The 272,042-nt window shown below is 32.9% G+C and overlaps 6 protein-coding genes across 11 annotated transcripts; 2 read left to right on the top strand and 4 right to left on the bottom strand.

The window, feature by feature from the left end:
* Positions 1-15,500: 15,500 nt before the first annotated feature.
* LOC139497872 (uncharacterized) lies at positions 15,501-34,810 on the bottom strand. The gene is made up of 5 exons (XM_071286112.1): positions 34,807-34,810; positions 22,582-22,911; positions 21,104-21,220; positions 19,599-19,715; positions 15,501-16,640 (listed from the first exon to the last, which is right to left on the bottom strand). The coding sequence occupies exons 1-5, from the start codon at positions 34,808-34,810 to the stop codon at positions 16,021-16,023; spliced, it is 1,188 nt and encodes a 395-aa protein (XP_071142213.1). The 3' UTR covers positions 15,501-16,020.
* A 5,391-nt stretch (positions 34,811-40,201) lies between these two features.
* LOC139499198 (uncharacterized) lies at positions 40,202-50,523 on the top strand. 2 transcript variants are annotated; one of them, XM_071287876.1, is made up of 2 exons: positions 40,202-40,557; positions 48,756-50,523. In XM_071287876.1, the coding sequence occupies exon 2, from the start codon at positions 48,809-48,811 to the stop codon at positions 50,192-50,194; it is 1,386 nt and encodes a 461-aa protein (XP_071143977.1). In that variant the 5' UTR covers positions 40,202-40,557; positions 48,756-48,808; the 3' UTR covers positions 50,195-50,523. The 2 variants fall into 2 exon arrangements, with proteins under 2 accessions (XP_071143977.1, XP_071143976.1); XM_071287875.1 differs by lacking the exon at positions 40,202-40,557 and adding an exon at positions 44,058-44,273.
* Positions 50,524-62,200: 11,677 nt separating this feature from the next.
* LOC139497239 (uncharacterized) lies at positions 62,201-229,397 on the bottom strand. Of its 4 annotated transcripts, XM_071285370.1 has the most exons (16): positions 223,917-224,018; positions 220,368-220,456; positions 212,269-212,367; positions 211,610-211,722; positions 209,958-210,065; positions 208,226-208,297; positions 200,540-200,591; positions 173,243-173,500; positions 128,720-129,169; positions 113,098-113,255; positions 109,184-110,407; positions 91,680-91,764; positions 81,053-81,246; positions 79,139-79,223; positions 69,072-69,362; positions 62,201-63,281 (listed from the first exon to the last, which is right to left on the bottom strand). In XM_071285370.1, the coding sequence occupies exons 4-16, from the start codon at positions 211,685-211,687 to the stop codon at positions 63,058-63,060; spliced, it is 3,279 nt and encodes a 1,092-aa protein (XP_071141471.1). In that variant the 5' UTR covers positions 211,688-211,722; positions 212,269-212,367; positions 220,368-220,456; positions 223,917-224,018; the 3' UTR covers positions 62,201-63,057. The 4 variants fall into 4 exon arrangements, with proteins under 4 accessions (XP_071141471.1, XP_071141469.1, XP_071141472.1 ...); XM_071285368.1 differs by lacking the exons at positions 212,269-212,367; positions 220,368-220,456; positions 223,917-224,018 and adding exons at positions 220,034-220,163; positions 229,324-229,397 and having other exon boundaries at positions 211,610-211,708; XM_071285371.1 differs by lacking the exons at positions 211,610-211,722; positions 212,269-212,367; positions 220,368-220,456; positions 223,917-224,018 and adding an exon at positions 211,122-211,211.
* Positions 104,264-105,253, top strand: LOC139499293 (uncharacterized). The gene has a single exon (XM_071287961.1). It carries the CDS (start codon positions 104,264-104,266, stop codon positions 105,251-105,253), a length of 990 nt encoding a protein of 329 aa, XP_071144062.1.
* Positions 229,398-242,903: 13,506 nt separating the features above from the next.
* Positions 242,904-243,368, bottom strand: LOC139497871 (glycine and tyrosine-rich protein-like). Its single transcript, XM_071286111.1, has one exon. It carries the CDS (start codon positions 243,366-243,368, stop codon positions 242,904-242,906), a length of 465 nt encoding a protein of 154 aa, XP_071142212.1.
* A 20,123-nt stretch (positions 243,369-263,491) lies between these two features.
* Positions 263,492-269,142, bottom strand: LOC139499197 (uncharacterized). Of its 2 annotated transcripts, XM_071287874.1 has the most exons (3): positions 269,016-269,136; positions 267,575-268,478; positions 263,492-266,911 (listed from the first exon to the last, which is right to left on the bottom strand). In XM_071287874.1, the coding sequence occupies exons 2-3, from the start codon at positions 268,368-268,370 to the stop codon at positions 264,405-264,407; spliced, it is 3,303 nt and encodes a 1,100-aa protein (XP_071143975.1). In that variant the 5' UTR covers positions 268,371-268,478; positions 269,016-269,136; the 3' UTR covers positions 263,492-264,404. The 2 variants fall into 2 exon arrangements, with proteins under 2 accessions (XP_071143975.1, XP_071143974.1); XM_071287873.1 differs by having other exon boundaries at positions 267,575-269,142.
* Between the last annotated feature and the right edge of the window lie 2,900 nt (positions 269,143-272,042).

The raw sequence follows: 272,042 nt of genomic DNA, 5'->3' as shown, positions 1-272,042 counted from the left end.
TGATCAGTATTGAGTGTTTGTGGTTTATTTGGTTTCTCAGATACTGTAGCAATATGATCACTATATTTTGTGTATGGAATGCTAATGAGGTGTACAATCGTAATACAAATGCAAATGATTTTATTAACTAATCACAGTACCTGTACTAGATAAAGAGTAACAATCAAAACTCGCATGGGAACTAGCTTTGTAATTCTTTATGTAGACCTGCTACTTTAATCATAAATGTAGACTTTATACAAGAGCTAATGACGAAGAATGAAAAGAAGCTGGCATTATCCTTTAATTTCAGGTTCGGGTGTATAAAGATTTTGCCCTCTCACTCAATTATTTAAAATTTGGTAACAAATCTTAACACAACTATCCAATCAAACATAAAATCAAGACTACAACAGATACAGTTAATTAAGTCCGCCTCATATCTTGACTTACTTTGTGTCTTATTTGGCATTCCAGTTGTTTACATTTTAGCATCACTAATAAGTCTTTTGTAGACGAAATGTGTGTCTGGCATGCCAAATTATGCCCTGGTATCTTTGATGAGTTTAAACAATTACTGAGTCGATGTATCTGCCATTGAACATTTCAGTAGACGTTTTTTCAACCGTCTGAAGAAATTGGCTTTGCTGCTTTTATATAATTGTTTTGAGTTTTCGGTTCAAATGTGGTTTAAATTTTGAGCGAGATACTTATGAGTCTTTTATAGACATAAACGAAACCTGGTATTTTTACAAGTTTTCTCAATCATCACTGCTTTTTACCTTTTGTCTTCGAGTAAATCACCAGCCCATTAATTCAGTAGGTTATATTTTGTTGATATGAACTTGACAGCTGATTGCTCGTTGTTAAAGGCCGTAAGGTGACCTATAGTTTTTAATTTCTGTGGCATTTTGTCTCTTCTGGAGGGTTGTCTCATTGGCATTCGCACCACATCCTCTTTTTTATATGACAGCAAAAATTTAAAATTTTTTGGTCGTATATATTGGTATCACGTTGGCGTCGGCATCGTTGTCGTCGGCGTTGTCGTGTCGTCTTCGTAGTCCGAATACTTTTGGTTTTCACACTATAACTTTAGTTTAAGTAAATAGAAATGTATGAATTTTAAACACAAGGTTTATAACCATAAAAGGAAGGTTTGGGCTGATTTTGGAAGTTTTGGTCCGAATAGTTTAGGATTAGGGGCCAAAAAGGGCCCAAATAAGCATTTTCTTGGTTTTCGCACTATAACTTTAGTATAAGTAAATAGAAATCTATGAAATTTTGACACAAGGTTTATGACCACAAAAGGAAGGTTGGGATTGATTTTGGGAGTTTTGGTTCCAACAGTTTTAGAATTAGGGGCCAAAAAAGGGCCCAAATAAGCATTATTATTGGTTTTCGCACAATAACTTTAGTATAAGTAAATAGAAATCAATGAAATTTAAACACAAGGTATATGACCACAAAAGGAAGGTTGGGATTGATTTTGGGAATTGAGGTCCTAACAGTTTAGGAATTAGGGACCAAAAAGGGGCCCAAATAAGCATAACTTTAGTATAAGTAAATAGCAATCTATGAAATTTAAACACAAGGTTTTTGACCATAAAAGGAAGGTTGGGAGTTTTGGTCCCAACAGTTTAGGAATAAGGGGCTCAAAGGGTTCAAAATTAAACTTTGTTTGATTTCATCAAAAATTGAATAATTGGGTTCTTTGATATGCTGAATCTAACTGTGTATGTAGAGTCTTAATTTTTGGTCCTGTTTTCAAATTGGTCTACATTAAGGTCCAAAGGGTCCAAAATTAAACTAAGTTTGATTTTTAACAAAAATTGAATTCTTGGGCTTCTTTGATATGCTGAATGTAAACATGTACTTAGATTTTTTATTATGGGCCCAGTTTTCAAGTTGGTCCAAATCAGGATCAAAAGTTATTATATTAAGTATTGTGGAATAGCATGAAATTTTCAATTGCACAGTATTTAGCAATAGCAAGAAATCTTCAATTGCACAGTATTGTGCAATAGCAAGAAATTTTCACTTGCACAGTATTGCGCAATAGCAAGAAATCTTCAACTGCACTGTAATGTGCAATAGCAAGTATTTTCAATTGCACAGTATTGTGCAATAGCAAGAAATATCTAATTGCACAATCAATAGCAAGAAATTTTCAATTGGAGTTATCTTTCTTTGTCCAGAATTGTAGTTGAGTCAACTTAAATCATTGTTTTATACAATATACAAAAATTGGGTGGGGGGTGTTCAATTTTTCTCATTTCAGATTATATAAATAAGAAGAAAATTTCTTCAAACATTTTTTTGAGAGGATTAATATTCAACAGCATAGTGAATTGCTCAAAGGCAAACAAATAATTTTATAAGTTCATTAGACCACATTCATTCTGTGTCAGAAACCTATGCTGTGTCAACTATTTTTAAAATCACAATCCAAATTTAGAGCTGAATCCAGCTTGAATGTTGTGTCCATACTTGCCCCTACTGTTCATGGTTCAACCTCTGCGATCGTATAAAGCTGCGACCACCGGAGAATCTGGTTAACCTTTAAACAAACTTATAAGTAAGGGTTGTCGTACCAATATTGTAATAAGATCTCTGAATATAGTTCACATTGGCAATAATATTGATATTGTCATTAGCAAATTAAAACATAACTAAATATCATTATCTTTTGAGGCGAGATGTATAGAGACACAGACACGTTAACTTTTATTTCTATAGAAGTCGCTCTTCACTATACTACTACCTGTCGATACATTTATTTTTGGCATTGCACAAGTCATGTCTTCTTTGACTATTAATGACGTTAAAATACTAAATCCCTGTGATGTGTTTTAGTCGATTTTAGTCTCTGATGCATGATTTTTTATTATTAATTGGTTTTGGCTTTTAACTAGCTGTCAGTAACTGCGAGTACTCTCAAATCGTATTTTCTTGTTAATTCGACCTGTTGATACTGTTTATAATGCTTTTTTGTTATTTTTTATTTATATAGATCTTGTCTGTACACCAGCTTTGATTATTTGTAATATCTTCAATTTTTCACTTATTCTTACAACATTTGTATAAACTTCAAGATTATAAAAAAACCGGTTTTTTTCTAAAGTGAACATTGATTGGTTAAATATTTCTCAGTCATGTCCTGTGTTTGAATTTGTTTGTTAGCTTTTTGGTCATTAATGTTTGTCTCTAATATTTAATTAACTGTGCATTTGTATTCAGATATCGCAGATCAAATTTATTCGTTCATTGTTTAATCATAGGTTTTTTGATTGAGTTAAGTTTGCCAATTGATATTTTATCGTATGTTTTTCTTTGTTGTGATGTTATGCTATTGTTTCAGAAAAAGGGAGAAGGTTTGGATCCATTAAAACGTTTAATCCCGCTGCAAATGTTTGCACCTGTCCTAAGTCAGGAATCTGATGTACAGTAGTTGTCGTTTGTTTATGTAATATATATACGTGTTTCTCGTTTCTCGTTTTGTTTATATAGATTAGACCGTTGGTTTTCCCGTTTGAATGGTTTTACACTAGTAATTTTGGGGCCCTTTATAGCTTGTTGTTCGGTGTGAGCCAAGGCTCCGTGTTGAAGGCCGTACTTTAACCTATAATGGTTTACTTTTTAAATTGTTATTTGTATGGAGAGTTGTCTCATTGGCACTCACACCACATCTTCCTATATCTATATCAGAAATGTTCATTTTCTGTAAATTTACTGTTTAGAAAATTATTGAGTTAATCAAAACACTCTACTCTAAGCAACCAGTTGCCTTAACCTTATAGAGGACAACGTTTAAACTTTTTTGATTCTACATGTTATTTGTATGGAGAGTTGTCTCATTGGCACTCACACCACATCTTCCTATATCTATATCAGAAATGTTCATTTTCTGTAAATTTACTGTTTAGAAAATTATTGAGTTAATCAAAACACTCTACTCTAAGCAACCAGTTGCCTTAACCGTATAGAGGACAACGTTTAAACTTTTTTGATTCTACATGTTTCAACTTGGTATTTAATTCAGAAGTTTTGCGCCTAGTGCCGCTGGTAAGTTTTATGAAGGCGGTGTTACATACTTAAATTACAAGTCTGGTACCTTTGATGAGTTTTCATATATAGAGAATAACTATAAAGATCTGTAAAGAAAACCTTTTACTGCAAACGATATTATTTCAGCTTACAAATTGTAAACTTTCATTTCTATGGAGCAGCATTCCAGTAATGCCTACATATGGAGTAAATATATCGCATTTGATACGATATTACACAGTTACAATTTTCTATAATGCTTTCTTTGATAGAGGGTTGCAGCTTAGAAGTAAGCAATTAAACCAAGTTTCCAAGTGTCGTAGTCTTCTCTTGAACATTTTAACGACGCTATCATATTAGTTTGTTGATCGTTATAAAAAAAACTGTTTCACAGATGTCCAATTTCATGTTTTGACAATCATTCCGTTCTCTTTTCATCAAATGTTACTTCACTGAATACGATTGTCGAATTTGTAAAACACATCGTTGCCACGTGTGGCTTTGGAAATGTTTTACAAAATGACTACATGATACCACCCCGATTGTTTGGTGGGGTTATTGCGTTTTGTGTACATGTTTGTCTTTCGTCGTTTTTTTGTTTTTATACGACCGCAAAAATTGAAAATTGGTTTTGCATGGCATTGTCTGTGGGTTTTTTTTACCATTTTTAAGCTTGGATATCCTTTGGCATTTATAGTGTCCCTTTAATGAGTTGACGATTTTTGTCTTTTTGTCGTTTTCTTTTGTGTTGTCACTTTGCACATCCCGTTTGTATCTCCCAACCCTCTTCTTTTTTTCTTTTTTTTTTTATTAAAGCAGAGAATTGTTTTAGAAAATCGTCAGTACCTGTCAAAACCTGCTTAGCACATCACTTTTTTCTTCCGAAAATGCTTTTATGAGCCCCGTGTCATATTTACGTATTCAAAAGATTTGAAAAAGAACCAATTTCTAGTACACTGTTATTAAATCATTGAATATTGTCTTTATTGGAACTTTCAGTGATTTTGAAAAATAGATAACTTTCATCCGCCTTGAATGACTAAAAGCTACTACAAAGACAGTCAAACTCATAGATAGAAAATAAACTGACAACGCCATGGCTAAAAGATAAAAAGACACAAGACACAAGACATAACACATAAAACTAAAGACTAAGCAACACGAACCCCACCAAAAACTGTGCGTGATCTCAGATACTTTAGTTACTTTAAAACCCCACACCTAATCCATTATTTTTTTCTTTGGGAGGAAATACGGGAACCATTCAGGTATGCACAAGTTGTTCCATTGGTTGATACAGTCGAACGTTTGTCAGTTATAATGAACTTCCCATTTTATTTGACTTGCATTTGAGTTCCGTATTTTTTGTTATAACACTTAATTAAAGATGTTTATTTTACCCTTATGGTCCTACATCCTGTCAATTCTTTGATATTTTGTAATCACATATGGTAATGATTTCCTCATATAGATATAGGAAGATGTGGTGTGAGTGCCAATGAGACAACTCTCCATCCAAATAACAATTTATAAAAGTAAACCATTATATAAGTCAAATATACGGCCTTCAAGACGGAGCCTTGGCTCACACCGAACAACAAGCTTTATCGCACCGCGGTAAATAAAGGCAACAGTAGTATACCGCTGTTCAAAACTCATAAATCTATGGACAAAAAACAAAATCGAGGTAACAAACTAAAACTGAGAGAAACGCATTAAATATTAGAGGGGAACAACGACACAACATTAGAATGTAACACACACAGCAACGGACTAAGCATTAGACAAAATCCGATGAGAATAACCAATATAACATCAAAACCAAATACATGAATTTGGGATAGAAAAGTAACGTGACACGTCTTATAGTACACTCAAATATAGGAGAAAACAAACGACACAACGGAAACACAACGTAAAAATGTTACACACACAGAAACGAACTATGATATAACAATGACCATTTTCCTGACTTGGTACAGGACATTTTTAAAGAAGTAATTATAAATTATCACATTGTGATTGGTTTAACACCGTCACGTGGTGACCCCCTATGAGACCGTAGGGGTTCATGACGCGTTAAAAAAAAGGGGAACGAAAGATACCAAAGGGACAGTCAAACTCATAATGGTGACGTCATCTATTAATATTGTTGTGTTTCATTGTTTATTTTTCAACATAACGATGCAGAAATTAACACACTATGAACGAATAAATTTGACCTAAATCCGTTAGACATGTGCTTACTGATACTCTGGACTGGAAATATGACTTTTTCAATTAGTTATAAATGTCTTTTAAATATCGTTCCATTCTCTGTTTCAGAAGCTGCGAGTACATTTCGTTCTGAACTGTGTGTCGTTCATAATTTTGTGATTTGCTTTTTGTGAATCATGCCGGTCTGTGAAGACAAGTCATTTTCATTTGACTTTTATTGTATTGCTTGAACTTGTGTCTTGTGGACTATTACTTGTCTGTTTGTCTTTTTCTTTTATAGCCATAGCGTTGTCAGTTTATTTTCGATCAATGAGTTTGACTTTCCCTATGGTATCTTTCGCCCACTCTTTTATAATTATTTTAGTATTAACCTATGCCACAGGATAGTAATCATGTTTAACTCAAACATTTTGTGTTTCCCTGAGAATATGTTGTTGTCAATGGGTGATGTCTATCATATTATATTTACGTTTATGGTTTTTGATAATATAAATTAGGCGGTAAGAGTAAGACTTTTATGGCTTACTAAACGTAATGGGTTTATATCCCTGCGGAAGGCCACGTGGTGACGAATAGTAGCTTTCATATACATGTCATATTTGTTCAAGATAAAGGATGTTATATTGAAATTGTTCCACATTTAGTTCATGCTATATTGTTCCCCACTAATATTTTAAAGAACTATTATTGACTAAAAATAAGTGTTCTTTTGTGTTATTTTTCAGACTTTAAGAGATTTTGTTTTATTGTAATTCTTGACCTGTATATCACATACTTTGTTAGTAAAATGACTTACTAGTGTTGAGAAATTTAAATAGGAAACGACATGCATATATAAAGCCATTGCTAAAAATGAACCCTGCCATTTTATGGATCTTGATATCATTTCCTTTTGTAAATGATCCATTTGCACAGGGTGACGTTCCCTTGTCACCATCTTATGGTGTTTAAATATCTCAAATTGTTCGATTTGCTCGTGTATGGTACAACGAATTTCATTTAATGAACGAAATCCCTGAATTTCTGAAACATACACCAGTGTTTTTGATATCTCAAACAACATTAACTAAATTTTTATCATCGGTACACGACATCTTTCGTAAATATAAATCAACATGCAGGCATTTTATACGTTCAGGTATTTCGATCACATCCAATCTTTTATGGTATTATTGTTAACAAAACACAAAACTGTTGGCATTCACCTCAAAAGCTAACCAAAAATTTAAACATACTTATTATTTTTGTAATATATATTTTATTATTTTCATTTCATTTTCAAATCTCATCTACAAATAAAGATGCACAAACAGATTATTCTGCTATAACTCCTAAACATAAAGTTAACCATATTTGTTACAAATTATAAAATACAAAGTCAATAACAGAATAATACAGAATACATCTGCATTGAGCTCTATTTCTTAATAATATTATCAATGTTTGACCATTTTTCTTTTATTCTTATTGCTTTATTGGATGAGCACAAACTCATAGAGACCATGTCAACCCTAAAATAGTAGTTAAGCCATTCAATTGCTTCAGCAACAGATGGGACTGTAAATCTAACTCTCTTCAATATCAGAATACATGTATTAAGAATATCTTTAAATAAATGATATTTAACACCCAAGATTATACTTGATAAGGTTGGGAGAAAGCTTATATTACATACATCTTCTAACTTTTGAAAAAAATTAAGCCAGAATGTTCGAATATATCTACATTCAAAAAAGAGATGTATGTATGTTTCTTTAGTTTCTGTACAAAAAGTGCACAGTTCTGTTTCACTATATTTACATTTCATAAGTAAAATATTTGTTCCTAGAATTCGATGGAGTAGTCTGTATTGAAATGCCCTTAATGTGGGATCTTCAGTTATAAGTAAGGGAAGGCTAAAAAAATAATTCCATTCTTCGGCCACAATATCTATTCCCAATTTTATTTTCCATTTCTCTTGTATGCGTGATGGGGTTTCCTTTATTTTATCTAGAAAAATTTTATACAAATGTTTTGATACTTTATCAACTGTTTTTATGGCGGTAACAATTTTGTGACCGACAGTATTTAGTTTGAGAAATACTTGAGAATGAATAACATTCTTTAATTCCTTTGGAAGTGCCAAGATTAGTCCATAGAACTCTAGGAAAGTTGTTTTTATATTATAATTTCTAATAAATTCATCATAATTGTAAAATTCTCCATTTTCTTTAATGAGATCTTTATGAAAAATACATTATTCTGTATCCAACTTTTATAAAAAGCTGTTTTTCCATCAATCATAATATTTTCATTTAAAAACAATGGTTGAGACAAGATGTCACTTGGGGCTGTGGTCAGAGGTTCACACAGTGAGGCCCATGACGAGATTACATTTGGCCAAAAAGGGTTAAATTCTTCTTTAATTTTATTGAGTGCTGATTTTGATAAATGCCAAATATTTTCTCCACCATTCATTTCAAGGTGATCTGCCAAAAGAACCTTCCATGATGAATAGTTTGTGGGGTCTAAAAATTTTTTAACCCAGGATAAATGATTTTATAAATGATTCAATATGTGGCATTTTTACACCACCATCCTCGTAATTTGAGATAAGTATATTTCTTTTAATTTTGTCCCCTTTACCATCCCACACAACTCTGTATAGCATAGCTTGTATCTGCTTTAATATATCTGGGGATGGATCTGGTAAAACAGTAAAACATTGAATTAGAATTGGTAGGGCAAGAGTTTTCACAACTACAATTTTCCCATATATAGTAATATTTCTGATTGACTAATCACTTAAAAGATTTTTTACTTTTTTAATTTTTTCTAAATAAATATCAACACATATATCAACTTTTGACAAACAATATTGAATGCCTAGGAGTTTGAAATTTCCTGAATGGTTCCATACTATTTTTTTATTTGTGTTTAGCTCCTCACCACAGCCCCTTTTTGCCCCAATCCATATAACTTGGTTTTTTTCAAAATTAGCCTTCAAACCAGAGCATGAGTAAAACAAGTCTTTCTTATTTAGAGCACTATTGAGAGATTCTTCACTATCACCCAGGATCAAAGTCGAATCATCAGCATACTGGCTAAGTAAAAATTCAGAATTTTTAATTTTTATACCATTAATGTTGTTGTCATATTTTATTGATGCACTAAGCAGTTCCAAACATAAAATAAAAAGATAGGGAGACAATGGATTCCCTTGTCGAACCCCCCTCTCTATTACAAAAAAATCAGATAGATAGCCATTATTTTGAATGCAGCTTTTGGAATTGTAGTAAAGGGTTGTGAACCATTTCACTATTGTGTCACCAAAACCTAGAAATTTCAAGGTTTCGCATATAAAGTTCCACTCAAGAGAGTCGAAAGCTTTTTCAAAGTCCAACAAGACAAGCAAGCCAGGAATATCTTCGTCATGTACTTTTTTCAAGAGGTCATATATAAGCCGTGTACACTCACCAATATATCTGCCTTTCATAAAACCAGTTTGAGTTTCACTAATTAGGTGATCAAGGACTTTTTTAATTCTATTTGCAATACATGTTGATACTATTTTATAATCTACATTAAGTAGTGAAATAGGTCGCCAATTTTTTAGAAAATGTTTTGGTTTACCATCTTTGGGAAGACAGGTGATAACACCTTGTGTTTGTGAAATTGATAATTTACCTTCTTGAAATGCTTCTTTGAAAGAACGCAGTAGGAAAGGATTAATGTCGTGCCAAAAGAATTTACAAAACTCAGTTGTAAACCCATCCAGACCAGGAGATTTACCATTTTTCATATTTTTTAATGCATTATGAATTTCTGAGCTTTTTAGTTCCCCTTCTAAATTAATATTTTGTTCATCAGAGAGAGTTTTGATAAATGGGTTTTCCAGAGAAAAGAAATTAGCTCTGTGTGTATTATTTATAAGTGTTTTCTTAGATGAATATAGATTCTCATAATATAACTTTTGTTCTGCACGAATTTTTGCTTGATCAGTGATAGTTTCCCCATTATCTAGAGTTAATTTTTGTATTACTTTTTCAATATAATTTCTTTTCTCTAGATTACAGAAATATTTTGTACTTCTCTCTCCTTCAATTTGCCATTTTGCTTTTTCTCTCATTATTGCCCCTTTTATTCTAGATTCTCTTAACGACCTTAACTGAAGTTCAATACGTGTAATTTCTTCCCTTTTATCATTGATGTTTTCATTATTGTTCAAATTGTTCAATTGACTTTCTAGTTCTGCCTCTTCCCTACTGCGTTGTTTCTTTTTAAAAGATGAATAAGATACTGTTTTTCCTCTTATCATCAGTTTTAATGTTTTCCAAAACAGTTGGTCTGAAATGGAAAATTCTATTTCTTCCTTATTTTCAGAACCAACTATTTTATATTGATGAATACAATCAGCAATACAAGTTTTAGTATTAGCAATAAATTCTTTGTCGTATAATAAAGCATTGTTAAATTTCCACGTCCCTTTGCCTTTTTCATTTGTTTTAAATTGAATGGACAGAGATACGGGTGAGTGATCAGACCTATATGCAACACCAATATCACACGAGGTTATCATTGGTTGAAAATCAGATGAGACAAGAAAGTAGTCCAGTCTTGCCTGCTTCTTGTTAGGTCCTCTCCAGGAAAACCTCTTTTTCTCTGGGTATAATTCCCTATAAACATCAACCAGATCTATTTCTGACATCATTTCATTAACCTTTTTTTGAGCTTTAGGATTATTTTTATGCAAATAATTTAAAGTATCCATATCATAATTTTGTGGTAAATTCCAATCACCCCCCACTATTACTGAAGTATTACCAAAATTTTCAATATCTCTTTGGAGTATTTCATAAAAAACTGGTTTGTCCTCATTGGGTCCATATACCACTGCTATTGTCATTCTATGATTGAAAATTGTTATGTCTAGAACTGCATAGTTCCCGTCTTGATCCACTTTCTGTCCAAAAATTTCAAAAGAAAAAGTGCTTCTAAACATGATAGCCACACCCCTACTGCTCGTGGTATGCGACCCAAATATTATTTTATACACCCATTCTAAACATACTTATTAAGTAGGGATGAAGTTACGATACTGTTGTCAGGTCATGAAGGGTGGCATATTTTTGTAATAAAATCGATTCGCTCATAGTGTCTCTGCATCGAAAATAAAAACACTAATTGTGAAACCAGTTGTTGGCATAATACGGGTCATGTTCTTCTCCTATATTTTTTGATGGTAAGCTACTAATTCCCGAATGAGAGTGATTGTGCTTGATTTTCATATGATGAAGCATTATCTTTTTTCAAAGGACTAAGGATTTTCTTATCCCAGGAATATATTATCATAGCTGTATTTGGCACAACTTTTTTGAATTTCGGGTCCTCAATGCTCTTCAACTTTGTACTTGTTAGACTTTATAACACTTTTGATCTGAGCATCACTGATTAGTCTTAGGTAGACGAAACGCGCGTCTGGCGCATTAAAAGAGGGACGAAAGATACCAAAGGGACAGTCAAACTTATAAATCTAAAACAAACTGACAACGCCATGGTTAAAAATGAAAAAAGACAAACAGAAAAAACAATAGTACACATGACACAACATAGAAAACTAAAGAATAAACAACACGAACCCCACCAAAAACTAGGTGTGATCTCAGGTGCTCCGGAAGGGTAAGCAGATCCTGCTCCATATGTGGCACCCGTCGTGTTGCTTATGTGATTACAAATCCGGTAAATAGTCTAATTCGGTAGGTCACATACATGAAAGGGAAGGGGATTGTAGTTACGACGTAAGGAACATATCCGATATCATTTGTGAAACGGTTATTCCATAACGGTCAACCAACTCGTGATGGCGTCCGTAAAATTTACGAAGGGATGATTTCAACTTCACCATTTGGAACTCTTGGTTTAATAGCTTCCTTGTGAGCAGCAACCCTCTATCAAGAAAATCATGATAGGAAATGCAAGCACGGGAATATCGTATCAATTGGGAGATATATACCCCGTATGCAGGTGCTGCTGGAATGTTGCTACTTAGAAATGGAAAGTTCACAATTGGAAAGCTGAAATCATCTCTTTTGTAGTAAAGTTTTGTTTTCAACCGACCCCCATTGTCAATTTCTAGATGTAAGTCAAGATATGAAGCCGACTTAACTGTATCTGCAGTATCCTTTATCTCTAGTTCGATGGGATAGATGCGTTCCACATAGTCACCAAATTTTGAATTGTTTAGTGAAAGAACATCATCTATATAGCGGAAAGTAGAGTTAAAGGATATTGCTAACTTCTTATCTTTCTTCCTAAGAAGTTCCTGCATGAAGTCAGCCTCATAATAATAAAGAAACAAGTCGGCAAGTAGAGGGGCACAGTTTGTTCCCATTGGGATGCCGACAGTCTGTTGAAAAACACGTCCTCCGAACGTAACAAATATGTTGTCAATCAAGAAATCAAGCATCTTGATAATATCAGTTTCAGAGAATTTTTTGTTTGAATCAGAGTGATTCTTTACAAAGTATGATTTATCCCTCCCTAAGACAAGATACTTGTATCTACGTTAGCCATTCTTTTTTATGAAGCAAAGTAATACCAACTCTTTTAATTTGTCTTTTAGTTTGGAATGTGGAATACTTGTGTAAAGAGTAGAAAAGTCAAATGTTTTAATACTATTACAAGATGAAAGAGAGTTAGATTGTATGTACTCTAAAACATCTTTGGAATTTTTAAGTATCCACATCTGATTCACGCCACCTCTAGAATAGGCAGTTTCACAATAACTTTAAAGCCCGTCTTTGATTGCTGATAAAATAGATGTTAATAATTTAAAAAGAGGTTTCGTGGAGCACTTGGAATTAAATTATAATCCTAGTACCTTTGATAACTATATTCAATCAGGTTAATTTATGTCTGGAGCTGTCATGTCAGTAACTGCTAGTAGTCCATTTTTTTAATTTATGTATCATTATCATTTTACTAAGTTTCTTTTCTTTACTTATTGCGACATCAGACTCGGACTTTTATTCAACTGACTTTTACTGTGCGCATTGCTGTGTGTTTCTTTACAAAACATAAAACATGTATAACATCGCTTTTTTTGCGCCTGTCCCAAGTCAGGAGCCTCTGACTTTTGATAGTCTTGTTTGTTTCTTTTTATTTCAGTTCATTCATATGCTTTTTATTTTAGTATGATGTCCATTTTTACTGAATTAGTACACATCTTTATCTTAGAACCAGCTGAAACCTGTCTCCGGGTGCTGGACTTTCTCTCTGCGTTGAAGACCCATTAGTGGTTTGAGGCTGTTATCTACCCTTTGGTCGACATATCTCAATTTCCATTCTCAATTTTATTGCATATTCATGTAAAAGATCACAATGGTCACCAACAGTTTATACCGCATGGAGTGCTTAATTTCTATAACAGGAGCTAATAACTTCCTCATTAAACGGTGGATATTTGTGTTTTGATATTTTTTTTAAGAAGAAAAGCATCCTTTTAATTTGTTAAAGTTTTCGTTGTCAGAAAGCAGCAAGGGAGTAAATTCGGTAAGGCCTGTATTTGGCCCCAATTATAACGTCCATTGTTACAAGGTAAACACTGTTTTAATTTGTCGAAAAGACATGTGAGAAACTATTAAGTATCCAAGCTTTATTCTGATGGGTTGATTTTTACCTCATAAATAGGTCAAGATAAGAGATTTTAGCGAAATCTGACAAAATTGGCCTGATTTCAACCAAAATTAGGACCAGGATACATAGAGCGCATGCGTCAACAAACTAAATATTCAAGTTAGACATGATAAATGTTTTTACAAACAATATTTCAAAAGGTCTTAACTGTCGCCGTATGCGTTCTATGTTTCCTGTCAAATAATGGAAATTAAACCATTTTGATTGTTTTTTTTTTCTTGTCATGAATAAGTCGCAAATTCTCTTTCATCTTGTAACAGTATTAAAACATTTGACTTTTCTACTCTGTACACAAGTATTCCACATTCCAAACTAAAAGACAAATTGAAAGAGTTGGTATTACATTGCTTCATAAAAAAGAATGGCCAACGTAGATACAAGTATCTTGTCTTAGGGAGGGATAAATCATACTTTGTAAAGAATCACTCTGATTCAAACAAAAAATTCTCTGAAAGCGATATTATCAAGATGTTTGATTTCTTGATTGACAACATATTTGTAACGTTCGGAGGACGTGTTTTTCAACAGACTGTCGGCATCCCAATGGGAACAAACGGTGCCCCTCTACTTGCCGACTTGTTTCTTTATTTTTATGAGGCTGACTTCATGCAGGAACTTCTTAGGAAGAAAGATAAGAAGTTAGCAATATCCTTTAACTCTACTTTCCGCTATATAGATGACGTACTTTCACTAAACAATTCAAAATTTGGTGACTATGTGGAACGCATCTATCCCATCGAATTGGAGATAAAGGATACTACAGATACAGTTAAGTCGGCTTCATATCTTGACTTACATCTAGAAATTGACAATGAGGGTCGGTTGAAAACAAAACTTTACGACAAAAGAGATGATTTCAGCTTTCCAATTGTGACTTTCCATTTCTAAGTAGCAACATTCCAGCAGCACCTGCATACGGGGTATATATCTCCCAATTGATACGATATTCCCGTGCTTGCATTTCCTATCATGATTTTCTTGATAGAGGGTTACTGCTCACAAGGAAGCTATTAAACCAAGAGTTCCAAATGGTGAAGTTGAAATCATCCCTTCGTAAATTTTACGGACGCCATCACGAGTTGGTTGACCGTTATGGAATAACCGTTTCACAAATGATATCGGATATGTTCCTTACGTCGTAACTGCAATCACCTTCCCTTTCATGAATGTGACCTACCGAATTAGACTATTTACCGGATTTGTAATCACATAAGCAACACGACGGGTGCCACATGTGGAGCAGGATCTGCTTACCCTTCCGGAGCACCTGAGATCACCCCTAGTTTTTGGTGGGGTTCGTGTTGTTTATTCTTTAGTTTTCTATGTTGTGTCATGTTTACTATCGTTTTTCTGTTTGTCTTTTTCATTTTTAGCCATGGCGTTGTCAGTTTGTTTTAGATTTATGAGTTTGACTGTCCCTTTGGTATCTTTCGTCCCTCTTTTATCATCAAAAAGAGGTATTTTTTATCTAGTAACTATATAAGCTATAATTCATTGTTATAGTGTTCAATTAATTATAGTTTGAAAATTAAGCTAATTAAAGTCATATAAAACCTCAAATTAAAAAACATTATGCATATATTTTTTTTTATTAAAATGGCCAGTTTTCATCATTAAACTTATCTACATAGACTTTTTTTCTGAAGAAAATTCTTTAATTTGTCCACAATTAAAAAAAGTTTACTGTTTTTAATTGCTTGCGTCCATGCTTTTTTGTTGATTGTTAACTATAGGATAACAATCGGTAAACTACGGCTTCAGAACTCGACAATAAATGAGCAGCCATATTTTCATCTCATAACAGACAAAGAGAATAACAAAATTTACTATTATACAACATGTTTGCATTACAAATGATAAATTCGTTCACAAAAGACTATGTTTATGATCTATACATGCATTGGTTCAAGAATTGGACAAACTTTTTTTCACCAGTCAATCGTTTCATATGACTTCAAATTTAAAGTGGCCGTTTCAGAGCCTTATCGAACATACCCATTTGCACGATTTATTTTCTATGCGTAAATAAACAGTGATATTCTTCTTATTCACGGTAATTTTAAACATTTCTCATCAATAATTCTTAAACTTCATCTGTAAACAATGTTACAAAGACCATCTGCCTTTATGATTGAAACTGCGTAATTGGTCAAATTTGTTATCCGACTGAGTTATAGTTCTTTGATCAGTTTGTAATATTGATATTATTTGATTTCGTTCTTTTGTAAAATATTTGCTTGATATATTACTGAGACCTTTTAAAGAAGCTGGTAAAGAATTGCTGCTTCTCTTAATGTTGGAAATATTTGTGCATTTTGCATATGTGTGAACGTCGATATATGCTATAATGGACTGATAAGGATGAAGATAGCCACTACCAGAAATATCTTCTTCATTGCTTGAACTAGTTTCATTGCTTGAACTAGTTTCATTGCTTGACGTCTGTATTCTATCGACCATTCCTCTCATTGTCATAGCAGTCATAGCAGTTTCATCAATTTCATCATAGGCATTAATTTGCCCCAAGTGTTCGTTTTCCAAAACTCGACTAATGTTCTGATTAGAACTATCTGTAAGATTTTGACTTCTCCCATTTCCATGGATTTGGCACATTTCTTTATGTGGTAAATATCGAAAACAAACATTCAACATTGTCGTCACAATGATCGTACACACTATACATATAACATAGATGGCTATATTGTTGTGAGATGATGCGTCTGCACCTGAAGAGAAACCACATATTTTGAATGAGTAATTATATTTGTTTTCAGAATCAAATAATAAATATATTTTATTGTTATTTCATTTTTATTACAAAAATCATTATAATCTTTGTATGAAATTTAAAACCCGCAAGGGTCCATAAATGGATAATTAAAGAATTCTTATTCGTATTTTTATACTACAGAACATGATGGGTATAGAATAAAAGAAGTATATGAATAATATATATTAAATTAATGCACCTTTGTTTTTTTTGTGTGGTTCGTGTTTCGAAGTCTTAAAATTTTCTATATTATGCTTTTTGTTGCAAGATCCTACACTAAAAATGCAAAATCCATTTAGCGCTTGAGATGTTCTGTTGATCTTAAGTCCATCTATGTACATCTCAAGTCCAGTGCTGTAGACAAATATCAAGTTCAGCACTTTCGATGTAGTCAAGCACAATATTTACAGCCCAATGCTTGAAATGCAAAGTCCAGCGCTGTATTTACAGCCCACTGCTTCAAATGCAAAGTCCAGCGCTGGAGAGCTTAAGTCTAGCACTGTAGATGTAAAGTCCAGCATAGAAGATATATAGTCCAGCGCTACAGATCTTAAGCCAAGCACCACAATGTCAAGTCCAGATTTATAGGTGGAAAGTTTAGCGCTACATATAATTAGTCCAGCGCTGTAGCCTATAGGTATAAAATACAACGCTGGAGAGGTTAAGTCACGCGATCGGGGCGTCAAGTATATCACAGTAGACATAGAGTCCAGTGATGTAGATGTCAAATTCATCACTTATGGAGCCTACTAATTTTATTCATGTTTACGTACAACTTTATTCAAGGAAATTATGTCAATCTTTAATGCAAAAACAATTCAAACTGAAATATATATTTCTTGCATTGAAATTTTTATAAACCCGTATCATACAGGATTTATTTTGATAAACAGTAGTCAGTCCTTCTGTCAACACTTCGTACTATAACTGACATTTACTTTAACAAATTGCCATGGAATATTGACATAGTATCAAAATTACCGGAGGAAGATCTGAAAACTTTGCACTTTTGTTGGAAAAGGCATCAAAGAAAGGTGCCTTTCGATTTTGAAATTTTTCTGTTTTGTAATGTCAGAGAAATGAGACTTTAGCTGTAAGGTTTATAAAAAGGCATTTTTTTACATGACATGCACTAGCTCTAGAATGCCGGAAGAGTACAAACGCTGAAATGTCTCGACACTTTCATACTAACCATTAATTTTATGCTAATAGTCCTGAATCTAGAACTTCATTCTAACAATAATTCCATACACCAAATACAATAGACATTTTGCTGTAATCCGGATGTGTTTCTCTCAATAAATTTTTGACGTTTGTACATAGGTATACTACTGTTACCTTTATTAATATATCTGAGATATGGATTTAAACACGAAAACTTAACCTTGTTCACTGATCATAGAAATAAGGTTGAATTTAAAACTGTCTGACAGGCATGAGGGGCTTGCAAGGTACGCACATACCAAATATTTGTATCATAAAACGAGAAAAATTAAGAATACTTAAACTCTTAACTTTTTCCAGTAGTCACTGAGCCATGAAATATGGTCAAGGAAAATGGACATATGACAGACGCAATCTTCGTAACATAAGGCGCATCTGTATATAAAGTATAAAGTATACAGAAATTCTGCCTTCTGAAATATTAAGCTTTTAAGAAGTAAGCTAACGCAGCCGCCACCGAGTCACTATCCTTATATCGACAGAAGTCGCGGGCTCGACAAAAACTTTATATACTTCACTGTATCTGGTATTATTAATTGGATATAGATTGTATTTTCATTTAGAATTTGTTTTCTCCATACAGTTATTTTAATATCACTTAATTGACGATTACGAGAGGGTAAATATGAGAAGGGACATTTAAACTCAGAAGTTGCTATTTAAATTACAACGTCATGGCTAAAAACGAAAAAGAACAAAATCTGATAGAAAATTAAAGAATGAAGAACATGAACCCCCTTTAAACTGAGGATGGGGTGGGGTCATCTCACGTGCTCCGTCAGAGAAAGCATGTTTAACATTTGCCGTCCGTTCTGCTGATCATATACGTACATACCATTAATACAAAGGGGAATTTAAGTAACATCAATTTAAATGAGTTGACACTAACTTGAATTTCACCACACTTGAGCTTAAACGTGAAACGTACGTTTATAATTTAAAAGTACAAAGTTGGAGAGCATTGAGATCCAAAAATTCCAAATTTGAAGAGCATTGATAACCCAAAATTCAAAAGGTTGTGCCATTCTTAAGGTAAGCTATACCTGTGATAAGCAAATCCTTAGTATTTCGAATAAACACTAATAGAAACGAGACATCATCATACACTATGAATTTTCATGCAATTTTTATGACAATGTATTCAACTGCTTCAGTTACAACAAATATACGGCTGCAGGTATTATTAAAATTATTCTGATTTAGTTTTGAATTATTTATTAATCTGGATTGTTCTTGCCATAATCACAAGATTCAGTATATGATATGAATCATTTTGTTCATAATGAAAAGTAGTGCTCTTTTAAATTACTTTTGACGAAACAATCAAATTCGATGACATCACGATGTCATGCGTATAAATACATCAAACCATTTTTAAGTATATACTTAATCTAATGTTTGATCATGTTATGCATTTATGTTTAGATACCAGAGACAGGTGTGAACGTTTGATGTCAGACAATGAAATGTGCAATACTATCTTATTGAACATAAATATTTCATATTTCCACTTTTCATCAATTGAAATGGAATAGCTTTCAACTTCATGTATTTTACGTTAAAAACATTCATTAGGTTTTTCGTTTAACATTTTTCAAAACACCCCTTTAGAGTTATTTATAGTGTGTTTTAAAGTTTAAGAGAAATATATGTTATATCCTTTAATATGATAATGCATCATTGTAGTTACCACCATGATTATCCACAAGATTAATTGTTGTTTTAGAACCGTTACTCATTTCATCAGTGGACCAATGTTGTGTTGCTTTTTTAAAATTCGTATCACCAGTTGTCCATAATGGCTTTGCTGAAATTGATTGTTTTTAATATAAAATTTCATATATACCTATATGCATTTTGTTTAAATCACATATAAATTAGTAATCTAAGTTTAGGTCAAATATTTTAGATATCAGTCGTTGGTGCGTCTAAATGGATACGGACAAAAGTAGTTAACCTATGTTCAAATCTTATTAATAGATTAAAGAGACAAATCCCGAAGGTATCAAATGACACCATCGTTGTTTCTGACTTGATACTCAACAAACGATTTAAAATTGTTTGTTCATAAATCAAGAAATTATAATGAACTTACGGTTTCAACTCCTTATGAAAAAAGACTAAAATTACAAATACTCTATGTATTAAGAGGTATAATTTACAATCTAAAGACAAAAATCTAAATAGAATATTATAAAATGTTATTTTCATTTTTTATAGTTCCTGTCACCTTTGATGTGCATGTCTAAATTAAATATTTAGTACTGTATTTGATGAACCGTGACAAAAGTGACCTTATCAACGGAAATAGTCACCAAAGGTACCAGGCTTGTAATTTAATTCGCCAGACGCGCGTTTCGTCTACATAAGACTCATCAGTGACGCTCAAATCAAAATCGTTAGAAATAGTTATCAAAAGTACCAGGATTATAATTTAGTACGCCAGACGCGCGTTTCGTCTACATAATACTCATCAGTGACGCTCATATCAAAATATTCATAAAGCCAAACAAGTACAAAGTTGAAGAGCATTATGGTCCAACATTCCAAAAAGTTGTGCCAAATACGGCTAAGGTAATCTATGCCTGGGATAAGAAAATCCTTAGTTTTTCGAAAAATAATTGATATAAGCTTACCGCTGAGAGAGAGACTTCATGTACACAGAAAAATACGATTTTCAATAGTTAAAAGTCCATTAATTAACAACATTGTTTATATTGAGTGTTAAACTATGTTTTGTAATACTATGCTTTTCCATTCTGTATATATTTATTAGGTACGTGTGAGTTGGATGTCTTTTTAATATTTTTCGACCTATTTTTCACAACTTCGGAAAGAGGGACGAAAGATACCAAAGGGAGAGTCAAACTCATAAATCTAAAATAAACTGACAACGCCATGGCTAAAAATGAAAAAGACAAACAGACAAACAATAGTAAACATGACACAACATAGAAAACTGAAGAATAAACAACACGAACCCCACCAAAAACTAGGGGTGATCTTAGGTGCTCCGGAACGTTAAGCAGGTCCTGCTCCACATGTAGCTGAAGTTTGATGCATTTCTCTTAGTTTTTGATTTGTTGCATTGATTTTGTTGTTTTATAAATTGAATTCAAGATGTCTGTGAACTGGCAAGAAACACTATTATTCTAGACTTTATCCTTTCATATGTTAATGCATCATTATAATTACCACCATGAGAATCCACTAGATCAATTGTTGTTTTAGAATCGTTGATAATTTCTTCAGTGGTCCGTTGATTTGTTGCCTTTTGAGAATTCATATCACCAGTAGTCCAATATGACTTTGCTGAAATTTAATAGTATTTAGAAAAAATCATATAGATATAAGATATTTCGATGTTTTAGTTTATCAGTGCGTCAGAGGCGCATTTCGTCTTGCTCGATTCGGAGAAAAGTAGTCTACCTTTGTTTAAATCTCATTGTGACAAATCAACGTAAAAACCAAAACGCGAGAGTATCACATGAAACCGTAAAGCTCAGTTGTTATTACTTCGTTACTGACATAATACTTGATAAACTTTTTTAATTTGTTCGTTCATATATTAAGAAATCATAACGAAACTAAGGTTTCAAATTCCTCAGGCAAAATGGATCTTTAATGGATTTTTCATTGTTGTTATGTCCATTTTGGTGAAATAGGTTTTCAATTGTTTCAGTTCTTATACGTCTTTGCCTTTCAGACATTCGGCTTTGAGTATTTCTGGTGAAGGTAAGTCAAGAAGAAAGCATTGAATGATTGAAATCTATAATGTTTTGTTTTCAGTGTTTACATTACTGCATCGATACTGATATGGTAGATAGTCAGGCCACGAGAGTATCATCATCTCAGTAGTCAGTGCTTTCGGATATTCGGCTTTGAGCGTCAATGATGAAGGAAAATCAATAAAAGCTAATAAAGTTAATAAAGATAGGTAAAATGTCATAACAAATTTTGTATTTTTCACGACTCAAGCACTCTCTGTTTTTTGTCCGAAACGTCCATGACAAATTACCGGTTTCCTATCAATTGTGGTGGAAAATTAGAATAAGTGATATTATATACTTTTTACGTGTAGGTGGTAGGTATTGCTGTACACATTTTTAGTAAAGAATTGCCATCCTTTTTTATATAATAAATTACTGGCTTTTACCGCCACTTGAATTTTTCAACACTAATTGACGAATGGAAATGAAGTGCATTAAAACAAAGTAAACCAATTTGGTAATTTCTTTTTCATAGTTCCTTACATGTATATAAGGTGTACATTTGTATGTGTATTCAGGTAAGATCTTGAAATATATTTACGTGTTTTATAAAAGGATTTTGTAAGATATTCGGCTCACTGCTCCACGTTCCCTCCTTTTTAAGATCATGCATGCAGAAGTCGTTGATAGATCCCCTTTTTTTGCAAAACACCATTATCGGAAATATTGAAAGTTTGTGTTTGATTGTTTTGAACAGGTTCCAACAGATTAAAAAAATTGAAGCACAACGTATGATAGTCTTAATCTTAAGATCACATACTTTTTTTTATATATCTGCAGATGCGTATATGTCAACGTATATGATACGGTTGATACGTTTTTAAATGACCGACCTCTAACAAGAATAAACCTAATGTGAATGTCTTGTCTAAAACAAAATCTTTAAACGTGCTTTTTGCATACCAATAACTTGTAGGTACACAGTTCCTACTACACCAGTTCCATTAACTTTTGTCAAACAAGTATATTTGCCTTCATCTTTCTTACTAACATTCCTTATTTGCAAATTAAACTGCCCGTACAAATGGTTTCCTTCAATATTCAATCTAGTTCTGATCACAGCATCTAGTTTAGGATTAATATGTTCATCTTCGCTGTATGTTACTGCGTGTCTTTCCCATTGAATTGGGTCTGTTTGTTTTCGAAATGGGCATTTTAATAACACAGTTTGTCCGCTTATGGCAACTTGTTTACTTGTAACAAAACCTAGTGTAACTTGCTTTGAAAATACACCTACAATGTAAATGTTACACGAATTACTTCAAATGCTTAAGGAATAAGGCCATATTTCCTGAAAATCATTAATAGCATGATCATTGTGTGTTACCTTGCAGCTTTCAATAGGTTTATATAAATGTTTGATATTCATATGATGAATTTTTCAATCAGTTTAATTGAAGTCTGGAGCTGGCATGTCAGTTAACTGCTAGTAGTCTGATGTTATATATTTATCATAGTCATTTTGTTTATTTTCTTTGGTTACATGTTCTGACATCAGACTCGGACTTCCTTAAACTGAATTTTAATGTGCGTATTGTTATGCGTTTACTTTTCTGCATTGGCTAGATGTATAGGGGGAGGGTTGAGATCTCACAAACATGTTCAACCCCGCGTTTTTGCGCCTGTCCCAACTCAGGAGCCTCTGGCCTTTGTTAGATTTGTATCATTTTAACTTTTAGTTTCTTGTGTACAATTCGGAGTTTAGTATGGCGTTCATTAACATTAAACTAGTATATGTATTGTTTAGGGGCCAGCTGAAGGACGCCTCCGGGTGCAGGAATTCCTCGCTGCATTGACCTTCTGCTGTTGTCTTATCTATGGTCGGGTTGTTGTCTCTTTGACACATTCCCCATTTCCATTCTCAATTTTATTGATTTTTTAAATCGTTTATTGAGAGTTATGTCCTTTGCCTAGGTACTGCTCTTTTATATTTACATGAAATTAAAAAAAAAAAAAAACATCTTTAATGCATCACTAAAAAAAGGTAAACTAAAAGCAACATTTATCTCAACAAAAACACAAGGATGAACACATGTGCTCCGGAATGACAACCGTCGAGTTGTTCATACACATACGAATTCAGTGATAAGTTGCACTCGGTAATTATATAATGGAAGATAAGGGGACTGTGGTTACAACAACTGGAACATGACCATTGTCATATGTGACAGAGGTATTCCCTTTAGGTTAATCTTAATATTTGAAAGCGAATATACGCGAATAAATAACGTTACGAGCTATATGACCAAAAAGGACCTAAACAGAATAGTTATTTAAAGTAAAATATTTCTGGTTTATTCATTTAAAAACACACTGTTGTAAATAATACTCACATATACAGTACAAAATGCAATGGATCAAACAATTCATTATAATTATGAATAATTTCCTTATATAACAATTGTTAAAAACATATGATATTAAACGATTTCCTGGAAATAATGAACCTATATATAGAAATAAGAAAAGCGCGTAACTTTTAGACTGTCTGCTTGCAAAAAATGAACTTTTAAAATGCTTTAGTATGATATGATAATTATTATATAAATGTACAAGAGAGGTTGAAGATACTCAAAAACAAAACTGAAAGCGCCATGACAAACTAGAGTCTCCAAGGAGCCTGTGTCGCTCATTTATTTACAATTGATGTATGAAATAATGCAACCATGATTCACTGATGAGTCTTTTGTAGACGAAACGCGCGTCTGGCGTAAATACAAACTTTACTCCTGGTATCTATGATGAGTTTATTTACAAGTCAACCACTGGGTCCATGCCACTGATGGTGTAGTTTTAATTCCCCGAGGGTATCAACAGCCTAGAAGTCAACACTTCTGTGGTGACGTGAATTATAATTGATATGGTCATATTTATAAATTATTTGTTTACAAAACTTTTGAATTTTCGAAATACTAACTAAAGGCTTTACTATCTCAGGAATAGATTACCAGCTGTAGTTGGCAAAACCTTTGGAAATTTTGGTCCTCAATGCTCTTCATATTTTATTTGGCCTTTTTATTTATTTTTTATTCGAGCGTCACTGGTGAGACTTTTGTAGACGAAACGCACGTCTGGCGTAAATACAAACTTTAATCCTGGTATCTATGATGAGTTTATTTACATCCACTAGGTCGATGCCACTGCTGTTGGAGTTTTATTCCCCGAGGGTATCACCAGCCCAGTAGTCAGCACTTCTGTGCTGACATTAATTATCATTGATAATTATGGTCATATTTATAAATTAACTGTTTACAAAACTTTTGAATTTTCGAAAAACTAAGGCTTTTCTACCTCAGGAACAGATTACCTTAGCTGTATTTGGCAACACTTTTAGGAATTTTGGTCCTCAAAGCTCTTCAACTTCGTACTTTATTTGGTCTGGCTTTGCTCATTGTTGAAGGCCGTACGGTGACCTATAGTTGTTAATGTCTGTGTCATTTTGGTCTTTTGTGGATAGTTGTCTCATTGGCAATCATACCACATCTTTTTTTTTATATTTTAACTTTTTTGGATTCAAGCGTCACTTATGAGTCTTTTGTAGACGAAACGCGCGTCTGACGTTAATACAAACTTTGATTGGTATCTATGGTGAGTTTATTTGCTTAATTAAGTTTAAGAGATATAAGCCAAAAACTGCATTTTACCTCGATGTTCTATTTTTATCCATGTCTGCCATGTTGGTTGGCAGGCAGTGTCATCGCATACATTGTTTATTAAACTAGATGTCCGAATGATGATTATGACCAAGTTTGAATAAATTTGTCTCAGTTGTTTTTAGAGGAGAAGCTTTTTGTAAAGTTACGAAAAATTGATAAAAATTGACTTTTAAGTGCAATAAATCCTTATGGGATCAAACGACTATTTGGTCGAGTTGATTTATTTGTAGATCTTACTTTGCTGAACATTATTGCTGTTTACAGTTTATCTCTATATTTAGTAACATTTAAGATAATTACCAAAAGCTGCAAAATTTCCTTAAAATTACCAATTTAGGAGCAGCAACCCAACAACGAGTTAATCGACTTGTCTAAATATTTCATGGCAGATAAATCTCGACATGATAAACAAATTAACTCTTCGTCATATTTGCTCTAAATGCTTTGGTTTTAGAGATATAAGCGAAAATCTACGTTTCACCCCGTTGTTTTTTCAAGCTATTGTGGCAATCTTGGTTGTGTTTCTCAGTTCATCTCATTTTAGGACTCGGTAACCTCGTACTTAAATAATGAAGAAAGGCATTATCATTCTCTTTCATATATATATTATAACACTGAACAGTCATTGAGTGTTAAGGGAAAGACTCGATTGCCCCGTCCACACTATGCCTTTTTAAATCGAGTTCGACACGAATTAGTTTATCCGGGTTAAATTTAGGTAGTGTGAACGTCTAAACGTTGGGGTATTATGAAAGTTTATTTGGGTCATTATATGCTATATATAGAAAAAAAATAAGCCGTGATCTCGTGGTTACGAGCTACTAATTCGTGGCCACGATTTACCAACATATACATTTCTACATACAAATATCTTAGAATATCGTGGCCACAAATTAGTAAATCGTGGCCACATATAAGAAAGTCGTGGCCACGAATTAGTTGATTGTGGCCACGGATAAGTAAGTCCACGACTTACATTTTTTTTTCTTCTAGATCACAGAATGACCCAAATAAGCTTTCATAAAATATACATTATTTGACAACACTCCTGCAAAGCGGCCAGGAGTGTGGTAAAAAAAACCTTCAAAATAATGCATATATGTGATGAAAGATGAATGTAAATATGTAGTGGACAGATTCAGGTTACAATTTTGGCGCTAAATATTCTATTTTCGTTGACAGGGAAAATCCCAAACCGAGTTAATTTCTTATCAAGTGTGAACTGGGGTAATTAATTCGGGTTAATTAACCCGGGTTCGACCATGTGCAAATTTTATAGTGTGAACACGCTATATGGATCATACTGTTTGACAAAAAGACTAATTTGTGTTTGCGAGTCGTAATACATGAAAACATCTAACAAGTCAGTTAATGGTTGTGTATTGACGAAAATTGATTTGTTACGCTATGTGTACATGGTGTATCAGGGTACATTCCTAGATTGGACCTTTGCCAAGAAGTTAGTGAACGTTTAGCGTATACATAGAATATGTAGTTGAAAGAAATTTACATAATTCAATAATCTGAAAGTTATTACATACATACGTTCCTGTTGGTGACATGCACAATGTTGATGCATCATTACAACTTTGAAGTGTATTTGTAAAATTTTGAATTGTTCACATCACAGATTTTGACCTCATTCATGATGATGCAATTGTCAAGATTCAATTTACACGCTTATGACAATTTTATAGTTCTAATGTTCATTCGTCTTTTGTAAAAAAGGAGGGACAGGAGTCTTTTTTCTTTAGACTAACAATTTTCCCGTCTTCTTTCAAACAGAAGCTATTCAAAAAATTTGTTGAAAGTCAATGAGGTATTTATATGCCCCCCCTTAATTGTTGATAGAAAACATTGTTTTATTCATTTTCCTACATAATCAAATCTTGATTTTCTAGAAATTTGGAACAAAAAATGTTAAGTCACAAAAAAATCGAACTCCGAAAAAAATTATAAACAGAGAGTATCTGACTATATGTTTTTTTAAAAACCATCTATTTAGATCCAATGCATATTGAAATACAGACAAGCATTACCAAGTGATACAGATATGAACAACTAAAGGTCAACGAACAGAGTTCAACAGTGAACTGTCGGAATTCATACAACGATAAGTTTTAAGCTTCTTCAAAACCCAATACAATAATGGGTGTCATAAAACGTATTTAACAAATAAACGTGCTCAATTGTCTCATTCGGATGGAAATACAGACAAGAAAACACGATGCTCTCTTTCTATCATTTGTGGGAAAACAATTAGTAACAATAAATACCATTGTCGTGTGTTAAAATGTTTATAAATGAAGGTGTGCAATATACTCCAATAAAACGGCTACCCAAACAATAATAGGCGTCTTAAGGTTTGGCTTATAGTTGTTAACATCCATGTCATTTTATCTCTCGTGGATAGAATTTGAAATTAAAGCTTTGAATTAAGTCAGGAAATTTCGAAACAGAAAGGCTATTTATTAATAAGAATTTTCATTTAAAAATGAGAGAACAAAATTGTACGGTGTGAATATATCTTAATATTATTTAATTTATTTAACATGTAACTGTAAATATGTTCGTTTTTGGTCTTGCAACAACTCATTGTGTGCGAGTGTGCACGTACGTTTCGGGTGGAGGTGAGGGTCGTAGGTGACCTGTTGCAATGCTAAATTTCTGTCGCTATCTAATATACCCTCATTTCCCGTGACAGTCCAAATTTCCTGAGGACAGCCTCTTCAACAGAACCTACCTGTTGTATTTTTTGTTAATATTTTCTCGTCCTGAACATGCATGCAATATTTGCAACTGGAAGTTAAGCAATCCAGTGGCGGATCCAAGGGGGGGGGGGGGGGGGCGGGAAATGCAACCCCCTTTTTTTGGCCAATCAATGCATTTGAATGGGAACATATAGTTGGAACACCCCCTTTTTTGTCCTGGGTAGGGACCCCCCCCCCCCTTTTTTTAAATGGCTGGATCCACCACTGCAATCAATCAAACTTACAATGCATGCAATATTGAATTTAAGACACTTTATGTCGATATAGCGATACACTGTATTGAAATAAGACAGTGTATGTCACATGTGTCAAATCAACATCATACTATGCTGAAATGCAATCTCATTAAATTCATTGGAAATGTCAACTTACTTTTTTCATTGATATTTAGTCTGGCAAACGGGAGATAATCCAATTTGAATCATATAGAATCGCCTATCAAATGCATGTAGGCGAGTGTAATATTTGAAAAAGACGTCTAGTTAAGGACTTTAATGCACCCACCTAACACACGGCTAATTTCTTTTTTAAATGAAAGAATAATGATTTAACTTTGATTTTTGCCCGGTCGTCACAAAATCGTACGGTGCAGTTTTTGTAAAATTGACGTTTATTTCAGAAATTAGTTGAAAATTATAAAATTACGACATGTTTTTCAAGCAAAGGAAATTAGTCGTATCTCTTCTTTTAGATAGAATAATTGAGTGAATTAGATTCTTAAAATAATGAAAAACATTATTTTTAACTGTAAGTCCGCATGCTTTTGCATTCCTTTTAAATATTTGACATTTTGTACGAAAATTTTCTTAATCCTGACCTTTTCGGATCTACTATTATTTTTTTATTAAATGCTTTTGCACTCTATCCTTTTTAGAACACACCAAATAACTCATCAGTTATCGTTTTTTCATTCAAGATCAAGACTTTATCTCAACATTTCTTAAAATCACGAATTTCTGTAATTTTATGTTGTTGGGTAAAATCACTATTGTTTCCGGAATCCCATTTCTATTTCGTTATCGTTTTTTACTGAATATATTAGTCGATTTCCGTGTACTTAATAGTGATATTAGAGTACGATAAATCATATTTAAACGGTTCTATTTCTATCTTTAACTTCAGTGTAGCTTAAACAGATATAAAATCGTCCGAAATTAAGATCAAATCAAAGTAAAACATAGTTTTTGAGTTCTGTAGAATTCACCCCTTTCTAAATAAGGAATCGTATCGGAAAATTGTAGAAATTTTCCGAGTCGTGTCAATTTTTCACAGTCCAGTTCACAATGAAACCATTCCTATGCTAAAAAGCAAAAACTATCCATTGATTGACACAGATATGCATAGTCTGTCATGTATTTACTACATAGAAACTATGTAGTTAAACACTTAAATGAAGATACGGTTGTATTGACGCCGTGGGAAAACGAAAAGATGAAGTTTACAGAAGACTGGTCGATGAATATGAAAAAAATTAAAACATCCCATTTGAAAATACAAAATATCATAAGAGTTGCTATAAATATTTCAAAAGTAAGCACAACCTATCATCTTCTGTTTTGTCTGTACAAAGATTGTGTACTACATGTACCAATTCTACCGACCAGTCTCTTCTCATATATCAACGAAGGCAGTAGATCTACAACTCATTCTGATTTGTCTGTTTGTATATTTTGCAAATGTATAAAGCCTATAAGCAAGTTACACAACTTCAATAGGTATCCTCTGAGGAGCAAACTCAAGCTCTATTGAGTGTTACTACATATACAATGTATCTCCTACAATGATCTGATTTACAAAATAACTCATGATAATTTCACTATGAAATCTTTATAGTTTACTTTCGAGCTTGCATCGCTAAATATTTGCTATACAAAATTTGAAATCAGAAAATAAAGAGCTATTTAATTCTGAACATAAAACAGCTTTTACTAACATTTTGACGATTACAGATGGCGTGCCTGTACACAAGGAAGTGTTCTGCTTAACAACTTTAATTATTTGATCAGTTAACCGGGCTTAATTTCTGCCCGAGGATCGCCGCCGTGAAAACTACACAACATATTATCAGCTTCAACAAAAACTAAAAATATATGGTAAATTTATAATTACATGTAGTACAGCATCAACAAGGCCAAGGTACATCCATTATTGTATACAGTAGCTCTATAATTTGGCTTATGCCGTAATGACGGAAAATTACTCGTTTAAAATGACTTTGATATAAAGTCTGTAAAACTTAAAGATCTGAGCAATGACTGCGAAACTGGTTGCAAGCACTTTATGCAGCTACTAGTATTTTACGGAAGCAGATAAAGGGTAAAGTTGTAATCCAATCAGATGAATATCCATTATCTAAAAACATTTCACTAGATTATTCAATTGAAATTATTCCACCTGCTTTAAAAACATTTCTGTATTGTCTTTTGGATGTTGGCGCATTAAAGTTTTGACCCCAATTTCACGGTCCACTGAACATTGAAAATGATAGTGAGAAGTCAGGTTAAAGTTTTGGTTAAAGTTTTTGTTCAAGGTAGTTTTTTTTATGAAGTTGAAGTCGCATCCACTTGAAACTTAGTACTCATGTTCCCTATGATATGATCTTTCTCATTTAAATTTGAAATTAAAGTTTTGACCCCAATTTCACGGTCCACTAAACATGGAAAATGATAGTGCGAGTGGGGCAACCCTGTACTATGGACACATTCTTGTTTTTTACTCTTTTTCATTTAGGTTTATTATTACAAATGCACCGTATTTATGGACACACCTTTGGTTAACTATTCACAAGTTTGACTACTCAGGAGAAAAATTGAAAATGGGGCACACATTCTACATGGCATTATTTTTCTTCTTGGGGTCAAAATTTTATCCAAGACAATGTCGACCTAACTACAGAAACAATAAAAGTTCTCCGTATGAAATTTGGTTGGCTAAAAGGCAACATCGGTCCGGTATGATGTCATCCAACTTTCTACAAGATTTGGTCTGTTCACGCATTGGTATAGGTATAGGGGGAGGGTTGAGATTTCCAAAAACATGTTTAACCCCGTCGCAATTTTGCGCCTGTCCCAAATCAGGAGCCTATGGCCTTTCTTAGTTTTGTATGATTTTATATTTTATTTCTTGAGTATATTTCGAAGCTTAGTATAATGACGTCCATTATCATTTCAAACTAGTATATTTCTGTTTAGGGGCCAGCTGAAGAACGCCTCCGGGTTTGGGAGTTTCTTGCTGCATTGATGACCCATTGGTGGTCTTCAGCCGTGGCCTGCTTTTTAAACGGGTTGATGTCTCTTTGACAAATCCCTCATGTCCATTCCCAATTTTTTATTCAATCTGTATATAGTAGATCGTGTGTCCGCTTTGAGCAAAACCTCTGCTGTACTGATATAGCCCATGCCAAGGAAGTTGTAAGAATGATGAAATTACAAGTTAAAATGAACCTTTAATATTCCGATATCGCAATATTCCGAAACCTAAATGGTCCAACATCCCATTGGTCCGACGTTTCGATCATTTAGGTTATACGCTAACGGGACATTTTTAAACATAAGAAAGCCAAATAAAAGGTTCAATATTAGGATAACATTGTCCTCCATTTGAAGCGGTAAAACAAGATATAAAAAAGTAATACTTAGTGCCAAAGTAGCCGAATGTCATCACTAGCGTAATTTAAAAAAAAAGACAAACTACTTTGTCAAGTGTTGTTTGATTAATTAGATATCTCAAGAAACACGGCGGCCGACTAAAGTAAAATCAAACACAGTTTGACGTACAATGAGTGATCATATTTTCCTTGTGATTTTTTATATTAAAATTGTCACAATTTTGTTGATAAAAAATATACTAATAGCACTATACTCATTTTACTTATGTTAGTTACAAAGTAGTACTCTTATCATATCTGATTTTTTTTATGTAAATGAAATTGCGGTATGATCCTGCAAACTTAACATTTAAAAAAATCGCCCTATGGTTTTCTGATCTTGAAGCGGTTGGCAGGCTTTCAAACTAACAGGAGACCATACGCTTCCTCAATTTTCATGTACAGCTCATCATGGAACTTTCTTAAACAATCAAAAATACGTCATATGTTATATTTCCCCCTTGCTTCAAATATTTTGTTTCGGATTATTTATATCAAATTTGCATATATATGTTTGTAAATACGTGCAATCAAATGATATGGAGGTATTATAAGATTTAGATAATGCAAGGGCGACTACAGATACATTTGTGTGACTTAATAGTTAATTTTCAAAGTCTCCGAGAGAAAACGTTACGTAACATGCGTTACCGTTAAAATCAACCAAAATTAATTAATAATATGATAGAAATATATTTTTCCAACAGTAATACAGCATTTCTGTATAATTGTTTCGTTTTTGCATTTGTTTTGACTCGATTTTTCTACTAGAAGTATCCGTGAATTGAAATTGCACCCATGACCTTTGACCTCGATTTAAAAAAAAATGCACCATAATTTCTTTTGACGACCGGGATATTTAGAAAGTACACATTCTTAGCTTTCCAATGATATATAATTTAGCCGTGTGTTAGGTAGGTGCATTAAAAATGTAAATTTGGCTCTCATATCACTCGCCTAATGTATCCTATCTGATACTGAAATATCAATTAGCTTGTATATAAGTTAAATCACTCGTGTGGTATTCTCTATGATGTGCATTTATCGTCTGTATTAACTTTGATTTTATTCTTCAATTGATTGACGCTAACATGTATCCGTCCTGATTCTGTCCTGAATCTCTTCAGTGGATATCTATCATTGATTTACATAACATCTCTCATTTTGCTTTTACTTACACAGCTACTTTTGCATAGGTACTATTTCTGTACCAAAAAATCTGTAGTACTGGAAATTTACTTTAAATAGTCAGTACTATTTTGTTTCTTTAAAATTATTGTAATTTTTAGGTACCTGTATTTTACAGTATTGTGAAAAGTTAATATAGTGAATAGTGAACGTACTTCAGCCCGGTTAATGTGCCCCTAAATACCCGAAGATGAGACAAAAACAACACATCTAAGATTGACGTAAAATATGACCCAAAAACAAAAAGAAATAAAACATCAGTGCGATTTTCCCCCCAACCCCTTACTTGTTTATTGATAATGACAATCAGCTTGTCTTAAATCTCTTTAGTAGATACTATGGTCTTTGTCTACACAGCTACTTTTGCATAGTTACTTTTTCTGTTCTTAAAATATATACTAGTTCTGGAAATTTACTTTTAATATTTAGTATTATTTCTTTACTCTAAAATTACTGTAATATTTAGGTACTTGTATTTTCCAGTACTTGATTTGTACTTATAATATTGGTACAAAAATGATACCAACAATGATCAACCGGGCTTTTACGTCAATCTTAGATGTGTTGCTTTTGTCTCATCTTCGGGTATTTAGGGGCACAATATTCATATTAAACTTAAAATTATTTAATATTGGCGAAATTTTACATAGAATACTTATTAACTCTTGAAATCAATTTACTTATTAACAGTTGGAGTTATCTTTTAAAATGATAGTTCCAAAATTTCATTATTGTTGTGTTTTCGCTTTGTCGCCATTGGTGGCCTTCGGTTGTCTTTTGCTCTTAAGTCGAGTAGTTGTCTCTTTGACAAATTCCACATTTCAAATCTCAATTTTTATTAAAAAGTGACCAATTAACATTTCCAGTAAGCAGTTTTCTCTCAATGTTTCTACTTACAAACAAAACCGCCAATCGGTGTGAACCAAGACTCCGTGTCGAAGACCGTACTTTGACCTATAACGGTTTACTTTTAAACTTGTGACTTGGACGGAGAGGCAAATGAAAATGGTATATGTATGCTTATAGACCCTCGTGGTATGTAAGATTGTATAGTTTCAATAATATATGCATAGAAGTGTATAATATATGTATATAAATATATATAATTATCTTACCTCCTATACATTTCCAGGAATATGATTGGTTAAAAGCGTCCGCGTGCAAACCGTGTATATTTGATATTAGGTTAGTAGGGAGGCGGGGCTTATCTCATACACGGTTAGTAGTGGAGTTACGTCCCTTTATATTCCTTATTAGGTAAGAAGGGGGCGGGGCTTATTCCATACACGGTTGGTAATGGTGTTATGTCCCTTTATAAAAAACAAAACGGGACTGAGAAAAATCTTAAAAGTTCCAACAGACGAAGAAATTGATGATTAAGATTGAAACAAATTCATAAAACACATTTAAACCTTACAAGTCGTTATTGTTGGCATCTGTTTTTGTAGGATCAATGGAAGTATTTTCTTAGTGCTAACAGTATTGAAGACTTGCTCATTTTGAGAATCACTAGTCTTAACTTCACATGTTAAGATAGTCGGTAAGATAAATTCGTTACATAGTGTGCTAGTGACTTAATACGATATATATGGGGTCAGTAAATTCCATATGGGGATTCGAGCTTCGCTCTCACCCCATATGGAATTTACTGACCCCATATATACCGTATTAGGTCACTAGCACACTATGTAACTAATAATGCATAACTACTGTAGATATCAGCACAACAATATTTCTCCGCAAATTTTTGTTCTTCCTTATAAAAGTATACTGTGCCGTATGAAAGAATATGCTAATATGTGAATATTCATGTAGAAAAAAAATCTTATGAAAGAAATACGGTAAAATGATAAATCTATGTACCTACCCATTTTTATGTCCAACTTCTGATAGTAGAGGGGCATTATATTTTCTGGTCAGTGCGTCTGCTCGTTCGTTCGTCAATCCGCCTGTTTCTTCGTTCGTCCGTCGTACCCTTCATCCGTCCGTCTGCCCCGCTTCAGGTGAAAGTTGATGGTCAATGTAGATTTTGATAAAGTTGAAGTCCAATCAACGTGAAACCTATTACACATGTTCCGTATGATATGATCTTTCTAATTTTAATAAATGCCAAATTATATTTTTACCAAAATTTCACAGTCCACTGAACACAGAAAATGAAAGTGCGAGTGGGGCATCCGTGTACTGTGGACACATTCCTGTTTCTATTTATACATGTATATAAAAAAAGGAAACTAATGGTGTGGGCGGAGTTTACAGAATAGAAATTAATGGACCAATGCTACAGAACAATGGGCAAAAAAATATTTGAAAAAAAATATTTGAAAAAAAAGAATCGAGAATGTTATTTAAAAAAATCTTGATAAGAATAGATATGGATTTTGTGCTACAATATAATGAATAGAAAATAATGGGCAAAATCTATAATGAATAAATAAAATCTCCCCTAAAATTTAAAGAATACTAAAACGAAGAATCTGATTCCTTTGTCGACACGAATTGTTTTGTTATGCCTTGATTTATATAGCATCATACTATCATTATCTGAAAAAAAAATCACATCATATTCTTGTCGTTGTTCGAATCCGATCTTTTACAATTTTCTGATTGTACATGTCATAACAGATAATATCGATATATTTCTATCTTATTCTGACAATAATGGAAAACAAATCATAAACCATCGTCTGAAACAATCCCCTGAACATTTACAATAATTTGATAACGCTTTTTTACATTTTCATTTTGTTGTATCAAATCACACTTTACGATCATTATTGGTCAATCTTGGTCGTCAAGCAGACGGCTCTTTGAACCGCGCCATATTTCCACATGCAACAATTTGCATTAAGGATATTCTCACGGGAATTGAGATTCGGCTATCGGACTACGCGAGAATTGACAGTCTCTCGTGAGATTAAAACCATGACTCACTCATTCCAGTCAATCATCTAATAGGCTTACCATATATAACTGACAAATTGATGTTACTTCCATATTGGATTTTCTTAGCTAACTTCTTTAATTGTTTGTAGTGTAAAATCAATTCCTGTAAACAAATTTGCTCCGGAAAATAAAAGATTAGTAATGTCAAAAGACGACAGTCAATTTTTAAATATTCACAAAAAAGAAAGAAATTCCGTTGAGTCATTGAAAAAAGGGCATTTTTTCACGTATTATCCATCAATTATTTCACTTTTTAATGGAAGATAATAGTTTTATGGCGGGAAATTTATTCCGAAGGTAGCAACAGATAGAAGGATGAAATGTAACCACCTCTTCCGTAATGATAACTACAAAATAAGCATCAGTGTTTTTCATAAGGCCATGTCTAGATTCTCCCTTTTATTGAATCAACTCAGCTCTTCACAGTCGGTAATAAAAAAAAACATTTTTTCCCGATTTGGAATCAAATAATATAGAAATTTAATCAAATAATATTTGAAAATGTCCCTTTAAAAATATATTTCTTGAATATTTTTGTGTATGTGTTTTACACCTACCAGAAAGCGAACGCAAAAGTAAGAAATATATCACTTTGGCCTAATTAATTATCTTCTGGTTTTCTTTAACGAATCTAACGTGTGGCATGTATGAAAATGTTGCATAATTTTCTACAAGAAAAATGAATTAGAAAAGCTCGTTAGTTAGTCAATGGAAAATGAAGTTTGCCCTTGGAAGTTATATTTATATTTAAAATCAAATGTAAAACTTTTTTTTTATAAGTGTCGCCTGTGTATTTGTCTGTATTCTGTTAGAAAGAATGACATTTTTTTCATTTATCAGTTATAATTCAGTGTAGGAATGGAACTTTGAAACCGTTAGATTACAATGATTCTTTTTTAATCTTCAATTCTATCATATCGCACGCGCGTTTAGGATTGATGGCGTAGAATTATTTACAAGTCATTACAAGTTGCTTTAACCACAACTATACCAAACAAATCCACTGAATGTTCTGGTACCAAATCTAACGTAACGGGAACAATTTAGATTTTCTGAAGTTGTTCGTGTCCTTTGACCGTTGGTTCATAGATATTTCACATCTCCTTACTCCTGTTTGCAAGTGCACACGTGTAGTTCTTACTCACACGTGACATATACACCATTAATGCTTTAAAAGGTATAACACAATTCAATGAATTATATTCTGTACAGGTTTACACAAAAAACAAGTGCAGACCCCCTCCCCCTTTCCAGCACCCCATACTTCCCTCTTACAGCAACGACATATCTAAACTCAGCTTCCAGTTTGCCGCCTGGCTAATGGAATTTCTGAGGAAACCTACCTTAAACTGTGTTTCGCTACTTAATCTTTTAAAGTACTTGAACAAGAAAATAAGACTGCATTGCAAATGGATTTACATTTTATACTTTTGCCCCAAGTGACCTGTAACGAAAGACAATTTTTAGAAGTGACTATGTGAAATAAAGGAGGATACGATATCCTTTATACTAAACTATACAAGAATAAAGTCAAGACTAATTAGAGAATGAAACCCGTTCGGCGTGAATAACGGACGGCCGCCGTATTGAGATGATATATAACATATCTATATGTAATTGAATTTGCAGTATGCATCTAGATCTATCTAAGGAATATGGTAATCGTGCCATGAACATGAACAGCATGGAGCCAGGATCCCAGTCTACGAACGAATTGGACGTTAAAAGGAATATGACAATCACGCCACGAACAGAACAACAAGCTTGTAATTCTGGCTTAACATCCTTTTCGAGGCGGTAGGGAGAAGTGAGCCAGGATCCCAGGCTACGAACGAACCGTAATTATAAGGAATATATCATGCCACAAACAAAACGGACACAATACCGGTATTATAATACTAACTAAAATCTATCACTTATTCATTCCAGCTGACTAATACTGATTCAATCAACGTTAAGTCAAACAAAGACATGATTTTCCTCATAAATGTACGTTAATTAGATCAGAACAAATTAAGCCACAAACTCATTTTGTAAACTATCTAAATAATGCGTTTTTCCAATACGCCTGACAAATATTGATAAATTCAAGAAAGATTGTTCCGTGTAGGATCTACATCAGGAAATGTTTTACATTATCAGTTAATGTTTTGCTTACACAATCGACATGATAGCCTAATTTATAACTTCCAGAGAGACGTTAAAGCCATACGGGAATATCAAAATTAGAACTGTGTTACTGTATATTTTACATTGAAAACCAACAAGCTTCTGAGCTCCATGGAAAACTCTAAATGATTGTAAACAAACGATAATGTATATGCCTTTGGACATTGTATGACCATAAACTTAAAAAGACGGGTATGTTAAAAAAAAAAATATTCTGATCCTCAAAATTAAATGAAAAAATATTCTGAATCAAGATTTCCCCTATACCTTAATATAGTGATACATATTGATTTTCTTTAACCGAATTGATAGCGTTGGAAAACTAAAAAAAAAATCTGACTCAGTAAAAAAATACCCCCCCCCCCCCTTTTTTCCTCCTTTTGAAGTTAAATGGTTGCTCCTTTATTTCACAATTGAAAGCAACAAGCTTACGTGAACAAATTGATAACGATCATTTATATGCCTTTGCGTGACTTAGGATTATATATGAGGGTATTGATTGGGTTTACAGAATAGCGCATAATGGACAAATACTATTTGAAAATTGTCCAAAAATAAAGATAGGGTACCAATTTTATTATCAATAATTAAAGAGGACAAAAATCAAGGACTCCGCATCCAGACCCTCATATTCTATCAAATACAGTGAAACCTGAGTAAACCGAACCCTGAATAAAGCGGAAACCTGTGTAATCCAGACTTGTTCTTTAAAGACCAATCATATAAAATTTTATGCATTGTGAACCTGATGAAACCGAATACCTGTCGAAACCGAACAAAATATCAAGTCCCGAAAGGGTTCAGTTTAGTCAGGTTTTACTGTACAAATTTTAAAAAGGATAAAAAGGCCAAGCAAAATCAATGTTGTATCGATATAACATCATAGGTATTAATTAGATATAGGAAGATGTGGTATGAGTGCCAATGAGACAACTCTCCATTAAAATAACAATTCATTAAAGTAAAACATTATAGGTCAAGGTGCGGCCTTCAACATGGAGCCTTGGCTCACATCGAGCAGCAAGCTATAAAGGGCCCTAAAAATAGTAATGTAAAACCATTCAAACGTGAAAACCAACGGTTTAATTTATATAAAAACGAGAAACGAGAAACATGTTTGAACTACATAAACAAACGACAACTACTGTGTATCCGATTTCTGAATTAGGACAGGTGCAAACATTTGCAGCGGGATTAAACGTTTAAATGGTACCAAACCTTCTCCCTTTTCTGAAACAATAGTATAACATCGCAGCATAGAAAAACACACTATAAAATATCAATTGGAAGGCTTAACTTAATCATAAAAAGCAAATTAACACACAATGAACGCATAATTAAACACGTTCTAATAAAACATCTTGAGATGTCTTAATTTTACGAATACCTTTATTGCATATATCTTAATTTTGCAAAGTTCCAAAAACATTACGATATGTTCTTCAACAAGTCGCAAATTTATTTAATTGCGCCACAGCTCCAGTGTGTCAATATTAATGCTTCGATCGTGCACCATACCTTCTTTGTGCTAATGATGCATATATGTTTGCGCCACTGGCACAACTCATAGAAATTTGCAAAGAAAGATCGCAGCCTCGCTTTAACTCATCGAGAGATAGGAACACCAGATGCTCATGGAAATCACATGACACTGAAACAAACAATTCACACCTGGTGTCGAATAAAATTGTCAAAAATTTACACCTTCAGTGATTCCAAATCATTGCAAACTTTGTCATTTTTACACCTTTTTATCAAATATTTACACAATAGTGATTACCTGTGTCGAAAATCGTCATTTATTTATTGCACGTCAATAAAGTTAGCATATGTTCCATTGACCAAATATGTAAAACAAACACTAATTAATTGCTCAATTCAATTTAAACCGATTCACACCTGTCATAATTCACAATTATGAAAATTTACACGTTAAGATTTATTTTTAACAACTTTTATGAATGCCATCTTTTTAAAATGTCCTGAAGGTCGTTTAAAACAATGATTGACCTCCAGAAGTCGGATGTAAAACATTATCGAATTTGTGTAAAAGATTTGTAGTAATTTTATCGGAAATAGATAATAACATAATTACATATAATTGGGCATAAACATAGATAAATATGTTACATTGTTTTATAATTGTCATAAATTGAATATATTGCTTCAGCTATATATAAGTAGGAATTGTATTACTAAAATTAATATTTCAAAAACAATACAACAGGACACATATATCACACTGTTGACTTTCGATTATCTCCTATTGGAAAATAGTTTGGAACAATTTTCTCATGAAATATACATCATATAAAATATTCCATAACTTGAGATAGTGTTACAATATCTCGTTCATTAGTTCCAGTGGAGATAAATCGATTCTCCTACTTCTATAGAGTTATTTGAAGTCTATGATTCTGTGTATTGGGTTAAAAGCTCCGGATATAAGTTACTAAGCTTAATATTGATGTGGATAAATCAATAGTGACAAACACTGAAAAAGGTTAGTAGAAACTTTATTATTTACTTCTTTCTGGCCATTTTCTGGCATCATTTATTATTTTTGCAATATTTGCATCTTGAAGATTATGTTTGCAATTAGCAAATAGCACTTGTTGCGCGTTGCAACTTTTCTTCGATTTGAAGAACGTCGACGATAAATAAGTTTATATAGGCCAATACAAATTGACTTGTGACTCAGAAATGCTCTGGTATTTTGCTTTCTGTCAGATTTCAACAGTGATTCTATGAAATTTCAATTAACAAATTTAACCGGATTATTTAAAAGTAAGTTTTCTCATTTCTTAAAAAGTATAACTGCAGAGACTGAGTTTACAATACAACCCTGGTATAGTTAATTGTAAAACAACTACAAATGAATTTAATGAATCAGATTTTTTAAACCAACCGTGCAGTTGTCTGCTCATTGTTGAAGGCCGTACAGTGGCCGATAGTTGTTAATGTTTGTGTCATTTGATCTCTTGTGGAGAGTTGTCTCATTGGCAAACCATAACACATCTTCTTTTTACATTTGCTTGTTTCTGAATCATAACATTTTTAGATATGGTTTCACTCAAATAAAACAAGGAGTCACAAACTTTATTAATAACATGTCTTTTTTCTGTTTTTGAAATATTGTTGCGACCTGTGCGTTATTGCCTGTTTTCAATAATGATAAGTCTAGAAATTCATCTATCGGCAATGTCCGGTGTACGGGGATACGCGGTGTTAATATCAATCAAATTTCTCTTGTATATCAGAGAATTGACACTTTGATTGGAATTCTATAGTTTGCCGGACAGTATATAGATATAGGAAGATGTGGTGTGAGTGCCAATGAGACAACTCTCCATCCAAATAACAATTTAAAAAAGTAAACCATTATAGGTCAATGTACGGCCTTCAACACGGATCACACCGAACAACAAGCTATAAAGGGCCCCAAAATTACTAGTGTAAAACCATTCAAACGGAAAAACCAACGGTCTAATCTATATAAAAAAAACGAGAAACGAGAAACACGTATAAATTACATAAACAAACGACAACTACTGTACATCAGATTCCTGACTTAGGACAGGTTATTTACACTGTCGTGGGAGGCGTGTGTTCTTGCTCCCCTCACATTAAAGTGCAAATCTAGATGTTGTAGTGTATAAATATAGATCTGCGAGTTTTTTTTTCTCATTTTTTCGTAACTTTACTTGTTTTACTAGTGGCATTTCCACTTGTTGAGGGGATGCATTACAATGTTAAAATGTATCTTTCATTATTAGTTTACGATATTGTTTCTGAATGCATTTACTTTATTGAGAAAGTGACAACTTGTCGATTATAGAAATTAGATTCTTAAATAAGACAGCCGTTAATGGGCGGGAATGAGTAATTCATTGTTCCGGTATAATGGGTTTTATGAGAATTACATAATTCAATGTAGTTTAACACGACAGAAACTGTATGGGAAAGTTTTATAGTAAGCATTCACAAGTCTGAAGAAGTTAATTTGACATTTAAATGTGTTTTACTTTTGTAATGGAAGTTGTAAAATCTATTGAATTATAATTATTGGGTGTCAGTTCGACTTTCAAGTGGGTATTGCTTCTGAAGTTCTGTATAAAATTATGACTGGTAATATAAAAAAGGGGGGTCAATTCTACACATCATGAAGGAAGTTTTGGTGCTTGCCGGAAAAATGGGATGCATGTTTAATTCAGATAATGGCATAAAATATTTTATTTCTCGAAAGGTTGATTACCTAGAATACAATTTCTTTTAGGGCAAGCTATATATGCGGTATGGATTTTACACTCATTGTTGAAGTTCGTTTGGTGTCCTATACGTGTTTATTTCATTGGCAATCATATCACATATTCTTGTTTTATAATAATTACGTTCTTTTTCTTTATGTGCCCAAGGAAAATGCAGCTTCATTTATTTTTTGTTGCTTATGACTTCAATATGAAATTTTCACTAAATTCATGACTTTATCAAACATATTTTTACTGAATTTGTAAACTGTAATTGTGTGTATGTGTACTTGAAATAAGTACACGATATGCAATTTATTAAGCCGGTGTGGACCCAAATTACAGATAATGGCATCCCATTTGACATTTGATGTTCAGTATTGGTTAGTCATACTATAGTGTAAAATCTATTGAATATTTGTATGTAGGCTATAAATCTATCTGGCTGCAGGAATGACGAGTTTTTATATAGAAATTGATACTATGTCGTTCAATATCCAATTAATTGTCTCGCTATAAGAAAGGAAAACTCTCCCAGTAGGTTTCTGCTCGTAATTTTATTATTATGAAAATTAACGTCAGTTTTATAATGGCACATTATTAATGGTCATCAATTATGTATTTCATGGTCAGAGTAATGGGTCTACTACAGTATATATTAGCAAACTCACATTGTTATTAATGTTATAAATAATAAATTATACCAGTGGCGGATCCAGCCATTTTAAAAATGGGGGGGGGGGGGGGGGGGGTCCTAACCCAGGACAAATGCTGTACATATAGTCATGGAGTACAATGCACCACAAAGGAGCACATACACTACAATGGACCACAATACAGGGGGTTCCAACTGCATGTCACCATTTAAATCCATTGATCGTCCAAAAAAAGGGGGTCCAACTCCCGGACCCCCCCCCCCCCCCCCCTGTATCTGCCACTGTTATACTGAAAGGTCTATGTTTAAGTCACATCGATTACATTCTTGCGACAATGTTGCTTGATATTATTTGACTTTCTTCAATTTGGTTTCGCGTGTAAACTAAAATCCAAGGCTTATAATGTTATTAATCAAATTTCCAAGATGTTCGTTTCTTTTAAGTTTTAGTTTTAAATATGGTTTACCATTTCGGCCTTAAAGGGAATATACGAAGGCATTTTTTTTCCTTATTTCTCAAGTTTGCGATAATTTTCGTATCTTAATCCTCGTTCAGTTTCGAATTAAGGGGATGTTGAGAGTATACACCACCCCACTTTTATCGATTTTGTGGATATTTTTTTAATTTGCATAAAATCGTCAAAAAATGGCAGCAATATACCATATATATCGCATTTTTGGAAACTATTATTCCTTTACAATTTCTGGAACCTTCCGTTGTTTTTTCTCTCGCTTGAAATATAAATGCGTCTGAATAAGAACTGACATGACAATAAATACTAATTTCTAATTAGACATCTTTACAAATATAACACAATAACTATCATAATACTCCTGTAGTTTTGACATAAAACCAATAGAGGTCTGCTCGATTTACCCGGATTTTAGCCAATATAAATTCTATTATCATTTAAATCTTGTTGCTGACCACCGAGCTGACCACAACACTCGCAAAGAATGGAACCAATTACGTTCTATTAACAGAAAGCAACACGTTCCGATAATCGATCGATATTCCTTACCATGGTAATCATTAAAGCTCCGCAGCAAATGGAAAACTATCGTCTGCTTGTTTGAAAAATTATCATAATTTGACAAAACAGTGTTAGACAATTCTTTGATTGATTTCACGTAACGAAGAGAAGTACAGATATTTATATCCGGTGTAAAAATAAGCAGAGAAATCTGGTTCACTAAATTCTGTGCATTGTGCAGCTGTATACACTTTAGAACAAACAATTTCGGGATGTGTATTGCAGAAGGCAATTAAGAAATATAAAATTAATTATAGAGGAATTAATGAGCATGGCGTTCAAGGTAGGAAAAGAAAAATCAATAAAAATATAGAAGATAATTTTCAACAAGCTTCACTTTTCAAATTATTTTTTAAAATATAAAATAAAATTTAAGAAATGGAGTGTGAAAAGAGAATACAACTTAATGTTGGTATAAATTAATAATATTTTGTCAAATTCCAGGTGAAGATTTTCAGTAAATCTAATTGTTTAATTATCTGTGTCGGCATTTTGTAAAACAAACACACACACTTACCGACTTTGTCTAGTTCTAATCCTATTTTCAAACTCTTTGCTCAACAAAATGGATGAATAGCAATGTACATAATACCCATCACCTTCGGTTCGTTTTAAGTCGGATTAACAGATAACCTCGTGTGAGATAATACATCAAAAAAGGTTAATTGTGTAAATGTTTTTGTTCGATGATATTAAGAAAGAATACTTCTAAATTATAACTCTGTTGTAAGTCACATGTTAATTTTAGCCCCCTAACGTTCCATATGCTATAACGTATGCGGGTGAGATGAGATGTTGGATGTGAAATTTAGATGAAGTTAACTTTGAAATAAGGATATAATTCAACAAATTTAAGGTAACAATTGTATTTAAAATTTTAGAGTAAAACAGATAAATAGAGAAGTCTTTGGGTAAATATTCAAAAATTTAATTTTGAATGACGACTTTTTCCGTATAAACAGATTGACTTACAAAATATCTTACGTATGGTCAACCAGAGACATCTAAACACACATATATTATATATATTTATGTCTCTGGTTCAACTATTTTTCGCGTGGAAATTGATGTTGCACAAACTAATTCCATTCGCATGATCAAAGATAATTAACATCGGTTCTTGAATCATATTTCTCAGTGTATCTTCGCTCCTCTCAATTAAAACTGTGTAATTGAGTTTACTTGTTTTCCTTACAATTTGTAATAATTTTCTGAGCGAGACCGTATAACTTTCTGAGCGAGACCGCTTCATTAAAAACTAAATATACTGAGAAACATCTCACTGCTAATTTTACCTGCAAATTTCATTTAAGAAATTGACATTTTAATTTAATTAGTAGCTATGACATGATTGGTCTGTTTGTACGCCAATTAACGATGAGTTAATATGTGACAATTGGCTTGTAAATCGTTTAGTCGGCTTCTATAAGACAATAGAGGTCATAATGAGATACTCAGTGGGGAGGTGAAATTGAGCTCATCTCTAATATTGCCATTTTGTATATAAAAACCGTAACGTCCTCTGTTCTTCATCAAAACTTTCATATTACGAAAAACAAAATCATCTAAATAGCAACAGAAGACTTTAGTGTATACATAGTTAGATAGTTACTTTTAGAAATTCTTCAAGGTATGTAAAAGTTTAAGAGTATTTGTATTTTAATTCATATTTCGCCACAAATAAAGTTAAGCGAGGGGAGGTAGGGGGTCAGTGAAAATTAATGAATTAAGTTTTTATATCCTACATTGAACTTTTGATGTCGTCCGTAACTGATAGTATCGAAACGTGTTAATTAATTTGCTTAAAACGCCGTAAGTTAAGCTATCCAATCGTAGTACTTATTTATCGTAGGAAATATAGGAAAAAGTCCGTCCGTTCGGAACAAATCTTTAACAAAGCAGCTTTATGTGCGTACAGGCCCAGATCTAAATGAATGGATGGCTAATGCTTATTTATTGTCCAGTGGCAAATAGTTCATGCATATTCTGGGATAACTATGCATGTGACTGAAAATAGATGTACGGTGGACAATTACCCATTATCGGTAAAATTCTCTGCAATAGGACAGATTATTTAATATTCGTTAGGATTTTTAAAAAAATGTAGGAAAAACAACTTTTTTTTAATTCTTTTACTGTAAATCTTATCATTTTGAAATTTTACGATTACTGTGTTTTAGTTTACTAACGTAAAAGAATATTTTTAAAGATCCCTTAAGGTGGTACCCAACACTTTCACTAAAATTAATTTGGCTCGTTTAATTTTCATAAAATTTTGTCAAAATATTTACTTTGACACTTTAACAAAAATATAAAAATTTAAAACAATTTTGAACCAACCGTTTTGCCAGAAAAATTACACTGGTTATATAACAATTTGACAAACACCAATTTTGATCATTGAGAAGCTTAATATTTCTTTTACAACACAACGTAATTAAAACGTTTAGTTGACTTTACAGAGTTATCTCCCTGTAGTGTTAGGTACCACCTTAAGTTGTATATGTTCATCAATATGACGGGGCTTTAAAACTTTGATTGTTTTTAATAATAAATAAAATTATACATTTTAATTATGATAAGTGATTCGTAGAACATTATAATTATCCGTAAAGGGAACAGTGGGTTAAACCACCGTTATCAAATATTTCTTTCAGTATCAACCATATATTTGAATATAACACAGCACGATTCCCCTCTTTAATAGAAATGTGTATTTTATATGTCTAGCTTGACCTATTAATCATTGCTTTATGAGTTAGTCTGAATAATGGCTTCGTTTGGTCTTCAATTACAGAAATCCTGGCTTGGCCACTTCTATATATAACGTCTTAAATTTTATAATGACTTGTCATTTTATCAATGCGGCCCAACCTAATGTTTAAGTCTCGATTAATTTTTATTTCATTCCTAAATTCCATCCATCTTTTGAATAACATCTCTCCTAAAAGCTTATAATGATAATATAATACTCGCTGTAATTCCACATTATTCTCGAAAAAGCCCCCCCCCCCCCAAAAAAAAAAAAAAAAATCAAACAAAAAACCAAACAAACAAAAACCCATAAAAATGTTTACAATGATCGAATACATCTGAAACTCTGACAAATTCGTTTAATGTGAGTAGTATGTCTACTGACTGTGTGATTTATATCAAGAATTTTACTCAACCAGTATTTAGTTTTAACTCTGCTTTTATTTTTATGACCTTTTAAACATAAGATGTTAATAATAATTCATATTAATATAAAAATAAAAAATAACACAAGAATAACAGATCTTAACATGTAGAAAAGAACTTTGTGATCAAACAAATATTTCGGTAGGGGAGATAAGTCACCAAACAAATATTAAGGTAGGGGAGACAATTTATTTTGTGTAGGTGTGAAACGAGTAAAAACCTAAAGTAATCCTCTTAAACGTCAATGATACTTACTTTGTTACTTATTACGCAGAGAAACAACAGGGAAATATATTATAACGCTATTAAGTAATACACTATAACACTTTACTGAAGTAACACAGAGATTTATTATAACGCCTATTAAATAAGTTAATAACCTATACAGAAGTGCTAAGTTGTATGACACTAATAAAACACGAACATGTATAGTGTGTCTTTTGAGCTAAAATATAAAGTTAAATCAGGACTTCAGTTTTCACGTTTGTTTTACGTTTTCTATTTCGGTGCCTTTTAAACCTTACCATGCGGTATGGGTTTTGCTCATTGTTGAAGGTCGTTATGATAACCTATAGTTGCTAACTTCTTCATTATGTGGTATCTGGTGTATAGTTGTCTCATTTGCAATAATACCATAATTATGCTATCACCATATCTTCTTTTATTCAATTACGACTATTATCTTGAGTAAATTTCACGTCGATATTAAGGCTACGAAAAATCTAAGCATACGAGAAATCTGTGTGCGTTCGTTAATGAAAATCAGTTAACACTGAGAGCTGTAAGGTCATTTGAATGTAAGAACTGATCAGAGCTGATTTTTATGCGCTTTTGTGCGAATTCATATTTACTGGGATATTCTGTAATATCTTATAATTTATTAGTTTTTACCTACAAGGACATGCGCAATTAGGTAATGCAATGATATATTTGTCGTCATCAATCACAAGTATATTGGTTTGTAGTTTAACTGTATGGCTTAAAATAACCCAACTTTTCTTGTGCATTACTTTGATTGATCGTTGTTGGTTAACTGATGTAGTTTCGTTGATTAGGTTGTTCGCTACAAGACGTGAAACAAGAGGGGTATGCACAATATGATTGCGAAAGTGATAGAAAGCAAATGATAGCGAAAGTGATATCAAGCAAATTAGGGACAAATCACAGCGACACTTACCTGTGACAAATCATACATTACTATTCACAGCGCAGTGGCGGATGCAGGAATTTTCGAAAGGGGGGGTGCTAGCCCAGGGCAAAGGGGGGTGCAGGGGGGGTGCAAACATATGTCCCGATTCAAATGCATTGATCGGCCAAAATAAAGGGGGGGTGCGGACCCCCGGAACCCCCCCTCTGGATCCGCCACTGCAGCGACACCTATCTAACCGTTTGTGTTGACGGCACTTTAATACAATGATGTTTAAGTGATTTGTTTTTGCAGCAGTAGATAAATGACATCCATATTGTCTAAATGCGACACATTTGCAGGATTTTATGTTTCGCCTGTTTAAAAAAAATGATTTTCTGTATGCATTCAATGTTTACTATATATATATTTATAACAAATATAATTTTATAATTTCAGGATTTCGAATTGATAGATTCTTCTAAACGTGAGGCAGCTTTTCGCTCATCAGGATGAAGTTTCGTCAAATAAGTTTCAAGTCGTTCCAGAAGTCTAAAAGTAAAAAGAAAAAGACAAAGGAAGCTTCAATTGAGCAACAACCAACACCTATCGACGCCAATGACAACCTCGTAATAGCCGCCGACAGCTGCAAGTATTTCGACGTCGCCCAGGACGTATCTCTTCGCTGCTCTCTTCGTAGATACAAAACATCTGTTACTCCACGTAACAAATACATTATCACAAACCGGCGAACAGCCATTTCAGACGACGAGGAAGAAACCGACAATGGTGTGCTATATGAACTCGACGATATAGACAAAGTTTTGAATTCAGTCCGTAAGGAGCGCACACGCATCAAAACAAATCCTTGGATCCCTCCGCGTAAATCTGTGCACGAAGAAGACTTGATTGATCTTGTACCAGAAGGTGCCAACGCTCAGGATTATTTAAACGTTTGTATCCTAGCTGAAGAGGCGGGAAAATCTTATAATTCTACAGAATCCTACCTGACATCAGCCGACAATCCAAGGATACCAACGCGTGTAAAAAGACAACTAAGTTTAACTGATCTGAACATTAATCGATGGTCCATTATCTCTGAAGGTGATGTTGATATAGAACTCAATTCTCCTACAATTGAAGAACTGAATGAACGATTTGCAAACATAGATTACGCCATTGATTTCAAATACGAGGAAAATATTGACAATATTCTAGACGACGAAATGGCGGTAAAACTTGCTAAAAGACTTTCTGTCAATGATTTATTGGAGGACTATAGTGAGGCATCATCCGATACATCTAACAGTAGCATGGAAATCTCAGACAATACCAACTCTACTGGCTCATACAGCAGTGAAGGTTCCATAGAAAACCAACTTCCGGTTTACTCGACAAAGTTTTCAGAACGACCTGACCGAATGGAAGAATCAATCGATGCTGGTTATTCAAGTCTTAGCCGCGACTCACGGTTCCCTTCGACATCCGATTCCGATAATGCTGAACATTCCGATAGTGACATTGAAGAAGAATCAAATATGACTCTTGTTGATAGCGCATGTGCAGAATGTGATTCCGCTAGAACGATTCCAGACATCAGAAATAGTCTACAAGACAAAGTGAGTCAACTTAGAGCTGAAAAAATTATCGTTGAGGAAAAAATCCGCGAAGCACAAGAAGACGATATAATTCGTTTTAAAGAAACTCAGCGATTGCGACGCCATCTACCTGGTTACAAGAAACAAATGTTGTTGAAAACATTGACCAGTCTGAAGGAAAGACTTGAAAATCAAAGCCAAAGATTACAGAAAAGTTATTCAACAGTATTATCAATGCAAAGAAGATTTGCTCAGAGACATAATCCGTTTTTCATTGTCCCAAACACAAACTTTAGTTGAGAAAAGTAGTACTATCGCGGATGAATAATTAGTGCTATATGTATAATTGTATGTAAATATGAAGAATATTTATTTATTTCTATTGCTCTATAAATGAGGAATTCAAAATACAGAACAAAATGATCATGTGACTAGAAAAACAACTCGTTGTAAACTTTTCATTTTCTGGACTATTTTCGATATAAATCATGTGTCGTCTGCAAAGACTGACTGTTGTTAATTTGTTGTTACATTTGAACTTAAAAACAGTTCAAACATTGTTAATGTTGTGTGGTGCTTGTACAAAATTAATTATTTATTGAATCTATATATATAAAATTTAAATGATACTGTACTTTTTGTTTAATATAGCCTCGCCATGATTAATGCCATTACAACTAAATTTTCAAAATTTGACATTCTCCCGGAATTTGCATAAACCTCTCTATTCTACACCCCGCTCAAATACACACAAAAAACCCGCTCAAATACAAAAAAAAACGTTATACTATACCCCGCTCAAATACACACAAAACCGTTATACTACATCCCGCTCAAATACACACAAAACCGTTATACTATACCCCGTTCAAATACACACAAAATCGTTATACTATACCCGGCTCCGATACACAAAACCGCTATACTATACACCTTTACAATACAATACGCACAAAGCAAATATAGAATACTCCGCTCAATAACACACAAAACCGTTATACTATACCCGGCTCAAATACACACAAAATCGTTATACTATACCCCGCTCAAATACACACAAAACCGTTATACTATACCCTGGCTCCGCTACACAAAACCGCTATACTATACGCCTTTACAATACAATACAAAGCAAATACAGTATACCCCGCTCAAATACACACAAAATCGTTATATTTTTCCGGCTCCGATACACAAAACCGTTATACTATACCCGGCTCCGATACACAAAATCGTTATACTATACACCGCTCAAATACACACAAAACCGTTATACTACACCAGGCTCCGATACACAAAATCGTTATGCTATACACCGTTACAGTGCAATACACACAAAGCAAATATAGAATACTCCACTCAAATACACACAAAACCGTCATACTATACCCGGCTCAAATACATAAAACCGCTATATTATATCCCGCTCCAAAACACAAAACTGCTATAAAATACCCCGCTCCAATATACAAAACCGGCTATACTTTACCCCGCTCAAATAAAAAACCTACTATACTATACCCCGGCCGTTATAATACACAGAACTGCTATACCCCGCTCCAATACACACATAACTGCTATACTATACACCGCCCTAAAACACAAAAATGTTATACCAGCTCCAATACACAAAATCGATAAAGCCTATACTGAACTTCGCTCAAATACACACATACGTACAACACAAAAATAAAAAGCTAGCCAACAGAAAACAACCGATACATATATGAATACCGATGCACGAGTCAAAGAATACGAGTAACAAATGTACTCCGAAAATCAATGTAAGTACACGAGAGGTTTTCTTCAATCAATTTCTTCAAAGATAAAATGGTCGGTTAATCGAATTAAGCCAATGTTGTCACTCCTCAAATCAAGAACACTAGCCACGTGCACAGACTGTCTTTACAAAAATTAAGAGATATCTGTATTGTATTTTAAACTCCGACGGCATTAATTGATGATTTGATGGTTGCAAATTAAGTTTACTGGCGACGCGTTAGCACATGAAAGACAAGAATGTGTCCATAGTAGACGAATGCTCCACTCGCACTATCATTTTCTATGTTCAGTGGACCGTGAAATTTTGGTAAAAACTGTCATTTGACATTAAGATCAGAAAGATCATATCATAGGGAACATGTGTACAAAGTTTTAAGTTGATTTGACTTCATCTTCATTGACCAAAATAAAATAAAAACTTTAACCTGAAGCGGGACAGACGTACGAACGGACGGACGGACGGATGATGAACGAACGAACGAACGAACGGACACACAGAGCAAAAAACATAATGACCTTAAATGGGGCATTAAAAATAATACAAAATATCTGACATGATCTACTTTGAAGGCGTGACATGAATTATCTAAAATTTGAGTTAGACCTATAAGTGACTCTTTAAGACGAGAACTATCTGCTGCAGTATTAGAATGCATACATCCTGTCTGCATATATCATTTGTATTGTTTAAACGATGGCTTATTTCATCTGATTGACGAGACACATTCTGCTTTAGCTGGTGTTTAGATAACAAATCCACGAAATCGGTCATGCCCAGTATTGTGTTATCACTAAGACACGCATTCGTCAATAAGTCGAAACAATGTCAGCAGATAAAATGTCAAGGATTTATTAGATGGCGTCTAGACTAAAATAAACACGAAATGTTGATATATATTATCGAGCCCATGCATTATAAATAGTTTATTTTAGACTTTTTATAATTTGGATATACGTTTTAGTATGTTATGAATCAAATATGAGAATTTGAGTAAAACCAGTGAAATGAATCTGACAGCAAATGACCCTTTAACTAAAATGTACATATCATATAGAAATGGTCAGTGGTCAATCCAAGTTGCATGCTTTTGAAACGTTCACATGGTTTACAGTTATGGCTTTTATCATTACCCCTCCTTCAAAAACTGATTTGAGCAGTTTCTATTCATATGTATGTCATATTTTATATCGTTCATATAATTTGTCTTTTTTTAATAACTATATAAAAAAGAAGATGTGGTATGATTGTCAATGAGACAACTGTCCATAAGAGACCAAAATGACACAGACATTAACAACTATAGGTCACCGTATGGCCTTCAACAATGAGCAAAGCCCATACCACATAGTCAGGTATAAAAGGCCTAGATAAGACAATGTAAAACAGTTCAAACGAGAAAACTAACAGCCTTATTTATATAAATAAATGAACGAATAACAAATATGTAACACATAAACAAACGACAACCACTCTGAATTACAGGCTCCTGACTTGAGTCAGGCACATACTTAAATAATGCGGCGGGGTTAAACATGTTAGCGGGATCCAAACCCTCCCCCTAACCTGGGACAGTGGTATAACAGAACAACATAAGAACGAACTATCAAAATCAGTTAAAAAAGGCTTAACTCACCAGAGAGACAAAAATATAAGTGGACGTGGTCGGGTATGTTTGTTTGAAGAAAAGAATGATAAAAATATATGAATGTCCACATTATTCAGCTCATAGATTGGTCTAAAACACAGAACAAGATCAAATTTACGCTTTTATAATCTAAAACAATACTCGTTTTCAATTGTAAGCAGATACCAGAAACTTGTTAACTTCCTCTATTTTAACAAACATCTTTTTTTTTATCCTTTCCTATTTAACAAAAAATTAGGTGAACAATTAAAACCGTTAAAATTCTTCCAGGGAGAATAAGATCGACTAAATAAAAGATAACACTTTTATGCTAACTCTGTAGGTGGCAAGTTTATGAACTAAACAACTCGGTGATTTTCATGTGCATTTCGCCATAATATAAAATCATTTTTGTTGTTCTGCTACGTCTCATCATGCAGATCTTAACAGATCATATTTTTGTCGTTACCACCTTCAACGTCAGTTAATCCAGTACAATATTTAACATTATTTAATATGATATAAAAGATAAAAGATAAAGCTCCAGTTCTGTACGTAATGGCGTTACCAACTTCAATGTCAGTTAATCCAGTACATTATTTAACATTATTTAATATGATATAAAACATAAAGGATAAAGCTCCAGTTCTGTACGTAATTTCGTTACCAACTTCAATGTCAGTTAATCCAGTACAATATTTAAACATTATTTAATATGATATAAAAGATAAAAGATAAAGCTCCAGTTCTGTACGTAATGTCGGTACCAACTTCAATGTCAGTTAATCCAGTACAATATTTCACATTATTTAATATGATATAAAATATAAAGGATAAAGCTCCAGTTCTGTACGTAATTTCGTTACCAACTTCAATGTCAGTTAATCCAGTACAATATTTAACATTATTTAATATGATATAAAATATAAAAGATAAAGCTCCAGTTCTGTACGTAATGTCGTAACCAACTTCAATGTCAGTTAATCCAGTACAACATTTAACATGATTTAATATGATATAAAAGATAAAAGATAAAGCTCCAGTTCTGTACGTAATGTCGTAACCAATTTCAATGTCAGTTAATCCAGTACACTATTTAACATTATTTAATATGATATAAAACATAAAGGATAAAGCTCCAGTTCTGTACGTAATGTCGGTACCAACTTCAATGTCAGTTAATCCATTACATTATTTAACATTATTTAATATGATATAAAATATAAAGGATAAAGCTCCAGTTCTGTACGTAATGTCGTAAACAACTTCAATGTCAGTTAATCCAGTACATTATTTAACATTATTTAATATGATATAAAACATAAAGGATAAAGCAACAGTTCTGTACGTAATGTCGGTACCAACTTCAATGTCAGTAAATCCAGTACAATATTTAATCATTATTTAATATGATATAAAATATAAAGATAAAGCACCAGTTCTGTACGTAATGTCGGTACCAACTTCAATTTCAGTAAATCCAGTACATTATTTAATATGATATAAAATATAAAGATAAAGCTCCAGTTCTGTACGTAATTTCGTTACCAACTTCAATGTCAGTTAATCCAGTACATTATTTAGTATGATATAAAATATAAAGGATAAAGCTCAAATTCTGTACGTAATGACGGTACCAACTTTAATGTCAGTAAATACAGTACATTATTTAACATTATTCAATATGATATAAAATATAAAGATAAAGCTCCAGTTCTGTACGTAATTTCGTTACCAACTTCAATGTCAGTTAATCCAGTACATTATTTAACATTATTTAATATGATATAAAATATAAAGATAAAGCACCAGTTCTGTACGTAATGTCGGTACCAACTTCAATGTCAGTAAATCCAGTACATTATTTAATACGATATAAAATATAAAGATAAAGCTCCAGTTCTGTACGTAATTTCGTTACCAACTTCAATGTCAGTTAATCCAGTACATTATTTAGTATGATATAAAATATAAAGGATAAAGCTCAAATTCTGTACGTAATGACGGTACCAACTTTAATGTCAGTAAATACAGTACATTATTTAACATTATTCAATATGATATAAAATATAAAGATAAAGCTCCAGTTCTGTACGTAATTTCGTTACGAACTTCAATGTCAGTTAATCCAGTACAATATTTAACATTATTTAATATGATATAAAATATAAAGGATAAAGCTCCAGTTCTGTACGTAATGCAAGATTTGAAGCCTTTCCATGGACACTAAGGATATTTTATATTATACTCATTTAGTTTATTAAGCATTGAATTTGTATTGCTTTTTCTCTCTTTTTTTTTAATCGTATGACAAATTAACTAACTCAGCAGAACCTGCAGAAAGTACAGTTTAACATCTTTACGGTCATACGATTAAACATTCGTGAAAAAATTAAACGAAAATCGCATCAGGTAATTTTAGTAATTAAAAAAAAAAAATCCGTTTATCTTAATAACTAAATCATAGACTTAAAACTAAGCTTCATATTTAAGTAATACCAAGTATCCGTAGAAATTAAACTAAGCTACATGTTCAAGTAATACCAATTATTCGGAGACTTTAAACTAAGCTACATATTTAATACCAATTATTCGAAGCAACCCGAATTTTCCTTTTTATGTCTACCGAAATTGATAATTTGCAAAAACACTAAACAATAGACAACTTTCGAGTTCGATGCATTTCCTTCAAAAACTTTGGTTTTAGTGAACATCATTCGTGCATTTAGGGGCGTCGTCACTTCCGTTTCAATGTTAAACGAGTGGTTGGAAAACTATAAAACTATATTGCACGAATTATTCGGCAAATTGAATTCTCATAATTGTCTTTCAACACTGCTGTCATTAGGGAATTGTGATTAAGTACCTACAGAACAAATATTACTTCTAGTTTATCCTGCACAATGACGATCACTAAGACGCCTGATGAACGTTTATAGTGCAGGGATACAGGCGATCCCCTCTATCTGGTAAATGACGTCATAAAGTGGTCTATTCGTTTTTGTCCCTACACAACTTTAAATAAATTATCTATTAGGCGTAAAATAACATTTTGGCTTCAATTGAGAAAAGTTAATTTCTATATCTTTTATAATTAATTATAATTAGTGTCGGTATATCTTCCATGTTTCATTAAAACTAGCATAAAGAGAAGCGAACAATATCAGAGGAACATTCAAACTCGTAAGTCGAAAATAAACTGACATCATGGACATGGCTAAAAAAGAAAAAGAGCAACTGACAACCAATAGTACACATGACACAACATAGGAAACAAAAGACTGAGCAATACGAACCCCACCAAAAACTATAATATATTCATATGCTACCTAACAAACAAAATCATTATGAGAGAGAGAGAGAGAGAGAGAGAGAGAGAGAGAGAGAGAGAGAGAGAGAGAGAGAGAGAGAGAGAGAGAGAGAGAGAGGGATAAATAAGAATTTGTTAAATGATAGTCATTAATTATTTTTTCACAAACCGGGGATACTCTATATAGGCAGGTTTAACATGATAACATAAAAATGAATACCTCGTGATCATGACTATTCCAAGTAGATACCAAAATAAACCAATCAAATATAAGATAAAGAAAGAAAGAAAACAACAAAAGAGCAAAGAAAAGTTAAACCTTAACATAGAAATGTTGCATTGTTTCTCTCTGGAAATAATAAAAAGGAGACAGGAATTTCAACTTATGATTGACAAAGATTGTTCAGAAAAGTGTGGTTGTTTAATTTGTGTTTTGCGCTAAATTGCTCTACGATGTATTTTCAATTCTTCCTGAATAACAGTAAAACGTTAGAACTATTGAGATCTATTATCGATAACTATCCAGTTCTAACAAAACAATATATTAACAGGTGCGCAGGATCACGGTATCTTTTCAGTAAAGGTAACGATGGAAAATATGAACATCCAATTTAAAAGACTCATAATAAGTTGATGATAAAAGAAGGAGTACCAAAAACTTAAGCTATCAAGGAAACATGAAGTAATTAAAACAAATGATGTTTAAATTGATAGTGTTTTTGATATATTTAACAATAATTATTAGGTACATGTATATTTCACATGAAAGGTAACTAAGGTTTTAATTGTCGTATTTTCTATTTTGTTGGTAGAATTAATGCATCTGTCATAAGTTAAATCAAAGTTATCTTTCGTACAAGATGTGTACTGGTCATTTGTAAAGTGTATTTTTGATAATCTAACAAGTATTTCTGAGTGTTGAAATTCAAACTTTTATAACACAGACACACTATTAGAAAGGTCAACCGTTGTATGTAAACGTGTTTTAGAAAACACTTCGAAAGCATGTTATTTTTTCATAAATTTGCTGATAAAATGAACTTATTTTACCATATTTGTTACACTAAAATGGTAATGTGGGTCAGAACACAATGTAATCTTACTGTAAATTACATTTTCCCTCTCTACTATAATTTCATTTTACTAAAACAAATTATATAAGAAATCAGATAAAAATGTTAAAAAGTGCGACGTAACGGATGACTAACGATGTCAAGAGCTCGCTATTCGAGTGAGAATAACAAACAATGACTGAATCGCATGAACTCACCATGCACGGTTGCGTTGACAGGGTAAGATATTTCCGCCATCATCAATTGCAGTGTATCTTAACACCAAGCCAAGTCATAAACTTTGCAAAAACGTCTATTGGATGAGATACCACGATAACGCCCAAGTTCTAATTCCAATGAAAGAGTTCCACAACGCATTCTGGCTAAAGTCGATCTCTGTTGTCGCGTCATATTAGTCGTTATGTACTGCAGTTTTTCAAAGTTTGTTTAAAAAAGTTCGCAATTCTTACATTTTTATTACGTCTAGTTTCCATTTTTCGTGATGCTTTTGACGGAGCAGAAGTTCTGAATAGTTGGCAATAAACTTTACGCTAAGTCCATTTGTTAAATTATTGTTCAACAAATCCAAAAGTTCACATTTGTCATCAGTGATTGTAGCTCGTTATACCATGTTTTTCTATGATATTATATAAACGAAACCAGGGGTCTGTTTATCGAAGCTCTCTTAGGATAAGGACGTGTCCTAAGACCAACTTATGACATATCTTAGCCCTAAGTGGGTTTATCAAACATGTCGCAACTTAGGAAAATCCTAGGAATTGTCCTGACTTAAGGATACCAATTTAGGTGTCTTAAGATGGTTTTAGGATGATCCTATCTGTAGGATATATTAAAGATGGTTATTTCATAAACAAATATGGTTGGTATAAGTTCCATTACATTTTTATGGTGCGGCGAAAGGGGGAGGTGGGGGGTCTAGAAGAAAAATATTGCCATGCTTTCGTTTGGTTGTTATCTCTGTCCTTCATTTTCATTTTTTAGCATACTGTCAGTGTGATTTTTATTTACATAAACTGTTATCCGCCTTTTGTTTTTTGCAAAGTTGTCCATCCTGTTTTATTTTATTCCAAACTACTGTCCAGTCCTTTTTCAAATTTCTTCGTGAATTAAGCATGCTGAAAATATTTCAGTATCTCTTGACCTTACGAAATCAACAGCCCATCGATTAATCGACTTTTATTATAATGTTAAGGAAAGAATTTATAAAAGAATACCTTCACAGTAAGTTTTAAAACACTGAAAACAAATTTGAAGAAAGAAAAAAATGATACGTCATTTTGTTTTTTATTTAATTTTCTGTATTATTAGCTTGACATTGTCTAGAAGGAGGAACTAATTTGAAAATATGTGTTATTGTTCCCTGGTTATATTGGGACATGTTGGGTATATTTGGGTAAAAAGTTGCACCCTAATTTGTTAACAAACAAATATTCCCTTTCATGAATATGACCTACCGAATTAGACTATTTACCGGATTTGTAATCACATAAGCAACACGACGGGTGCCACATGTGGAGCAGGATCTGCTTACCCTTCCGGAGCACCTGAGATTACCCCTAGTTTTTGGTGGGGTTCGTGTTGTTTATTCTTTAGTTTTCTATGTTGTGTCGTGTGTACTATTGTTTTTCTGTTTGTCTTTTTCATTTTTAGCCATGGAGTTGTCAGTTTGTTTTAGATTTATGAGTTTGACTGTCCCTTTGGTATCTTTCGTCCCTCTTTTATAGTGAACATCTTCGTACTTTGGTCACTGGAGCATTGTATCATTGGCAATCATACTTGATCTCCATATCACTGGAGCATTGTATCATTGGCATTCACACATGATCTCCTTATTTTTATATCGATTTCTGTAATGCACTATAAAAGTATGTTGGATAAGAATGGTTCTCTCAGTATTTTCATTTCGATATTGTAATAACTTGACAGTTTGATTTACGGTGTCTCTGAAAATCATGCATCGATAACCTGGTTACCTTCTTGTGTCACCATGACTATTATGACAGCTCTTAACTTTTGATAGGCTCTGGTACGTAGGAAGAAGCGACAAAATTTGTAATTACAGTAAATATGCTGGAAAGTTCTCGGAACATCGTTTAAAAGGAAGGCCGAGTTTGCAAAGGTGCTAGAGGGTTCACCGGATGTCTTCCAGAATGAAGGCATAATTAGCAAGGTGGTACCGTGTTCATTGAACATCGTTCAGAAGGAAGGCCGAGTTTGTAAAGGTGCTGCAGAGTTCATTGAATGTCGTTCAGAAGGAAAGCATGATATGCAAAGGTGCTACAGGGTTAATTGGATATCGAGTTTGCAAAGGTGATATGGGGTTCACAGGACACCGTTCAGAAGGATGACAGAGTTAGCAAATGTACTAGTCCACTGGACATTGTTCAGAAGAACGGCAGAGCTTGCAAGGTGCTACAGGGTTCACTGGACATTGTTCAGAAGGGCGACATAGTATGCAAAGAGCTACAGGTTTCACTGGACATCGTTTAGAAGGGAGGCAGAGTTTGCAAAGGTGCTACAGGGTTCATTGGATATCGTTCAGAAGGAATACAGAGTTTGCAAAGGTGCTACAGGGTTCTCAGAACATCGTCCAGAAGAAAGGCAGAGTTTGCAAAGGTACTACAGGGTTCACTGGATATTGTTCAGAAGAACGGCAGAGTTTGCAAGGTGCTACAGGGTTCACTGGACATCGTTTAAAAGGACGGCAGAGTTTGCAAAGGTACTACAGGGTTCTCAGAACATCGTTCATAAGGAAGGCAGAGTTTGCAAAGGTACTACAGGGTTCACTGGATATTGTTCAGAGGGATGACAGAGTTTACAGAGGTACTACAGGGTTCACTGGATATTGGTCAGAGGGATGACAGAGTTTACAGAGGTACTACAGGTTTCACTGGATATTGTTCAGAGGGATGACAGAGTTTACAGAGGTACTACAGGGTTCACTGGATATTGTTCAGAGGGATAACAGAGTTTACAGAGGTACTACAGGATTCACTGGATATTGTTCAGAGGGATGACAGAGTTTACAGAGGTACTACAGGGTTCACTGGATATTGTTCAGAGGGATAACAGAGTTTACAGAGGTGCAGCAGGATTCACTTGACATTGTCTAGAAGGATGAACTAGTTTGAAAATATGTTTTATGGTTAACTTGATATATTCAAGAAGGAAGTGATAGTTTCAAAGGTCTGACATGGTTCACTGAACATTCGATTCACAAGGAGGGTAGTGTTTTTTGTTTTGCTTCACTGAACATTGGTCAAAAAGGGAAAAAGGGGTATAATTAACAAATGTGCTGGATGATTAGACCCAGTTGACGATTATAATGTACAGGACTTAACCAAACTACCGGTCAATTAGTTTTTACAAGCAGGATAAATTTCGACAGCATTATATATATATGTTCAGATGCTACATAATCCTGTTAAGTACATCAAGCCCACATGTAGCAAGTAACATCTTGAGCTGTTGGTTAAATTTCCTGAAAACAAAGGTTCCTATGTTTTAATAACAGACCACTGTTGCTTCTCATTTTCTTCCGGGTTCATTATTGTCGTAGATTTTGTTTTAAAATGTTTTGAATTTATCCCAATTTTGATAATTACATGTAAGAAAAGTTAAACAAAAATCACGTTGGATCGTCAAGAAAATATAATCAGGAATTTTTAATGCGAGACTATTAGGAAATATTCTGACTGTGGTTTAGTTGTATTAACAGAAGTATAACAACCAATGTATTACTGATTGCGTATCTACATAAAATAAGAATATTATTTTTCTATACATTTATTTCTCAAGAAAGACTGCTAATGAACTTAAACAAAATTAATGATAACAAATGATAGTTAAACCAATCACATAAGTCATTATACATATCATATAAAGTAAAAAAAACATTACACAATATATTTTAAAGATATATAAATTGAAAACAGAAGCCTGAATGATTTTAAAATATTGATTGTCTCAATAATGTCAGTGCTAAAATATGTCAATTATATGTACAATGATAGTGATAAAATCATTATATGTACAATAAAACAAAATGGTAAATTCTGTCAGTTATATTTACAATGATAGTGATAAAATATGTCAGTTTACAATGATCACAGTGATAAAATATGTCAGTTATCTGTACAATCATAGTGATAAAATCTGTCAGTTATCTGTACAATCACAGTGATAAAATATGTCAGTTATCTGTTCAATGATAGTGCTTTAACATCTCAGTTATATGTAAAATGACAGTGCTATATTCTGACAATTTTCTATACAATGATAGTCCTAAAATCTGTCAATCGACCATTTTCGAGTTCATGCATTTCCGTAAAAAATTAGGTTTTAATTGACATCATTCGTATCGTTACTTCCTTCCCATGCGATTGAACAAATATGATCTTATATATATTGCACAAATTTTCGGCAAATTAAATCTTATAATTGGTTATCAGCACTGCTGTCATTATGGAATTGTGATTAAAAACCTTTGGAACAAACATTATTTTTAATTTATCCTGCATAAAGACAATCCCAAAGATGCTTGGAGAACTTGATAGTGCAGGGATACAGGCGGTTTCCTCTATCTGGTAAATGACATTATAAAGGCAAGCATAATTGAAGAACGTTTGAAGTGAAGGACATAACTCGAAAGTAGTCTATTATCTATACAATGATAAAAATGAGTGTGCTATGATCTGAACGTCTCATTCATTTGTTAATGAAAAATTCAATACAAAGCAAAAACATGTATCAACAATAATGATTAATTCTTTAATTCTTTAATGATGAAAATACTGTATATAAAAAAGATTTCAAAACAAGAATGTGTCCATAGTACACGGATCCCCAACTCGCACTATCATTTCCATGTTCACTGGACTGTGAAATTGGGGTCTAAACTCTTACTTGGCATTAAAATTAGAGAGATCATATAATAGGGAACATGTGTACTAAGTTTCAAGTTGATTGGACTTCAACTTCATCAATAACTACCTTGATTAAAAGCTTTAACCTGAAGCGGGACAGATGGACGAACGGACAGACGGACTAACAAAAGAACATTTAATGCAAAACAAAACAAATAAATGAACTATCGCTCACAAAAGTTTGTTTTTTCATAATAACACCACTAATGGCGAAAGGAAATAAAATAAAACTAGACCTTATGAATAAATTTGAGACGATATTTTCAATGTTTGATGAATAAACAAAAAGGTTTTATTTATTCATAAAAAAATGAGGACTTTAAATCAGTTGCATAAATCCTTGAACTTGGAAAATATATACTTAATTCATCATACTGGTCATAAATGGTTGATAACAATTCCCCCCCCCCCCCCCCCCCCCCCCCAAATAAGTTTTATTGAACTGTTATTACAAGAAAAATTTCTTCGTAGATGTAGTCTCTACTTGTCCCATCTGACATTTTCCTGCAAGTTTTCCATATTGTGGTGCATATTCTGGATTCGTAGCTAATTCATTTCTCACATTTCTTAATATCTCCTCGATATGTTCTTCATTGTATTTACTCTTGGCAACAGACAAGAAAGCTCTTATGAAAAATGCTCCTTTATATTCATTTCGAATTGATACATATCCTGTAATTTAAAAGAAAAACTGTAACTTTTATAATTAACTAGTTGTTCCAATATTTTGTTAGATGATGGAATTTTAATTTGTTATAGTGAAAATAGATCATTCATACTGACTTAGAAGACTGCATCAAACAAATACTATGGAAGTGAACATGTATCACCTTACATAAATGAAGTATTTCCCACCGGAATAGAAATAAATGATGCATGCAAAATCTGCTTATTGAGTCAGTAATATCTACCGAAACAATTTGCAAAATTGTAACTCAGACAAGAGTGAACATGTTGAAATGTCTTGCCTTCTTTACTTACCATTGCTTATAATTATGTTTATAGTCCTTAGTATCAAGCTCAACTAAAACTATCACATAAAATTAACATGATCCAAGAAAATGAGGTCAAGGTCAGATAAATCAAACGAGAAATACAGGTACACCTTAAAATCATTCACTACACTATATATTTGGGATGTCAACGAGTACTCCATTATCGCTTGGTAGTACCAAGTATCGAATACCATAATGATACTCGACTAATCAGTTTCTGTTAGAATGTTGTTGCCGGATTAATGAAGATATTTTCTATCAAGAGTGCCTCCTGTGAAATTAAATATTATTCAATATTAAAATTCGAAAGTTTGCGTTTAATTGTCATTTAAAATTCCCTCGAACAGAGGTAGCTAGCTATGAAGAAGAGGACATTTCCAATGCTTACACTTTTAGCTAATCGTGTCTTAGGAATTCCACCACCTCTGTATCATCAGAACAAATATTTTTTTATCAGCAATACTGTTAGTTACGTTACAAAGTCGAGAAATCGACTCGTCCCAGAAAAGTTGAAAAGATAATATTTCTAAATAAAAACGTAAATAAAAAATAATTCTTTCAACACTGTGTCGACCCCCAGAGAATGGTTAAAGCCTTTAGTAAGTCATTATTATAACACCTTTGTTGATCACTTAATGTGTTTTTGTACAATTCACAAATACTGTTGTTTGAGTTTACAATTTTGTATAGATGTTTATTAATTAATTGATCAGATAACTGTCAGTTTATATAATTAGTGCATGTAGTAAATGAGCTAATTATGATATACAATTTCTGGGGCTGTTTAATCTGGTCCTTCGTTTATGTATCTAATAATGATATAGAGTTTTACGTCCATTAGACAACGAACAACCAACAATAGGTAACATGGGTATAGTTTTGTGTTTCCATTTTGTAAATATTTTACCGAGCGAATACTTGAGTATCACTCAGTAAATCAAACAAGTACTCGATTAATAAAACTTCACCGAGTTGACATCCCTACTATATCTAGTTGACCTATTGCTTATAGTTTCTAAGAAACAGAATTAACCAAGTAAACTTAACATTCATGATTGACCAATAAACCATGATAAAAGTTCAAAGTCAGATGAACCATGGAAGGCAGAAATGTACACCTTACAATTCTATACATGCATTAAATATAGTTGACCTATTGCGTATAGTATATACAAGAAACAAACGTAACCATGAAAACTTAACATTGAACAATGAACCCCACCAAAATAAGGTCAAGGTCAGATGATACCTGCCAGACAGATATTAACAGCTTACAATCCTTCCCTACACCAAATATACTAGACCTATTGCTTATAGTTTATTATTATTTATATTATTATATAGTTTAAGAAACCAGACCAAAACACAAAAGCTCAACAGTAAGTTGGGAAACGTGAAAATGAGGACAAGGTCGAATAAAACCTGTCAGACTGACATGTACATAATAAATAATGTCCATACACCAAATATAGTTGCCTCATGCATTGCATATAGTATTAGAAAAAAAGAACAAAACTCAACAAAAACTTAACTTTGAAAATTGAACCATGAAAATGAGGTCAAAGTCATATGACACCTGGTAGTTGGATATATATACTTTACAATCAATTCATACACCAAATACATTCTATAGTACACCTATTGCATACAGTATTAGAAAAACCTGACCAAAACCCCAAAACATAACTATAACCACTGAACCATGAAAATGGAGTCAAGGTCAGATGACACTTGCAGTTGGACATTTACACCTTACAACCCTTCCATACACCAACTATACTAGATCTACTGCATATAGTATCTGAGATACGGACTTGACCACTAAAACTTAACCTTGTTCACTGATCCATGAAATGAGGTCAAGGTCAAATGAAAACTGTCTGACGGAAGATGATGACCTTGTAATGTACGAACATACCAAATATAGTTATCCTATTACTCATAATAAAAGAGAAATTAACATTATAAGAAATCTTTTTTCCAAGTAGTCACTGAACTATGAAAATGTGGTCAAGGACAATATACATGTGACAGACGGTAACTTTGTAACATAAAAGAGGAACGAAAGATACCAAAGGGACAGTCAAACTCGTAAATCTAAAACAAACTGACAACGCCATGGCTAAAAATGAAAAAGACAAACAGAAAAACAATAGTACACATGACACAACATAGAAAACTAAAGAATAAACAACACGAACCCCACCAAAAACTAGGGGTGATCTCAGGTGCTCCGGAAGGGTAAGCAAATCCTGCTCCACATGCGGCACCCGTCGTGTTGCTTATGTGATTACAAATCCGGTAAATAGTCTAATTCGGTAGGTCAAATTCATGAAAGGGAAGGGGATTGTAGTTACGACGTAAGGAACATATCCGATATCATTTGTGAAACGGTTATTCCATAACGGTCAACCAACTCGTGATGGCGTCCGTAAAATTTAAGAAGGGATGATTTCAACTTCACCATTTGGAACATAAGGCATTTATATACAAAGTATGCAGTATCCAGGTCTTCCACCTTCTAAAATATAAAGCTTTTAGAAGCTATTTAATGCCCTCGCCGCCGGATCACTATCCCTATTTCGAGCTTTCCGCGACAAAAGTCGCAGGGTCGACAAAAATCACATTAACTTTCAAAATATTTTGTATTTGTGTATTTAATTATTCAATTACACCTTTTAATGTCCTCTGTAAAATTTATAGTATATTTCACAAAACAAATATTTCCAATGTGGGTATTATATCCCAGATCTGATATAATTCCATTTGAGCGTTTGGCAATAACCTAAGGAATGTTTTGACATTATCATGATTATCCTAAAGCATGCACTGATCAACAAATATCTTGAAGAATAACAAAGACAAAGATCAGCATTGAAACACTGCACTTTTGAAAAAAAAAATGTTTTTTTACTAAGTCTTACCTTCAATATTGCAAAATATGATAAAAAAAGTCCACATATCAATGAAAACATCATTTATGTTCATACCGTCCAGTAGTTAAAAAGAGTCTATACCCAGCTAACGGGTAGAATGAACAAAAAATTACAAATTAGTTTTTACCCAGAATGCCCTAGACAACGATCATTTGCAAACTGTTTTTTTTAAATTTTTTATGAAATGATAAGACAAATTGTTAACTCCGCTAGAGCATCTTACATAATGTTAAAATTAAACACCATAAGTCTTATAGTCTAGAGGTTATCAGAGAGCATATCACTGAATTAACAGAGTGTAGTCTAGAAGCTAATATTGGCAGATCACTGTAACAACAGATGGTAGCCTTGAAGCTAAAAGTGAGCAGACCACTCTATCAACAGATGGTAATCTTGAAGTTAAAAGTGGGCAGACCATTCTATCAACAGATGGTAACCTTGAAGCTAAAACTGGGCAGATCACTACATCAACAGATGGTAACATTGAAGTTAAAGTGGGCAGACCATTCTATTAACAGATGTTAGCCTTGAAGTTAAAAGTGAGCAGACAACTTTATAAACAGATGGTAACATCGAAGTTAAAAGCGAGCAGACAACTTTATCAACAGATGGTAGCCTGGAAGTAAAAACTGGGCAGATAACTCTATCAACAGATGGTAGCCTAGAAGTTAAAAGTAAGCAGATCACTCTTTCAACAGATGGTAGCCTAGAAGTGAAAAGTGGGCAGACCACTTTATCAACAGAGTGTAGCCTTGGAGCAAAAAGAGGGCATCACTGTATCAATAGATGGTAGCCTAGAAGTTAAAAATGAGCAGATCACTCTATCAACAGATGATAGCATTGAAGTTAAAATTTGGTAGATCACTCTATCAACAGAGGATTGCATTGAAGTTAAAATTTGGTAGATCACTCTATCAACAGAGGGTAGCCTTGAAGTTAAAGTGAGTAGATCACTCTATCAACAGATGGTAGCCTAGAAGTTAAAGTGGGCAGACCCCTCTATCAACAGATGGTAGCCTTGAAGCTAAAACTGGGCAGATCACTCTTTCAACAGATGGAAGCCTAGAAGTTAAAACTGGGCAGATCACTCTGTCAACAAGTGGTAGCATAGAAGTTAAATGTGAGCAGACCACTCTACCAACAGATGGGAAGTTTGAAGTTGAAAGTGAGCAGATCACTTTATCAACAGATAGTAGCCTTGAAGTTAAAAGTGAACAGGCTACTTTATCAACAAATGTACAGCTTATAGCCATGAGGTTAAAAGTAAGTAGACCACTTTATAAACAGATGGTTGCCTCGAATTTAGAATTAGGCATATCACTCTATCAACAGACGTAACCTTGGAGTTAAAAATTAGCACTTGTGTTAATATGTCTTTTGATTGAGTTAAGCCATTTCAAATGACATTTTATAGTGTGTATTTCTATGATGTGATGTTACACTATTGTTTCAGATAAGGGAGATAATTTGGTACCATTAAAACGTTTAAACCTGCTGCAATTGTTTGCACCTGTCCCAAGTCAGGAATCTGATGTTCAATAGTTGTCGTTTGTTGATGTGGTAGATAAATGTATTTCGTTTTTTATATAGATTAGACCGTTGCTTTTCCCGTTTGAATGGTTTTACACTAGTAATTTTTGGGGCCCTTTATAGCTTGCTGTTCAGTGTGAGCCAAGGATCCGTGTTGAAGACCGTACTTTGAACTATAATGGTTTTCTTTTATAAATTGTGACTGATGGAGAGTTGTCTCATTGGCACTCATAACACATTTTCTTATATCTACATCTCTGTTTACAGATGTTAGCCTGGAAGTTAAAAGTGAGCATGCCTCTTTATCACTAGATGAACAGATGATAGCCTTGAGGATAACAGTGAGCAGACCACTATATAAACAGATGGTTGCATTGAATTTAAAATTGGTCAGATCACTCTATCAACGGATAGTAGCCTAGAAGTTAAAGTGGGCAGACCACTCTATCAACGGATGTTAACATTGAAGCTGAAACTGGGCAGATCACTGTGTTAATAGATGGTAACTTTGAAGTTAAAACTGGGCAGATCACTGTATCAACAGATGGTAGCCTTGAAGATAAAGTGGACATACCACTTTATCAACAGATGGTAACCTTGAAACTAAAAGTGAGCAGATCACTGTATCAAGAGATAGTAGCCTGGAAGTTAAAAGTGGGCAGATCACTGTATCAACAGATGCTAGCCTTGAAGATAAAGTGGACAGACCACTTTATGAACAGATGGTAACCTTGAAACTAAAAGTGAGCAGATCACTGTATCAAGAGATAGTAGCCTGGAAGTTAAAAGTGGGCAGATCACTGTATCAACAGATGGTAGCCTTGAAGATAAAGTGGACAGACCACTTTATGAACAGATGGTAACCTTGAAACTAAAAGTGAGCAGATCACTGTATCAAGAGATAGTAGCCTTGAAGCTAAAACTGGGCAGATAACTCTAGATCAAAATATAGAAGATTTTAAGTCAACTTAAAAATAAACAAAATATTAAAGATAGTTTACCTGGTGTTGATGCATATGCTACTATAATGTCAGCATCTGTTGGAACATTTTTTGAAGAAAAACTATGAGCATCAGTATAGAAAACTTCTGATGAGGCAGATGGCTGATCTAGAATTCCTGGTTTAATAACAGAGGTCTCAACAGAACTTCTTCTTTGCCTGTTTCCAGGAAATTCATCACACCTTCCAACATGACCAGTATGGATTTTAGTTCCAAAACAATCAGACACCACAACCTTTTCCTGCTTTTCTCCTCCACGACAGGCTTGAATGAGAAATAGTTTTGGTTTACCTGAAATTAAATTTAAAAGTTAATAATACTTTACCACCTATGTCCAGAAGTAAATCTGAAGAACAGCAAACAAAAGCAAAAATTGAACAGACAGAAAGAAATTAAACTAGAGGCTCTAAAGAGCCTGTGTCGCTCACCTTGGTATATGTGAATTAAACAAAGGAAGCAGACAGTTCATGACAAAATTGTGTTTAGGTGATTGTGATGTGTTTGTACATCTTACTTTACTGAACATTCTTGCTGCTTACAATTATCTCTATCTATAATGAACTTGTCCGTGTAGTTTCAGTAAAAAATGTTAGTAAAAATTTACAAATTTTATGAAAATTGTTAAAAATTGAAAGACAATAACTTTTTAGGGGGTCAATTGACCATTTTGGTCATTTTGACTTATTTTTTAGTCTTAAATTGCTGTACATTATTGCTGTTTACAGTTTATCTCTATCTATAATAATATTCAAGATAATAACCAAAAACAGCAAAATTTCCTTTAAATTACCAATTTAGGGGCAGCAACCTAACAACGAGTTGTCCGATTATCTACAAAATTCAGGGCAGATAGATCTTGACCAGATAAACAATTTTACTCATTGTCAGATTTGCTCTAAATGCTTTGGTTTTTGAGTAATAACCAAAAACTGCATTTAACCTCCATGTTCTATTTTTAGCCGTGGCGGCCATCTTGGTTGGTTGGTCGGATAAAAAAACACAATTTTTTAAACTAGATACATCAATGATGATTGTGGCCAAGTTTGGATTAATTTGGCCCTGTAGTTTCAGAGGAGAAGATTTTTGTAAAAGATCAGGGAGATTTACGAAAAATGGTTAAAAATTGACTATAAAGGGCAATAACTCCTAAAGGGGTCAACTGACCATTTTGGTCATGTTGACTTATTTGTAAATCTTACTTTGCTGAACATTTTTGCTGTTTACAATTTATCTCTATCCATAATATATTCAAGATAATATCCAAAAACAGCAAAATTTCCTTAAAATTACCAATTCAGGGGCAGCAACCCAACAACGGGTTGTTCCATTCATCTTAAAATTACAGGGCAGATAGATCTTGACCAGATAAACAATTTTAACCATTGTCAGATTTGCTCTAAATGCTTTGGTTTTTGAGTAATAACCAAAAACTGCATTTAACCTCCATGTTCTATTTTTAGCCGTGGCGGCCATCTTGGTTGGTTGGTCGGATAAAAAAACACAATTTTTTAAACAAGATACATCAATGATGATTGTGGCCAAGTTTGGATTAATTTGGCCCTGTAGTTTCAGAGGAGAAGATTTTTGTAAAAGATCAGGGAGATTTACGAAAAATGGTTAAAAATTGACTATAAAGGGCAATAACTCCTAAAGGGGTCAACTGACCATTTTGGTCATGTTGACTTATTTGTAAATCTTACTTTGCTGAACATTTTTGCTGTTTACAATTTATCTCTATCCATAATATATTCAAGATAATATCCAAAAACAGCAAAATTTCCTTAAAATTACCAATTCAGGGGCAGCAACCCAACAACAGGTTGTTCCATTCATCTTAAAATTACAGGGCAGATAGATCTTGACCAGATAAACAATTTTAACCATTGTCAGATTTGCTCTAAATGCTTTGGTTTTTGAGTAATAACCAAAAACTGCATTTAACCTCCATGTTCTATTTTTAGCCGTGGCGGCCATCTTGGTTGGTTGGTCGGATAAAAAAACACAATTTTTTAAACTAGATACATCAATGATGATTGTGGCCAAGTTTGGATTAATTTGGCCCTGTAGTTTCAGAGGAGAAGATTTTTGTAAAAGATCAGGGAGATTTACGAAAAATGGTTAAAAATTGACTATAAAGGGCAATAACTCCTAAAGGGGTCAACTGACCATTTTGGTCATGTTGACTTATTTGTAAATCTTACTTTGCTGAACATTTTTGCTGTTTACAATTTATCTCTATCCATAATATATTCAAGATAATATCCAAAAACAGCAAAATTTCCTTAAAATTACCAATTCAGGGGCAGCAACCCAACAACGGGTTGTTCCATTCATCTTAAAATTACAGGGCAGATAGATCTTGACCAGATAAACAATTTTAACCATTGTCAGATTTGCTCTAAATGCTTTGGTTTTTGAGTAATAACCAAAAACTGCATTTAACCTCCATGTTCTATTTTTAGCCGTGGCGGCCATCTTGGTTGGTTGGTCGGATAAAAAAACACAATTTTTTAAACAAGATACATCAATGATGATTGTGGCCAAGTTTGGATTAATTTGGCCCTGTAGTTTCAGAGGAGAAGATTTTTGTAAAAGATCAGGGAGATTTACGAAAAATGGTTAAAAATTGACTATAAAGGGCAATAACTCCTAAAGGGGTCAACTGACCATTTTGGTCATGTTGACTTATTTGTAAATCTTACTTTGCTGAACATTTTTGCTGTTTACAATTTATCTCTATCCATAATATATTCAAGATAATATCCAAAAACAGCAAAATTTCCTTAAAATTACCAATTCAGGGGCAGCAACCCAACAACGGGTTGTTCCATTCATCTTAAAATTACAGGGCAGATAGATCTTGACCAGATAAACAATTTTAACCATTGTCAGATTTGCTCTAAATGCTTTGGTTTTTGAGTAATAACCAAAAACTGCATTTAACCTCCATGTTCTATTTTTAGCCGTGGCGGCCATCTTGGTTGGTTGGTCGGATAAAAAAACACAATTTTTTAAACAAGATACATCAATGATGATTGTGGCCAAGTTTGGATTAATTTGGCCCTGTAGTTTCAGAGGAGAAGATTTTTGTAAAAGATCAGGGAGATTTACGAAAAATGGTTAAAAATTGACTATAAAGGGCAATAACTCCTAAAGGGGTCAACTGACCATTTTGGTCATGTTGACTTATTTGTAAATCTTACTTTGCTGAACATTTTTGCTGTTTACAATTTATCTCTATCCATAATATATTCAAGATAATATCCAAAAACAGCAAAATTTCCTTAAAATTACCAATTCAGGGGCAGCAACCCAACAACGGGTTGTTCCATTCATCTTAAAATTACAGGGCAGATAGATCTTGACCAGATAAACAATTTTAACCATTGTCAGATTTGCTCTAAATGCTTTGGTTTTTGAGTAATAACCAAAAACAGCATTTAACCTCCATGTTCTATTTTTAGCCGTGGCGGCCATCTTGGTTGGTTGGCTAGGTCAAAAAACACAATTTTTAAACTAGATACATCAATGATGATTTTGGCCAAGTTTGGATTAATTTGGCCCAGTAGTTTCAGAGGAGAAGATTTTTGTAAAAGATCATGGAGATTTATGAAAAAAGATTAAAAATTGACTATAAAGGGCAATAACACCTAAAGGGGTCAACTGACCATTTTGGTTATGTTGACTTATTTGTAAATCTTACTTTGCTGAACATTATTGCTGTTTACAGTTTAACTCCATCTATAATAATATTCAAGATAATAACCAAAAAAAGTAAAATTTCCTTAAAATTACCAATTTAGGGGCAGCAACCCTACAATGGGTTGTCTGATTCATCTAAAAATTTCAGGGCAGATAGATCTTGACCAGATAAACAATTTTACCCCAAGTCAGATATGCTCTAAATGCTTTGGTTTTTGAGTTATAAGCCAAAAACTGCATTTTACCCCTATGTTCTATTTTTAGCCATTGCGGCCATCTTGGTTGGTTGGCCGGGTAAACAAACACAAATTTTAAACTAGATACATCAATGATGATTGTGGCCAAATTTGGATTAATTTGGCCTGGTAGTTTCAGAGGAGAAGATTTTTGTAAAAGATCATGGAGATTTACGAAACTAGGGGCTCCAAAGAGCCTGTGTCGCTCACCTTGGTCTATGTAAACATTAAACAAAGGACACAGATGGATTAATGACAAAATTGTGTTTTGGTGATGGGGATGTGTTTGTAGATCTTACTTTACTAAACTTTCTTCCTGCTTACAATTATCTCTATCTATAATGAACTTGGCCCAATAGCTTCAGTGGAAAATGTTAGTGAAAATTTACAAATTTTATGAAAATTAATAAAAATTGACTATAAAGGGCAATAACTCCTTAGGGACCATTTTGGTCATGCTGACTTATTTTTAGGTCTTACTTTGCTGTACATTATTGCTGTTTACAATTTATCTCTATCTATAATAATATTCAAGAGAATAACAAAAAACGCCAAAATTTCCTTAAAATTACCAATTCAGGGGCAGCAACCTAGCAACCGGTTATCTGATTCATCTGAAAATTCTAGGGCAGTTAGATCTTCACCTGATAAACCAATTCACTTCCTGTCAGATTTGCTCTAAATGCTTTGGTTTTTGAGTTATAAGCCAAAAACTGCATTTACCCCCTATGTTCTATTTTTAGCCGTGGCGGTGGCGGCCATCTTGGTTGGTATGCCTGGTCACTAGACACAATTTTGAAACTAGATACCTCAATACTGATTGGGGCCAAGTTTTGTTAAATTTGGCCAAGTGGTTTCAGAGGAGAAGATTTTCCTAAAAGATTACTAAGATTTATGAAAAATGGTTAAAAATTTACTATAAAGGGCAATAACTCCTTAGGGGTTCAATTGACCATTTTGGTCATGTGACTTATTTGAAGTTCTTACTTTGCTGAACATTAATGCTGTTTACAGTTTATCTCTACCTACAATAATTTTCAAGATAATAACCCAAAACAGCAAAATTTCCTTAAAATTACCAATTCAGGGGCAGCAACCTAACAATAGGTTGTCCGATTCATCTGAAAATTTATGTGCAGATAGATCTTGACCAGATAAACAATTTTATCGATGTCAGATTTGCTCTAAATTATTTGGTTTTTTGAGTTATAAGCCAAAAACTGCATTTTATCCTTATGTTCTATTTTTAGCTGTGGCGGCCATCTTGGTTGGTATGCCGAGTCACCAGACACAATTTATAAACAAGATACCCCAATGATGATTGTGGCTAAGTTTGGTTAAATTTGGCCCAGTAGTTTCAGAGGAGAAGATTTTTGTAAAAGTTTACAGACAACGGACGACGGACGCCAAGTGATGAGAAAAGCTCACTTGACCTTTCAGGTCAGGTGAGCTAAAAAGGTAAAAAATTGACTATAAAGGGCAATTATTCCTAAAGGGGTCAACTGACCATTTTGGTTAGTTGACTTATTTGTAAATCTTACTTTGCTGAACATTATTGCTGTTTACAGTTTAACTCCATCTATAATAATATTCAAGATAATAACCAAAAACAGTAAAATTTCCTTAAAATTACCAATTTAGGAGCAGCAACCCAACAATGGGTTGTCTGATTCATCTAAAAATTTCAGGGCAGATAGATCTTGACCAGATAAACAATTTTACCCCTGTCAGATTTGCTCTTTATGCTTTGGTTTTTGAGTTATAAGCCAAAAACTGCATTTTACCCCTATGTTCTATTTTTAGCCATGGCGGCCATCTTGGTTGGTTGGCCGCGTAAAAAAACACAAATTTTAAACTAGATACATCAATGATGATTGTGGCCAAGTTTGGTTTAATTTGGCCCAGTAGTTTCAGAGGAGAATATTTTTGTAAAAGTTAACGACGACGGATGCAGGACGACGACGACGGACGCTGGACGCCAAGTGATGAGAAAAGCTTACTTGGCCTTTTGGCCAGGTGAGCTAAAAAGAAGTATACACATAACAAGCACCTAAGACCAAAGCTTTTAAAATACCAAGTCCTAAACAGAAATCAAAACATAACTTGAGACATTAATTGTCAAATTGAGTTGTATGGAAGGTCGTTCACATTATCCCAACCAGTTTCACTAATCATAGATGGATCATTCATTATACAATACTTCAATGAAACTTGTCACTAGTAATACTATTCCAACCAGTTTTACTCCTCATACATGTAACCATTCGTGATACATTTTGTACAACACTTTGATAAAGTTGTTACTTGTCATGTAACATGTGTAATGTGATGAACATACTTAGTATCTAAGGAAGTAACGTTGACAAAAAAATAAAATTAAATGTGTACCTAAAAAGGGCGTCTGAAAGGACGTAGGTTAAACCATAATTATCTGTTAAATTTTAATTGATTGTTTGAAAATAAAACGGCCTCTGTCAATGTTTTTCGTTGTTCCTAAAGTATATTGACATAATCACATTATATGAAAATAATTGAATTAGTTTGATACAATACACGCTTGCACTTCTATCTTAATGTTCACTTTGGTCGTATTTGTCAAATGTTTTGATCAAAATTGTTTGGGCAGACTTAACTGCCATTTGTTGTCTGAGTGTTTTTCTAGTTTATTCAATGTAATCTTACCACATTCGATACTTGCTCATGAATACCATTTGGAGAAGCACAGGTAAATAAGATTTTATTGTAAATTTTGACCTTGTTTACAGTGACTTGACAGTTATTGTTGCTATCCAGCAATTGCATCTCATTCACAATTTTGACCAAATTGCAATTTGTTTTATTAAACCAAATTGTTCAACTGGTCAGAATATTGAACAAATTGTTCAGCCAAAATGTGAAAGTGCAAGGTGATTAAATAAAACATACTTACAATCCTATAAGACTTTTTTTTATCTTTATTATATCCTATAAGACTTTTTTTTTATCTTTATTATATCCTATAAGACTTTTTTTATTATCTTTATTTTATCCTATAAGACTTTTTTTTTTTTATCTTTATTATATCCTATAAGACTTTTTTTTTTATCTTTATTATATCCTATAAGACTTTTTTTTTTTTATCTTTATTATATCCTATAAGACTTTTTTTTTTATCTTTATTATATCCTATAAGACTTTTTTTTTATCTTTATTATATCCTATAAGGCAGATTCCATGTAAGAAATGGAAATGTCTGTCAAAATGAATAAATAGATAAAAATAATAATTACTGTTATTTGAAACATAATCTGTGAATGTTTTAATGAATAATGATGTAAGATGAAATTATAAAAATAATTTTTGGATATGATTGTTTCTGTTTAAAGTAGGAATGATTAATACAAGTTGAAAAAATGCAAAAAATTTGACAGAATTAACTCCCATTTTTTAACACAATGTTTATGTGTCACAATGCTTTAAGTTGACACTTGTATACTGGTATTTAATAGTGTAGTCAGGTTATTCCAACATTCCTGTTCCCAAATCTGTTACTTTTTTTAGTCAAAAACCTCTGTGTTATATATTGTTTTCACTTTCAAATATCTTGCTTTATAGCTCAGTGTCTGTCAATAAATCTTATGTGAGGAACATCGCTGTAAAATCTTTCAAAATCATTGTTGGTTCCAATTAATGACAGTTAAAACTGTAAATCATGAAGTGCATAAGAAAAAACACATGTTGATTCTTTCATTTAACTTTATTGAAGCAATAGTTTAAACTTATATGTTTCCTACATAAGATCTGTCAAACTTGTTTTCTTATGTCTGAAACATTTGAATGTGCTAAAAGTTAAAATTATATGACCTGAGGTGAAACCTTGTTAGATGTTAGGCTGCAGTATTTTCCAGGAGTTTAATAAAAAAAATGACTTTCAACTAGGATTTGATTTCCAATGTCAGTCAAAAAAAATAAATATATATTGTCTGTCAAAATATCTTATGTATGAAAAATCTTATGTCAGAATCAAGTCTGTCAAAATCTTATGTCAGAAACTCAATTTGTCTGTCAAATCTTATGTATGAAAAAATAAAGTCTGTCAAATCTTATGTATGAAAAAATAAAGTCTGTCAAATCTTATGTATGAAAAAATAAAGTCTGTCAAATCTTATGTATGAAAAAATAAAGTCTGTCAAGTCTTATGTCAGAAACAATAAAGTCTGTCAAATCTTATGTCAGAAAAAAATAAAGTCTGTCAAATCTTATGTCCGAAAATAACATTTAAGGCCTCGTTTATTTAAAAAGGATGATGCTCATAATTTTCTTTGGGGTCAAATTGTCTTTATCATTATTAGTAAAGCATGTATTCAAAAACAGAAGTTCATTGCTAATAATTTTTGCCTAACATGCTTATGGGAGTTGTTTCACTTTCTTATATGGAATCTGCCATAAGACTTTTTTTTTTATCTTTATTTTATCCTATAAGACTTTTTTTATCTTTATTATATCCTATAAGACTTTTTTTTTATCTTTATTATATCCTATAAGACTTTTTTTATCTTTATTACATCCTATAAGACTTTTTTTTTAATCTTTATTATATCCTATAAGACTTTTTATTTTATCTTTATTATATCCTATAAGACTTTTTTTTTAATCTTTATTATATCCTGTAAGACTTTTTATTTTATCTTTATTATATCCTATAAGACTTTTTATTTTATCTTTATTATATCCTATAAGACTTTTTTTTTAATCTTTATTATATCCTATAAGACTTTTTATTTTATCTTTATTATATCCTATAAGACTTTTTTTTTATCTTTATTATATCCTATAAGACTTTTTTTATCTTTATTATATCCTATAAGACTTTTTTATAATCTTTATTCTATATCCTATATAATTTTAACTCCACTTTAATGATGTCGTGACCAAATTAGTCCATCAGTTTGTATAGGTATATTATACTCATTTCCATGCTGAAGGTACTTTTATTTTTTTTGAATTGCTATAAAAATGTCCAAACTAAGCTTTCGTAAAGTTTTTCATTCTAAAAGTATTCTATATTCATACGAATCAGATATCATTTCAAATAAAACATCATATATACGGTAAAAAATGAATGTGTGAAATAACAATATGCTATTGATAAGTTTCCATGGGGAGATAACCTAAAATATTATTCTTTTGAATAAAGACTTTTTGAAAGAAAAAATTATTATCTCCCAATGGACACTTCCTACAAACATATTGCAATTTTACACATATTTTACTGAATATGAAATGTTTTAATTCACATAATGTCTGATTCTTATAAATATAGAATACTTTTAGAAAGAAAAACTATATGAAAGCTTAGTTTGGACATTTTTATAGCAATGCAAAATCACAACAGTTCCTTCAGCATGGAAATGACTATAATATACCTATACAAACTGATTTTGTCATAACAGCATACAAGTGGAGTTAAAGTCATATAGGATTGTAAGTATGTTTTATTTTATCACCTTGCACTTCCTCTACTTGACTGTGGTTTTCTACAGCAGTTAGTTCAAATTTCTGACCAGTTTAACAGTTTGATTTTATAAAACAAATTGCAATTTGGTCAGAATTTTGAATAAGTTGCAATTGGTGGATAGCAACCCTAACTGTCAAGTCACTGTAATATTAATCGAAAAGCTACACAACTGCAATAAGGAAGATAGAAAATTCACAAAATGTTGATAACCTTAATGGCAAAATCTGTTGTCAAAGTCAACTATGCAAGTACATGTTCATAATATAGATATCCTATCTAGAACACCGTCTAATGCATTTATAACTGCAGAACAGAAATTAAGATGAATAAACATGATGGAGGCAAATTATTGGTTAGGACATAGAAACTTCCGCCAATGAATGGTGTATATCAACCAATTGAGACATCACAACACCAGATATAATTGAGTTAACATAGGATAGATAACATTCAGTATCTCATAGACTGCAGACGGTTGAAGACATTTTCAAAAGTAAGCATCATATGACAAGCTTGTATCAACTGTGCTATGATTTCAAAAATCAATTCCAGGATCAGGTGACACATTGATGTACAGGAATGATGGCAAATGACCATTTTCAATTACATTGTAAATAGAGGTTAAAACTTACCATTAAATTTGCCCCCACTTTTGTTTTTGAATGGCTTTTTTATTTCTTCCACTGTGATTAATCCATTTGTTGTAATAATTCCATCCTGAAATATTTTATTTTTAAAAATTGGAATATGTATCAATAAATATATATAAAGTAAAATTTCATTAAAAGAACAGTGAAAATGTAAATATCTCCTTGTATGAACTATTGTTTACACTATCCCAGCTAGTTCTGCTTCTAACGAAAAATATTCATTGTCAACCATAATAAAATAATATATGCTTATGGTTGTGAACCGTTTATACTCTTATGGTTGTGGACCGTTATCTGTTTCTTGCATGTAAAGATATTTCTTGTATCAAAATGTACGGGGGAGTGTGGTACGAAAACTGTGTTTACTAGACTGGCTAATCCTGCATCATGAAACAATATAACGACATTTCCATTTGCTATTTGTTAGGTCATCAGCTAGGGATTGGTGGCAAGAACTTATATTGTAAACAATTGATAATAAACAGCTGCGCCATGAGCGCATGATACTGCTCAAAGCATTGTCCCAAAACTGGAAAATCCCCCCTTTTTATGAATAAAATCACATAATAACTTCTGAATGTCATATCAGAAATTCATGAAAAACTAAAGGGAGGTTATCTTAATAGATATAAACCAGTCACCAAAGTTTCATGATAACTGCTCAAAGCATTGTCCGAAAACTGGAAAATCTCCCCTTTTTTAAACGTAAAATCTAAAAAAAAATTGAAAGGGAGCTTACGTCAATAGATATAAACAATTCACCAAAGTTTCATGAAAACTTCAGAAAGCATTTTTGAGTTAAATTGCCCGAAATATGGAAAAAAAACAACCTTTGTTCATGAATAAAACCCCAATAACTCGACAACGTCACATCTAAAATTTATAAAACTCGAAAGGGAGCTCATGTCAATAGATGTTAACATTCACTAAAGTTTCTTGCAAATTGGTGAAAGTGTTTTTGAATTATTGTCCGAAAACTGGAAAATCCCCCACTTTTTAATGAAAAAAAACCTCAAAATTCGGAAACTTGAAATCTAATATTTCTAAAAAAAATGAAAGGGAGCTCACGTCAATAGATATAAACAATTCACCAAAGTTTCATGCGAATTGGTTCAAGCGTTTTTGAGTTATTGTCCGACATGTTGACGACGAACAGATGAATGGAAAGACGGACAATGGTATACCATAATAAGTCCCATAAACGTATAAAAATAGACCTATAAAACTTCTTGTTATTCACCATAGTATATAACAAAACATATAAATAAAAGTGCTGGTGGACCTTCTTTGACGCATGCAATGTATTGATGTACTCATGTAAGGTAGCATGTGTATTGAATGTTGAAAAATTTAAAGTTATATTGACAGTTGCTGCACAGCAGATGAGCAATCTCACCATAACAAAAACATTCAAGGGATTGTGTTTTGACAAGTGCGACACAGATGTGACATAGCTGCTAACCAAATCATGTGTTTGTCAACCTATAAAAGTAATGACTTCAAATTTACAATTAGTAATCATTGGTTCAACAACATGTTCTTGGTATACAGAACACTTCATCAGGATAAACTCAAGCCCTAAACTATTACATCATCTGGGTGCATTTATATGCAGGTACTGGTGCAGCTGGAATAAGGTTACACGGTAATGGAAAGATTTACAGTTGGCAATTTGAAAATGGTGGAGAAAAGCTCACACCAGCACTACATTTCTTGTTTTAGGTTTGCTGTGACTATGGATAACTGTCTTTTATTGGCGTATATCCATTATTGCTATCAATAAGATTTGGAAAAAAAACATCTGTTTTGTCGTTGATTGGATCATGTCTGTATCGAAAAGACAAAATAGTACAATGGGAGCTATGGAGATAATTATTTATTATTCAAATTAAATACCTCATTTCCATGACTCATAATTACACAGATAAAGGAATGATAATCTTTTGACTTCTCTGTTAAGTATGTTCTGGCGATTTCTTGGAAATACTTCATTAACTCCAACTTTGTCATATCTCTTGTTGTACATTCCACCTGATACTTTAGTTCTTCTTTAAAGAAATGTGTGAGATTCTTGCAATCCACATCAGAACCTTGAAAAATTACAAATCATGATCAACATTAATAATGCAAAAAGACCATGATATCAATGGATAAACATGATAAAGAAATTTAATCAAAATGTATAATAACTTCTTTGGGCGTGCTAGAGAAGTGTGGGAAAAATAAAACGAAATGCATTGAAACCATTTGGGTTACACAGCTACACATGGTACAACCAAAATCACCATATATCATGGATATTTATATTGATTGTTAAACAAAAATTTGAGGTCAAGATCAGTTGAATCCCATAAGACAGACATGCAAATCATACATACAATCATTATAATAAAATACACCTCTGGGAGCAGCTTGATACGACCGCAGATGACGAACCCATAACAGTTGGGGCATGTATGGACACAACATTTAAGGTTAAAATAGCTCTGAATTTGGATTGTAATTGAACATTTGACACAGCATAGGTTTGTGCAAAATACATTTGGTCAAAGGAGTAAAACATTTGAAACTGGACATTTATGGTCCAATATCCAAAATCTAAAAACATGGTTACGATCAGCATATCAAAGAACCACAAGAGTTCAATTTATTATTAAATCTAATAAAAGTTTATTTTAAGACCCTTGGGACATCATTGTGGACCAATTTGATCACGGAGCCCAAAATACAAAATATGAAAACACGGTTAGAGTCAGCACTTCAAGGAACCCTATATATTCAATTTTTGTTGAAATCAAACAAAGTTTAATTTTGGATCCCTATTTGGACCAACTTTAAAACTGGGCCCAAAATCAAAAATATAGATACATGTTTATTAATAGACAATATAAGCTAGTTTTAAAGTAGTTGTATTCATCTAAAAAATAATATTTATGTATAGCATTAAGAAAATTAGTTTATACAGAATATTAAACAAACCTACCACAAAATTCTTCAAGAAAAAGAGAGAACAGAGTTCCAATATTCCCTGTGTGCCACATTTTATCTATTCAAGCTAAGGTACAAAAGGCAATAACTTTTTTTTTTTTTAAACTTTTGATAATATCTAACAGAAATGAAGACTTCAGAACATTAATGCAATGTAATTTCCATTATGATTATAAAAATCTGGCCAGATTTTTACACGTGAGAGAGCTTATAAGACCTGACGGAAAAACAGACGGACTCCTGGTATTTCTATGTCCTCCAAACACCTTCCAATTTAAAAAATATCATTTGTCATTAATATAATGTTCAATAAATTGGGAATGTGTTCATTAGACACAGATGATTGCATATAGCATTATAAAGAAACATAACTCAAGAAAGGTATAGGTGACTTAGCCCAAATTCTTACTAGATCTGAGTTTTATGGTAATTAGCATTGTGTATAATTTTCATAACATTTGTTGAGGCAAAATTAAGTAAGAGAACGGAAACAAAAAATTCAGCAATTTTTTCCATTTGTAAAGGGGCATAACTCTAGAAAAGTAAAGGTGATGCCACCCAAACTTAAACCTGATCTGTGTTTTGAAGTAATATTTAAGCGTTGTGTATAACATTCGGATGCGGCAAACTAAAGTTTGACAACAGATACCAATTTTGGGACGTAAGGACGTACAAACGGACAAGGGAAAAACTTAATGCTACGGCAGGGGCATAAATATCTATAAAATTTATCTGTAATTACATTTAAACTATCTAATAATGATTGGAATTCATTATAAACTTTCCTTCATTCTTTTTAATATGCAATTTCTATTATACGGTTATTAAGATGTTAAATATTAATCAAAATATCTCATAATGGAGAGTAAATTTCAAACTACATGTACATGTATATCTATACATAATTTCTTCTCTAAAATTAGATGTGATGCTGTTTTATTTTCATCTATGACTCAACTAAAAATTTCGAGTAATAGACCACTTTCGAGTTCATCCGTCACCGGAAAAAACTCGTCAATTATACGCGCCTTTATCATCGTCATTTGTGCGTTTAGGGGCGTCACTTCCTTCCAATGTTGAGCGAGTGGTTGGAAAACTATAATTCTATATTGTATGAATTATTCGGCAAATTGAATTCTCAGAATTGACAATCAACACTGCTGTCATTAGGTAAATGTCAGTAAGTACCTACAGAGCAACCATTATTTCTAGTTTATCCTGCACAAAGACGATCACTAAGACGCTTGATGAACGTAAATAGTGCAGGGATACAGGCGAGCCCCTCTATCTGGTAAATGACGTCATAAAGGCGTGTATAATTGAGGAGTTTTTGCCGGTGACGGATGAACTCGAAAGTGGTCTATTGCACAGTACATTTCTAAATTTAGATTCTGATTAAATATTTGATATAGCATAGTATCTAAGTACTTAGATAATTTAACAAGAGTGGACATGCTGAAATGTTTCGCCTTCTTTACTAACCATTGATATTATGTTGATAGTCCTAAATATAAAGCTTTACTACAACTGTCACATAAACTTAACATGATCCACGAAAATGAGGTCAAGGTCAGATAAACCAAACGAGAAATACATGTCCACTTTACAATCATTCAATACACTAAATATAGTTGACCTTTTGCTTATAGTTTCTAAGAAACAGACTTAATTAATTCAGTGGTTGTCGTTTGTTTATGTGTTACATATATATTTGTTTTTCATTCATTTTTTTACATAAATAAGGCCGTTAGTTTTCTCGTTTGAATTGTTTTACATTGTCTTATCGGGGCCTATTATAGCTGACTATGCGGTATGGGCTTGCTCATTGTTGAAGGTCGTACGGTGACCTATAGTTGTTAATGTCTGTGTCATTTTGGTCTTTTATGGATCGTTGTCTGATTGGCAATCATACCACATCTTTTTTTTTATATTAACCCAAAATAAACATTCATGGTTGACCAATGAACAATAAAATGAGGTCAAGGTCAGATGAACCATGCCAAGCAGACATGTACAACTTACAATCAATCTATGCATTACATATAGTTGACCTATGCTTATAGAATCTAACAAACAAACTGAACCATGAAAACTTAACATTGACTAATGAACCACCAAAATGAGGTCAAGATCAGATGATACCTGCCAGACAGACATATACAGCTTACAATCCTTCCATACTACAACTATATAGTTGACCAATTGCTTATAGTTTAAGCAAAACAGACAAAACAAAAAAAAACTGAACACTGAGTAATGAACCATGAAAATGAGGTCAAGGTTGAATAAAACCTGCGAGACTGACATGTACATCATGAAATATTTCCATACACCAAATATAGTTAACCTATTGCATATAGTATTAGAAAAAAGACCAAAACACAAAAACTAAACTTTGACCACTGAACCATGAAAATGAGGTCAAGGTCAGATGACACCTGACATTTGGACATGTACACCTTACCGTCATTCCATACACCAAATATAGTATACCTATTGCATACAGTATAAGAAAAATAGACCAAATCACAACCAGATGCTCCGCAGGGCGTAGCTTTATACGACCGCAGAGGTTGAACCCTGAATGGTTGGGGCAAGTATGGACACAACATTCAAGCTGGATTCAGCTCTAAATTTGGATTGTGATTAAATAGTTGACACAGCATAGGTTTCTGACACAGAATGAATGTGTTCTAATGAAATTAAAATTTTTGTTTTCTCTTAGAGCAATTCACTATGCTGTTGAATATTATTCCTCTCAAAAAAATGTTTGAAGAAATTTTCTTTTTATTTATGAAATTTCAAATGAGAAAATTGAACCCAATTTTTTAATCACATCCCTCTTTCCCTTATTCCAAAACTAATCTCAATTAAAATTTCTAATGGAGTTTGCAACAATTACTACTCATTTAAATACATCATAAAATATTAAGATGTAAAAAAACTGCTTGTTATCACTGAATGGTAAAGATTATTTTAATTTATCAGTTGGTAGTAAAAAGTGAATATACATTGTATATTGTATATATAACAAAGATTTAAGTTGATTCTGGACAAAGAAAGGTAACTCCAAATAAAAAAAATTCTTACAATTAGATATTTCTTGCTTACTATTCTGGACAAAGAAAGATAACTCTAATTAAAAACAAAATTGCTATTTCACAATATTTTGCAATAAGATATTTCTTGCCATTGCGCAATACTGTGCAATTGAAAAGACTTGCTATTGCACAAAACTTAATATAATAATTTTAGATCCTGATTTGGACCAACTTGAAAACTGGGCCCATAATCAAAAATCTAAGTACATGTTTGGATTCAGCATATCAAAGAACCCCAAGATTTAAATTTTTGTTAAAATCAAACTAAGTTTAATTTTGGACCCTTTGGACTTTAATGTAGACCAATTTGAAAACAAGACCAAAAATGAGGAATCTACATACACAGTTAGATTTGGCATATCAAAGAACCCCATTTATTCAATTTTTGATGAAATCAAACAAAGTTTAATTTTGGACCCCGATTTGGACCAACTTGAAAACTGGGCCGATAATCAAGAATCTAAGTACATTTTTAGATTCAGCATATCAAAGAACCCAACCGATTAATTTTTTGTTAAAATCAAACGAAGTTTAATTTTGGACCCTTTGGACCTTAATGTAGACCAATTTGAAAACGGGACCAAAAGTTAAAAATCTACATACACAGTTAAATTCGGCATATCAAAGAACCCCAATTATTCAATTTTGATGAAATCAAACAAAGTTTAATTTTGGACCCTTTGGGCCCCTTATTCCTAAACTGTTGGGACCAAAACTCCCAAAATCATTACCAACCTTCCTTTTATGGTCATAAACCTTGTGTTTAAATTTCATATATTTCTATTTACTTATACTAAAGTTATGGTGCGAAAACCAAGAAAAATGCTTATTTGGGTCCCTTTTTGGCCCCTAATTCCTAAACTGTTGGGACCTAAACTCCCAAAATCAATACCAACCTTCCTTTTGTGGTCATAAACATTGTGTTTAAATTTCATTATTTTCTATTTACTTAAACTAAAGTTATTGTGCGAAAACCAAGAATAATGCTTATTTGGGCCCTTTTTTGGCCCCTAATTCCTACACTGTTGAAACCAAAACTCCCAAAATCACTCCCAACCTTTCTTTTGTGGTCATAAACCTTGTGTCAAAATTTCATAGATTTCCATTAACTTAAACTAAAGTTATAGTGCGAAAACCAAGAAAATGCTTATTTGGGCCCTTTTTGGCCCCTAATTCCTAAAATGTTGGGACCAAAACTCCCAAAAATAATACCAACCTTCCTTTTGTGGTCATAAACCTTGTGATAAAATTTTATAGATTTATATTCACTTTAACTAAAGTTAGAGTGCGAAAACTAAAAGTATTCGGACGACGACGACGACGACAACGACGACGACGCCAACGTGATAGCAATATAGGACGAAAATTTTTTCAAAATTTGCGGTCGTATAAAAACTTAACTATAACCAATGAACCATGAAAATGAGGTCTAGGTCAGATGAAACCTGCCAGTTGGACATTTACACCTTACAACCCTTCCATACACCAAATATACAAGACTATTGCTTATAGTATCTTAGATATGGACTTGACCACCAAACCTTGTTCACTGATCCATGAAATGAAGTCGAGGTCAAGTGAAAACTGTCTAACGGGCATGAGGACCTTGCAAGGTACGCACATACCAAATATAGTTATCCTATTACTCATAATAAGAGAGAAATTAACCTTACAAAAAATCTTAACTCTTTTTCAAGTAGTCTCTGAACCATGAAAATGAGGTCAAGGACAATTGACATGTGACAGTCGGAAACTTCATAACACAAAATATGAAGCCTCCAGGTCTTCCACCTTCTAAAATATAAAGCTTTTAAGAAGTTAGTTAAGGCCGCCACCGGATCACTATCCCTATGTTGAGCTTTCTCCGTCAAAAATTGCAGGCTCGACAAATATGGGCATTTACCAACAAGACCAATTATGGTCCAATATCCAAATTCTAAATATATGGTTTATAATCAGCATATCAAAGAACCCAAAGAATTCAACAAAGTTGAATTTTGGATACTTTGGACCTTAAAGTGAACAAATTTGATAACATGACTCAAAATCCAATATCTAAAGACACACTTCATTTCAGCATACCAAAGAACCCTGTATATTTAATTTCTGTCAAAATCAAATCAACTTTAATTTTGGACATCAATTTCAACCAACTTGAAACTGTGCCCAAAATCAAAAATTTAATTATATGCTAAAGATTCAGCATTAAACAGAATCCCAGAAATTGTGTTTTGTTCAAATCAAACTAAGTTTAAATGTGGTTACTTTGGACCTTAATGTGGACCAGTTTGAAAAACGGGCCCGAAATAAAAATTAAAAACACTGTTAGATTGCACAAGAACACCAACATGACCAATAATTCAATTTTTGATGAAATCAAACAAAGTTAAATTTTGGACCAATTTGAAAAATGTGTCGAAACAATATGGAACCATGTGCTAAAATTTAAAAGAGAATGATACACTTTAATATCCTCAATTAAATTATTACCTGCAAACCAAAACAATAGTTTTGGCCCCTTTTCAACCCCTAATTATTAAATGATTAGGGCCAAGACCCCCTCCCAGATATCAATTCTTGTCTTAAAGGGGCACTAGCTGTCAAATTCATGTTCACCGATTTGATTCAAATTCTCATATTTGATATATACCAGTAACTATGTAAAACATGTATCCAAATTATAAAAAGTCTTAAATAAATAATTGACACGGCATTGGCTCGATAATATGTAGCTTCGTTTATGTGTATTTAAGTCTTAACGTCATCTAATTAACTATCGAGTTGACCTCCGGAGACCTCCAATGGTCATATAAGCAATATAAACATAAATAGATATATAAATAGAAATGGAAATTTTAATAATTTTCTTAAACTATAATGGATTTCTACCAAACTTGGAAAGGAGCTTGCCAAAAATTGGTAATATATCTAGAACCAATTCCGTTAACATTTTGGATATAGTTTCTAAAACTGTTCGTAAAAAACGTTCTCACGGTCGTAGAACAAATCGCAATCAAAGAAAATTTCGGGCCAATCATACCAATATTTCGGACCTAATTTCTATTTCAAAAAACAACGGCAGACATTATCTGTTAACAAAACTCTGTTCGTTACCGGTTAGTAAGTTAAATAAAATTTTGGTGGATTGCAACACAATTTCATATAGCAGTTCTAAGTATGAAATTGTTCAAATTATTATGGCATATTGTTATTCTAAATTATTTCCCAAAATTGATCGCCCTGAAGATCATAAAAAACATTTTATTAAAATTAAGTATGTCAATAAAGGCTTTGATTTTGTAAATATTGCCGGTATATTTAACGACCATTTTGTTAAAGAACTAATTCCTGGATATTTTGACAATATTGAGCTACCTCTTATTTGTTATATTTATAAGAAATCTACCTGGAAATTTGTGTTTAATTATAGTCAATTGTGTAAAGATGTTAATATCAGTGAAAATACACCTACTTCATGTAATTGCAGTAATTCCGAATATATTTATGGACCCATTTCCCATGTTGTAACAGGAGATCTTAACATCGTTCAAGATCAAGAGTTAGAATCATTCCTCAGTAAAGGACCTAAATATTGTCCCCCATCAATTATTAATTGGAATGAGTGTCGTAATATCATGCACGACTCACTCCATACTTACTGTATGAAATGGATAAAAAGGGAAAAAGCTGACAAAAAATCTTTGGACTCTTTTTTTAATTCAGTAATGAAGATAGTTGATATACGTATTCAACATTTTAAAGAACATTTTACTATTAACAATAACCACAATAAACCTATTTCTCGTATCAAACATAAACTAAAAGACCTAGCCAAGGAATTTGTTTTTGTCCCGGACGATAAAGTTGCTAATAATATTATTATTGTTTGACGTAAATTTTACATTGAGGTTCTGGAAAAGGAAATCACCAATTCACCAACATTCCAACTGACTCCATTTTCAGAAAACGAAATCTGTAACAAACATAAACTTTTAGCCACCACTTTACAAGCAGAGCCAAATACAATGAAAGTTCCAACTTTGTATTGGCTTCCGAAGCTACACAAAACCCCTTACAAATATAGATTTATTTCGTCTTCAAGCCATTGTTCAACTACTAAATTGTCTATTCTTCTTACCAGCACACTTGGTACATTCAAAAACCTGATAATAAATTGTTCAAATAAGGCCTTCGAAAATAGTGGAACAAATTACTTTTGGAGTGTCAAGAACTCGTTTGAAGTACTTGATAAATTGCATGCTTGTATTGGTGATTTTGAATCTGTTCAAAGTTTTGATTTTTCTACCCTGTATACCACATGGCCTCAAATTCTCATTAAGAAAAAATTCACACACCTTATTAAATGGGCATTCAAAAAATCAGAATGTGAATATATATGTTCAAACTCTTTTAGGTCATTTTTTAGTAGCAATAAACAAAAAAACTATGTTAATTGGACATGCTTTGATACTATATATGCCCTTGAATTTTTACTAGATAACATTTTTGTTCGCTTTGGGGATTCCGCATATCGTCAGATTATCGGAATTCCAATGGGGACTAACTGTGCACCACTTATTGCGGACCTGTTTTTGTATTGTTATGAGTTACAATTTATGACAAAAATAAGCAAAGACCCATCGAAACAACATCTGATAAACAAATTTAATAATACTTTTAGATATTTGGATGATATTTTGGCTCTCAATAATGACGACTTCAGTATGTATATTAATGAAATTTATCCTGTTGAACTTACTTTAAATAAAGCTAATACTAACAATGACCACTGCCCTTTTCTCGATCTTGATATCTATATCACTAACGGAAAGCTGAATACTAAAATTTATGATAAAAGGGATGATTTTTCATTTCCTATCGTTAATTATCCGTTTTTAGATGGTGATGTTCCCTTGTCACCATCTTACGGTGTTTATATATCTCAACTTGTACGATTCACTCGTGTATGTAACAATGTTTTAGATTTTAAAGAGAGAAATTTATGTATTACTGAAAAATTATTACACCAGGGTTTTCGATATCACAAACTAGTCAAAACATTTACTACATTTTATCATCGGTATAAAGACATCATTCGTAAATATAGCTCAACATGCAGACTTCTAATACGTTCAGGTATTTCACATCCAATTTTTTATGGAAATATTCTTTATAAAGCACAAAGGTGTCAGTATTCACCTCAGAAACTAACAAAACCTTTGAATAGACTTATTAAAAAGGGATATAATTACGATACTGTTGTCAAGTCATTAAAGATTGCATATTTTGGCATTAATATTGAGTCACTGATTAGGTCTTTGCATCGGAACTAAACACATTTATTCTAAAAACAGTTGTTGGCATGAGACGGGTTATGTTCTTCTCATATATGTTATGATGGTATGATACTATGATGAAATCATAATCTTTCAGTCAGTTTAATTGAAGTCTGGAGCTGGCATGTCAGTTAACTGCTAGTAGTCTGTTGTTATTTATGTATTATTGTCATTTTGTTTATTTTCTTTGGATACATCTTCTGACATCAGACTCGGACTTCTCTTGAACTGAATTTTAATGTTCGTATTATTATGCGTTTACTCTTCTACTTTGGTTAGAGGTATAGGGGGAGGGTTGAGATCTCACCAACATGTTTAACCCCGCCGCATTTTTGCGCCTGTCCCAAGTCAGGAGCCTCTGGCCTTTGTTAGTCTTGTATTATTTTAATTTTAGTTTCTTGTGTACAATTTGGAAATTAGTATGGCGTTCATTATCACTGGACTAGTATATATTTGTTTAGGGGCCAGCTGAAGGACGCCTCCGGGTGCGGGAATTTCTCGCTACATTGAAGACCTGTTGGTGACCTTCTGCTGTTGTTTTTTATTTGGTCGGGTTGTTGTCTCTTTGACACATTCCCCATTTCCATTCTCAATTTTACTGTTTATCCGTATCTTACTTATAAATGGACTTAGTTTTTCTGCCAGTTAACATAACATTCACTGTGGTAAAAATTTAACAACTTACTTAAACTATCCTGTATTTGTACCAACCTTGGACAGTAGCTTGTTTTGATCAAAAGCTAATATCTGGAAGGAATGTATTTCCTTTTTTTTCATATATTACTAACTAATGGACTAAGTTTTTATTCCAGTTAACATTACATACAGTCTGCAGTTAAAGTTTTTAAAACATTTATTAGATTCATAAACAGATAAAGAAGGTAAGACACTGGATTCCGCGGAACCCTTATGAATTTTTTCTGTCTTTCAGACCATAATGAATGCAACCTGAACTCCTTTTCACAGAACATAAATATGAGAAATCAATATTCATATTGTCAAAGAACAAATTTGGTCATTCTTATGTTTCATCACATTCTATCAATTTGACCTATTACTGACTGGAACATGATCCAATGAATAAATTTTATTAATTACCTTTTCTCTCAGATTTCTCACCATGGAACATGAAGTTAACAATCAGGGCAAGTCCTCTCTGTCCCGGTTTCTTCTCATACTTATCCTGAAAGATGTCATTATTATATTAAGAGATGTTGACTATTTTTTGTTATTTATAGTTTCTCTTAAAAATGTTGTTTCACTAACTTATTTGCATCTCATGTATATGTTATAGGGTAGTAACTGTGTGAAAAGGATAAAACGGGAAAAAGCTGACAAAAAATCTTTAGACTCTTTTTTTAATTCAGTAATGAAGATAGTTGATATACGTATTCAACATTTTAAAGAACATTTTACTATTAACAATAACCACAATAAACCTATTTCTCGTATCAAACATAAACTAAAAGAACTAGCCAAGGAATTTGTTTTTGCCCCGGCCGATAAAGCTGCTAATAATATTATTATTGTTTGAAGTAAATTTTACATTAAGGATATGAAAAAAGAAATCACCAATTCACCAACATTCCAACTGACTCAATTTTCAGAAAACGACATCTGTAACAAATATAAACTTTTAGCTACCGCTTTACAAGCAGAGCCAAACACAATGAAAGTCCCAACTATGTATTGGTTTCTGAAGTTACACAAAACACCTTACAAATATAGATTTATTTCGTCTTCAAGCCATTGTTCCACTACTAAATTGTCTATTCTTCTTACCAGCACACTTGGTACAATTAAAAACCTGATAATAAATTGTTTAAATAAGGCCTTCGAAAATAGTGGAAATAATTACTTTTGGAGTGTAAAGAACTCGTTGGAAGTACTCGATAAATTGCATGCTTATATTGGTGATTTTGAATCTGTTCAAAGTTTTGATTTTTCTACCCTGTATACCACATTGCCTCACATTCTCATTAAGAAAAAATTCACACACCAAATTAAATGGGCATTTAAAAAGTCAGAATGTGAATGTATATATGTTCAAACTCTTTTAGGTCATTTTTTAGTAGCAATAAACAAAAAAAACTATGTCAATTGGACATGCTTTGATACTATATATGCCCTTGAATTTTTACTAGATAACATTTTTGTTCGCTTTGGGGATTCCGTATTTCGTCAGGTTATCGGAATTCCAATGGGGACTAACTGTGCACCACTTATTGTGGACCTGTTTTTGTATTGCTATGAGTTACAATTTATGACAAAAATAAGCAAAGACCCATCGGAACAACATCGATAAACAAATTTAATAATACTTTTAGATATTTGGATGATATTTTGGCTCTCAATAATGACGACCTCAGTATGTATATTAAAGAAATTTATCCTGTTGAACTTACTTTAAATAAAGCTAATACTAACAATGACCACTGCCCTTTTCTCGATCTTGATATCTATATCACTAACGGAAAGCTGAATACTAAAATTTATGATAAAAGAGACGTTTTTTCATTTCCTATCGTTAATTATCCATTTTTAGATGGTGACGTTCCCTTGTCACCATCTAACGGTGTTTATATATCTCAACTTGTATGAGTCGCTCGTGTATGTAACAATATTTAAGATTTTAACGAGAGAAATTTATGTATTACTGAAAAATTATTGCACCAGGGTTTTCGATATCACAAACTAGTCAAAACATTTACTAAATTTTATCTTCGGTATAAGGACATCATTCGTAAATATAGCTCAACATGCAGACTTCTTATACGTTCAGGTATTTCACATCCAATTTTTTATGGAAATATTCTTTATAAAGTACAAAGGTGTCAGTATTCACCTCAGAAACTAACAAAACTTTTGATTAGACTTATTAAGAAGGGATATAGTTACGATATTGTTGTCAAGTCATTAAAGATGGCATATTTTGGCGTTAATATTGATTCACTTATAGGGTCTTTGCATCGGAACTAAACCCATTTATTCAAAAACCAGTTGTTGGCATGACACGGATTATGTTCTTCTCATATATGTTATGATGGTATGATACTAAACCCCTAACGGGAAAGATTGTGCCTGATGTTCATATGATGAAATCATAATCTTTCAGTCAGTTTAATTGAAGTCTGGAGCTGGCATGTCAGTTAACTGCTAGTAGTCTGTTGTTATTTATGTATTATTGTCATTTTGTTCATTTTCTTTGGTTACATCTTCTGACATCAGACTCGGACTAACTGAATTGAATTTTAATGTGCGTATTGTTATGCGTTTACTTTTCTACATTGGCTAGAGGTATAGGGGGAGGGTTGAGATCTCACAAACATGTTTAACCCCGCCAAATTTTTGCGCCTGTCCCAAGTCAGGAGCCTCTGGCCTTTGTTAGTCTTGTATTATTTTAATTTTAGTTTCTTGTGTACAATTTGGAAATTAGTATGGCGTTCATTATCACTGAACTAGTATATATTTGTTAAGGGGCCAGGTGAAGGACGCCTTCGGGTGCGGGAATTTCTCGCTACATTGAAGACCTGTTGGTGACCTTCTGCTGATGTTTTTTTCTATGGTCGGGTTGTTGTCTCATTTCCATTCTCAATTTTATTGTATTTAAAGTTTTTTATGTCATTTTTGGAAAACATTTTATTTTGATTTTATTAAAAGGAAAATTGTAAAATTATAATTATTATGTCAGGTAAATTTTATTCTGTCAGCATGTCACTAATTACTCAAGTCAAAAGTAATATAATTAACTAATCTTTTAATTGGCTTAATTAAATTGACACTATTTTTATATTTTACCTTTGACAGTTTTGTAGTAAATTGTGATTACTCAAATTACATAAATTTATAGTTAGTAATACTCGTCATAATTTGAGCTCTTATAAGATGTGCTATAATTTGTACAGTCAACTTTTTGAAATCATTGAAGTCACGATGTAGTCACAATGTAGTCATGATGTAGTTACCAGTGTAGTCTCGTCGGTGTGATCCAGATAGGAGTGCTTCAAAAGCCAATCAGACTCAGCTACTCAGGAGAAACCCGTACTCAAAAGACAGCTCAGCACAACTGTAACTATTCAAGCCAGACAACATCAACTGGGAATATTACGAACATTTTGGACTAAACTTTAACTGTGAATTAGTGAAATTAGTGACTTTATTATTTGGAACATTTGAACTTTATTTATTTGTAAATTGTTCGGCATCATTATTATTATTTGGACCAGTTACTATATAAAATTGTCACAACTTGCTGCTTGCTTTATAATTTTGCCTGCCATTGCTTAAGTCTTGCGAAAGACTGACCCCCTGTGCCTTGGGCTGTGCATGTTTGATAGTCCCCCTTAAACTCGATGTGCATTGGCTCTTGGTGACATATATCTTGTCCTTTTGATGATTTTTGTCTGAAGAGTAACTCTCTGTCTCCTATAGGGTTTGTAAATCATAAATAAGGGGCAACAATTGCCTTTCAAGTTTAACAATCTTATAAGGAGACAACTGACAATATAGTTTTCAAGATGATACCCAAAATCAACCAAAATTGGTAAAAATTGTCATTTATGGGCAATAACTCGTAAAAGAAGTCATCTGACAGTTTGATTTAAAATGGTATGATGGTCATAATAACCTTACATCTTAAAACTTGTCTGCCCTTGTCATTTGATGTTTTACTGAACTTTCAACACTTCTTTCCATATTCATGGCAGTCAGTATTTAGTGGTGGAGAAGGCAGGAGCACCCGGAAAGAACCACAGACCCTAGTCTACCTCTGTTATATCATATATCTATTATGGTTTACAAAAACGAATACTATTACATGTACTGCAGGGCAAGCGCATGTTTATTTTTTATAAAATGTATTGATTTTCGAGTTTCAGTTTATTTCATGTATCTAAGTGAACGAATATCGAAGGTACAATACAGAAATTGGGCAAATATGCCATTAAAACATATGTATGTGACAAATCAGCATGGGCTTGCCCTGCATTACATGTAACAGTATTCGTCCATACCAATTTTAAACAAATTAAGTCGTCTTGCAGGCCTGCAGATTTTTTTGAAAATTTAGTGTTCACCCCAAGAACCGGTTTGACCACAACATAACAATTTCAAGTTTATTTACAATTTACACAGTGTGTATATGTAAAGTATGTTTAAATGAACATATGTTCTCATAGTTTATGACTTTATTCATTAGGCCAGGATTTTTTAATTTGTTGGTTTACGGATCCGCCGACCCGATTTTGCTGATTTCCAGAATAAAAATAAAATTGACTTTTCATGCTTTTTTATTCCCGCCGACCCTAACAAATGCATTATCCCTGAAAAATAATTAAAATGTCCTTTTTTATGAAAGGAAATGCATAAATCACTTAATACAGAAGTGATGACACTTTCTGTTGTGAAAAAAATGAAACTTTCAGTTTACGTTTCTAAAAATAGACAAATCAATTATTAATGACCTTGAAATATTGTTTGCGCAAATAATTTTGCGGAACGAAATCTGTGTTTAAAACTAGTTACACAATAAGTTCGTTTCCTTTATTTGTCACCAGTCCGTAAGATGCCTGTTCTCATAGAAATAGACTTGTCCAAATGTGGACAGGTGGAAGTTCAAGACACCGAGTAAAAGTTCTGAATTTTAACAAATCATTTGAAATTTTCTTGTTTTCATAGATAATAAAAAAATATGTTCCATTTGGATAAAAAAACGGGAATGCATGACAACTATTATTTAACCCGATATTCTCGTTTTTCCAGTGGACGAGTCTATTACGTTTTTGACACGCGTGTTGAAACTTATTTTCGTACGACGTTTTTACATTTTTATCTTTATCAGTTTTCGTGCTAATTACTATTCACCAAGTTTTAATTAAGAGCTACCGACATGAATCTCTTTTTCTTGTTTGTGAAATGATGATTTAATTTCGTCTATGTCCATGCACCCCTTTTTTACGGGAAATTATTAGACAATGTCATGCGATGTTTATTACAGCTGAGAAATACTATTTCATCGAACTAAAATTTAAGAATGATGACAAAATAGTATGACAAATATATTATTAGAAAGGTGAAATATATATTTATTTTGCATATCAGTTTTATGTCTTGAAAGATCTTTTTTTTTCTTTTTTTTTCCGACCGACCGACCCGACTTTTTCATGGAGAAAATCCGTAAACCAACAAATTAAAAAACCGTGGCCTTATAGGTTAAAAAAATACAGGCAAAGTTTAGATGTGTATGAAGTGTCCTATATATTGACTTTAGTGGAACCTTAAGGGTGATGATTAGTTTACAAAATGTAGTACATACATATATGGTTCCCTAAAGTACAGCTACCAATGCTTATAAAAACAAATGTGACGATGGGAGAGATTTCCCTGCTTTTAAATATACAATATTTGTAATTTTTATATTTACAAAGGGACATAACTCAAGAATTGCAAAAGTGACTCTACCATTATTCAACCTTGATCTGTGCGTGGTGGTAATAAGCATTGTGTATAAGTTCTATAACATTTGATATATAATGTTATATTGCAATCATTGAATGCTTATCTAGGCAGAAATGTACTAGGTCTTTGATGCACCTAAATACGTTTTTTCCAACAAATTTACAACAAGTGAAATATAATCTTCCATATTATATAATTTGTTCTTCTCCGTAATATTTCATAATTATATTAGTGTTGTCAACGGTTAACCGGTTAACGGGTTATAATAACCGGTCGAACGATCGAATATCGAATACCAAAATCGCTAACCGGTTAACCGGACTTTTTTCAATTTTGATAGATTTCATATAACTTTGCATGGAAATCATTAAAAAGTTATGTTTTATTTAAAAATTGTCGTTGTGGTTATTAATTTGACAGATCAATTGTCCAGTATATTGATTGCTATTGTTGATTCTAAATACATAAAATTAATTAGAGCTCGGGGCAGGACCTTAAATAAACATGATTGGTAAACATGTTTTTTAACAATAACTTTAAATCAGAGATGTGATTAAATTTTACTAATTAGTTCATTATTTCGTTTTTGATCTAATATTGTGTAAACCAACATCTAAATGTGTAACCTCCGTAGTGCAAGGTTTAGTCTTACTTCAAACGAAATGCTACCTCAAAAAATGAATTGTAAACCAATGTGAATGTACTCAAGGTATATGTCATAGTACGAGTAAAATGCGTAAAAGAAACAAGTAAACAAAGTAAAGAAACAGAAAATTAAACAATGATCAGTTTCAGACACATTCAATTCTACGAGATCAAGATGGTTTTTTTTTTATATCTGAAGTTGGTACAAATGCTATAGTTGATACGGTGTATTTGTTTATTGAAAGAAAAATTTCTCCAGGAATCCTCACAGACATGCCTTATAATGCCAAAGGACAAACTTCAATTCTTTAATCGTAATATAATGACTTGGATGAAGGTTGTCAAATTGACACTCATACCGCATCTTATAACTATGTGTACATGTAGGGTACTATTGATAAGGCTTTCTAACGACAACTTAAACTACCGGTTAACCGGTTAATCGGTGGAACAATTATCTGAGTAACCGGTTACGCAAAAATGTACGATTTGACAACACTAAATTATATTAATCATTTCAGCCAAAATTAATTATAATGTTGGCTATATATAATACGATTTCTTAAAGATGAAAACATATATAAAATATCTATTTGGGTAAAGTCTTGAATAATATCTATGTTGGTAAAAACCCTCAGTCAGTAAAACAGCCTTTAATCTCATTTATGCATTTCATGGCGTCATAGCAAAATCACAACTGACATTTCTTCACTTAAGTGTCAAGGTTAATGGTTATATCAGGCTGCTCATTTATTAGGTCTTTCCACCTTTCCGTGTGGAAAGACCTATTGAATTTGTTCTGATTATTTTTTTTTTCTTCCGCCTAATTTTTTTCTTGCGGTGTAAAAATGTTTCAAAAGATGTCGCTTAGTTTTTTGGTATATGATATCATACAGTCTATACGCTTTTGAAACTCACCCTGTTTATCCGAACACTTTTCTTTGTAAGAGTTATCTCCCCAAACACTGTTTTTCTTGTTATCAGATCTCCTCCGCAACCGTAAAAGAAAGCAACAAATTTATTTTTCCAAATTGCTCGTTATATCCTCAGGATGTTAGTTTTTATTTTGACCGAAGCTTTACGAAGACTCCATATGAGAGTAGTTTCCCCTTTTGTATTAAAATAAGTGACATAAATTTGTAACTGGAAAACCATAAGTGATAGAGGCCTAGGATCTTTTGATTTGAGGCCCTTGGTCAAAAAGTATGAAAATGAGGTCAAGGTCATAGGTCAAGGTCATGTTCAAATTTTAGATTTTGGCTTGTTATCTCTTATTTTCAGAAATCCTATAAGATATCGCAGGGATGATTCTACTATATAGTTTAGGGCCGCTCAGCGGCCCCGAAAAAAAATGGGTGAAAATAAATTCCCAATTCAAAAAAAAAAAAAAAATATTTCCGGAAACTTTTCCGTTTTCGACTCAGGCAATTACAATTTTCCCGCATTTCTCGTGAAAGCGTGTTAAAATCCGAATAAGAATAATGTCAACGGAAGATTGTTAAGATAAGGTAAGTGAGCATACTGTTGTAAGTTTTCTTTCAAAAGTTTAAGAGAAGTCTTTCAATACCTTTGGTCTCGTAATTTTAAAGCAGAGTGAGACCTTTTAGTTAGAATATCATAAATTTGACAAACAAATGTCACATGGGAGTATTCAATCTCGTAAAAGCAGATCGCCCAGCAGGTCGATTACAGATGCTTTTTGCCAAAATGGGTCTCGTAAAAGCAGACCTTGGCAGGGAGCAAAACTTATTAATTTTGACAATACCTTTGATAAATTTAATGTGCGCCGATAAAAGTAGTCCGATATTACTCTGACGTCCAACGGTTGTTTAGACAGACAACCTGGGCCATGTGACCAGCTTGTCTGGCTAAACAGCTGTTGGACGTCAGAGTAATCTCGGACTATCATAAAAGCAGATCGATTAACAGAACTCGTTATGAAATATATTTATAAAAAACATAAATAAGTATTTCTGTCAAAAGTCCAACTGTCTAGGCATTTTAGAATAAAGGACGACATAAACAAATCAAATAATGAAGGATAAAAAAAAACTCAACTCAATGTTTTGGGGTTGCGGTTCGGGTTATCATTTTAAGAAGATACAATGTTATTGGGCACAGAAACAAATATTGTTTCTTCATGGAGAATTAAATGTAATAAATATTAAATAAATACAGAATTTACTCTTTCTTTTGTAGTCTAGATGAAATCTAGATACGACCTTTTATATTGTAGGGCTAAACTTTAATTAAGTCGTGTTCAGACCCATTAGTGGAAAATAAGTTGGAGTAAATGTACACGGGACTTAAATTGCACATCAAGTCAATACATGATAGACAATATAAAAATAGCAATGCCGGTCAGGGTTTTTAATTCTGTTGTTCATCTTGATAGCCACTTGAGGGTCTTCAACAATCAGACTTGGGGTCAATTACATCGGAATGTAATTAATTAAATTACACATTACATTGCAAAAATGATCAATTACATCAATTACACATTACACTGTTTTTGAAATGTAATTAATTATATTACAATTACTTTACTAAAGTAATTAATTAAATTACACATTACATTTGGTCATGGTTTTTTTTTTAACAATATTATACATGTATAAATAATGCATGTGTAAAATATTCATGTAAGCATAGTTTAAGCGTTGCATTTGATAATCATTAGCTATTTAATGTTTTGTCACTTTGTCTGAATCTCTCTGGTCTGAACACTTTGACAGCAATTCTAAATAGTCTTTCGACACGAACTAATGTGGCAGATATTGCTTGATCAGAACATGGAAGTTCCATGATCAGAAGATTGTCATATTGAAAGAATGGGGAATTGGTTCCTATTAACTTGCAAATACATCAAGGGGTATTTTAACATTTCAGAAATGAAGTCATTTAAATTAAACATAATATAAATAAAGATATTATACATGAAACATAAATATTATTTTTTACACTAAAAATATCAAAAAGTGTCTTGTCACAATATTGAAAATCATTTTTAGTACAAATAATGCATGTATAATGTCTAAATATTAGCAATATTTTGCTAATTAGATAAAAATACATGTAACAGTGGCATTGCCCCTGGACATTTTAATCTGATTAATTGCTGTTTGTTTTTACAGCTGTTAAGTTTTATTTCTATAATCCTTTTGTGTATACTAATTTGACAAAATGATTGTGTGCAGTGATTTTAAATTCTAAATGAACTGTAAAAGAAAGATTTTTCACAGTGACACTTTTTTTTGGTTTTTGTTTAACAAGGGGATTAATTACTTATCAATCTATTTAGTTTAATAAGAGATCTTTCTTTAAATTGAACACTAATATACAATTCTCAAATTTTTTTAATTTATGATTAAATGATAATTTGAAAGAAAAAAAAATATCTGTAGGTAAAATAAATATTAATATACATTGTAACTTCAGTATAGATTATAGACTTCATATATTAAAAAAGTATTTGATATCAATATTTGAAAGATTTTTTTTTTATTATTTTACAATTTATATTATTAAACACAAATCCTTATTTTTAACACCATAAAAGTGTATGTAATTGAAATGTAATTCAAAAGTAATTGAGCATTACATGCTTTTTTCAATGTAATTAATTAAATTACCATTACATGTAATTAAAAAAATGCTCAATTACACATTACATTCAATTACATGGAAAATTGTAATGCATTACACTTAATTACCATTACATTTTCAATTACCCCATCCCTGTCAACAATGAAAGAACCAATAATACCATAAAACAAGGTCAAGACAGTACCTAGTGCCGACTTAATATACAAGACTTAAATTATAATACTACACAGTCAATATTAAAATTCAGTCATAAAAAAAATCAACAAAGTCACTTATTAAACAAGAACTGACAGATCCGGCAATAATGATTATAAGAATTACAGTTTTTGCTTTATCCTACATATTGGTCTTTTTGTTATTCCTCAAACAGAAAAATTACAATGAATCTATTTTTTTTTTGCTTTGAGACCAGAATATTGTCGAAAACATAGCTAAAATATAATTGTGTTTAAGAGTAAGAAAGTGTCTGGGAAACGTTTAGAAGTGAGTGGGTCTGTCCTTTTGTCCAAAGTTTGGACAGTCAACTGACCCGTATTCTGCGGGTGTGACCCGAGATTTCACAATTCTGATGGATCACCCGGATCACCTGCCGGGTCTTTGAAATAACCCAGGAATTCCGAAAATGACCCGATTTCACCCGTATTTCTTAGCCTTGAGATTGATTTCATAAGTAATATTCAATTAAAATACCGGCAAATTCGTAATTCTTCCATGAACAGAAAGTTCATCTAGCTATGTAAACTGTCAAATTAAGTGACCCATTAAGTGCATGGCTTCACTTGACAGCTTTGGTGTCAAACACACTGTTAATTAACACCAATTACCTTAGCTTTAGGTCGTTAATAAATTGCACTATTGGTTTACAAAAATATTTCAACCAAGATTTACTTCCCCTTATTTGTCACCATTCGAAATTATTCCTTATATTGACGTTTTATGGGTGAAAAAGATTTATTAATTAAAATATAAAATTCAAATACATATTGAAAAATAACTTATCATTATTTTTATACCTTTATACAATTTTTATAAAAAAGTTGAAAATTATATTTTACATTTATACTTCCTTTAACTGTATTACTATATTTTATCATAGTCTATTTTCCCTAGAAACTGTAAGAGGGTATATTAAAAAGCTACATAGCCAGTAATGTCAAACCTTTTAAAATTACATTTGAATAATAAATTGTAGTGTTTCATAATCTCAAAAAGCAAACAACATAAGACTGTGTTACTCAAATTGATAAAAAATCTTTAAAAGTGCAATAACATAATAATTAATAGAATTTAAAATGACTTAACCAAGTGAACATCCATTGTTGTTTTGGTATCTTTGATATACATTATAAGAAAATGTACCAGTAATACTGAAATTCTGCTCGAAAAAGTTTGTATGCGTTATGACCTGAGATTTGATTCTTCAATGCAGGTCATGACCTGCATTTTCATCATAACAGGTTGACAGGTATGGTCCAAACACTTGTTAACTTTGTAAAAAAGGTTTAAGTAAAATTAATTTTACGTTGAATTTCCTGATATTAAACTTGGGTTTTCATATTCTATCTTTCAGAGTCGAGATGGCAAGTCACAATTCAAAGTATTACAATAAAAAACTCAGAAAAAGAGATGGGGACGGAAATTTAAAAATAACTGATATTTTCCGTAAAGCAACTGCAGTACAAACTGAAAAAACATCAATAAGTAATAACAATAATAATGATGGTGATACTGTCTGCTCTACTAGCACACATTCCTTGTCTAACTCTTCTAATAAAGATCTTGAACTTGCTCAAAATACTGAAACTGTCATAGATAAAACTGTTCAAAATACTGAATCTATAATAGCTGAATCTGCTCAAAATACTGAAACTATAATAGTTGAAACTGCTCAAAATACTGAAACTGTAATAGCTGAAATTGCTCAAAATACTGAAACTGCTCAAAATACTGAAACTATAATAAGATTAAGAGCACCGAGTGCTAAAAATGACAGTCACACTACAGATTATAATTCTACACCTAATACTTCATTGCCAATTATGCAAGATTCAGATGAGAAAGAAGTCAGACTTTTTGAACTGAGTAAAAAGTATAGTATGACTTATCCGTGGCTTTACTATAATTTCTCAAAAGGCGGATATCTATGCAAAATATGTGAAACTTTTGGTGTGAAATACTCCTCCGCAGTACTTAACAATTCTAATGAAACTCCCTTTGTTGATTTGGCTGTCAACTGGGCTTCAGGTGGAGGCCACCCTAAGCGCAAATTAGACAAACATGGCAACTCTAATCGGCATAAATCAGCACTTGACAAACAGCTGGGGTATATGAGTACAAAACATAAGGGTACTGTATTACAACAAATAAAGAGTGGTGCATCGAAAACATTAGAACAAAAAACGTTAAGAAACCGCGACTACATAAAAAAACTTGGGAAAACATTATATTTCATAGTTAGAAAAAAATGGGCCCATACAAATAACTTGGAAGATCTAGTTAGAGTTTTGGCTGAAGAATTGAGCGTTAATCCTGTTAAGGAATATTTAGATACCTGTTCTGCTGACGCAACTTATCTTTCTGCTGGAAGTGTAGATCAGCTTTTAACGTGCATAAGTAATAAACTAGAAATTGATATACTTGAAACAGCACGAAATCAAACTTGCATTGCAATATTAGCAGATGAAACTTGCGATGAGGGAAATTTAGAGCAATTTGCAATATTTGGTAAATTTCCTTATCAAGGCTCAACTGAACATTTCTTAGGTATTGTGAACTGTGAAAATATAACGGCTGAAGGCTTAATGGGCATATTTCTGAATTTCTTTTAGCCAAAGGAATTGATATAGAAAAAGTTATGTTTGTTGCTTTTGTCTGGTTCTGTTAAGGGTGTTCAAAGGTTGTTTCGTCACCAATCGGTATACTCTATTTATGTTAATTGTAGGAATCATAAACTTGCACTTTGTTTCAAACATGTAATGAAGGACTACTCAATTTTACAAGAAACCGATGCATGTCTTGTCTCTTTTGGCAAACTTTTTGAGTATAGTGCACAGAAGGACAATGTGCTAAGAAACATCCAGGAAGTTAAAGGTGAAAAGGTCCTAGAACCCATTAAGCCTTCCGTTACAAGGTGGTTAACACACAAAGATGCATGTGTCCGCATTTTTCTTCGCTTTGAATCATATATTGATGCCTTGGATCAAATTTATACTAATTCGAAAGATCCACAGGTTTTTGGTGTTCGAACAATTTTATTAAAACCGGAAATAGTAGCTATGATTGTAATTTTATGCGACATTCTTAGCGTCACAAACAAACTTAGTCTGATCTTGCAAAGCAGTGATGTTAACTTTACCAAATTACCAGTTTATGTTGAAAGCACTATAAATGCCTTGCAATCTATAGTAGATTCTCTTGTCAAAGATTCTGGAAAATCGCTGGAAGACTTTAGTAAAATAGATTCATTTTTTGAGGTAATTGCAGAGAGAAACTCGTTAGGACGACGATTAAGAAACCTGACAGACATGGACAAATTTGATATGGACGTTTTCATGAATCGTTCTCTTAAGCCTCTGATTCATGACTTGATTAAGGAAATTAAAGAGGCAATGCAAGTTGAACCTGTGCTTCAGGCTTTTGGGGTCTTGGATCCACGAAATCTGCCTGATAATATTGAAGACCTACTGGGTTATGGGGAGGCAGATATCACTGTCTTATCTAATCATTATGGAACTGCTCTAGAGGACACTTACAAAAGACACAAAAAAACGGGAACTCCAATTATTGATGGACCCAAACTTGTCGCAGAATTTAACAGTTTTAAACACCAGATGTATGCATTGAAGCAAATGAGAGAACCGGAAACTAATAAATTTGAAGTAGCAAGGGACATTCAGCAACATTTACAAAAAGAACCCGTACTTAAGGGTATCTATGAAAACTTATACCAGGTGTACTTGTTGTAAGTACAGCTTGTGTGGAGAGATGCTTCAGCCAGCTGAAGATTATTAAAATATCACTTAGAACTAGATTGTCCAACAAAACTCTTGATCAGTTAATGAGATTAAATCATTCTAGTTTTATATCATTACCAGATAAGTCTTGGGAGGGAATTGTTGATGCTTTTAAAAACTTTGGACCTGAGAGAAGAATCGATTTGTAACCAGTTACCTTAAAGTCTTTGTTTAACATTTTTTAGTTTGATATGAACAGTGGAAATTATCCAAACAATTAAAATTCGCAAACAAATGATCATGGTTCAATGTTTAAATTTTATTGTTCCTTAGGGTTACACCTATGGTAAAACTACGACAACCTTCCATATAATGTTATCAGCAACAAAATTGCAAAAAAATATCTTACCAAAATAAGACTTAAACCATTGTAAATGCTTTCGTGAATTCAACAGAACTTATGTGCTAGTCCATTTGAAATTAATTTCAAGCAATGTCAATTTATAAAGATGACTAGTTGTTTAAAATTACCCAATGGATTTTTTTATTTGTTATATGTAAAAAGGTTACCATAGCTAAGATGCAAACTACTAAAAGAAGTACAATAAACTTCATGTACATGTAACAACTTTAGTTTTCACTCGTCCCAATCCAATGTCAGAATGTCAAGTGATCTGGTAATCATGATACATTTATATACTAGTATTTGTCAATTGATAATCAGTAGCTCCATCAGGATTATTCAAAATGTTACAACTTCTTACAGCAGTCAATGTATATATAGGTTCCCCATTTCCATTCTCAATTTTATTTTTATATATAGGTAAAACTTGATACATTTTCCGTTTTTACAGGAAAAAAGTGTTAATTCATCATATATTTTATGCCGGAAAAAAATTCCCAATTGCATGAAAATTCCCAATTTTGATAGTCAAGGGACCCATTTGAAAACACCTGGAATCATCCCTGTTTCGACAAAATATTTTCACAAAATGTGTGTTACAACATCGCGTAACACGTAAATTTTAGTTAAAAGGGTGCGTTAACATTTGATGCGACTTTTCCCCCTTTTATAACTTATATTAGTTGTATGGTAATATAACTCATTATCATTATAAAGTAAAGGCTTAGGTTCTTTTGATTTGACATCTTTGGTCCAAAAAAATGAAAATTAGGTCAAGGTCAAAGGTCAAGGTCAAATACTAAATTTTGATTTTGGCTTATTTTCACTCTTTTTCATTAACTTTATAAGATTTCGACAAATTTTAATTATTTTTACTAAATTGTTAGTTGCGACATGTCGTAACTTATAAATTTTGATTGGAAGGGTGCAAAGAGAATAAATGGGAGTTTTTGCCCCTGTTATATTTAGAATTATGCGTAAAGTGATATTACTCATGAACCATACATAATACAGACCTAGGGTCTTTTGATTTGGGATCCTTGGTTTTTGACCTTGAAATTGAGGTCAAGGTCATAGGTTAATTGGACGTTCTAGATTTTGACCTTTGCTTGAAATTCATATTTATACATCATTGAGCCATAGGAACTGACATTTTCAACTGAATTTTAATCAGTGATCGTGAAGGACAGCGCCCTGCGCCTATTGCGCATATCGTTGAGAAATGGCGCATAGAGTGACAAATATAAGCGCCTACGTGGCGCACGATTTTTTCACTTCATTTCGAAACGTTTTAAAATCGTCCTATGGATTTCCGATCGTGTTCCGTGCCGCCATGTGTGTGTACACAACTGTGTAATATTCTTCCAATGATAGGAGCACTTATATATTTTTGGGACGTCTCGGGTGTTTTCCTATGGTAATAATAGAATCATGCGGTTTAACTGATTACCCAAAAAAACGTAGTTAACCATCGTTCATGATATAATTTTTTATAAACAACTTTAAATTTGTAAAATTTGGCTAGTACAGACGAGATTTTTTCTCATATCATAATCTTTTAAGTTAGCTTAGTTTACTATTATTTCGATTGAAAAATCTCAAAGCCTTTTTATGAATATAGTTTATGTCTCCATTTATAAAAGGCCCTAAACTGTCCTTGTCATTTTTTGGTCTTTGGCTCGTTTTGACATTTTGAAATCATGACTTCACCGAATTGTTGTTTTGTTCTTTCAATTAATTAATACTCTCTACTGTTATTCTTGTCATCGTGATGAAGTTATAATAATACAAGAAGTGCAGAGGAAATGCCAGAAATGTCCTCTAATACGGAACATCTGGAATAAGTATGGTATTGACGAAGACCCAAATTAAATGTAAAATAAAAAATGAACATGAACAAGACCAAGACAACAGTACCAGTTTTAAAATTGTAAATAAAGGTTTTCTTAAATATTGTCCGGTTAGGAAGAAGTATTGTATATTCATTGAAATTGAAATTAATAAAATCACAGGAACAATATCCATGATATTAGTAAGAATCATAGAGGTAAGTAACACCACCTCTTTGCTGATATACTTTTTTATTTTTGTTTTACTTCAAATGGCCCACTCATTCAGTCATTGGACAACATAGCCCATTATTTTTTTAAATGGCTCATTGAATTTATTTTTGGGGGGCCCTGGGCCTATTGAGAAAAAATCCTTCCAGATCACTGTTTAATATGTTAATATCAAAATATACTGAGCCAAAAAAGTTTAGCAACACTTTTTTTTTATAAATTTTTTTTTGTTGTTTTTTGAAAAAAATATTTAAACATCATTGATATTATCCTTAGTTTTACCTGTAATTTAAAACAGTCGTACTTTTTTCCTGCTTATTGATTTCGCGCCATTTCAGCTTAGCACGTGTAAATGATGTTTTACCTTCTGTACCTGTACTTTTAAAACGATATAAAAAATTTCTTTTTCACTAACGTTCAGAAACACACCATTGGTAAGAAAAACACAAACACCTTTGAAAAAATTGCATGGGGCGTCAATCAGGCCTCCCTGAAAATGACAGTCAGAAAGGTCTTGAAATGGTTGATGCCGGAATGAGGGTTGCTGACATCATGGCTCGATTTAATGTGCAAAAGGCAACAGTTTAGAGACTAACAAACAGATATCGACAAATTACAACTGCACAGGATAGGTCGATATCTCGTAGACAAAAAAAAACTATCGTCAAGGGAGGAGCGCTTCCTTTGCTTTAATCAACATGTGACAAGTTTTTTTCCGGCTAAATAAGTAGTGCATTGACTGAGGGAAGCTGCTGATGTGCCTGCCAATCCTTCATTGGGGCACTTAGGGCATGGCTGAGAAATTGATTTTGAGAAACACTATACTCATTTACGCATTTTGACCCTCCCGTGCTTCATACAAAGAAAATCCTAATGAATGTGCGTGATTAACATTCATGTTGCTTCTGACATATCATATTCCATTTTTTTATTATTAAAATTATATGTTGTTATGATTTTGCAATAAAATAAAATTTCCCATTTTTGTTGCTAAACTTTTTTGGCTCGGTAGATATAGATCCTTATTGGTGGAAAGACCTTCAATTGTTCTTTGAACAATTGGTTTTTAATTAATACAGCTATTATAACCTTGTTTTGCAAAGCATACACATTTCGTAAATTCAGGGACCAAATAATGTCTTATTCCTCCTTTGTATATGTGGTATCAACATGTTGTTGGTTTATCTTTTTTTTTTGTTTCAAAATAATTAACAAACAAACATTTTAGTGATTTTCCTACCTTTTTCAGGCAATTGGGAAAAGTATGTCGTAAAACGTGTGAATTGGGAAAAAATAAATCATTATTTTAATCATTTGGGAAAAAAATAGTTTTTTTTTAAATTGGGAACAGGGCCTATTTTTCGATCCCAAAATAAAGGCAGGAAAATCACTGTATTTTCATGCTTTCCGTGACTTTTCATGAAAAAATTTAAATCAAATGTATAAATGCTATATATATATATATATGTAAACACTTACAGACGGCGCTTTACTGTCTATCTCTGACCATTCGCCATCGAATGTGTGGGGTGTTTTACATGTCCCGCAGAGATATTCTGTAATCTGCTCCTCACTAAATTCATTGGATCCTGTCACTAATTCAGGTTTGGTATGTCCACATTCAAATTTTTTCTCGAATTCTACATTGGACATCTTGAATCGTGTATGTATTATCTTCTCTAACTCCTCTGTCACGAAGTCACCAATGTCTTTGTACAAACCTCTTTTGATGAATGAATATTTCCTGAATTCCAAAACCTGAACCTGAATAAAATTTGGAAATGTCATTACAAGCAATTTTCTTAAATGTGTTTTCTTCTGTAATTCAAAGACTGCAATGCCTCCAAAAAGTGCAACTGACTTTTTTATTTGATTTGGAACAACCACTTCTGCAATTTCATACTTCCGGCTCAGTGAAGCAATCAAATGGTTCATTAGATGTGGTGGCTTGAATCTAAATTTGAAACATAGCCAAGTTGATTTTTTACAGGTATAGTCTGTCACATTAAATGTTTCATAAATGTCACAGTGTAATTCTTTTTTAATCAGGCAAGGTACATAGTAGCAAGGCTTTTCTTCAGCAGACTCTGACATGTTTGGACGTATGATGATATCAAATCTCTCCATTACGTTCAGAATATGGTCCTTGTGTTTGGAAAACATATTATCCCTTTTTTGGAATATATCTTCTAGAACCTCACTATGTAATTTGCCTCTACTGTACAATTCATCCCATTTTTTTCTATTTTTGATACTTATGGCTCTAAATTTCTTTGCAGTAACTATATATCTAAAAGCGTCAGACAACCACTTTGTATCTAAAATAATGTAAGAAGGAAGATCTTTGAAATAAACTAAAGCTCTGATCTCATGGTGAAATTCCAGGAACAATCTGAGTTCCTCGTCATTTAGTGGATTAGGTGTATCAGTAGAGATGTGCTGAATTTCCTGAAAGGAAATAATAGGTAACTCCTTCTTCTTTTCTTGAAGTCGTGTTTCCAGCTGAATGAATTTTAACGGATAATCTTTGTTCCATGTTTTCATTTTTCTGGCTAAGTGTAGGATGTTTTCTCGTATTTGCTGGAATACACTGGGATCATCTTCTGTGTTGGAAATGAAGTATTCTTGCCTTATATGTCCTAGTTCATCTTCTGACATATTCTCTGTATACTTTAAAATACTTTTTCTGCATGCATGATCAATCTAAAAAAAAAAATATATGTTTGTTTGCTTTCTCTTTACAAAACAAAACATTGAAAATTCTAACGCTTTATCAATTTATATGATATTCAGAATTTTGGGTCGTCAATGGTCTTCCACTTCGTACTTTATTTGGCCTTTTGAACTTTTTTTATTTGAACGTCACTGATGACTTTTGTAGTTGAAACGCCGTCTGGCATACCAAATTTCAATCCTGGTATCTATGATGAGTTTATTGTACTATATCATATTTAAACCAGGTGCTCCGCAGGGCGCAGCTTTATACGACCGCAGAGGTCGAACCCTGAACAGTTGGGGCATGTATGGACAAAACATTCAAGCGTGATACAGCTCTGAATTTGGATTGTGATCAAATTTTTGACATTACATGGTTTTTTTTACACAAAACAAATGTCAAGATTTTACAAATCAATTAAAGATTTCTTCTTATTTAAATCTAAAATTAAATAGTTGACACAGCATAGGTTTCTGACACAGAATGAATGTGGTCTAATGAACTGAAAAGTTTTTTTTTGCCTTTGAGCAATTCACTTTGCTGTTGAATATTAATCCTCTCAAAAAAATGTTTGAAGAAATTTTCTTTTTATTTATGAAATCTGAAATGAGAAAAATTTAACCCCCCCCCCTTTTTTCACATCCCCGTTTCCCTTTTTCCAAAACTGATATCAATTCAAATTTCTAATGGAGTTTGCAACAATAACTACTCTTTTAAATACATCATAAAATATTAAAATGTAAAATAAAGTGCTTGTTATCACTGAATGGTAAAGATTGGTTGGTAGTAAAAGTGAATATACATTGTTTATTGTATAAAACAATAAAAAAAACTTCATCAGCAACATTTTATATTGGCAAATTTCCAATGAAGTTATTTACATAAAGTTATTGGCAAATAAAAATAGAAAATGACATCATAGTCATGTCTGGCAAATTTCCAACATACATTATCTAAAACATTTTAGATAAGATAAGGAAAAAAAGCTTCATCAGCAACATTTTATATTGGCAAATTTCCAATGAAGTTATTTACATAAAGTTATTGGCAAATAAAAATAGAAAATGACATCATAGTCATGTCTGGCAAATTTCCAACATATATTATCAACTACTATTCTATACAAAGAAAGATAACTCCAATTGAAAATTAATTGCTATTGCACAATATTGTGCAATTAGATATTTCTTGCTATTGTGCAATACTGTGCAATTGAAAATTTCTTGCTATTGCACAATACTTGATATGGAATCCTGATTTGGACCAACTTGAAAACTGGGCCCATAATCAAAAATCAAAGTACATATTTAGATAAAGCATATCAAATAAGCCCAAGAATTTAATTTTTGTTAAAATCAAACTTAGCTTAATTTGGACCCTTTGGACCTTAATGTAGACCAATTTGAAAACTGGACCAAAAATTAAGAATCTACATACACAGTTAGATTTGGCATATCAAAGAACCCATTTATTCAATTTTTGAAGAAATCAAACAAAGTTTAATTTTGGACCCCCATTTGGACCAACTTGAAAACTAGGCCAATAATTAAAAATCTAAGTACATTTTTAAATTTAGCATATCAAAGAACCCCAAGGATTCAATTTTTGTTAAAATCAAACTAAGTTTAATTTTGGACCCTTTGGACCTTAATGTAGACCAATTTGAAAACGGGACCAAAAATTAAGAATCTACATACATAGTTAGATTCGGCATATCAAAGAACCCCAATTATTCAATTTTTGATGAAATCACACAAAGTTCAATTTTGGACCCTTTGGGCCCCTTATTCCTAAACTGTTAGGACCAAAACTCCCAAAATCAAACCCAACCTTCCTTTTATGGTCATAAACCTTGTGTTTAAATTTCATAGATTTCTATTTACTTATACTAAAGTTATGGTGCAAAAACCAAAAATAATGCTTAATAGGGCCCCTTTTTGGCCCCTAATTCATAAACTGTTGTGACCTCAACTCCAAAAATCAATCCCAACCTTCCTTTTGTGGTCATAAACCTTGTGCTAAAATTTCATTGATTTCTATTTACTTATACTAAAGTTATTGTGCGAAAACCAAGAATAATGCTTATTTGGGCCCTTTTTTGGCCCTTAATTCCTAAACTGTTGGAACCAAAACCCCCAAAATCAATCCCAACCTTCCTTTTGTGGTCATAAACCTTGTGTCAAAATTTCATAGATTTCTATTCACTTAAACTAAAGTTATAGTGCGAAAACCAAGAAAATGCTTATTTGGGCCCTTTTTGGCCCCTAATTCCTAAAATGTTGGGACCAAAACTCCCAAAATCAATACCAACCTTCCTTTTGTGGTCATAAACCTTGTGTTAAAATTTCATAGATTTCCATTCACTTTTACTAAAGTTAGAGTGCGAAAACTAAAAGTATTCGGACGACGGACAACGACGACGACGCAGACGCAACGTGATAGCAATATACGACGAAAATTTTTTCAAATTTTGCGGTCGTATAAAAATTGTTGAAAGATCTCATTTTTTGTAAACTATTAGAAAGGATTTCTTTTCCTATATAAACACTTTAAACCTTAAAATCTGATACAGGTATTTTTATTTAGATATTGTCAATATGTTGGTCTGGTTATACAGTAAAACATGGTCCTGTACAAATAAACACAAACATCTGACAAAATTTGTAATTTTCAATACCTTTTCTACATTAGAGATCAAGGCATCTTTCCAAGTGCCAACAATAACTACAGGTGGATCACGATCATCTGATGTTCTCTTGTTGACATCAGATTTATTTCTGTCCTCTTCCAGTCTACTGTAACAATGTATTGAATCCATCCATAATTGGAATAAATCTAAAAAAAAATGTGTATGAAGAATTCTTATCAACATTCATTAAAGTCTAACGTGGTATGATGGATAATGAGACAAGAATTCACCAAAGACCAACAGACCAGAAGACTAGTCATCCTTTTCATGTTTTAACAGATAATAAGAATGTAGAAAAGATATACAATTCACAAAATAATAGTTATTACAAAATATCAAGCTGTCTGGCTACACAAACTTTTCTCAACTTTTAAAATGAACAGTGTCAATCGTTTCCAACTATCAATTGATTATTGACCTTTTTATTTAAGTATAACTTAATTTTGGATGTAACACGTCTTCTGATTGGCTGACGTCGTTTTGTTTATCAGTTCATAGACATAATTTTGTCATGTGACCGTGACGTCATCAACAGTTTTTCATGATATACTCCAGTTTAAATTGGGATTTAGAATTAAATTATAAGAAATGACAGTTATGTTTTATGTTATTTCTGCAGACAGAAAAAATATTACAGTCATTCCTTAAATGAACAAAAGACCCCTTCAATCAGATCGTCCGATGAGTCAATAAACAATATAAAACTGAACTCTCACTAACAGTGATTAGCAAGATTATTTTGGATAGTAGAAACCTTCTGTGAACAACTGACCTTTAAATTATCCGCCTTTAACGAAATACAGACATTTTTATTTTACTGTATCATCAAAATCATCGTCAAAGAAATTATTTCAGATGTAATTTAAGTGTATTGTTCCATAATGGAAAACAAGTTATGTATTCTGTCTCTATTTGTCTGAAAATGTCTTACCAGTAATTCTTTTTGAGTTTATCTTACTAAATTTGTGTGTCTGAGGCGCTTTTGTAGATAAACATGATTAACCTTCAACAGGAATGCTCAAATTCAAAGATTTGAATGCCAAAGATGTATAAGACCTAAACATGTGTTAGAACTATGTTCCAGAATTCATGTAAGACAGATTAAGAATTTACTCACTAACACAATAAAGTCTAAAGTATCTGAACAATTTAGAAAAATTGCTAAAATACATCAATTCAATAAAAAGAAGATTTCTAAAACATTTGATTTGCGTTATAAGCAAAAAGATTTACAAAACTTTGTATATCACAATTGACATGATTGCAAAAAGTAAATTTCAAATAAGATTTCAAATATTGTAACACAATTGAGTTAGAAAATTCCCTGTCAGCCCTTAAATTCACACAAAAAAACAGTTTCAGTTCAATGGTTTTTAACACTCAACATCATCTAATCTATAAACAAATCATGATTTGGACGTGTAATCACACATTACAATCCATAAATACCTTACTCTGAAAAAACTTGATAAGACAATTAATGTGAGTACAAATTTGTCAATGCCATCATTTATAACTTACGACTTATTAGTATGAAAGTCCTTTTTGTATCTTTTGACTCTCTTTTATCATGTTTATAACTTAGTAAAAAAATATAGAAATTATATATCGCAGCAAACAAAAGTTTGTTCTGCAAATCCAAAACAGGATTCGACATATGTTTTAACAACTCTATAAATATATTCAGGATTTCGATTTAGTCACAGTAAAAGTTGAGAAAAAATATAAACAGCATGCAACTTGAAAGTGAACTTGACATCTTTTACAGAATTTACAGAGTAGAAATGTTAGAATTAGCTGTATCAATATATTAACATAAGCCTGCCGACTGTACCAGCTAAGATTGACGGAAGTATGAAAAAACATATATACAAAGGATCTAACTGACCAGGGTTATATATATTTACGAGACAAGAATGAATAATTGTTAAGGCGTCCGTTGGAAACATATATCATGTCGAAAAGATGTTTTTAGGCAAAAGTTCCTTTTGAACCCATTTTCATGTATATCTATGCCTATTTCCTTAAAAGAGAGGAGTTCAAAAGGTAGTTTTTCCCATATTATGCAAATAAGTCTCTGATTGTATTAATAATATGTAATAATATTAGATACTATAATAATATTTAACATCTTTAAGACACCAATAATTAAATAACCAAAAACTGCAAAATTTACTTAAAATTAATAATTCAGGGGCTGCAACCCAACAAAATGTCTGATTCGTCTGAAAATATCAGGGCATATATATCTAAACCTGATGAACATTTTTACCTGATGTCAGATTTGCTCTAAATGCTTTGGTTTCAGAAATTTAAACCAAAAACTGCATTTTACCCCTATGTTCTATTTTTAACCATGTCTGCCATGTTGGTTGGCAGGTAGGGTCAACGGACACATTTTTAAAACTAGATACCTTAATGATGATTATGGCCAAGTTTAGTAAAATTTGTCTTAGTAGTTTCAAAAGGGAAAATTTTTGTAAAAGTTAACGACGACAGACGATGACGGACGCCAAGTGATGAGAAAAGCTCACTTGGCCCTTCAGGCCAGTTGAGCTAAACAGTAGTAACTCAAAATTTCAAAAGCATCTTCCTAGAATTAGTGTTCAAACACTAGTACTACATTATCTAGGAGAAGAACACCGGAAGTAAGTTAGTCTGGCTACTTCCAGTTTGAGGCCGATGCCTTAGGAAAGTATATTGCTATAGCTTTATATAGCAACCTAAAACAAACTTACTAATCAACGCCTTAAAGGCTGTAAAAGCAATTGCCACGATCATGATTGCTGCCTAGTTAATGTGTTTGTGACATATATTTCTCATCCACATGTAAAAGAGTGAAACCTGAAAGGAGTCTTATCTACTGAGAAGTAATGATGTTATAACTTAAAGGGAAAATTCGCAAAAAAAATAAAATTTGATATTATGTTTATCCTAAATAAATAAGCATATTCCCAAAATATTAAAGGTTTATTCGTCTAGATAAGTGAGTTATTTGATTTTTAAAATCGACTCTCAATTCTGGGGAAGACGCCATCTTGAAAACTAATGACCACAGATATCTAATTACCACAAAGTCCTAGTATCCAGCATGACATGTCCGTTAATCAGTGTTCAAATGACTTGTCAAGCTGATGGATGTTCTACCCGACCAAGTAATGGAAGAAGTCTATATAGTTTCCCAAATCATCAAATCAAGTAATGGTTCACTTAGATTGATAAGAATATTTCCAAAAAATAATCTTAATTTTTTTAGAGGGTTAAATATTCAGCGTACAATGGTGAAGTCAGGTTGAAAAGCTGTAAATGACAAAAGATCGTATATTCCTCATTTCCATTCTAAATTTTATTGGTTTTAGCTCGTCACTAAATTTACATTTTTGGCACCGAGATGCAGTTTCAAGTATTATATAGGATTTATGCTATAATAATGTAAAAGTAGTCACAATAAAGTGAAAAAAAGTCCGGAGATACTTATTGTGGAGGAATTATAAACTGAGATTTATCTTTGCTGTAAAAGTTTTTTTAAATGCTTTTTTCTAACGTATATTTTTAGATTATTTTGGGTTTTGATCTAACTTGACCAACGTTCAAAAACTTGTCTTCTTGTATTCAGCATGGCTTAATACCGGTAATTACTGGGGTATTGTAAAAATGACATATTCGGGTATTCTTACGGTCGACTTCCTGACAGGCTTGTTTAATTTAATACACAATGAACAAGGTCAATGAATCACGTGCGTGATTGCGAGTGAACCAGGTGTGCTCAGGTAAAACTTATAAAATATACCATACCAATATAAAACTGTCCGTGATATACAGCCTGTGTACAAAATCTTAACAAAAAAGAGTGGTTATAAGAATAGGTATAGACCAAATCTCCATGTTATCTAAATTAAATTTTACTTTTATTTATATTTCAGCACCTATTCTTCCGTTTTGCTATATAATTGTTGGTCCCGTTATTTTTAATCAGTTCGTCCCGTTTATACCCTCACATATGTGACTTCATTTTCACTCTAGAAAACTGCTATATTTCAAAATGAATGCCGTTTTTTATAATTGTTCATTCATTTTACATGTGAAACAAGAATATCAATTGGGAAACTTCGGACTATACAAATGCAGAATATACTGTGCCGGTTTGCTTTCGTCTAACGAGATAAGAGAAACGAAAAAAAACTGTCATGTAAAAACAAGCACGCTCAAATCAAAATATAAAAAAATATGTGAGTAAAAATTAACTGGATCAGAAAAATTAACAAACTTTGATCTCGAGTGTATTGGTAATACATTTATTTGTTTTTATAGTATAGCTTCTTCCATTATCCAAATGATATCAGATAATCTATATTATTTCATAAGATTAACCTTCCGACTTCACTAGAATCTGAGACTATGTGTTATAGTGGTATCTGCTAAAATCTATAAATGCCAATTATAACGCTAGAAGTAAAAATGTAATACAGGTACACCTTTCATTTGGTCATGGCTTTCAAATGTCTTAATTTAAGTGTTCCCGTACATTTTTTGCCTATTAAGAACAATTAAAATGCTTGTGTAAAACTAGTTTTATTTTCCCTTTAAAAAAATATAAATAAATGATAAGAGTGTATATCATTTCATTCCGACAACTAAATTTAATTTCCAGACTTTAACCGGTTCATTTCTTAGTTTAGTAACTTCTTTGAATTCAAATAAAATAATAGCACCAAATATAATTAAATAATTCCACGGCGATTCACTTGTATTTGTCAACACCTTGAAAATGTATTTTAAATTTGTGTATTAAACTTGACCTCCTGTCGTATAACCCACTGATTCGAATAGACAGTCACACCTGGCACGGTGTGCCCTAGAGGCCAAGCAATTTACCGATCTGCAAATAACATTTCACCTTTATACAGGTCTTTCACGAGTATTGTCGGAGAATAATACACACATCGCATAAATAAAGTCATAACGTAGACAGAAAAAGGTCAATAAGCGTAAACCTATATATTGTCTTAACAGTTTAAGTTATATATACTTTAATCTATTCACTTTATCAGCCTCAAAAAGTATAAATTTAAGCAAAAAAAAAAATAATTATAATTATTTCTTTGTGCTGTCTACAAAAATAATTCGAAATATATACGGTAAATATAGAAATTTTACTCGTGAATGTGTACAACTGCACGACTGTGCGTTTTATTTTCTTATTATCCGATGGTTATTAGATATAGCATTAGTCATCGGCACGCTTACAATAACGGTAAAATATGATTAAAAACCAAGACTTTTAATGATTGTATTTTAAATCCCAGCATGCAAAAACCAGGAGAAAACGTCACGACCTACAGGAAGTAGTTAATATTTTTTCATTAATTATTGAATTTCTCCTTTATCACTGCACATATAGCGATAAAACTTTGTGAATATATATATTATGTCATAATGAACATATTTAAACCATAAGTAAAAAATCGTGAATTTTCCCTTTAATATCAATAAAATACTTATAGCAGAAAGTCGTTTTTACAATGTTATAGAAATACATTTCCCTGGGTGACAACCTGTTTCCCCGGCTTCTGGGGGGAGGCACATATATTTGTGGAAATATATTACTCCTGAAAAGTGATAACAGATTATCCCCTCGTGGAGTGTTTATTACTGAACAATTATTAACACTTCAATCCATGATCTCTAGATCTATTGCTTCTATGTTAATTAACCATTGAATTGATGATTTCAACTTCCCAACACTTGATCAATCTGATGTCTTAAAGATGGCTATGCGCCATGGCATGAAAGCAATTGCTTGAAAAACTCAGACCACCACAAAATAGCTAAACACCAATCAATCATACCCTCTTCCCATCTGAGAGCACTACAAAGAGTTCGAGGTATGTGGCGAGTCTACACACAGGGCGAAGACGATCGCAGCAAAACCTTTTTTGGCTTAGATGAAGATTTATTTCTTGGTGGCATATATATACCACCACTTAATTATCCACAATATAATAATGAGTATCAGCACCATGAGTCAGAAATTAGTAAATTAGCAGGGAAGGGAAAGATTTTAATTACAGGAGATTTTAACTCCAGAGTATCTACTAATGCTGACTTTGTTCTGCATGATGACAATAATAATAATTTATCACATTTGTTACTAGATAATTATTAATCAGATTATGACATGACAAGAAGGTCACGAGATAAGATATTGAACTCTCAAGGGAGAGAACTTTTAGATCTCTGTTCTACTGCCCAACTCAGACTATTAGATGGTCGATTTATAGGAAACATTTTGGGTAATATAACATGTTTTAATACAAAAGGTTGTAGTTTTATAGATTATGCAGTTACAAGTATGAGTCTGCTCTCTTCAGTGAAATATTTTTAAAGTTCAAGATCCATCACCATTCTTAGATCACTGCCAGTTGGTAATTTTTACTTACATAAAATGTAATTTTCAGATGAATAAACTTCAAAGCCAATATAGAAAACAAAAGTTTAATTATAAATGGACTAAACTTTCTAAAAAATTGTTGGAAATGGAAGTGACTAAATCAGATATATATATATGAAGAAATAGGCAGGTTTCAGTCAAACAAATTTGAGAAAACATCAGAAGGAATAAATCTTGCAAGTAATACAATATGTAATATTTATACTAATCTATCAAAAAAGTGTATGATAAAAATTGTATTAAAAAGGTAAAGAAAAAATAAAGCACCATTGATAGATAAGGCCAGACTTTTTATTTTATCTGTTTAACGAGAAAATTTGTAAAAAATTAGGGTCGAGGGGGCGAAATAAAAAAAAAAATAAAAGTGCAAAATTGGTCCAGTCGACACTAAAAATAAAAATAAAACCATTATAAGTGACTTTTTTTTTTTTTTTTTTTTTTTTTTTTTTTAGAATTTATCAAAATACAAGAACAATGAAATGAGAACAGACCAGTATATTAACCCAGAAGATAAATATAGTTTATATATGTCTCTGGTTAACCCTTCTATTAATATAAACATAAAAACTATGTTTTGATTCTGTATTTCCACTAATATAGATCCATGGCACCACTCAAATATATCAACCTCGCTGCATATACACTATATATGTATATACCAGTCACCCAGTCAGGAACCTCTTAGTGTATGCAGAGACATATATATACACATGTGTATATATGTCTCTGGTGTAATAGTCCCAGAGTTAAGCAACTTTAACCTATAAATTGAAACAATGCTTATACATGGAAATATATACATTAATCAAGAAGATCTATCCAAAAGTATGTTAATGCGTGTGGAATGCGTAATTTTCCCTTTTGGGATCAATTTTTGTCTGTCAGCAGTGCCATTCACATGATTCATGCGTCTGTAGTCATTATCGCAAGAATCCGGATTTCGGTCATAGCGGGTCCGTTTCCGATGAAATCCCGATTCCGATCCGTAGTTCTACAAATTTAAATGTCGGACGAAGAAAAATTTACAAAAATAAACGATGTTTGATACGCTATTTGGAAAGGAATATGACGTTTCTAATGCAATACATGGATGACAAGTTTACTTTAGGCTAATTTCATCAAGTTCTGATGAAGTAATAACTGATTTTGCCGAAAGTTAGAATGATTTGATGTACGCTCTCGTGTAACAAGTATGAAAAGCATGCCACCAGCTTAAACATCTTTTAGAAGAAAATATATCGTTTATGCCTTGAATTTCTTTACTTTTAAATGAAAATTGCTGTTTCATTGACTTGGTAAAAATTAAATATTACCGATAACGAAAATGACTGAAAGCGAGTATCGTGAACAACACATTTTATTTTTTTTCTGAGGATTTCGTAACAGTCGGCGGGAAAAATAATAATAAAAGTAAGAAGCACTACTTTTATTTTTATTCTAAAATCGGGAAAGGTGGAGTCGGCGGATCTCGTTAAACAGATAATAAAAAAAGTCTGGCCTAATGAATATCTGGAAAACTATACAAAAGATGGGCAAAAAACTTAAATTATCTCCCTTTGACCAAAACTTGAAATTATTTTTTTTTCATTATAGTAAACTTTTGAAAAAAGCATACAAATTTGAAAGAAAGCAGTATAAACAAAACATATTAAAGAAACTTAAAAATCTGTCTCCTACAGAGAGTAAGGAATTTTAGAATATCTTTAAAGGAATTAATAATTTAAGAGAAACAAACTCAAACGATTCACCACTTTTTGATCTTAATGTGCTAGCTAAACACTTTAAAACATAAGGAGAACCAGATAAAATGGATGAAAATTTCAAAAAATTAATATCTAAAGAGGTAGAAAACAGGGAACAAAAACATAAATAAAAAACAAACAGATGAACCTATTAAAATATCTGAAATAAAAATGTTATAAAATCACTAAAGCATGGTAAACGTACAGGCCCAGACTTAATTTGTTATGAAATAATAAAACACAGTAGCCAAGTAATGCTAACTTCATTAGCAAAATGCTTTAATTTAATATTAGAAAGTTCAATTTATCCAGATGAGTGGAATAAATCATATATAATACCTATTTTTAAACAGGGAGACTTACTTGATCCAGCTAATTATAGGGGTATTATGAATGATATTGTTTTACTCTTAACAGTTTAATCTATTGGAGAATTAGAAATTATCTGCAAAAGGATGAAAATTTGTAAAAAAATATCATTTAAGTGCAAGAAATCCAATAAGGAATCTGCTAAATTTCACACATTTTGACTTTCGTGTTGAACTTAGAGGAGTTGCTTTCATAAAGTGTTATTGTCACATTACTACAAAAAAGTCAATGTCCAATTACTTCTATAATAAATTGCTTCGCCGAGTGCAGCTGGATACGATCGCAGAGGTCCAACCCTAAACAGTTTGGGCAAAAATGGACACAATATTCGCACTTGAAACTGAATTTGGATTGTAATTAAATATTTGACACATAATAGGTTTCTGACACATAATAACTGTAGTCAAAGAACTTGAATTGGTTCTGTGATTGGAATTTTAGTGCAATACATGATACTGTATCAAATTTACCCTCCTCCCCCAAAAAAATTTTGCCAAAAAAAATTTGAAGAAATTTTCCTTTTAATTTCTTAAATTTGTCCCCATCCCCCCAATTTTTTAATCTCCCTCCCCCCCTACTTTTCCCCCCAAAAATATCTTTCCCTACAGATATGGTTTGCAACCTTAATAACCCATTAAAATACATTCAAAATGTTGTGTTTGAATTACTTCCCTTACACTGCTTTTAAATTATATTTTGTACTTAATTTATTGTCCATTAATCAGGACACCCTTGTTTTTCACCCTTTTTTGCCCCTAATTCTTAAACGGTTTGAGCCATAACCCCACAAAGCCAATTTTTACCATCCCTTTGTGGTATGGAAACTTGTAGTATAATTTCAGAGAAATCCATACATCATTCCATAAGTGATTGTCTGGAAACTAAAAAAATGCTTATTTGGGCCCCTTTTTGGCCCCTTATTCCTAAACTGTTGGGACCATAACCCCCAAAATCAATCTCAACCTTCCTTTTGTGGTCATTAACCTTGTGTTTAAATGTCATAGATTTCTATTTACTAATATACTTAAGTTATTGTGCGAAGACCAAACGTCTTTGGACAACGATGACGTGATACCAATATACGGCCGCAAATGATTTTGCGGTCGTATAAAAATGATTGAATCAAAATTGCTCTACAATATGGTATACTAAACACAAAGGCAAAAAATGTGTATAATGAGGTCCAGTTGTAGAGGGTCTCCCAATCATATATCTCATAAAGTTTCAAAACATGTATCCCTGTAGTTTGAAAGGAGACATGTTTTTGTCATTTAAACTAAATGAATTATACCTGCCAATTTCATGAAATGAGCTTGGTGAGCTAACAAGAGACCCCTTAGAAGCTGAATCACACATATGGCAAAAATATGCCATTTACTCTTTTACTGCAATGGCTTAGGTTTGCTTATTAGTTAATCTTTTCCTTCTGATCATTTCGCTATTTTTTCTAAACTATAAGAGTTTTCAGGAAAATATCTAAAAACGAATACAAATTGTCATGTGACAGTAATTATTCCTACAAGGATTGATTGTTTGATTGTTGATATTTAAACACCACTTTTAAACGCCACTGTTGGGCTATTTTGTTGCGGTCAGTTTTTATGGGTGGAGGAAGCCTGAGTGCCTGGAGAAAACCACAACCTTTAATAGGAATACTGACAATCCTAGTCAATTAATATTGGAGTTGAGTGTTCCTGCACGAGGGTGGTTCGAACTCATAACCTACAACCCCTACCATCTTTTAATAGAGGAAAAATTTGAAAAAAAATGTCAGAATGTCTTGTCCGTAGACACATGTCTTGTCCGTAGACATGGCTTTATGGGTCTTAATTGTTCCTATGGTCCGAGACCACAATTGTCGTCCCTTGATTTTCATTGTTCACAAATAAAGTCCCTAGTGTAAACAGTGGGTTACTTGCCATTAATTTTTAAACCCCTTCCAAATTTATTTCTCCATGTTTAATGCCTCAAATTGCAAGTAGGGGGGGGGGGGGGGGGGGGGGGGGTGAAATTACACTGTAAAAAAATTTGGGTCCAGAATTTTAAAGGAAAGTAGTGATTTGGTCCAGCTGAAAAAGGTTGAAAAATAGCACTTGGGAAGCTGTCACAAGATTTCAAGACGCCCTAAAGACAAAATTGACAATATTTTGAGTTAGAGACGATGAAGTTTTCTATAATTTTGATATAATTTTCCCAAAAGTAGTACAACACACTGTAAAAGTTTCTTTCAGAAAGCGCAGGTGGGATTTTTTTTATTTTCATTAATGTTCTAAAAGAAATGCACTACGAAATAATTGTGGTCTCGGACCTAAGAGGTGAAATCTGTAAATATAGAATCTGTACTTTGGCAACTTCCCTAAATGATTTGATGGTGTCAATCTGTCAAATAGCATGAAACTAAAGGATTTAAACTTTTATTTTATAGAATTTCTGCAAAAATGACCAATTTTGGCATTTTATGGTCAAAATAGGCATTTATAGCTTTTTCAATATTGATGCATAAATGGCATCCTGACTTTCTATCTGACAGGTTTTCATGTGTAAATATTTGTGTTTCTATGCCTTTATCTAGTTCTTTTACCTATTTTAGTATTTATGAACTCTGAATCTACAGAAAAGAAGATTATCTCAGACAATATGTGCAAAATGTGTTGTATAAATGACCCTTGTCTAACGCCCTGTTTGGATGAAGTCAAAAGTTGGGAGCTTGGTACATAAAATTTGAAGTCCATAATAAAGACCTCACTAAATTTGTATCAACAACACTTTACAATATCTATTGTACCTGTTCCATTTCACATAATATCTTTCTTTTCTTCTGTAGGATAGCATGTGGTTTAAATATATAAGCATGTTGAGAATAAATTGCATGCAAGTTTTTCCCTAAAAAGGCAAAAATCTTTGTATCAGACCATACTGTTTGTAAGAAAAGTTAATTGCAAGAGTCTTTTTGTGCTCAGATTTGTTGAATCATGTCACATGAGTACAGAAATGATAAAAAAAAACACAAAATTTTATTTCTTATAGCCTCAATATGCATTTTTTAATGTAAATATGTGGCACGGCCTAAATTGACCCTAAATTTATTCCAGTCTTACTTGGCCTAAGACCCTTTTAAACTAATATGATATGTTATTTGTAACTTTTCTTTCCATCTAAAGTACTTTCAATACATATGTAAGGATTATTTATAACCAAAAAGCTTCACAAATTTAAAATTGCTGGAAAATATTACATCTTCATGTAAGGCCCCCCTGCATTGAAAACCTCAATTTTTCGGCACAGGCTTATATAAATTTGACTTTTGAATAATTATGCCAAGTCTGATAAATCAAATGAGTACTCTATTGCTTTAAGAACATGATAAGTTATATATTAAGGCATTTAAAAAGTATTTTTTTGCAATATTTTAATTTTTAAAGCCCCAAATGTTGATAGTTGAAATTTTTCCATTTTAACATCAAAATTTTACACGCAAAGATGAGTATAGAACTTAAATTATTGTCTATACTATAAATCCTATTGTCATGAAACTTTGTAACCAGTGTTATAATTTATTAAGCTTTGGTCATACCAAGTTTTTTTAAGATTTGTCAACTCTTTCTATCCTATTAGGTCCGAGACCACAATTGTCGTCCCTTGATTTTCGTTGTTCACAAATATAGTCCCTAGTGTAGACAGTGGGTTACTTGCCATTAATTTTTAAACCCCTTCCAAATTTATTTCTCCATGTTTAATGCCTCAAATTGCAAGTAGGGGGGTGAAATTACACTGTAAAAAAATTTGGGTCCAGAATTTTAAAGGAAAGTAGGGATTTGGTCCAGGTGAAAAAGGTTGAAAAATAGCACTTGGGAAGCTGTCAAAAGATTTCAAGACGTCCTAAAGACAAAATTGACAATATTTTGAGTTAGAGACGCTGAAGTTTTCTATAATTTTGATATAATTTGTCCCAAAAGTAGTACAACACACTGTAAAAGTTTCTTTCAGAAAGCGCCGGTGGGATTTTTTTTATTTTCATTAATGTTCTAAAAGAAATGCACTACGAAAAAATTGTGGTCTCGGACCCTATGTGTTGTTTAAACTTAGAAATATCTTATTTTTAATTAATAACTGGTAATTTAAGTGTTCAATTTTTTTGTAAAATTATTTTACAGGAGTGGATTTTAAAAAGTGGCAAATTAGCAGTCATAAAAAGCATACCTTATTTTACTTCAATATGTTTGTTCCAGTTGCTGCATACCTTAAAAGATTAACTAAATCAAATTAAGAAAAAGTATTTCTCTTTTTTGACTTTATCTCTTGCATTTCAGTATTACCAGCAGATGAGGAAGTGTCTACGGACAAGACACTTGTACATAACAAGTATTAAATTCAATTATTTGTCTGCTTTTGAACTTAAATCTTATTTACAGGTGATGAAAGTTATTTGTACACATTAAAACTCAGTATTTTCAACATAAATATAGTCACAATTAATTCTTAACAATTTTTTTTTTCAACTGAAATTGTCTTGTCCTTAGACATTACCGCAATGTATTTGTTTCCAATTTCCTCGAGTTCAGTCTGATTTAATAGATAAAATTTATGTAATTTTTCAAGAGAACACATTCAACTATGTCAAAACTGAGTTTTAATAATAGTTTAATTGTTTTAACAGTCAGATTTATGGATTTCAGTTAAAACAATGTGTCTTCAAGTTGGCCTAATCAATAAATTATTGAGATATGTAAAGAATTATGGGTACATTTTTATATTTTCCAAAATTAAAAAGACACAGCTTAAAATTTATTGGTAACTTTTAATATTAACTTTCACAATCAACTTTTAAAGTATTTAATTAAATATCAATAAAATATCTTGTCCGTAGACATAAACACAATGTATTTGTTCCCTTTTCCTAGAAGTTCAGCATCATTTGATAGATAAAAGAGATAAAATGTATGTTTTTTTTCTTCAAGAGAACACATTTCAACTAGGTCAAAATTAGGTTTTGATAATGATTTTAATCAAATATCAATACAATGTCTTGTCCATAGACAAAACATATAAATTGTATTGCTAAGTTTAATTGTTTACTGTACGAATATACATCAAGTTATTTTAATGTTCTATACACCAAAAGAAAGGATTTTTTTGGAAGTTTTGTTATCTATAGATTGGTTTAGATACAGTTTGATCAGATAAGATTAATGATCAAAGAAAGCTACTGTTTTTTTTAAATAACTATGAGTTAAGCATGTTCTTGTCATTTTTTTTCCAATTGAAATGTTTGATGTTCAATAATTCTAAACATATTTTGTTGTCTTTGTCAATGACCAAAAATCTGAAACTGGTGACCATGTCTTGAAGGCAACCATTAAAGAAAATTAGACAGCTTTTAAACACAATTTATTTAATAAAAAAAAAAAAATATTTCTTCCAAAAACTGCATGTTATTATATAAATGCTTTCAGTGTTAGCCTAATGATGGCTATTTTTCATAATTTAAACCATTTTTGCACCAAAATATTAAGAGTTTTTTTCCGGAGGTGACACTCATTTTTGACTTCATTTGAAACACACAATAAACATCTGATTGTGGCTAGGCCGTTCAAGGTTCAAAAGATGACATCCCAAAACCAAAATTTTCCTTAATTTCTGTCTTTTCATATGTAACAACTTTTATGACCTTGACCTATGACAAATCAGAACTCAGTTTAGAATACATTTAATATTTAAATAACGTTGAAATATCTGCAAACTTTATTGTGAATTAATCAATTCAGATAATCTGCGTGGGATAATGTTTACCTGGGTTGTTCATCATTCCAAAAATAAACAAGAATTCTGAGAGTATTGTATGGCAGTACATAGTCCTCTACCTGTTAAATTTTATTATATTTGAACAAAATGCAGCATTATGCTATACTTGATCTATAACTTGTCATGGTGTAAACTATATAACATATATCAAGTTAATATCTTCAGGCATGATTAAAAAAGATGTGGAAACTGAATAATTGAGTGAATTTTCCAAGTCTAAGGACCATAACTCTGCACAAAATCATGGGACCGGAACAAAATTAGTACTTGATGATTGGTAACTTGTCATTATTAAGCTACATAGCAATTATCAAATCGATATCTTCAAGCATGACCAAAAAAAAGGGTTGAAAACTGATTGTTGGGTGAAGGACCATAACTCTGCACAAAATAATCAGATCGGAACAAAATTCACAGATCTTTGACCTGATCATGATAACACTATATACCAATTATCAACTTAATATCTTCAAGAAGAAAAAAAGAAGCTGAAAACTGAATATTTGAGTGAATGGACAAAATCATCAGAACGGAAAAAAATTTGAACTTGATCTGTAACTTGTCATGATGAAAATATATACCAAATATAAAATCAATATCTTCAAGCACAGTCGGTCGGACAGACGGACGGACGGAAAGACAGACAGACAGAGTGCAAACCTAAAGTCCCTTTCGGCTTCGTCAGTATGAGACTAACAACTAGGCATTTAGCAGAACCATCAATGATAACAGATCTAGATAAGGCAAAACCTAATTCGGCTTAGGTAACCATTAAACCTGGCATTCTTGTCATGTCAGTAGTCATGCCAGACGAAAATTTAAACCATAAGTCATTTGTGTACAGGATTTGGATTGTCCATCTTGTCTATATATATATATAGCTACCTTATGGAAGATATAGAATCACTGACCAGTATCATATAAATATGACAGATTTGCGACTGATACATTTGTTTTTTAAACAAAAGCTATAATTAGCTCTTTAATGTTAGAAATAGGTTTTGGATTTTCAAATTTTGTTCATCAAGCATCACCGAAGAGACATTCGTTGTTGAAGAAATGCATATCTGGAAATCTAATTAATTGACTGATTGCTTTACATATTTTCTTCTGTACTCATGTTACTTGGAGAGAAAGTGGGTATATATCTAGTGCTTGACATCTATTTGCATCTTAAGCTAAGTAAAAATAAAATGAAATGTTAAAGATTTCAATTCTCACTTATCTTATCTATATGAAATGTTACCTTGTGCTTGTTTGTCGCCAGCCTCATTGAGTTTTGTAACAACAAGATAAATTGCATCTGGGGATAAAAAGGTTTGATGTGTGTGGTAAAATTCTTCATCTCCTGCAAAATCCCACAAAAATAATGTGGCGTACTCTTCTTTGTCATGTAAATCTACATTAGATTTAAGCATGGTTTCAATATCCTTTTTTGCCTGTTCTAATGATTGGTGTTGTTGCTGCGAGGTTACTGGAGGTCCAACTTGATATTCATTGGTTACTAGAGGTGTCTTTTTTTTAGGCTGCCGATATACTGTCCCTGATTTCTTTGATTCATCAAAACTTGTTGCTGGTGTGTTGTCCTTAATGGCAATATGGGATTCTAAAGGTTCTTCTTTTGTTCCTCTTTCCTGAAGTTTTTCCTCGTATTCTTTCAATAGTCTTGCATGAATTTCAGTTTCTTCATAGTTTCCTATCAATAGAAAATAAAATATTTGGCTTTTTTTCTTTCTTTCATATTTTGTCTAAGGGTGTCTTCCGCTTAAGATCTTAAATTAAGATTGTAAAATAGTAGAAAACAATTGGTCTACATCTTTATTGAAATATGCAATTTTGAGATAGGATTGCAATTCATTTGTAAGAGTTTTCACATAAAAATGTGTTTTTATCTTATAATTAGAACTGTTTCCACATATAAGAAATTATTGTTTGTATGATTCAATTTTATTCTAATTATACAAGAGGTGACAACTCAGATTAACCAACTATTAAAATAGAACGTGTTGTAAATTTACATATTTTGTTTGGTAGCAAGAAAACAAGTTCTGCCACCCCAATTTTTCATTTTATTTTCTGAAAATTTTATCATTTAGTTTACTTTCTATCATTCAAAATTAGTTTTCACTGTTTGTAAAATCTATAGAAAATCTGACAATTTTGTACAACCTGAAGCTTGAAAAACGTCCTGTGACCCATACTTCATACTTTCTATTAAAATTTTGAAAAAAACATGATATAATTACATTTTGGCAAATTAGGCCATAAAAAAGAATAGGTTTGTTTGCCCAAACCCTACATACCCAGAAAAAAGCTGCCTACTCAAATTTTTTATTGTCCTGATCTGAAGAAGTTTTTTTTAATCAGATAGGCATGAAGACTAATAAACATGCGATACGTAAATTTCTTAAAAAAAAAATTTAAAAAAAATGCCTACCTACCTACCCACTGTCTCAACCTTGGGTAGGGTTTGGGCAAACCAACATATTTTTAATTGTGGCCTTATTAAAAAAATCTATCGATTTAATTAAGACCCTTATCTCCCCAAAGAAAAACTGTTTATTTAGTTAAAGGTATAAAATAAGCAATAAACAGTTACAGAATAAAATTTTGGTATATTATTCCACCCAAACATCTGTTCTTACAAATTAGGTAATAATTTCCAAAACTAGAGGCTCTAAAGAGCCTGTGTCGCTCACCTTGGTCTTGTGCATATTAAACAATGGACACAGATAAATTCATGACATAATTGTGTTTTGGTGATAGTGATGTGTTTGTAGATCTTACTTTACTGAACATTCTTGTTGCTACAATTATCTCTATCTATAATGAACTTGGCCCAGTAATTACAGTGGAAAATATTTTCTAAAAATTTACAAAAATTTATGAAAAATGTTGTAAAAATTAAATATAAAGGGCAATAACTCCTTAAGGGGTCAATTGACTATTTTGGTCATGTAAACTTATTTGTAGATCTTATTTTGCTGAACGTTATTGCTGTATACAGTTTATCTCTATCTATAATAATATTCAAGATAATTACAAAAAACGGCAAAATTTCCTTAAAATTACCAATTCAGGACAGTAACCTAACAATGGGTTGTCCAGGGATGATTCCAGTTGTTTTCAAATGGGTCCCTTGACCATCAAATTTGGGAATTTTCATCCAATTGGGAATTTTTTCCGCATACAATCTATGATGAAATAATATTATTTTCCTGGAAAAACGGAAATTGTATCAAGTTTCACCTGTTCCATAATGTGTGGATATCCTATTTCATCATGAATGACTCTATCAACATGTATTTTCTAAAATGCTCAGACAGTTGGACTTTGATTTATATTTTTTATAAACATATTATAGAACCGGTTCTGTTGGGCGATGTGCTTTTACGAGATCGGCGCCCATTAAATTTATCAAAATTTACAAGTTTTACTCCCTGCCAAGGTCTGCTTTTAAACGACCCATTTTGACAAAAAGCATCTATCAGTCTATTATCGATATGCTTTTACGAGATCAAATACTCCCATAGCATTTTCTTCAATTTAATTGAAGGAAATGCTATGGGAGTATTTGATCTAGTAAAAGCATATTTCATTTGAAGGTCTGCTTTTACGAGAACAAAGTTATTGAGAATTTGAAAATTCTCAGATAACCACATATAAAGGCAGCAACCATTTGATTTTCGGGGGGGCTATGGTTTTTTTTTCTGTACAAACTTTTTTTTTCGCTATCGGCGAAAAACAATCTATTTTTTTTTTAAGCGACAAACCGAAAACAAATTTTTCCTTTCAATTTTAGCATTACATATAGTGGCAGCTGAGGGTGAAACAAACAATTTTTTTTTCTCAGGGTCCAAAACAAATTATTTCCAAAAAAAACCATTGCCCTGTTGATTGGCTATTTATGGCTTCAATATAATTCTATTGTCTATTCTAATGTCTTTACTAAAGTATAAACTAAACCCACCAAGTAACATGTACCTGAAAATAATATAAACAAAATAATAGAAAACACAGTAGTTAACAATCTAATCCTTTTCTCTTTTCACTAGAAATGTTAATGTCCAAATAAAAATAAAAATGAAGGCAATTAAAATGTCATAGTATCAAGTATTCATCTGATCATTCTTCTCCTTTTTTTTTATTGTCAGTTGCACTAATTACAAAAGGCTTGAATTCAAAAGTCCTTTTTCAAAACAACGTAAAATGTCTTGTCCAGAAGCACCATGCTTTGTAAGAACATTGGCGATTTGTTCATTTGTCTGAATCCATTTTACTTCTTTAAGCTCTCCATCTTGAAGTAATTGCTTTATTGCATTGATCTCCACCCTCAATCTCTTTTCTCCAACAGGTTTATCAGAGTATATTGCATGATAAAGGTCTTTGTTGTCAACGAAACAATCTACTGGAGTATGCATCAAATCGTTCTCATTATGCATTAATTCCTTAAACAGAGCTGCTAAAGATATAACACAGTCCACACCATCAGCTAAGGCCAAGGCTTCACTTGCTAAAGTACTACGTACAACTCTTCTTAATTTCTTAGACTGCCAAGTGATTGGGTTCACTTTACCATCATCGCCCATCAAAAACACAACATAACCACCCTGACTTCCACCATCTGGAAGATTTCCAAATGATGCATCACTGAACAAAATAAATTTCACATCATGTCCAAGATTCTGGAATTGCAGTGAAACGGGATCGTTTTGCACCTTCCTAATTATTTTATTGACTTTCTTTAGATCTTCAATAGTGCTAGACTTAATTTTTGATGAAATAGCAGCAACATCAAACGCAATGTCTGGACGTGTTTGTCTTGCTAACCATAATAATTGTCCTATTTTTGACCTCAATAGTGTCTGTTCTGATGATGAAAGAGGAGATGTTTTAACTCTGTCTTTATCTATTAAAACCGTCTTTAACATTCTGACATAGTCTTGCTGGCTGAGAACAATAGTGTCATTTTCTTGGCTGAGGTCAAGACCTAAATATTTGAAAGACTCACAGGATTCTTTCCCTACCTTGAACATATCCCTAATTCTGGACACAACACTTTTCTCAAAGGTACTGGATCCTGCCCAAAGAAAGTCATCTACATGAACTGCTAGGACACCAGTCAAACCTTTTTCATTATACCAATAAAAAACTGCTGAATCAATTTTGGACACTGTTCCTCCACAATCTAGCAATGTTGCTTTAACTTTTTCATACCACTTTAAGGATGCATCAACAAGACCATATACACATTTGTTAAGGCGCCAGACTTTACCAGTTGCTTTAACTTCTTTAGGAGGTCTCAAGTAGACTTCTCTTTGCATTTTCTCTCCTTGAAGAAAAGCAGTTTTAATGTCCACAGAATTAATTGACCATCTTTTACTAGCAATAATTGATAAAATTAGTCGTAGAGACTGCTTTTCACATGTTGGTGAATTCTTTGGTATCTCATCTAGACTGTCTTCTTCAAAACCTTTTGCTACCAATCTAGCTTTTCTATGAAATTCGTTCTCTAATTCTTTCATAGTATAAACCCATCTTGTTGAAATACAGTTTTGACCATTGTCTTCAACTTCTTCAAAAACATTGTGCTTTCTCCAGTTATCCAGTTCTGCCTCTCTAGCCTCAGTAAAATCAATATCACTTAAAAGTACATCTTCATTCAAGTCATCTGACTGGTTAACAACTTTCAAATCATTGACTGTTCTTAGATCAATTGATATCTGATCACCTCTCATATTTTCTGGCTGATTGTATTCTATATTATACCAGCTCTTTTTAACAGTTGTAGCCTTTCCTGCCCTGCCTAAAATTATTGCTTCTCTTGTGTCATTTTCACCAGGGATTTTAAAATTCACTATCTGATCCTTCTTTAATTTCATACAATCATTTTCCTGGGACTCAGGATTATGTTCCATACTTTCCTCATGTATATCATTATCTGCCTGATTTTCCAAATCAAAACTGTCTCTCCCTTCAGACTCAGGACCATCTTCACCATTCAAACTACCATTCAAGCTACCAGCATGACTATCATCTTGATCAGCACTTTCGTCTGCAGATTCTTCAACATTTTCTTGATTTTCATCATTCTCAGTATCATTTTGATGAGGCTCTTCATCGTCACTCTCATAGTATACTAAGTCATGATCTGGTTCAGTGTTGTTATATGTTGCAGCTTGAGGCTTACGCACAGGAGTTGACTTTGCTGTATGCTTATGAATAATCTTTTGTTTTCTTTCAACATCAATGTCTCTTTTTATTCTACTTTCATGTACACGCACATATGTACCTCCATATCTTACAAACACAACTACGTTATCTTGACCAATTACCCAGCCTGGTCCTTTCCACTGATTGTCTCGTAGGAAGAAAACTTTGTCACCATTTTTGAATTTTTCTCCTGAAGGCCGGATTTGCTTACGTAGTGCCCTTCTTACTTTCTCAGAGGATTCTGCGGCAATAAATGCTTTTCTAGCTTCATGTAAGCCAACTAAATGCTTTCCCATAACATTACTAATTGTTGTACCTTCTAATGCAGGAGGCTTGTTAACTATAGACGATGGCATGTTTGGGTTCCTTCCAAAAACTATTTGATATGGACTGTATCCATAGACATTCAACAAACTGTTCTTAGCATGAACTGCCCAACTGACGGAAGTCTCCCATGAAAGGTTAGAGCTTTCTCTCATTTTATTGATTGTTTCTGTAAGCGTTGCGTTGTGTCTTTCCACTACACCATTGGACCAAGGACTATATCCTGCTGTTGTTTTAACTGACATGTTCAAGTTTTCTGCCATGTCTCTAAATATCTGTGAATTAAATTCACCTCCATTATCTGTGTAAACACCAACTTCAGGTGCACCATAAACGCCAACCCATATCTGCATGAACTTATCTACAATGACTTTAGAGTCCTTTCTTCTGATGATTGCAGCTGCACTCAATCTGCTAAATAAGTCAATAACATGTAGATAATAAAAGTTATGGTCAATTTCATGAAGGTCCATTGCCACAATTTGATTGAAATCATTTGCATGTGAAAAGGCAACCACTGGTTTAGCTTTTGGATGCTTGAACTTATGGCAAATTAAACACTTTGTGCAGATATCTTTAAGAATGGTCTTTGTTTCAGAATCAACAGAACCAGTACTTTGCAACAGGGATAAAAGTTTATCTGATGATGCATGTCCAAACTGCTTATGCAACTTTAAAAGAATCTCCTTTTTCTTCTTAAAAGATAATTTTGTGTCAATGATCAAAACCTCCTCACTCTCATTCTTATTTCTGTTTGTGAATTGCTTGTCTTTAATGTTGATACAGTAATGACCACTTGAAGTTAGGTTTACATCCACTAATTGTCCAAACATGGTAACCTTGTCATTTCTGAGATCTAGGATAGTGCTTGCTCTTTTCAGAGAGGTTTTACTTAACAATAACGGTATTTCACAATCCACCACTTCTGTTTCAATTGAGCACTTAACTGATCCAATAAGTGCTGGAATTTTCACTTTCTGATATGAATATACTGTTTGTCCATCACCAAATTTGAATGGTACATGACTTTCATTACAAGTAAGTTGATCAAGTCCTGGATCAAGTGATTCTACAAATTCGTATAACCATTTAGAACCACACACTGTCTTGGAACATGCAGTATCAATAACTGCAGCATTGTAGGCTTCTGCGACAAACACTGTTAGAGGCTTAAATTCTTGTGCAGAGGTAAATAATGTTATATTTACAATTTCATTTAACTCATCACTCTCATGTTCTGTTAAATTCACATCTAGCTGCTTGTGAGGACAATCCTTGACCCAATGAAATTTGGAATCACATATTTTACATCTTGAGACATTTCCATTAAAGACTGGATTCATTTTAGTCTTAAGTCTACTAGAGTTGGTTGATCTATCAGCTCGATTACGAGGAAAATTTCTTCTTGAACTTCGACCTCTCTGATAATACCCATCATTGACAAAAGCTGATTCTTCTTTAACAGTTACAACAGAGTCTTGTTCTCCAGGAAAGTTTTGAGATTTTGATGCAAATATCCTATTCAAAGCAGATTTCATTGTGTCGAATTTAAGGTCAGAACATGCAGTTAATGCCAGCTGACGATTACTTTGACTTAACCCAGCATTGTCAAGAAGTTTAAAAGCTAGAATTGCATCTGGGAGTACCATTTCATATTTCTTACATTTATTGTATCTCTGCTCAAACTCAATGATATAATCAGACATGCTTACATCATCTATTCTGTGGAACTTATCAAATACAGTATATGCAGCATAAGCCTGATCTATTTTATCCTTCTCAAAAAGCTTGTCCAACTCAGTTATCAGCTTATCTACTCCTTCATCAACATTTAAATCAGTGGGATCTACTTCTAGGGCTACTTCCCTTGGTTTTCCTTGTAGCGACAAAGCTAAAGCCAAACCTCTCTTCTTCTTGTCAAGATCTGTCACGAGTTGCCACATTTTAACTTCATTTTTCCATTGTTGATAACTTTTATCTTTGGTCAAACCTGGTGGGTTCTTGTAACTAGGTGCTGTTGCCATCTTTATAAGCTCTGCTACCACTGTTGATTGGCTATTTATGGCTTCAATATAATTCTATTGTCTATTCTAATGTCTTTACTAAAGTATAAACTAAACCCACCAAGTAACATGTACCTGAAAATAATATAAACAAAATAATAGAAAACACAGTAGTTAACATGCCCCCCCCAGAAAATCAAATGGTTGCTGCCTAATAACAATTATGATAACATACCTTATCTTAGCAATATTCCATTTACCATCATTTTTATTCGGATCTTAAAACACTTTGAAGACAAATGGGAACAAGAGGCTGTCACAACGACAGCAAACCGGATTTATTAATATTTATTTGTGTCCTGGCAATATCACAAGAACCATTACTGATGAATGGTGAAAGTGAAAATCGTCAATATCAAATTTGGCCTCCATTTTGTCATCAGTATCAACATATTAAAATTTGAAATCTTAGATTGAATGGTTCATGAGTAAATGCAACAACGTGAATGGAAACACCATTTTACAATCTTTCAAGAACCATAACGCCTGAACGGTAAAAGTCAAAATCGTCATTATTGAACTTGACCTCTATTTTGTCATCAGTAACAACATATATAAATTTCAAAAGCTTTGGTTGAATGGTTCATGATAAAATGCACGGACACGACTGGAAACACCATTTTTCAATCTTTCAAGAACCATAACTCCTGAACGGTAAAGGTCAAAATCGTCATTATTGAACTTGACTTCTATTTTGTCATCAGTTACAACATATTAAAATTTGGGAAGCTTTTGTAGAACAGTTCATGCATAGATGCACGGACACAACTGGAAACTCCATTTTTCAATCTTTCAAGAACCATAACTCCTGAACGGTAAAAGTCAAAATCGTCATTTTTGAACTTGACCTCCATTTTGTCATCAGTAACAACATATTAAAATTTGAAATCTTAGATTGAATGGTTCATGAGTAAATGCAACAACGTGAATGGAAACACCATTTTACAATCTTTCAAGAACCATAACGCCTGAACGGTAAAAGTCAAAATCGTCATTATTGAACTTGACCTCTATTTTGTCATCAGTAACAACATATATAAATTTCAAAAGCTTTGGTTGAATGGTTCATGATAAAATGCACGGACACGACTGGAAACACCATTTTTCAATCTTTCAAGAACCATAACTCCTGAACGGTAAAGGTCAAAATCGTCATTATTGAACTTGACTTCTATTTTGTCATCAGTTACAACATATTAAAATTTGGGAAGCTTTTGTAGAACAGTTCATGCATAGATGCACGGACACAACTGGAAACTCCATTTTTCAATCTTTCAAGAACCATAACTCCTGAACGGTAAAAGTCAAAATCGTCATTTTTGAACTTGACCTCCATTTTGTCATCAGTAACAACATATTAAAATTTGGGAAGCTTTGGTAGAACAGTTCATGCGTAAATGCACGGACACGACTGAAAACTCCATTTTTCAATCTTTCAAGAACCATAACTCCTGAACGGTAAAAGTCAAAATCGCCATTATTGAACTTGACCTTCATTTAGTTGTCAGTAACAACATATTAAAATTTTAAAAGCTTTGGCCGAACAGTTCATGAGTTAATGCACGGACAACATTTGATTGCCGCCCGCCCGACCGCCCGACTGCCCGACCGCCCGGCCGCCCGCCGAGCATCCCCAAATCAATAACCGACATTTTTGTCACAAAAATCCGGTTAAAAATTGTAACTGCCTGAATCGTTGACGAAAACATTTCCGGAAAAAACGATTTTTAAATAATTCTGAATTGGGAATTTGTTTTCACACATTTTTTTGGGGCCGCTGGACGAATTGAGGGCCGCTAAGCGGCCCTAAACTATATAGTAGAATCATCCCTGGTTGTCCGATCCATGTGAAAACATCAGGGCAGATAGATCTTGACCTGATAAACAATTAAACCCTGTCAGATTTTCTCTTAATGTTTCGGTTTTTGAGTTATAAGCCAAAAACTGCATTTTACCCCTATGTTCTATTATTAGCCGTGGCAGCCATTTTGGTTAATTAGCCAGGTCACGCGACACATTTTTTAAACAAGTTACCCCAATGATGATTGTGGCCAAGTTTAGTTCAATTTGGCCCAGTAGTTTCAGAGAAGAAGATTTTTGTAAAGGATTACTAAGATTTACGAAAAAATGGTTAAAAATTGACTATAAACGGCAATAACTCCTTCAGGGGTCAACTGACCATTTTGGTCATGTTGACTTATTTGTAAATCTTACTTTGCTGAACATTATTGCTGTTTACAGTTTATCTCTATCTATAATTATATTCAAGATAATAACCAAAAACAGCAAAATTTCCTTAAAATTACCAATTCAGGGGCAGCAACCCAACAACAGGTTGTCTGATTCATCTGAAAATTTCAGGACAGATACATCTTGGCCTGATAAACACTTTTACTGCATGTCAGATTTGCTCTAAATGCTTTGGTTTTTGAGTTATAAGCCAAAAACTTCATTTCACCCCTATGTTCTATTTTTAGCCATGGCGGCCATCTTGGTTGGTTGGCCGGGTCCCGCCACACATTTTTTAAACTAGATATCCCAAAGATGATTGTGGCCAAGTTTGGATTAATTTGGCCCAGTAGTTTCAGAGGAGAAGATTTTTGTAAAAGATTACTAAGATTTACGAAAAATGGTTAAAAATTGACTATAAAGGTCAATAACTCCTAAAGGGGCCAACTGACCATTTTGGTCATGTTGACTTATTTGTAAGTCTTACTTTGCTGAACATTATTGCTGTTTACAGTTTATCTCTATCTATAATAATATTCAAGATAATAGCCAAAAACAGCAAAAATTCCCTAAAATTACCAGTTCAGGGGCAGCAACCCAATAACAGGTTGTTCGATTCATCTGAAAATTTGAGGGCATCTTGGTTGGTTGGCCGGGTCACGCCACACATTTTTTAAAACTAGACACCCCAATGATGATTGTGGCCAAGTTTGGTTTAATTTGGCCCAGTAGTTTCAGAGGAGAAGTTTTTTGTAAAAGTTAACGACGACGGACGACGGACGCCAAGTGATGGGAAAAGCTCACTTGGCCCTTCGGGCCAGGTGAGCTAAAAATGAAGTTCCACCAAATTTCTTGAAGGATCAGCAAAAGTTTTCTTATTGTCAGGCCTGTGTCTGACAGAAACTATGTATAGTGGTCTAGGTTAGGGACAGAACAACTTAAAATGGAAGTTTCACAAACTGACATGATTGAATTTTATGTTGAATGTCTTTAACTGATTGATTGTTGTTTGCTTAACATTCAGTGGTAAATATTTCATGCATGTTCTGGACGACAATAAATTAACAAGACATTTTACCTTCCAAGTTAATGTGCAGAGGGCTTTGAATTATCTCTACAAGAAACATCGGAATTAATGTCACCATTCTGACTGGTCAGGCTATAAATCTATTCATCCCACATAGCCGAATGAACACCCTACTTTGGCAAGGGTTTCAATGCCAGTCAGATGTAGACAAATTTTAAAGATGACCATATTGATATATGTAATGGGTGCATTTTCCTTCCAAATGTATTAAACATATTTTATAGTATTTTTCAGTATTTCATATCTATTTTTCTGTATGTTAGATAATTTTAGAATTATTTGTTTATTATCAAAAGTTTGCTTTATTAAGGAATTAAGTTTATTTTTCATGTCTTTGAGTATTTCTCTTTTCCATAGTAATTGTAAAACTTGTAAATAATGCAGACAGATGTCATGTGATAATTAGAGTTTTTAATCCTTTAATTACATTTGATCTTAATTTTACTAGTCATGTTTTTCATTTGGCACTTTGTATATACAATCATTATTACTCGGATTAATTTGAAATCTACATCTCACCTTGAGTTCTTTTCAATTTTCATTATAAATAGTTTGCAGAAATTTTGAAAGAGCAGTAGGGAAAAAGTCAATAGAGAGTCACCAGAGAATCAGCATGTAGGGACAGAAACATCATAGTCACTTAGGTGACCATCAAGTAACGACAGTAAGTGAGTTCCAGGAACAGAGTACCTACAAGCCAAGTAGGAGAAAAGAAGTCAGCTTCACAACTGTCACCAAACAGTTTGCTCTTCAGTATCCCACCGGCACGGCAACTCAGGATATTCATTAGCTATCAAGGATGTGGTTTCAGACCCAAAAACTGGAACAGACTCAAACTTAATTATACAACAACTAAGTCACAGTCACAGTTAAAGTAGGGAACTGTTGCAACAGTTAGAAGCTTGAAGGAGTTGGAGTGATCCTGCAGAGTACCGTCTGTTCCAGTTTTGGTGATTTCAACTATCAGACACTAACGATTGCCTACCAATCATCTGACACATTGGACCCAACAACAAAGGAGAGACTAACAACTTAGCGGATCAAGACCTGTAACCCCAGATCCAGTTTTGTCTTAGGAATATTACTATTTATCTTACCTCCTATACATTTCCAGGAATATGATTGGTTAAAAGCATCCGCGTGCAAACCGTGTATATTTGATATTAGGTTAGTAGGGAGGCGGGGCTTATCTCATACACAGTTAGTAGTGGAGTTACGTCCCTTTATATTCCATATCAGGGATGATTCCACTATATAGTTTAGGGCCGCTTAGCGGCCCTTAAATCTGCCAGCGGCCCCAAAAAATGTGTGTGAATATAAATTCCCAATTCAGGAAAATAAAATAAAAATCGGTAATTCCGGAAAAGGTTTAGTCACCAATTACGGCAACTATATTTTTTCATAGTTTGTCGTCAAACGTAGTAAAATCCGGATAAGAATGCTGACTACGATCGCATTTTATTAACAAAGATTTACGTATGTCAACGTGAGGTAAACAATTTTAGCAGCCGGATTCAATTGAATAAAATTTTATGGGAGTATTTGAATTCGCAAAAGTAGATCGCTCAGCAGGTTGATCAAAAACATGCTTTTTGTCAAAATTGGTGTCAAAGCAGACCTCGGCAAAGAACACATTCAAATTTTGATATAACATTGATGAATAAATTTTAATGGGCGCCGATCTTATAAAAGCAGATCGCCCAGCAGAGCTGGTTATGTAACTTGATTAAAACTTATTTTGTAAAAGAAATTATTTTATATTTTGCTCTATTTCCTCAAAAGACAAAAATTTTAGCGTTTTTGAAAATAATGTTGATGATGGACCATTCATGTAATGAGCACCCCCCCCCCCCCCCCCCCCCCCTCCTGAAATACGATGTCATCATTATGGAACTGTTTCAAAAGATTTAAAAATAATTTTAAAGTTCACTGGTAATAACTGGTGCAATTGCTTTAAATATCTTATCAATTAAGTATATAACCTTTTGTAATTGCTTTTCTGAATTCGACAATTGGCCAGTTCAATTTGAAATCCATTTGAATCAAAGTAAGTTTATAAAGATGATCTGTTGAAAAAATACCGAATGGATGAATTTTTTCAGTGGTTAATATGGCAAGCCGTTTTGTTATTTAATCTAACTTCAAGATATCTCATAAACTTTATAAGATATCTTATATAATAGTTCATTAGATATCTATAATATAGTTTGTAAGATATCTTATAAAGTTTATAAGATATCTTGCATAGTTCATGAGATCTATATGTTATAAAATTTATGAGATATCTTTTATAGTTTATAAGATATCTCATATAGTTTTCTTTATCAGATATCTTATAAACAATATGATATTATACAATTACTGTCTTTTGATGAGGTAAATATGCTGTTTTATTGACTTTTGAAACAAGAGTGGACACACAAAAATGTCTCGCCTGTCTTGTATTTGCATTGAAAGTAAATGCAATCTGAATCAGACAAACATTATATATTTTAATCTGTAAATAATGAGATAATGTCGCTGCTGCTGATGCATGTATGAACACTAGCGCTGCTGATAGTGCTGATGAAGACAACTATCAGAGTGTATTCATATTACCAATTATGACAATTCGTGTTTTATTTTGAGAAATTACAAGATTTTAAAAATTAACATAATAAGTTACGTTATTGCTTATAATATTACCTGTCTAATTAACATGTGATATCAGGATCCTCAACTGAGAATGATACTTCATCAGAGGAGTGAAGATTTACAAAACATTCTTTGTATGTATCTTTCAGTAGATATTTAGTCCAAGATAAACTTAAATATTTTCCAGGGTGGATTCCATCTATATTCAAATTTGCATTTACTGAATACCTTGTTTTTTTTCCTTTTTTTTTCCTGCTTCTGAGAAAATACTGATTAAATGCTAAATTGTTTTTTGACAATCTTTGATTTAAAGTTTTTATTTCTTGATTTAAATAATTGATTTGTTTTGTAGCAATTTTATCATCCCATATATACAAATTTGAATCAAATTTTCCATGATTTTTATTCCATTTTTTAAATGAAATTGTAGGGCATTCCACAAATTTGATTTCTGCTTTATTTGGATATTTATTTACAATCCCTATTGCTCTATGATATTGTTCAATGACTCTATCTACTACTGAAAAGTTTTTGGATCGAATTTCAATGTATTTTCCTATTTTCGAACTAATGTCGCATGTTCCTGACCATATATACAAAATTATATGACCATGGCGTTTAATTGCCTTTTCAATACGTTGATCTATAATATCCACTAATTCTTTAGTCCTTGCAGATGATAAACACCACAATTCTAACGGAAATTGATAATCTAAACAATTATTCCTCAATGTAAATCCTTTACTGTCAGATACTAATATTGGAGTTTTAAGTTGCAGTCCCTCAGGTTTTTCAGGTTGTTCATTAATATATTTCTTTAGTTTAGAAACACTCATCCTATTCCTTATGAATATAGAATTATAAGATTATACTCACTTTAAAATTGTTTTTATTTTTAATGAGTAGATTTAAGAAGTGAACTAAAAATCATCATTAGGTCAGGATTAGGTAAATTAATTTAAAGTAGATGTGTAATCAATCAATAAAATATAAAATAAAAAGACATTTTATTGTTGATCATATAATATTCTTTAACTTTACATAAATAAGTGTTAGTAATTTTTTTAAATTTCAACATGCTTATTGAATACATATTGTATACATATTACATCAAGTATGATACAAAATGCAACTATCCATAGGGTTTTAATTTTAAATTAACTTTTTTGAGCACCTATTTAAAAAAAAGTTTAATTGACCCCAATGTCACTTCTTTTTCTTCTGAATCTTGATTGGAAGGTATGTTTTTAAGTTGTTTTGGTCCCTTAGAATGGACATTGATCAGCACAAATTGGCTATTTTTAAAAGGTCATAATGTTCTGTTTAATATTTTTTCCAACAAGTATTACAAAATATCAATAGTAAAAGTAGCAAATTTACCTGACGATATCTGGATATGGGTATTTAGTCAGATCTTAACACGTACTTGTGATTAGTTTAAAACCGGTTTTAACGAAGAAATGTCAAAATGTTCAGAACTTAATTAAATCTGTTTTTGGGTAAGATGGTGCAAGCATACGATTTTTATTGCGTCTTACACTTTAAGAAGCGAATAATCTTTAGCTACTTTATTTAAATATTGTGTAAAAACGTTAATTATGAGCTATGAAAGTCAAGTGGCTCAAGCATTTTACTGAGGAAGTTTTAAAAAAATGCAAAGAAATATTTTAACAGTGGGTTAGATTTCATTAGTCTTTACTATCTATAGATTAACAACTTTTGGTTATATTTATAATTTAGGATCATCATTGAAGGTGGAGCGCGATTGCACAGCTAATTAATTATATTGATGTGCCATTTGTATGCAAGAGTGACATTCCGTTGTATTATGTGCCAATTCGAAAAAGTTATGCGAGTATTGTCTCCCTTTAACAGGTTCATTACTTTATAATTCAGTTTAGGTTTTTGATATAAATTTGAATAGTTACAAAATGTATCAATTCAATATATTTCAGTTTTTGTTATTGGTGTATCAAAAACATTGATGTACGAATATAATTTCATAAATTTGAAACGTTTAAAATGATTACATACCAATATAAAGAACCGTTCATCATTTTTGAAAAAGACTATGATTGAAAGTCGTATTATTAATCTCCCCATCATAATAGATTGATTGGGAAATGAACCAGAATTATCTAAAGGTAATCACAGAGAGGGACTAGCAAGCAATTTTTAATTGTAGCTTAATTAATGTTAAAACAACTTTCCATTATAAACAAATGTTACTTTATACAAATATAAGGACCTTGTTAGCAAAATCTACAAATTTTATTAGATATATGAATTTTTATTACAATAGATTAATATGCTAGTAAAAGGAAGACCCAGAAACAGATTGTTTATGGGATGCAAAAATGTTGACATAACCAACATGATGTGGACAGACAAACATATGGACATAGCCATGACAATAGCCCCAACAGTGAGTTTTTCTCTTGAATGAGGCAAAAAGTAGTGATAGTATTGTAGAAAATATATATATATATAAGGATATACAAAATTATTAGATAAATAAAATTAATTAAACTGACTTACATATACATATAAGGTTCAAGTTGATCCCTCAAGTACCTGAAGTTTGTTGCGATGTTTTATATCAGTTACAATGCCCGAAAATGCAGATGATGTTCAATATTTCATAAAAATGCTCATATTGCCCGGGAAGTATTAAAATATCATGAAGAACTATCAGAATACTATTTGCCAAGTTATAACTGATAGTGTTTCACCACCTAGTTATAATTCAAAATATAGTCTTATTGTGAAGTACAGCTTTGTATGTAGACATGAAGAACTGCCAGAGATGGTATTTTTGTTAATATAAATAACTGCCAGAGATGTTATCTAGGTTGACATGAAGAACTGCCTGAATTGTTATCTATGTAGACATGAAAAACTGCTAGAGATGTTATCCATGTTGACATGAAGAACTGCTACAGATGTTATCTATGTAGACATGTAGAACTGCCAGACATGTTATCTATGTAGACATGTAAAACTGCCAGAGATGTTATCTATGTAGACATGTAGAACTGCCAGAGATGTTATCTATGTAGACTTGAAGAACTGCCTGAGATGTTATCTACGTTGACATGAAGAACTGCCAGAGATGTAGGTTTGTAAACATGAAGAACCGCCAGATATGTTATCTATGTTGATATCAAGAACTGCCAGAGATGTTATCTATATTGACATGAAGAACTGTCACAATACTATTTGCCAAGTTATAACTGATAGTGTTTCACCACCTAGTTATAATTAAAAAAATCAGTCTTATTGCGAAGTACGGCTTTGTATGTAGAAATGAAGAACTGCCAGAGATGTTATGTTTGTAATCATGAAGAACAGCCAGAGATGTTATCTATATTCACATTTAGAACTGCCAGAGATGTTATCTTTGCAATCACGAAGAACGTCCAGAGATTGTATCTATGTAAACATGAAGAACTGCCAGAGATGTAATGTTTGTAATCATGAAAAACAAACAGAGATGTTATCTACGTTGATATGAAGAACTGCCAGAGATGCTATTTTTGTAATCATGAAGAATTGTCAGAGATGTTATCTATGTTGACACGAAGGACTGCCAGAGATGTTATCTAAGTAGAAATGAAGAACTGCCTGAGATGTTATTTATGCTGATATGAAGAACTGCCAGAGATGTTATCTATGTTGACATGAAGAATTACTGGTGATGTTATCTATGTTGATATGAAGAACTGCCAGAGATGCTATTTTTGTAATCATGAAGAACAGCCAGAGATGTTACCTATATTCACATGAAGGACTGCCAGAGATGTTATCTATGTTGACATGAAGAACTGCTAGAGATGTTATCTATGTAGACATTAAGAACTGCAAGAGATTTTATCTATGTTGATATGAAGAACTGCCAGAAAACTATTTGCCAAGTTATAACTGATAGTGTTTCACCACCTAGTTATAATTCAAAAAATAGTCTTATTGCCAAGTACGGCTTTGTATGTAGACATGAAGAACTGCCAGAGATGGTATTTTTGTTATCATGAATAACTGCCAGACATGTTATCTAGGTTGACATGAAGAACGTCCCAGAGATGTTATATATGTAGACATGAAGAACTGCTAGAAATGTTATCTATGTTGACATGAAGAATGACCGGAAATGTTATATATGTAGACATGTAGAACTGCCAGAGATGTTATCTATGTAGACATGAAGAACTGCCAGAGATGTTATCTATGTTGACATGAAGTATTGCTGGTGTTGTTATCTATGTTGAGATGAAGAATGGCCAGAAATGTTATATATGTAGACATAAAGAACTGCCTGAGATGTTATCTATGTTGACATGAAGAATTGCTAGTGATGTTATCTATGTTGAGATGAAGAACGGCCAGAGATGTTATATATGTAGACATTAAGAACTGCAAGAGATTTGATCTATGTTGACATTTAGAACTGCCAGAGATTTTATCTTTGCAATCACGAAGAACAGCCAGAGATGTTATCTATGTTGACATTTAGAACTGCCAGAGAAGTAATGTTTGTAATCATGAAGAACGAACAGAGATGTTATCTATGTTGATATGAAGAACTGCCAGAGATGCTATTTTTGTAATCATGAAGAATTGTCAGAGATGTTATCTATGTTGACATGAAGGACTGCCAGAGATGTTATCTATGTTGACATGAAGTACTGCCAGAGATGTTATCTATGTAGACATTAAGAACTGCAAGAGATTTTATATATGTTGATATGAAGAACTGCCAGAAAACTATTTGCCAAATTATAACTGATAGTGTTTCACCACCTAGTTATAATTAAAAAAATAGTTTTATTGCTAAGTATGGCTTTGTATGTAGACATGAAGAACTGCCAGAGATGGTATTTTTGTTACCATGAATAACTGCCAGACATGTTATCTAGGTTGACATGAAGAACTGCCAGAAATGTTATCTTTGTAGACATGAAGAACCTCCCAGAGATGTTATATATGTAGACATGAAGAACTGCTAGAGATGTTATCTATGTTGACATGAAGAATGACCGGAAATGTTATATATGTAGACATGTAGAACTGCCAGAGATGTTATATATGTAGACATGAAGAACTGCCTGAGATAATATTTATGTTGATATGAAGAACTGCCAGGGATGTTATATATGTAGACATGAAGAACTGCCAGAGATGTTATATATGTAGACATGAAGAACTGCCTGAGATGTTATTTATGTTGATATGAAGAACTGCCAGGGATGTTATCTATGTTGACATGAAGAACTGCAAGAATACTATTTGCCAAGTTATAACTGATAGTGTTTCACCACCTAGTTATAATTTAAAAAAAAACCCAGTCTTATTGCGAAGTACGGCTTTGTTTGTAGACATGAAGAACTGCAAGAGATGTTATGTTTATAATCATGAAGAACAGCCAGAGATGTTATCTATGTTGACATTAACAACTGCCAGAGATTTTATCTTTGCAATCGCGAAAAACTTATTAAGATGATATCTATGTAGACATGAAGAACTGTCTTCGATGTAATGTTTGTAATCATGAAGAATGAACAGAGATGTTATCTATGTTGACATGAAGAACTGCCAGAGATGTTATCTATGTCGAAATGAAGAACTGCTAGAGATGTTATCTATGTTGACATGAAGAATTAGTGGTGATGTTATCTATGTTGATATGAAGAACTGCCAGAGATGCTATTTTTGTAATCATGAAGAATTGTCAGAGATGTTATCTAAGTAGACATGAAGAACTGCCTGAGATGTTATTTATGTTGATATGAAGAACTGCCAGAGATGTTATCTATGTTGACATGAAGAATTAGTGGTGATGTTATCTATGTTGATATGAAGAACTGCCAGAGATGCTATTTTTGTAATCACGAAGAATTGTCAGAGATGTTATCTATGTTAACATGATGAACTGCTAGAGATGTTATCTATGTAGACATTAAGAACTGCAAGAGATTTTATCTATGTTGATATGAAGAACTGCCAGAAAACTATTTGCCAAGTTATAACTGATAGTGTTTCACCACCTAGTTATAATTAAAAAAATAGTCTTATTGCGAAGTACGGCTTTGTATGTAGACATGAAGAACTGCCAGAGATGGTATTTTTGTTATCATGAATAACTGCCAGACATGTTATCTAGGTTGACATGAAGAACTGCCAGAAATGTTATCTATGTAGACATGAAGAACGTCCCAGAGATGTTATATATGTAGACATGAAGAACTGCTAGAAATGTTATCTATGTTGACATGAAGAATGACCGGAAATGTTATATATGTAGACATGTAGAACTGCCAGAGATGTTATATATGTAGACATGAAAAACTGCCAGAGATGTTATCTATGTTGACATGAAGAATTGCTGGTGATGTTATCTATGTTGAGATGAAGAATGGCCAGAGATGTTATATATGTAGACATAAAGAACTGCCTGAGATGTTATCTATGTTGACATGAAGAATTGCTAGTGATGTTATCTATGTTGAGATGAAGAACGGCCATAGATGTTATATATGTAGACATTAAGAACTGCAAGAGATTTGATCTATGTTGACATTTAGAACTGCCAGAGATTTTATCTTTGCAATCATGAAGAACGTTCAGAGATGGTATCTATGTAAACATGAAGAACTGCCAGATAAGTAATGTTTGTAATCATGAAGAACGAACAGAGATGTTATCTATGTTGATATGAAGAACTGCCAGAGATGCTATTTTTGTAATCATGAAGAATTGTCAGAGATGTTATCTATGTTGACATGAAGGACTGCCAGAGATGTTATCTATGTTGACATGAAGTACTGCTAGAGATGTTATCTATGTAGATATTAAGAACTGCAAGAGATTTTATATATGTTGATATGAAGAACTGCCAGAAAATTATTTGCCAAGTTATAACTGATAGTGTTTCACCACCTAGTTATAATTCAATAAATAGTTTTATTGCGAAGTATGGCTTTGTATGTAGACATGAAGAACTGACAGAGATGGTATTTTTGTTATCATGAATAACTGCCAGACATGTTATCTAGGTTGACATGAAGAACTGCCAGAAATGTTATCTATGTAGACATGAAGAACGTCCCAGAGATGTTATATATGTAGACATGAAGAACTGCTAGAGATGTTATCTATGTTGACATGAAGAATGACCGGAAATGTTATATATGTAGACATGTAGAACTGCCAGAGATGTTATATATGTAGACATGAAGAACTGCCTGAGATAAATATTTATGTAGACATGAAGAATTGCCAGGGATGTTATATATGTAGACATGAAGAACTGCCAGAGATGTTATATATGTAGACATGAAGAACTGCCTGAGATGTTATTTATGTTGATATGAAGAACTGCCAGAGATGTAGGTTTGTAAACATGAAGAAACGTCAGATATGTTATCTATATTGACATGATGAACTGCCAGAGACATGAATTATATTCAGCAATTTATAACTGGAACTGCCAGAGACATGAATTATATTCGGCATTATAACTGATAGTGTTTCACCACCGAGTTATAATCTTTAAAAAAGTCGTTTGCCAAGTACGGTTATGTATGTAGACTCGAAGAACTGCCAGAGATGTTATGTATGTAGACATGAAGAACTGCCAGAGATGTAATGTTTGTAATCATGAAGAACAAACAGAGAGGTTATCTATGTTGATATGAAGAACTGCCAGAGATGCTATTTTTGTAAAAATCATGAAGAATTGTCAGAGATGTTATCTATGTTGACATGAAGGACTGCCAGAGATGTTATCTATGTTGATATGAAGGACTGCCAGAGATGTTATCTATGTTGACATGAAGGACTGCCAGAGATGTTATCTATGTTGAAATGATGAACTGCCAGAGATGGTATCTATGTTGATATCTGTGTAGAGATGTAGAACTTCCAGTCTGATTTTTGTTTAGGAAGAAAGTATTGCTAGAAATGATATGTTTGTAGAGATCAACTGCTAGAGATGTTATATGTGTATAAATGAGGAGGCCATTTAGATGATATTTGTACAAGTACTGTCATAGACAATATGTGTGATGAGATAGTGAACTGCTAGAGATGCTGGTACTGCTTGTTCAAGTTATAACTGATAGTGTTTCACCACCTAGTTATAAATTGATAATTTTTTATTATAATCTTTTGCTTATAAACTGGTATCAAAATTATCTAAAGCTATCCAAACTGGCTTGTGATAACTATAATATGCTTCTAATGTTCCAAATTGAATTCCTGCACAACAGTTTGTGAATATTAAGTCCAGAATTGTTTTCCCGTCTGTAGTAATGTGATTAATAATTTGAAAAAGCCCCTGAAGCTTCATATATTCTAATAACCTTTTCGTACTTTGTGATGGATTCTGAATATCACAGTTGAAGTCCCCGCCTATGACAATAACTTTTTTATGATCTAAAGAAGAACATAGATTCTGCATTGCACTAAACAGATTGCCAACTGATTCTTTAGGACGGGAATATATACAAACAATTTGAAGAAATGGATTGATAATTTTCATAATCTCAATACTTTTAATGTTCATTTTGACTATGTCTGCTTTCAATGATTCTTTGAGATATGCAACAGTGCCATAACTTGTTCTCTTTTTAGAAAAGTCATTACGATACAATTTAAATCCCGGTAGATTATAGTCAATGTCACTATCTTCTGAACACAATCTAGATTCTACAAACATATTTACATCTGTTTCTCTAAAGTTAAAATCAGCTCTAACATCCTCTATATGTAAGTGTAGTGATTGGCTGTTATGAAAGCATATGACAAATTTTGATTTATCTAAACAATACAAGGGAGTAAAGGAAAGCAACATATTTCTTTCTGTTCTGAGTCTTTCCATTTCTTCTTTTACCTCTTGAGATACTGTAATGTTGTTTTCATATACATTTTCCAGTATAAACATGTTTTCAGCCTTTTCAGCACGACTAAATGCAACATAATGCATATGACATTCTTTTCGTGTTGGCAACTGTATTACAACTTCAGTCAGAGTGTCACCTTGAGATCTATGTAAAGTTTTTGCAGCTGCTAATCTCAATGGAAACTGTTTTCTTGAAATTTTGATACTCTTGTACTTTCCTACAGGAAATTCTCTGGATATTTTTCTGATAGGAGTCCAATTTTTCTTTTTTTTCATGAAATCTTTTCTCAAATTTTTTCCAATTTCATCATTATCAAATATTACCCATATAACATCTGGTTGGGAACACACACATTCAATATCTTTGATAACTCCAGCAGCTCCATTAACTAATCCATCAAATAGATCAATGTTAACGGTTAATTCTGTACGCATTCCAACAGCTATACCACACATTTTGGACAGTCCCATTTCAAAATCCTTTGCTTTTCCTTTAATTTCCTCTTTTGTCTCTGCAGATATATCTCCTATTACTATGTCTTTGCATTTCACTATGACTTTATGGTTTTTGCACTCATTGTACAGTTTGTTGTTATACATATCTACACTTTTGTTGTGGTAAAGCAGATGAGTGGCAAATGTAGGATACTCTGGAATATCAGATTGTATTACTCTTGTCTTTAAAAAATTCACATCTTCAACAGTTTGGTTTCCTTCTCTTATTCTGTTAAGTATCTCTGCAAATGTTTTATCATTTTTCTGTCTCATTATATCTGTCAGTTCATAAAACATGAATTTTTCTTTCCACACATTTTGTGATAAAATTTCAGTAGAATTGCCAGAAGGTTGCTTAAAAATCCAGGAATCCATTACTGGCCTAAGTTGGAAAAGATCTCCAATAGTGATGATATTAATCCCTCCAAATGGTTTTGATACACCCATAATTTCTTGCATTCTCTGATTGATAAAACAAAATAATTTTGATCCACACATTGAAATTTCATCTATGATAATAAGATGAAGATGTTCAAGTTGATGTCTAAATGTATTTAAAAGTTCATGTTTTAATGGACGATACTGAAATCCCTGGTTTGCTGGAACTCCAAATGCTGCATGCAATGTAACACCTCCTATCAAATACGCTGCTTTACCTGTTGGTGCAGCCAGAATAATAGACTTCTGATTTGGATTTTCTCCCTGTGTTGTATTGTAATATTTTATTAGTGCTTGGTATATGCATTTTGTAAGTCTTGTTTTTCCTACTCCTGCTCCACCACTTAAAAAAAGCATAAATTGTTTGTTATCAGATTTTGATATATTAAGCACATGATAAAAAAACTCTATTTGTTTCTGGTTTAATGACCTACACATATTTCTAAATTCTGTATCAGTTAATCTGTTTCTTAATTTTTCTTCTTCTATATCTGTTCCTGTACACTGTAAATCATTGGCAATATCATATTGTGTGAAGATGTCTTCACCCATCTGATGAAGGTCTTCAGATTCTTTTTCATCTTCATCCTTCAGTTCTATATGCTGTGTTACAGGGGCAACTTCGTCAAATGCTTCTTCTTCTAACTCATTTTCAATAAGATGTTCAGCTTCTTCAATTTCTTCAGCATGATGTTCATATTGAGTTGCATTGCAGTCAGTACCTTCTTTTACACTGTTGTATTTATCTTCATATGTGTCAAAGGGATATATAATCCTTTCTTCCTTTCTCCAAGGTTGAAAAAGAAGAAGTTTTTCTCGATGGAAATTTTCAGGGTCTTTTGTCTTTGAATATCTTACATATCTGATGACTTTTTTCTTCTTTCTGTGTTTTAAAATTACTCCATTCCTATATTTTAAAGTTTTAGGATCATTTTCAGGGTCATATTCATCTTGACTTAAGTTTTCATCTTCCAAATTATCTTCAATGTCAGTTTCCTCAATTTCTTCTTCATTTTTCAATTTATCTGTTTTTGCTTTCTTTTCTGATCTAAGGTCATACCATGCTGCAAAATCTGCCAAACATATACTTTCTACCTTCTTGGGTCTCTGAGAATATCGTTTTATAATGTTGTCACATTGAACGTTCGTGCTGTTATCTGGCAACTTCTGTAACTCCTCATTTGGTTTTATAATAAATGGACGTTCTTCTGGTGGAGACGTATTTATGAAAATATGTCCACAGCTTGAATTTTTCAGCTTCATTTGTAAAACTATGTAAACAGCCTCCTGTGCAGATATTTCGACATGTTTTAAAAATTTGTTACCCATAGTTTTTACTTGATTGTTCATAGAGCTATTTTGCTTGTGAGCTTCCTCGCATGCTCTTCTTAAAAGGTTACTCATCCCTCTCTGTCCTTTACTAACATAGTTTACAATATACATTAAGCATGCAAATGCATTGGTAACAAATTGTATGTCCATGTTAGCCATCCATGCTTGCAATACAGTATCATTGTACCCATTGATGCGAATGCATTCTGGATCTCTCTTTAAAAAAACCTTTGTTTCTTTTAAAGATGATCTAATGGCAAGAATATAGTCATCTTCGGTCATTTTGATGTCTTGCAAAAATTCTTCAAAAGTACAATCAAAGGACATTTGTTGTGCTAAACGTTTCTGAATAAGTTCATAGCCCTTTGCGTGTCTCTTCACTTCCTTAGGAGTCATATTTGATGGCAGTTTATCTAGAATGATAGTCTTTTTCATAGGTGGTAGTGGAAAATTGAAACGGCAGGTTTTTTTCTTTTTCTTTCTACATGTATGTGTATGCCTATGCATTTGCAATTTTACTAAGTCTTGTTGTCCATCCTGAACTGGCAAATTTCTATTTGTGGTGATATATTTAGATATAAAGTCTTCAATATCTTTGTTTTCGTTTATTTCCAAGAAGGGTGCATTCTCAATCCATAAAACTGAATGAACATGTGGTGAACCTCTTTGTTGGAATTCTATTCGATAAAAAAAATCTTTAACTTTCCCAAGAGGCATTACAGATGAGTTCAAAAAATAATGGAAAAATTTTTGTACTTTGTAATCAAAGTAGCGAGCAGTGGTGACTGGATCAGATCGCACCAATCTGCATTTAGTTTGCCAGGTCATGGTATTTATATCTGCATCTGAATACTGCACTCCATCAATTGTTTTTCCAAGTGACCTTAATAGTGGTTTCCATCTTGTTTCTGCTGATGACAGGGAAATAAACCAAGTTGGTAAACCTAATTGCCTAACCATAGCAAATAAATCTTTTTTGGCAGATTCCCAGTACGGTGGTGATCCTCGTAGTGTTCTAAATATTCTGTAACCATCATCTAACTTTACCAAAGTATCGACATTGCTTTCGTCTTTTAAATCTTTCGCTGTAATTTTCTTTCCTTTGGTTTTTACTCGTCGTAGTGACAACCAAACCTTATCTTGAATTTGTTTCATTTGAATTTTTTTGGCTTTGAAAAAGATATTAGTAATATTTTGTGCTGCTCTTCGATCATTTTGGCGTAGTTCGGACTTGCATATTTCGCTATATTTCACCGACACTGTACGTTCTTTGTTTGATGGACGTTTTTCACCACAAAATAAACCGGGAAATGACAATTCTTCAATAGCATCTCCAAAAGGGCTAACTGGTAAGTTACCTTCACTTGGTGCAAATGACAGTATATTTCTCTGACTATCTAAGTTTTCTGGGTATAACATTGTGTCATAGACCCCATCACATTCCTGCTGTTTTTCCATATCATCTTTATTAACAAAATCATCATCATATTCACTCCATAGGTCATCTTCTTCTGTCATGTCTGTCTCTTGTTTCATTTTAGTTTTTTCTTCATTCTGTTTGTTTTTTATTTCAGGTGATTTAACGGGATGAGGATGATTTGTTTCTGGATTTTTTTCAATAAATGTATCCCAATCTGTGTTTTCTAAACTTTTCATATGTTCAGTAAGCCATTTCTCATCAAGTCCATCTGTGACGTACTGCTTAAACAAAGGCTTAGTCAGAAGATATTTTGTTGCATCTATACATTTTTGTGGTCTTATATTCTGAAACATTACATGTGATTTGTATCTTAATCTTCTTTTTAATTTTACTGGTATTGTCTGTGACTCTGGCAGTCTTCTTGGAAGCATTTTAACAGTTGACATATTATCAGCTGGAACATTGACTACATTTCCTTGAATACCAAACTGACCTCCACTTGGAAGTTCACGCATTTGAAAAAATGTTGAAACTGGTGCCACCAGCTTTTCTTCCAGAGAATTTAGCATCAAAACTTGTGGTTTTAATGGGAAATTTAGTTTATTATAAATTGCTAAATTTGGCAGTTTACCCTTCTTCAAAGATTTTAAACATGTGCGACAGACATACTCAAATCCATCAATACTATTTTTCTTTCGAACACACTGTGAATATAAGGGTTCTTTCAAATTTTGTAGTTTTCCAACTGGTTCAACAGATTCCTTAAACCACAGCTGGTCGCAAGATGTACATCTGTAAATGCAAGCTGTTGAAACCTCATTTTGAAATGCATCAATTAATTGATGTGAATGTAAAGCTTTGTTTATACTACTATTGCGTTTCCAGTCAATGTCATGCTCAAAGGTTTTAAAGGTTGGGTCACTTCTTCTTTTATTATTGTAATCTTTTTCAAATTTCAAAAAAATTGGATCACTTCTTCTACTTTTATTATGGTTTTTCTCAAATGTAACAAACTCTGGATCAGTCCTTCTCTTTTTATTGTGCTCCTTCTCAAATGCAACAAACTCTGGATCAGTTCTTCTCTTTTTATTGTGCTCCTTCTCAAATGTAATAAACTCTGGATCAGTTCTTCTCTTTTTATTGTGCTCCTTCTCAAATGTAATAAACTCTGGATCAGTCCTTCTCTTTTTATTGTGCTCCTTCTCAAATGTAATAAACTCTGGATCAGTCCTTCTCTTTTTATTGTGCTCCTTCTCAAATGCAACAAACTCTGGATCAGTCCTTCTCTTTTTATTGTGCTTCTTCTCAAATGCAACAAACTCTGGATCAGTCCTTCTCTTTTTATTGTGCTCCTTCTCAAATGCAACAAACTCTGGATCTGTCCTTCTCTTTTTGTTGTAGTCTACTTCAAAATGTTTAAATTTACTTTCTAGTCTTCGATTTTGATGACTTATTCTTTCTTTTTCTGCATAATGTGTATTGGATCGTCTCATTTGCATGAATTTTCTCATATACTCCTTTCTCCTTATTTTTTTTCCTCCAAATTCAGATTCTTGTTTTTTTGGTTGTCTTTGTTCCCTTTTTTCATCAAAATGTCCACAGGGTAATGTTTTATGTACTGTTGAAGTTGACAAAACAATATCATAATGATTACCATTTGTATGGTTTAGATAAATACCAGTTTCATCTGTTATAATATTTGGATTTAGGTAGTTTGCATCAAATTTGGTCCACTTATATGAGTTATTGCCAGTGTTGACATAGGTGAAAACATGAGTTCTTAATAAATTAGATGCTACAAAAATCTCAACTTCTGTTGCCCAACTTCCTGGAATATTTATTTGATTTTGCAGTACATAAGAAAAACATGTTTGACCATGTTGTAGTAGGGAATGAAGATTTGTCCCTAACTGATGGATATGATTAACTATTGCAGCTCTTATTTTAATATGATTTGTCTCAGTTCCTGTAATAGCATAAGAAATGGCTCTGTAAAAGCAGTTTCCATCACCTATAATTTTCTGTAAGTCTTTAGGATTTCCAATTATGTTTGGCGCAGTTAAATCATACAATGGATATGATGATTTCTCAAACCTTAATCCTAAATTTGTGCATTGTTTCATTTGCCATGTCAAGTTTATCGGTTTAAATTGGAAGATTTCATGAATAACATCAACTGCAACAAGATCTTGACTTGAACCTATGACTTCATCTGTCTTCTGAGTGTTATTCTTGACTTTATCTGTCTTTTGAGTGTTATTCTTGACTTTATCTGTCTTCTGAGTGTTATTCTTGACTTCATCTGTCTTCTGAGTGTTATTCTTGACTTTATCTGTCGTCTGAGTGTTATTCTTGACTTCATCTGTCTTCTGAGTGTTATTCTTGACTTTATCTGTCTTCTGAGTGTTATTCTTGACTTCATCTGACGTCTGAGTGTTATTCTTGACTTTATCTGTCGTCTGAGTGTTATTCTTGACTTTATCTGTCTTCTGAGTGTTATTCTTGACTTTATCTGTCTTCTGAGTGTTATTCTTGACTTCATCTGTCGTCTGAGTGTTATTCTTGACTTTAACTGTCTTCTGAGTGTTATTCTTGACTTTAACTGTCTTCTGAGTGTTATTCTTGACTTTATCTGTCTTCTGAGTGTTATTCTTGACTTCATCTGTCTTCTGGGTGTTATTCTTGACTTCATCTGTCTTCTGAGTGTTATTCTTGACTTCATCTGTCTTCTGAGTGTTATTCTTGACTTCATCTGTCGTCTGAGTGTTATTCTTGACTTTAACTGTTGTCTGAGTGTTATTCTTGACTTTAACTGTCGTCTGAGTGTTATTCTTGACTTTAACTGTCTTCTGAGTGTTATTCTTGACTTCATCTGTCTTCTGGGTGTTATTCTTGACTTTATCTGTCTTCTGAGTGTTATTCTTGACTTCATCTGTCTTCTGAGTGTTATTCTTGACTTCATCTGTCTTCTGAGTGTTATTCTTTACTTCATTTTCTGTATTCAAGGTTTTTCCTGCATGTTGACAGATATGATTGGAACATTTTTGGTATGTTGAGAAAAGAATTGAACACATCTGGCAATATGAGCATTTATGAGATGTTAGTCTATTCTCTGTAGAATATTCCTTTTTACAAAGTTGGCATTTCAGTATCTCCTTGTTTAATATCTGTTGTTTGCAATTATGTCTTTTCAATTTTTGTGCTGATGGGAAGGTTTTTCTACATAGTTGGCATATATTACATGCATGGTTTTGAAGACCTTTTCTAGTCTTGTAAGATTTACTGCATTCATTGCATATATACATATCTGTAAAACACAATGTATAAGAGACGACATCAAAAAATCAATGAAGGATAAAAAATAAAAAATTAATTCAAATAAATTGCAAAGGGGGGGGAGGGCAAATTGCAGCAAGTTTTGTTTAATTGCCATCGATTTTATATATATTTCCATATTGGTCAATCAATTGTTCCAAAATTAAGTTTAGAGGGGTGTCAGTGAAAAAAACTATATGAATTAATTTTTTTATCCTTCATTGACCACTTGATGTCGTCACTAAATGACACATGTGCAAATCGCAACAAAGAGTTGCTCACTATGTCATGCATATAATAGAGGGTGGTAATGGGGGTACCTTTATGACGAATAACGGTAAAAATTCTTGCCAAAAACTATTAACAGTAGTTTTTGTTGCATGATGATAAAATATGCACTTTTTTTTAGACAATACAAAAATCAAATGATTTTGACGTATCACGTTAATTTCTTTCCAAAAATAACGGTAACGATAAGTATTTCAGACCTCTGATGATTCATGATAAGGATATTTTTTACCAATCACGGTAAAGTTTTAATCAATTTGATGCTAACGGTAATTGAAATTGCCGTTTGACGCCTGATGGTAAAGGGCATTACTACCCTCATGATACTTACCTTTGTGTATCAGACATTTGATATAAAAACGTAATATGTAGTTAATGGCCATATGTATTTAAAGGTGTACTAGCTGTCAAATTCATGTTCACCAATTTTAATCAAATTCTTATATCTAATTTAAAACAATGTAAAATATTTATCCAAACTATTAAAAAGTTCTTTTCCTTTAAATAACTTTACACATACATTTCATGTGTTATCTGTCTCAAGCTAAGGGGTTAAATTGAAGGTCACTTGAATACAAATTCAATGAAATTGAATTATTCACTTGCAAGTAAATAATTCATAATCATTTTTTTTATAGCTTATTTTGACAAAATTGAACCATACTGGGTGCTAAAAGTGAATTATTATTTCCCTTTTTGCATTTCATTATTGATTGATAAAAAAAATAATATATTATATTTTTCATATATCTCGTAGCTAGTGCCCCTTTAATATGAATATTTATTATCACCAAATAGAAAGTAACTATCTAGCAATATAGGGCAATAAATATTTGAAGAAGTTATTGGATAACATTCTTTTGTTTTGCTGAGCCCTAAGCAAACAAGTGAAACTGTGAGCAACTGCTTACTAACTATGATACACCCATATTTAAAATATTTTCTTAAACAGTAAAATCTTGAGTGGTGAATCTAAAAACACATCACATGGTGAACTCAAATTTCAGAAATCCTTGTATTGAAGTTCCTGAGAAAAATCTGACGAAACTTTTCAACTGGGCTTATATGTGTAAAACAATACAAGTATTAGGTAAACAGGAAGTTGTTGATTGATTATTCTGAAAACGCATAACAAGGTATAGCTAACTTATATAAACCCTGAAACCAAATTTCAGAAATCCTTGTAATGTAGTACCTCATAAAGATGTGTTGAAAATATTCATGTGACGGACAAACAGACTGAAGAACAGATGGATTGATGGATAGAGTGATAGATGGATGGATGGACTGACCAATGAACAGACAGAGGTAAAACAGTATACCTGCACTTTTTTTTAAAGTGGGGGTATAATTATTTATTGTAAAAGGACATTGTTACATAATATAATTAAGCCTAAATATATTATTTATTGATATTTCTCACATCTATTATTCTATATACTTTAATAGTAATATTATTATTTTATGCTTTTGATAAAAAAAAACAAAAAAAAACAGGTGCTCCGCAGGGCGCAGCTTTATACGACTGCAGAGGTCGAACCCTGAACAGTTGGGGCAAGTATGAACAAAACATTCAAGCGTGATACAGCTCTGAATTTGGATTGTGATCAAATTTTTGACATTACATGGATTTTTTTTACACAAAACAAATGTCAAGATTTTACAAATCAATTAAAGATTTCTTCTTCAAACTTATTTAAATCTAAAATTAAATATTTGACACAGCATAGGTTTCTGACACAGAATGAATGTGGTTTAATGAACTTAAAAATTTTTTTTTGCCTTTGAGGAAATCACTATGCTGTTGAATATTAATCCTCTCAAAAAAATGTTTGAAGAAATTTTCTTTTTATTTATGAAATCTGAAATGAGAAAAATTTAACCCCCCCCCCCCCCCTCCCCCATTTTTTTTCTTCACATCCCCGTTTCCCTTTTTCCAAAACTGATATCAATTCAAATTTCTAATGGAGTTTGCAACAATAACTACTCTTTTAAATACATCATAAAATATTAAAATGTAAAATAAAGTGCTTGTTATCACTGAATGGTAAAGATTGGTTGGTAGTAAAAGTGAATATACATTGTTTATTGTATAAAACAATAAAAAAAACTTCATCAGCAACATTTTATATTGGCAAATTTCCAATGAAGTTATTTACATAAAGTTATTGGCAAATAAAAATAGAAAATGACATCATAGTCATGTCTGGCAAATGTCCAACATACATTATCTAAAAACATTTTAGATAAGATAAGGAAAAACAGCTTCATCAGCAACATTTTATATTGGCAAATTTCCAATGAAGTTATTTACATAAAGTTATTGACAAATAAAAATAGAAAATGACATCATAGTCATGTCTGGCAAATTTCCAACATATATTATCAACTACTATTCTATACAAAGAAAGATAACTCCAATTAAAAATTAATTGCTATTGCACAATATTGTGCAATTAGATATTTCTTGCTATTGTGCAATACTGTGCAATTGAAAATTTCTTGCTATTGCACAATACTTGATATGGAATCCTGATTTGGACCAACTTGAAAACTGGGCCCATAATCAAAAATCAAAGTACATGTTTAGATAAAGCATATCAAATAAGCCCAAGAATTTAATTTTTTGTTAAAATCAAACTTAGTTTAATTTTGGACCCTTTGGACTTTAATGTAGACCAATTTGAAAACTGGACCAAAAATTAAGAATCTACATACACAGTTAGATTTGGCATATCAAAGAACCCATTTATTCAATTTTTGATGAAATCAAACAAAGTTTAATTTTGGACCCCCATTTGGACCAACTTGAAAACTAGGCCAATAATTAAAAATCTAAGTACATTTTAAAATTCAGCATATCAAAGAACCCCAAGGATTCAATTTTTGTTAAAATCAAACTAAGTTTAATTTTGGACCCTTTGGACCTTAATGTAGACCAATTTGAAAACGGGACCAAAAATTAAGAATCTACATACATAGTTAGATTCAGCATATCAAAGAACCCCAATTATTCAATTTTTGATGAAATCACACAAAGTTCAATTTTGGACCCTTTGGGCCCCTTATTCCTAAACTGTTGGGACCAAAACTCCCAAAATCAAACCCAACCTTCCTTTTATGGTCATAAACCTTGTGTTTAAATTTCATAGATTTCTATTTACTTATACTAAAGTTATGGTGCAAAAACCAAAAATAATGCTTATTTGGGACCCTTTTTGGCCCCTTATTCATAAACTGTTGTGACCTCAACTCCAAAAATCTATCCCAACCTTCCTTTTGTGGTCATAAACCTTGTGTTTAAATTTCATTGATTTCTATTTACTTATACTAAAGTTATTGTGGGAAAACCAAGAATAATGCTTATTTGGGCCCTTTTTTGGCCCTTAATTCCTAAACTGTTGGAACCAAAACTCCCAAAATCAATCCCAACCGTCCTTTTGTGGTCATAAACCTTGTGTCAAAATTTCATAGATTTCTATTCACTTAAACTAAAGTTATAGTGTGAAAACCAAGAAAATGCTTATTTGGGCCCTTTTTGGCCCCTAATTCCTAAAATGTTGAGATCAAAACTCCCAAAATCAATCCCAACCTTCCTTTTGTGGTCATAAACCTTGTGTTAAAATTTCATTGATTTCTATTCACTTTTACTAAAGTTAGAGTGCGAAAACTAAAAGTATTCGGACGACGATGACGACGACGACGCAGAACGACGACGACGCCAACGTGATAGCAATATACGACCAAAAAATTAAAATTTTTGCGGTCGTATAAAAATTCAATCAATAAGAATACATTTATAATTTATAATCAATATATCTGCAAAAAGGATAAATTTTAACAATATGTTAACTTAAGTCATTTAATTTATATTTGCTACCATCAAATCAAGATTATATTTAAAAACAAAGTATACTTATCTTAGATCATATGTATAAAACAATTCTGTAAATGTTATTCTTTAACTTTGTGGAAAGAAAATATTGTTCAATCTGTACACATTCAAACAATAAATTAAAGTGGTTGTGGTGAACTGTAGTACAGGACAAATGTTCATGCATGAGTGAGCTAATGCTTTAACATTTCCACACCTTCCAATGTTTCATTTAATTAGTGTTCAGTAATTATCACTTATGACACAAATGTATGATTTAATCATATTTCCATTAAAAAGATTCTTGTATTCAATATTCAAATTCATTTCTGATTAAAAATAAATAAATGAATATAAAAATGAATTACACTTTATAATTATTCAATACATGATATAATTGACTAGTCCCTTCTTGTAACTGATACACTGGATCAACTTTAAATTATTAACATTGACCAATGAACTATAAAAATAAGGTCAAGGTTAGATGACACCAAGAAAATGAGGTTACAGTCAAATAAGACCTGAGCAACTGACATATAGATCATAAAATATTTCCATACACCAAATATAGTTGACCTATTGTATATATTATTAGAAAATAAGACCAAAACTAAAAAACTTAACTGTGACCACTGGACCATGAAAATGAGGTCAATGCCAAATGACACCTGCTAGCTAGTCATGTACACCTTACAATCATTCCATACAACAAATATACTTGACCTATTGCATACAGTATAAGAAAAACAGACCAAAAACACAAAAACTTAACTATAACTACTGTACCATGAAAATGAGGTCAAGGTCAGATGACACCTGCTGGCTAGACATGTATACCTTACCATCATTCTATACACCATATATAGTTGACCTATTGCATACAAAATAAGAAAAACAGACCAAAACACAAAAACTAAACTATAACTACTGAACCTTGAAAATGAGGTCAAGGTCAGATGACACCTGCCAGCTAGACATGTACACCTTACAATCATTCCATACAACAAATATAGTAGACCTATTGCATAAAGTATGAGAAAAATAGACCAAAACACAAAAACTTAACTATAACCACTGAACCATGAAAATGAGGTCAAGGTCATATGACACCTGCCAGTTGGACATGTACACCTTACAGTCCTTCCATACACCAAATATACTAGCCCTATTGTTTATAGTATCTGAGATATGGACTTGACCACCAAAACTTAACCTTGTTCACTGATCCATGAAATAAGGTCGAGGTCAAGTGAAAACTGTCTGACGGGCATGAGGACCTTGCAAGGTACACACATACCAAATATAGCTATCCTATTACTTATAATAAGAGAGAATTCAACATTACAAAAATTCTGAACTTATTTTTCAAGTGATCACTGAACCATGAAAATGAGGTCAAGGACATTAGACATGTGACTGACGGAAACTTCGTAACATGAGGAATCTATATACAAAGTATGAAGCATCCAGGTCTTTCACCTTCTAAAATATAAACCTTTTAAGAAGTTAGCTAACACCGCCGCCGCCGCCGCCGCCGCCGCCGCCGGATCACTATCCCTATGTCGAGCTTTCTGCAACTAAAGTCGCAGGCTCGACAAAAATTATATTCACCGAGGCCGACGGCCGAAGTGAATATCAGTTTTTCAAAAGTCAATAAAACCCCATATTTACCGAAACAAAAGGCAGTAATTGTTTTATTCAATAGTCCGAGAGAAGAAAATGTATCTAATGACAAACATATACCAATTTTTTTTTCATGAAACATATTACCATAGCGTTGCATGTAAAAGCGCGTGATGTTTAGCGCGGTGAATAACACTTTCTCAGGTGAATATGCTTTTTTATTCAAAATCCAATTCATATAGAGAAACCTACTAAAATAATACCAATATGGAATAAATCTTATAATCTTTTATATAAGCTTTGGATTTCAAATATTTTGGCCACGAGCATCACTGAAGAGACATGTATTGTCGCAATGCGCATCTGGTGCAAGAAAATTGATACCGTTAATTTTATTTTTTTATTATAAACTATAATATATAAGATATCTTATATAAAGTATATTTATAAGATATCTTATATACTATATAAGATATCTTATAATCGATATTAGATATCTTCTTTATTATATAAGATATCTTCTTTATTATATAAGATATCTATTTATATAAGATATCTTATAAAAAAAGATTATTTAAAATATCTTATTTCTCTAATTCTTCGTCAATTTATCCCTTTCTGCACTCATTGTATAAAAACAATTAATCAAAGTGTGATTCGTTTGATTTCAGTACTTCATTGGTTAAAATCCGATTATGACGTTGAATGTTCTTGCTTTCCTCTGAATTTCTAATTGTGACGGCATGAAAAAAGGCGACCATGCCTGATGACGTCACATAGAAAGAACACATCTTTTTGCAGATCAATCGAAAAGAAGGAATAAGTTTGCCTGCATAATGTTAGAAAATCATTAGAGAAACAGATTCCACCACCAAATCTTTTTTTTAATGAAATTAATGTAGAAAATGTAAGGAACTATATCATTTTCCTACAAATTGACAATTTGTTTTGATCCGACGTTATCGACGTCTTGACAACGCCTATTGTTGTATGACGTCAGAGAGTGAAATAACCACGTTTATTTCACATGTGAAATTATCGGTTTTTATCTAACTGGAAAATCAATGTAATTCATTGCAACCAATGTAATAAAAATATTTAAATGCTCGGGCATGCCTTGCATTTTAAATTTGAAAATTTAACTGTCTCGAGTGGATAAATATCGTATTACACTCGATGCAGTTGTAGAATCTATATATATCATATAAGATATATTATTAGAGACATCGTATAGAAATTATAAGATAATTCATATAATATATCTTATATAATTTTCTTAAGATGATGTCCAATAAACTATTTAAGATATCTTGTATAAAAAAAAATATAAGATATTTCATATTCTGAATGAGATATTTTATAAACTTTAGAAGATATCTTAAAAAGTATATAAGATATCTTATAAAGTTTTTAAACTTTATAAGATATCTCTTATAATATATATATAAGATAGCTTTAAAAAAGTAAATTATATAAGATATCTCATATATATATATATTAAATGAGATATCTTATAAAAATCTAATATGTTATATAAGATATCTTATATATTTTGAGATAATTTGAAATTCGAATAAATAGCTAAACTGCTTAAGTGCCATAGGTTTATGTTAGCTGGTGTAGATATGCCTTGTTTACCAAAGTTAAGATGATAGTGCATCATGTGCAATGGTATTCATGTATTACAACTTCCCTTGTCTGAATCCAATAACTTCTTCAATCAGTGTACAGGTGAAACTTTATATACATTTTCCGTTTTTACAGGTCAGGAAAATGATATTATTTTGTTTTAGATTGTATGCATAAAAAATTCCCAATTGGGATGAAAATTCCCAATTTGATGTTCAAGGGACCCATTTGAAAACACCTGGAATCATCCCTGCATATTAGGTAAGAAGGGGGCAGGGCTTATTTCATACACGGTTAGTAATAATGTTATGTTCCTTTATAAAAATAAAACGGTACTGAGAAAAAAACTTAAAAGTTTCAACAGACGAAGAAATAATGATTAAGATTAAAATAAATACATAAAACACATTTAAACCTTACAAGTTGTTATTGTTGGCATCTGTTTTTGTAGGATCAATGGAAGTATTCTCTTAATGCTAACAGTATTGAAGACTTGCTCATTTTGAGAATTCACTAGTCTTAATTTCACACGTTCAGATAGTCGGTAAGATAAATTTGTTACATCGTGTGCTAGTGACGTAATACGGTTTATATGGGGTCAGTAAATTCCATATGGGGATTCGAGCTTCGCTCTCACCCCATATGGAATTTACTGACCCCATATATACCGTATTAGGTCACTAGCACACTATGTAACTAATATTGGACAATTTCTTCTAAAAGTGCATTTCGAACAATTCCATCTCACAATTAATCAATGTGATTAGACAATTCATAAGAGCAGTGACTTTAAATTTTATAGTGCATTTGTTTTAATTATTTGGATTTATCTTTGGCATATATTGTTATTTATTAAATTGTTAAATGTTTTAGAGTATTAACTTTGCCACTTGTCAGACTTTGGGTAGTTGTAATTGTAATCATTTATCAGCTGTAATTGATTACAATTCTTCAAGTAATCATTGTAATCATTAATCAGCCAACAATCTGATTACATGTGATTTAATTTAATCAGTTTCTTTTCAAAATACCCTGTAACCCTGATTACTTTTTGATTACATTCTGATTACAATGGGAAAAAATCTAAAATTGTGTTTATGGTCGATATGTCATGTCTTGAATGAACCTTTCAACCAGATGCTCCACAGGGCGCAGCATTATACGACCGCAGAGGTTGAACCCTGAACAGTTGGAGCAAGTATGGACACAACATTCAAGCTGGATTCAGCTCTAAATTTGAATTGTGATTAAATAGTTGACACAGCATAGGTTTCTGACATAGAATGAATGTGGTCTAATAAACATAAAACATTTTTTTGCCTTTGAGCAATTCACTATGCTGTTGAATATTAATCCTCTCAAAAAAATGTTTGAAGAAATTTTCTTTTTATTTATGAAATCTGAAATGAGAAAAATTTAACCCCCCCCCCCCCCTTTTTTTCACATCCCCCTTTCCCTTTTTCTAAAACTGATCTCAATTCAAATTTCTAATGGAGTTTGCAACAATAACTACTAATTCAAATACATCATAAAATATTAAAATGTAAAATAAAGTGCTTGTTATCACTGAATGGTAAAGATTGTTTTAATTTATCAGTTGGTAGTAAAAGTGAATATACATTGTATATTGTATAAAACAATGATTTAAGTTGATTCAACTACTATTCTGGACAAAGAAAGATAACTCCAATTGAAAATTTCTTGCTATTGCACAATATCATGAATATTGTGCAGTTAGATATTTCTTGCTATTGGGCAATACTGTGCAATTGAAAATATTTGATATTGCACAATACTGTGCTATTGAAGATTTCTTGCTATTGCGCAATACTGTGCAATTGAAAATTTCTTGCTATTGCACAATACTGTGCAATTGAAGATTTCTTGCTATTGCTGAATACTGTGCAATTGAAAATTTCTTGCTATTGCACAATACTTAATATAATAATTTTGGATCCTAATTTGAACCAACTTGAAAACTGGGCCCATAATCAAAAATCTAAGTACATGTTTAGATTCAGCATATCAAAAAAGCCCAAGAATTCAATTTTTGTTAAAATCAAACTTAGTTTAATTTTGGACCTTTTGGACTTTAATGTAGACCAATTTTGAAACGGGACCAAAAATTAAGAATCTACATACACAGTTAAGATTTGGCATATCAAAGAACCCCAATTATTCAATTTTTGATGAAATCAAACAAAGTTTAATTTTGGACCCTGATTTGGACCAACTTGAAAACTGGGTCAATAATCAAAAATCTAAGTACATTTTTAGATTCAGCATGAACCCCAAGGATTCAATTTTTGTTAAAATCAAACTAAGTTTAATTTTGGACCCTTTGGACCTTAAAGTAGACCAATTTGAAAACCGGACCACAAATTAAGAATTTACATACACAGTTAGATTCGGCATATCAAAGAACCCCAATTATTTAATTTTTAATGAAATCAAACAAAGTTCAATGTTGGACCCTTTGGGCCCCTTATTCCTAAACTGTTGGGACCAAAACTCCAAAAATCAAATCCAACCTTCCTTTTATGGTCATAAACCTTGTGTTAAAATTTCATAGATTTCTATTTACTTATACTAAGGGGTCATCCATAATTGTCAACCATTTTCCAAAGTGTACAAAACGTACACTTTTTCAGACCCCCCACCCTCCCTTAAAAAGTGTACATCAACCATTTTCAGATTTCAAGAGAAGAATCAGTCATTCTTAATAAAAAGAAGATCCTATCTATTATATTTTAGTTTAATATAGAAATTTGAATTGAAAAAAAACTAAAACATATCTGACTGTTTTATTTGATGACATCTATGATGCTTGTGTTTTGTCAGAATAAAGAGTACAAAAATTAGTGTTTCCCCTATCACACAGTGGGAATGGTAACTCCAATAAAAAAGGGGCACCTAGAGCATGCAAAAGATTATCAAAAGGGCACATAAATTATGCTAAGAATCAAAGAAAGGGAAATGCATGGTTATATTGCATTTGTAAAGTATGGACTGACAGTTGTTGATGGAATCAGAGCTCAAGACAGTAATCAATAAAAGTGTAATGTTTTAAAACATTTTGAGTTTTTAATTTTCCCGCCTGTATTTCTATTTAAAAGGTCCCTGTAAATATGCCATTCATGGCACTATTATCGTTTATGTATATATACTGTAACGTGTACATATATTGGATATTTTTTAAGTTAAGGTTAAACTTCATATGGAGGTGCTCCTAATTAAAGGAGGCTTATACTAAAAAAAAATCAGTTTACTTCCGGTTTACTGGTTTACTATTTTGGAATGCATTACAAGGAAATTAATCGAAGGACCAGTTTAAAATCTTTTCACAAAAAATGACGTCTTGTCAAAATCAAAACATTCAAAGAATTTAGCATGTTAGTGTTTCCATCAATTTTGTTTATTAAACAGAGTAAAATGATATCGATCAATAATAGAGCAGGTGAAATTGACAATCAGGGGTACTGAGAAATGCTTGCAAACTTTTTGTTTAAATAATTTTTGAAAGATTTAGTTTTCATATGATTTGATCTTGTAATCGTTCAATCCCGATTGAGTAGAATTATGATATCGAAATCAATATCATCAAGTGAAAATAATAAAGAAGAAATAAGAAGAGAAACACACCCAAGCCAATTCTCGATTTTATAAATCGACTTTCCTGACGGAAACGATATAAATTCCGGAAATAAAAAAAAGCGTACGGTAAAAATGTTGATTTTTTAACCCCCTCCCCCCAAGTGTACGTTTTGTACACTTTGGAAAATGGTTGACAATTATGGATGACCCCTAAAGTAATGGTGCGAAAACCAAGAAAAATGCTTATTTGGGCCCCTTTTTGGCCCTTAATTCCTATACTGTTGGGACCTCAACTCCCAAAATCAATCCCAACCTTCCTTTTGTGGTCATAAACCTTGTGTTTAAATTTCATTGATTTCTATTTACATGTACTTATACTAAAGTTATTGTGCGAAAACCAAGAATAATGCTTATTTGGGCCATTTTTGGCCCCTAATTCCTAAACTGTTTGAACCAAAACTCCCAAAATCAATCCCAACCTTCCTTTTGTGGTCATAAACCTTGTGTCAAAATTTCATAGATTTCTATTTACTTAAACTAAAGTATAGTGCGAAAACCAAGAAAATGCTTATTTGGGCCCTTTTTGGCCCCTAATTCCTAAAATGTTGGGACCAAAACTCCCAAAATCAATCCCAACCTTCCTTTTGTGGTCATAAACCTTGTGTTAAAATTTCATAGATTTCTATTCACTTTTACTAAAGTTAAAGTGCGAAAACTAAATGTATTCGGATGACGACGACGCAGACGACGACAACGTGATAATAATAATAATAATAATGAATTCTTTATTTAAAGAGGGTAAACTCAGTTAGTTACAATCAACTAATCTTCCCATAGGAACTCCCTTTACGGCTAAAATTTCTTAACTATCCCTACCTCGACTGTAGGGTTACCATAGATTTCAATATAAACAATATTCACATGTATATTTTCTGGTGACTTTCCAAAGTTGTGTTAGTTAAAGTTTGGGGCATATAAACGTTGAAAATATGTCGCACAACCCTATATGTTGACCTTTGAAAAAAATAGCAATGCATATGAACTTTCCATTCTAGGATATGATTTTTTTCAAAACTTCATAGTAAAAGTGGTACAGTTTTAGCCGTAAAAGGATTTCCTATGGGAAAATGCATTGTCAATATTTACAGAAATGCAACCTATATTGGGTGAAATAAGAGAACATACAGAATTTAACCAAATTTGGTTTCTCTCACAGACTTTGATGAAATTAACTCAAATATAAAGTTTTATAAATATTTCATGAAGATTGATTAAATCCTGGGCCTTAAATATGATGACTCAGCATAAATTCAGTTTACAGTATGCATAGTTTACTTAAAGGCCTGAATGCAAAATAAATTCATAATATATGCATATTTGTAAGTTACATTGTTTAGAAGTGCTTATATTTACCATGTTTACTCTTCGAAGTCATTGAAACTCATAAGATACTTCCTGAATATTATTAGTGGGGTGTTTTTGTCCTGTCGATAACCCAAAAGTAAGCCGTAACACCTAAATCTGATTTTTGTCACAGCGGCATAAAAAATACAAGCTAGAAATATAAGAATATTTCAACAAAACTTACAATAGTGTGTTCTATCCAGAATATACTAAATATTCCATATGCAAAAAACAGCAGAACAATTTAGGAAATTTGAGGCCCCAGGGGGAAAAACAGAGAAAATTGCCTACCCCCTGGGTCATAAAACAAATAATTTAACTTGTAAATGCTATGATTTTGTGATTTTAAAGGTTTTTAAATAGAAATCAATAATTGTGCTTGAAAGTAAAAATCAGATGTTAGAAGTCATCTCTATAACATTTTAAGTGAATTTATACATCAGACTGGTATCTGCATACTATTGCAAATATGGCTTTGTTTTAACACTTCTAGTTCATATAAAAGCTAAATTATGTCAGATATATGGTTACAGATGGTACTGTTGTGACAAAAATTCTAAACTGATCATTTGGGGCAGAAAATATAAACTTTTATTGACAAATAGGCATACAGTAAGATGTGGACTGGAGATATGGGCAGAATTCGATAATTTATATAATCTTGAATGTTGGAATGATTGACTGCTAAACATATCATTTACAGTATTCTAAAATGCTTTTAATATGTTATCAAAACATTTTTAAACCGGTTCTAGGCGTTTTATGTCAGAAAACATGCAAATAGGGTAAGCTGGCAATAATTAAAGTCTTGTTTTCAAATTCTCTAAAAAATTAAAACAGGGGATGGGGTATAAAATGTACAGTAAAAGTAAACTCCGAGTATATTCAGTGAATTCCTTAAGGCTATAATTCTGATAAGTGAGTATTTATGTGAGAAAAAGTGTTTACAGCTGTTTCTCAAACCATGCCACTTTTGGGGAGATTTAGAATATTAATAGAAAATTAATTTTGTTAACATACTGGTTCCCAGTTCTGATCTGTAGGTTGCATCTCATAGACATAACTTACGAGGACCCCCTAATTACTTGTTGTTTTAGTCTAATTATCAAATGTTGGAGAAACATGACTAAACCAATTTATCTAATTAACACCCAAAAAAAAGTGTAACAAATATCTTGTTTAAAATTAACAAATTTTGGTATATATATGACATGTAAAATGCAATGATTTTTAATACTTATATTACGTTTAGGATTTTTTAAACAATTCTATTACAATATAAATACTCAAAATTGACAACAACATTTCGAATGGTCTGCAATTTTATTTGCTATGGTCTACATGTTATGCCTGAAAGGCAGGCTTCATCAGGACAATTTTTATACAGAAATTACAATTTCATGTATCATATAATAGTAAAACGAACTCAAGTTACATTGTAAACAAACTTTTAATTTTCTTAATTTTCTATATTTATCTTATCTATTTATAACTCTGTATTGCTTCTTTCACTTTTCATTGTTCTTCTCACCATGACGACGTCAAATTCAATGCACCACTTTGAGTACTTCAGGGATTAATTTCTGTATAAAAATTGTCCTGATGAAGCCTGCCTTGCAGGCGAAACATGTAGACCATAGCAAATAAAATTGCTTATTAAATTGATTGAGTTTGAAGTTATTATTTACTAACATAAAATACAATCCTTTCTCAAAAAGTTCTACAGTTGTATAAACCTTTCTTTATTTACATCATTCAAATTGGTTATTTTGGGTCAAGCATGCATAGTTATTCCCCCCTAGCAAAAAAGCATGCCACACCAGTCCTCGGTGACATATACCTAAGTCATCACTAGGGTTAATGTCATAATACAGATATAAAATAAGCTTTGCACAGTAAGTTATCCATGAAAATTATGTGTCAGTCATATAAACCCATTCAGATGGACATGTACACCTTGCAATTGTTCTATACACCAAATATAGTTTACTCATTAATTTTATTATCTAAGAGTATTCGGTTAACAGGAAGTTGTCGAGTGATGAATCTGAAAACGCATCACACGGTATAGCTGACTTATATCAAGTCTGAAACCAAATATCAGAAATCCTGGTAGTGCAGTTCCTGAGAAAAATGTGACGAAAATTTTTCAACTTGGCTATCAGGTGCAAAAATGATATAAGTGTTCGGTAAACAGGAAGTTGTCAAGTGATGAATCTGAAAACGCATCACACAGTATAGCTGACTTATATCAAGCCTGAAACCAAATTTCAGAAATCCTGGTAGTGTAGTTCCTGAGAAAAATGTGATGAAAAATATTCATGGGACGGACGGACGGACTGACTGACAGACTGACGGACTGACGGATTGAAGGACTGATAGACTGACAGAAGGACAGACAGAGGTAAAACAGTATACCCCCCTTTTTTTCAAAGCGGGGGTATAATTATGTGACCCAAAGAACCTTGAAAAGGAGGTCAAGCTCAGTTGAACTCTACTAAAGAGAAGATGACTTGGTACCTTTAGTACCTGAGAAAAGAATATAATCAGAAAACTTCAGAGCCTAAAACCACATATATATTCCAGACTGAAACCTCAGATGATTAGGCATCAGTAAACCAGATAATAACAAACCAGCTCCTTAATCTTTTGAAATATGAAGCTTTATAAAAGAGACAATGTGGCCACTGCCACCGGAAAGCATCCTTCTGTTTGAGGAGGTACAATAAGACCTTCACCTGACATAAGACTAGCAAAGGCTTGTTGTTCTCAATTGCATCCACAGATGTCCGTATTTACAGTTACATTTTGTCAATACAAATCTGATCGTAAAATGAAGTATGTTGGAATTGATTGATTCATAGTTTCAAAACTTTTGTTATATTTGTTTTAACTTTAAACATCATACCATCTAATTTATTCCATATTCCATCATCAGACATTGCTTTGCATTTTATTTTATGAATTTCTATTCCATTTGTACTGGTAACATCTGTATTATCTTCACCAAACAATCTTTTAATCAATGAAGTCTTTCCTGCCCCTTTCTTTCCAACTACTACTAAACGTATGTCTCTCTTTTTCTCAGAGCCTGACTCAAGTAATTTAAGGTACAGTTCGACAGATCTTTTGTCAGTCATTAATTTTATTTCAGTTGGGACTTCATCTACAAAGTCAAAGATATAAAGTTATTTTAATGAACATGATGAAGAAAAATACTATTTTACACAATTTATTATAATCAAGTATTTTCTATTATGCACCTTTTTCATTGTTTGTAAATATTAAATATTTAGTTTTTAGCAAAATTAGATGATTAAACAATAATTAAGGGCCCTTTCGAGCCTACAGTCAGGTGAGGATTTTTGTTGAAGGCTTCATTGTGACTTTGCCAATTTTGTCCTTTTCATAAGTAATTTACTGTATCTAACATGTATTTTTATGGGTCTCGAAGTTACCACAATTTTAAAATGGTTTTCCCATTTTACAGTGAAAATGTTGGGCAATTCATGATAGTATTTGTAAAATTACTATGCCAAATATATTTCATAATTTTTTGATATTTCCCTGTAGTTGTTTTCCTAAATGCACAGATGAATTGTCATCGACATCTTTTAAATAAACTCATCATAGATACCAGGATTCAAATTTTGTATTAACACCAGAAGCGCGTTTCGTCTTCAAACGATTCATCAGTGACGTTCCAATCAAAAAAGTTAAAAATGCCAAATAAAGTACGTTGAAGAGCATTGAGGACCAAAAATTCCTAAAAATTTTGCCAAATGCAGCTGAGGTAATCTATTCCTGAGGTAGAAAAGCCTTCGTATTTCAACACTTCAAAGTTTTATAAACAGTTAATTTATAATTATGACCATAGCAATGATAATACATGTCAACACAGAAGTGCTGACCACTGGGCTGGTGATTGAGATTCTGCTCCAACTAGTTATAGTAGCCATCTAGAATTTGCAGTGAGATTAGGCTTTTGGTTAAATATTGAAGGCCTCAGTGTGAAATGAAGAACAGCAATAAAAGTGGTGTGCCTTTGCTTAAAGTTTTATCAGGTGCAGTGCTGATTTTGTGTCATTTGATATACCATATACTTTCTTTTCCAGTATAATAGGAATACACGCATAAGGCATTTATATAAAGTAAAACAGTTGCAACAGTAGAGAAAGATACAACATTTGTATATAGATATAAGAAGATGTTGTATGAGTGCAAATGAGACAACTCTCCATCCAAGTCACAATTTACAAAAGTAAACCATTATAGGTCAAAGTACAGTCGTCAACACGGAGCCTTTGCTCACACCGCCCAGTATGCTATAAAGGGCCCCAAAAATTGCTAGTGTAAAACCATTAAAACGGGAAAACCAACGGTCTAATCTATATAAAAAACGAGAAATGAGAAAGACTTATGAACCACATCAGAACCCTGACTTAGGACAGGTGCAAACAATTATATGCATATTAAAAAAAAAATGGTTGCAAGAATGAAATGAAAAACTATAGCATGTATAGGTATATTGAATAAGAATCAGTTAGAATAAAAGTGCATGTAGTTTCCCCAATTCCAACAACCATGTAAATGAAATAAACACTTTACAAATTTTATGATCCAAAGTGCTTTCATGTATTTAACTTCCTCAATGATTAAGTAAAGTATAAACAGTTAATTGATCCTAGCATAGTGAGTTAATTCACAACATATAACATATTTCGTTAATCTAGTCAATTCCTGTAACTCTAGTATGAACAAGAGTGCACACACCGAAACGTGTCGCCTTCTTTACTAACCACAGATTTCATGTTGATAGTCCTAAATATAAAGCTTTACTTCAAGTATCACATACACTTCACATGATCCAAGAAAATGAGGTCAAGGTCAGATAAAACCAAACAAGAAATACACCTTAAAATTCAATACACCGAATATAGTATCTAAGAAACAAACTTGACCATGGAAACTAAACATTGACCAATGAACCATGAAAATGAGGTCAAGGTCAAATAAAACCTGCCAGACTGAGGTGTACATCATAAAATATGTCCATACACCATATATAGTTGACCTATTGCATATAGTATTAGAAAAAAAGACCAAAACTCAAAAACTTAACTTTGACCACTGAAACATGAAAATGAGGTCAAGGTCAAATCAGACCTGCCAGTTGGACATATACACCTTACAATCAAAATATACCAAATATAGTAGACCTATTGCTCATAGTACAAGTACAGATATATGGACATAATCATGAAAACTTAACCTTCTTCACTGATCCATGAAAAAATGAGGTCAAGGTCAAATGAAAACTGTCTGGCGGGCATGAGGACCTTGCAAGGTACGCATATACAAAATTTAGTTTTCCTATTACTTATAATAAAAAAGAAATTAACATTACAACAAATATTAACTTTTTTTCAAGAAGTCACTGAACCATGAAAATGAGGTCAAGGACAATGGACATATGACAGACGGATACTTCGTAACATAAGGCATCCATATACAAAGTATTAAGCATCCAGTTCTTCCACCTTCTAAAATAAAAAGCTTTTAAGAAGTTAGCTAACGCCGCCGCCAGATCACTATCCCTATGTCAAGCTTTCTGCGACAGAAGTCACAGGCTCGACAAATTTTTTTTTTTCCATATTACTAATCACACGCCATAAATTCATGTGTTAAACAGTTTTTTTCAGCACTGGCTGGACCATTAAAATGAGTTCAAGGACAATGTCCATATGGCTGACAGAAATTTTGTAACATAAAGCATCATCTGTATTTAAGCTTTGAAGCATGAAGGTCTTCCACCTCCTGCTACACATGTGGCATTGGTGGTGTTACTCATGCAAGATCAAATCAGGTCATAATTGCTTAGAGTAAAAGAGGAAAACAATTATGGTGACTAGAATAACACCGGTATCACTCAGATTACAATTCTACCTTAACAGGTAAGTTTGTATTTAGTCTATAAAATACTTATTTAGCCTTGAGAATTGAAAGGTCAGTTTATCCCATTCATACAATAGAAGTTGATAAATTTGGCTTCATGCCATTTACCTTGTCCAAAATTAAGGTCACTTTATTGTTAGTGTGATGTTGTTAAAGTACAAAAGAACCCTATATTCTGACCAATACTTAAAACTTTGTGCATCTTGATTTAATTGTTAATCTGTTAATCATGTTAATGTTGAATTTTTGGGGATATTTTTGGCCTTTTACTTGCATATTTCTTTACATGGTAGTTTTTTTAGATATAAAAAAACTATCTGCTTGACTTTATAGAAATAGACTATCCTTGCATTACACTGTCTTGTTTTTTGTTTACACCAAATCTGACAGATTATTATTCTGTTATTTAGTTGCAAAATATTTTTAAATGAGAGCTGACATTTTTTCTATCTTTAAATGTTAAAATAATCATAATGTGAACAAGAATGAAGAAAACATCTTGCTCCCTAAAGAAACATCATCAACCAGGATATAAAATTCCAAATATTAATTTATTATACTTATATCAGTTAAAATCTCAAGCCACTGTTTTGCATGTTAAAACAATGTAGGTCATGTCCCAACAGAAAATCAATAAATATGACAGTACAATGTACTCTTAGCACAAACACATAAGGTCACTGTGAAATAGACATCTAAGGCAAGAAACAGTCAGTTATACCAAACCAGTTTGACTGCAGGGATGATTCCAGGTGTTTTCAAATAGGTCCCTTGAACATCGAATTGGGAATTTTTATTCCAATTGGGATTTTTTTTATGCATAAAATCTAAGACGAAATCATATCATCATGATCATTTTCCTGTAAAAACGGAAATGTATATTAAGTTTAACCTCTACACTGATTTAAGAAGTTGTTACATTTTGAATAATTATGGATGAGCTACTGATTATGATATATATTATTCTGATCACATAGATATGATCACCAGATTACTTGAAAGTTATTGGATTGAGACTAGCATGACTAGGGAAGTTGTATTACATGAATATCAGTGCACATGATGCACTAGTCCAAATAATTATGACGTCTTGAAAGGCTATTATATTTTTTTTTCTTTGACGCCTTACTTCAAAGTAACCTAGGCATATAACATATACATAAACATACATATATATCAGCTTACATTAATCTATGGCAAGCCGTTTTACTATTTAATCAAATGTCAAGTTTATTAGAGACCATGAAGTATATGACATGTATGAGATATCTTATAAATATATTTTATAATTTACAAGATATCTTTTATAATTTACAAGACATCTTATATAGTTGATAAGACATCTCATATAGTTTCTAAGATAACTTGTATAGTTTATGGGATATCTTATAAAGAAAATAAGATATCTTATAAACTATATATTTTATAAGATATCTTATATGCATGTACTTGATAAGATATCTCCTAAAGTTTTAAAGATCTCTTATGAATATATTTCAGATTAGATATCTTGTATAGTTTATAAGATATATTTAAGAGTTTATAAGATAGTTTATAAGATATCTTTAAGATATCTTGTATAGTTTATAAAGAAATTTATATAAGATATCTTATAAACTATATATTTTATAGATATCTACGGAAGCCTGGAGCTGCCTTGTATTATTGTTTATAACTAAACCAGATATGATAATCATCGCGATAATGTTTTGTATATTGCAATACGATGCCTTATTCATCGCAATATTTCGCTATATTTAACGACAAGGCACTCTATTTAGCGCAATGATTTTTTATATTTAACAGCAAGAAGACTTAATTATCGCAAGAATTTGTTTTATATAATAAGACGACTTATTTATCGCAATAGTTCGCTATATCTAACAACAAGGCACCATATTTAGAGCAATGCATTGCTTTATTTAAAAAGAAGAAGCCTTATTTATTGTTATTATTTGCTATAAATAACAAGACGCCTTATTTATCGCAATATTTCGCTATATCTAACAACAAGACGTCTTAGTTATCGCAATGATTTGCCCTAGACACCTTATATATCGCCATACTAACAAGGCGCCTTAGTTATCGCAAGATTTTGATTTTAATATATATTCCCACACTTCAGACTGTCTATCAACTCCTGTGTACCTTAACCTCAATTTCAGATATAGAGATATAGTCTTCTATGACATGTGCTTTTGACTGATCACAAGAATTTGCGATCATCCGATGTTCAATACTTCAATACTTTGAATAAAATCTTTCACTGTATATCATGGATCTATATACAAGTATACAACGTATACCAGACGTTTCTTAGATTATTTTTTTTCCCCTCTCTCTTTTTTTTTAATAAATCCCTTGTTTCTTGTATATGTATGTATGGGCACAACCCAGGAACCTGTAGTTTAGTGGTTCATGCCTCGACCCACAGTTAATATTTTGTAAATGTTTTTTATGTTTAATTTGGCCAGTTTTTTGTGTTTCCCACTTTTCATGTCAAGCCTTTTATAGACGACTTTACTGTATCGGGTTTTGCCATTGTGAAAGTTTCCTTTTATTGCTTGAATCCACTCTATATTTAAATTAGCAATATATCACATCTCTTTGTTTTTAAATTATAAATCTGACTTTTACAGTCTTGTTTTCCTGAAAAAGCATGACATATTTTTCACTGGGGGTTAAGTTTTGCAACAAACAGTCAATCAAATTACACTTTTGTTAATAAAGAGGAAAACCATTTTAAATTTATTCATTTGTTAGGTTGGGAGATAGGATATTTCATATATGGTTGCCTTGTAAGAGCTGAAAAATAGACATAATTGGTGACATATTAAAATGAATAATAATGCCCTTTTCCCTTTCCCATCCTCCGAATTCATCTATAAATTTAAACCGACTATCATGAAATAGCACAATGGTGTTGAAAGTAGAGTTAAACACCATCAGTCATAATCCCTTCCCTAGAATACCTCAACTAGTTGTGTCCGTGTAGTTCTTATATTTATCCATAAAAATTAATTATTTAAAAAAACTGCTCACATTCTAGTATATCTGCATTCATAAATTTATTAATGTAATTAGACTAAATGACACCATGTTTGTTATGAGCATCTGCCATCTAAACTAACTATAAACTAGAGGCTCTCAAGAGCCTGTGTTGCTCACCTTGGTCTATGTGCATATTAAACAATGGACACAGATAAATGCATGACGAAATTGTTGGTTTGGTGATGGTGATGTGTTTGTAGATCTTACTTTACTGAACATTTGTATGCTACAATTATCTCTATCTATAATGAACTTGGCCCAGTAATTACAGTGGAAGATATTTTGTAAAAAATTACAAAAAAATATGAAAATTGATAAAAATTGACTATAAAGAGCAGAAGGATCTTCACCTGATAAACAATTTAACTCTCTGGTTTCAGAGATATAAGCCAAAATATACATTTTACCCCTATGTTCTATTTTTATCCATGGCGGCCATCTTGGTTGTTTTGCCGGGTCATCGGACACTTTTTTTTAAACAAGATACTCTAATGATGCATGACCTAGTTTGGTTAAATTTGGCCTTGTAGTTTCAGAGGAGAAGATTTTTGTAAAAAAATTTCGGACAACGGACGGCGCCAAGTGATAAGAAAAGCTCACTTGGCCCTGTGGGCCAGGTGAGCTAAAATGGAAGAGACGGAAGACATTTGTCTCCCCAGAACTGCTTGCAGCGAAAAGAACTAAAGAACGAAAAAAAAATCAAGAATTCAAGAATAAAATTATTGGTTTCGCATGAATGCACACGGGTTTTAAGGGGATTATGAGAGGTGACCTTTGGTGAGGCCTAAATTAAAATATTGTTTGTTTGCCCTTTTCCGACCCTATGTTTTGAAACAGGGTAGGTAGGTAGGTAAAATATTTTATTTTTTTCCCCAAATAAATAACTTGGCTCGGTATATTACTTGTCATGGGTAGGCAGGTAGGTATAATATTTTATTTTAGATACAAACTCTGCATAATGACATTATTATGTCATTTGTGTCCGTTTTGTTTTTGCAAATAAGTTTTCTGGTACTATTAGTTTTTAAAAAAATATCACGTAGAATGTGAAGCTAATTCATATATGCACAGTACTATTTTGTTTTCAAAATATCAAAATATAGAGCTGTGCCGCATATCTGTAACGTTTATATGCCTGCAACTTTGAAGAGTTTGAACTTGCACTTATATTCTGTACTACATACCTTGTATGCTTACCTTAAGATTTTCTGTAAAAGGTAACTTTGTACTGATAAGATATGTCCGGGCAGACATACATTACTAGCAGAAAAGTCCCTAGAGTGTTAAAAACATCGTGTGTGCCTTTGTTTCCAATTAAAATGCTACAAGACTTAAAACTCTGACAATTGTCACGTATTTTACATCGCATTTATAAGTGATCTGTATGGACAACTTGGCGATTTTACTGCCAGATATTCTCCACTTTACAGGGTTTTGTCACTTTTGATTGATATCAGATATAAATAATATAGCGGCATCGTTAACATAATCATCCTGATCTGCGGATTACAAAAGGCCATTCCTACATAAAATACAACGTCCGTTTACAAACTAGTTTGTACACACGTTGATAATTTTGTATCAAACGAACTTATTTGTAAATGAACCCTGCTCTAATAAAGGTACAGAGTAGCGTACGTGATTTCAGGAAGCGTTCAAATGCTGAACATCGATTTCAAACAAATGTTTTGAAACTTCAAATGCAAGTGTTCATGTCAAACGCTCAGGTGATACCAAACGGACTGGACCTTATACGTTAAAGATAAAACCCGAGAATTCCGGATAAAATAGTTTTGAGCGGGAAATACAAATATAAGATTTTTGGTAGGAACGAAAAAATAAAATAAATAAAATCTTGCTGGTAAATACAAATAAAAGATTTCCAGGCGCAACGAATTTATAGGGTCGGTCGGTAAAGGGCAAACAATCAATATTTTAATTTAAGCCTGACACCCTTCGCTCAAAAACAAGACAAAAGTCTATGGGGGCGCTAGAAGTACATGTTTGCCTAAACCACCAGGCTATTCCACTAACACATTTATGCAGCCTGTATGTATGGTGTCTCTGACTGTTAAATGCAGCCTGTATATATGGTGTCTGTGGTTATAAGATGTTGTCTGTGGTTGTTAGATTTAGTCTTCATATACATAATGCTGTCTGTGACAGTAAGTTAAAGTCTGTATATATATATATGACGTCTGTGGTTGTTAGATTTAGTCTTTCCATGGTATCTGTTGTTGTTAGATGTAGTCTATATATGGTGTCTGTGATTGTAAGATTTAGTTTTTATATGGTGTCTGTGGTATTTAGATAAAGTATGTATAGATATGGTGTCTGTGGTTAGATGTTGTTTTTATATGATGTCTGTGGTTGTTAGATGTAGTTTTTACATGGTATACATCTATTGTTGTTAGATGTAGTCTATAAATGGTGTCTGTGGTAGTTAGATAAAGTCTGTATAGATATGGTGTCTGTGGTATGTAGATAAAATCCATATATACATACATATGGTGTATGTAGATATAGGAAGATGTGGTGTGAGTGCCAATGAGACAACTCTCCATCCAAATGTGGTTGTTAAATGTAGTCTTATTATGGTATATGTTGTTGTTAGATGTATACAAAAGAAGATGTGGTATGATTGCCAATGAGACAACTATCCACAAAAGACCAAAATGACACAAACATTAACAACTATAGGTTACCGTAGTCTATATATGGTGACTGTGGTAGTTAGATACAGTCTTTATATGGTGTCTGTGGTAGTTAGAAGTCTGTGTATATATGGTGTCTGTGGTTGTTAAATGTAGTCTTTATATGGTATCTGTGGTAGGCAGATGTAGTCTGTATATATATGGTGTATGTGATAGTTAGATAAAGTCTTTATATGGTGTCTGTGGTAGTTAGATACAGTCTTTATATGGTGTCTGTGGTAGTTTAAAGTCTGTGTATATATGGTGTCTGTGGTTGCTAAATGTAGTCTTTATATGGTATCCGTGGTAGTTAGATGTAGTCTTTATAAGGTGTCTGTGGAAGGTAGATGCAGTCTTTATATGGTGTCTGTGGTAGTTAAATGTAGTCTTTATATGGTGTCTGTGGTAGGTAGATGTAGTCTTTATATGGTATCTGTGGTAGGTAGATGTAGTCTTTATATGGTATCTGTGGTAGGTAGATGTAGTCTTTATATGGTGTCCATGGTAGTAAGATAAAGTCTGTATATATAAGGTGTCTGTGGATGTTAGATGTAGTCCTTATATGGTGTCTGTGGTTATTATATGTAGTCTTTATATGGTGTCTGTGGTTGTTAGATACTATCAACGTATAACAAAATAGAAGTTTTTTTTATATGGTGTCTGTTTATGTTAGATACAGTCTGTATATGGTGTCTCTGTTTGTTAGTTATAGTCTGTATATTGGGTCTTTGCTTATTATATGAAGTCTGTATATGTTGTCTGTGGTGTCAGATACGGTTTGTATATGGTGTTTGTGGTTATTAGGCACAGTCTCACTCTGTTTTTGGTTTCTTGGGTTGCAAGATGCATTCCGTATATGATGTATGTGGTTGTTAGATAATGTCTACTATAACAAAAACAAGTAGAACAGGTGGTGTGATTGCCAATGACACAGTCAAACTCTCAAGGGGGACCAAAACAATGAAGTGTTACAACTTTGAAATCGTATAAGGGAAAAAGAGGAGGGTAAACGTAAAAGTAAATGTATGTTTACAATTATTTAGTGACAAGGATTGAGTTTTAAAGGTATGCAAAGGAAAGTTATTGCTTTTCATATGTTTATTATTTACAATCAAGTCTATACGGTATGGCAGCAAACACAATCATGATCATGATGTGATGTGATTTAAACCCGCTTTGAAATTAAGCAACACTGATCTTTATTTCAACTTGATACTCCGAAATGTTTTCGTGCAGAAGGACACAGGTCACCATACCAAGTCCCATTACGATTGGGTTGACCAGTATTTTTCCTGTTGAACAATTACTTGCTTTGAATCGAATGTTTATCCATAGTACGAACATATAATATGATAATTGCGTGTCTTTTGCTGGACTTCTGATGTACGTAGTTTTACATTTATGTCAAGGAAGCACTGTACAGTTAGAAAAACATTAATTAAAATTGAACCACAAAATGTTTCATCATCCTCTATTCATATTTTTCAAATACATTAACCTAACTGTTTGTGTTATACATGTTCAAATGTATCTTTCATAGATTTGATTTTCAAAAGTTAAAAGAGTGAAATATAATTCCTGTTTTGTGTATCCATGGGAACATTTTGCATTTATTTACGTAACATATTGCAAAAAGAAGGGTGAAAATGTCACATATTCCCCAAAATTTGAATCAAACTAGAAGTTCAATGCCTTTGAGTGATACCTTTTCAGAAACTGTTGACAATAATCTACCCAATGATCAATTAAAAAATGGGTGTCTCTCGACCCATTTTTGTCGCAAAATTAATCACAAAGTTCGTGCAACAAAAAGTTGTAAAAATATATTACAATAATTGACAAACCATTGCCTGGTCTGGATATGCAAAGACAGACTGTCATACAGAAAACAGGCCACATTTCATACATTATATACTCTTGATGCTCACTATGAAGGCTATTTTAATCATCTTAATCATCAGCTATTCAAAAAAGAATTTTATTGAACACTAGCTCTTATATTTTAAAAAGTTATCAAAATGCGAAACTACACACCGAACTGTGGAGTGCTACCGAAAACAAGGTTGTGGTTTAAATAGGAAGAACTAATGTACATGAATGTCGTTTATTTCCAGTACTCAGTATATCACTGTATTGATCATGAGTTCTTTCTGTAAGTGTATTAGTAAATTGCGTTGCTTTAAGCTTAGTCCAGTATTATGCAAATATATTTTTTTGTGAAACAAAAATTTGACAAGCTCAGTGGCAGATCCAGAAATTTTCATGAATGGGGGCCAATTGAATGCCTAAGTGGGGGCCCGCTCCGGTCATAATTCATTCACTTCCTGTATAAGCAAATAAAATTTCTCCCAAAAATAGTTCATGCATGTAGGTTCTCAGATACTATCAGATACCATCTCGTAAATTTAAACCATATCATTCTGAAAAGCACCTAATGTGTTACTCTCCTCCTTTTTTTTGTTTTAACTGGCATTTAATTTCAGTTATTTTATAAGAATCATTTGGTAATGCATGCAATTAGCGTCTCCTACGTGACAGTCTTTAACAGTATAACTTAGGCAGCAACCATTTGATTTTCTGGGGGGGGGGGGGGGGGGGCTATGTTTTTTTTTTCTGTGCAAACTTTTTTTTTCGCCTTCGGCGAAGAACAATCTATTTTTTTAGCGACAAACCGAAGACAATTTTTTTCTTTCAATTTTAGCATTACATATAGTGGCAGTTGAGGGTGAAACAAACAATTTTTTTTACTCAGGGTCCAAAACAAATTATTTTTTTCACCAAAACCTGGAAACAAACTTTTTTTTCCAAAAAAAACCATAGCCCCCCCTCCCAGAAAATCAAATGGTTGCTGCCTTACTATTAGAAACAAAAACACACTAATACATTTTAGTGTTTGATACAGGTAAAATTGAGAAAGGAATGGGGAATGTGTCAAAGCGTTAACAACCCGACCATAGAGCAGACACCAGCCGAAGGCCATCAATTGGTCTTCAATGTAGCGAGAAACTCCCACACCTGTAGGCGTCCTTCAGCTGGCCCCTTAAAAAATATGTATACAAGTACAGTGATAATGGACGTCATACTAAACTCCAAATTATACACAAGAAACTAAAATTAAAAATCATACAAGACTAACAAAGGCCAAAGGTAGAGTGTCGCTTTGCTACAGTTGAACATAGAACAGTTTAATGCTGAATAAAGGAGAGAACTCTTTTTCTCAGAAAACATAGGTAAACATTTAAACAATCTATCCACTCTGAACTGTGTCCACACTTGTTTCCCTAGTAAAACATGACATGTTTTCTTTAATAAGTCTATAGATGGCTGCTTGAAGACGTAATATGCAGGTTGAAAAAACATAAAGAGTAAAAACGGCTTAAACAGACAAATCTATGTAACAATAAAGCAACATTAGGTAATATGACTCTAGGCATTTCATTTGCCAGGTTATTTCTATACCAGCTTTTATCTACTGTGTAACTACAATAACATGCCCTAGATACCTTGGAATCGAAAGTGGAAAATGGCCAAATCTAACGATTTGTTAGACTACATACAACCAAAGTATGTTTTATTGTGCAGTAGCATAAAAGAATTGACACGAATATTCACCATTCCAATGTTAAGGAAACATTTGAATAATTGGTCTTGCACTGATCTACCAACAGACATAAAACAACATAGATTCAAAGACGTTGAATTAACGAGGGATAAATCGTACTTTAGAAAAATGAAAACCCACTCAAATCACAAATGAACATTATATATCTTAAATTGATGCTATAAAGGTTTCTTAATTTTTGTTACGTTCGAAAGATGTGTTTTTCAATACTTTAGTAACCAATCGGCATTGTAATGAGAAACAAACGTGTTTCTCTTCTTCTCGACTTGTTCATGCATTTACCTGTTTACATTAGCTTCTAAAGACGAATGAAAAGCAGCTATACAGATATTTGTATATCACTTAATAAGTCAAAGTTTGGTGACTATGTTACGTTGAACGCATTGATCCCATCGATCAGGAAATAAATGGATAAAACATATACACAATTAAGTCTGTCTTATATCATAACTAACATCTTTAATTTACAATGAGGGTCGGTTAAAAACAAATCTGTTGATTTTTACTGGTTTTGTATATGTTCAGCAATGTTAAATGACGTGTATTGTATCAAATCATATAAATACCCCGAAAAATACCAAGGGTTTAGACTCAAAGAAAACAAGTAAGATTTCCACAGTATTTTTGTTGAATACTAGTAGGTGCAGTTTTGGTACTCGGTGCAATTTGGGTACTGTGACGTTATATACCTTCCAAATATCGTGGTTTATGTGAAACCATGCCCCCTTTTATACTCAGTGACGTGAGCGACAGACATACTATATCATACATTGTGTTTCTCTTTAATTTAGCTACACTCTGTCCAGTTCATTACGAATGAAACGGATTGGTTGAGTTGACAGCAATTGCCAAATAAGATTTGATTGTACTTAATATTTTGTTAATGTATGACACGTTAAACTCGATGGTCATTTTTATGGAAAAGTGTTTGGTTTTTGTAACAGATATGAAAAATGACTGAATGATACTCAGCTACATCATGAAGGAATAGACCAATATGGCATATTTAAATGTGTCGAACTGTTATCAATTTAATGATGACTCGGGCATAGGAAATACTTGTTAAAAGAAACAGTCTAGGCATTTATTCTTTACTATTTATATAATACTAAATACAACAGAATATTTTCTTTCAATATTTACATCGATTCTGACATAAAAGAAGCATAATCAACGAAAAACAAGAAAATTAGTATGTACACATTATGCACTCTAATGTTGTTCTTTGCATCAACAGATCAAACATCTTATGCGCGTATATATTCGGGTCCATATATTCGACAACATGGTGACATAACAGATAATTATCATGAATAATAAATGAGCTGCGTCGGATAGAAATCGACCGTATGCAAATCAACATCAATGTATCTGTTAACCTATTCAGGTTTGAAAATGATTTCAACGGAAGGTCTGCAACTGTTTGTAAGGTGAATGTGTAAACGAATGCTACAAAATGGATAAAACTTCATCTTTTATTTTATTGTTTTTCGTAAATGAATGCTCCAAAAATAAATCAGAGTGTTGAACATGTACATATTTGCCTTAACATGCATAAGGTCGATTTCTATCCGACGCAGCTCAAATGTTAAATCTGTAAATGTCTATCGATTTAACAAATGTTGTGATATTACGCCTGATAACAAGTTGAACAATTCTTTGGCCTGTGTTGGAGTTTCAATGACATCGAATTCTCCGATATCTAAAAACGTGAGAGTATTTATTAATTGTCTAAATTCTTCTTTAGTGCCTCTAGGTAGAACAGCATCCGTGTATATATCAGTTAAGTAATCCAATACAACTATGTCGCACGGCAGTTCATAAGAGCAGTCATATTTATCGTAAATAAAAGGTTGGTAGAACATAACGTCAGGTATACCATGTGGACATTCAACATTTCTTTGAGATCTTATTCTGTGTGAATTCCATGATTGTAGAAACATGTCTAAATGTCTCTGAATAAGTGGTAGGAAACAAAACCGTATGCATTCAAGATGCACAGGGTCGGCATTGTTAAGTATACCTTCATCTACCATATCTTTAAAAAAAATCCTCCAAAATGTTGTGAAATTTCGCATCAGAAAACTCCATAGCATTTCGATCTTTTGGTTGGCCGTTGATCTTCCTATTGAAACACTTCTATGTCCTGCCATGCTATCAGTATGAAATGATCTCAAAGCTACTTGAATACGTTCAACTATAACATTTTCAGTTCCTGCATCCATGCGTACTACCCTTGGAACCCTCTTGCTTGTCTTCAAATACTCAAGAAAATGTCCTGCAACTATACGGGGATTTTTATTTGAACTTGTAGCTTTCAGCCAAAGTATCTTTCTTGAAAAACCGTCGATTCCACCATGGACAGATATTCCAAACGGCTTTAACTTATCATATCCATCGACGTGGATGCAAAAGCTCGGTCCGTTACTTGTGTATCGTCTTCTTGTAAGCCTATGTCTTTGTCTCATTAAAACGCCGTCTCCGTCAATAGCTTTCAAAACTAGTCTAACCGTGTGTTGTGAAGCTCTTACGCCTAGGCAGCGAAGTACATTCCATAAAGATCGATAACCTATATTGGTATATCCTGCATTTCTTAACTGTAGAATTTTTGTAACAATATCAGCAATAGCACTTTCAACTCCTCTTTTTTGCAATCTCAAACGTTTTTTAATTCTATAAAATGATCTTTCGCTCAGCATTATATGATGTATGTTTAGTAAAAACCCGAGTACTTCTTTTGTTGTAAATGAAAAACTTGTATAGTATACAACTAGTTCGTCTAATGATGCATCTATGTCTGGATATGGAATAGCACTGGCCTTGCAAAACAGGAGAAGAGCAAGTACCATCTGAAACATAAAAGTGTACAACATTAGACTATTATTTTATTGCATTTGTTCCACTGAAATGGTCTTATCCGATGTATAGTAAACTTGGGGAAGATGTTCAGATAGCCTAAAAGATTGGATCAAAATGAATGTATGCAAAGATATTTATCAGTAGATAACTGTATTGCATTTTAAGCTGCGACGGCAGCAATTGGTGATTGGATGATCGCAAATTAACTTTACTGGCAACGCGCTGGCAGAGCCAGTAAACGGGTATTTGCGATCTTCAAATCACCAATTGATGCCGTGGAGCTTAAAATAAATATTGTTATCTTCATTCTTATGAAACTGAGAGAAAACTCAAATCATCAATTTAAAATCTGCCATGCATCGTATGCACTTGTGTGTACATTATCACAACATCATTTGTCAATTGATGCCATGAAAATTAATGACGTTATCCTATCAAATGGAACTAAAATACTGAACTCCGATGAAAATTCAAGACGGAAAGTCCCTTATCAAATGGCAAAGTCAAATGAAAAAACACATCAAACGGATGGACAACGACTGCCATATTCCTGACTTGGTACAGGCATTTTCAAATGAAGAAAATGTAGGATTGAACCTGGTTTTATAGCGCTAAACCTCTCACTTGTATGACAGTCGTATCAAATTCCATTATATATAAAACGATGTACATGTATGAACAAAACAGACATAATAAGTCAAATAGTCACAATATTGGTATAGCAGTCATACTTGTGTCACAATCTCAAAACAAACAAATATCTAACAAACAGTCACCTATCAAATTAAAAACCCGCAAAGGGTTGCTAGCGAACTCGTACGAGCTTTCTAAAAACTTTTTTTTCATCAATGCCAATTTTATAGGTCTTATTTTGAGGTTAATGTTGGATTATGTGTATGAATGTTGAAATATTCAAATGACTTAAGGTTAATTTTGTTCTACCAAACAGATCATATTGAAATTCTATCACGATGTTAATGTTGATTAAATAAAGGTTTGTGTGGAAAATTTGGATTGTACTTTCAACCGTTTCTTAATCACAGTTACCTTGTTGACCAGACTAACATCCGCCCCTTTTTATTTTTGCTTATTTCTAACTTCCTCTGTGGTAGGTTTTTTGACATAAAAGTAATAATTTAAAACATTTTAAATTAAACCACGGAAAGTCATGAGCAGTACAAATCTATTTCAAATAATTCATGCTCTTAGTAGTTCAAATATAAAGAAACTGTATTTTTGCTCATTTTGATATGCATGCAAGGTGTAAAAACTAAAGTTGATTATTTTCCTTTCTTCCTTTCAGGCTGAATCGGAACCAAACAATTTATTTAATCTATTTCCCTTTGGATCAGAAAGCATGCACTACTCAAAATTATTTTTTGATGACACATGTAAAATTGTATATGATTTGATATGATTAACCATATATAATTATGCCTGTTATAAACAGGTCGGGAACTCTAGATTTTCTGACGTGAAAATATTTTGCATAGTAAAATGTAGTAACTTCCAAAAATATGGCCTTAAAGTACTGACCAATCGACTCAATGAACTACAATGCATTGTAGGCTACTTCGAGTTTACTATGACTCGGAAACACGTGAAATAAGTAGGAAAACTGTCCACTATTATAGTTTCTCGGACTCTCATAATAGATGGTGTTGTTCTGTGAATATGTAAATGTAAAATACATAACATAATATTCAATTTGCATGTTCAGATTAAAATAAAAATTGTTTACTGGCTTCACGATTCTATTTTCCTTTTCGCCTTGTAAAAGTAGTTGAACTGTTTTTTATACGCCTGTCAAAATTTTGACGGACCTATTATGGTATATAATTGTCGTCTGTCCGTCCGTTTTGTTCAGTAGTTTAGGTTGATCTTGCAGTTGCGAATAAGAAATGAATACCCGTTGATAAGGGATGGCAAAGTCCATGTTTTGCTATGGCAAACCCCAAAAAATATAAATTTCAATCAATATATGAAATAAAAGGAGCACAGAGGCATTATATTATAAAGAATTTGTGAAAGTTTTATTAAGTTTTGTTCAATGGACAAGGATGATCTCGGAGTTGCAGATAAAAGATTAGTACCTCCTGCATGACTTCCATAACGGACGGAAAGACGGACGGGGGTAACGATTACTATATCATGACCCCCACGTTTCAAGTGGGTGGTATAAAAAGAACAAACAGTAGCTATTATGTTGATACAATGAAATATTTACTTACCAAAAGCATTGTTCAGAATGAGGGGTAGCTTTCTTTGAATGTAGGTCCACTTAGTCTTCTCTAGTCAAATGAAGAAATTATTAAACAAATGATTCATACGGGAGAAAATGGTCTGGTTGATCGGGTGTTGATCATAACGAAAATGGCCGTTGAATGGCTCTGCTCACGCTACATATGTAAATTGAAATGTGCTATCGCAATAATTATGATGACTTATCTTTAACTTCCGAAATTTAAAGCGAAAAAAATTGTAAATCGCGTTAAATAAGTGGTACTGTTTTTACACAATAAAATCATCGCAATAACAAAGACGTCTTGTTGTTAGATATAACGAAATATTGCCATAAATAAGGCGACTTGTGGTATATATATAGCAAATATTGCGATAATTAAGTCTTCTTAGTGTTAAATTTAACAAATCATTGCGCTAAATAAAGTGCCTTGTTGTTAGATACAGCGAATTATTGTGATAAATAAGGCGTCATTTTGCAATATACAAAACATTATCGCAATAATTATCAAATATGGTTTAGTTATAAACAATTACACAAGGCAGCTCCAGGCTTCCGTAGATATCTCATATACTGTTAAATATATCTCCTATAGTTATTTATATATCTTATGAATATCTTTCATATAAGATATCTTATAAACAATACATTTAGTTTATAAAATATCTTATATAGTTAATAAGATATCTCATTTAGTTTATAAGATATCTCTTATATTTTATGAAATTATTTTAAAAATTGTAAATTTCAAAAACTTTATAAGATATCTTATATAATCTGTAAGATATTTCATATAATATCATATAAACTATACAAGATATCTTATAAAGTGTATAAGATATCTTGAAATTTAATTAAATAGCAAAATGGCTTGCCATATAAACCAATGGAGAAAAAATCATCCATTTGTTTTTTTTTCAACAGGTCATCTTTATAAGTTTACCTTGATTAAAATGGATTTCAAATTGAACTGGTCCATTGTCAATGATTGTTGTATTCAGAAAGACAATTACAAAAGTTTATATACTTAATAAATAAGATATTTAAAGCAATTGACCAGTGAACTTTAAAATTATTTAGAAAATTGTAAATTTCATAAATAAATAAAAGAATATTTGAAATTAACTTAAAACTATTTATGCATGCGCCGGAAAGTAATTCCCAAAAAGTTGATGGTATTCTAAAGAAGAAGAAAGGATAATTTTCATAACTTTTGAAAAAGTTCCATATTAAATGGTGACATATCATATTTCATGAATGGTCTAATCATCAACATTATTATTCAAAATGCTCAAACTTTTATCTTTTGATGAAATAGAGCCAAATATAAAATAATTTACTGGTATTTTCATCAAATTATATAACCATGCAGCTCTTCTGGGCGATCTGCTTTTACGAGATCGGCACCCATTAAAATGGATTCATCAATATTATATCAAAATTTGAATTTGCTCTTAGCCGAGGTCTGCTTTCACAACAATTTTGACAAACATGTTTTTGATTAACCTTTTACGAGATCAAATAATCCAATAACATTTTAATCAATTGAATCTAGCTGCTAAAATTGTTACCAAATGTTGACATAATCATAGATATCTATGACAGAATCAAATCTTCCACTAAAGTCAAAATATAGGACACTGTAAACATCTATACTTTGCCTATATTTTTCAACCTATAACGAATAAAGTCCTAAACTTTTCTGGAAAACAGATTTTTATTTTATTTTCATGAATTAGGAATTTATATTCACAAATATTTTTTTGGGGCCGCTGGCAAATTTAAGGGCCGCTGGGCGGCCCTAAACTATATAGTGGAATCATCCCTGCTGACTAGATGTCTAGTTTAAAACCAGTTTGACTAGATGTGTCCTATATTTTGACAATGTAAATGACACGAGGACCTGCATGGTTTTTTTTTAATACCTGTATTCTTTAAATTTTTAGGACATTTTTCTTTTAATAGCCTTTATAAACTAGAGGCTCTAAAGAGCCTGTGTCGCTCACCTTGGTCTATGTGACTATTAAACAAAGGAAGCAGATGGATTCATGACAAAATTGTATTTTGGTGATGGTGATGTGTTTGAACATCTTACTTATGAACTTGGCCCAGTAGTTTCAGTGGAAAATGTTAGTAAAAATTTACAAATTTTATAAAAATTGTTGAAAATTGACTATAAAGGACAATAACTCCTTAGGAGGTCAATTGACCATTTCGGTCATGTTGACTTATTTGTAAATCTTACTTTGCTGAACATTATTGCTGTTTACAGTTTATCTCTATCTATAATAATATTCAAGACAATAACCAAAAACAGCAAAATTTCCTTAAAATTACCAATTCAGGGGCAGCAACCCAACAACGGGTTGTCCGATTCATCTGAAAATTTCGGGGCAGATAGATCTTGACCTGATAAACAATTTAACCACTGTCAGATTTGCTCTAAAAGCTTTGGTTTTTGAGTTATAAGCCAAAAACTGCATTTTACCCCTATGTTCTATTTTTAGCCATGGCGGCCATCTTGGTTGGATGGCCGAGTCATCAGACACATTTTCTAAAATAGATACCCCAAAGATGATTGTGGATAAGTTTGGATTAATTTGGCCCAGTAGTTTCAGAGGAAAAGATTTTTGTAAAAAATTACTAAGATTTATGAAAAATGATTAAAAATTGACTATAAAGGGCAATAACTCCTAAAGGGGTCAACTGACCATTTCAGTCATGTTGACTTATTTGTAAATCTTTCTTTGCTGAACATAATGGCTGTTTACAGTTTATCTTTATCTATAATAATATACAAGATAATGACCAAAAACAGCAAAATTTCCTTAAAATTACCAATTCAGGGGCAGCAACAAAACAACAGGTTGTCAGATTCATCTGAACATTTCAGGGTAGATAGATCTTGACCTGATAAACAATTTAACCATGTCAGATTTGCTCTAAATGCTTTTGTTTTTAAGTTATAAGCCAAAAACTGCATTTTACCCCTATGTTCTATTTTTAGCCGTGGCGGCCATCTTGGTTAATTGGCCGGGTCACCGGACAAATTTTTTAAACTAGATACCCAAATGATGATTGTGGCCTAGTTTGGTTTAATTTGGCCAAGTAGTTTCAGAGGAGAAGATTTTTGTAAAAGTTAACGCAGGACGACGACGACGGACGACGACGCCGGACAACGGACGCCGGACGCCAAGTGATGGGAAAAGCTCACTTGACCCTTCGGGCCCGGTGAGCTAAAAATAACTCTCATTCTGTAAAATTCTCATGAAAATGATATTACTATTTAGTCTTTGTGTTACAGGATTATTTATCAATTATGTACATTGATCATTATATTATCAGTATTGCATTACAGTTACCTAAGTAACCTTTTTATTTTGCACAGTTATTCTTTATGCTTTTGCACCCCATTAAATTATTCTCTATTCTTTATTTTGTTGTTCATTTTCTCTATTCTCTATTTTTGTAGCTATTACATGTATTCTCTATTCTGTAAACCCCATTCTGACCCTTATAGGTAAACTTGTATTGTATGAATGGGATAAACTGACCTTTCAATTCTCAAGGCTAAATAAGTATTTTATAGGCTAAATACAAACTTACCTGTCAAGGTAGAATTGTAATCTGAGTGATATCGGTGTAACTCAAGTCACCATAAAAAAAGAGGGACGAAAGACACCAAAGGGACAGTCAAACTCGTAAATCTAAAACAAACTGACAACGCCATGGCTAAAAATGAAAAAGACAAACAGAAAAACAATAGTACACATGACACAACATAGAAAACTAAAGAATAAACAACACGAACCCCACCAAAAACTAGGGGTGATCTCAGGTGCTCCGGAAGGGTAAGCAGATCCTGCTCCACATGCGGCACCCGTCGTGTTGCTTATGTGATTACAAATCCGGTAAATAGTCTAATTCGGTAGGTCAAATTCATGAAAGGGAAGGGGATTGTAGTTACGACGTAAGGAACATATTTGATATCATTTGTGAAACGGTTATTCCATAACGGTCAACCAACTCGTGATGGCGTCCGTAAAATTTACGAAGGGATGATTTCAACTTCACCATTTGGAACTCTTGGTTTAATAGCTTCCTTATGAGCAGTAACCCTCTATCAAGAAAATCATGATAGGAAATGCAAGCACGGGAATATCGTATCAATTGGGAGATATATACCCCGTATGCAGGTGCTGCTGGAATGTTGCTACCTAGAAATGGAAAGTTCACAATTGGAAAGCTGAAATCATCTCTTTTGTCGTAAAGTTTTGTCTTCAACCGACCCTCATTGTCAATTTCTAGATGTAAGTCAAGATATGAAGCCGACTTAACTGTATCTGTAGTATCCTTTATCTCCAATTCGATGGGATAGATGCGATCCACATAGTCACCAAATTTTGAATTGTTTAGTGAAAGAACGTCATCTATATAGCGGAAAGTAGAGTTAAAGGATATTGCTAACTTCTTATCTTTCTTCCTAAGAAGTTCCTGCATGAAGTCAGCCTCATAATAATAAAGAAACAAGTCAGCGAGTAGAGGGGCACAGTTTGTTCCCATTGGGATGCTGACAGTCTGTTGAAAAACACGTCCTCCGAACGTTACAAATATGTTGTCAATCAAGAAATCAAGCATCTTGATAATATCGGTTTCAGAGAATTTTTTGTTTGAATCAGAATGGTTCTTTACAAAGTATGATTTATCCCTCCCTAAGACAAGATACTTGTATCTACGTTGGCCATTCTTTTTTATGAAGCAAAGTAATACCAACTCTTTTAATTTGTCTTTTAGTTTGGAATGTGGAATACTTGTGTAAAGAGTAGAAAAGTCAAATGTTTTAATACTGTTACAAGATGAAAGAGAGTTAGATTGTATGTACTCTAAAAGATCTTTGGAATTTTTAAGTATCCACATCTGATTCACGCCACCTCTAGAATAGGCAGTTTCACAATAACTTTGAAGCCCGTCTTTGATTGCTGATTAAATGGATGTTAATAATTTAGAAAGGGGTTTCGTGGAGCACTTGGAAGACCCAGCAATATACCGTTGTTTGTAAGGACACTTATGTAGTTTAGGTATCCAATACAGTGATGGAAGATCCAGTTCTTCATCTTTGGTTGAAATACCAAAGGAACAAAGAACAGACCTATGATTATCCAGGATTTCCTCTTTGGTAAGTGTCGTGAGGGTATATGTTGGGTTTCCAAGTGAATTGTCTATACCTAATTCGTTTATCAAGCAATTAATGTAATGACTTTTACAGATAAAAACGATGTTATTTGGGGCTTTGTCTGCGGGGACAACAACATATTCATCATGGAGGTCAGATAGGTGTTTAGCAACATTTGGATCTTTGAAGATGGACGTAGCATGGGCATTGATGGACCCATTCAGTTTCTTAATTCTGATTTGTATTAACGACCTCACTGCCTTAATCCATTCGGATAGAGTGTCTACGTCTTCCTTCTCGCGCTTAGCCCACTGCCTGGCATAATCCTCGACTGAATCCATCAAAATTTTAAAGTTGTGTTTCCAATTGATGGATTTAGGCTCACGATATTTCGGACCTTTCGATAACAAGTTTCGTAGAGAAGTGTTATTAACAATGTTAAGGTCACCGGTAATAACGTGGCCAGCAGGATTATATGTGAATTGGGAACTAGCACAAGTGCAATCAGGAGGTTTAGACTTGAAGTCGTCAATATCGAGATAAATGATAACAAGGGAGCCTACTTTTATCAATCCCTAGACTAGTCTCAAATAAATCAAACCAAGTGTACTTGAGTAAGTGCACAACATGAGAAAAAACGGACATACATCTGACGTACAGTAACTATGGAACAGCAGACAAACACATTTTTGAAAATCAAAGTAAAGATTTATTCCAACGAATCAAATATTGCATAAATATTTCATTATATTTTATTACAGCATTCTCCAGACAGACAAGGAGGCATATGGGCGAGCAGAAAGACGGACAAGGGTGTACCATATAACATATCGACTATGACGGGCAAATAAATTAGAACAAACATCTTGAGAGTATTGCATGGCAATACATAGTCCCCTATCAGTTAAAAAAAATCATTGTACTGGAACATAATGCTAACTGAATTGGTAATTTATGATATTTTCTATATTAAATAAATGCTCCACATGACGCAGCTTGATACAACTGCAAAGGTCAAACCCTGAACAGTTGAGTCAAGCTTGATACAGCTCTGAATTTGGATTGTCATTAAACATTTGACAAAGGGTGCAATCAACAGTTGTTTTTTCTATGACGTCATATTTTTAGGGACAATGCATAAGTGATCCTTAGTGGTGGAATGGTCAATAAAGATACTTGTATAAAACTAGATATCACTGGAATCAGAATTTTCTCTATTTTATAATGAAATAGAAATAAAGTGTACTTTTAATATAATAAAAATGTTCTTTTCAGAGAACATGGGGAAAAAATTGCCTAATCTGAACATAAAAAACCTGAAATCCGATAGGATGGGCGAAATTCTGTCAATTTACGTTATATTACGCTGCCATATGTTTATTGATTTGTAAATGAATTGATAGCAGATTTTACACTTCATATACCCATCTGATTATAAAGAATTGTGATTTTTTTGCATTGGTTTGTAAATAAATTATTGTGCCTTCGTTTAATTAGTTATATTAAGTTTAGTTTGTATTGATTTTACATCAATAGGTTTACATTAATTGAAATTGTGTCCAGTTGTCAATTTGAAATTGTTGTCGTAAATACTTATGGTGATTGACATGTAGATACAATGAACAATAACCAAGGTGACACTGGATGTTTGTCAACAGACTGTTAAGACAGTAGAAATCAAACCAATGAAATAACATGTGCTGATTATAGGCGTTTCTTGTCATGTGCTTAAAAGTCCTAAGTTGGTCACTACATCCGTTTAGTCATGATTTTGGCAGCGTAATATAATGTTAATTGAACGACTTCGTACACCTTACCAGCATCCTGTACACAAAATATAGTTGACCTATTGCTTACAGGATCCAAGAACCGACTAAAAGAAAACTTCAACATTGACCAACGAACCATGAAGATGAGATCAAGGTCAGATGAATGCTGCAAGACAGACATGTTCATCTTACAATAATTCTATACATCAAATATAGTTAGGTGACCTACTGTTTATAGTATATATATGAGAAACTGACTTGACAAGGAAAACATAACCTTGATCACTGATCCATGACATGATTGGACTGCAGTGATCCTTATATCTCACATCCAGGACTTTTGTCACAGGCAAGATATAAATTATTGGTTTCTAACAGCTATCATGTCAGTATGTCAACTATACAATAGCAAACCTTTTTCTTGGCAAAATAATTCTAGTAAAATAGAAGATTGCTTGTGATTGCAGATAAACATACAAGTTATGGTTTACTTTTACATGTTTTATAAATTGTTATTTGGATGAAGAGTTGTCTCATTGGCACTCACGCCACATCTTCCTATATCTATGTACTATAGCATCCTCATTCGAAATTAAAACAATAGAAAACCCAATTCAATTGTCCTGCTTAGCGTTTAAAAACACAATTCATTCAAAGGGAAACCAAATTATTTATTAAAACTATGCATTCCCAACCCTATTAGTTGCTGTCAAGTGCGTCATTTACCCTAAATAATGAATTAGTTTTGCGTAATTTATAAATCTATTTTCTTTCTTAAAATAAAACACCAATCAAAAAGCAATCTTAACTACTCGGGCATTCTCGCCCACTTACGTTAACATAATTTTTTAGTGAAGCGATAAGGGTTGATAAGTCACAAATGGCAGAACTGGCTCCTTGTCGGAATCTTAAAATCATTTGTCCCTTACTAAAATTTTGTATCCCGATAAACAATCGTCACCAGTTCATAAAATTTCTTTTTATAACAAGGAATAGAAAAGGTAGAAAAAGCACATCTTGTGCCAAAGACTTAGTTTATTAAATTATCACAAAACTGACACATATTCAGGGATCTCCATGGATGAAAACTGAACGATGGAGGAACTTTCACCATTACAAACCGTATCTACGCTGTACAGTGTAGCGCGATCGAAAGTATTTTATCCCTCCATTCAACAATGATACAAGGAATGGTGAACATGCTAATTCCTTACTTATTTAAATTATATTTATTTGAATTTTCATTATAGAATTAGAAGTATCAATATTTTCATTTATTGCCGTTTTTAACCATTCAAATGCCAAGTCTTCATGGTCCCCCCTTAGTCGAGAATGACCAAAAGCTGTCCTGAAGGTCCCCATGTAGATTTCTTGTATTTTTGGCACTTGTTATGGGGGTTAAAATCATATGATGTGGAGCTTATTTTTCATGGACACTGTCAAATTTAGAACCCATTACGGGTATGGCTGATTTGCAGCAACAACAAAACGATGCGTACGGGTTATGTAAAAGGTTAAAGAGATTTGTAAAGCAAACGTTGTCAAATGAAAAGGTTTTTAATGACTTTATCTGGCAAATTGATGCTTTGCAACATGCATCTTTTGAGTCTGAATAGAAACCGGAAACGCGGATGTATCAATTTGATTGTAATATACGAAATGAATTCAGAATTACGATACGATATTTCTTTACAGGAAATATTTAAGTTTTTACTTTTTAACTTTTAAAGTAATTCTAAATTATCGTTACAGCAGTACTCGAGTTATTTGCGATGAAATAATATTTACTGTTTTGCGTCTTATTTTGTACTTCTTAAAAAAGGGGGATGCTGATTGCGTAAGTCAAAATAAAGCACGTGTTTGACTTGTTAAACTGTTTTCTTTGTAACTGTGGATTATTAATTTATTTATTTAATCTAAACTATCATAATCATTTGCTGAAACTTAGTTGATTAATTCGACAAATGGATCGTCTATCCTCAGATAGTATTCTCCTGTCTGGTTTGTTGATCTACCTGTACAAGCTCAGGTACAAGTGATTATCGATCTTAATCAGGATATCCCTCAGGCGTTAGAACTGTATTGGATTATAACATAAAAAGCCTAAGGGTTATGCAATTACATGCATTTGATTATAAATGATAAAATAAAATGGCGTCGTGCTACAAAAAACGATGAAGTTTTGAACAATGGCGGAAGACAATTTAACGATGGCGCAAGATAATTTAAATTGGTGCGAGTCATTTGACGATGGCGCAAGACATTGGAACGATGGCGGGGCGCCATCGTTAAACAGGCCATGGAGATCCCTGCATATTCTGAGGATTGTAGAGAAATGTCTCCCGTATTATCAATTCACTCATAGAGAAAGCAATAACTCTGTGTGAAATGACATTGATTATATATTTATAGTGACTGTTTTGCTGTTTACATGGACAATATTTTGGTTTATGTCACTAACTTGGGTAAAAATAAAACTGTCCATGAATCGATGTTAAATTATTTTAACACATTCGGACTATAATCATGATAATATTGATGCATCATAAACATGACAATGAATCAATTTTACCCAAACAGAGTAAATTAATGTCTCAATTTTAAAACCATGATGAAAAAAAACCAATACAATCAGGAATATTGGAGTGAAAAAACCCAGTTCAATCTTTGCCTGATGGGTGAACTTGAACTGATGATGCAAAAGAAAAAACTTTTTCACTTGAGATTAAATACAAAATGAGGAGTAAAAAACCTAATTAGTAAATGTTTATCTGGAGCTCTGTCTCTATTATAGTGATGAATAATATATATATAATAATAAAATAAGTTAAAGAAAATTACCTTCTATCCCTTGACCAGCAGTCACACCTGGAGATTTCTCTGACATGACAGTCTAAAATATAAGTAATATGCACTGTGAATACATCTTCACTCATGTCCCTTGAAGAACTATTAAAATTTTAAGATATAAACCCCCCAAAAAATAATAGGCCAATTAAAATTAATTGCTAGATTTTCATCCCCGCCCGCCCCTCTGAAATCGTCCCGCCCCGATTTTTTTTATTTAACAAAAATATGATTTCCGGATTTTGTTCATGTCCGTAACCGGGAACCATCGATAATTTCGTTTCATTCAAAACTTCCTGTTTCAAATTTCGTTTTTGTATTTCTTCTAACAAAAATGATTAAGTCGACATATTCTGCTGCTCTATGATGACAACATCATCTACCGAGAATAGAGATTGATAACGAGAAGGGCATGAAATATTCGAGTTACGAGTAAAACGCCTTGTCCTTTAACGCAAATCGCGGTAGTCACAAGTGAATCGAAAACCGTGTTTTTTACTTTATTTATGTACAATGACTTTGTGTCAGGGAATTTGGACTGAATGATTTCCAAAGCGCAAGAATTGTAGAACAAATTGGTACAAAAAAAACATGACTGGATTAAAGAAATTGACACAATATGACCGTATATTGAGAACAAAAAGTCGACAAACACGCATTTTAATTATAACAAGCCCTTATATTTACCCATGGCTGTTGTTTTTGTTGACAAACAGCAAACACCTTCTGTAACTGTCCCAATACCCTCAATTTAGTCATTAAACAACAACTACTTTTTGGTTAAGTTCATGTTTTACATCATAATTACTTTCAACACTGAGTTTAAATTTTATTCTGTACTCATAATACTTGTGTTGCATACAATTGTACGGTCCGACCACCTTTCGATTTTAGGAGGTGGTCGGCTTTTTTTTCAAAATCCGGATTTTTTTCGGTTCCGTACCGTTAAAATTTGAATACTAATCCCGCCTTGTTTTCATTGACAAAGATGGCGTCCAATCGTCAAATTTCAATGTTTTCATTAATCAATCGGGGGAAAGAAAGGAAGATGACGATGATGATAAAGAAAATACTAGACCAAATAAGTTAAATAAAATTGATAGTAATGTTGAAGTTAAGGAAATTGAACAAAAATCAACCAAACAACGGAAAAGACACGCAAGTGAAGACAAATATGAGCAAGACTTCAAAATGACTTATAGTCACAGAGGAAGGATACTACTGTTCTGTGTGCCAAAAAAACGGCACAAAAGCAAGAAACAGAACAGAAACCTGGATCGAAAGACCTTAAATCCATGCTGATGCATAAAATTGTAAATGAAAGAAGAGATAAAAGAGATAAATTTTTGAAAAATAAAATCAAAGAATATTTGACAATTAATACGACTACTTCTATTTATGTTTGTTCAACTCCATAAAATGTGAATATTATACTAATCTTTATTTCTGTGACCCCCACGTGCACCCACAGTAAATTAAAAAAGGTTGGACATTTAAAAAAAAACCACCCGGTTGCAAGTTATTTTTTTAAAACACCCACCTTACCTTAGTGAAAAAAGGAAAACACTGGTACCAATACATTTTATTGATTTTATGGGGACTACAAACCATTGCTTAGAAAGCAAAATAAATTTGGTGTAGGTATAGTCCAACTGAAGAGAGCATTTCTCTTCTTTTTGATGTATACTATAAAGGCAGTGTCTGCACGTACCCGCATGTGGGTACGAATAGTCAAATTGACGGTCTTGGCTGCACGTACCCACATCCGGTTTTCTATTAAAATGCCGTCGCATTGGGAATGAAACGTGAAATGTATACGGAATTTGTTGCAATTAGTGAATAAATTGATTAAAACTACTCAGAATTTTTATAAATATACACATATATATAAAGGTACTAGAATACACCCGTGATATCGCGGGTCCGTGACTGATATATAACTATGCGTATGCCTTATTTTAGTATTGGTATTGTCATTTGATAAAGTCATGTCGATTATAACATGTATAAGGTGCACAGTTTTCTCTGCTTTCAAAATCTTTCTGTTTGAACCCGTCAGCCTGGAACCTATCAATTATTGGTAATATTAATAATTTGGAAAACAAAAGGGCCTGGAATGGAGTATTTTTTACTTAACAGTATACATCGAAATTCTAAATACACTGTTTGGTGGTGCGCCTGTCAGATGCGGAACGTACAGATAAGGTAATAGGTAACAGGTGAATATACTATTGGTATCGGTGTCGGACTCGATCCGGAACTTCTTAATTATTGGCAATATTAATTACGTGGAAAACAAACGGGCCTAGAGTGGTGTAATTTTTAATCAACACCATTGTACTATATTAGTTATATATAAAGTTGAATTCTTTGATTCATCGTTTTTACGTGATGACGGCTGATAAATTGGACCTCGTAATTTTAGTATTATAGAAGTGAACAGTTTTTTCTCAAAATAGTAAATGTTCTTAAAAAGGAAGAGAGTGATATTATAACTGTGGGGAAGACATTTCAGACTTATCATGAACTGAGACTACTATAACAGTCTCAGTCATGAATTAGACTTTGAAAAACTTGTACAGAACTATCAGGCGTTAAATTTCATACAATTGTATAAAAAAAAATCGTGATTGCTGTTTCGACTGGCAACATTTGAAATGTGCAGGGTGGAAATTTGTGCCAAAACAATCATATTGGATATATGTGAAATTTGTTCCAAATCTTAATTAGTTACATGAATCTTTTATAATTGGTTTAAATTGATATTATTACTTGCTTCTTTAATTGTTATAAACTCAAGCTTTAATTTTAGTAGTTTTACATTGTTTTATATATTTTAAAATTTCAGTTTCTGTTTTATATTTTACTGAAATATTATTTTAAAATATCAAATGGGTATATTTTTAAATTATTAAAATTTTATTCTTTAAATTTTCATTTAAATTTTATAATAGTAATAATTTCTATTATGTTTTTCTTTTACAGGGACTGTACAGTTTAATTTTCCATCAGTGTGCATTTAATTTTGCAATGTTTATTATGTATCATTATTTAATAAATACAATTTGAAAATATTATTTTTCATCCTCTTCACTCGTTCTACACGAAATCCCCATATTATCGATAATTTCCGTATATATTTCACTTTTTATTCCCGATCCGATGGCATTTTAATAGAAAACCGGATGTGGGTACGTGCAGCCAAGACCGGCAATTTGACTATTCGTACCCACATGCGTGTACGCGCAGACACTGCCTACTATAAATAGGTTTCTAAAGCGTAAATTACATGTATAACAGTGGTTGCCAATCAGGGATTTTTATTTAAGAGTTTAAAAAATAGTGTAGGATTCCTTATACAGCATGTATATGCATTATACAACTTGTTTTCCACTAGCATATACTCCGCGGTATGAAGAACTCGTGACGAGGGTTTCATATGAAATAAAATTTAAAAAATAAAATCCTCCCACCCGCCCCATTTTTTTCAAAAATTTGGATGAAAATCTACTAATTAATTTTAGTTGGCCATATATAATACATAATACCAATATATATGTAATACCAATGTTCCACATTACATAAAATATATCCAACACATTTTTATATTTTCAGGATAATGTGTGGCTCAGAGTAAAAGAGAGATATAGTTTAAAGGGAACAGGTTTTTTTTTAATTTGGAAAATCCCCTTGTAGGAATATAAAAAGTAAAATAACAAAATTATCGAACTGGCATTTTCTTATGTAGAAAATGGTGGATTAAACCTGGTTTATCTGTTCCCCAAAAAATTATACAATGCAGCAAGAATATTTGTGTTTAATGGAAACTATGGACCAATGCCTGTCTTACTGATTATTTTGCCTTGACCAAGTTTTATGGTTTTAAAGATAAAAAGCAGAAATGAAAAACAAACAAGAGGCTAAAAAAAACTTGTATCGTTCACCTTGGCATTTTTGCTAACACTAAATTGGATTGATTACTTAATTCAATGATTGAGTAATTGCTGGTGTTTAATGTTAATTTCAGTCATTGGCTATATTGTGAAAATCAGTTTTTATTGGTGGAGGATGCCTGAGTACCTTTAGCAAACCATGACCTTTGGCAGGTCAATTTAGATTGGAGTCAAACGCACCTCACAAGCTCAATGTTGGAAGAATAATCAACAAGATTATTTGGTGAAAATAGGAGGTAGGTAGATCTTGACCATCAGTGTTTTGCCCCCGACAGATTTTCTCCACCTATTGTGGTTTCAAGGATTAAGACAATTAATGCATTTTACCCTCATGTTCTATTATTAACTATATGACAGTCATATTTTGTCGTTTAAGGCTATAATTCCCTTAGAAGTCATCCAGTTGTTTAGGTTGTATTGGCAATTTTATAAATCTTGCATTTCTGATTATTTTTGCTGTTTACAGTTAATACTTTTCTATTATAGTTTTCAAGGTAATGAGCAAAAGCACTAAGATCCGTAAAACTAGAGGCTCTAAAGAGCCTGTATCGCTCACCTTGGTCTATGTGAATATTAAAGGAAGCAGATGGATTCATGACAAAATTGTGTTTATGTGATGGTGATGTGTTTTTACATCTTACTTTACTGAACATTCTTGCTGCTTAAAATATCTCTATCTATAATGAACTTGGGCCATTAGTTTCAGTGCAAAATGTTAGTAAAAATTTAGAAATTTTATGAAAATTGTTAAAAATTGACTATAAAGGGCAATAACTCCTTAAGGGTTCAATTGACCATTTAGGTCATGTTGACTTATTTGTAGATCTTACTTTGCTGAACATTATTGCTGTTTACAGTTTATCGCTATCTATAATAGTATTCAAGATAACCAAAAACGGCAAAATTTCTTTAAAAATTACCAATTGGAGGGCAGCAACCCAACAACCAGTTGTCCAATTCATCTGAAAAATTCAGGGCAGATAGATATTGACTTGATTAACAATTTAACTTCTTGTCAGATTTGCTCTAGATGCTTTGGTTTCATAGTTATAAGCAAAAAACTGCATTTTACCCCTATGTTCTATTTTTAGCCGTGGCGGCCATCTTGGTTGAATGGCCAGGTCATCGGACACATTTTTCAAACTAGATACCCCAAAGATGATTGTGGCCTAGTAGTTTCAGTGGAGATTTTGTAAAAGATTACTTTAATTAACGAAAAATGGTTAAAAATTGACTATAAAGGGCAATAACTCCTAAACGGGTCAACTGACCATTTTGGTCATGTTGACTTATTTGTAGATCTTACTTTGCTGAACATTATTGCTGTTTACAGTTTATCTCTAACTATAATAATATTCAAGATAATAACCAAAAACAGCAAAATTTCTTCAAAATTACCAATTCAGGGGCAGCAACCCAACAACCGATTGACCGATTCATCTGAAAATTTCAGGGCAGATAGATCTTGACCTGATAAACATTTTTACCCCATGTCAGATTTGCTCTAAATGCTTTGGTTTTTGAGTTATAAGCCAAAAACTGCATTTTACCCCTATGTTCTATTTTTAGCCGTGGCGGCCATCTTGGTTGGTTGACCGGGTCACGCCACACATTTTTTAAACTAGATACCCCAATGATGATTGTGGCCAAGTTTGGTTTGATTTGGCCCAGTAGTTTCAGAGGAGAAGATTTTTGTAAAAGTTAACGACGACGGACGCCAAGTGATGAGAAAAGCTCACTTGGCCCTTCGGGCCAGGTGAGCTAAAAATGAATATTGGACACAGCATAGGTTTATGACACAAAATGAATGTGGTCAAAGAACTGAAAAATTTGAAATTGGACATTTACCTATTATGGTCCAATATCCAAAATCTAAGTACATTGTTAGAATAAGCATATTAAAGAAACCCAAGAATTCTATTTTTGATGAGATATTTATAATTAAAACATTCCTGTTCAAAGGGAAATAACTCAAAATAAACAAGCGACCAAATGACATAGAAATTAATTATTAATTATACCATTTCTGTTCAAAGGGAAATAACTCAAAATAAACAAGAGACCAAATGACATAGAAATTAATTATTAATTAAAACATTCCTGTTCAAAGGGAAATAACTCAAAATAAACAGAGACCAAATGACATAGAAATTAATTATTAATTAAAACATTCCTGTTCAAAGGGAAATAACTCAAATTCATATAGTAAAATCACTTTTGTTACTGAAAGGTCTACAACTCAACAATGAAAACAGCTCAAATCTTGAAAATTGAACTTGACCTTCATTTAGGAAACAACATATCTTAATTTGAAATGATTTCGTCAAAGCTTTTTCATGTTAATGAACGGACAGTGTTTGGCAGTCACCCACCTGCTGCTGTACATCCTTAAATCAAGTACAAAAACCAATTAAATATCAAAAATCAAGAAAACTTGCTCTCGTCTTGTTCGCTCTAGAATATGAAATAAAAGACATCTGCTAATTTTGTTGAATATTGAAGAAATCAAATAATAATAATTTCCTGAATTGAAAAATGACAACTAAGCTAAGTTAAAAGCTTGTTAAGTGTGGATTTAGCACCTCAAATACATGATGTCCAATTCAAATATGACGTGCTTCTTTAGCTTTGTAAACAACACTGTGATAAAATTCTCGATAAAATATACTTAGCGCAGACTCAGAGATATACATAATAATGGCTGTTACAATATACTTCCCACGTAAATCTACATGTATTGGAACCTATTTGCAGACCCTTAGCCGATTTTATTGTTTTAAAAGGTGCAATTAAAAAAAGACAAAATAACTTTTATTCTTATTCGTATGCATAATAAAAAGAAGTAATGCACAAGAGCTCGAAGAAATCAACAAAATACAAATTAAATAAAATTCCGCGAAAGTCTATTAATCTTTTTGGCGCATTTCAGTCATTTCAAAACATGACGTCATACAAATGAAACCGCTAAAGTTGAAAGTTTTCTGTTAAGTGAACCATCGGAATTTGTATGATATTGTAATAAAACTGATTTTTGAGGTAGGTTTTGTTTTATTTTCTATTCTATTGCATTATTTGCATATTTACTCATTTCAGCAAGTCAACATGGCGGCTCCTTAGTTACAAAGTGTCAACTTTGGATTTGACGAAAGCTTACAAGAAAAACATGTAAATCAAAAATGGCAAATGTTAGGTTTGAGAATTTAAAGAATTTAAAAAAAAAATCTAGCAGTTATTCACGAAATAATGTATGCAAGCTACATATATATAAAGATATTTAAACTTTATCTAACAGGGAGTAAAAAAGAACAGCCACACACACAGCATACCCACCCTCGCTTCAGTTTTTATATGGCCGTATTTGCCCTATTAGAATCGAAATAATTCATGGAAGCCATAGATTGTTGGAAATTTACACATGGCCTGGCCCGTGATATTCGTTAATTTTATCCCTCGCTAACGCTCAGGATAAAATTCCAATATCACGGCCCAGGCCATGTGTAAATTTCCAACAATCTATGGCTTCCATGAATTATTTCTTAATTAATATGGTGATAACAAATAAATTACATTAGAATTTTTTTAAAGATTTCTCTCCAGGAGTATCTTGGTTTTGCGGCATTTGATTTCTTAGTTTTATATTTCTTTATCTTTGATCACTTATTTTCTACTTGATTCATTCTAAGTGTAAACATGTGTAATTCAACACCATATCTATCACTATATGTACCTGTAAGTATTCCATCACTTCTTTATACTGCCCCTTTCGTTCTGCTACTACTAGATCGTAAGGAGTCTTACCCTGAAATACAGATACATCTTTATATTGCTTTCATCTGATAACTACAAAGAAGGCTTCTGTAACACATATCTTACAATTAGTAAGACCAGTAGCAGCTGAGTGGTGATTTATTTTATCTTAACAGATGCTAACCATATATATATAACTCATGAGACGACATTCAGATTATTTTTCACAATTTTGTAAAGACTTTAAATAGGCTTTTAACTTTTTTTTGTCCTATAATTTTCTTTGCAGTTTGAACATTGGTAAATGCATCCTTATGTCTACATGAGGGTGTGGAGGACCTTGGGGTCTTCATTTTTAACTATCTTTTCTAATTTTGTGGACACATTATTGACAGTTCTTTATATTTTTAACACCCCAATATTATTCTCTATTTTTTTATATTTTTGCACCCAATTCTTTTCTATTCATTAATTTTTTACTGATTTCTCTCCATTTTCATTTTTTTCTTCTTCCATTTATTTTCTAATCTGTATACCCCTCCACACCCTCCTATATCTGTATACCCCCTACACAACCTCCTATATCTGTATACCCCCTCCACACCCTCCTATATCTATATACCACTCCACACCCTCCTATATCTGTATACCCCCTACACAACCTCCTATATCTGTATACCCCCTCCACACCCTCCTATATCTATATACCCTATCTACACCCTCCTATTTATGTATACCCCCTCCACATCCTCCTATATCTGTATGCCCCCTCCACACCCTCCTATATCTGTATACCCCCTCCACATCCTCCTATATCTGTATATCCCCTCCACACCCTCCTATATCTGTATACCCCCTACACATCCTCCTATATCTGTATACCCCTCCACACCCTCCTATATCTGTATACCCCTCTACACCCTCCTTTATCTGTATACCCCCTCCACATCCTCCTATATCTGTATATCCCCTCCACACCCTCCTATATCTCTATACCCCTCCACACCCTCCTATATCTGTATATCCCCTCCACATCCTCCTATATCTGTATACCCACACCACACCCTCCTATATCTGTATACCCTCTCCACACCCTCCTAAATCTGTATACCCCATCCACACCCTCCTCTATTTGTATACCCTATTTCTACCCTCCTATATCTTTATATTGTTATTTTACAGCATTTTATGGTTTTTAGTGTTATCACTGATATTGTTAAAATAAGGAAATAAATAAATTATGACAAAGTTGATAGGTATCTCTCCCACTACACAATTTAAATACAGGAATTTTAAGAAAATTATAGTCTTTATAGGATCATCTCTTTCAAATTTTTTTCAAAGTGCCAACACAATATAAAATTATTAAACAATTTTTATTTCTGTCTTATTGAACATACAAATATTGTCTAGTAATTAGTCTTTGTTATAATTGTCATGACAACGGATTGGTGTAAGTTTTGTTTGACAAGTTGTTTGTTTACACTGACTTTAATTACAGCCAGTATGATAGTCTATGTGTTTTATAGTAAAATTTAGCCATTCAAGTCTATATAACTTTTTCATATTTTAAGTCCAATTTAAATAATAATCATATGAGTATAATGACTTTTAACTATAGCCTTTACACAGAATCCAACCATATCTTATACATCCTTTTAGTGATTCATTTCTTAATAGTTGGACACTGGTCATATACTATAAAATATTACCCGACGTGTTGTAACCAGGGAACTTGCACCTCCTTGTTCTACCAGATATTGTGTGGTCTGTAGATGTCCCCACTCAGCAGCACAATGTAAAGCTGTGTATCCATTGTTCTATAATATAACCAAATAACACGTAACTATTATGTACAATACTTTGTTATCAATATCAATAATATACAACATATCCTACAACTGACATTAAAACTTGTTTGATAAACTGAACAATGTTGTGACATAAATATAAACAAAATATATATCACATGAATCAGTGGTCAAAACTGAATAAAATGACCAGTCACACTTGTATTTATATTCTACAGAAACAATAAATAAACATGTTTTGTTGTGAGATGTCAAAACTTCCATAAAACCTGATATTTTTAAAAAAATATTTTTTTCAAGAAATGTTTAAAATAATTATATCAATGGATTCAGTAGAACAAAACAAGCAAAATGAGACCCTACTTTATATGATTCTTACAATTAATGTATCATTGTCCATTTTCATATAAAAAAAAATTTTGAGAAATATGAAAAAAAGTTATATTTTCTGATTCAGAACAATAATATGAGTAAAATGAGACCCAACTTGATATAATTATTACAAATATTTGTTCATTAACCCTGTCTAATTAACAACATGATTTAGTGTAGATTAATAGTAATGTGATCAGACTAAGTAGATAACATACACGTGTGATGTCGATCTTACATCCTCTATCAATGAGGAGACGACAGATCTCCAGGTGTCCTTCCTCGGCAGCAGACATTAATGCTGTCATTCCACCTCCCTGGAATAAAACAACTGACATCAAAACTTGTCTGATAAACTGGACAATGTTGTGTAATAAATATAAACTAAATATATATCACATGAATCAGTGGTCAAAACTGAATAAAATGACCAGTCACACTTGTATTTATATTGTACATAAACAACAAATAAACATGTTTTGTTGTGAAATGTCAAAACTTCCATTAAACCTGATATCTTAAAAAAATATTTTTTTCAAGAAATGTGTAAAATAATTATATCAATGGATTCAGTAGAACAAAACAAACAAAATGAGACCCCACTTTATATGATTCATACACATATTTGTCTAATTAACAACATGATTTGGTGTAGATTAATAGTAATGTGATCAGACTAAGTAGATAACATACATTTGTGATGTCGATCTTACATCCTCTATCAATGAGGAGTTTACAGATCTCCAGGTGTCCTCCATCGGCAGCCTTCATTAATGCTGTCTCTCCATCCTCCTGGAATAATACAACTGACATCAAAACTTGTCTGATAAACTGGACAATGTTGTGTAATAAATATAAACAAAATATATATCACATGAATCAGTGGTCAAAACTGAATAAAATGACCAGTCACACTTGTATTTATATTGTATATAAACAATAAATAAACATGTTTTGTTGTGAAATGTCAAAACTTCCATAAAACCTGATATCTTAAAAAAATATTTTTTTCAAGAAATGTGTAAAATAATTATATCAATGGATTCAGTAGAACAAAACAAACAAAATGAGACCCCACTTTATATGATTCTTACAAATATTTGTTCGTTAAAACTGTCTAATTAACAACATGATTTTGTGTAGATTAATAGTAATGTGATCAGACTAAGTAGATAACATACATCTGTGATGTCGATCTTACATCCTGTATCAATGAGGAGACGACAGACCTCCAGGTGTCCTCCCCAGGCAGCCTTCATTAATGCTGTATCTCCATCCTCCTGGAATAATACAACTGACATCAAAACTTGTCTGATAAACTGGACAATGTTGTGTAATAAATATAAACAAAATATATATCACATGAATCAGTGGTCAAAACTGAATACAATGACCAGTCACACTTGTATTTATATTGATCATAAACAATAAATAAACATGTTTTGTTGTGAAATGTCAAAACTTCCATTAAACCTGATATCTTAAAAAAATATTTTTTTCAAGAAATGTGTAAAATAATTATATCAATGGATTCAGTAGAACAAAACAAACAAAATGAGACCCCACTTTATATGATTCTTACAAATATTTGTTCGTTAAAACTGTCTAATTAACAACAGGATTTAGTGTAGATTCAGTATAATTGTTCATTTTAATAAAATAATTTTTTTTAAGAAACATGAAAAGGAGTAATATTTTCTGATTCAGAACAATAAAACGAGTAAAATGAGACCCCACTTTATATAATTATTACAAATATTTGTTCATTAAACCTGTCTAATTAACAACATGATTTTGTGTAGATTAATAGTAATGTGATCAGACTAAGTAGATAACATACTGCTGTGATGTCGATCTTACATCCTCTATCAATGAGGAGACGACAGATCTCCAGGTGTCCCCACCAGGCAGCCCTCATTAATACTGTCTGTCCATATCTCTGGAATAATACAACTGACATCAAAACTTGTCTGATAAACTGGACAATGTTGTGTAATAAATATAAACAAAATATATATCACATGAATCAGTGGTCAAAACTGAATAAAATGACCAGTCACACTTGTATTTATATTGTACATAAACAACAAATAAACAACTGTTTTTTTTGGGGAGATGTCAAAACTTCCATCAGAACTGTCGTGTTAATTTTTTTTTTGTTTTTTTTAAGAAATGAACAAAATATTTATATTAATGGATTCATTACAATTCTCTGAGTAAAATGACACCTCACTTTATATAATTCTAACAAGTATTTGTTAATATAATGATTAAATCTGTCTGATTAACATGATTCAGAATAATGATCAATTTTTTAAAAAGTAACTTTTTCAAAGAAATATGAAAAATAGTTACATTTCCTGATTTAGTACAAGGAGACAAACAAAATGAGACCCCACTTTATATGATTCTTACAAATATTTGTTGTCCATTCAACCTGTCTAATTAACAACATAATTTTGTATATATTAAGGAATGTGGTCAAAGTGAAGCAATAACATACATGTGTGATATTTGTTTTACACGCTGTAAAACCTTGGTGTAAAAAATGTTCTTGTAAATATTCAAAGTAAGAACTTTATCAACTATAATTCAAAACAAACAAAAACAATTAATGAGAGAAAAAAAATACCTTTATGTTCTGAAGTAACATGTAGTTTTATGTTTTATACTGCTGATGTACAATCTGTTATGTTCTGAAGTAACTTGCAGTTGTTTGTTTTATACAGCTAATATATACAATCTGTTATGTTCTCAAGTAGCTTGTAGCTGTGTGTTTTATACTGCTGATTGTGTACAATCTGTTATGTTCCGATTTTATACTGCTGATGTACAATCTGTTATGTTCTGAAGTAATTTGTTGTTGTGTGTTTTATATTTCTTATGTACAATTTGTTCTGTTCTGAAGTAACTTGTAGTTATGTGTTCTATACTGCTGGTGTACAATTTGTTATGTTCTGAAGTAATTTGTAGTTGTGTGTTTTATACTGCTGATGTACAATCTGTTATGTTCTGAAGTAATTTGTTGTTGTGTGTTTTATATTTCTTATGTACAATTTGTTCTGTTCTGAAGTAACTTGTAGTTATGTGTTCTATACTGCTGGTGTACAATTTGTTAAGTTCTGAAGTAACTTGTAGTTGTGTGTTTTTTAACTGCTTATGTACAATCTGTTATGTTCTGAAGTAACTTGTTGTTGCATGTTTTATACTGCTTATGTACAATTTGTTATGTTCTGAAGTAATTTGTAGTTGTGTGTTTTATGTTTCTTATTTAAAATTTGTTCTGTTCTGAAGTAACATGTAGTTATGTGTTTTATTCTGCTAATGTATAATCTGTTATGTTCTAAAGTAACATGTAGTTTTATGTTTTATACTGCTGATGTACAATCTGTTATGTTCTGAAGTAACTTGCAGTTGTGTGTTTTATACAGCTAATATATACAATCTGTTATGTTCTCAAGTAGCTTGCAGCTGTGTGTTTTATACTGCTGATTGTGTACAATCTGTTATGTTCCGATTTTATACTGCTGATGTACAATCTGTTATGTTCTGAAGTAACTTGTAATTATGTGCTTCATACTGCTTATGAACAATCTGTTATGTTCTGAAGTAATTTGTTGTTGTGTGTTTTATATTTCTTATGTACAATTTGTTCTGTTCTGAAGTAACTTGTTGTTGTGTGTTTTATACTGCTGGTGTACAATCTGTTATGTTCTGAAGTAATTTGTTGTTGTGTGTTTTATATTTCTTATGTTCAATGTGTTCTGTTCTGAAGTAACTTGTAGTTGTGTGTTTTATACTGCTGGTGTACAATTTGTTATTTTCTGAAGTAATTTGTTGTTGTGTGTTTTATATTTCTTATGTTCAATGTGTTCTGTTCTGAAGTAACTTGTAGTTGTGTGTTTTATACTGCTGGTGTACAATTTGTTATGTTCTGAAGTAATTTGTTGTTGTGTGTTTTATATTTCTTATGTTCAATGTGAACTGTTCTGATGTAACTTGTAGTTATGTGTTTTATACTGCTGGTGTACAATTTGTTATGTTCTGAAGTAACTTGTAGTTTTGTGCTTTATACTGCTTATGTACAATCTGTTATGTTCTGAAGTAATTTGTTGTTGTGTGCTTTATATTTCTTAATATGTACAATTTGTTCTGTTCTGAAGTAACTTGTAGTTGTGTGTTTTATACTGCTAGTGTAAAATCTGTTATGTTCTGAAGTAACTTGCAGTTGTGTTTTATACTGCAGGTGTGCAACCTGTTATGTTCTAAAGTAATTTGTTGTTGTGTGTTTTATATTTCTTATGTACAATGTGTTCTGTTCTGAAGTAACTTGTTGTTGTGTGTTTTTTTACTGCTTATGTACAATTTGTACGTTCTGAAGTAGCTTGTGGTTGTGTGTTTTATACTGCTTATGAACAATCTGTTATGGTATGAAGTAACTTGCAGTTGTGTGTTTTATACTGCTGATGTACAATTTGTTATGGTATGAAGTAACTTGTAGTTGTGTGTTTTATACTGCTTATGTACAATTTGTTATGTTCTGAAGTAATTTGTTGTTGTGCTTCATACTGCTTATGTACAATTTGTTATGTTCTGATGTAACTTGTAGTTATGTGTTTTATACTGCTGGTGTACACTCTGTTATGTTCTGAAGTAATTTGTAGTTGAGTGTTTTATACTGCTGGTGTACACTCTGTTATTTTCTGAAGTAATTTGTAGTTGTGTGTTTTATACTGCTGGTGTACAATCTGTTATGTTCTGAAGTAATTTGTAGTTGAGTGTTTTATACTGCTGGTGTACACTCTGTTATTTTCTGAAGTAATTTGTAGTTGTGTGTTTTATACTGCTGGTGTACAATCTGTTATGTTCTGAAGTAATTTGTAGTTGAGTGTTTTATACTGCTGGTGTACACTCTGTTATTTTCTGAAGTAATTTGTAGTTGAGTGTTTTATACTGCTGGTGTACACTCTGTTATTTTCTGAAGTAATTTGTAGTTTTGTGCTTTATACTGCTTATGTACAATTTGTTATGTTCTGAAGTAATTTGTTGTTGTGCTTCATACTGCTTATGTACAATTTGTTATGTTCTGATGTAACTTGTAGTTATGTGTTTTATACTGCTAGTGTACAATCTGTTATGTTCTGAAGTAACTTGTAGTTTTGTGCTTTATACTGCTTATGTACAATCTGTTATGTTCTGAAGTAATTTGTTGTTGTGTGCTTTATATTTCTTAATATGTACAATTTGTTCTGTTCTGAAGTAACTTGTAGTTGTGTGTTTTATACTGCTAGTGTAAAATCTGTTATGTTCTGAAGTAACTTGCAGTTGTGTTTTATACTGCAGGTGTGCAACCTGTTATGTTCTGAAGTAATTTGTTGTTGTGTGTTTTATATTTCTTATGTACAATTTGTTCTGTTCTGAAGTAACTTGTAGTTGTGTGTTTTATATTTCTTATGTACAATTTGTTCTGTTCTGAAGTAACTTGCAGTTGTATGTTTTTACTGCTGGTGTACAATTTGTTATGTTCTGAAGTAATTTGTTGTTGTGTTTTATATTTCTTTTGTACAATTTGTTCTGTTCTGAAGTAACTTGCAGTTGTATGTTTTTACTGCTGGTGTACAATTTGTTATGTTCTGAAGTAACTTGAAGTTGTGTGTTTTATACTGCTTATGTACAATCTGTTATGTTCTGAAGTAACTTGTAGTTGTGTGTTTTTTAACTGCTTATGTACAATCTGTTATGTTCTGAAGTAACTTGTTGTTGCATGTTTTATACTGCTTATGTACAATTTGTTATGTTCTGAAGTAACTTGTAGTTGTGTTTTATACTGCTGGTGTACAATCTGTTATGTTCTGAAGTAATTTGTTGTTGTGTGTTTTATATTTCTTATGTACAATTTGTTCTGTTCTGAAGTAACTTGTAGTTATGTGTTCTATACTGCTGGTGTACAATTTGTTAAGTTCTGAAGTAACTTGTAGTTGTGTGTTTTTTAACTGCTTATGTACAATCTGTTATGTTCTGAAGTAATTTGTAGTTGTGTGTTTTATACTGCTGATGTACAATCTGTTATGTTCTGAAGTAATTTGTTGTTGTGTGTTTTATATTTCTTATGTACAATTTGTTCTGTTCTGAAGTAACTTGTAGTTATGTGTTCTATACTGCTGGTGTACAATTTGTTAAGTTCTGAAGTAACTTGTAGTTGTGTGTTTTTTAACTGCTTATGTACAATCTGTTATGTTCTGAAGTAACTTGTTGTTGCATGTTTTATACTGCTTATGTACAATTTGGTATGTTCTGAAGTAATTTGTAGTTGTATGTTTTATGTTTCTTATTTAAAATTTGTTCTGTTCTGAAGTAACATGTAGTTATGTGTTTTATTCTGCTAATGTATAATCTGTTATGTTCTAAAGTAACATGTAGTTTTATGTTTTATACTGCTGATGTACAATCTGTTATGTTCTGAAGTAACTTGCAGTTGTGTGTTTTATACAGCTAATATATACAATCTGTTATGTTCTCAAGTAGCTTGCAGCTGTGTGTTTTATACTGCTGATTGTGTACAATCTGTTATGTTCCGATTTTATACTGCTGATGTACAATCTGTTATGTTCTGAAGTAACTTGTAATTATGTGCCTCATACTGCTTATGAACAATCTGTTATGTTCTGAAGTAATTTGTTGTTGTGTGTTTTATATTTCTTATGTACAATTTGTTCTGTTCTGAAGTAACTTGTTGTTGTGTGTTTTATACTGCTGGTGTACAATCTGTTATGTTCTGAAGTAATTTGTTGTTGTGTGTTTTATATTTCTTATGTTCAATGTGTTCTGTTCTGAAGTAACTTGTAGTTGTGTGTTTTATACTGCTGGTGTACAATTTGTTATGTTCTGAAGTAATTTGTTGTTGTGTGTTTTATATTTCTTATGTTCAATGTGTTCTGTTCTGAAGTAACTTGTAGTTGTGTGTTTTATACTGCTGGTGTACAATTTGTTATGTTCTGAAGTAATTTGTTGTTGTGTGTTTTATATTTCTTATGTTCAATGTGAACTGTTCTGATGTAACTTGTAGTTATGTGTTTTATACTGCTGGTGTACAATTTGTTATGTTCTGAAGTAACTTGTAGTTTTGTGCTTTATACTGCTTATGTACAATCTGTTATGTTCTGAAGTAATTTGTTGTTGTGTGCTTTATATTTCTTAATATGTACAATTTGTTCTGTTCTGAAGTAACTTGTAGTTGTGTGTTTTATACTGCTAGTGTAAAATCTGTTATGTTCTGAAGTAACTTGCAGTTGTGTTTTATACTGCAGGTGTGCAACCTGTTATGTTCTAAAGTAATTTGTTGTTGTGTGTTTTATATTTCTTATGTACAATGTGTTCTGTTCTGAAGTAACTTGTTGTTGTGTGTTTTTTTACTGCTTATGTACAATTTGTACGTTCTGAAGTAGCTTGCAGTTGTGTGTTTTATACTGCTGATGTACAATTTGTTATGGTATGAAGTAACTTGTAGTTGTGTGTTTTATACTGCTTATGTACAATTTGTTATGTTCTGAAGTAATTTGTTGTTGTGCTTCATACTGCTTATGTACAATTTGTTATGTTCTGATGTAACTTGTAGTTATGTGTTTTATACTGCTGGTGTACACTCTGTTATGTTCTGAAGTAATTTGTAGTTGAGTGTTTTATACTGCTGGTGTACACTCTGTTATTTTCTGAAGTAATTTGTAGTTGTGTGTTTTATACTGCTGGTGTACAATCTGTTATGTTCTGAAGTAATTTGTAGTTGAGTGTTTTATACTGCTGGTGTACACTCTGTTATTTTCTGAAGTAATTTGTAGTTGTGTGTTTTATACTGCTGGTGTACAATCTGTTATGTTCTGAAGTAATTTGTAGTTGAGTGTTTTATACTGCTGGTGTACACTCTGTTATTTTCTGAAGTAATTTGTAGTTGAGTGTTTTATACTGCTGGTGTACACTCTGTTATTTTCTGAAGTAATTTGTAGTTTTGTGCTTTATACTGCTTATGTACAATTTGTTATGTTCTGAAGTAATTTGTTGTTGTGCTTCATACTGCTTATGTACAATTTGTTATGTTCTGATGTAACTTGTAGTTATGTGTTTTATACTGCTAGTGTACAATCTGTTATGTTCTGAAGTAACTTGTAGTTTTGTGCTTTATACTGCTTATGTACAATTTGTTATGTTCTGAAGTAATTTGTTGTTGTGCTTCATACTGCTTATGTACAATTTGTTATGTTCTGATGTAACTTGTAGTTATGTGTTTTATACTGCTAGTGTACAATCTGTTATGTTCTGAAGTAACTTGTAGTTTTGTGCTTTATACTGCTTATGTACAATCTGTTATGTTCTGAAGTAATTTGTTGTTGTGTGCTTTATATTTCTTAATATGTACAATTTGTTCTGTTCTGAAGTAACTTGTAGTTGTGTGTTTTATACTGCTAGTGTAAAATCTGTTATGTTCTGAAGTAACTTGCAGTTGTGTTTTATACTGCAGGTGTGCAACCTGTTATGTTCTGAAGTAATTTGTTGTTGTGTGTTTTATATTTCTTATGTACAATTTGTTCTGTTCTGAAGTAACTTGTAGTTGTGTGTTTTATATTTCTTATGTACAATTTGTTCTGTTCTGAAGTAACTTGCAGTTGTATGTTTTTACTGCTGGTGTACAATTTGTTATGTTCTGAAGTAATTTGTTGTTGTGTTTTATATTTCTTTTGTACAATTTGTTCTGTTCTGAAGTAACTTGCAGTTGTATGTTTTTACTGCTGGTGTACAATTTGTTATGTTCTGAAGTAACTTGAAGTTGTGTGTTTTATACTGCTTATGTACAATCTGTTATGTTCTGAAGTAACTTGTAGTTGTGTGTTTTTTAACTGCTTATGTACAATCTGTTATGTTCTGAAGTAACTTGTTGTTGCATGTTTTATACTGCTTATGTACAATTTGTTATGTTCTGAAGTAACTTGTAGTTGTGTGTTTTATACTGCTGGTGTACAATTTGTTATGTTCTGAAGTAATTTGTAGTTGTGTGTTTTATGTTTCTTATTTAAAATTTGTTTTGTTCTGAAGTAACTTGTAGTTGTGTTTTATACTGCTTGTGTACAATTTGTTCTGTTCTGAAGCAACTTGTAGTTGTGTGTTTTATACTGCTTGTGTACAATTTGTTCTGTTCTGAAGCAACTTGTAGTTGTGTGTTTTATACTGCTTGTGTACAATTTGTTCTGTTCTGAAGTAACTTGTAGTTGTGTGTTTTTTACTGCTGGTGTACAATTTGTTATGTTCTGAAGTAACTTGTAGTTGTGTGTTTTATACTGCTTATGTACAATCTCTTATGTTCTGAAGTAACTTGTTTTTATATTTTTTATACTTCTGTTCTTATAGTTCTAAAGTAAATTGTTGTTGTGTGTTTATGTACAATATTCAACATTTTGAAGTAACTTGTAGTTTTCACTGTTTCACTGTGCTTTAATTTTAAGTAACATGTAGTTTTGTGTCTTTTTTGTTCATGTACCATAAAAGGCTGTATCTTCAAATGATTTTTCTATGAATTGTTAAAATAAGGTAGTTTTGAATGTGACTATTTTACTTACATCTCGATAATCAATGTCTGCACCATTCTGTAGACATAATTTTAAGGCTTCTATATCTCCCCTCACAGCAGCTGTAGTAAGTTTCTGTAAGTATAACATAGAAATTACATTTAATCTTGATAATCAATGTCTGCACCATTCTGTAGACATAATTGTAAGGCTTCTATATCTCCCTCAAAAGCAGCTGTAGTAAGTTTCTGTAAGTATAACATAGAAATTACATTTAATCTTGATAATCAATGTCTGCACCATTCTGTAGACATAATTTTAAGGCTTCTATATCTCCCCTCGCAGCAGCTGTAGTAAGTTTCTGTAAGTATAACATAGAAATTACATTTAATCTTGATAATCAATGTCTGCACCATTCTGTAGACATAATTTTAAAGCTTCTATATCTCTATTCCCAGCAGCTGTAGTAAGTTTCTGTAAGTAAACCATAATAAAAATATATTGAAAAGAATGTCCTTACTGAGCAATGAACCGTGAAAATGAGGTCATGGTCAAATAAAACCTGTGCGATTGACATATACAGTGAAACCTGTCCAAACCGAACACCCACAGGACTTTGAGTTTTGTTCGGTTTTCACAGGTGTTCGGATTGAAGAGGTAAACGGAAGTCGGCACCAAAATAATTTTAGCACTTACTGACAAGGGACGTTAGGTAACACAGCAAACAGCAATTTATTTTCATGATGATTTAGATGTAAATGTAAAAATTTACGCCAGTCTGTCAATCACGCTCCTTGTTGTGTAAATGTATTAATCGTTCAATGATTTCCAACTTTTAGCGTTTTGCGATTTTCCTTTGTATAATTTTTATCTAATCCGTTAATTTACTGACCAATTCAGATTCTCAGTCACTGCCAAATGACGATTCCGTAGTTGAATCGAGATCGTCATTTTCAATTATCTGTACACACGAGTTCTCGGACTAAACTGGCCACCCGCTGATTGATACTTTGCCACAAGATAAAAGCGAAACAACAGCAGGGGTCCAGTTTATTCTCGGACTTTATCGTTGATAAATAGCCAACGGAAGTCTGGAGGAGCATCTGAAATATATATATTGGGGCTCTAAAGGGAATCGGGCATCCCGTAAATATAATTCAAAAGACATTGGCCTTGTTGTGTTGCACGACTTCTTAATCCAGTGAAGCGCTTAAACTATTATTTAATTAAATGCACGTTAATCAAATATGTACGGTCACAAATTCGTTACTGCCATTCAGTAGCAAAACGTTTAATTGTTCCAAGGGAAAGTTCAATTCTTGTCCTTTTCGGCGACAGGGGCAGCGGACCAGTTTAACGTTTCTTTACAAAATAAAAAAAATTTGATCTCTGAATACATAGACACAAACATGCTAATTAGTTTGTGATAACAACTCACCAGTTCATTAAACCTCAAATACCCTCGGGATACTCTGTCATCCTGTGTTTGTTTAATTAAATCATGCAAATAATTAAATATACTTTTTTGTTTTGATTGCTATCGATTGATTTTGACAGGTAATTTTTAAATACCTATTTACTAACGAGCCTTCAAAAAGCGTTCGGAATTAGGTGTTGACAGGGTTCGGTTTTTTCAGGTTAGATTAACGTTAGTTGATAGGGAAATTTTGTGGGACTTTGAAAATTGTTCGGTTTAAACTGAAATTCAGAGTTCAGTTTACCCAGGTTTCACTGTACATCATAAAATATTTCCATACAACAAATATACTTGACATATTCCATAAAGTATTAAATAAAAAGACCAAAACTCAAAAACTGAACTTTGACCAGTGAACGATGAAAATGAGGTCACGGTCAGATGACACCTGCCAGCTAGACATGTACACCTTACAATCATTCCATACACCAAATATGGTAGACCTATTACATACAGAATAAGAAAAACAGACCAAAACACAAAAACCTTACTGTAACCACTGAACCATGAAAATGAGTTCAAGGTCAGATGACACCTGCCAGTTGGACATATACACTTTACAGTCCTTCCATACACTGAATATACTAGATCTATTGCTTATAGTATCTGAAATATGAACCTGACCACCAAAACTTAACCTTGTTAACTGATTCACGAAATGAGGTCGAGGTCAACTGAAAACAGTCTAACAGGCACAAGACCTTGCAAGGTACACACATACCAAATATAGTAATCCTATTACTTATAATAAGAGAGAATTTAACATTACAAAAAATATTTTTTCAAGTAGTCATTGAACCATGGAAATGAGGTGAAGGACATTTGACATGTGACTGACAGAAACTTCATAACATGAGGCATCTATATACAAAGTATGAAGCATCCAGGTCTTCAACCTTCTAAAATATGAAGCTTTTAAGACGTTATCCGCCGTCAGATCACTATCCCTATGTCGAGCTTTCTGCGACTTAAGTCACAGGCTCGACAAAAATTGTTAACCTTCAAAAAATTATTTTTTTATAGAATCATGGACTAGATTTGGCATATCCTTGATTTTTCTTTCTTGTAGTATTTTCTGGACTTTGACCTTTGTCCTTTTAAAGACATGTAATACACTTAGTCCTTTAGTTGCCCCTACTTTTGTCCTTTTTAAGACATGTAGTTGTGTTTTTCATTCACTAAGTCCTTTAATTGCCTTTTAAAGACATGTAGTTGTGTTTCATTCACTTTGCCCCTAGGTACTTTCTCATCCTTTTCATATCAGCTAGTAGAAATCTCTCTATTAACTTACTTAAAGAGATACATATATAAATGTATGTAGACTGAATAAATGTAGATGTGGGATATAATAAAGCAATGAGAATGTAACCTAAAAAGACAAAAAGTGTGTTGCATCAGTCAGCTCTTTATACCATAAAATAGATTGGTCTTATTCAACTCACATGAACTTAACAATGGCAAGGGGAGATAACTTCTGTATTTTATTTTTTAATTTATGTAGAAAAATTGTCCCAATATTTTTTTCAAATAACTCTACAGACCTACTTACGAGTTTCAAATAAACAAGGATCCTGAAGGTACTACATAAATAATACACTATCTCCCACCATCCACTTTAAAAAATCCCCCCCTCCCACCTCACTCAAAAGCTGTCCATCCCCTCCTACATCATGTACATTCATAGTTGAAAAATATTCGCTAAATTTCTTAAACTGCATTTTTGTTTGTTTTGTTCAGTTACTGAATACTGATTCAAATGCTGTTTGTGTCCCCAGTGTAATGAGTAGAAATGTTTTTGAGTTCACCTTGCTTTGTCCCATTTTTTTAATTTTTTGTTTTTAGAATAAGTAGTTTGGTAGTTCACTTAGAACTCAACTAGTTTTTATCTCAAGTTATCACATACTTGTATCTAATTGTAAACTAAGGCCAAATAAAAAAGTATGTGTGGTTCCAGTTACATCTGAAAATAAGTTAGGGTAGGTAGGCAGGGATTTTTTTTTATTTTATGGTTTTTTTTACATTTAGTCTATGGGAGCAACATTCTGACTTTAACAGTGCTCAATGAAAAATGACAATAAAATCTTTAGGGTAGGCTATTTTTAAGCCAAAAAAGTAGGGACGGTAGGGTTACTGGAACCACAAATATATTTTTATTTGGCCTAATGGGGAACAAAACTACAAATGACAAGGAGACTATTAAGTAAATCTTACCTTATTCCAACTTTCCATTATAGCCTAAAAATAGAAAAGAAAAGTCATATTCAATATATACTGTTGAGTTTTAATTGAGGTATTTGTGTTATTGTCAATTGAAAAAACATGATCACTATGAGTGGTAAAATACTGACCTAATATTTTTATCTTCTTATTTTATTCAAATAATATATTATAGCATTGTAACAGTCATTTATCTCAACTTTTCTGCACTATTTAAAGTTAATGAACTGAACTCAAAACCTTAAAAATCTAATCACATACCTAAATGAGGTACAAATGTATTCTACAAGCAGGGTGTGACTTTTTCCATCCAACACCAGAACATCTATTGCACTTTCCCAGACCTAAGAATTTCAAAACTTCTATTTACCAGCATTAAGACACACATAAAGAACAATATTAAATATCATATTGCAGCTTCTCCAAACACTGTCTATAATCAACTAGACCAGTCACATTAAATTCAATCATTTTTTTTATTCTGTATGTGCCTGTTGAAAGACAGGACCTATAACATAGTGGATGTAGTTAGAAGCTGTGTACCATATTTGTTTTTCCTTCATTGTTGTAGTTGGCTGTAGTTTTTCTTTTGAAATGTTTCACATTTTATCATACCATGTCTTTTTATAGATGATTATATGGTATGGGTTTTGGCTTTTGCTCATTGTTGAAGGCTATTGGACGACCTGTAATTGTTTATATCTTTGTCCTATTGTCTAGGAATAATTGTATCATTGTTGAAGGCTATTGGACGACCTGTAATTGTTTATATCTTTGTCCTATTGTCTAGGAATAATTGTATCATTGTTAATCATACCCCACCTCCTTATGGTAACTTCGAACTAGACAAATAGACTTGTGTCGCTACATGCAAGTGATAGGCCATTTCTGGAATCATGTCTTTCACCGGAAAATATCCTCAATTTCGCACCCCTTTGTGACGTCATTTACCAGATAGAAGGCGGGCCTGTATCCCTGCTCTATTAAAGTTTCAAGCATTTTCAGAATCGTCATTCTGCAGGGTAGTTAAGAAATAATTTATTTTCTGTAAGTACGTAATCTTAATTCCCATACCACTTAAGGGAGGGTCACCAACTTATTAAATTTTAATTTTCCAAATATTTTGTGCAATATACGATCAAACTTTTTCACTCTTTTTCACCCGTTAGCTCAACATGTGTTGCAAGTGGCAATGCCTACATTTTAGTTATGTGGTGATGGAAGTCATATGACAGATTCAACTAACTACCGTTTCCCGGAACTGGCCTATTGAGGTAACATATTCATTGAGGCATAAATGATCATTCCCTTAAATCATTAATTATAAAGCCAAGAAAACTTTCATGAAAATTTTCTTTGTACAATGCACAACAGAAACTACAAGAATGTGTCCATAGTAATGATAGTACATGGATGCCCCACTAGCACTATCATCTTCTATGTTCAGTGGACTGTGAAATTCGGGTCAAAACTCATAGGGAACATGTGTAAGAAGTTTCAAGTTGATAAGACTTCAACTTCATCAAAAAAAATCTTGACAAAAAGCTAACCTGAAGTGGGACAGACGCATTTTCTATGTTCAGTGGACCGTGAAATGGATTCAGCTCTAAATTTGGATTGTGATTAAATAGTTGACACAGCATATGTTTCTTACACATAATGAATGTGGTCTAATGATCTTAAAATATTTTTTTTGCCTTTGAGCAATTCACTATGCTGTTGAATATTAATCCTCTCAAAAAAATGTTTGAAGAAATTTTCTTTTTATTTATGAAATCTGAAATGAGAAAAATTTAACACCCCACCCCCCTCCCATTTTTTTTCACATACCCCCTTTCCCTTTTTCCAAAACTGATCTCAATTCAAATTTCTAATGGAGTTTGCAACAATAACTACTCATTTAAATACATCATAAGATATTAAAATGTAAAATAAAGTGCTTGTTATCACTGAATGGTAAAGATTGTTTTAATTCATCAGTTGGTAGTAAAAGTGAATATATTGTATATTGTATAAAACAATGATTTAAGTTGATTCAACTACTATTCTGGACAAAGAAAGATAACTCCAATTGAAAATTTCTTGCTATTGCACAATATTGTGCAATTAGATATTTCTTGCTATTGCGCAATACTGTGCAATTGAAAATATTTGCTATTGCACAATACTGTGCAATTGAAGATGTCTTGCTATTGCTGAATACTGTGCAATTGAAAATTTCTTGCTATTGCACAATACTTAATATAATAATTTTGGATCCTGATTTAAACCAACTTGAAAACTGGGCCAATAATACATGTTTAGATTCAGCATATCAAAAAAGCCCAAGAATTCAATTTTTGTTAAAATCAAACTTAGTTTAATTTTGGACCCTTTGGACTTTAATGTAGACCAATTTGAAAACGGGACCAAAAATTAAGAATCTACATACACAGTTAGATTTGGCATATCGAAGAACCCCAATTATTCAATTTTTGATGAAATCAAACAAAGTTCAATTTTGGACCCTTTGGACCTCTTATTCCTAAACTGTTGGGACCAAAACTCCCAAAATCAATCCCAACCTTCCTTTTGTGGTCATAAACCTTGTGTCAAAATTTCATAGATTTCTGTTTACTTAAACTAAAGTTATAGTGCGAAAAACAAGAAAATGCTTAGTTGGGCCCCGTTTTGGCCCCTTATTCCTAAACTGTTGGGACCTCATCTCCCAAAATCAATCCTAACATTCCTTTTGTGGTCATAACCCTTGTGTTAAAATTTCATAAATTTCTATTCACTTTTACTAAAGTTAGAGTGCGAAAATTAAAAGTATTCGGACGACGACGACGCAGACAACGACGCCAACGTGAAACCAATATATACAACCAAAAATTTTTAATTTTTGCGGTCGTACAATAATTCAAACGAGACAACTAACGGCCTTATTTATGTAAAAAAAATGAACAAAAAACAAATATTTAACACATAAACAAACGACAACCACTGAATTACAGGCTCCTGACTTGGGACAGGCACATACATAAATAATGTGGCGGTGTTAAATGTATATTTTGTATGTAAAGTTGCACATTGTCTTTTTTTAAAGGAATGGTGCTTAATTCATTTTTTTACATAAATAAGGCTGTTAGTTTTCTTGTTTGGATTGTTTTACATTGTCTTATCCGGGCCTTTTTTAGCTCATTATGCGGTATGGGCTTTGCTCATTGTTGAAGGTTGTATGGCGACCTATAGTTGTTAATGTCTGTGTCATTTTGGTCTTTTGTGGATAGTTGTCTCATTGGCAATCATACCACATCCTCTTTTTTTATATTAAATACTATGTTTAATAAATATGATTGTTTTCTGTGTTTACTTTGACCAGTATTGCAAGTACACCTAGAAACTAAAGACTTGGTGTACTTTTAGTTAAATTTTTCCTTACATGAAAGTTTTTGATTAAATACCCTGAAAAGACCACAAAAAAACTTTTTAAAGGCTTTTTTAAGCAGTTTGATACCAAATAAAACAACAATTATGTTTCATTATACTAAATTTGTGTTTTTAATTACTTGTAAAGTTCACAAAATGTCATTGACAATCACTCTGCAGAAATTCCTGTTACTCCAACATCAGGATGGATTCTTCGCCAAAACTAGACAGCCAGAAATGAGGTAAACACAAGAATGTGTCCCAAGTACACGGATGCCCCACTCGCACTATCATTTTCTATGTTCAGTGGACCGTGAAATTAGGGTCAAAACTTTAATTTGGAATTAAAATTAGAAAGATTAGGGAACATGTGTACTAAGTTTCAAGTTGATTAGACTTCAACTTCTTCAAAAACTACCTTGACCAAAAACTTTAACCTTAAGCGAACGGACGCACAGACGGACGGACGAACGGAGGCACAGACCAGAAAACATAATGCCCCTCTACTATCGTAGGTGGGGCATAAAAAGTGCCAAATATGAATAAATAAGACTAAGTATAACCAAACTTTGCATTTGGAAGATTAAAGTAACAATTTGGAATATTTAAAAGCAATTATTTAACATAAAAATTTAATTAGAAACATTTCAACACCAGTTTCCTAGATGAAGGACATGTAATCATGAAAAGTTGTCTAGTATAGTTTTTAAATAAAGAAATGCAATGCGTTATGTAAAAATAAATGAATACCTTCATGCGGTCAGATTATTCGAGTGTTAAAATACTAGAAAAGTGCTTATTTACCACTAGTTTTACAACTTAACATGGGAAACACAGCTAAAAAAAATCACTGTGTCAAAGGGAGGTAATCCATTTTTTTCCATATGATCTTATATACATTATGAGGAAAAATATGGGCAAAATGTGATGAAAATGGGGAGAATATTTATGCCTTACATTGATATCATAACTCTAAAGTGTAATTTCTATTGTTTATTTCAATCTGAACACAAAAACTGATTTTTACAATATACCCCATGCTTCCTCTCACAGTACACTCAGTGCATCCTGGATAGCCACAGCTAAGATAGAAATTTGTGTTAAACAAAACTTCAAATGGTTCCAAAATCCTTCAATTACATTAAAATTTACAGGAAATGAGTTTGTTGATTATTGTGTGGCCTTGGACTTGTACAGTGAAAGAGTGCATATTTTCCTATAGGGGTAAATTCAGTAAAAAATCTCCCATTGACTTTAATGCTAATCTATGTGTGGAAATAAGTTTATACCTGATTTACCTTTAGAAATTGGAAACTTTCATATAACATTCATGAAAGTACAAATGTAGCCCTATCTTTTGCACTAATAAAAACATAGGGTCATGCAGCATTTTTGGGCATTCACATGGCCTTTTTTACAAACAATGTAGATTCGCACTGAATTCCTATACTGACCCCCATTACTTTTCAACCCTGTAGAAAAAACATTTAGTACACTCAGCATTTTTTTTTTTTTTTTCAACTCTAGTTCTGATCTATCTGCCAAAAAATATTATTACAAACATTATCTACCAATCAGAAGAGCATATGACTTCAGTGTTATACAGAAAGCTCTCCCCTACATGCTAAATGGGCGGTCCCTGATGACGTATATTTATTTACTGAATTTACCCCTACAATAAAGGTACAGATAGTGGACAAAAATGAGTTCCCAATAAAAACATGTCCTATCATTTCAACTAAAATCAATATTTTTCAAAAAAAATTATTACTTTATGAGCGATTTTTATAAAATATATACCAAAGTTTTTTTGTTTATCTGGCCATGATTTTCGTGAGGGTCGTTTTCATTTTCTGATGGGTGAAACACAAATGCAAATTTTTACGATTTTAATTTGGTTAGAATACATAGCAAAGTTTTCCACAAATATTTTCTTTGTGTTCACCTCATCAGAAAATGAAAATGAGCCTGAATAATATCATTGCCATAAATATAATTCCTAAATTTTATGGCCCGCTTCATTAAAATGTTGACCTTGTCATATGAGGTTATTTTTGATTTGTTGACTATATATTGACCTGTATACATCACCATACTTGCTTTGTTGGATTGCTGTCTCATTGACATATATCTCGCTTAGTAATATGATCCTATATAGTTCACATATAATGTACACTTACCTATAATAACTTGACTGGACAAGGATCACATTGACTGCATGGACAAGGATCACATTGACTGCATGGACAAGGATCACATTGACTGCATGGACAAGGATCACATTGACTGGACAAGGATCACATTGACTGGACAAGGATCACATTGACTGGACAAGGATCTACAAAATACAAATAATAGATGTTCAAACTAAAGACAAGGCTTAAAAAGAAACACTAACAAACAACAGTACACAAAACACAAAATAAAATAAATAACTTAACCATTCAATACAATTTGACTGTAATATTTACTTACCTTTACTAAGTATTAAATCGACTGTACTTGAATCAAATAAAAACGAACAGTAGATCTTTAAACTGAAAATACAAAATAGCTCAATTACAGTTTCAGATGAATATCGGTTAAACCATTTCTGAATATATTATGTATATACTTTTTTAGCTTGTAACAAGTATCTTGTCATGAATGAAACATGTGAAAGAGATATAACCTTCCATATAATGTATATATATAGTACCATACAAAGCTCGGTGTAGCAGTCTTCACACTGAACTGCTAAATCTACAGGCCCGCAGCTCAATTTTTGAAAATTTTTAGTTAGATTCTGTTTGCCTGTAGGTCTGATTTTTACAGGCCCGAAAGCAATTTTACCAGCCTGGGCTGCCACTCGTCGTGAAGACTGGTGTAGGAGTTTTTTAGCATTGAAGGCTGTCTAATGCCAATAATGAAATATTTTTTTTGTGATTAGATGATTAATAATTAATTATGATTTATTTAAGATTACTGTTTTAAATTGATTTATTTGTGTTTGGTGTAAAGTAAAATACAAGTAGTTAGCTTGGTATAAGTAAAACAAGGAAGACTTTTAATGAATAAAATGAAAGATAACTATTTTTACCAGTTTGTGACGAGTTTGATAGCCATTTAGATTCTTCTGCCCTACTTTAGCAAGTCTAATAGACAGATGACTTAGTTTTTGAGTTTTTGACAGAGGCTGATTTAGAGAGTTTTACAGGGCTTTTTGTTGGGAAAATTTGGTTGATTATTTAGGGAATCACTGAAGCATGACTGGAGGGGGCCCCATCTTAGTCAGTCAGTACCCCCACCCCCACCCCCTTTATGAAAATTTCTGGATCCGCCACTTTTTGATCATGACAATATTTATTATCAATTCTGTCCAAATAATTCACAAAAGAAAACCTGTTTACGTTTTTAGAATGTCACTATTTTATTTTAAACAATAAATAAACAAATTGTCTTTATTTAATAAAAATACACTATCAAAAGGACGATTACAATAAAGCACAAAACCTTTGATGCCTACGTAGAGAAGAAGAAGAAGAACGAGAATGGGAGCGAACGTGAATTTGGGCGAACGGACCCAGATTGGAACCAAGACAACATGGAGGCTTGTATAGGGTATATTGGGATACGGGATATTTGCAATTTTAATTTTAGGGATACTGGATATTTGTCCTAAAAGTACATGTAAATGGGATATGGGATATTGATGCATTTATAAGGATATTGAATTTTTAACATGAAAAAAAAATAAGTTGAATTAAAAAGTTAAGTACAGAAATATTTACATCTCACTTGATAAAACTGCCCCAAAAAGTTTAATATTAAAGGTCATTTTAGTGCTTTGTTGATTTTAATTGAGTTAATGGTCATTTTATTTAAAAGTCATCCAAACCCAAGCGAAAAGTATTGATCTATTTTCGATATTTATATGTTCATGTGTACTGAAAATTTTAAAAGTATTTGTTTTGCCTTCCATACTTCGTTCCTTATTGTTAATTTTCCTTTTTTGGATGGTGATGTTCCTTTGGCACTATCTTACAGTGTTTGTATATCACAACACCTCCGCTATGCCCGTGTCTGTTGTAACGTTTTGGATTTTAATGAACGAAATCTATGTATTACTGGTAAATAATATTAAGTCAGGGATTTAGTTACCACAAATCACTTAAAATCTTTACTAAATCATGTAAATTCTAGATTTGGTTTTGAAGTTTGGTTCTACCTGTAATTTTTTTTAATTTCAAACGGGATAGCACATCCTCATTTTTACGGAGATGTTGTTTACCGTGCCATTGGATGTTGGATGTGTAACGATTGATAATTTAGTCTCAGATGCATTACTTTTTATTAGTTGTAATTGGCTTTGAACTAGCTGTCAGTAACTGCAAGTACTCTCAGATCTGTACTTACTAGGTCAAGACTGGCATATATGACCGTTTCCGGACCCTTGGTACTTAGTGTCTTTTTGTTGATGGGATGTACAAGAACTCGGTCACGTCCACTCTCTGTTTTTGTTAGATGTATTTCTATTTGTATTCATCTGATGTCAGTTAAGCCTTTTTTAACTGATTTGTATAGTTCGTTCTTATGTTGCACCACTGTCCCAGGTTAAGGGGAGGTTTGGGATCCCGCTAACATGTTTAACCTCACCACATTCTGTATGTATGTGCCTGTCCAAAGTCAGGAGTCTTTAATTCAGTGGTTGTCGTTTGTTGCTGTGTTACATATTTGTTTTTGTTCATTTTTTTTTATACATAAATTAGGCTGTTAGTTTTCTCGTTTGAATTGTTCTACATTTGTCATTTCAGGTCTTTTTATAGGTAACTATGAGGTATGGGCTTTGCTCATTGATGAAGGTCGTACAGTGACCTATAGTTGTTAATTTCGATCTGTGTCACGTGGTCTCTTGTGACGAGTTGTCTCATTGGCAATCATACCACATCTTTTTTTATATTATATGCTCATATGCATTGATAATTTTCTTAAATTAATCATAGATTTTTGTTAGATGTATCCATCTGATGAGTTAAGCCTTATTGTTGTCAATGTTTTTATTTGTTTTGATGCTTTATATGATTACAGGATATTTTATAGTGTTTTACCTCTTATTTTTTACGTGGCGTGGCAGGGATCTTCAGAGATCTCCACGTTTTACAGATTGTTCTGATGTGCAACGGCTGTTTTGCCAGACAAGCTGGGCCGAGGGACGTCAGAGCACATCCCATATCAAAAAGTAGATATTTCGCTGTATAAACTATGTTAATAACGAATAATTACTAAATAATCAATGTAAATTAATATATTTTCTTTCTATTACTGGTGTTGTGAGGAAGGAAATTAAAAAAAAAGTAACACAAGAGTGCACACGCTGAAATGTCTCGCCTTCTTTACTAATCATTGATATTATGTTGATAGTCCTAAGTATAAAGCTTTATAAAAAACTGTCACATAAACTTAACATTAACCAAGATAACTAAACAAAGACCAATGAACCATGAAAATGAGGTCAAGGTCAGATGAACCATGCCAGGCAGACATGTACAGCTAACAATGCTTCCATACAACAAATATATAGTTGATTTATTACATAAATAGTATTAGATAAAAAGACCAAAACTCAAAAACTTAACTTTGACCACTCAACCATGAAAATGAGGTCAAGGTCAGATGCCAGCTGCCCGCTAGACATGTACACCTTACAATCATTCCATACAACAAATATAGTAGATCTATTGCATAAAGTATGAGAAAAACAGACCAAAACACAAAAACTTAACTATAACCACTGAACCATGAAAATGAGGTCAAGGTCAGATGACACCTGCCAGTTGGACATGTACACCTTACAGTCCTTCCATACACCAAATATACTAGACCTATTGCTTATAGTATCTGAGATATGGACTTGACCACCAAAACTTAACCTTGATCTGACACTGATCCATGAAATGAGGTCGAGGTCAAGTGAAAACTGTCTGACGGGCATGAGGACCTTGCAAGGTACGCACATACATGTACCAAATATAATTATCCTATTACTTATAATAAGAGAGAATTCAACATTACAAAAAATCTGAACTTTTTTTTCAAGTGGTCACTGAACCATGAAAATGAGGTCAAGGACATTTGACATGTGACTGACGGAAACTTTGTAACATGAAGCATCTATATACAAAGTATGAAGCATCCAGGTCTTCCACCTTCTTAAATATAAAGCTTTTAATAAGTTAGCTAACGCCGCCGCCGCCGGATCACTATCCCTATGTCGAGCTTTCTGCAACAAAAGTTGCAGGCTCGACAAAAAATATTGGGATCTATGTAATTCATAAAGTTCAAGATCACAGAGTCAAATGTTGTGTTATTTCTTTGCAAAACAAGGGCTGTGCAAATTTTGCCTGCTGTAATAATATTGCAACAGTTAAGTGTAATGTAGGTACATTAGCAGAAAGCTTTCTTGTGTTAAATTTTGAGTTTATATTGAACTTGCATGCTAAATACCCACTTTTTGATATGGACGTGCTCTGACATCCCACAGTCTCAGCTTGTCTGGCAAAACAGCAGTTGGATGTCAGAGCAATCTTGGACAAGAGACAGGGTTGCGTCCTTCTGTTCTTTCCAACATACATGTACATTTGTAGGTTAACGTGTAGGATGAAGTTTCTTATCAATGAAAGAAGAATGCTATCAAAATTATATTTTACAGTCATATGCATCACGGTTTGAACAATTAAAAACTAGAGGCTCTAAAGAGCCTGTGTCGCTCACCTTGGTCTATGTGAATATTAAACAAAGGACGCAGATGGATTCATGACAAAATTGTGTTTTGGTGATGGTGATGTGTTTGTAAATCTTACTTTACTGAACATTCTTGCTGCTTACAATTATCTCTATTTATAATGAACTTGGCCCAGGAGTTTCAGAGGAGAAGATTTTTGTAAAAGATAACTAAGATTTATGAAAAATGGTTCAAAATTGACTATAAAGGGCAATAACTCCTAAAGGGGTCAACTGACCATTTCAGTCATGTTGACTTATTTGTAAATCTTACTTTGCTGAACATTATTGCTGTTTACAGTTTATCTTTATCTATAATAATACTCAAGATAATAACCAAAAACAGCAAAATTTCCTTAAAATTACCAATTCAGGGGCAGCAACCCAACAACATGTCGTCCCATTCATCTGAAAATTTCAGGACAGATAGATCTTGACCTGATAATCAATTTTACTTCAGTCAGATTTGCTCTAAATGCTTTGGTTTTTGAGTTATAAGCCAAAAACTGAATTTTACCCCTATGTTCTATTTTAGCCGTGGCGGCCATCTTGGTTGGTTGACCGAGGTCATGCCACACATTATTTTAACTAGATATCCCAATGATGATTGTGGCCAAGTTTGGTTTAATTTGGCCCAGTGGTTTCAGAGGAGAAGATTTTTGTAATAGATTACTAAGATTTACGAAAAATGGTTAAAAATTGACTATAAAGGGCAATAACTCCTAAAGGGGTCAACTGACCATTTCAGTCATGTTGACTTATTTGTAAATCTTACTTTGCTGAACATTATTGCTGTTTACAGTTTATCTGTATCTATAATAATATTCAAGATAAGAACCAAAAACAGCAAAATTTCCTTAAAATTACCAATTCAGGGGCAGCAATCCAACAACGGGTTGTCCGATTCATCTGAAAATTGCAGGGCAGATTGATCTTGACCTGATAAACAATTTAACCCGATGTCAGATTTGCTCTAAATGCTTTGGTTTTTGAGTTATAAGCCAAAAACTGCATTTTACCCCTATGTTCTATTTTTAGCCATGGCGGCCATCTTGGTTGTTTGGCTGGGTCACCCCACACATTTTTTAAACTAGATACCCGAATGACGATTGTGGCCAAGTTTGGTTTAATTTGGCCCAGTAGTTTCAGAGGAGAAGATTTTGTAAAAGTTAACGACGACGGACGACGACGACGGACGCCAGACGCAAAGTGATGGGAAAAGCTCACTTGGCCCTTCGGGCCAGGTGAGCTAAAAAAGTCTGAAATTAGACCCCTTACACTAAATTTATCGTTTAACATCACATAAAAGAGATTGTTATACAAGGCTCTAAGATGGAACACTTCTTCTTTTGGACACATACATTGTATATTCATATTTAACACTAGAAGTATGCACTAAATTTCCTTTAACACAGTTTGTCGGCAAAAAGCTCTACAGAGCTTATGTTTGTATTTAATGTAACCCGATTTGAAATAAAATTTCTTATCTTATCTTATCTGTTTGTTTTCCCAGAGTCAAAATTGTTGACTTTGTGATGTCAGATGATGAGCAATGATGAGGAAAACTAGAGGCTCTAAAGAGCCTGTGTCGCTCACCTCGGTCTATGTGACTATTAAACAAAGGAAGCAGATGGATTCATGACAAAATTGTATTTTGGTGATGGTGATGTGTTTGTACATCTTACTTTACTGAACATCCTTGCAGCTTACAATTATCTCTATCTATAATGAAGTTGGCCCAGTAGTTTCAGTGGAAAATGTTAGTAAAAATTTACAAATTTTATAAAAATTGTTGAAAATTGACTATAAAGGACAATAACTCCTTAGGGGGTCAATTGACCATTTCGGTCATGTTGACTTATTTGTAAATCTTACTTTGCTGAACATTATTGCTGTTTACAGTTTATTTCTATCTATAATAATTTTCAAGATAATAACCAAAAACAGTAAAATTTCCTTAAAATTACCAATTCAGGGGCAGGAACCCAACAACATGTTGTCCGATTTATCTGAAAATTTCAGGGCAGATAGATCTTGACCTGATAAACAATTTATCCCCCTGTCAGATTTGCTCTAAAGGCTTTGGTTTTTGAGTTATAAGCCAAAAACTGCATTTTACCCCTATCTTCTATTTTTAGCCATGGCGGCCATCTTGGTTGGATGGCCGGGTCATCGGACATATTTTTTAAACTAGATACCCAAAAGATGATTGTGGATAAGTTTGGATTAATTTGGCCCAGTAGTTTCAGAGGAGAAGATTTTTGTAAAAGATTACTAAGATTTACGAAAAATGGTTAAAAATTGACTATAAAGGACAATAACTCCTATATGGGTCAACTGACCATTTCGGTCATGTTGACTTATTTGTAAATCTTACTTTGCTGAACATTATTGCTGTTTACAGTTTATTTCTATCTTTAATAATTTTCAAGATAATAACCAAAAACAGTAAAATTTCCTTAAAATTACCAATTCAGGGGCAGCAACCCAACAACAGGTTGTCAGATTCATCTGAAAATTTCAGGGTAGATAGATCTTGACCTGATAAACAATTTTCTAATAGTCAGATTTGCTCTTAATGCTTTGGTTTTTAAGTTATAAGCCAAAAACTGCATTTTACCCCTATGTTCTATTTTTAGCCATGGCGGCCATCTTGGTTGGTTGGCCGGGTCCCTGGACACATTTTTTAAACTAGATACCCAAAAGATAATTGTGGCCAAGTTTGGATAAATTTGGCCCAGTGGTTTCAGAGGAGAAAATTTTTGTAAAAGATTACTAAGATTTACGAAAAATGGTTAAAAATTGACTATAAAGGGCAATAACTCCTATATGGGTCAACTGACCATTTCAGTCATGTTGACTTATTTGTAGATCTTACTTTGCTGAACATTATTGCTGTTTACAGTTTATCTCTATCTATAATAATATTCAAGATAATAACCATATAACGGCAAAATTTCCTTAAAATTGCCAATTCAGGGGCAGCAACCCAACAACCGGTTGTCCGATTCGTCTGAAAATTTTAGGGCAGATAGATCTTGACTTAATTAACAATTTAACCCCAAGTCAGATTTGCTCTAAATGCTTCGGTTTCAGAGTTATAAGCCAAAAACTGCATTTGACCCCTATGTTCTATTTTTAGCCATGGCGGCCATCTTGGTTGGTTGGCCGGGTAACCGAACACATTTTTTAAACTAGATACCCCAATGATGATTGTGGCCAAGTTTGGTTAAATTTGGCCCAGTAGTTTCAGAGGAGAAGATTTTTGTAAAAGTTAACGACGACGACGGACGACGGACGACGGACGACGGACGACGGACGACGACGGACGACGGACGCCAAGTGATGAGAAAAGCTCACTTGGCCCTTCGGGCCAGGTGAGCTAAAAATGGGCTTGGGAATGAATTTATAATGATTTTTTGGGATATTTCAAAATAGTTTTAGGGATATGGGATATTTGTAAAAAATAATTATTGGGATAATAGGGGTAAACATTATAGGGATACGGGATATTGAGATAAAAACTTATAATGGGATATATATGCATCATATGGGATATTGATACCCCCCCCTCAACATGGGATCAACTTTATCAAAATGTACGTCCGTCTTATATCTTAATTGAATCTCTGTGTTCTCACAATACCTTGGTATATCTTTGAGTAGGTTTTACCAAAAGCGTATGTTTAACAGTTTTACCCTTTCTTTCACAGGAAACATATTTTTGTCGGGGCGCGAAACGGGTGCGTATAATATACAACTCGTTTCAGGAATTGTTTCTCCGGAAAATCTTAAGTCAGATGAGTTTTTTTTTCGCGGAACCAATCAAATTCAGTTTTGAATCCGGTTCCTTACCTGGAAGAAGAAAAGGTTGCAGTCAGGGCCGTAACTATATTGAGGCAAATGAGGTAAATGCCTCATGTTAGAAATTAAAAAAAAAAAAAAATGAAACAAAAGATTGTCTTAATATCAAATTGTTCTCACGGAAAGTGTCTAGCAAGAAGCAATTCTCTTCACTCTCTTGTGTCGCCCCTGCATGTTTTTTGTGATCCATGTTTCTATTTTACTTTTAGTTTTCAAAGTTGATTGTGTATTGTTTGTACTTCTGTGTCCCGGGTTTGTCTTTTGTTCATTTAAGGTCCTACTTTATAACTAGTCTTGGTGTTGATTTTCATTTGTAAACGTGTGGTTTTACAATGTTCAGCGGCATATGCCCACCGATGTCCAGAGAGTGGAGAGAGGATATTTTAAGGAATAGACGATGCTACAAGACACAGAAAAAATGGTCGTTTCTGAATGGAGAATTGAACTTGATATCAAAGAATACAAAACTTGCTTTTCAGTTGTAGATAAAACTAGATAGCTGACAAGGTTTAAATTAAAGTAAGGTCACCAATTTCCCGATATCAAATAATTTGAAGACAAAAAACAGTAATGTATTGCAATATGAAGGGTTAAACTTGCATTAAGTCATGTCCAGACCCTTTAACAGAAAATAAAGGAATATGGAGTAAATGTGCACGAAACCTAATCACAAAGTCAATGCATAGAAAAAATACTAATGATCAATCGATTATGGTCAAAGTTGCTGGAGCGTTCTTCAACAATAAAAGAATCATTAATATCGAGTTGGTCCCTAGTGTAGACTTAAGCAGTACTAGTACTTAAAGTATAATACTGCACTGTCACTAAATTTAAATCTAGTCATAAAAAAACACCAAAGTCTAAGCACAATACAAGATGATAACAGACAGACAGATCCGGTATTAATGATTATGAGAATTAAGATTTTTGCTTTATCCTTCATATCGGTCTTTTAATGTTGTCCATAAAACGTAAAAGTCTTAAATTGTAATGAATCTATGTTTTTGCTTTGAGACCAGAATTTTGCGGAGAAAAAATAGCTAAAAATTAATTACGTTTCAATTTCAGAAAGAGTCCGGGAAACGCTCAGAATGCACAATTTTGCGTTATTTTCCTCAGAGCTTCTGGGGGCCTTGATCGGCCCCCAGACCCCTCGCCAAAATTTTTTCGACTCGCTTCGCTCGGCGAATATATATATATATTGCCTCACTATTAGAAGAGGCTAGTCAGGCCATTGCAGTGGCGGACCCAGGCCCGAGGAGACGTCTAGAGCGTACAATCTCCCCTTTTGATCGAAAAAAAAATATCATGCTACTCACGATTTATATGATGTTTAGGGTTACCATGGTTACATGCAAAGGAAATAAATCAATAATCTGTGTCTAGTTCACCTGACTGGATCAGTTTTATAAATGTTATAGTCAATGATACCTGTGCGTGTACAACCAATAAGGACGTTATACTTACTTCTTTGTTAGATGGACCTTTAAATAGCTTTATCTTTGTTAGGGACGACATCAAAAGTTAAATGTAGGATAAAAAACTTAATTCACATAGTTTTTTCGCTGACCCCCCTACCCCCTTCTTAACTTAATTTGGGAAAAATTGATTTACCTATATGGATACATGTAAAATCGATTTTAGATTAACAAAACTTGCAGCAATGTTGACCCCCCCCCACCCCCAAACTATTCGATTTAAGTTTTTTATCCTACATCGATCTTTTGATGTCGTCCCTTAGCTTCCTATGAAAGAATACTTTAATATATAGCTATTAAATCATTTTACGGGACGGTAACCAAAGACGATTGAAAAACCTGTTAGACTAGTTTATAAATAACTTTCTTTAAACGAATAAATATGTCACGGCAATTTACACCAAAAGATTGTATTAAGATTAGTCCATCTTTTCTATTTGGTTTACTATTAATTGAGTTAAATATAAACTTTAAGTTAGTAAAATAATTAATTGAAACGTCGTCCTACCGGCAAATTAGTCTTGGCAATAGTCTTTGATACTATTACATATTTATTTTTGTATACCAAGGAAACAGATATGGGGCCAGTACAAGGAAGTATTCCCAAACGACCAGATTTAAACAGGGGCGGACCAGTCATTTTAAAAAAGGGGGGTCCCAACCCAGGACAAAGGGGGACAATTGGGGGGGGGGGGTTTCCAACTATATGTCCCCATTCAAATGCATTGATCGTATTTTTTATAATTTCCGAATGAGGTCCCCAAAGGTAAGGCCTATAATATGTGTAACATATGATACCTTTCACCAGTGGCGGATCCAGGAATTTCAAAAATGGAGGGGGGCCAGAGGGCACATAAAAAAAACAGGGGACCCGACAGTTATAAGCCTGAGAAATGCACATAAACCCCAATGTTCGGCCATAAGGTGCCTCCTTGGTACGCCCCATTTTCATTAATCAGTACAATCAGAGCCTATGATATTTTCTAAAAAAAGATTAAATCGTGTAACACACAAATACAGATTATAAGCTACTTGAATTATTATCAGAAATAACTTAAATTACCTTTAAAAAACAATTGTCCACTTGGTTAAAATGAATTTCCACTTTCGTTTTATATGTAAACACACATACATAACGACTGTCGCAAAGACATTTTTACATACGGGTATCTAGAATGTAATACAATACCATTCAATACAATACAATATACAAATATATATTTATTTGAACCAATTAAAAATGCCGTTAAGTGATTATAATTGAACATACACCAGATAATATTACAATATTTCATTCATAAAAGAACGGGAGATTGTATATTTTAGCAGAGACATATTTCATTATCACTGAACTAGTATATATATATATTTGTTTAGGGGCCAGCTGAAGGACGCCTCCGGGTGCGGGAATTTCTCGCTGCATTGAAGAGCTGTTGGTGACCTTCTGCTAGTGTCTGTTCTATGGTCGGGTTGTTGTCTCTTTGACACATTCCCCATTTCCATTCTCAATTTTAATTTTACATGCATGTGTATATGATCTGTCTCTGATTTTAGTAATCATGGTAATCGATCCAAGGCTATTAATTTCAAAAAGGGGGGTCTGCGGTAACCGATGAAAATCATGCATTTTGACAATTTATTGCACATGATGCTGAGTCATAACTAAAAACATCTCAAGGGTTGACAATGTTGACTGGGTCATGGAAATATGGTCACCTGGACTTCTCCCGTTCCGGCAGAAACTTTAACCCTTAATGAAGGGAGGTGTCCGTTTGACAGGGCAGGGATGTATAAATACCCTGCCACATCCGGTCAGAATCGATGCTTCGTGTAGAGAAAGTAGGTTGGCCCTCTGCACTTGAAATAACACTTGAAACAAATTCGTAAGGGGTTCAAGTTTCCCGTCCTTCATTCCGACCAGCCAACCTATTTGGGACTGATGGTTTCTCGTTCTGAATATGTATTAAATATTTGCCACTGGACGTTTTAAGCAACAACTAATTGATAAATCATAACTAAAAATTATTAACATATTTCCAAAAATATCATTTACCGTTTTGCATCTTAGCTCTTAAACTTGTTTGTAAGATGCACATATTTATTCGTTTAAAACTTAGTCTTATAGGGATTTCAGTCGTCTTTGGTTCACGTGCAAAAAAATGGTGACTGTGGAAAAATTTCAGTAAAAAAAGGGTCGGGGTGGGGGTGGGGGTGGGGTAGGGGACCGAATAGAGTGAAAAATAAAAAGACAGGACAGAGATTACACTTAAAAAAATGCAGGACAAAATTTTACATCTTAGCCTTCCTCTCATCCCCCTTAGAAATAAAATGGTAGCTCCCTTACAACAATTATTACAGAACGTATCTCCAATGTCAATCATACCGTAGGTCATAAATGACGTCACAACCGTAAATATATATATATATATATATATATATATAGTTTGAAAGTTTACAACACACATTGTAAAAGATAATATGTCGTCAAACTTTTCTTAGCTTCTATTCTATGGAAAGGGAATGATCGCATATTTGGTCTGCAGCTTGATAAAGTTGAGTTGAAGTGTGGAGGCAATTTTAACATACAGTCACTTCTTCGACGATAGTTTAAAATTTTACAACACCCATTGTACAAGGAAAATTTGGATACACGGGGAAGAGAGGTCCTACGTACTATGAAATAACAGGGGTCTCTACATTTCTGCCAAAACAACGTACACGGAACCTCACACAAGCGGATCTTAACGTTCGAGTTGCAGTTTGAGTTAAAATTGGAGTTATGCTTCGCGTTCAAGATAGATATCGAGCTAAAGTTCGAGTTTATTAATAAGTTCAAGTTTCGTTTTTTACACTTCGATTTAAGCTCCGAGTTAGAGTCGCATTTCAAGTTGAAAGTTAAACTTCGAGTTATGATTTGAGGTATTTAATTTGAGTTCGTCCTTCAACATGTTCAATAAATTTTAATTGCGCGTCCAGAACTTTAAAAAAAAACCTGTAATACTGCTTCCATTTTTAAAACAGCAATGTCCAATGAATTTAAGTAAGAATTCGAGTTAGTTTTCTTGCATAAATACTTTTTTGTGGCACAAACAATCTTTTATTGAAACGGTATTAAAATGAATATTAAAATATCCAAGACTCATAAACGTCAATGAGACAACAATCCAACAACACAAATAACCAATAGACATCTAGTGGACAACAAACAACGTACGACTAAAAGGAAGTGTGAGATATACGTCAATGAGACAACAATCCAACAACACAAATAACCAATAGACATCCAGTGGACAACACACAACGTACGAATAAAATGAGGTGTGGGATATTTGTCAATGAAACAACAATCCAACAACACAATTAACCAATAGACATCTAGTGGACAACACACAACGTACGAGTAAAAGGAGATGTGGGATATACGTCAATGAGACAACGATCCAACAACACAAATAACCAATATATATCTAGTGGACAACACACAACGTACGAATAAAATGAGGTGTGGGATATTTGTCAATGAAACAACAATCCAACAACACAATTAACCAATAGACATCTATTGGACAACACACACCGTACGAGTAAAATGAGGTGTGGGATATACGTCAAAGAGACAACGATCAAACAACACAAATAACCAATAGACATCTAGTGGGCAACGTACAGAGTTTAGCAATCCTCCTGTTAGTGAGCAACATACGGTGTTTAGCAATCCTCACGTTAGTGGGCAACATGCGGTGTCTAGGAATCCTCCTGTTAGTTGGCAACATACAGTGTCTAGCAATCTTCCTGTTAGTGGGCAACATACATTGTCTAGCAATCTTCCTGTTAGTGGGCAACATACATTGTCTAGCAATCCTCCTGTTAGTGGGCATAGTACAGTGTTTATCAATCCTCCTGTTAGTGGGCATAGTGCAGTGTTTAACAATCCTCCTGTTAGTGGGCATAGTACAGTGTTTAGCAATCCTCCTGTTAGTGGGCATAGTACAGTGTTTATCAATCCTCCTGTTAGTGGGCTTTGTACAGTGTTTATCAATCCTCCTTTTAGTGAACAACGTACAGTGTTCAGCAATCCTCCTGTTAGTGGGCTAAGTAAAGTGTTTAGCAATCCTCCTGTTAGTGTGCATAGTACAGTGTTTATCATTCCTCCTGTTAGTGGGCAACGTACAGTGTCTAACATTTATCTTGTTAGCGAGCAACGTACAGTATTTAGCAATCATCCCTGGTCACAGACCCAGTGTTTGTCAATGGACGTTATAAGAAATCAATCAATCAATCAATCAACAGAAAACGGGAAACTTAACAATATTTCAATCTCTATGCCGTACAGTCTCAAAATCGGATTCAATTAAATTATTTTAAAACTAACAGCTCTTTAGACGATATTTGTTAGTATCACAAAAATTAGAAGATAATGTCAATATCTTATAAAAAAGAAAATGTGGTATGATTGCCAATGAGACAACTCTTCGCAAGAGACCAAATGACGCAGATAATAAAAGCTTTAGGTCACCGTACGGCCTTCAACAATGAGCAAAGCTCATACCGCATAGTCAGCCATAAAAGGCCCCGAAATAACAAATGTAAAACAATTCAAACGAGAAAACTAACGGCCTAATTAATGTACAAATAAATGAACGAAAAACAAATATGTAAGACAGCAACAAACGACGAACACTGAATTACAGGCTCCTGACATGGGACAGGCACATACATGTACATGCAGAAGGTCGCGGGGTTTAACATGTAAGCAGGATCCCGACCCTCCTCCTAACCTGGGAGAGTGGTGTAACAGTACAATATAAGAACGAACTATAAAAATCCGTTGAAAAACACATCAGATTTTAGCCTTTTTAAATGCGCTTCGTTGCAAAAATGACTATACTTTTATAAGCAAAGAGAATACGCCAACGAAAAGCACCCAAACAACGTTCAATGAAAAGGCATTTTATCTGTCCAAGAAAGATATCTGTCAAACAAAAACATAAGTCAACAAATAACATCTGTCAAACAAAAATATCTGTCAAAAAATTACTTCTGTCCAAAAAAATCTTCTGCTTCATAAAGGCATATGTTCAACAAAGATAGCTGTCCAACAAAGACATGTACAACACAGACACGTACAACAAAATAATATAGTCTGTCCAACAAAGACATGTCCAACAAAGACACGTACAACAAAAAAATATAGTCTGTCCATGCAACAATCATATGTCCAACAAAGACACGTACAACAAAATAATATAGTCTGTCCATGCAACAAAGATGTGTCCAACAAAGACATCTGACCAACAAAGACATCTGTCCAACAAAGACATTTTATCACCAGTGACATCTGACCAACAAAAGAATCTTTTTCAACAAATACCTCTGACCAACAAAAGAATCTTTCCAACAAAGACATTTGACTTATAAAGACATCTGTCCACCAGAGACATCTGTCCAACAAAGACATCTGATCATCAAAATAATCTGTCCAACAAAGACATCTGTCCGACAAAGACATCTGGCCAACAAAGACATCTGACCAACAAAGACATCTGACCAACAAAGACATCTGTCCAACAAAGACATCTGTCCAACAAAGAGATCTTTCCAACAAAGACATCTTTCCAACAAAGACATCTGCCCAACAAAGACATCTGTTCAACAAAGACATCTGCCCAACAAAGACACATGTCCAACAAAGACATCTGTCCAACAAATACATCTGACTAACAAAAACTGAGACATCTGTCTTATAAAGAAATATAGCCTGTCTAGCAAAGATTTGTCTAACAAGAGAATCTTTCTAACAATATGAACAAAAGCATCTGACCAACAAAAGAATCTTTCCAACAAATACATCGGACTAACAAGAGAATCTTTCTAACAAAGACATTTGACCAACAAAAGAATCTTTCTAACAAAGACATCTGTCCACCAGAGACATCTGTCCAACAAAGACATCTGTCCAACAAATACATCTGACTAACAAAAACTGAGACATCTGCCCAACAAAGACATCTGTCCAACAAAGAAATGTCCACCAAAATATTCTTACCAAAACAGACAAATATCTAATATGACCAACAAAGACATCTGTTCAATTTGGTAGGTCCAACAAAGACGACATCTGTTCAACAAAATTCTTTTTCTACCTAAGACGTCGGTCTTACAAAAATATCTAGTCTGTCCAACAATAACATCTCTATAACAAAGATATCTGACCAACAAAGATATCTGTCTTACAAAGGCAGCTTACCAACACAAACTTGTAAATCGTAGGAGGAGTTAGCCGGACCATATACTCTATGTGGGACGGACGTACTGGGTTATTGATAAGATAGTTATTTATATAGATAAGATAAGATAAATTTATTTTATTAAAGTGTCACGTATATATTATATTAGTTTCCTATTGATCTTACAAGTAAATATTCTAGTTAAATCATAAAAGATTTGAAACGAAGATCAATACCCAGCCTTTAAATAACATAGAAAATTGAATATTTTAAGAAATTACTAATATGAAATCTGTATTATGTACCCAAGCGCCTTTGGTGGAGATGTGTATTCCACATGTAAATATTGATGGGTGCTTTCGTCGAGGTCCGCGTTGTTAGCTTCCGTGTTGTGTATTCACAAATTATTATGTACACAAGTTGCTTTCTTTAAAAAAAAGAAATAAATCGTGAATATCAATGCCTGGTTTTTTTTTAATGAAATTTAAAGATCAGATAATTGTTATTTTAGGATCCATGATATCATCTGATTTTTTTTAAAATAAGATGTATAAAAACTGACGAATTCTTAATAAAACTGCTGTCCATTGTTGGGCATAATTGTCTTGTTAAAGAATTAATTTCTCTTCCGATAAATAACATTACTGCATGCTAAATAGGAGGCAACCACGTACTGAAAACAGTCTTTGTTTTGAAGAAGATAATGAAATGAATCATGATTATTTGTTTTTGTAGCCAGTTTACAAATAGTTCAAAACCCTAGCTATGCTATATTCTTTTTTGTTTATATAATCCTGAACTAAAACCGTTTTGGAAAACCAATTACACTGGTTTACATGGTTTTGTCATTGTCTATCATATCCAAAATATGTTTGATCTCAATTTATTTATATGATAATACCCAAGGCAACAAACTCCAATCAGGCTTTAACATATATTTAAGACTAGAGTAGAAACAGTTTGAAACCTAAACTTAAATCAATTTGTTTCAACAAATTTCATTTTTAGCTCATCTGGTCCGAAGGGCCAAGTGATCTTTTCTCATCACTTTGCGTCCGGCGTCTGTCGTCGTCGTCGTCGTCTGTCGTCGTCGTCGTCGTCTGTCGTCGTCGTCTGTCGTCGTCGTCGTCGTCGTCTGTCGTCGTCGCCGTCGTCGTCGTCGTCATCGTCGTCGTCCGTCGTCGTAAACTTTTACAAAAATCTTCTCTTCCGAAACGACTGGGCCAAATTGAACCAAACTTGTCCACAATCATCATTTGGGTATCTAGTTCAATGTGTGGCGTGACCCGGCCAACCAACCAAGATGGCCGCCATGGCTAAAAATAGAAGACAGGGGTATAATGTAGATTTTGGCTTATAACTTTGAAACCAAAGCATTTAGAGCAAATCTGAAATGTGGTAAAATTGTTCATCAAGTCAAGATCTGATCTGCCCTGAAGTTTTCAGACGAATCGGACATTCGGTTGTTGGGTTGCTGCCCCTGAATTGGCAATTTTAAGGAAATTATACCGTTTTTTGGCTATTATCTTGATTATTATTATTTATGGAGATTAACTGTAAACAGCAATAATGTTCAGCAAAGTAAGATCTACAAATAAGTATATATGACTAAAATGGTCTGTTGACCCCTTAAGGAGTTATTGCCCTTTATAGTCATTTTTTACAAATTTTTCGTATTTTTTTGTAATCTTTTACAAAAATCTTATCCTCTTAAACTAATGGTCCAAATTTAACCATACTTGGCCACAATCATCATTGAGTTATGAACTTATCTAGTTTTAAAAAAAATGTGTACGGTGACCCTGCCAACCAACCAAGATGGCCGCCATGGCTAAAAATAGAACATAGGGGTAAAATGTAGATTTTGGCTTATAACTCTGAAACCAAAGCATTAAGAGTAATTCAGACATGGGGTTAAATTGTTTTGCAAGTCAAGATCTATCTGCCCTGAAATTGTCAGATGAATCCGACAATCGGTTGTTGGGTTTCTGCCCCTGAATTGGTAATTTTTAAGGAAATTTTGCTGTTTTTGATTATTTATATCTTAAATATTATTATAGATAGAGATAAACTAAAAAAAAATAGCAATAATGTTCAGCAAAGTAAGATCCACTAATAAGTCAACATGACCAAAAAGGTCAGTTGATTTCTTAAGGAGTTATTGCCCTGTATAGTCAATTTTTAATAATTTTGCAAATTTTGTAAATTTTGGTAAATTTTAACAAAATATTTTCCTCTGTAACTAATGGGCCAAGTTCATTATAAATTGAGATAATTGTAAGCAGCAAGAATGTTCAGTAAAGTAAGATTTAACAACACATCACCATCACCAAAACACAATGTTGTCATGAATCCATCTGTGTCCTTTGTTAAATATGCACAGAGACCAAGGTGAGCGACACAGGCTCTTAAGAGCCTATAGTTTCATTCCATAACTTATCTCTTTGTTAATTAGCCAAAATATAATGACGTGTTGATTTGTTTATTTCTACGATTGTGTGACAGGGTGAACAGGAATGACAGTGACAATTCAGTCCAGCTCATGTCCTGTTTTTGCGGTCGCATGTCCGTTGAATACGGGTGTTTCCTGTTTGAATTGTTTTACACTAGTCATTGTGGGGCCCTTTATAGCCTGCTGCTAGGTGTGAACCAATGCTCCGTGTTGAAGGCTGTATACTTTGACCTATAAATGTTTTACTTTTTATACATTGTGACTTGGATGAAAGGTTGTTTCATTGGCACTCATACCACATCTTCTTATTAATGTTGATTTTAAGAAAAACATTACTAAGTTGTGCTATTATTTTTTTATGAATACAAACGTTTTTGTGTCGCCTAATTTTTAAAGATATGATCCACCGTCCTATTTTGTCACCAAAACGCTCTAGGCCTCTGTCAACGGGTGCATTGCATTTGCTACATGTTTGAAAAGTGCAATATATTTTTATCTGCATCATTTGCACGTATGAAATGTATTATTGTAGTTCAAATTTGATATGGTTTGTGGCACAAATGAAAGATTTTATTTGGTGCAAATTAAATGCCAATTGTCCCGAAGGCAAAGCAATACTGTCAACTAGACCTTCTGAATTCGCTGATGAACTCCTCGAAAACAAAAGTGACGTAATATGCTCATAAACACAGGTTCTTCTGTAGGGTGGACATGAAGTTATGCACCTGCTACCGTAACTTTTAGTCGGATTGTGTGTGTCTGTGCGTTTAGGGAAAGAGGGGGTTGGGTCCACATACCGCGTAGAATAGCACTCAGTTTGTCTGTTTATCGTTTCATATCTTTATAGCTATGTTAAGGACTCAAACGCGTTTTCATTATGAACTGCCAACACCCGACGATCGAATAATAGACACCAGGATTTACAATAAACACCCAACTTCCAACACCAAACTCTTTGGACAATAGATGACAGAATTACAATAAACACCCAACTTCCAACACTAAACTCTTTGGACAATAGATGACAGAATTACAATAAACACCCAACTTCCAACACTAAACTCTTTGGACAATAGATGACAGAATTACAATAAACACCCAACTTCCAACACCAAACTCTTTGGACAATAGATGACAGAATTACAATAAACACCCAACTTCCAACACTAAATTCTTTGGACAATAGATGACAGAATTACAATAAACACCCAACTTCCAACACCAAACTCTTTGGACAATAGATGACAGAATTACAATAAACACCCAACTTCCAACACCAAACTCTTTGGACAATAGATGACAGGATTTACAATAAACACCCAACTTCCAACACCAAACTCTTTGGACAATAGATGACAGAATTACAATAAACACCCAACTTCCAACACCAAACTCTTTGGACAATAGATGACAGAATTACAATAAACACCCAACTTCCAACACTAAATTCTTTGGACAATAGATATCATGATTTACAATAAAAACCCAACTTTCAACACCAAATTCTTTGAACAATAGATATCATGATTTACAATAAAAACCCAACTTCCAACACCAAATTCTTTGGACAATAGATAACACGATTTATCATAAACACCCAACTTCCAACACCAAACTCTTTGGACAATAGATACATATGTAACATGATTTACCATAAACACCCAACTTCCAACACCAAACTCTTTGGACAATAGATACATATGTAACATGATTTACCATAAACACCCAACTTCCAACACCAAACTCTTTGAACAATAGATAACAGGATTTACCATAAACACCCAACTTCCAACATCAAACTCTTTGGACAATAGATAACTGAATTTACCATAAACACCCAACTTCCAACACCAAACTCTTTGAACAATAGATAACAGGATTTACCATAAACACCGAACTTCCAACACCAAACTCTTTGAACAATAGATAACAGGATTTACCATAAACACCCAACTTCCAACACCAAACTCTTTGGACAATAGATAACAGGATTTACCATAAACACCCAACTTCCAACACCAAACTCTTTGAACAATAGATAACAGGATTTACAATAAACATCCAACTTCCAACACCAAACTCTTTGGACAATAGATAACACGATTTATCATAAACACCCAACTTCCAACACCAAACTCTTTGGACAATAGATAACAGGATTTACCATAAACACCCAACTTCCTACACCAAACTCTTTGGACAATAGATAACACGATTTATCATAAACACCCAACTTCCAACACCAAACTCTTTGGACAATAGATAACACGATTTATCATAAACACCCAACTTCCAACACCAAACTCTTTGGACAATAGATAACAGGATTTACCATAAACACCCAACTTCCTACACCAAACTCATTGGACAATAGATAACAGGATCTACCATAAACACCAAACGTCCATTACCGGCATCTTTGGACAATAGATAACATAATTTATCATAAACAACTAACTATCTACACCCGACCCTTCGAACAATAGATAACAGGATTTACTATAAACACCTAACTTCCAACGATAGATATACACACAAAGATTTTAACGAACAACACATGGTTAACATAACCTGACTTGGTACATATACAACATGTAGTGGGGTTAGAACAGTTATACAAACAAAGATAAACAACAACGAACAACACATAGTTAACATAGTCTGACTTGGTACAGGAACAACATGTAGTGGGGTTAGACCAGTTATACAAACAAAGATAGACAACAACGAACAACACATGGTTAACATAGTCTGACTTGGTACAGATACAACATGTTGTGGGGTGAGACCAGTTATACAAACAAAGATAAACAACAACAAACAACACATAGTTAACATAGCCTGACTTGGTAGAGGAACAGCATGTAGTGAGGTTAAACCAGTTATACAAACAAAGATAAACAACAAAGATAAACAACAACGAACAACACATAGTTAACATAGTCTGACTTGGTACAGGAACAACATGTAGTGGAGATAAACCAGTTATACAAACAAAGATAAACAACAACGAACAACACATAGTTAACATAGTCTGACTTGGTACAGGAACAACATGTAGTGGAGATAAACCAGTTATACAAACAAAGATAAAAAAACAACGAACAACACATGGTTAACATAGTCTGACTTGGTACAGATACAACATGTAGTGGGGTTAAACCAGTTATACAAACAAAGATAAACAACAACGAACAACACATGGTTAACATAGTCTGACTTGGTACAGGAACATTATGTAGTGGGGTTAAACCAGTTATACAAACAAAGATAAACAACAACGAACAACACATGGTTAACATAGTCTGACTTGGTACAGGAACAACATGTAGTGGGGTTAAACCAGTTATACAGTCAAAGATAAACAACAACGAACAACACATGGTTAACATAGTCTGACTTGGTAGAGGAACGTCATGTTTGTGGGTTAGACCAGTTATACAAACAAAGATAAACAACAACGAACAACACATGGTTAACATAGTCTGACTTGGTAGAGGAACGTCGTGTTTGTGGGTTAGACCAGTTATACAAACAAAGATAAACAACAACGAACAACACATGGTTAACATAGTCTGACTTGGTACAGATACAACATGTAGTGGGGTTAAACCAGTTATACAAACAAAGATTAACAACAACGAACAACACATGGTTAACATAGTCTGACTTGGTACAGGAACAACATATAGTGGGGTTAAACCAGTTATACAAACAAAGATAAACATCCACGAACAACACATGGTTAACATAGTCTGACTTGGTACAGATACAACATGTTGTGGGGTGAGACCAGTTAGTCAAACAAAGATAAACAACAACAAACAACACATGGTTAACATAGTCTGACTTGGTACAGGTACAACATGTTGTGGGATTGAACCAGTTATACAAACAAAGATGAACAACAACAAACAACACATGGTTAACATAGTCTGACTTGGTACAGAAACAACATGTAGTGGAGATAAACCAGTTATACAAACAAAGATAAACAACAACGAACAACACATGGTTAACATAGTCTAACTTGGTACAGATACAATATGTAGTGGGGTTAAACCAGTTATACAAACAAAGATAAACAACAACGAACAACACATGGTTAACATAGTCTGACTTGGTACAGGAACAACATGAAGTGGGGTTAAACCAGTTATACAAACAAAGATAAACAACAACGAACAACACATGGTTAACATAGTCTGACTTGGTACAGGAACAACATGTAGTGGGGTTAAACCAGTTATACAAACAAAGATAAACAACAACAAACAACACATGGTTAACATAGTCTGACTTGGTACAGGTACAACATGTAGTTGGGTTAGACCAGTTATAAAAACAAAGATAAACAACAACGGACAACACATGGTTAACATAGTCTGACTTGGTACAGGAACAATATGTAGTGGGGTTAAACCAGTTATACAAACAAAGATAAACAACAACAAACAACACATGGTTAACATAGTCTGACTTGGTACAGGTACAATATGTAGTGGGGTTAAACCAGTTATACAAACAAAGATAAACAACAACGAACAACACATGGTTAACATAGTCTGACTTGGTACAGGAACAACATGTAGTGGGGTTAAACTAGTTATACAAACAAAGATAAACAACAACGAACAACACATGGTTAACATAGTCTGACTTGGTACAGATACAACATGTTGTGGGGTTGAACCAGTTATACAAACAAAGATAAACAACAACGAACAACACATGGTTAACATAGTCTGACTTGGTACAGGTACAACATGTTGTGGGGTGAGACCAGTTAGTCAAACAAAGATAAACAACAACAAACAACACATGGTTAACATAGTCTGACTTGGTACAGGTACAACATGTTGTGGGGTTGAACCAGTTATACAAACAAAGATAAACAACAACGAACAACACATGGTTAACATAGTCTGACTTGGTACAGGTACAACATGTTGTGGGGTTGAACCAGTTATACAAACACAGATAAACAACAACGAACAACACTTGGTTAAATTTTGTTCTATAAATAAGGAATTTAAAATACAGATCAAAGTGATCATAAGACTTGGAAGACAACTTGTTGTAAACTTTCCATTTTCTGGACTATTTTCGATATAAATCATGTGTCGTCTGCAAAGACTGACTGTGTTAATTTGTTGTTTCCTTTGAACTTAACTACAGTTCAAACATTGTTTATGTTGTGTGGTGCTTGTACAAAATTAAATATTTATTGAATCTCTATATTAAAAATTTAATTGATACTGTATATTTAAAAAAAAAAAATAGCCTCGCCATGGTTAATGTCATTACAACATAAATTCTCGAATTTGACATTCGCCCGCAACTTCAAATAAAATCGCTATACTATATATACCATCTCCAATTCACATTTTTTTTTAAATGAAAATCTAGCAAACAGAAAACAACCGGTACGCAGGAATACTGATGTGTACGAGTCAAAAATGTACTCCAAAAATCAATGTACGTACATTAAGGGGTCTCTCAAATCAACTTCTTTAAAGATAAAACGACCGATTTATCAAATTTAACCGATGTTTTCACTCCACAAGTCAAGAACACTAGATAATTTTTACAAAAATGCCATACAAATTGACTAGAGACCATAAGAAAACACAGGGGTCACAAGACCGTTCAAATTTAGAAGGAACATATGAAAGAAAAACAAAACAATACATCAGACATGATAGATACAAAATTAGGGAGATGTGGTATGATTGCCAATAAGACAACTATCCACTAAAGTTCAAATGAAGTAGATGTAAGCAATTATAGGCAACTGTACGACCTTGAAGAATGAGAAAAAAAACCATATCGTATAGTCCGCTATGAAAGGCGCCAACATGAAAAATAAGAAACAATTCAATTGAGAAAAGTAACGGTTGAATTTATACAAAACAATTAACGAAAAACAAATATGACAGACATGAACCACTGACAACCACTGAACTACAGACTCTTGACTTAGGAGAGGCATATAAAGACCCATCGAAACAAAACATCTGATTCAAAAATTTAATAACACTTTTATATTTAGATATTTGGATGATATACTGGCTCTCAATAATAACGACTTCAGTATTTACACTAAATAGATTTATCCTGCAGAACTGACTTTAAATAAAGCTAAAAATAACAATGAACACTGCCCTTTCCTGGATCTTGATATCTATATATTTAACGCGAAGCTTAATACCCAAATTTATGATAAAAGAGATGATTTTTCATTTCCTATTGTTTATTATCCATTTTTAGATGGTGACGTTCCCTTGTCACCATCTTATGGTGTTTATATATCTTAACTAGTTCGAGTCGCTCGTGTATGTAACGGCGTATTTGATTTAAACAAAAGAAATCTTTGTATAACTGAAAAATTATTACACCAGGGTTTTTGATATCACAAACTAGTCAAATCATTTACTAAATTTTATCATCGGTACAAGGACATCATTCGTAAATATAATTTAACATGCAGACATCTTATACGTTCAGGTATTTCACATCCAATATTTTATGGTTATATACTTTACAAAGCACAAACATGTCGGCATTCACCTCAAAAGCTAGCCAAACCTTTAAACAGACTTATTCGGAAAGGATATAGTCACGATACTGTTGTCAATTCATTAAGGATATATGTGTTGTTTTGTTCTATCTTGTATAGGGGGAGGGTTTAGATTTCAAAAAAACATGTTTAACCCCGCCGCATTTTGCGCCTGTCCCAAGTCAGGAGCCTCTGGCCTTTGTTAGTCTTGTATGTTTTTTTTTCAATTTTAGTTCATTTGTGTGTTTTGGAGTTTAGTGTCACGTCCATTTTCACTGAACTAGTACACAATTGTATTTAGGGGCCAGCTGATGACCACCTCCGGGTGCGGGTTTTTCTCGCTGCGTTGAAGACCCTTTGGTGGGCTTCGGCTGTTGTCTGCTCTTTGGTCGGGTTGTTGTCTCTTTGACATATTCCCCATTTCCATTCTCAATTTTATATAAAGAATGTGGCTGGATTAATAATGTTTGCGAACGCTCAACCCCCCCCCCCTCTTACCTGATAAAAATCAGTTGAATAGGGCTGAACTAATCAGATCGATACAAAGCAGAAAAACATCTAACAAAAACACAGACCAGACGTGGCAGGGTATTTATACATCCATAACAACGACAACAAAAAGACACAAAAGTACAGATCTGAGAGTACTCGCAGTTCCTGACAATAACAACACTATTCAAAGATTTGATTACAGTGTTGAATTGGTAACCTTTAAGAAAAAAGTTTACCCGGATTGTATCTAAATTTCCTGGCTCTGTAAACAACATCACCGTAAAATTGAGGATGTACTATTCAGTTTGAAATAAGTTTTCTACAAGCAAACTTGCAAACCGAATCTTTTTATCTATGGAAGAATTTAGTAAAGGTTTTTAAAAGTTGTTTGTGATAACGAAATCCTTGACTTGATAATTTACCCAATTTTGATAAAGTATCCAATACAGTTTTAATAAAGTATCTATAACCAGATGGCTGTCAAAAGTGCTAAACTTACACTCAACTTCAAAAGAAGCAATTATCGCTATTTTATAAAGTTAGGCCGGAGGACAATAATCCGTTTATTATTACATAAGGTTAGACAATGAAAGATATATTTTATAAGAACCTTTTATAATGTTTTAATACCCTTATCTTTGAATTAATTTATGTTTTGTAAACTGTTGCTGGGGCAGTCTTCCCCTAGCTTTCGAACTGTAAACTTGTGTTAATAAATTTGTATATATTTTATACGGTCTTGCGTTTAAAGCAGCCATAGTGTCGATTATATACCTACAGACTTTAATGTAACCCATGCCGAACATCACGGACTTATGCCGCAAGTTCACGGGGTTATATATCCAAGACAATTTTGATAAAGTATCCAATACAATTTTGATAATGTATCCAAGACAATTTTGATAATGTATCCAAGACAATTTTGATAATGTATCCAATACAATTTTGATAAAGTATCCAATACAATTTTGATAAAGTATCCAAGACAATTTTGATAATGTATCCAATACAATTTTGATAATGTATCCAATTCAATTTTGAATGTATCCAATACAATTTTGATAATGTATCCAATACAATTTTGATTATGTATCCAAGACAATTTTGATAATGTATCCAAGACAAGTTTGATAATGTATCCAAGACAATTTTGATAATGTATCCAATACAATTTTGATAATGTATCCAATTCAATTTTGAATGTATCCAATACAATTTTTATAATGTATCCAATACAATTTAGATTATGTATCCAAGACAATTTTGATAATGTATCCAAGACAATTTTGATAATGTATCCAATACAATTTTGATAATGTATCCAATTCAATTTTGAATGTATCCAATACAATTTTGATAATGTATCCAATACAAATTTGATAATGTATCCAAGACAATTTTGATAATGTATCCAAGACAATTTTGATAATGTATCCAATACAATTTTGATAATGTATCCAATACAATTTTGAATGTATCCAATACAATTTTGATAATGTATCCAATACAATTTTGATTATGTATCCAATACAATTTTGATAATGTATCCAATACAATTTTGATAATGTATCCAATACAAATTTGATAAAGTATCCAAGACAATTTTGATAAAGTATCCAAGACAATTTTGATAAAGTATCCAATACAATTTTGATAAAGTATCCAATACAATTTTGATAATGTATCCAATACAATTTTGATAATGTATCCAATACAATTTTGATAAAGTATCCAATACAATTTTAATAAAGTATCCAATACAACTTTGATAATGTATCCAATACAATTTTGATCAATGAAATATCTTCAGTAAGACAGCAACCTAACGACACAACAATATAAATACATTTAGAGGTCAACATACCGTCTCCAATAATTCACAAGTGTCTGAACATTTAAAGCTCATAATATATAAATATTTAGGCATTTTATTTTATTGGTAACCTTAAAAATGCTGCAGATGATCTCTATGATAAAGTTCTAAAAGCCTTTTTCTCTGTTAAAAGTAAATTTATTAACTTGTAAGAGGTACCATTGAATACCGGTCTTAAAATTTTTGATAGTCTAATTAAACATATTTTGACACATGATAGTGAAATATGGTTATCAGATTATAACATATATTTAAATAATTTTGACAATCTACCAATGGATAAATTACAAACACTAACATGTTTAACCCCCCCCCCCCCCCCCCCCCACCCACATTATTTATGTATGTGGCTGTCCCAAGTCAGGAGCCTGTAATTCAGTGAATGTCGTTTGTTTATGTGTTACATATTTGTTTTTCGTTCGTTTTTTACATAAATAAGACCGTTAGTTTTCTCGTTTGAATTGTTTTACATTGTCTTATCGGGGTCTTTTATAGCTGACTATGCGGTATGGGCTTTGTTCATTGTTGAACGCCGTACATTGACCTATAGTTGTTAATGTCTGTGTCATTTTGGTCTTTTGTGGATAGTTGTCTCATTGGCAATCATACCACATCTTCTTTTGTATACAAGGTGTTGAAATCTATTCTTTGGGTCAAGAGACATTATGTTTAATGTATAATTATTATATATGAGACTATATACTTAAGATAAATAGAGATAGTTATAGTTTCCATAACGAGTGAGAATTGGATATCGCTTGATATCAATTCCAGTTTACTATTACTATTTATATTAAATAATTTTTTGTGTAGAATAAAAAAATTCCGTGAACCGTTGATCTAGTCTTTTGCACATACCATGAGTTTGCATTAAAGTTGATGTCCTTTTCCGGCGTCAAACTTTAACATTAGGTCCGAGCACACAATTAATTCGTAGTGCATTTCTTTTAGAACATAAATGAAAATAAAAAAAATCCCACCTGCGCTTTCTCAAAGAAACTTTTACAGTGTGTTGTACTACTTTTGGGACAAATTATATCACATTTATAGAAAACTTCATCACCTCTTACTCAGCATATGGCTGAACGGGTCGTTGTCGACCTGGGTACTCCATCAACGTACCCTGGGTACTTACGTCATGGTACCGCGGAGTATTAAACGTACCCTACTCTCGTCTTAAAACCACGTGATTGCTATCGGAACATCTCTGGATGTTGCTGATGGTGTTGATGATGCAAAATGGCGCGGAAAATTAAACAAGAAAATCTTAAGGAGTATTTGGATTCTATTGAAACTTTCACACACAATATCCAAACCAGCTTTGATTAACCTTTGTTTTTCTTTCCCTTCTTCAGTTAAAATAAACATGTCGGAATATCTATTCCGTGTTGCAACGATTTCATGGTTGTTTCGATTGATCTTAAATGAAAAACGTTCAACATTGTCATCCTCTTTAGGTGTGATGTACTTCTTCTTTATATCACGTTTGTACCTGACCAAGTCAATTTCCTTCAACAACTGATGACTTGTCAAACTGTTTTCTAACTCATTGCCACCAACAGCAACATGGAAGGTTCGGAGAAATTGATCATGTTCGTTCTCATCTGATTCTGTTTCTGAATCATTGTAACCCCGAATCAAATTCATCGTCCATTTGTTGTTTACAAGTGTAGAATATAATTAAAAATCAACCCACGGGCTAACCACCAACATCCGACTATTCGGAACTCCTAAGAAATCTCGCGATAAATTTCAAGACTCAAATCGGTACGAAGCTGGGTACGATTATCGACGGAAACGTACCCTATTGGTACCATTCATCCAAAACACGGTACCCAGGGTACCATCATTGAAAGTAAAAGTACCCAGGGTACGTTGATGGAGTACCCAGGTCGACAACGACCCGTTCAGCCAAAAATTTTATGTTTAGGGCGTCTTGAAATCTTTTAACAGCTTCCAAAGTGCTCATTTTCAACCTTTTTCAGCTGGACCAAATCACTACTTTCCTTTAAAATTCTGGACCCAAATTTTTTTACAGTGTAATTTCATCCCCCTACTTACAATTTGAGGCATTGAATATGGAAAAATAAATTTGGAAGGGGTATAAAAATTAATGACAAGTAACCCACTGTCAACACTAGGGACTATACAACGAAAATCAAGAGACGACAATGGTGGTCTCGGACCATTCGACATTTAAAAAAAAAAATTAAGCTTCAGAATGCAATAAAATTTGACGAAAAGAAGATCTCCAGGTGATTAGTGTTTTGTACATATTTTTGAAGACATCAATCACATATGTCTTTTGCCATAGACGAACTGTCCATCCTTTTAACCGTTGAAAGTTATCAATGACATAACGAATAGCCAATGGAAATGTCGTAATATGGCGAGTCTCATTTTTTTATTACACCAGTTGTTTAAATAATTACTTTTAATATAAATATTTTGTGGATTTAAAAGTTTAGAAACTGAAAAATAATTAGTGTGTGAATCTTTCAAATCTAAATCATAAAATTGGAAAAAAATTGACGTTATATCTCTATAATGACCATAAGATATAAAAAAAATGTTCTTCTGTAAAATCGAGAATGAAAATGGGGAATGTGTCAAAGATACAAGTTGAACAACCCGCCCAAAGAGCAGAAGACAGCCGAAGGCTACCAATTGGTCTTCAGCGAGAAAATCCCTCACCCGGACGGAGGTGGGCTTCAGCTGACCCCTAAACAACCCGACCAAAGAGTAAAAGACAACCAATGGGTCTTTAACACAGCGAAAAAATCCCTCACCCGGAGGTGGGCTTCAGCTGACCCCTAAACAAGAATGTTTAGAATGGACTTCATAGTATGGCTCCTGACTTGGGACAGGCGCAAAAATGCGGCGGGGTTAAACATGTTTAGTGCGATCTCAACCCTCACCCTATACCTCTATACAAAGAAGACCTTATAAAGACAATCAGTACTAACATACCACAAAAACAAATAACACATAAAATGAAATTGCCTTGGATCACAGACCAACTAAGAATCAAGATAAATAAAACTAAACGTCTGCACAAAAAATCAAAGAAAAATCATCATCTGCAAATTAGATACAAACATATGAAAAAAACATTGCAGGCAGATATGCGTTCAGCCTATTGGCATTATATTGAAAACATGATCCTAGACCTCCCAATTGAAGAACTTGGAACCACCAACAAAAAGCACACACCAAAAAACGTGTTCTCATATATCAAGAGCATGAGAAATGATAATTCAGGTGTAGCTGCACTAAAAAAGGATGGATTGCTCGTAACAAACACCAAAGATAAGGCAAACATCCTCAACCAGCAATTTCAAAAGGCATTCTCTACTGAATCATCTGCAGATCCAATACCAGTAAAAAACTTATCATCACATCCACAAATGAATGAAATTAAAATATCAGAAAAGGGCGTCAACAAACTTCTTCACAACATTAATCCGAATAAAGCGACAGGCCCTGATGAACTATGTGGGAAGGTATTAAAGGAAATGAAAGATCATCTCAGTCCTATCATCACACTCATCTTTCAAAAATCTATTAACACTCATAAAATACCTACAGACTGGAAACATGCAAATGTCTGTCCTGCATTCAAAAAAGGCGACAAAAACAATGCCATAAATTACAGGCCAATTTCACTAACATGTATACTTTGCAAAATAATGGAGCATATCATAGCTAGTCAAGTAATGGAACATCTTGAAAAAAACAATATTTTATATGATTTACAACATGGCTTCCGATCAAAACGCTCTTGTGAGACACAACTATTATCTTTCATTCAGGACCTTGCAAGAGACAACAATATTAACATACAAACTGATGTCGTTGTGATGGACTTTGCCAAAGCTTTTGACAAAGTCCCTCACAAAAGATTACTTTACAAATTAAAATACTACGGCATAGACAATAATACCTTGGAATGGATTGGTGACTTTTTACACAACCGTACACAAACAGTCATGCTAGATGGAGAACAATCAGAAAAAATTGGGGTAACATCTGGGGTGCCACAAGGCACTGTCCTTGGCCCAATTTTATTCCTCATCTACATAAACGATTTCCCAGAATATTTACATCACAGCACCTTAAGATTATTTGCCGATGACAGCATCATCTATAGAAACATCAAAAACACAGATGATGCTGCCAAACTACAACAGGATTTAAATTCAGCGGCACAATGGGAAAAAGACTGGTTAATGTCATTTCATCCAGACAAATGTTCCATACTAAGAATTACACAAAAAAAGAAACCAGTCAACCATGACTACATCCTGCATGGTCATATCCTCCAAACTGAAACAGCTACAAAATATTTAGGCATAACCATCCAATCTGATCTAAAATGGAATAAACACATCAATAACGTAACAGCTAATGCAAACAGACAACTGAATTTTCTCAAACGTAACCTTAAAGTTTCATCCCAAAAAATCAAAGAAAGGGCATACATGTCATTAGTTAGACCTAAGCTTGAGTACAGTTCTTGCGTCTGGGACCCTCACACCAAAAGTCAAATCAACCAAATTGAGATGGTCCAACGCAGAGCTGCTCGCTACACATGTAATAAATATCACAATACCAGCTCTGTCTCAAACATGCTTGAGCACTTACAGTGGCCTACATTAGAATTGAGACGTATACAAACAAGACTAGTGGTATTCTATAAGATTATACACCAACACATAGCAATCTACCCTAAAGATCTTCTAGTTAAATCAGACAGTAGAACAAGATATAAACATACAAACCACTTTAAACAAATTCAAACAAATAAAGATTCATACAAGTTTTCATTTTATCCACATACAATAGTACAATGGAACCTACTTCCTACATCAGCAATCCTTTGTACAACAGTCGACGGCTTCAAAGAGCAGATTTCTATATCTGCTCTTTCACAAATATTCTAAAAAATGCATAACATGTACATAGTTTTAACAAGAAATATACATAGGATAACAATCCACAAAAAAAAAATTAAATCACTGTTATATTTTTACTTTATTTATTTTTTCTAAGCACCAATGCAATGTAACGTAATATTACTACAAATTTATTTATTTTTAATTGTAAATAAGCCACGCATGCAACGGCACGTAATAGTCAGAGTTGTGACTGAGTGCGGAAATATGAAGATAGATAGAAAAAAACAGCACACAGCAAAAGAATACATTGCAAATGTTTATAATATAAAAATAATTCATGAAATCCTGTCGTACATAATCGTTAATGATGATATGTTAGTGATATTATAAATGAAAGATCCGTGTTGCCTTATGATAACATGACTTTAATAACTTTTTAAATTTGTTTGCTGGGCATTACCGTAATTTATCAATTATGGATTCGGTAATTTCCGCTAAAAAACGAAGTTTACCGAATGATCTCATCATACATCAATCTCATCATACATCAATCTCATCACACATCAATCTCATCATACATCAATCTTATCATACAACAAAAAACGTATAATGTTGTGAGGACTTCATATAATGTTGTAAGCACTTCATATAATGTTTTGACCACTTCATATAATGTTGTGACCACTGCATATTATGTTTGGACCACTGCGTATAATGTTGTAAGCACTTAATATAATGTTGTGAGCACTTAATATAATGTTGTGAGCACTTAATATAATGTTGTGAGCACTTAATATAATGTTGTGAGCACTGCATATAATGCTGCGAGTACTGCATATAATGTTGTGAGCACTTAATATAATGTTGTGAGCACTTAATATAATGTTGTGAGCACTTAATATAATGTTGTGAGCACTTAATATAATGTTGTGAGCACTGCATATAATGTTGTGAGCACTGCATATAATGATGTGAGCACTGCATTTAATGGTGTGAGCACTGCATATAATGTTGTGAGTACTTAATATAATATTGTGAGCACTTTATATAATGTTTTGAGCACTGCATATAATGGTGTGAGCACTGCATATAATGTTTTGAGCACTGAATATAATGCTGATCATTAATATAAGGCAGTCATGGCGTTCCATACTTTCAAGTTGTTCCGCTACGGAGGCTACTATTTTCCTTTGCGAATGAATACATAGGCGAGAGAATTGCGACTCCAATAGAATATATTTTGTTTGATAAAACCTTAGTTTTTTCCGATAGTTTTTATCTAATATACCAATAATTGAATTGGTTCTTATTTTTCATGTCGGGCGGGACCTTTTAAAACCGACTATTTTTTTCATTGTTGAAGGTCGTGTGGTTGTCTATATTTGCCGCTTATAGCTTTTTGATTTGGCCTTTCTTGAACAGTTGTGTCATTGGCAATCATAATACATCTCTTTATTTTTGTGCATTGATCGAAACATAAACATAAAAATAATTTAAATTTCGGTGAAGACATATGAATGTGTTCGTTACAAAATTATACTTTGCATTTGTGTAACAATTCTTCATTAATTATTCATTTTTGTCGAGCCTTCGAGAGAGACATATCGAACATGCATTCTGCTGTCGGATGTTGGGTCGTCCACAAATATGCACTCTGCGGGTAAATATGTTTAAATGTTGACAACTTTCTTAAACTATCATGTATTTCTCCCATACTTTGACAGAAGCTTGTTTATGATCATTAGATACAGGTAGTATCCAGAAGTAAATTTTGTAAAAAAAAACCAACTGTTTTGTGGGCGTTGTACTGATAAGTCGTTGAGAGTTCAACTGTTTATTGGTATAGACCTCCGGAGAGGGTAAAAAACTGAAAATACAAAATAACAAACATAAGCATACTATTGAGTCAATAAATGTCAAAAAGTAGTACATTCACAAAGAAAATGGTTACATAGTTCGATACAAGTAACTCTTGTACACTACACTTCGAAAAACAACATCAATTTATCAGAAAAAGGTTACACGTAAGTATCTATATATGCAATAAAAATGACAGGTTGCATATGTCAATGACTGTAGTTTACATATCGTGCATGATGAAAAATTTACACGTTAAAACTGTGCGGTACTGTAGTTCTAGAAAATTCGAGCGTGACCCTTGTCTACATCGATAAAACACAAAAATAAATCCTAATATGTGGGATTGACAAATACAGAATGGAATTTAAGGGGCAAATGCATACATAAAAAATACAAACAGTACTGTAAATTCACAGCGGCAATATTTTTTCATGTCGTGCGTAAATGAGCACCAATAATCAAAAATGAGTTTGCATAAAATGTATAGTTCAACAATATGCACAACGATATAAAAAATGAGCACAAATATAAAAGGTAAACTTACTCTAGTGGTGGATTAAACTTCAAATAGAAAAACAACGTGCTTCAGTTTTGACAAATATCGAGGGATAAAAGAGACTGGGGAGTGAAATGATACAAAAAGGACGACATGGTAAATTCGGCACTTTACCAAAACAGTACACTCCTCCTCTGATTTCATAGGAAATCACTACATTTTAAAAATAAAAGGATAATGTCATATGAAAAATTAACATGTGTGTCCCTTACGAGATTATAATAATTGTTGATGTATCAAATGCGGTTGATTAAACGCAATGTCACTGTCATAGTCACTTGGCTTCAAGAAGCGAAATGGTCCTAAGTAATTGGTCTGGAGTGAAGGTTTATGTTAACGGTAGTTACACTAATCAGAGTAAAGTATGTATCTGTGATTGCATCTTTTGAAGCATCTAAGAAGGTGTAGTCCTCTTGTTTAACACTGTTTACACATGAAGGTCCAATGTACTTCTTCTTTGTAGGCAAATGTTCAAGTTGGCTCAATGAAGGTAAACTTGATTCCCATGTTTGATTAAGTGATTCTGGGAATGGATTATTCCAATCACAAGAAGATGAAAGCCTTAAGGTTGGACTTATAAATAACTTGTCCTTGATAATCACGGGTGTTGCCAAGCGCATTGGGTCATACAAACTGTTGACTGTTGACAGAAATCCGTGGCGTATAAAAGGCTTGTTGTCAGAAGACACTCTTAAGGTGAACTCGTCTAGTTCTGTGTCCCTGGAGAGACCTAAATTCATCTGTAACAAGAGATTTGCTGATCCAAGGTCGAGGTCCTTGAGATTTGTGGCAAGGTCATCTGATTGATATGCTTCGAGCACTGATCTGCAGTTTGAAGCGACTGTATCTAACTCATGAGTGGGCTTTTCAGAGTTGCAACCTAAATTCATATCAAATGATTTTGTTCCATGGTTTGATCTTTGCGTACTGTTCTCTAAAAGAGGTTTGTCTGGTATAAACTTCTCGAAAGTTAGGTTTAAACCAACTGGTGTCTCACTATCACACGGAAACAATAAAGCAGATTGTACATTGCTGTCAATAACGGTTTTGTTCACGTTGACATGTTGCTGTTCCTGAAATCTTCCTAGACAAACATTCCCCACAATAACCCATCCTAAGCGCAAACGTTGTGCATACGGTACCTCTTCGACTCCTACACTATGTTCAATAACATGGTGTGCTCTAATTAGGTCACGGCCTATTAACATCTGTATTTCAGACTGATTGTCAATGTCAGGAATACAACTTGCTATGTCCATCATGTGTGGATAACTTGAGGCTACGACAGATGAAGGTATTTCCTCCCGATTGTTAGGAATGTCGTTACACTCTATTATTTCAGGTACGCTAAGACAGGATGACCCGTCCAGTGACTCTAGTACATATCCGGAAGCCCTTCGTCCACTACTGACGAACTTCCCTGCACAAGAAGCAAGTGCGTATTCGAATTCTTTGCCATTTTCTCTGAAGAAATTGAAGAAGTCTGAAGTAGCTAAAGTTCTGTTACTTTGGTCGTCTAACACGCAGTAAACTTTTTTGAAATGTTCTGGTCTATCAGAATGATATACTTTGGCGAGTACTATCTTTGAGCAAGATTTACTTGTATTGTATATTGAGTCACATATTTTAGTGCATATGCTGCTAATCTGTTCATTTGAAATCTCCTCCTCGTGCTTTTGTTGGGGTTCACTTTCCACATCTACGTGTAAAGCTGACGGATGGTCACAAGAACCACAAACACTGCATTTGACATTCTCTTTACATTTGTCACGGAAATGTTTCTTGGGACCGCAACATTTGAAACACAAACCTTTCTGCTGAATTAAATCAAGTCTCTCTGATAATGGTTTAGCACGAAAACCACGGCACGTGTTGAGTGTATGGTTAGTTCCGTGAAGTGGACATAAGTCCTCATTCGATTTCTGAAACGGTGGCCTGTTGTCGTTGCTACCAATGTCGGTTTTGATGCTTGACACTTGCGTGGGACTTTGAAATCTGGTTTGCTTTGATGTGGTTGGTTTTGTGTCTTGATTGTCATAAATGAATCCAGGGTCATTACGCACTTTAGCAATGTTTTGCAGGAATGGCACGAAGAAGGAGAACGGCGGATATGCTCCGTTGTGTTTTGACTTGTAACCATTGGCAGTAGTCGTCCACTTTTCTTGAATGTTGTAAGGTAGCCTAGTTACAAAACGATTAACACCAAGGGAGGAATCAAAGTAAGCAAATATGGTAGAAAACTTTTCATCTCTACGAATAGACTCTATCTCTGCAGCCAAGTCTGCTAAGTCGTAAAGTTCCTTTCGGTTATCGTTTGAAAGTTTTGGAAAGTTAACTATACGTGAATGAAGTGAGGATTCAATAATCTCTGGACTACCGAACCTAGCATCTAAGCGTTCCCATATAAGGCGCACTGCAGTTGCCGGATTATGAGCATTAGCACATCTTATATTCTGAGCATACTGTTTTGAGCTTGGTCCCAAATACTTTGTTAAAAGGTCCAACTGTTCCAATGGATTTGTATCTAACTCAGTCATTATGTGTTGAAAACTAATTTTCCAAAATGAGTAATGTGACGGCTGGTCATCAAATGATATGAGCCTAGATGTGATTAAATCTTTCTTCACCATGAACTTGGCCAATTCATGTGCTTCGTTCCTCTGAGTTGGAACGAAAGGTTGTGCTGTAGGATTCAATGGTTTTAAAGAATGAATAGGAATATTTACATTGTTCACTTCAAGGTTATGTTTGCTCAAATGTAAGGAGTGGTGTGAGCGCTGTTGCTCCACAAATTCTGCTGTACGTTGTTCTGTAATCAGTCAGAGCTCAGACATAAATAAGTCTGAATCTGCTTTTGACTCATAGAGGTCTAAATATGTAAGTTTTAGGATTTGTCTCCCTTTAATGTAGCACAAAATATGACTTGAATAAGTCCAATATTGTTAAACAATAAATAATTGACCAGAATCAAAAAGTTGCAAATATCGACTCCTGCAAGTCAATAAGTGATCAAAATTGGTTAACTTCAAGACCCACGCATATTTATAAGGAGGTCATGCATCTAAATCAAATAATGACATCATTCAAAGTCAATGCTTTGTCTTCTAAAGAAAAATATGAATGAGAGTCTAAAAAATCGGAGATAATGTTAATTAACCTTACAATGCAACCACCTGGAATCACACTTAATGAGGTAAAACATCTGTGTTTAGTAGGGATGTTCAATTAGATAATTAAATATAGATAGCTCAAGTCCTTTTGAACTCTCATACAGGTTTTTGCTGTCATAGGTGGTGTAGTTTGGCCACAAAGTAACATTAAGATTTTTCACCAACATGAATAGACCTAAACAAGTCTGTCATTTTCCGACTTAGATAAGTCTAAAATTGAAACTACATTTTTATAATAAATACATGTTTGGACTTATTTAAGTCAAAAACAAAAATCGACTTGTTTATGTCTGAGCTCTGACTGGTAATGTTACGTGTATCTGGTATGTTAGCACTACGGTACTTTCTTTCAGACATTTTGTTTTCATTGGCATGTTGAACTACTGGATCAGCGATCCTTGGTGGTTCGTAACTTTCACCATAGTCTTTAAGATCGAAATCCAATGCCTTCTTAACAGCTTGTAATCCCGACTCAGCTTCGTCAACGTCTCGCTTCATAGCGAGGACATTTTTCTCTGCTTTGAGTGTAGCTTCGCGGTGCAACAACTCCGCCTCCTCTTTAGCATATTTGAGTCGTGTCTTAGCGGTTTCAAGTTTCACTGTTTGTTTAAGAATCTCTGATTGAGCACTTAGTGATGAGTGCCTTGTTGACACAGTATGACGAGAACTATGTTGGGAGCTACGACTTTTATGAGTTCGTTCACTATTTTCTATTGATCTTCTAGGTAGCAATTCACTTAGATGTTGTTTGACAACTGATATCTTAGCCTTTAAAGCATAGAATGACACTTTAAATGATGCATGCTCACTTTCACTTTCTCTTGTCCTATATGATTTTAAGTAATCAAAATATCTGTTTGCTTCGTTCTCATACTTTTCTGACAGTTTCAGAAGTTCCTCTCTGTATGTTGACGCTGTGGACAGGTCTACCACTGGGTTATCTTCAACGTCTAATAAAATAGCGTCTATATCTCGTTTTATAGTTCTGAGGATATAGTGATGTCTTTCATTAGATTGTTCGAAAAGATGGTCTCCATCTGATGTTAGTGTTCTCAAAGATCTGAGCTCTCTGTCAGAAACGGATTCTGAGTGTGACATGTTGAATCTATCTTGGGTTCATCTCTTTGATCTAGATTTTTTACTGTACTGATAAGTCGTTGAGAGTTCAACTGTTTATTGGTATAGACCTCCGGAGAGGGTAAAAAACTGAAAATACAAAATAACAAACATAAGCATACTATTGAGTCAATAAATGTCAAAAAGTAGTACATTCACAAAGAAAATGGTTACATAGTTCGATACAAGTAACTCTTGTACACTACACGTCGAAAAACAACATCAATTTATCAGAAAAAGGTTACACGTAAGTATCTATATATGCAATAAAAATGACAGGTTGCATATGTCAATGACTGTAGTTTACATATCGTGCATGATGAAAAATTTACACGTTAAAACTGTGCGGTACTGTAGTTCTAGAAAATTCGAGCGTGACCCTTGTCTACATCGATAAAACACAAAAATAAATCCTAATATGTGGGATTGACAAATACAGAATGGAATTTAAGGGGCAAATGCATACATAAAAAATACAAACAGTACTGTAAATTCAAAGCGGCAATATTTTTTCATGTCGTGCGTAAATGAGCACCAATAATCAAAAATGAGTTTGCATAAAATGTATAGTTCAACAATATGCACAACGATATAAAAAATGAGCACAAATATAAAAGGTAAACTTACTCTAGTGGTGGATTAAACTTCAAATAGAAAAACAACGTGCTTCAGTTTTGACAAATATCGAGGGATAAAAGAGACTGGGGAGTGAAATGATACAAAAAGGACGACATGGTAAATTCGGCACTTTACCAAAACAGTACAGGCGTATTGCATTTCCGTCCCAATACTACGTTACCGCAAATTTAAAGTATACATTTCAGCAATTTGTATATATTACTTTTCCGGAAATTTACCTGGTAAATTATAAATATTTGAATACAATTATATTAGATAAATATTAATTTTATTTTTTTAATTAAGCCTGAAAAGCTTCTGGGGCCTGTTTATCGAAACCATCCTAAATTCCGTTCTAAGAATTTCTTAGGACAGCATTTATGATAAAGTTAGGACCGACTTACGACACGTCTCAGCATGCACATCGAAGCTATCTTAGGAATATCTCAGCTAGGACATCCTAACCGATGTCCTAAGTATTGGCGGAAAAGAAAATACAAATAAAATATCAAATTATAAAATATGATATCATATTTTATCAATAATATTGTTTTTTTTTAAATATAGTTATTTAGAAACTAATTATGAATGTTACATTAAAGATAATAAAAGATTATTGTATAATATATGTACATTTAAACTGTATAAAACAAAACATTAGACAAAAATAATAACTTCGTATTATATAAAAATTTAAGAAACTAATTGTAAACAAGATATGTAATCGGTAAAAATCATAACATGTTTTTGAGTGAGTTGAATTCGAAGTGTCAAGATTTCAATATTTAACAGTTCAAAGGCAAATCTCGTGCATTTTTCAAATAAATACGATGAATTTCAACTATTTTACTACTGCTAAAAACAATAATACGTGTGAAAATGAATAAAGACGAAATTGAATATATCCTAAAGTTAGGACCATCCTTAGACCATCTTAAGACACCTAAATTGGTATCCTAAAGTTAGGACAATTCCTAGGATTTTCCTAAGTTGAGACATGTTTGATAAACCCACTTAGGACTAAGATGTGTCCTAAGTTGGTCTTAGGACACGTCCTAATCCTAAGAGAGCTTCGATAAACAGGCCCCTGATCTTATATCTTCAATATATTAGATATAACTACATGTAGTTGACTCTGGTAAGGATTTTGGTAAATGGCTAACACATTTCTTTGGTTTGGCTTACTAGCTAACTGACATGATTAAAGCATGCTTTGTTGAATTAATAGCCGAATCTCCATCTGACGATAAATGCATGAAGTTTGCCAATTATATATTGGAATTTTATATAGATAGCCACTAACCATTTGGGCATCATCTTCTGACCCCGACGAAAAGAGAACAACGAATAGTGCCGAGTCTTTTCATGCTCACCCGAACGAGCAGAGTGACGCTAGCCATTTTTGTCTGTGTCGATGTGTTATTGAAACTGCAAACAACATCTTACATAAAGATGAGAACTCTAACTGTAAAAGCACCCGTTTGGAAATATGAAAAGGAGAAGATAGACTTCCTTCTTGAACAGAATATAAAACTTGTAAACGGTGAATGTACTACTGTGGACTTTGTAAGACGTGTTGCATGTTGGCTACAAATATTCTGCCAGAACTGACTTAAGAATTCATATCAAGATATATCGGATTAGTGCTAACATTTAAACATACGTTTTCATCCATTTTAATGATGAATTTTACTTGAATGTTTTGATGACCTTTTACTTAATAAATATAATTTTTTTATTATGGCTTTGCTTTCGATCAACAGGTATTCCTTAATTATTTGGGGAAAAGTAATAATATTTTTTGCGGAATAGTTATTTTTTTCGGAAAAGTAAGATATTTATTTGCGAAAATGTTAACTTTTTTCCCCCCGGAAACGCCATTTTTTTTTCTCCGGAAAAGTAATGCCAATTTGCGGAAACGTAAAACGCCATGTTTTGTCCGTATGTTAATCAGACTTAGTTTTCCTGCCAATTAACATTACATTCACTTTGTTGTTACAGCTGATTGCATTGAGTGTGTAGACAAAGGTAATATATTTGGTAAAACAAATACATTAGATTGGTTACCTTGTCCGTATGTTAATCAGACTTAGTTTTCCTGCCAATTAACATTACATTCACTTTGTTGTTACAGCTGATTGCATTGAGTGTGTAGACAAAGGTAATATATTTGGTAAAACAAATACATTAGATAGATTACCTTGTCCGTATGTTAATCAGACTTAGTTTTCCTGCCAATTAACATTACATTCACTTTGTTGTTACAGCTGATTGCATTGAGTGTGTAGACAAAGGTAATATATTTGGTAAAACAAATACATTAGATTGGTTACCTGTCGGGCTAGTCTACTCTTAAAGGAGGGTAGTTTACCTAACATAATAATGACTTCACTGTTCAGTTATAAAGCAAGCTAACAAAAGATATTACCTTTGTCTACACACTCTATGCAATCGGCTGTAAAGTTTTTAAAATCTTAATAACTTTCTGAAACAATCCTGGATTTCTACCAAACATGGTCAGAATCTAATTGTTTATGATAAAAAAAATAGTATCTTGTATTTACTATCAGGAAATTTTGTAAAAATATATTTCCTGTTTTTCTGTATGTTACTTATAAATGGACCTAGTTTTTCTTTCAGTCAACATAACATACAGTTTGTCGTTAAAGTTCTTAACACATTTATAAGATTTATAAAGTTGGCAGGACACTGGATCAGTGGAACCCTTACACGTACATTTTGATTTAAGGAACTTGATTTAAAAAAACCAACATATTTGCTGCATGTTTATCTGGTTTATAAAAAAGGTCCGGTGGTTTTCTTTATTAAAAGTTGGGACAAATAAACTTCAAGCAAATCGTCATATCAAAAAAGTAGGGTAAATGTGCTCGTTTTTGAGTAAATTGTAAAAATAATTGGAAACATGCATTTGTCATATAGATAAGACGGTTGGTTTTCCCATTTTGATGGTTTAACACTGTCTAGTCGATATTTGGAAGCGCCAATGCTTCGTGTTTAAGTCTGTACTTTGATCAA

The sequence above is a fragment of the Mytilus edulis genome, chromosome 12 (assembly GCF_963676685.1).
Source record: "Mytilus edulis chromosome 12, xbMytEdul2.2, whole genome shotgun sequence".
Lineage (NCBI taxonomy): Eukaryota > Metazoa > Mollusca > Bivalvia > Mytilida > Mytilidae > Mytilus > Mytilus edulis.
The sequence above is the reverse complement of the archived record's forward strand: the minus strand, read 5'-3'. Positions and strand labels throughout refer to the sequence as shown.

Bases quoted from the DNA above. Each gene is read 5' to 3' on its own strand.
- LOC139497872 (XM_071286112.1), bottom strand. The intron at 21,221-22,581 runs GTATGCAAAAAG...ATTAAATTTCAG, and splicing joins TGTGTACCTACAAGTTATTG to CAAAGTCATATTGGACTACT. The intron at 16,641-19,598 runs GTAACTACAATG...GTTTCTCTTCAG, and splicing joins TCTTGTGGATAATCATGGTG to GTGCAGACGCATCATCTCAC.
- LOC139497871 (XM_071286111.1), bottom strand. From the start codon at position 243,368: ATGTTAGACACTGTACGTTGCCCACTAACAGGAGGAATGATAAACACT.
- LOC139499198 (XM_071287876.1), top strand. From the start codon at position 48,809: ATGAAGTTTCGTCAAATAAGTTTCAAGTCGTTCCAGAAGTCTAAAAGT.
- LOC139499293 (XM_071287961.1), top strand. From the start codon at position 104,264: ATGAAGGACTACTCAATTTTACAAGAAACCGATGCATGTCTTGTCTCT.
- LOC139497239 (XM_071285368.1), bottom strand. From the start codon at position 220,132: ATGTTATACTTACAGAAACTTACTACAGCTGCTGTGAGGGGAGATATA. The intron at 81,247-91,679 runs GTAATTAATAAA...TAATTTTTCAAG, and splicing joins TGAGAAATCTGAGAGAAAAG to GTTCTGATGTGGATTGCAAG. The intron at 79,224-81,052 runs GTATTTAATTTG...AAAATATTTCAG, and splicing joins TTATGAGTCATGGAAATGAG to GATGGAATTATTACAACAAA.
- LOC139499197 (XM_071287873.1), bottom strand. From the start codon at position 268,370: ATGTCACACTCAGAATCCGTTTCTGACAGAGAGCTCAGATCTTTGAGA. The intron at 266,912-267,574 runs GTCAGAGCTCAG...GACTGATTACAG, and splicing joins AGATACACGTAACATTACCA to AACAACGTACAGCAGAATTT.